This window comes from Passer montanus, unplaced genomic scaffold, assembly GCF_014805655.1.
Source record: "Passer montanus isolate IOZ18808 unplaced genomic scaffold, ASM1480565v1 scaffold192, whole genome shotgun sequence".
Lineage (NCBI taxonomy): Eukaryota > Metazoa > Chordata > Aves > Passeriformes > Passeridae > Passer > Passer montanus.
Window position 1 is genome coordinate 234060 of NW_024366503.1, and position 237283 is coordinate 471342.

At 46.4% G+C, this 237283-nt stretch overlaps 9 protein-coding genes across 15 annotated transcripts in view; 3 read left to right on the forward strand and 6 right to left on the reverse strand.

Annotated features, from left to right (window-relative positions):
- PEX6 (peroxisomal biogenesis factor 6) overlaps positions 1-13354 on the forward strand; it is a 17748-nt gene extending 4394 nt beyond the window's left edge. The window contains exons 5-21 of the mRNA XM_039706442.1: positions 12-124; positions 197-357; positions 654-737; positions 1400-1502; positions 1653-1789; positions 1873-1984; positions 4824-5032; positions 5176-5368; positions 5719-5795; positions 5889-6021; positions 8521-8726; positions 8820-8881; positions 9326-9434; positions 10145-10261; positions 10829-10906; positions 12306-12445; positions 12748-13354. Coding sequence (XP_039562376.1) covers positions 12-124; positions 197-357; positions 654-737; positions 1400-1502; positions 1653-1789; positions 1873-1984; positions 4824-5032; positions 5176-5368; positions 5719-5795; positions 5889-6021; positions 8521-8726; positions 8820-8881; positions 9326-9434; positions 10145-10261; positions 10829-10906; positions 12306-12445; positions 12748-12884 — 2171 coding nt within the window. The 3' untranslated portion in view covers positions 12885-13354. The remainder of the gene's footprint in view (positions 1-11; positions 125-196; positions 358-653; positions 738-1399; positions 1503-1652; positions 1790-1872; positions 1985-4823; positions 5033-5175; positions 5369-5718; positions 5796-5888; positions 6022-8520; positions 8727-8819; positions 8882-9325; positions 9435-10144; positions 10262-10828; positions 10907-12305; positions 12446-12747) is intronic.
- A 1304-nt stretch (positions 13355-14658) lies between these two features.
- On the reverse strand, positions 14659-16874 carry GNMT (glycine N-methyltransferase). The gene is made up of 6 exons (XM_039706439.1): positions 16615-16874; positions 16353-16480; positions 15968-16081; positions 15331-15473; positions 15058-15179; positions 14659-14965 (listed from the first exon to the last, which is right to left on the reverse strand). Exons 1-6 carry the CDS (start codon positions 16818-16820, stop codon positions 14794-14796), a joined length of 885 nt encoding a protein of 294 aa, XP_039562373.1. The 5' UTR covers positions 16821-16874; the 3' UTR covers positions 14659-14793.
- Positions 16875-16898: 24 nt separating this feature from the next.
- CNPY3 (canopy FGF signaling regulator 3) lies at positions 16899-22273 on the reverse strand. 2 transcript variants are annotated; one of them, XM_039706441.1, is made up of 8 exons: positions 22143-22273; positions 21711-22022; positions 21438-21473; positions 18619-18742; positions 18280-18376; positions 17778-17900; positions 17475-17592; positions 16899-17341 (listed from the first exon to the last, which is right to left on the reverse strand). In XM_039706441.1, the coding sequence occupies exons 1-8, from the start codon at positions 22186-22188 to the stop codon at positions 17136-17138; spliced, it is 1062 nt and encodes a 353-aa protein (XP_039562375.1). In that variant the 5' UTR covers positions 22189-22273; the 3' UTR covers positions 16899-17135. The 2 variants fall into 2 exon arrangements, with proteins under 2 accessions (XP_039562375.1, XP_039562374.1); XM_039706440.1 differs by lacking the exons at positions 21438-21473; positions 21711-22022; positions 22143-22273 and adding an exon at positions 20387-20516.
- Positions 22274-22571: 298 nt separating this feature from the next.
- POLR1B (RNA polymerase I subunit B) lies at positions 22572-36824 on the reverse strand. Of its 2 annotated transcripts, none has more exons than XM_039706438.1 (14): positions 36683-36824; positions 34333-34479; positions 33376-33508; positions 32221-32357; positions 31517-31740; positions 30639-30810; positions 29587-29758; positions 28500-28781; positions 27783-27916; positions 27125-27295; positions 26377-26533; positions 25580-25776; positions 24929-25182; positions 22572-24112 (listed from the first exon to the last, which is right to left on the reverse strand). In XM_039706438.1, the coding sequence occupies exons 2-14, from the start codon at positions 34450-34452 to the stop codon at positions 23233-23235; spliced, it is 3033 nt and encodes a 1010-aa protein (XP_039562372.1). In that variant the 5' UTR covers positions 34453-34479; positions 36683-36824; the 3' UTR covers positions 22572-23232. The 2 variants fall into 2 exon arrangements, with proteins under 2 accessions (XP_039562372.1, XP_039562371.1); XM_039706437.1 differs by having other exon boundaries at positions 36372-36705.
- Positions 36825-39768: 2944 nt separating this feature from the next.
- Positions 39769-52791, reverse strand: TTL (tubulin tyrosine ligase). Its single transcript, XM_039706429.1, has 7 exons — positions 52407-52791; positions 48889-48967; positions 46985-47217; positions 43817-43952; positions 43455-43724; positions 42422-42565; positions 39769-40198 (listed from the first exon to the last, which is right to left on the reverse strand). Exons 1-7 carry the CDS (start codon positions 52561-52563, stop codon positions 40081-40083), a joined length of 1137 nt encoding a protein of 378 aa, XP_039562363.1. The 5' UTR covers positions 52564-52791; the 3' UTR covers positions 39769-40080.
- A 1785-nt stretch (positions 52792-54576) lies between these two features.
- SLC22A7 (solute carrier family 22 member 7) lies at positions 54577-69910 on the reverse strand. Its single transcript, XM_039706445.1, has 10 exons — positions 69251-69910; positions 66692-66795; positions 62273-62427; positions 60545-60713; positions 58683-58800; positions 57747-57856; positions 57439-57653; positions 56768-56876; positions 55219-55425; positions 54577-55043 (listed from the first exon to the last, which is right to left on the reverse strand). The coding sequence occupies exons 1-10, from the start codon at positions 69626-69628 to the stop codon at positions 54980-54982; spliced, it is 1629 nt and encodes a 542-aa protein (XP_039562379.1). The 5' UTR covers positions 69629-69910; the 3' UTR covers positions 54577-54979.
- Positions 69911-75807: 5897 nt separating this feature from the next.
- TTBK1 (tau tubulin kinase 1) lies at positions 75808-174807 on the reverse strand. Of its 5 annotated transcripts, none has more exons than XM_039706421.1 (15): positions 174714-174807; positions 159401-159559; positions 152407-152554; positions 139141-139214; positions 136200-136340; positions 134819-134923; positions 120335-120400; positions 118740-118832; positions 117928-118053; positions 111803-111957; positions 110868-111087; positions 107282-107457; positions 106118-106676; positions 83583-85186; positions 75808-82837 (listed from the first exon to the last, which is right to left on the reverse strand). In XM_039706421.1, the coding sequence occupies exons 2-15, from the start codon at positions 159506-159508 to the stop codon at positions 82411-82413; spliced, it is 4002 nt and encodes a 1333-aa protein (XP_039562355.1). In that variant the 5' UTR covers positions 159509-159559; positions 174714-174807; the 3' UTR covers positions 75808-82410. The 5 variants fall into 5 exon arrangements, with proteins under 5 accessions (XP_039562355.1, XP_039562356.1, XP_039562354.1 ...); XM_039706422.1 differs by lacking the exon at positions 174714-174807 and adding an exon at positions 167799-167891 and having other exon boundaries at positions 75808-82843; positions 83589-85186; XM_039706420.1 differs by lacking the exon at positions 174714-174807 and adding an exon at positions 167799-167891.
- A 5774-nt stretch (positions 174808-180581) lies between these two features.
- Positions 180582-209627, forward strand: ACSS1 (acyl-CoA synthetase short chain family member 1). The gene is made up of 14 exons (XM_039706430.1): positions 180582-181022; positions 184179-184275; positions 192537-192736; positions 193883-194058; positions 195975-196127; positions 197730-197877; positions 198167-198304; positions 198906-198998; positions 202719-202831; positions 203355-203481; positions 205085-205212; positions 206690-206753; positions 207317-207435; positions 208810-209627. The coding sequence occupies exons 1-14, from the start codon at positions 180728-180730 to the stop codon at positions 208981-208983; spliced, it is 2025 nt and encodes a 674-aa protein (XP_039562364.1). The 5' UTR covers positions 180582-180727; the 3' UTR covers positions 208984-209627.
- Positions 209628-214462: 4835 nt separating this feature from the next.
- Positions 214463-234421, forward strand: LOC120500927 (adipocyte plasma membrane associated protein). The gene is made up of 9 exons (XM_039706443.1): positions 214463-214482; positions 225472-225588; positions 226084-226199; positions 227372-227464; positions 230672-230788; positions 231288-231462; positions 231911-232045; positions 232396-232588; positions 233574-234421. The coding sequence occupies exons 1-9, from the start codon at positions 214463-214465 to the stop codon at positions 233781-233783; spliced, it is 1176 nt and encodes a 391-aa protein (XP_039562377.1). The 3' UTR covers positions 233784-234421.
- Positions 234422-237283: the final 2862 nt, after the last annotated feature.

Sequence of the window (237283 nt, forward strand, 5' to 3'; positions counted from 1 at the left end):
CCTGTGAGAAGGGGAGGCGCGGGCCGCCCGCCGCGGCCCGGCCGACGGCACCGCGCTGCTGGCCCCGGCCCTGGCCTTCAACCTGGGCTGCGACCCCGCCGCCGCCGCGCACCTCCGGCTGCAGGTGAGCCGAGGCCCGGCACCCCGGGAGCGGGCCGGCGGCAGCCCCGGCTCACGGTGCCTGTCACCTCCGCAGAGGTACGAAAGGAGCGGCGCCGCCGATGGGAAGGGCAGCCGGTCCGTGCTGTCGGTGCCCCCGTTCGCCAAGGAGCTGCATCTGCAGATCGTGTGCTCGCCGGCCTACAACACCCGGGGAAGCTACGACTGCGTGCTGTACAGGCACTTCGAAACACCGCGGTGAGCTCTGAGGGCACTCGGGGCAGGCTCTGAAACTCTGTGTGTCTGTGTCACACACTGGGGATGTGCACATCGACACCCCCAGGGCGGGCCCTGTGTAGCTTTAGAACATCCCCTTGCATCTTCCTATCACGTGTATGCTCTGCTTGGACACAACACTTCTTGTCCTGTCCTTCAGAAGTCATCTTCAAGTCTCTGTGTTTTCTGTAAAAACACAAGTGATGCAGGGCAGGGAGGCCGCACAACCAGAAGGATTTGCTCTCTTTCACTCATGAAACTCTATGGGTTTTTTGTAGGCTGGTCCAGGAGGGAGACATCCTGTGTGTTCCAACATTTGGAAATGCTGAGTTTATAGAACTAAATGCAGACAAGTTCCTAAGGTAGGTCAGGAAACTCTGGCTCTATTACTTGGTACCAGAAGAGGAAAGATGCCTTTCCATGATTGACTGTCTTGAAAAAGGACAATTTATTCCATTCTGATCTGTCCCTGGATTTTAGTGTTTTTCTGTCTGTCAGTATACTGGGAAGAGGGAAATGTTTTTGTTGGATTATGGAGGGCTGAAGCTAAGAGGGAGGCCTCCATTAGCTCATTTGAATAGTCAGGAAGGGAAGACAGAAAAAAAGAGGTAGAGCAACTGATGGGGATAAAGAGTGAAGAGGGAAGGGTGCCTTGAGGGCAGTCAGAGCCACATGAACAAAGCAGAGTGGGAGCTGGGCTTCTCAACTTGTGACAAACAACAAAATGTGCATGTAAGCCCTAGGAGTTCTTGTTAGATTAGACTTTCTGCTTGGCCACCAGTTGTGCTTTCCTTGGTTTTGCTACAGTTGTGCTAAATGGGAGAACATCCCCTTTGTGTCAAGGTAAGGCTGCTCCCAGTGGCATTCCCAACATTCACATTGGCTGATCCTTGTGCATACTGCAAGAGGACAAGAGTTTCTCTGCTTACCTGTGCTTATCAGCTCTCTTCTTGTTGACATTTATATTGTTCCTTCCTTCAAGATTTTGGCTAAGCACTTCAGAGTGCTTGTTTTTCCCCCTTAGGTGGCCAGAGCTTTATTTCAAGGTGAAGAAGGTCGTAGGCATGGTGGAAGGCGAGCAGTCCGAGGGTTACCTGGTGGACACCCAGAACACGTCTCTCTATCTGGTGAGATGTTGGCAGAGAGCAGAGAGAGGAGATCTGAGCCTGAGGATGACCAGTGTACCTGTGGAGGCTTGTGCCTCCATGCCACTGAAAAATGACAGGACAGATTTTGTCACTGGTCTTTACTTGGGTGGTGTTTTTGCTTTCTCACAGGTGGGTTCAACAAACAGCACTGTCCCATCTGCCCCAGCCTACAACAGCAATGAGTTCTGGAGCAGTCTGTCTCCTGCGGGGCTTTCTGATGTTGTCAAACAGCTCTGCGATGCTCTTCGGCCTCACCTGAACCGCCGGTGGGTGAGAATTGTGAGAATTCCTTGGAGTGAGCCCTGGAGGAGGCGGGAGGTGGCCACAGGAGGATCCCTGTCTGTTGCAGGGCCGGCGCGCTGAGCGGCGTGGGCAGCGTTCTGCTCTCGGGGCCGAGCGGCAGCGGGAAGCTGATGGCTGTCAGAGCCGTGTGCGGCTGCCTCAACCTCCACCTCTTCAAGGTAATTCCTCCTGGGGCCAGTGCCTTGGTGGATTTACAACAGGGAATTATGGAAATGTTTTTCAAGTCGGCCCTGCCAACGGCCCTGCTGCAGCCATGACATGAACCCATCCAGGAGCTGCTTCCTGTGCAGATGCAGATGAATGAGGCACAAATGATACTGAGATCTTCTTTAGCTGAAAGGCAAAAGAAAAGCAGCCCTTGGTTTCATGCTAGCACGTGTACCAGACCTGGCCGAGTGAGGCACAAATGATACTGAGATCTTTAGCTGAGAGGCAAAAGAAAAGCAGCCCTTGGTTTCATGCTAGCACGTGTACCAGACCTGGCTCAAAATCTCTTGTCATGTAAAGCAGCTGCCCTGTAACTGTGTTCAAATTCACCACCCCCACTACCAAGAGCAGTGAAGTGTCAGGTGAAATTCACTGGAGTTGGTTTAATGTGGAATATGATGCCTGCCAGTATTAAGAATTTGGTTTTATGTCAATGGCCCCATGGAAACTTGTGCTCTGCTCTTCATATGTGTAAAAAAACAGATCACATTTTATGAAACAAGCTCAGAGAGTGGGTGCTGTTGCTGAGCAAATCCATGTCTTGACACAGATTGAACATCATGCACAGTTCTGGTCTCCCCATAACAAAAACATAAAACTGAACTGCAAAAATTCAGAGAAGGACACTGGGTAAGATCCGGGGTCTAGACCAGTTTCTGTGTGGGGAAAAGCTGAATAAATTCTTCAGCTTAAAAAATAAAGAATTAAGGGAGACTCTGATACAAGTTTTTACAAGATCTTTTTGAAAGAGATTTTTCACAAGAGCTTGAGAGGTCAGCAGAGCATGGAAGGTGTTCACTTTTCTCTGTGCCAGCATGAGGCCTGTGACTGTCAGATGAAGCTAGTGGGAGCAGGCAAGCTAAAGAAGATATTTCTCTGTGTAGGTGAGAGTATTTGGATGAGAAATCTACTGTTACAAAACCACATCTGACTGGGAAAAGCCCTTTTGATGGGAGTGGTATGTGCCTGGATGGCCAAAATGAGGTGTAGCACCTCTGTCTGTCCAGCACAAAAGGTTCTGGGAACCAACAGTGTCTTCAGTGACTTGTTAAAATTGTTGTTTTCCTCCAGCATACCTCTTTTGTTCACTCTGACAGTCTGGGATTATCCCACAAATGCTTTAATTTCCTTGAACCTGTAGAGATACGTTTGCAAAAGTGAGAGGCAGTTACGTGGTGACTTTTCTAGGAGGCTTTCTGAAATTCTGAAAGGAGATGGAAGAAGAATACAAATGGAAAGAATAGGGCTGGAAGGTTCCTCTTTTTGTGGAAGGAAATTGTGGGCTTGCTCCTTCTTTTGGTGGATATTTTGAGAATAAACACTTTTCCTGTTCTTTTCTCTCCAAGAAAAGCTGTATCTCTGGGTGGGTGGAGCAGGTAGATAGTGCCTTGGCCCACTGCTGTGCAGCTCATCTGGACATGATCCTTTGTGGTGCTGAGCTCTGACTTTTCTGAAGATGTGCCACAGCTCTTGGGATCCAATGCAAGATTGCAGGGATTTCACAGGACCTTCAGATCCATGTTTAGGATGACCTTGGAAGCACTCTGTCACTGTCATGTCCTGTCAGGCCTCAGGTTCTAGTGGGGTGTTACAGCTCTAGTTGCAGGCTTGTGTGCTGCTTTTAAAGACTAACATACTTACTGTTAAAGACAGAGATACTTTCTGTCCATCTTATTCTCCTGCCCCAGCTTTTACACTCCCCTCCCTTGGCCTCAGGTTCTAGTGGGGTGTGTGTGCAAGGCTACAGCTCTGGTTTCAGGCTTGTGTGCTGCTTTTAAAGACTAACATACTTACTGTTAAAGACAGAGATACTTTCTGTCTGTCTTATTCTCCTGCCCCAGCTTTTACACTCCCCTCCCTTTCTCACTGACTGCAGTGCTTACACTGCCATCCCACCTGCTCTTCCCTTTCTCTCACTGCTGTGACTGCCATCCCACCAGGACACAGTGATTCCTCCCCGCTCTAATGTCCACCACTTGATGATAAACAATTTTTTGTGCTTTCTCTCTGCCTTTTAGTACTTGCATACAGATACTACTGCTGTTAAGCCTGCCACAGCCCTAACTCCTGGAGTACATGGAGCACAGGAGTTCCTCTGCTCTGTGTCCCTGTCCTTACCCTTTGGGGAACTGTTCTCCCTGCTTCAGGCTGCCTTTTCTGAGCATAAAACTCAGGGAATCCCGGAGGTGGTTTGTCTCCCTGGACAACCTTGCAGCACCAGGAGGCAGCACTGCCTGTTCCCAGTCTGCTGTTCAAGGCTCACTAGTCACCTCTTCCCTTGAACGATTTCATCAAGTGTTTGCTTTGTAAACAGCGTCTGGGCCTCTTGCCATCTACAACTTCCCCCAAAACACCATCACCTTTACCTTCCTCCTGCACTTTGAGCCTGTGTGGCACTGGTTGAGCAGTTTCCTGGGCCTCCTCCTCTGCTCACTGCACTGTTCTGCAAGATGCCTTGTTCTCCCTGTCTTCCACAGCTCTCACCTCCCTTCCAGCTTTGGTTGCTGGGCTGTGATATCCACTGTATTGATTTCTCTGGTCCCTTTGCCTCACCTTTTTCAGATGAGACCCTCCTCCCTACCTCTTGCAGAGAAGCAAGAGACAGCCATTCATTCATGCTGAGGCATCCAGAATGTGCCTATTTTCAATATGACCTGAATGTGTTTCTGGGAAATACCAAGTTTGATCTCCTCTGAGCTGTGAATTGCCCTTGGAAAGCTCTGTGGAATGTTGTCCTAGGCCCCCCCCAGCCGTGCATGTTGCAACTGCCTTGTGTGGTGTGTCTGGCAGGTTGATTGTGTCAGTTTGTGCAGTGACACCAGTGCAGCCACAGAGGAGAAAGTACAGGTGGCCTTCAGCCAGGCCCAGCAGTACCAGCCCTGTGTGCTCCTGCTGAAGGACATCGAGGTGCTTGGCAGAGACCGAGATGGGCTTGGAGAGGATGCCAGGGTCATTGCTACTCTGAGGCAACTGCTCCTGGACAGAGACCCAGCACTGAGGTACGGACCCTGCACTTTTGCTGTGGGCATCCGAGGTAATTGCTTGCTTCTGCCAAGGGAGAGTGAGTTGGCATAAGTGATGGCAATGTAAGAGGGTACTTCCACAGAGCTGAGACCATGCACTGTCCCCTTTCTCCCCACAGCCACCCTGTCCTGGTGATTGGCACAACCTGCCAGCCCCAGAATGTTCCCACAGATGTGCAGACTGCTTTCCTTCACGAGGTGAAAATCGAAGCCCCTTCAGAGGAGCAGAGGAGGTTGATGCTGAGCATGCTGACTGCCAGCCTGCCTCTGGGCAAAGAAGTGAGCCTGTCCAAGCTGGCCCGCAGGACTGCAGTGAGTAAAACCACACTGGCATGTGGGGATGGGCAGGCTGGGAGTGCTGGGCCAATCTCCCCTAGCTGGCCTTGGAGAAAGGGGATAGTTCCCACAGCCTAGACAACTTCTTCACTGGTTAATCCTGGTGATCAGACATCAGCTTTTAAATGCAGATTTCTAGTCCATACCTTTTGCAGAGGTGTTGGCCAATGTTCAGCTCTGATAATAAAAAAAAATGAAGCTAGAGCCTTTAAGCAGGAACAGCTTGCTCAAGGAATAGCTCTGCAAGGAAGTTTTCCCTATGCTTTTTATGGCCTAGGTGTTGCTCTGGAGAGAGACTGAACTGCTCTTTGTTTCCACATTCACAGGGGTTTGTGCTGGGAGATTTCTGTGCCTTGTTGTCCCACAGCAGCAGGGCTGCTTGCACCCGCATCCAGGCCTTGAGGTAGCACAGGCAGCAGGGTGGGGGTGAGGAGGGCAGGGGCTGCAGCCAGTAGTGGGGCAGAGTCTGACTCTTTTCCCTTTCTTTCCTCACCAGTTTTCCAGGAGGACTGAGTGAGGAAGTGGAGAGGGATTTTTGCACTGCAGGGTTCCCAGTGCTCGAGGAGGATTTTAATGCTGCACTGGACCAGCTGCATGATGCCCACTCGCAGGCAGTGGGAGCCCCAAAGGTGAGATGCTGGGGCACAAGGAAGGGATGGGTTCTGCAGAGCTCTTGGCTCAAGATAACCATCACAGATCTTGCAGGGCTATGTTCTTGACATGTTGTTTCCTGCTCTGTCCTTCCGTGTGTTCCCTCAGCTTTCAGTGGGAAACAGTCCTTTGGACTTCCCCCATCAATTTTCACCCTCTTGGCTTGGGATTTGTCAGGGAAGCTCATGAAGTGCTAATTGCAGACCAGTGGTGCTGGAGGGGTGCCAGCTGTGCAGCTGAGCCTCTTGGGGGGCAAAGGCTGCCTCCCTGAGATCTCCCCATCCACCTGGCCTGAGGGAACAGAGAGGCTGTGGCACAGGCTGGTGAGGGAGTTTATCCACAGGTGTGAGAAGTCTTAGACTTGATCTCTGGCCTTGGATGCTGATTGAGCTGGGATGGATTTTTCTGACAGACAGGCAGTTTAAAGAACTTGGGGTTTCTTCAGGGAAAGTGACATGGAGAGGCTGAGAAAACCAGCTACCAGCTGCTCAGAATAGGTGGGATCTGCCTCTGGCAGCTCGGCACCCAGGGAAGCAGCATTTGGGGTGACTGGTTTGGCTGGGTAATGTGCTGTTAGGACCAAGCAAAGTGATCAGAACCTCTTTTCCATGCCCGTGAGTGCCAGCAACTGAGTTCAGCACAGGACAGGAAGCCTTGGCCTTGGAGCAGTTCCTCTGGCACCTTCCCCAGCTGCCCACTTAATTCAGTCAGTGAACTCTGTTCTATGGTGTTCACCGAGTTCTCTCTAAGACAAATAACCACAGAGCATGCTCAGCAGTGAGCTGTGTGAATGGGAGTTAATTCTGTTTGTATTTTACATTCCTTTATTGATTTCTTAGTAATTGGCTGTGGTCAGGAAGCCCATTAGCAGACCTGGATACTCTCAACACTGCTTTCAGTTCCCTGCTTGCACTTTCTGGTTAGTCACACATTTGTTTTCTGCACTTACAGCCTGAGCCTTCTGGAGAGAGCTGATTCCAAACCTCCACTTGTTAACAGTGTCTGCACTGTGTCTTAGACTTACAATGTGCTCCCCTGAAAACAACCTTGCTGCAGTTTTCCAGCTCCTGTGCTTATGTCTGTAGAGTTCTTCCTAGTGAGGCAGGATGAGCAAAAATGCAGAGGAGAGGGCAGCTCTTCCATTCATTGTCACTGCAGAAGAAGGGCCTGACCTTTTGTTTTAAAAGTTGGGGGTTTTTTTCTGAAAATCCTTGTTTTGTTTGACCTAATTTTCCTGGTGGACAGCTAGAGAAATAAAATAACATCATTTCCAGTAGTGAAGGAAGGAGATGCAAATTGGCTGAGGGGGGAAGAATTTTGCCCTAATCTATTTTTAAATTCCCCACTTGTGCTGGCACCAACAGCCAGCAGGTGGGGGGAAGGGTGGGGCTGTCCCAGGAGAGCTGCTCTGACTCTCAGGAGGATGTCATGCATGCTGTTGCATTCCTGCTATTCCTAATGTGGTGAGCAGAGCAGCAGCATGCTCTGGGATAGTTTTGCTCAGCACAAAATAACCCAAGAGGCCTTGGCTCACCCATCTCAGGTTTGGTGTCTTCTCTCTGTTCTCTGTGACCCCTCACTCCCCACTTGTGCTGGCACCAACTGCCAGCAGGTGGGGGGGAAGTGTGGGGCTGTCCCAGGAGAGCTGCTCTGACTCTCAGGAGATGTCGTGCATGCTGTGGCATTCCAGCTATTCCTAAAGTGGTGAGCAGAGCAGCAGCATGCTCTGGGATAGTTTTGCTCAGCACAAAATAACCCAAGAGGCCTTGGCTCACCCATCTCAGGTTTGGTGTCTTCTCTCTGTTCTCCGTGACCCCTCACATGTTTGCAGCTGACCCCCTCCCTATCTATTTCTCGTGAGCATACATGGACTTTGTTCTTGCATCCCCCTGTTCAAGAGCAGTGAGTGTTCTGTACACTGTCCTGCAGGATGTCTCTCCCTCACATCCTCCTTGCCAGCACAGAGGTCCTGGCAGCCCAGGTTCTGTCCTTCTGCAAGGTGTGAAGCCCTTGCACAATCTCACCCCTGTGGGGAAAAAGTGTCCTGAACACATTTTTACCTTCCCTCATGCATCCCAAAGTTTGCCTGCAGCAAGACTCTCTCCCCTCAAAGCTGCAGGCAACTCTTGCGCAATCTCACCCCTGTGGGGGACAAAGTGTCCTGAACACATTTTTACCTTCCCTCCTGCATCCCAAAAGTTGCCTGCAGCAAGACTCTCTCCCCTCAAAGCTGCAGGCAACCCTGGCAGATACTTTCCCTGGGGTAGTTTTGCTGACAGATGATCCAAGGGGCAGTGGAGGATTGGAGATGAAGTGCACTCTGTGAGTGCAGCATGCCTGGGGACCTGTTTGTACAGTTTGGTTTCTCCTTGCAAAGCTCAGAAGAAGGGAAATGTGGGTACTGGATACTGGAGCTGCCCAAGCACGCCCAGGGGCTCAGGAATAAGTGCTGACAAGGATTCTCCCTCTCTTGGCAGATCCCCTCAGTGTCCTGGCAGGATGTTGGTGGGCTGCAGGAGGTGAAGAAGGAGATCCTGGACACTATCCAGTTGCCCTTGGAGCACCCGGAGCTGCTGTCACTGGGTCTGTGCCGCTCTGGTCTGCTGCTGTACGGGCCTCCAGGGACAGGGAAGACCTTGCTGGCAAAAGCTGTGGCAACAACATGCACCATGACATTCCTTAGGTGAGAAATGGGAGGGGGGTTCACACAATCTGACTTCCTCCTGGCAGGGGATGGGTGTCCTCTAACTGGCTTCCTCTTCTCCCTGCCCCACAGCGTGAAAGGGCCGGAGCTCATCAACATGTACGTTGGGCAAAGCGAGGAGAACGTGCGCAATGGTGAGGACGTGCAGCCTGCTCCTGCCCTGGGGAGATGGGCCTCTTCTGTAGTGCTGCAGGGAAGGAGGCAGTGCTTAAACCCCCTTCCCAACTCCCAGCCACAGCTCTCAGCAAGGGCTTGAACCCAGCTGTCTCCTACAGTCTGTTCCCTGCCCCGCAGCTTCCCGTCCTGATCTCTCTGCTCCTGTTGCTCCTGTCCCTGGTGTTCCTGATGGGACAGCAGCTCCTCAGAGACACAGCTGAGTGTCAGGGCCCATCCTGCTCGGTGCTGCCTGTCCCCAGTCTGTTGAGCCATGAGAGACTCAGGCGGGAGCAGTTGGTGGTGGTGATACAGTGGGCATTTGGTTTCCATCCACACCTCTTGCCTGCTGGGAATGTAGCAGGTCCTGTTGCTGCTGACTGCTCCTCCACGTCTTTTTCATCTTCTGTGCTGTCTCCTCACAGTGTTTGCCAGAGCCAGGGCAGCTGCTCCCTGCATTATCTTCTTTGATGAACTGGATTCCCTGGCCCCCAGTCGTGGGCGAAGCGGAGATTCAGGAGGTGTCATGGACAGGTGAGTGAGCATCAGGTGTCCTTGGGAGAGCAGGATTCCTGCCTCAGCTGCAGGCAGTGCATGAGTTGCCCTGAAAGGCATAGTCCATTCCACCTCTCTTTCTCTGTTTTTCCCCTCTCTGCCCTCTTCAGCTCTCAGCACGGCCTGTCTCTTCTCTGAGCATTAGTACTGCTGTTTGCATTGCCTCAGGTTCCCGATTGCCCAAGCTAGTTGTGCAAACATTTGGTTAAGACAGTCTCTTCCATCTGCTTCTGTGGCTGCCAAGTGCTCCCTTTGGCCTCTCCAAGGTCATCCTTTACACCCCTGCTGTTCTGTCCTCCTATTAGCTGCTGTTTCCCTGCGGTGGGAAACCTTTCAGCTGCTTCTGGTAGAAGCAAAGTGTGTACAGCTTAGAGATATCCAGAAACAGGGTTATTTTCCCTAGGCCTCCTCTGCTCTTCTGCTAAGCTGGCAGTCCCCATCCAGTCTTGTTCTGAAGGACTGTCTGGGATTTGCAATACTTTGCAGGGAGCCCATGTGCTCATTGGCTGTGCTGATGGAAGAATGTGGATGGCTGTGTAAGGGCTCTTCAGGGAAGAGAAATAGGAGCTGAAGTCCAAGAAATGGACCTGCCACTGGCCTCACTTCTTCCTTTTTCATTGGTGGCTGAGGGGAGACACTGGGTGACTTGCCAAGGCATAGTTCTAAGTATCCTGTCTTGCTCCCTGCAGAGTTGTCTCACAGCTCCTTGCAGAGCTTGATGGCCTTCATTCCACCAGAGAGGTGTTTGTCATTGGAGCCACCAACAGGCCTGACCTCCTGGACCCAGCTCTGCTACGGCCGGGCAGGTATGTCACATCCTACCCTGCCTCACTCTGGAGGAGCTGTGGTGAGCAGGACTGTGTCCCCAGCATGTTCCCTCTACAGAGATTGTTTGTGAAGGCCCCTGGCTCACAGGAGGCCAAGAGGAGGCTGGTGTCTGTGGCTGTAGCTGCAGTGTAAGATGCCACAGCTTGTTGTCCCCAGCACTCTGGTTACTGCCCCAGCAGCACAGCAGGGCAGTGAGGGACCTGCTGTTGCATCAAACAATGGCAGGAATTGGTGCCCCTTGGTCCTTTCTGCACAGCTGCCCTCAGCCAGTCCTCAAGCCTGTCACTTGCTTGTCCTGGGGCACTTTGTGTCTGCTGTTGCTGGACCCTGGGTGGTTCCTGTCAGTCCATTTCCCCAGCCTGCTGCTGTCCCTCCGAGCAGCCCTGCCCTCCAGCACATGGACTGCTTCAGGCTCTGCATCATCCACAAACTGCACAGCCAAAGGAGCTGTCCCAGGGCCACCCTGCAGCTCCTGGTGCACTGGGCTGAGCACTTGTGGCAGGTTTGCTTTGGCCTGTTCCCAGCTGCCTTCTCTCTGCTGACAGGTTTGACAAGCTGGTCTACGTGGGCATCAGCGAGGAGCGGGAGTCGCAGCTGCAGGTGCTGAGCGCCGTCACCAGGAAGTGAGTGAGCCTGTGCTGCTGCAGCGCCCTCCCACCTCCTCCCAGGAGGTCACAGCCCTCCTGGGGCTCATGCATGGCGTGCTCCATCTTGGCTTCATGTCTGAGCCCTGGGGAGTGCCTGAGGTCACTGAGCCACAGCCAGCGGGTGGGGCAGGAGGACACAGCAATTTCCAGAAGCTGGGCTGGGACTAGTTTTTCTGCAGGGTGGTGGAGCTCAGCCTGCCTGTCCAAGTGGAGGGGTTTGTAGAGTTTTCCAGCCACTGTGCTCTTCTTAAGGAGCTCAGCCACATCCTGATGGTGTAGTGAGACTGCGGTGCAGCTGCAGGACAGGAAGCTCCCATTTGATTCCTGCAAGAGTTCCTCTGCTGTTTGCCAATCCAAGTGTGAAGGCAGCTCCATTCATCTCACTGCCTCTCCTCCTGTGGTGCTCAGGGGTGTTCAGACTGTGATCTGTGTCTTCCCAATCACTGGTTGTATGGGATCACTGAACAGCAGGGTTTGGCTGCTTTTCCAGCTGCTCTGAGCTCCTGAGAGTATCTCTGGAGGGAGAAAAGCAAGTCCTGAAATTTGGGTTCAGAGGTACCACCCATCACAGCTGGGTGAGTGGCTGTGGCTGCCTCTGCAGGGACTTTGTCCTCGATAGCTGTGATCACCTCTGCCTGTGATGGTAATTGAGTAGGAGAGGTGAGAGTGTGAGCTGGCTGCAAGCAGCTTGTCACACCCTGTGTCTTGGCCACCATGCCCTCCAGCAGCTGCTGGTCATGCTGAAGGAGGCTCACTGTCTGCAGCATGGCTCTGATGGGGTGGTTTGGTGTTACAGTGGTTTGTACTCTGTCATTAAACATGTTCTCATCCAGCCCTGACTGGAGGTTGTTCCCAGGCGTGTGGAACACTTAATTTATCTAGGTGAGAAGTCAAACACCAGTGGCATAAACAGATGGTGTTCTAGAGAGTTCATCCTGCACCATGGCTCCAAGACTGCTCCCTGCATCCTTTGTGCTTCCTAGCCTGGAACCAGAGAGGCCCAGAGAAGTTGTGGATACCATCCCTGGACATGTTCAAGGCCAGGCTGGGTGGGGCTTGGAGCATCCTTCTCTAGTGGAAGGTGTCCCTGCCTATGGCAGGGGAGTTGGAACAGGCTGATCTTTAAGATCCCTTCCAACTCAGGCCATGCTGTGCTGTGGTGCTGTGATTCAAAGTTTCTTTTGATCCTGCTTAGCAGGAGAGAGGACCTTGCTGCAGGGATGTTTAAAAAAAACAGTAAAGCAAACTTTTTTTTTTTTAAGCCTTCAGAGCACATTCTGGAAGTGGCTAAACATGGATACTCTGCTTGTTCCTGCCCAGTCATACTGGTCTGTTTTTTCTTGGCCTTTACACCTTTGTTTTTCTCTCTTGGCAGGTTTAAACTGGATCCTTCTGTGAATCTCACCACCATCCTAGAAAAATGCCCAGCTCAGCTGACAGGAGCAGACATCTACGCCCTGTGTTCAGATGCCATGATGTGTGCTGTCAAACGCAAGGTGGAGTGGATTGAGGAAGGTAGGAGCCCTGCCCTTACCTGTCCCAGTTGTTGGAGCAGCCCAGCACAGGGCCAGAGAGGAGAGCTACCACTGCTGGTAGCTGGGCTGTGTGAGATCCTCAGCAGCTTTGGGACCACAGTGCTGGGCTCTGGGTTATTGCCAGGCAGGCAGTTTCTGCAGATGTGGCCATCTCCAGCTCCAGTGCTTGGCCCTGGGGGAAGGAGAGAGACACAGCTTTTCCTTTGATGCCTGGAGAGTGGCCTTTTGGATCTTACCAGCTGCCCCTGTTCTCAGCTCTTTCACGTTGTTTCTGTCATGCAGGGCTGGATACTGAGAAGTCTGCTCTGATCCTGACCATGGAAGACTTTCTGCAGGCTGCTGCCAGGTTGCAGCCATCAGTCTCTGAGCAGGAGCTGCTCAGGTACAGACTCATCCAGCAGAAGTTTGCGGCCTCCTAACGCTCAGCAGAGCTGGGACTGGAGAACAGGCACAAACAGGCACTGCCTGCTCTTCTCTGATGCCTCCCAGGCCCCCTTCTGTTGAGCTTGGGTGGAAATAGTGTCTGTGCAAGCCAAGGCCTGGTGGAAGTGCTTCGCTGCTCATCCAGGAGGGTGGTGGGTTCTGTGAGGGTCCCTGACGTGTCAGCAGTGCATTGTGGCTGCTGGGAGCAGAGCAGGGTGATCTCCTTGCAGGGACAAAGCCGTGGGCAGTGCAGTGGTGTCTCCATGGCTGACAGGCCATTCTTTGGTGGGGGAGCAAGGCTCAAACTGCACCTGGTTTGGCAGCAAGTGCAGGGCTGGAGGCAGCTGCTTGTTGGGCTGTCAGCCCTCAGTGGGAGGTGCTGGCCAGAGGGCAGCAGGGCACTGCTGCTCCAGCTGGCCTGGACTTGACATAGTCTCTGAATAAATACAGTTTTTTTAGCACTAGGTGCTCACTGCCTGACCTCGTTATTGCTTCTGATGGTGTCTTAGGCTCAGGAATGTCCCTGCAAACTTTTGGGTGGGCTGGGTGGTACAGAGAAATCTTGTCCTGCAGGTAGAGAGGGGAGCACACCTGTGAACTAGGCTGGGGCCACTCTCATCTTGCCAGAATGGCTGGAGCCCGTGGTGGATGAGGAAGGCCTGAGGGAGAGGCACTTGCTTGGCTGTGAGCTGAGCTCCCTCTGCAGAAGGAGCCCAGTTCTTGCTGGAGACACTGAGTGACAGGACATGAGGCAATGGGAGCAAGTGGCAGCAAGAAATTCCCATTGGATGAGAGGAAAAACTTGTCATGGGGAGAAGGGGAGCTTCAGCCTTGGAAATACTCAAACCTTTTCTGGAGCAGCCTGGAGCTGCCCAGTCTGCACTGATTTGTGCTGAGCACCACTGAGGTCCTGTCTCACCTCCCTCTGCAGCATCACAGCAGCTGCTGGTGGCATTGCATATCCCCTGCTTCCCAGCCTTTTCCAAGGGTGCCCAACAAATGGCACTGGAGCTGTGTTTGGCAGCTGCTGTGGCCAGGTGCCTGCAGCTGCCCTCAGCTTTGTGCAGCCCAAGGGGTTGCTGGTGCCAGGTTTTGCCCCACCTGCTGCAGGCACTGAGCCTGCTGACAGCTGGATCCCTGGGCCAAGCGTGGCTGTGAGGGCCTGCTCCCCCTGCTAAGGGCTGGTTCCACAGCAGCTCCTGGCATTCCATGAGTGAGTTTGCAGCTGGTGCATGCCTGGAGCCCTGTGGCTCTGGCTCTGGTGCCTGAGCGTGTTCAGGCAGGGCTGTCCCTGACCGCACTGCTCCGTGCTGCTGGATCTGGGCACCACATCTTCCCCAGGGTGGGAGGGAGGGAGGGAGCTGCAGCCACAGCAGAAGCTGCTTGGAGCTCCAGCATGGAGCCTCCCCACTCTGGGAGCTCCAGTGGGGGAGTGGGTACCCCTGTATGGGGCTGGGAGTGTCAGGAACAGGAGACAGCACCTGCTTGGGAGGTGCAGGTGGGATAACAGGTTCCAGCACACTCCTGTGAGTGGTGCTGCAGGGACTCAGCTGGGGTGTGCAACCACCTGGGAGCCAGCTCACCCCTCCTTCCCCCTTCAAGGGAAGCCCCAAGCCCCACCTGCAGCTGGGGCCTTGGTGGGGCAGCTGTGCCTGCACCCATCCTGTGCCACCCCCAGGCTGAGCACCTCCTTCCACAGAGTCCTGAGCAGGCAGTGGCCGTCCCCCTTGCCCCGTACCCTGCCCATACAGGGACACACGGACCATCATCGAAGGTAGCTCTCACAAGTGTTCTTCATTAAGGAGAGGGGTCTCCCAGGTGGGTCTCAGCCATGTCCCCACCCCCTGCTTGGACCCACAGCTGCTTGGAGCTCTCAGGCACCACAGTCCCATCTCCGGAGCCCCCTCAGCCCATCTTCTTCACGACGTGGATGAAGTAGCAGGGCACGTGGGCCTGTCCCGGTGTGTAGGGCTGGAAGTCGCCCAGGACGCTGTGCTGGCACTTTCCCTGGAAGGCACCTTTGAGCAGAGCCGTGAAGGCCTCCAGCCGGTGCGGGTAGTACGAGAGGCGGAACTTGCTGCAAGGAGGCAGTGCTGGTGAGGCAGGGGCACAGCGGGCACGGTGCCAGCCACCCCCCCGCGCCGGGGCCACCTCTGCAGCCCCTCTCACCTCAGCTCCGGGTCTGCCCCTGCCTTGGTGGGGGGGACCTGCACCGTGTAGTCCAGGGTCACCATGTGCGCCTTGTTGTTCACCAGCAGCACCGAGGTGGTGATGTCCTTGGTCAAGTCGCTCTGGGAGACCACAGGAGGACATCTGTGTCCTGCGGGGACTCGGCGGCCCCCAGCCTGGGCACAATCCTGCTGCCTGCCCTGCCTGGCCCCCGTGAGGCCGTGGGGCTGGGGCAGAGGGGGGTGGGATGGGGCAGGGCCTGCCAGCACCGACCTTGTAGTAGATGTTCTTGCCGGGCGGCGCGCAGCCCGTGGCCAGGATGTGATCGTAGTTGCGGTGGTCGATGATCAGGACGCCCCCGGGCCTCACCATGCTGGCAATGTTCCTCAGGGCCAGCTTGTGGTCACTCTGGTCCCCTGGAGAGGAAACAATGGTGTCACCAAGCACTGGCTGTACCCTGTGGCACAGTGCATATGTCCTCGTCTTACCCGCACACACGTACACATGCGCACACAAATACCTTCCCTACCATCTTCCCCCAAATCTCAGCTTGGAGAACCCACAGCCCCACCCATGGCATGAGCTCAGGCACGTTCTCAGCCTCACTGGAGCAGAGCATGCCACATGGGAAACCCACCACACAAATCTGGGTGTGCCTCCAGCCTTGCCACAGCAGTGACACCGATGCACAAACCTGCACCATGACCATGGAGCCCAGTGGGCCCACTCATGTCACAGACTGGGGCAGTGGGGCCTCAGCTCCACCCTCATGGAGATGCACCATGAAACAGCAGCTCCACTGTGTGTAATCCCATCCCATTAATGCCATGACTTAGGACACGTTCTCAGCTTGCTGGAAAACTCCATGCACACACAGGTGCTCCCCCTCCTCTCCCCTGCCCCAACTCACCTTTGAAATCAGGCAGGTGTGCAAAGGAGTTCCCGAGGCAGATGACTGCATCAAACCCATCCCCTGGCTTCTCCAGGTCCTTCTCCAGCGTGAGCCAGTTGGCCTCCTCGATGACTGCAGCACAGGGAAATGGATGAGCGCAGGGACACCCAGCAGCCTCCCCTGCCTGCAAGACCCCATCCCAGCATCCCCCCGCCCTCCCAGGCCCCCGTGGCTGCTGGCTCCGGCTTGTCTTTGCCGAGCATCTGGCACTGTCAGGTCCCCGCAGCCGGGCCACCCGGCCAGGGGCAATCCCAGATGAGTGCCCGAGCACTGCGAGGGGCCATGGACAGTGCGGGACAGTGCCAGTGTCCGCGGGCCCCTCCCGACCCCGCAGCCCCCGCACCCCATCGGTCGAAGGGCTCCTCCTTGCGCCGCTCCCAGCGCTCCTTCAGCGCGTACTTGAGCATCTTGTCGCTGGCATCCACGCTGGTCACCTGGAAGCCCTCCTCGAGCAGCATGATGGAGTCCACCCTGGGGACAGGGCTGTCAGCGGGGCCGGGGGCGGCACAGGGGCCGGGGAGGGGGCACTGGGGATGGCGGAGGGCCCGGGTAGCCCCGGGCAGGGAAAAGGGACACCTGGGATGTGGGCGGGAGCGGGGCCTCACCCGGTGCCGCAGGCCACGTCCAGCACGGAGCGGCAGCGGTGCTGGCGGAGCAGCGCCAGGAGCCAGCTGCGGTACTCGGCCGTGCGGCCCCGCGTGTCCCCGATGTACAGCTGCCACACGCGGGCCGCCTCCCCGTCCGCGTACTGGTCCGGCAGCCCCTCCGCCGCCACTCCCAGCGACCGCGTCCGGTACACGCTGTCCACCATCCCGCCGCCGACAGGGACCCGGACACCGACACGGACCCGGACACCAGCAGAAGCAGGGCCGGCAGTGGCGGCGGCGGCTCTGGGGAAAACGTCTTTATTTACAGTCCCGGCGGCGTGCGAGGAGCGGGCGGCGGGGCAGCGCTCGCGGCCTGCCGGAGCTGGAGCCCCCGGCAGGGGTGCGGCGGGGCCGGGGCCGCGGCTCCGTGACACCTAATCACGGGATAGCACCCAGGCTGGCAAGGCGGGGCCAGGCGCTCTGGTCTCCCCCGGGGCACAAGTCCCTTTCCCTTTGGTAGCCACAGGCCCGGAGCGTGCCTACAGCTCATCGGCTGGGCTGTGGGTGAGCGGAGCCTGCTCCTGGACCCCCTCCAGGGCCTCCCCTGTGTCCGGAAGGCTGGCAGCTCCCTCGCGCTCATCCTTCTGGCCCTTTTTCTTCTTCTTCCCGCTCTTTTTTTTGCTCTGCTTCTCCCCCACGCTTGCCAAATCACCCTTCTTGCCAGTCCACTTCTCTGCCAGGCAGCCTAGGGAGAAGAGGAGAAGAGAGGGGCAGTGGGCTCTGTTGGACAGGCAGGACTCCCCATGCCTCAGCAAGGCTCCCCTGCCCTCCTGAGCATCCCTGCATTATTTCAGCCCCTGGAAGCCACCAGGACTTACTTGTGTCCTTTCCTTTTAGCACGTGGTTGGCACAGAGAAACTGGGAGAGATCCTCTGTCTGGTGGTGCCTGTACCAATCTTCGATCACATCTTCATACTCCTCCACCAGCACATCGCACTAGGGCAGAGGGGAGAGCCCAGCTCCAGACGTGTGCTGCTGTGGCAGGACCAGGGCCAGGCTCCTGCCACAGGTCCTGCCACCATCCTGCTCCCAGCAGCGCACCCCTGGATGCTCTCCCTCCTTCCACTCCAGCTACAAGGTCACAGCAGCCACTGGGGGCCAATCCCACGGGGAGGGGATACCTGCTTTTTGAGGTCAGCCACCTCAGCCGAGGTCTCGTTCCACAGCTCGTAGGGGATGTCCATCACCACCTTGACACCCTTGTGCACCAGATTGTGCAGGGTCTCGAACGTCTCCGACATGCCCTGTGAGGGAGGGAGCAGCGCTGCCTGGTGAGGCCGTGCTCCCTCTGCAGGGCTCCCACTCTCTCCTCCCAGTGCCAGCCACACAACCCTGCCCAGCCATGCAGGAACACGCGAGCCAGATCCCTGGGGAATTATCAGGGGCAGTTCAAGGAGCAGCGAGTTCCCCTTTGCAAACCTGTCCCAAACCCAAGAGGAAGACAGCCAGGCACTATAAGCAGCGAGTTCCCCTCTGCAAAGCTGGTCCCAAACCCAAGAGGAAGACAGCCAGGCACTATCAGGGGATCCAGAGGATGGGAACAATGAACCTGGTTTGTCACCCTGGCAGTGCAGGGATGGGTGAGGCACGTTTGGGAGCAGGAACTGGAGGAAGGGGCCTCACCTTTGCGAATCTGTTACTGCCGCTCCTCTCCTTGTGCAGGTTGTAATCCAGCAGCCGCTTGCAGATGTTCTCTGTCACCTCAATTAACCGGATGTCCCTGCACGGAGAGAAAGGCTCAGGCTTGGTGAGCAACAGCCGGGGCACAGGGTGAGCCCCCCAAAGCTCCGGAGCAGTGACAGCAGCAGGAACCTCCTGTCCCACTCCCACTTACGACTGTGTGTACTTGACAGCGGAGCCCTTGGGCCCCCAGCAACAGCCAGGGCACAGGGTGAGCCCCCCAAAGCCCCCCGCTCCAGAGCAGTGACAGCAACAGGAGCCTCCTGTCCCACTCCCACTTACGACTGTGTGTACTTGACAGCGGAGCCCTTCCCGTCCAGGAAGCCATACTTGGTGTCGATCACCTCCTTGGTCTTGCCAGTCTCCTCGAAGGCGGATTTCAGCTCCACTGCTACGTACTTGCACACTGTGGGAAGGAGAGAGCACAAGTGCTTTAGGGGGTGTCACTGTTCAGGCACGCAGTGTGACAAAGCACCTGGGACAGGAACCAGCCCAGGAACCGGGCATGCCAAAGCTGCTGTGAGCACAAAACGCATTCTGGCCATCCAAAAAATAACCAGGAATGGCTCAGCTGCTTCCACTGGAGCACCCAAACCAATGTTTCAGTGTAAACCAGCTGCTGTGGCACAGCTGGAAGTCACACAGGCTCAGTTTTCCCCACAAAAGCCTCTGCCTCCCTGCCACAAGCTGCTCTCCTCCTTTGGGAAGAGCACGGGGTCTTTTTGCAATGCAAGTCCCAGTGTGGCTCAGAGCTTCTCCTCATGGCAGCACGTCCCATCTGGTACTGGTTCTGTGCTCTCAGTGCCCTGGGGACACTGGGGCTGGGCTGGAGACTGAGCAGCTGGCAGGGCTGGGTGACAGGACAAAGTGCTGGCCGTGGCCTCCAGCAACACAGCCTGGGGCTCTGCCTGCAGCAGAGACCACATCATCAACAGATTTGGAACACAGTGCATGGTTATTTTTATAAAGCTAAAAAAAAAGGCTTTATTTCTTCTGTAAAAAGAGCCAAACAGAGCTATAGAAACAGACAGCAGGAGAAATATCTCAGGGGTTTACAAGTGGGAATGGGAAGAATGGAAGCCAGGCATGGTGTGGCTATTCCTCCCCCAAAAACAGGGTCTCAGGAGGCTGGAGAAAGCTTTGTCCAGTGCTGTGGGGTCCTGTTTGCCAGGAGCCACCTCTTCTTCAAGCTCCACTTTAGGAGAAGTGCCAAGCTCCAGCAGGAATGGTCTGACAGCAATGAGCCAGTGTCTTCTCCCAGGCAATGATGAGAGTTGAGAGATGCCCCAGGCAGGAAGAGAGCGAGGTGGGTTCTCAGAGCTCCCATGCAGGCGTTGAGGAGCCTGTGCACACCTCCTGCACGATCCTTTCTCTGCTGGCACAAGGGGCTGCGGCCATTTCTCAGCTGGGATGATCTCTCCTTCCTGCAGACCTCTGGAGCTCGGATCTCAAGGATGTCCCCCTCCACACCACACCTGCTGCAGTGTCCCCACACACACCAGGAGTGCTCAGTGCCGAGTCCAGTTATCCAGACGCTTCCTGCAGCTTTTGCTGAGCACTGACACAGGTTTGAAGCCTGGGCAGGAAGAGGAGCAGAGTGTGGTCAGTGCTTGCTCTGATGCTTCTCTGAGGTTACGCTGCTGCCACAGCACAACTCGGACATCAGCATCTCCAGAGCTGCTTCCCCGGCAGGGAAAGTTTTGTAAAGAACTCCTATTTTTAAAAATTTTCTCTTTGCTGTTCAGCTCCAACATGTGCCTGCACAACAAACACAGAGAGACCGCACCAAGCAGCAAATGCCCGTCATGACCTGCCCTGGACTGCCTGCGAACCAAAGGGATACTCAGATAGGAAGCATCACGGAGACCGAGCTGTGAGCAGCACACACAGCCAGTCCCAGCCACGAGCCGGCAGGCGATGGAGCGGCTGCCGGGAACAGCCATGCCCGCGGGCAGGAGGCGGGCAGGGGGCAGCCCCGCTCCAGCAGCCCCCGGCCCGAGCAGACAGCGGGCGGCCGCCGATCAGCCCGGCCCCCCGAGGCCCCGCTTACCCTCGCACTTGCTGGGCAGTCGCACCCAGTCCGAGTCGTCGCCCTCCGCCAGCGCCGCCGCCATCAGCAGCATCAGCACCGCTGCCCCCGCCGCCGCCGCCATGACTCCGCTTCCGGGGCGCGCTCCCGCCCCGCCACGCCCGGTTACCATGGCGACCCCGCCGCGCCGGCCAATGGCGGAGGCGCGCGTGACCCGCGTGACCAATCCCCGCCGGCCGCCGCCAGCCAATCCCAGCGGCGCGCGGCCCCCGTGGCACCGCCCCCGGGCGGTCCCGCCGAGCGCCCACGTGGGAAGGGGCGCGCACGTGGCCGCGGGGCCTTCCCTGCCTCTGGAATTATGGAAACTTTCCCACCCGAGGTACCTTGGGGTCCCTTCCCATCCTCGGGGTAATTCCGGGGCCTTGCCACCCACAGAAATGTGTCAGCTCCTCTCTGTTGTCTCAAACCAAGATTCCCATCCTGTACCTCCCCCAGCCAACACTGGGTCTCCTCCCTCCTCCGTTTGGGGGTCCCCTCTCTCGTCTCCAGAATGTTTCCAGTGTCTTCCACACCGCTACGCCAAACCAGGGGGACTTACCCTTCAGGCGTGGGCAGTTGCCCCTGCCCTCAGCTCTGGGCGAGGAGGATGGAGGTGAGGAGAGCATCGGAGAGCAAGACCTTCAGCAGCACCAGGCGGACAGCCATAAGCAGCACGGCCAAGGCAGGGGCCGGTGACACTGCAATGCAAGGGTGAGCTGATGCCTGCCACAGACACCCCACACACTGCACCCACGTCCTTTCCATGCCTGCCACGGCGCCGTGTTTGGGCAGACTTGGGCTCTTTACACATTCCAGAGACACCTCATGTCACCCTCGTGCTGTTCCCGAGGGCAGGCTGGCTCTGACCCAGTTTCCCCATTCTTCCCACCAAGGTGAAGCTTCCCTCCCTTCTTCCCCAGTCCCACAACACTGGGAAAACCCATCCCAACCACCACATAGCCCCAGCCCAGCCACTGCCAGGGCTTTCTCCCCGGCAGCTGACATTCCCACCAGGCAGGGGCCAGAGACTCACCAGCTGTGCTGCAGAGCTCTGCTGCCTCCTCGTTGCCTGTGGGATGAAAGAGCAGCTGGGGAGGCGCTGGCAGCCCAGCAGCAGGTGCACGGCAGGGCTAGCCACAAACCCCTTCCTGTGATCGGGACAGCAACGTTTGCCCCTAGGGCCTCACACCTGCTCCCTGCTGGCTCCAGAGGCCCTGCCGGCCTCTCTCCTCGGGGGCCGGCAGTGCACCCACCGTGATGGGCAGCAGTGGCCAAGGCAGGCAGGGGGGTGGCAGCAGGGTCATACCCGTGATGCGGATGGGGCTGGAGCTGTGGGACGGGGAGGTCCTGTTGGCCCCCACGTGGCAGGCGAGCTCCCTCTCGCGCGGGGGGTCACTGGAAAGGAGGGACACGGAGCAGACGGTGCCACCATCCTCCTGGGAGGCCCCATAGGCAAAGGACTGCAGGATGCTACCGTTCCCACCGGAGATCCAGACAGCGTGGCCAGAGCTGGGGGCCAGGTCGCTCACCACGCACACCACCAGCTGCCGGCGCTGCCCAGCCAGCACCATGCTCAGTGGCGGGGTCAGCGTGGGCAGCGGCACAGCTGCCCTGCCGACTGAGGGAGACAAGGGTTAGGGGCGCTGCTTCCCTCACACATCCCACCCAGCACGGCTGCCAGCTCAGCAGAGCTCAGCCTTTGGTGGCACCCGGCCTGGCTTTGTCCCGGGGTACTCACGGGGCAGGAGCAGAGCGGCAGCCAGCAGCAGCGGGCGCAGCTCCATGGCAGCTGCGGCGCACGGGGCCCCGAGGGCTCAGCCCCAGCCGCAGCTCCGGTGCACCGCCCCCGCCGGGGCTGCGGGGCCGGGGCTGGCGCGGCGCCCCCTCGCCGCCGGTATGGCCGCGCTCCGCCCCGTGCTGCTTCCCGTGAGCCACGGAGCGAGGCCCGGCCCCGGGGTGCTGCACACCCCCACCGCCTCCCGCCCGCCGAGCCCCGGGAGCACCCCCGGGCCAGCAGGCGAAGAAGAAACTGCACAAGAGCTCTGGGTACGGCACAGAGGAATGGACGGACACCGGGGACAGGGCGGGGTGGGTGGGTGGCAGCTGCTGTGGGCTTAAGGGGAGGATGAGCTCCAGGCCTACAATATCCACGCTGCACGTGCACGAGTCAGGGTGGAAATGCCTCTGCTTTATTCTTCTTCAGCCAAACGCACCAAAACAAACCCCAAACACCAGCACCGCTCGGCTTGGTGACACCAAACACTTCCAGGACACACCCGGCAGGGCAACCTTGATTACTTGCAGTCAAGGCTGTGGCTTCACACAGCAGAACTTTGTGCCACCTTCTTTATGACTCAAGGCACATGTATTGAAGTAAAGAAAAACAAAACATGTACAATAACTTCAACACAAACCCATCATTAAGGCATACATTTTTCAAAGATTTTTCTTGAAAAAGACAAAAATAATTTTTTGTAATTTCCAGCATTCATTTCATGTTGTTTTATGACCTCTTCATACCTACAGTTTCAGCCTGAATTCAAAGAACCCCATCACTCTCAACCCAGGAGCCTGGGTGGAGCAGCAATATTGCCTGATTTTCATATGCATCTCAATAGCTGGTGATCCTTTAGAAAGTCCAAACAAACCAACAGAGCAATCTTTCCTTGCCCTACAGCTTGGCAAGCACCCTGTCAATACAAACATCAAAATAATCTTGGAATTCTTTTGAAGAACCTGAGAACTGACTTAATACCTGAAACTCAGGGACAAGGAGGAGACTTGACATGTGCCTCCTCCCTCCAACTATCACCACGCCAAGGACCAAGCTACTCCACATTGAGCTTTGTTTTTATGTTCATGGCCGCCAGCTCAGCCACAAAGTAGCGGAAGACATGGGGCACGGGGACAACCTCGATGGCATCCACCTCGCTGCAGACGGAGCAGGAATACCTCCTGCTGCTGGTCACGGAGGAGTGGGACAGTTTCTCCAGCACAGGGGACGTCATGCTGCCGCAGCTGGTGCACACGTAGGCCACGGAGCCGTCGGAGCAGTTGAACAGGCGGTCCTGCAGCAGGAAGGACGTGCCGTGGGCCAGCAGAGCATCCCGCTCCATCTCGCCGAAGCGGATCCCACCTTCCACGTTCCTGCCCTTGACAGGCTGGTTGGTGACAGCGTCTCGGGGCCCCGTGGTCCTCACCTGGAACTTGTCGGAGACCATGTGGCGCAGGCGCTGGTAGTACACCACCCCCACGAAGATCTCTGCCTCCAGCTCCACGCCGCTGATGCCGCTGTACATCTTCTCCGTGCCAAAGAAGTTGTAACCTGCGCTCGCTAAAGTCTCACCGAAGTATTTCAGAGCAGACTTCTTCTCGGTGAAGGTGAAGGGAGTGGCATCATAGGAGACGCCATGCAGGGCTGCTGACTTCCCTGCCATGCTCTCAATTAACATCCCGATGGTCATGCGGGAGGGAAAGCCGTGAGGGTTGAAGAGGATGTCTGGAACCATCCCGTTCTCCGTGAAGGGCATGTCCTCGACGGGCCACAGCTGGCTCAGGATACCTTTCTGCCCGTGACGGCTGGCAAATTTGTCTCCAATAGTGGGATTTCGGGGAACCCTCACAGTAATGCAAGCCTTCTTGAACTTCCCAGTGCCACGGTCGTTGCTGCACAACCGAACGTTGTCCACAATGCCCACTTCCTTACTCCTGTGTAGGTGGAGGAACAATCATAGCAAAGGTGTCAGGTTTGATAGTAATTTTTAGTTTCAAAAGGAAAATGAAGCAGAAAACCTAAACCACTTATAAAATGCCTTTGGACAGCTGAGAAACACCACCATTCTTCAAAGGACTACTCAGTAGTGAGAGAACTCAGACTATGTAAGGAAGCAATACAAAGGCATCTTCCAAGTACCATTCAGGTACCACTTTGAGGTGATCGGGTAATGTGCCACCCATGATTTAAAACAAGGACCATTTCAACCTGGTTCATCTGTATCACACTTTGTATCTGATGAACTGTGTCCCACTGCCATTTCCATTGTGTTAAGGCAGCAGCCCCTCTCCCTACCACCAATAAATTCACATCATACTGATGGGATTCCAAAATAAAGAACCTGATTCAGTTCCTCAGCAGAGAGGGAAGTTCAGAGCAGAAAGGGAAGGAAAAGTGTGAGCTTTGACAAGTGCCTTGTTCAGGGTTGTGCTCCTTCTATAGATGAGCCCTCAGCCTGGCATTCCATGTGCCAGGGGTCTGCTGCAGGCTTAACTGTTATAATTTCTACCTACAATCAGCACAGGCAAATCACCAAAAAAATATCCTCCTGGGATAAACCAGCTCTGCAGCACACACTGGCTTAGAGAAAAGATGTGACACATGCCTGGGAATCATCCACAGCATGATCTTCATGCTCTCTGTCATGCCATGGACACTATTATGTGAGGACAAAAGGGAACACCTGTAGGCAAAGGGCCACCTGCTCTCCTGTGGGGTGAGCAGAGCCAGGAGTGACAAGCTGTACTTACGGATAGTACACAGTGAAGGTCTCCCCAGTGTTGAGGTTCATGAAGCTGTAGAAGGGGTCCCCGGGCTGCAGGATAGACCCAACAAAAGGCAGTCCATCAGCATCCAGCTTCTCCCCAAGGTTTGGATCGCCAGGCTTGATGCCAAACACTAAGTTATCTCCTGCCCTGCTGGCTTTAAGGGAAAGGTCAATGCTCTCTGCCTTGATAACACTTCCATAAGCAAATCCTCTCTGCCAGGAAGATTTATTTACGATCTAAAAAGGAGAAACAAAAGCCCGTTAAAGACTTGCTGATAACTTCAAAGAAGAAAACATTTACAAAGGTAAGCATCAGATCAAAATGGGAACACTGCCTTTTTAAAGTCTCCCAGTAAGTCACCATTCCAAAAAGCTCAAGCCTCACACAACCCAAGTATTTTTCAAAGCTGGAAGGCCACAGCCTTGGACAAAGAAAGCTCTGCTCTACTCCCAGCACTTCCAGCACTGCCTGCTGTAAAAACACAACCACTGGGCTGCTCAATCTGCCCAAAGGGTGTGAGGACCAGCACAGACAGAAAGCAGGGTCTTCTCAGCTGAGTGTCACCTCTACTCCCAGTGCCCACATCAAATTCCTTCACAGGACAGCAGGATTTTTTTCCTTCTGGTGGCTTACCATTGCATCTTCCATGTCATAGCCACTGTAGGAGATGACAGCCACGATGGAATTGGTGCCAACGGGATAGCTGTCCATCCCATAATAGTCATACATGCTGGGCCTCACCAGAGGGCTCTGGGGGGTGTGCAGGTGGTACAGCTTGTTATCCGAGCGATCCTTGTAGTTGTAAACAGGAAACCCCATGGTCTGCTTTCCTGGAGGGAAGGAGGGAAACTTGGATTTATTCCTCTGTGTATCTCATTAATAAAAAGCTGGAAATACTTACAAATTTAGAGGAATTATCAATCTTAACCCCCCTGGAATTTAATAATTGTCCTAAGCCCAGCTATAAGTTTTCTATGAACCACAATACTCAATGCCTTTCACAGCATTTCATAAGGACTGAATCTAATTTTGTTTTCTTTTCTGCGGATTTTTTTCTGCAATTTCAAAATCCCCACTAAGGTTAGTGTGGTGTTTCTGGTTTTGCTTACTTGGAGATTTGTGTGTTTACTTGTTTTGTTTTGTCTTTTTGTGGGGGATGTATGTGTGTCTTCTCCCCAGTATTTCCCAGAGTGAGGCCCATGTTAGGTATTTCCAGGCCAAAATGCATTTGCTCCTGTAGCATCAATATCCTGACAAGGGAATTGAGTTTTGAGCAGTCATATTGCTACTTGCAGAAAAGTATGAGAAAGAGGTATGTTTTAAGGACACCTTTCTGAAAATACTGTCAGAAATTCAATATACTAGAGGCATTCATGAAGTGTTAATCCCTCTGCCCAGTGTTTTGCAGCACTGGGTACTTCAGCACTTACCCATCTGGCACTGGTACATGTTCCGTGGACTTTGGTTGTGGTCGGAGAAGGGAATGAGGTTGGCCACCACGCTCAAGATGCTGTGAGGGAAGAGTTCCTGGTGAGTGGTCACTCCAGGCACCACCTCTGAGTCCATTGTGGCCACGTTCATGAAGATCTGCGAACATCAAATTGGATAATGCTTGTTCACTTCCTGCTTTTAAAGGGAAGGAAACAAAACAAAGCTGTTTCCAATAGTTTTCTGTTCATTTCAGTTTTAGCTTTGGTTGTTGCCTGCATTGTAGTTGTATTAGCAAGACAAATCAGACAGCTGGTAAACCACCTCTCACAGATTAAGTGCATGGGAAGGAAGCCTGAAATACAAAACTGCAGTAACGTGTCCTCCTTTCTGTCTCCCACTTTAATAGTTCCAAGTGGATGAGCTCCCAACAATCCACTGCCTGGCTGCCCAGGAGCCATTTGGCAAACATGATGCAACACAAGATGACATGGTACACACAACACAGCAATCCTTCACCTCAAATCTTCACAAAGTTAATACCGAGAGCAGATCTGAAGATCTCAAAAAGATCTCTGCAGTCCAGCAATGACATTTAACACAAATCAATTTGCAGGAGTGAAAAACCCCCTTTCATCATGTATTCTAGCTCTTCAACACAAGCCTCATCCTCAGCTCCTTTCATAAATATTTACCAAACCAAATTTTGATGCCAGGTACCTCTGTACCATGGGAATATGCAAACCCCACCTGTTCCAGGGTCCCAATCCATTCATTCTTTCCATAGGACAGGTTTCTGACCGGCCGCACCATCCGGCAAGGGTTAGTGAAAATGAAGAGCCCAGGATACAGGCTGGGTTTTCCTGTCATCGGGATAAGAACCACTTCTGCCCGTGCAGGAAATCTCTTCTCTTGTGTTATCTGTTGGTGCAAAGAAATAACAATCTAGAAACACAAACCAAGTTTAACTAAACTGCCTCCACCTGGTCACGCAATGATAATGTCAGCCACAGGTGTAGCCACTAATAAAAAGCTATGGAGAAGAGTTCTTAGAATACTTTTAGAAAAACTTCCACCAAAAAAAGACATATTCTGTCTTATCTTGCCTTTTCCCAGAAAATGTTCTTTCAAAAACTGTAACTTCATAAACCAACAGATGAAACACATGTTTTCCAAGAAAATGTTCTTTCAAAAACTGTAACTTCATAAGCCAACAGATGAAACATATGGATTAATAAAAAAGGTAACACAACAGCATACTCTAACATACAGCCGAAGATAAATTACTGGGTCAGATTAAAAAAAAAAAAAAAAAAAAGGAAGCCTAAGAAGTTCCAAACAATCCTATTTTTGGCCACTGCATGAGGAAGATGTTTAGCTAAGAAACATTCCAAACAAGACAACAAACCTTGAAACGGCGGAGAGTTTGTGCAATCTCGGGAGCCAGCTCCCGCTCTACCCAGCCCACCATGGAGCCATCCAGCACAACTCTGTAGCACTCGGAGTAAGGCTGGCTTGGAGCTGCATCAATGGGGGTCACACCTGTGGCAACAGGGGGTTGATGGACAGAACAGCCAAAAAAAAAAGCAAACAAAACACAGGAGTTATTTCTGCACTTCTCAGTTCACACCAAGAAATTTTCTGAGACATCAAAAAATTCTTGGCAAAGCCACAGGCAGGTTCAGTGGAAAATGAAAAACATTTACAGCTTAGAATGTCATTCCTCTCCCCATTTTTCCAACTGAAATAAAGATTCTCATTATTGTGGTAATCACAAGTGAACTGCAATTCAAGTCATTACAAAGTTACTGCTTAGTCCAGTTTTTCAGAGCTGTGAGAAATTCCTTTTGCCATTCCTTGTGCTTCAGTGAACATCCTCACACTACAGGACAAGCTGAGAGACACTGACACGGAATTTTACAGGCTCATGTGCCTGTACAAGCAATGTAATATTTACCACTAAGCAGAAGCCCAGTGAGTCAAACTTGATTTCACTTCTCAACTGAGCAGTGTGCTGTGATGCTGTGTGAAGAACCTTTCCCAGGCATGGGGCTGCAGGGCAGGGAGGTAAGAAAGGAGAACACTTCACTAAACCATCAGGTTTAGTGCAAACAGTGAAACATACCCAGGGAACATAACAGAGGTGGAATGTCTGTCACGGGCACCATCTCGGTGACAATTTCACACAGAGCTGTCATGTGGTTCATGAGCCCACAGGGCTCTCCATCCGGGGTGTCCACAGGGCACAGGAAGCCCCAGGATTCGGGCAGCAGCTTGCGGACAGTCGTGGTTCTCATCTGGGAAAACGCTGCCCCTCTGTGTATGCAGCGGAAGTGCGAGAGGTAGCGGATGAAATTCAGCTTGTCCCCCACCACACAGAGACCACTGGCCTGCAACATGCCCAGCCCTAGGGAACAAAAGGGAGATTTATGTCAGGAACTCATCCAGCTTTAACAAATACAGGTTGATGTTACAAGGCAGTTTCTTATTTTTCACTGACAACCTCTAAAGATGCTCACACCGGATCCCAACAAGGTAGGTGCATGTGCACAGGAAACTCAGTGACCTGTAAGAGACCTAGAGACTTTAAATTCCAAGCTATTCCTTAAAATCTAGTTCCTTTTACAAACGTGTGGAAGTAATTGCCAGTGAAGCAAATAGGAACTTGCAGCTGGTATGTTTTATCAAAATTCTGCAGGTTTTTAATCTAATTTCATTTTCTAGTGGGTGCTCCATTACAACACTGTCATACTGGACACTTCAGGGAAGCATCAGATAAATCTGAATCTACATCAGCAAACCAATTTCTCTCCATTTAAACCCACATGACTAATGGGGCAGTTGTGATTAAAAAATGTCCCTTCTCTGTCTTACACTGCACCTTCTAAGAAGAAATAATCTTTGGGAAAGCAAATTGAATTATGGTCACTGTTTTGAACAATGCTAAATTTCAACTGTTCATCTGGGTGGAGGCTTTGCTTTCATAACTAACTTGTTCTATACCATGCACAATGCCTATACTTGTGCATAAATCTTGCCTTTTTCCTCAACTATCCCTTTCTTCAAACTCCTTTTAGCAATTCAGTTACAGTGCACAATGTCTGCCTATAAGCAGTTGTTTCCAGTTAAGAGCTCAATTTTACATTGTTCCTCATTCTGTTTTATGGGGGGAAAAAAAAGGAAAAAAAGGCACCTTAAGCCTGCAGATTTACCTGTTTTAGACCTCAGGTTACCAGTTGCAAGCAGATACTCAAAGGGCTTGGTGAAGTCTGGTGCCAGGCTGAATGCCTTCACCAGGCTGTCTGTATTTAGGTTGATATCTGCCTTTTCTGCTCTTTTCTCCAAAACAAACCTTACAGATTGCAGCCAGGTTTCAAGCCTCTCCTACGGTTTAAAAGTGAGAGATTTAAAATTAAAACAGGACAGGAAAGGCTCAAATTAGAACACCAGTTCTAATCCAGCACATCAGCTGCACATGCCACAGAACTCTGAAATTAGCAAGATGGACAACTTTTAAGGAACTGACAGTTTTCCAGACTTATTTCCAACACTGACTTCATTTTATCAAGATGTTGATGGTGTATGTCAACACAGAACTAAAAGGAAAACACCCACCCAACAGCTTGGCAATCATTTTCACCCAGAATGGTGATGAGTATGGCAAATGAAGTACAATAAGAGAATTTCATAAAGCAGAGACAACCAAAGCAGAAAGTGTACCTACAATCTGACCACAAGGGTAACTCTGTATACAGTGTACACTGTGTCTACTGTATGCTTTAAACTATTTAGGATATTAGTATTCAAAAAAAGGGGCCGTTAACTCACTCCCCTGCTGATCTGACAGCAAGGGCTAGGCAGGAAAACAACTTTTTCTGGCTCCTGGTAGCTGTTTTTCATAGCACTAAAATGCTTCCCCAAATTCACTTTCAAACCACTCAAGTAGTAGAGAAGTTTTGACAGGCTTTCAAAAAAACAACGTTAAAGAAAATTCTGGCTAAAGGGAAAAAAAGAAAGATTAAAGAAATATGTAATAACACAGGGAAATGTCTTATTTGGGAATGAGAACTACTATTCCACAGTGAACTTCATGGGACAGTCAAGCTTCTGAACACGACTTTTCTACTCCCAGCATTCTAAAATGAGGTATCCCTATAAATTTAATTGGAATAGATTAGTAGTAAGTTACCTGTTTAAGTCAAAGGCATGTTATCAACTTTCTGGTCCATAAAGAAATGTAAAGATGTGGGAGCCATGACCTTACCTTTAGGAACATAAGGAAAAGCTGTCCTGGGGTAAGCACCTCATGGTTCATAAGACTGTCTGGATTATCTTCCATGCATTCCCCTTTGGCAAAAGCATAGAGCTTCTGGGTCATCATACAGAGCAGGTAGAACTTTTCAATTCTACTGGTCAGGTGAATACAGATACAATTGCTGAAGGAAGAGAAAGAAGAAGGACAACCTCCATGATCTCTTCATGCTAGCTTCATGTTCTTCATGTCTCTCCTAAATAACTGTAAACTAATTTTTTTTTTTAATAAAAGCCTAACAAGGCAAGTAGACGTACACTACAGAATATTTCTGTTAGCACTATCAGTGTCCTGTCACAGAAACTCCAAATCTCCACTGCTATCAAGCCATGTATGGAAAACTGTGGTCTGAGCAACAGTCCAGCACAATCAAAAAAGGAAAACCACACCTAACTCCTAAAGCTGGAGGAAGAGCAAAACACATGCTTTACCAGAAAAATTAATTTTTTAGTTGAATGCCAAACTGACAGTCTCAAAGCCAATTCTTTCACTACTTTCTGACTTATTTCATATAAGAAGATTTTAAAGCATCTCTTTTCTGCCATTTTAAAAGACCAAAATTATTCAGAGTTGACAGAGATTGTGTGAAGCTGATAATAAACTGCATTATGTCTGTTCACCAAATGGATCCTCAGTCACAGAGCTACCTTTTAAGTTTCTCTTCTTCAACCTTTGTGTCTTTCATCAATGACATCACAAAAATCCCATCTAAATAAAAACTGTCACCCTCTTGTGAAACTGTTTTGGGAATAATTGTGTAAATCCATTAATACTCTCACATATGCCTATAAATCCAACACAATGACACTGGATCACAGCCACATACAGACCTCAGAATGAAATCTGCAGCCTGTTCATTGCTGTACCACTCAGGCAGGTTGAGTTTCACTCTGAAGCTCTTTCCCAGGTAGTCCAGGACGTTTTGCTGTGTCAAACATCCGGCATCCACCACTGCTCTCATCATCTCAGTAACACAGTTTGCATAAAAGGTGTCATCTTCCCTTCCTTTCACCAACTCTTCAAAAATCTGGTAGTCTGGGAAATTAACTAATGCCTGAGAGACAGAAGTTTATCAGACAAGAAAAAGAAGGTTGTAACAACATCTGTCTAGAAAATACAGCTAAAGAACTAAGGCTGTATACTAACTCCTTATTTATGTTTTCAGTGCTCTAGAAATACCCTTCCACAATGAAAACTGCAAAATGCTGTGGGGTTGAGATGTTTAGAGAGTAATGCAGGGGATATTCATACACTGATAATGATCTCCATCCAGACCATTCATTAGAAAAACCCCAGAAAACCATGAGCATGTGACTTCTCCCCTCATCTCCTGTCCCTGCAGACACCTCCTCTGCTGCAGACTGAGTGTTTGATCAGTGTTGCAGAGTTTGGATGACCTTGCTCCAATCCTAATTGGAAGGCTGACTGAAAACACTCCAAGTGGAATTATCTTCTCTTCATTACTTAAAATAAAAATGCTTTGCAACACTTCTGTATTTATGCAATATAGAAATGACAAGCATTCACTGCTTACCTTCAGAGCAAATCCCAAGGGGAGGAAGAACAACTCTTTGCGAAAAATGAAATTCACCATGACACAGCCATTTTCCAAGTAGTGAAGGTTCATGTTTATTGCAGTATGCTCATCCTTGACACAGTGCATCACCACCCCTGCAAAAATCACAACATCAGCACGAGCTGCACAAAACCAAGTGGCTGCATCACTGTGTCGTGTTTGAGGAGGTGTGAGACAATTCATGAGAGAAACTTTGGTACCTGATGGCTGAGAACATGAGGCAGATTACTCACTTCACTGTCAGTGTGCCACTTCAAATAAACACATGACCTCAACTCAGCTCTTAGCTAAAGAGGGCAGTGTCTCAGGACAGTCAGCACATGTGCTAAGAGGCTTGGAAGATGCACAAAGTTTTTAAAGAAAGACACAGGCCTCAACTATCCCGTCTGTAACCTTTGGTTGTAGGAGAGAGTAACACACAAGTACTGTTCCTAATGGCACTCTTATCTCTGTGTTTGGCTGGCAGTGCAGCAGCAGCGTTTCCTGGTCCAGCTCTATACTATCATCTGCAGGACAAACTAAAAACAGAACAAAAAAGGACCATCTAATCTGCCACTGCCTTGGAATAAACTAGTGTGGAACTACAGTGTGTGCTCAAGCACCATGGTCCAGTCAATCAGCAACTGGCAACACCTGGGTTTAAAATCCTACTTAACATTTGCTGGCTTAATTCAATTTTAAACTGGTTTTGCTGAGTATCCATGACAAAGGGAAGGTGCAGCCATGAACCTAGTTTACTCTGCTTCATGGATATTAAATCTGCCATCATGTATGGACAAAATCAGTGAAATTAGTTCATGGATTACACTGACTTGTAGTGAAGGTGAGGTTTTAGTTACATCTTCCACACAACAAAAGGTGGCAAGTGCTGCAAAGCCTGGAATAAAATCTCCTTGCTCCCCATGGGTAGCTCAGACAGCTCCCACAGGAAAGTCCCTGCTTCTTGCTTGTACCATCATGCTGATGTGTTCATCCTTTATTCTTATGTGCAGCAAAAAATATTAATACTAGAACTGTAAGAAAACAAACTACCAAAATTCAGGTACAGATGGTCACTCCTGTTTGTCCTCAAGCAGTTGTTACTAGGATGCTGCAGGAATCTGCTGAGCTTACCATACTCTGTGAAACCAGGGCCTCTGTTTTTCCACTTGTGTCTTGTCATTGCAAGAGGGAAGTTTCGTCTGGGCATAATCAGCATCCTGATTACTTTTTCTAAGCCATTGATTATAAAGTAGCCTCCCATTTCCTGGAAGGAGAAGAAAAATAATTTTAATACACTTAGAAACTCAGAATTGGCATTGTGAGTAGAAGAAAAAAATGCCTGTACTATACATGAAAACCCAACATTTAATTTGTAAATAGCAAGACATGATTCAGCACTGCTTTTGGAAAGCCTGCACTCCTTAGACTTATGAAGTCTAAATGCAGCAGAGTGCAAGGAAAAGGATGCATGTTCCACAATTTAGAGGAAGAAAAAACCTTTGTGATCAAGGGACCATATCTGAATAGCTGCCATTAACTTTTTAAAGTAAGTGCTCTGTAATTCTCACTTTGAGTTTATAAACCAGAGTTCATGGGATGCTACAAAAGATCTCTGGTCACATACAAGCTTACTTTTCTGATTTGCTTTTGTAGTTTTTCTCTGTCTTTTTTTTGTGAGTTCAAAATGCAGAGCTATATAAGGCTGTATTTAATTATAGACAGCTAACATGCTACTGGGGAGACAGGGAAAAAGCTGCAGAAGACAGCTAGGAATGGAAATGTCTCTTCCAATGCCTGTTCTCCAAATCCTTCTCTCCCCTTCACAGCACTCTCAGTTGTTGTGCAGCAGCTGAGAGGTTCTACACTAAAACTGTAGATATTGACACCAAACAGATCCCTGTGCTCAAGAACAGCCACAGCTGCAAACTTCTCAAGCTGCTTCATCCCCATAAACAATCTGCTTTCAAGAGAAAACGGGAAGTCAAACTTGAAACAAAATATCAATGTTCAAGCTCAGCAAAGAGAAGGTGACCTGACAGACGGCTCAGGTAAAACACAGACCTTCCTGACCCTCAAAATCCCCGTTACCTCTTCCTCCTCATGGTGCTGCATAAGGTCTTGTGGAGAAAAACCACAGAGGTTGCACAATTTGGACTTCACCATGATTGGAATATACCCTAGGGGCTGTTTGATAGTCCCTTGTGGCATGTCATTCACTGACCAGCTGATGTCGGCCTAAAACAACACAACACCAACAGTAAGCAAGTTAAGCTGCCCTTTTAAGGTTTCCTGCTATATCAACTGTACCTTTCACACAACCACAAGCAGCTGAACAGACTTGTATCACTGTAAAATGGCAGCAATAACAAAAAAAGAGCCAGTAGATATGTGCATAAAGATTACACTCTGGGCAACAGTCAGTGTGGGTTTACAGAAGGAAATCATGCAAGTCTGGAGTCAGGTGAAGAAGCTGCTGGCTGAGCAAACAACGTTGGTCTGGCCTCCTTTGCCTTCCAGGCCCTTCAACAGGGCAGCCTAAATAAAAAAAAGGCAGCCACAGGACAGGACAGGAAACTTCAGAAGGTAACAGTTAAAAGCAGAAGATAGCAAGTGTCCACTGAAAAGATAACCACACTACAGGCCTGACAAAATCTTTCCTTTCTTCACTTGGCATGTTCATGAGTGATCTGAAGAGCAAGAAAGAAAAGCATGCAGGAAAGAAAAATTATTATCAAGTTCTGGCAGTGTGTGTGAAGGAAAACTGTGGGAGCAAAGAATCCTAACTTTACATGCAGAATGATGGGCTTTGAAAGAGCTGCTGTCCTGCAGGAGAGAAACACTAGCACAGCAATACAGGAACATGGGTTCAACATCTGGCAGCAGCAAAAATGAGTAAACTGAGCCTCAGAAATTACTGGAAAAGGGAAGGGAAATGCCACTGTGCCTCTTTAAAACCACGGAACAGCCTCACACAGGGACTGCTACATCACCTGAAGTGATGATAAAGGGTCTACAGCTGCACAGCAGACAGGGGCTCACATCCTACCCTGGGGAACTGGGAACTGAGGGAGAGATTTGGAGCTAAAGCAGCACAGTGGAAACAGTGGATTGATTGCTGACTGTTTGCTGCTGTGCATGGGCAGGGAAGGGGAGAGGTTCACCTGCCCCAGCAGAAGGCAATGCCTTTTCACATAAGGCACAGCAAACTGTTCTAACTGCTCCAAGCATTCAAAAATAATTAAACAGGCAATTGAAAAATAAAAATTAAAAAAAAAAAAGAGATGGGAAATAATTCAGGTAAGAAAACCAAACTCAGCTGTATCTCAGAAAAATCTAAGATCCAGTGGGAACACAGCTGTGAACAATCTGCACTGCCCCACTTTCATTTTCAGATAGGGTACTGCACTTAAGAGTGGCTCTTATCATGGCAATGTACAGCTTCAGAGAAATTTAAAAAAAAAAGCAAAAAAAACCTCAACAAAAAAGAAAACAAGCAAAACACCTGAAATTCCAAGCAAGCACTCCTTTGCACCAGGTGCCTCACGCAAGCAATCAGCTCAGACACAAGTACACCATTTTAAGAGAAAACTGCAATGTGGAATCCTTTCACACCACAAAGGAAAATATTTGCTGGGGATGCTTCCTCTCCAAGCAAATTTCAAAGCACTTCACAAAAACCATGAACCTGTGAACAGGAGAGATTTATAGCTCTGGACTTCTGTATAGGAGTAACACTGCTTTTGAAACCTGGATTCCTGCAGAAACAAGGTTTGGATTATGCTGCTCCCTGGGATGACACAGGTCTCCATCCAAGGTCTTCCAAGCTGGCTGGCTGCTTGCAGGGAGAACGGGAAAGGAGGGCAGCGGGACCAGGACAAGCTTGATGTGCGGGGGAAAAACACCGAGGCTGCACATCACCAACACCCACGGGGGCAGCGCTCCCTGAACCCCCCGTGAGAGCGGTGAGCCAGGAAGGAACTACAGCACGGGGCTGGGACAAGGGACACGCGTGTGCGGGGCCCGGCTGGGACAGGGACACGCGTGTGCGGAACCCGGCTGGGACAGGGACGGGCGTGTGCGGGGTTCGGACGGGACAGGGACAGCGTGTGCGGGACGCGGGCACTTACGGTGATCCTGCCGCGGTAGGTGCTGCGGAGCCCGCGGCACTCAGCCGGGAACACCCTCCTCTCCTGGCACACCGTCCCGGCCGGCACGGCGGGAGGGGCGATGGACACCCCGACCAGCGTCAGCGCCAGCCGGGTGTCCCTCAGAGCGAACTCCACCGAGGGCACATCCTGCAACGGCACCGGGTCAGCGCGGGTGTGCGGGGCCCGGCTGGGACAGGGACACGCGTGTGCGGGCTCGGCTGGGACAGGGACACGCGTGTGCGGGGTTCGGACGGGACAGGGACAGGCGTGTGCGGGGCGCGGGCACTTACGGTGATCCTGCCGCGGTAGGTGCTGCGGAGCCCGCGGCACTCAGCCGGGAACACCCTCCTCTCCTGGCACACCGTCCCGGCCGGCACGGCGGGAGGGGCGATGGACACCCCGACCAGCGTCAGCGCCAGCCGGGTGTCCCTCAGAGCGGCCGCGTCCAGCCCTGAGGGAGCGCCCGGCCCCAGAGCCCGCCCGCGGGCAGCCGGCAGCTCCGTGCCCCCGACACGCGCTCCCAGCTCCCGGTCGCCCCCTGCATCCGTGTCACCCATGTCCCTCCCCGCGCCCCCGGAACAGGAGGCTGGACATCCACCCATGCCCGTCACTCTCCGCCACTTCCGCACGCCTGGAATGCCGAACGGCCCCGCTGCTCCCCAGCTCCCACCGCTGCCCAGGGCGTGAGGGCAGCTCCCGGGGTCCGGGCACCGCAGGGGCCCGCTGTCCCAAGGAAACACCGCAGGCCGTGGGGTTTGCACGTTTTAATGATGATGTGGATAGACGTGAGCTCACCGCAGAGCCGGGAGCTCGGGCATTCCCCAGCCCCACATGCACATGCTGGCGTGAGAGCCGCCGGGCACACGAGCCCGAGCCCTCCTCTCGCCGCCAGGGTTATCCCAAGGGCTGCCACAGCACACACGGTCATGGAGCACGATTATGGACGGCACAGCTCTCCCGGGAGAGAGCTGCGTGTGGAGAACAAGAGATGCTGGGAGCAGGGACATGCAAGCAGTCCTGAAGGACACTGGTCACAGTCACCTGGATGACATCGGCCTTTGAGCCTTTCTTAGACTTCTCCGGCGTTCTCCGTGGACTGTGGGCGGCCACCAGATTTCAGCAGAAGCACAACATGACTAACTCGTATGGAACAAGCCACATGGGAGTTACCTGAAACCCAGAGTCCAGGGGGACCAGACCCTGCTGGACAACGCAGCCGGAACACCTGGGCCAGAAATTCTTCATGGATGACATGAAGGGATACAACTAGGACTAGAGACATTCTGTGGTAGGGTAGGCGTCTTCTGGAAACCCAGCAGTATCCTGGGTGAAAGCTCAGGAAAGAGAGTAAGACCTTTTCTATTGACCTTTTAGCTGAAATAAACTAGAAAACATTTATTGTTGTATATTCCTAAAAAAAAAGAAACAAACAGAAGTCTCACAGGGGCTTGTGAGCATCACTTGCAAAGTGCACCCATGGCTGCAATGCCCAGGCCTCAGCCACAGACACATCCTCTACTCCACCTTGTATTTTGGGCAAAACTTTAGGCACTGTGCTCTCTGTCCTTTATAATTTACCTTCTGTGCTTTACTTTGGGGGACACTTTGAGAGAAGGTGGAAAATAAACATTTAACTCCAGAGGATGTTGCTTATTCCTGAAAAATTCAGCAGAGGATTCAAGTGTCCCTGCAACACTACCTCCCCCAAGCCCAGCTGGAAAGGCAGGGTATGAATAGCTGCATCGCCTGTAGTTGTGGCTCTACCACCAAGCATTATCTAAATTTCCCTTTTGAGGAGAAGGATGGCTCTAGCACCCCAGAATATGAGCATTTCTTGGTTCATTGTGATGGGGAAAATTTTCTGTTCTCATCTGCCCTAGTGTTTATGAGAGCTCAGCTGTCACCTCAGACACATCCTGGATGAGAGCAAAGTGGTAGTGTTTATGAGAGCTCAGACACATCCTGGATGAGAGCAAAGTGAGATCTTCCCACTGCTGGGCAAAAACCATGCAGTTTTTAAGCTCAGCTAAGCTAACATGAAAATGTCAACGGAGATGTGGTGAACTTTGCAAGGTGAGTAACAACCCTCAAGAGCCTACATTTTACCTTGATGAGTTACTACCACATTTCACCTGGACTGCAGTGAAGTTCTGACACCTCTGTGCTGTCATAAGGTTAGAAAACCCAAACAATCCTTCCCCCACACCCTCCTCCCTGCTTATCACGCAGCCCCTTCCTGTCAGGATTGTCAGCTGCACGAAGAACTCTGAAATCTCCACCACAAGCAGAGATGAGTACACCAAAATGCTACGTTCTTCTGAGGAGGGCAGAAATTCCATTGCTAATTCACTTCCCATTACATGCAGGCAGCTTGTAATCTCCACAATGTCTTCTTTTTCGTTTGTTATGGGGAACAGGAACTGGTTTCTTTCCCTGACCATCTCTCCCTGCCAGATGGATGTGCTGGGCTCACACTGCAAATTCAGACACACTTCACAAGGTGGGACACAAGACAGGGATTTAGGTTATACTTGAAGCAGATGTTAGCTCTGAAATACAGAGACCTCAAGGAATCTAACCTCTCCTTCCCCCAAAGCACCTGATTTCCCAAATGTGTGGCAAACAGGAATGTCTCTCCTGGTCTACAAAACTTCACCCACCTTGCCCCTAGCTAAAGTCAACTTGTGGACTGTGTTCAGGGCAGAAGATTACAGTATTTGTCAAATGGACAAGAATAAAACTGCTGGATCAAATGAGATTTGGGTAGAAAGACTTCAGGTCCAAGCCTCAAGTAAATCATGAAGGGGAAATCTGAGAGAAGAGCCTAAATTCATTGCAGTGCCTCAGAAGAAACTGGGATCAGGTTCCTGCTACTTGCAACACTCAGCACACAAGTGATGCTAGAAATCCTACAGCCTGCCAGTGAGCTCCAAGGGGGTCTCTCTACCTCCTTTAAGCAGGATCCAACTGCCTCAGGCTGGGACAATCACTGATTCAAATCTCAACAGGAAAAGGGATAGCTATAAATAAAGAAAAATGCCTTCCTTGCTTGGGTTAATTCACCACCTGCAGTTCAGCACCCTTTAGCAGCCACTGCCTGGGTGTTCAGCCAAGCAGCTTGGAAAATGACCTAAGGAAACGGACTTCTTGGTGTTCCTGGTTTTAGGCACCAGGAGAGCTTGCTCCTTTCTATGTAACAGAGCAGGAACAAAGGAAAGGAGTCACCTATTTGGAGCCGAGCTAAGGCACTAATGATGCAGTAGGTGAGGAAAGGATAAACACAGCGGGAGGAGGACAACTCCATCGTTCTCTCCACTCGATTCCCTTAAAAAACCCAATGGTGTCTCTATAGAAAAGGAGGAGCTAATACAGCATTACAGTATCCCTGCTGGGGTTTCATTTTAAGGTTGTTCTGTTGTACTCCCAGAGAGATTTGTTTCAGGTATCAAAGTCACAGGAGCTGTTTCTAAAGTGGATTTTGGTGAATGCAGGCAGAGATATCTGAGCAGCTCTGGCTCATCACAGCTCTGTGGGGATGCCTGTTTTGTTGTTTTTCCCTGTGGTCTCCCAGAAAATATGAAGCCTGTCTCTATCACTTTTTGGCATGTTACTGAGATAAGCCACCAAGCTGTGCTGACCCGAGGGGTGCAGTCTCTCCCTGTTCACAGCGGTGGCACTTGTGTCATCATCACAGCTTGATGAAGATCGAGGATGACTGGCTCATCTTCTGCCCAGTGTCACTGAGGGGGAAAACGCTGGAGATGGCTACATCCACAATTCCTTGGCAGAGCTCTGCATACAGCTTCCTAAGAGATGAGAGACAGAGGGAGAATCAAATACCCGGGCAGGACAAACCAGCAGATGCCTGCCCAATTTTTATGTAGAAATGTGTTTTCCCAGCAAGATCTACAAGATCCTATTCCCATTACAAGGAGTTTCAGGGTGGCAAATAGGGGGAGAGCAGTATTTCTTCCACCTACTCCCTGTTTACACCAACAAATATCTTCTTTTTCCATGGTGATAATTCCCAATATTGCTCCCTTTCACAAAGAACCACAAAACCCATTATCTATGTTTACAGTCAGAGGCTCTGGACCCTCAGACCCCAGACTTGAGTCTCCACAAGATGCAAAGGGGCAGAAAACATCTCAGGGCTCTCTGTACCAGCCTTCCAACTCAGGGAGTTGGGATTTACTGCACCAGATGCTGTTCACACAGGAATGTGCCCCAGAGAGGCTGCTCTGATGCATTCCTGGTTTGATGAAATGCTGTGCTGGGGTGCAGCTCGGGGCTTCACAGGACCTTCAGACATGTGGGATGTGCTCCACCATGGCACAGCTCATGCACAGCAGGATTAGGGAGAAGAGAGATAAGGTGTTTGAGTTAATAACAGCTTCATTTTCTGCTGGAGGAATTGCATGTGTAACCTCCCTGAATGTGCTGCCATCTGGCACATATTTAGTACCAAACCTGTTTTTCCCAGGATTAACAATGCCTTTTACTCCATGCCACTGGGGCTGTGTGACAGTGACATGTTTTTTCAGCTCCTGGGAATGTTATTACTTATAGCAGCCTTTTTTTTTTCCTCTTTAAATGGGAGCTGTGTGATTCAAGTGCTACAAATAAAAACAACCCTGAACAGGAGAAGTCACAAATAGCCAAAACCTACCTCAGCTGCTTTCAATCTTCCAAGTGCCCAACAAAACCCTTGCCCTTCCAAGAGGCACAAAACAAACAGGGCATAGCTGTAATCCAAATCCACCCAGCAATAGCCAAATTCTACCCATACAGCAAGACAAGGAGGTGCAAGGCAGTCACTGCACCATGATGCACATTGTGAACAGGGCTCCCTGGACACAGAAAGCTCCCCAAGCTCTAGCCCTGAAAAAGCTGCTGAACAGGCTGTCTGGTAGGTTTGACCTGCGTTTTTTGTCTACTGTCAGTGATGATCTAACCTAATTTAATCAACATCTAATCTGATCAAATTCTAATGCAGTGATGTACAGCCTGTTCTGTTTTGCTGGGGTTTTTTAAAATATGATACAGATGCTCACTTAGCAAAAATTTCTGGTCTCCTGCAGCTGTCTCAGTCATGTAATACAGCACCTCCTGCTGTGCCTACACAGAGATGTTCATGGCCAGGGCTGTTTGGCTGTTCCAGCCTCCCTGTGGCTGCTGGAAGAAGCCATAACTCGATCTCTGTGATAGCAAAAGGGTTAATTCAATTTTTACTGTGCCTGTGAACTCTTAGCAGAGAAACAAGGCATGCAAGGTCTGCTTTCCCAGCAAGGATGCCTGGAAGGTAAGACGACATCTGGCTCAGGAATGCAGGCACAGCCAAAACAAGGACTTAATCTGGGAATGTGGGGAGGGTTTTTTGGTAATGGGCAAATTGTAACATGCATGTAGTGACTGTATATAAGCAAGACACTTGTAACATCACATGGACACATTAGGTCAGGAGTTATCCCCCATGTGATTTGAATAAATGATGCTCTTCTTAACAATAAATTGGTGTTGAGTGTTTGTTCCTTAGGTTTTCAGAGATTTGGTAACATCTGCAGCATCCACAGTGTGCTCTGTGGTCCTGCTGCCTGCAAGTTTAGTCACTCACTTCCAGCTGCTGCCCTTAATACTACTCATTTAACATGTGCTGATATAAAGAACAATTACCAGTGGTGCCACAACAGAGGCTGAGAAACAATCTGATTCCCAAAACATTAAATCTGCAAACATAACTTCAACCCAAAAGTAATAAAAATTACCCAAGTTATATTCAAACCCATTTGTTCAAAAACCCAGGTTAGTGCCCCATCCCATGTGGGAAAGAAGCTGGGGGATACCAAACACAAAGACAAGAGTAATGAACCCAGACTGGTACTGGGAGCAGTGCCAGTGTTAGCCTGGAAAACTCCCTCACCATTCACTTCCTTTCACCTTTTTCACTTGGAGCTGGGACATAGCCATGTTTTGGGTGAGGCATGTGAATGGTGGCACCACAAGGGTGTTCCAGAAACTGATTTACTCACTGGGCACATGCTGGGGCCCCATTGACTTCTATCAGCCAGACCTTCAGCTCCTCATCCACCATGAAGTCAAAGCCAAAGAGCTGGAAGCTCTGGTAGTGAAGATGCTTCGTGCTGATTGCAGGCTCTATACACATAAGGCAGCTTCTGTGAAGGGAGAAACAGGAACTCAGGGTCAAGGCTGCTGTGGACACGTTAAGTAAGAGGGGTTGCCCTGGAACTCTCCCAAATTACAAGTTATGTCCAACACATGCCATGGTAACCAGGTCCATGCACGTGAGATCCCGTGACTGAAAATCCATGTGGGGACACCCCTGAGTTAACTCACAAAGAGCTGGAGAGCATCCAGCATCCTCCCTCACCACTGGGTCATGAAAAACATGATGTGCAATGCCACAAAGGGCTGCAGCAGGTCCCCAGGGAACTGCCACCACTGGATGCTCATTTGCCTTCAAGTCCCTCAAAGACTATGCTACATCTTTTTAGTGCAATTAACAGCAATGGGGTACTGGCAAAGCAAATTCCTTCATGAAGGACTGCTTTGTCAAGACCTGGATTCTCTGCAGCACTGAGATCTCTCTCCAGGCAGTTTCTATGCCCAGGAAGGAAGTGGCTCTTGTGGAGTGAGTAAGATGACCTAGGCAACAGCCATGTGCTGCTGCTGGCTGCTGGTGGGGGAAGCATCCAGAGTCTGTACACTTGAGTTCACCTTCACTTCCCCTCTATCACCTTTAAGCCTTTCTTAACCTCAGCCTCTCCCAGCCCTGTCTTTTGACCTGCTCTCTTCCCTTTTCACTCTATCCTTCTCCAGCCACAGCTGGCAAATCACAGAGACATGGACACATACCATTGAGGCAACAGCACTTATGGAGGTGCCTTCTCACTGAGCAGTGACATGGGGGTATTCATGGCCTTATCCTAAATTTCTGCAATTGAAACCCTTTCCTTCTTGCTCTGTCTGCTTCCCCAGCTGTGTCCATACACACTCCCTGTCCCTGAAGGGTTTTGCTCTCCTCAGCAGCAGGCAGCTGGCTACCTTATTATGTGTTTGATTTGCAGTAAGATGCTACTCTCAAGCGTTGTGTTCAGGGCATCCATCAGATACTGGTTGAACTCCTCGAAGAACATTTCATTCCCTTCCTCATACCGCCCGTAGTTTTTGGAATATTCCTTCTGAATGCAGTGATTGGTCAAGTGGCAGGTTTTGTCCTGGAAATTAGCACTGTTATATGGTTCGGAAGAGGTCCGCAGGACACCCTCTCTGTAGAGGTAGATATTATATTGATGATCCACGAGAACCCAGCTCCTGGGGGACAGGAGAACAAACTCTAGTCTCAGTGGCTCTCAAAGAAACAGCATGAACAAGAAAACTGGTATTACACAGGCAGAAAAGGTTACCTGATGTCAAACTTGCGATGCCCTGGCTCTAGCAGCAGAGGATTCTCCAGGTATTTCTGAATCACGTGCACTTGTCCCTGCTCATCAATGAAGTCCAGGAGCTCTGCAGCCTCTGAAGAAATCAGGATCCCTTCCCCTGGCACAGAAAGTTGAAGACAAAATTAGGTAGAGGATCATTCTACCTTTGTTGGAGTTTTTTCAGGCCCCAAGTGTCTCATTAGCCCAAAAAGTGACATGCAAGAACCTGTGGCCCCAGGGTCAAACAGTGCCTAAGCAATGCCACAGTCACTCCATGGGAATGAATCTGTGGACAAATCACTTTCTTGTCATGCCACAGGCCTCTGGCTCCCCAGAAACCAGGCCTGATGCAAATGGGAATCCAGGGGATCTGACATGCCCAGGGCATGTCTGTAGGGGGTGGTTGTTGAGGTGTGAGGAGATGCACAGCAGGCAGGGACCTGGGCAAGCAGTGAGGCAGCTGCTTGGCTTGGGGGCATTCTGGTTTCTTTTATGTCATTTTTTTTCCTTCCTATCTAGGCTTGGCAGGGGTAGGAGGATGTGGTGCTTGTACTTGGCACTTAACAAATTTGGTTTTGTTTTCCCTGGTTTTCAGCAGTTTAGAGAGAACAGGGAGTTTGGCACATTTTCTGTAAAGATTTTTGCCTTTCTTTTTTATTTGGGGAGGGAGGTTTGTGGGGCTTTTTATCCCAGACTCAAGACTTACTTTCCCTGTCTGGCTTCTCTGGCTGCCAGAGGCAGTCACACGTGCACATTTGTGCAGTGTTGCCCTGCTCACTGAATTCATTTAAGTTGTTATTAAAATCATTGCTGAATAAGGAAAAGTACTATTTTAAATTGTTCATCCATGTACTCAGTGTTCCTGCTGTGGAAGCTCTTCATTAAAAAAATGAACTCTGCCATTTAAACACTCCCACATTTTGGCTGAAGCTGTCACTGTTCATCTCTTGCAAGAGTCCAAATAGCAAACTTCTGTTGCAGAGCACTGAAGAGAGACCATTTTCCTTCTGGGATTTCATAAAGGAATGGCATGGTGCCAGAAGGGATAATCCAGCTCAGGTAAAGTTATCAAACCCTCCTCTGGCACTATGCCCGCTCTTGAGGTATTAGTTTCCTGGACTAAACCTGATTACTTAGTCTTAATTTTGTGCTGAGTGTTTTTGAGGAAATACTGTGCAAAAAAACCCCCCACTCTTCAAGGGGGCACCAAAGAGATAACAGAGGTTAGAAGCACAGGCAGGGTTTGACAGGATCATCCAATGAAAAATGCTCCTAGCTGTGATTTCTGAAGGTTGCTTCCAGCACAGCCCTGCAGGTACTCCCACTGCTCCATCCTCTGCCCAGCTTCCCAGCCCTACTGTTCCAGCACACTCTACTGAAAGGAAATCTGAAATTAAAGTATTTTCCCATGATTTATGCAGAGGGCAAGATTTTTTAGTCTCCTGATCACAGCAGAGCAAGGCAGAGCCTTGCACTGGCACAGTTCAGGCTGTGCACTGGGGAAAGGAGGGAAACAACATCCCTAAGCCAGCAAAGCTGCTGCAGTGGGGAGATCAGCAGGCACCTGTTCCACGCTGGACAGATGGCAAACCCAGGGGAGGCTCAGTTTGACTGTGCACCCAGGCAGCAACCCAGTGAGGCAGCAAAGCAGCTTATGTGGGGCAGCTGTCAAAGAAACACCAAAACCTCCAGCCACACTTGCAAACCCTTAAAATGTTTGAGTCAGGGCATCCTAAACCTTGAATTTTCCTGTTACTGATGGATGACTAAGCTTCTGTTACACCTGTCCCAAGACAAGGGCTGTGCCTGAGCTGTATCCTTCTTGGTAATTAGCATGAACAAGCTTTCTTCTTCATCAGAAGTAATCTCCAGACATATAAAACTTCCCTCTAGAAGATTACCATGAGACTCTGCTTTCCACTTTAATTTGCAGCAGCACAGTGATGAATACAAAAGGCTACTCTGCTTTAGTGCAGAAAAGATGGGATCACACGTGCACAAAGTATCTGAGAGTCTGAACCTGCTCAGCCTGCAGCAGACCACAGCAACTGCCTTTCCCAATGCCCAGATGGATTTTTTTTGCCAGTTTACCACACAGAAACACATTCTCGCACTGGCATAACAAAAGGACTCATCTCCCTTTCGTTCCTGATGAAAACAGGGATACTCTTCCAATTCTTCTTGGTGACACAGCCAAGAGAGCAGAACAGAGAGGGAAGCTGGTGTAAAGGACAGTTTTATCGTGCAGCCTCCCTGCAGCCAGCTCTGGCTTTTGCATTCTCTTTTTTGCAAGGCTGCATGCAAAGTGACTCTGCAAACATGAGTAATACATGTGGGCTTGTTCTCTCTGAAAAGACCAGGTCCTTCCTCAGGCTGGGCTCTGCTGCACACACAGCAAGGTAAGTTTCTAAACACAGCCATTCTAATAATGTGCCCATGATAACACCGTACCTGACAGAGAGCACACAGTTACCAAAGCACTGCATTTACAGCTGTGTCCAGCTATCTCACAGCTCATTATTTCTGCAGAGTGATGGAATGACCCTGGAACGAGGAAGGACACATTACCACTTGGGTATCTGTTGTCCTTTTCAGATTCAATGGACAGACAGACACTGCATTGATTTTCTTTGCTCTGGTACCTTCCCCTGAGGCTTGGGTGCAATTGTGACGTACTGAGCTCGTGGCTGCTCAGCCAGTCTGTCAGTGTCACCATGGGCAGGCCACTGGCACCAGGCACATCAGTCTGGTAGAAAGACAAGCAGGATTTCCACCCAGGAGAAGGCAAGTTAAGGTGCAGCATGGGGAGTTGGGCTCCTTGTTCTTGAAGGCTACTGTCCTGCCTGCTGACTGCCTCCCTGTATCCTGCTCTGCTCCCTCTAACCTGCTCTCTACATTCCCCTCACTTGCTGGTCCCTGCTGCCTTCTCCCCACATCATGTTCCCACATTTTGAGATGCATGTGTAGAGAAGTGGAGGCCCTTTCACTACTGTGCATGTCCTGCACACCACACTGCTTGTCTGGCATGGTCAGTGAAGCCCTTGATAGACAGACCACACATCAGCTCGGCTCAGCCAAACCCTGTGACCCTACAGATCATGTAAAGAGTGAGGAATAATGAGAAATAGCTCCTGGTGCTGGAGCATGAACCTTTGGCACCAGCTGAGGACTTGGCTATCCACACGTTGCCTTCTTTGCCTTCCCGCCGCCTGTTGTAAGCTGCCAGGAACACTTCCCGCTCATCTGTCCTTGAGTTGTTGATGAGATGGCGAATCCCATTCTGTGCTGGAGCCACTGGGGTCTTCAAGTTTGTTGGGTAAATCACATAGGACTCAGGGAACCACGTGCAGGACTCCGATAGCTCAGGGCTTGTCTTGATTAGCCTGGGTGAAGAGAGACAGGCTGTTAATCTCCAGTGTCCCCACCTGCACAGGACTTATTTAATAAGGAAAAATCATCATTAGCTGGGCTCTTTTGCTTGATGATGAATGGCATCTCAGGGATAGTCTGTGCTGTTTTCCTTAGATCCTTGAAATTACGGTTTTCCTAAAGATATCATGGCAATCCCAGTTCACAGCAAAGTACTACTCTTTGAACCAGAACCTGCATGTTTTCATTAAACATTTTACTGACACCACGGATATCATGAAACTAACAGCTGAGAAGTTTCCACATAACTAAAGCTGGTGGTGCATTCCCTGCATCTTCTCTCCACAAGGGAACTGAGGAGGTATTTTTGCTGACACGGCTCAGGGCAGGAAGGATGCTGTGATCACAGCTGGAAAAAGGAAAGCCAGAGCAGTAATGCTGTCTGTGCTGGTGCTCAGCCCTTGGTCCCATTCCCACTGAGATCGGACCTGGTGCTCCAGCTGTGTATGAAGACCACTGGGAAGCCACAGAAAGCAAGGGCACAGTTACATGTTTCACATCCCAAGGTGTCTGGAATCCCTCAGGCACATCTCTCCTACCAGTAATGTCTGGAGATGGCAGCAAATTCCTGTTAGCAGAGCTCAGGCCTGTTTTCTTTCAAAGTCAAGGGAGCTGCCTGCCTCTCCAAATGCCTGTGCTTTGCTTAAAGCCAAAAGCAGAGTTCATGAAGTGCATTTGTGCCTCTCTGTTGAGATGGCAGTGAGTCAGTGGCACTTTAGGAGCCCTGAGGAATGTCATTTGTTGTCCTGTGGGTTCCTAAGTAGCTTGATGCATGGCTGACCCCACAGTTAAAAAGGTCAGCCAAGCTGCAGGATACAAAAACAGGTTTCAGCACTCCAGGTAACAGGCTAAAGAGGAATTCATCTGAGGAATGCTCTAAGTGCTTGTTTAAAAATACTCTGCCACCTTCTGACAAAAACCATCACCACTGCCAGGAAAGTAACTGGGAAGAGGCTCTTTGCAGAGGAAGGAGAGGCCTTGGATCAGCACACACAGTCTGCAGGACTGCATTAGTGAGAGGCAGCACAGACTGTAATGGGCAATCAAACTGCTGAAGGAGACCAAGAGCTCTGACATAAAGATACTCTAGTGGGAGCAGGGTTTGCACAGGGACAGGGTTATTTACCATGAAAGTTCATCCACATCTCCCCAGGAGACCCTGGCATGGCAGGTCATGCAGAAATAACTCCCAGAGCTCTTCCTGGAGATGTCTCCAAGCATTTGTTTGACCAACAAATCTGATTAGCTAAAGGCACATTAGTGTCTCTTCTCCGTATGAAACAGAGAATAAAAGGAGAAGGTTTTAATTAAATGTCTACAAGGTAAAAGAGCAGATTCGTTTGGGTTTCTTTTCCCTTTTGATTTGGCTCTAATCTGATTCAATACACTCCATGGTTTCAAGTAGATACGACTCAGTGGAAATGGCATTTCCCCTGAGGTTACAGAGAGCCCTTTGTGCACACAAACAGCTCTAGAGACCAGCCCAGGAGTCTGAAGGCAGCACATGCTAGGACACTCCCAGGGCAGCTGCTGTGTGAAATACCCTCCAAACAGGTTCAACACTCAACAAGGGTCAGAAGAGAAGCTTCTGCCAAGCCCATCTAACATTTCAGTGAATTTCTTACTTCACCAGAGATGCTTTGCGGCACAGCTTGTCTGCTCCCCTGTAGTAATTCACCAGCTGCACAAGTCCAGGTTCATGGCCTAAGAAGGGGAAACAGAGGTCAGACAAACTCCTCAATGAATAAAGGCAAAACAGCTGCTTGGTGCAAAGGACCTGTGCAGTAGGGGGAAAAAAAAGGAGGCTGTTTCCTTGCCCTGCATTACAGAAACAGGTTGTAAACTGGTACTAGTTCCTGTGGTTTCTTTCATTTAGTTACAAAAAACCATGCAATCTGACACATCCATCTTGCAAAGGAAAATAATTTTTTCCTAATTCACACTGGGAACTGGCAGGTGTTCTCCCTCTGCTGGTGTAAGCTTTTAAGAACCACGATTTCAGTTACTCTTAAATACCGGTGGAGGATGCAGGGAAACTCACCCCGACACAAAGATCACAGCTTAGCAAAGAGCCTTTTTCCTTTGTCATGCACAGCACAATTCCCTCTTGGGCCTGGTACCACAAAACACTGGGAAACACTGAAAGACTTGGAATATTGCAGTGTGCAACAAGACCTGTTGGGTACCTGAGGTGAGAATGAACCTCTGGGAGTCTCTGCTCCAACCTCTTGTCCAAAGTCTGAGTATCTCTAAAGACAGATACCAAGTCCTTGTCCCAGTGCCTGGCTGCCAACCTGTGTCCCCTTAACTATCCTGGTGGTCCTTCCTACACTAACTCCAGATATTTAAGCCTTTCTTGCACTGGAAAGTCCCAAACTGGTCCCAGTATCCAGCTGTGGCCCCAGCACTGACAGAGTGCTACCTCCTTACCAGCACTGGGCTCCACACCACAGCCTGCCTGCCTTCACCTTTCCACAGGACAGAAACACCTGTGCTCAGCTGGAAGCTCTCTGAGAGGGACCAGAATCCTGAAAAAGGATTTAGGGTTTTACTTATCCTCCTTGGTGTTTTCCTGGGAAAAATGGCCTGGAGCAAACATTGCCTTAAACATCAGACAGCTGCAAGATCACAGAGAGTGAATATCTATTTTCAGCCTGAAAGTCACTTCCCTGACCTGGGTCACTTTTATTCACAAATCTTTAAATACAAGGTAGCTGAAAACCATCCTGCAGAAAAGATCTGTAACTTCAGGTACTTCAAGGTGCAGCCAGCACAGGCAGGTTTTTTTTTTACTGAAAATAAAGTAATAAAATCCCTCAAATTTTCTTCTGTTTCCAGTTTATTATGGGGAAATGCAGCCTCACTGGGCTCCTGAGCATTGCCATGGAGCAGTGGGCTGCAACAGAGAGCTGGGTGGCCAGCAAAGAGGGACCACAAGGCAGGAAGGAAAACTTGTGGGGCGTGTTGTCAGGTCTGTAGCATGCATTTAGGGGGATTAAAAAGCTGCCAAGTCACTGACCAAAGTGGCAATCCTCTCCTGGCCAGCAGAGCACAGAGCCCTGCATCCCCTGCTACATGAGGCCTCTGCAGCCTCTTCCTCCTTTCCATCCCCTCAGCACAAACTGCTTTTCTCCTAGATGAGGACACAGCTTAATTCCCCCAGGAATTAGGTTATCAGTGAGAGCTACAGAGGTCCCTGCAGCTGGGCAGAAGCAGTGGTGCATGCTGAGAGTCCCCACTTCTCTCCATGATCCAGCTTAGGCCCTGAGTAATGCAAATCCCTACAGTTCCCTGAATTAATGTCTGCTTCCACTGAGTAGAGCCCTTAGGAAAACCAAGCCAGCTTTGATGCAACAGTTGCTCAGGAAGACGAACCAAAGAAGATGGAGCTTCTTGAAAAATGCACCAAAATAACCATGTTATTTTTGGTCTGACTCTACTGATTTCAGGCAACCAGTTCTTGCTATAGGAGGATGGTTTAAAGATGCCAGTGCCAAAACATGGCCCCTCTCCATGGGTTATAGACATGTCATGGCTGTGAGAAATGGTTTGAGTTTTTGGGCATCCCATGGCAACACATGCTGAAGGGCTCAGAGAAGCCCTTCCATCAACCCAGGACACTTTCAGAGGATGGAAGGGGTTAGTTAGAGATGGCCACTAGCCCACCACAGCTGGATGTGCTGTGCATGCAAAGAACTGCACTCATTCTGCAATGAGGCCTGATGCTCACAGGTCCTCCATGCTGGGCAAGTTAAAGCACAGGTCTGCCTGCTGTGCCTGCTGCCAGCACATGTGAGCATCCTCACTGCCCGAGCCTCTCCCGGTGCCTCCCTGCCCGCTGCAGACACCCCGACAGCAGGAGGTGACCAGATGGCACTGCCATGTGATGGGGACTTTCCACTCACAAATGTGGAGGAGACAAGGGAGAGGTGCTGGAACTGGTGACTTGTTAAAAGCAGTCAGAGATGGGTCTCGGCTGCAAGATAGGGGCTGCAAAGCCATCTTGCACCAGAGCTGCTGGAGTGAGGGGGCTCTGCCTGTTATGATGTTTCTGCAGCCTGAAGCAGTGCTGCAAAACCACCCCAGAAAGAAAGGAAGCAGGGCCAAGATGACAGTGCAGCCCTGCTCCCTGCCACGCCCTGCAATGCTGCCAGGGCCTGGCTTGGCTCTGCTGCCTGTGGGCACTCTCCCTCCCTGCTCCTGGGCTCTGCACCATCCGGCGGGGCAGAGGGCCAGGGCGGCTGTGCCATGGGGCACCAGCGAGCATGGCAGGCAGGGGACAAACCCACACAGGACAGCTCCCAGAGCCCCGTGTGGTGGCAGGGTGACAGTGGGGGCCAGGCAGCAGGGGAAGAGGGGCAGGGGTTGTAGGGGGCCCTACACACACAGGGCCTCTGGAATTACCCACACCCTGCTCCAGGCAGGCACAGTGCTGTCACCCTCACCAAGCCCTGCAGAGGCACATCCCCACCAGCCCCAGCTCTGGAGTGAAGGTTTGGCCGTGCCTGGCTTAGACCTGTTCCGCCTCCTGTCTCCAGCAGCAGAATCACCCGCACACCACGGAAGCCCAGCAGCGCCGCAGTGTCCCTGCCCAGCAGCAGGGACCCCACAAAGGCACGCAGCCTGTCCGAATCCCCCCGCAGCGGTGCAAGGGCTCCCAGGGGAACGCTGCAGGAAAAGGAAGGCAGCCCTGGGCTGCACCCAGAGCGGGCCGGGATCTCAGCTCTGCCGCATGTCATGGGGGGGTCTCGGGTGACCCTTGTGCCACCCCCGCCCTTCCCACTGCTGCACCACACCACAGGCCTCAAGCCGGGCGGGGTGTTTGGGGGCCCCGGTGAAACCACTCTCTGGCAGCTCGGGAAGAGCCTCCCCCGAGCCCCGGCTGGCGGCAGCAGGGCCCGCAGAGGGCCGGCTGCACGGAGACCCTGCGGAGCCCGAGCTTTGTTTGGCCGCCGGGCCGCGGGGACAGCGACAGGGACAGGGCGGGGAGCGGGGCCGGCGGGCACCGCCTCCCGAACCGCGGGGGCTCCGCCGGCAGCGGCGGCGGCGGAAAGCTGCGGGGACCCGCGGGGACAGCGGGGACGGGAGCGCACAGCCGCCGGCACGGACCGACGGGGAGCCGGGAGCGCGGGGCGGACCTTACCCAGCCTGCCGAAGGGGAGCCGGTTCCTCTCGCCCAGCATCAGGTTGAAGCGGGGGTTGTCCCTGCGGAGGCGCCGCCACTGCCCGCTGGCCAGCAGCAGCCGGCTCACCTCGGCGTACACGCTGCTGCCCTCGTCCCGCACCACGAAGGTGTACATGGCGGCGGGGCGGGGGAAGGGGCTCCCCGCCCTACCCCCGGCGGCTCATGGGCCCCGCCGCAGCCCAGGCAGGGCCCTGCGCGGCCGCCGCCGCCCGGCCCGGCTCCGCATGGCCGGGGCCGCCGCCCCCGCGCACCGCCCCGCAGCCTGCCCAGGCGGGGCCGACCCGGAACAGAACCGCCCGCCCGAGCCCGGGCCCGCTCCTGCTACCGCTCCTCCCCGCCCCGTTACGCCGTGCAGCCGCCGGGGCGGGGCCGTGCGCCCGCTGGGGGCCGGGCCGGGATCTGTCACCGCCCGGGGTCTGTCACCGCCCGTGGTCTGTCACGGGTCAGGATCTGCCACCGCCCGGGGTCTGTCACGGGTCAGATCTGTCACCGCCCGGGGTCTGTCACGGGTCAGGATCTGTCACCGCCCGGGATCTGTCACGGGTCAGATCTGTCACCGGCCCCGCCGCTCCTCGGTGTGACACCGGCCGGGGTGTCCCCTGTCACCCAGCACACGCTTGGTGCCTTGGCTCGGGTCCCCTCCGTGCTCAGGGCCCCGGGGGATGCTCGGCCCCAGCCGTGGGTGTCGGTGCTGTGCACCAGTCCCAGGTGCAGCTCAGCTCTGAGCCGGTAGATCTCCTCCTTCCTAACCTATTTGACTCTTCCAATCACTTCTTATCTTCTACATTACTGCCTAACCATTATTTCCACAACCATTCCATTTGACTCTTCCAATTACTTATCTTCTACATTACTGCCTAACCATTATTTCCACAACCATTCCATCTTTATAGTTATGGAAATATCTTCTTTCCATCACTTCTGTCTTCCTCACAAACAAACCTGCAGCAGACCAAAGGTATCTCACAAATTCAAAACCTGGAAGTCAGATTTCCTCCCCCGAACAGATCAGGTTTGTCTTAACAAACCTGTCAACAATGGAAATTCTGAGGTTTTGAGTTGGTTAATGTCCTGTTTTTCCTGCAGACACTGTATGAGTAATGACATCAGCATTGCATACATCAGCTGGCATACTCTATAAATCATGATACATTTCTAAGAAATAAAGAACATTTTGCTTAAGGAAACACAGATAGGTCATGACCTGCACATTGCCTTTTCTTTTTCTGACAGCAAAAGGTAAGGTGTTAAGTGATTCATAGATGGAAAAAATTCAATTAAAAAATAGCTGCTGTCATAGCAGCTAAAAAAAAATTTCTTCAGGCAGCTTATTTCTACTAGGAGGTGCTCTTGGACCTGGGATTGGATGTGCCTCTCATCTGTTTTCAGATGCATCCTCAACACTGTGTGTTCTCTTCACAGTGTTGTTGTGTGTGGTTTAGCTTAAAACAGCTCACAGCCCAGGGAACCACAGAGCACCTGGGGCTCAGACCCTGAAGCCATCCCCTCTTCCCAGTTTGGGTACATGCTGTTTATCAGGATTCTGAAAGTATAGGTAATTCCCGCTGATAGATAATTTGATGGCTCATCTCTGATGGTTGCATAATTAAGCTCAAGAGGCAAAACTGTTCCATAAAGTTAAGATCAATTTGTTAGACCAATAAGCAGAATGAAGTCCAATAATGGACTGCTCAATATTCCATGCAAAGTTTCCTGTTGCAAGGTGGACTTTGGGTTTGGGATTTGTGGGGGTTTTGTTTGTTTGTTTTTGTTTTTTCTTTTTTTTTAATTTGTTTGTTTGTTTTGGTTTGGGTTTTTTTGGGTTATTTTTTTTTTCCTATAGCTTAAAGCATAATTCTTGCATACACACTAGATTTAAATGCAAAATATTTTTTCTTCTTTTCTTCTTTTCTTCTTTTCTTCTTTTCTTCTTTTCTTCTTTTCTTCTTTTCTTCTTTTCTTCTTTTCTTCTTTGTGGAAAGATGCTTGCAGCATTTTTCATAGGAAAAATGCTTGCAGTTAACCCATTCCCAGTGGGACTCCTGCATGTGCTTTTTTTCTGGCTTTGAGCCTCAGTGTGAAAACCATCCAGACCTCTTCTAAATACAAGAAATATTTGTAGCTACAGTTTATGGTTTGAAATGAACCATCAATTACCACCCAGTTGGATTTATTAGATCTTATTTGGGTTTGTGTGATTATTCTTCTTGCTGCACTGTTTCTCGAAGTGTATGGACTGTAGTTTCTGGAAGGCTGTGCACGGGTCTGGAAGGTCCAAGTCCAACAAGGCCAAAGACTGGAAGAGCTTAGCACAAGGTGCCTTTATTTCCACACCCTGTTAGACCTGAGCATCCTCGCTGCTGGGCACACCACAGGGTGGGTTCGCTGCTGCCAGCTGGTGTCCTGATCTCCTCCTTCCTCAGTTCCACTTCCCTTGGGAGTGACATGGGTGGGGAAAGGCTCTTTCCCTGGCAGATCAGAGCGTGGCTCGGTTGGTGCAGTCCTACGTGGTGGCTGTCCCACGGGGTTCCTCACTTCAGGAGGGCCTGCAGTGGCACGCCCTCGGGAGTGCTGGCTGCTGGTGGCACTTTCACTCTGGAAGAAATAAATCACGTTTGGGCTGACGGACAGAAAAGTGGGAAGGCCAACAGGCCCACTGGGGTGTGCCTCCTTCCCCTGCCACCCACAGACGGGGAGCTGCAGGCAGCAGAGAGGGATGTCCCCTCTCCTGGTCAGAGTCCAGGCGCAGGGCAGGAGGGAGGTGGCTCACCGTGGCTTCTCCACGTCCTCGATGCCCTCGGGAAGGCGCACGTTGAGCGTCTCCGGCAGCAGGAAGGCCGCGGCGCCGCTGCACACCGCCACGCCGCAGTAGGTCACCTCGGGCAGGGACCGCCACACCTCGTCCAGCAGGAACACCAGCGGGGCCAGGGCCCCTCCCAGGCGCGCCATGAAGGAGGTGTACCCCATCCCGTTCTGCCTGGAAAGGTGCAGAGCACCACGGCAAAGAGAGGGCTACTTGTGTCATGTCAGGCCTCTGCATTTTCCCCGTGATTTTCTCTAAGTGCTGAGCGGTTTTTTTCCCCTGACTTTTCCCTCTGCCATTTTCTTCTTTTCTTTCTTCATATCTCCCTAAAATAATCTATCCCAGAGATCAGCTGTAGCTGCTGTGAGAAACAGATTTATGTCTATTGTGAGAAAGGAGCTGCAGTTCCACACAAGAATACCTGCTCTAAAGCTGTTTCCACTTTAAATGTGTAAAACCCTGAGAGAATTTTCTAATAGTAAGACTAGTGAATCTTCCAACCTGCTTAGAACACATCCAAGTTCCTCTTCTCCCAGGTACTTCTAGGTAGGTGGCATACACTAGAGATACCTGTGAGCATTTTTGGTCCAAGGAAGGAGCCCTTGGAGAGGAGACCAGAAATAAGACCTAATTTTGAGGGGATGGGTGGCATTTCACACTCATGACAAGGATCCCAGGACCTGCTTGTGCATATACAGAACAAGTACTGCAGAAGGAACCAACAATTTTGTCTTTGCCAATGTCCTTGAGCATGAAAGATACAAATTGATCTGGGATAAGAAGTAGCAGATCGGTGTGATCACTTTGATTTAAATGTGGATCTTTGCCCACATTCAACAGACCTTTGAAAGCTGAAGGACTAAATGGCAGAGGAGGGTTCTCTGGGCAGGAAGGGACAGGAGTGAAGTAGCCCACAAGGCCTCCTGTGATTCATGGGGATTTTTTCAGACTTCCACAAAGAAATCATTGAGGTGATGCCCTCCACCACACTTAGCTATATCCCCACCTATGCAAATGCCAAATCTGGTGTTCTGTTACCATTCCTCAGGTATGTCAAATAAGCTCTGTTTTTCCTCCTGAAAGGCTGGTTAATGCCTCGTTTAATATCATTCAATGTCCAAAAGACTCTCAAACATGGTAGTATGTGTCCCTTGTAAAACTTGATATTTCAAGTTATTATTTTCAGATTCTTTTAACAATCCCTGACAGATTATAACAGGGAACAAAGATATTAGTAAGCACAGGTGCTTTATGGAGTGCAAAGATCTTCCCACACAATACTCCTCACCTTTCCATTCATCTTCCTGTCAGCACAACCCAGGTGAAAAAATGGGTGGCTTTCTGCCTCTCTCTTGTGAGCATAGGAATTCCCTAGGACCTGCTAGTTCCAGAGGCAAGGGGCCAGTGCTGCAGTGTGGTCACCAGCACATCCTGCTGTGCTGGTGGTCAGGGCCTGAGGGCAGCACCCCAGCCAGGCCCTGGGGGTGTGCTCTGGTGGGTGGCATCTCTTACTTACCTCAGAATGGTGGGGTAGAGCTCTGAGGTGTACAGGAAGACGGTGGTGAAGGCAGCTTCTGAGAAACCCTTGCCCATAATGGCCACTACTGAACGCAGGGAGGTGAAGGCTGGGGGAAGGAAAAGGCATTTATGGCAGCGAGCTGCCTCCAGGAAGGAACTTCCAGGTATAAGAGGGAGGAGGTTCAGTGCTCCCACACACAAAACAGGGAGCTTCGTAGCCCTGGAGCTGCTGTCTCCAAAGGCTGGGTCTGCAGGTTTAGTAAATATTAGCCCAAGTGAGAGCTGAACTGATGACAGGGTAGCTCCTGACAGTTCCCATTGCACAAAGTCTATAATTAAGGTAGGCACTGTGCCTTGCCATTGCTGGACCCTTTAGCAGTCACTCGACAGTGACTGGAAACCATCTACTGTGACCAGATTTGGGTTAGCCCACATGAGTGACCTTGTCTAAAACTTTATAATAAATACTTTATAATATTTTCTTCTTAGACCCTGATCACGTGTATGTATATCACGTCCAATCTGACAATAACATCTCATGGACACTCTTAGGGTGGAGAAATTCTCAACGAAGAATGGCCCATGGGCAAATCCATGGCTCTCCTTCTCCAGCACTGCACAACACAGACCCCCTCCCCCTGTGGCAAACAGAGCAGGAGAGCCTCTCACGCTTGGGGATGACGATGTTGGCTCCTATGCAGACTCCGGCCAGGATGAGTGTCCAGGCCTGGCTCTGCCGCCGGCCGATGCGGTTCACCAGCACGTACATCACCATCTTGGCTGGAATCTCAATGACGCCGAAGACAAACTGGGAGAGGTAGATGCTGAGCCCAAAGCCTGTCAGGCTCATGCTCATGCCATAATAAGAGAAGGCAACGCCAAACCTGCAAGGAGAGAGTGGAGATGGGGCTGGGAAATCCCTCTGGGGACTGCAGGATGAATTCCTTGCCCTGCCCCTTGTGAGTGAAATTGCTTACCACACCACACCAGAGCACAGAGAGATCTTCCTCAGGACCGGGGTCCTGAACAAGCTGATGTAGGAGTAATTCCCTCCCATGTTTTTGTCTGTTGCCATCCTTGTGAGGGCCTGGCGGAGATGGAAAGAAAGAAATAGCTCAGCTGTTCTTCTGTTAGGATGCAGACATGAAACCCCAGACAGGCTGGGGACTTTGCCCTTCCCAGCTTCAGATCCACCTTGGATTTCCCATACATTCCCTTTGCAGAACCATTCTCTGAGCATACATTTTCAGAGTCATGTCTTCCTGCAACTTTACAGATTGCCTGCTATTTTAGACCTCTTTTTCTTCTCATGGTTTCTTCCTCCCTCTCACCGACATGCCCCATGTAGCAGAGAGGTCTGTAGAGAACTGGCAGATGGAAAAGTCAGTGTTGGCCAGTTCCACCCTCTTCCCCATGTGGCTGTGTGCTGTTGTATGAAAAGCTAGCAGTGAGCTTCTTGCTTTGTTCTTAGGAGTGCATTCATTTAAAGAGTAATTATTTTTCCATCTACTTATATAAATACAAATACCAAAAAAGTCAGGCAACTGAGAGAAGTTCTTCTTCACTGCCTGTGAAGAAGAAGAGACTGCTTGTCCAAAAAGGTTTTTGGCAATTGATTGAGGAGTAAGTACCAGCAGAGTAAATGAGTTCTATTTACTCCAGTGTCCAGTCCACTGAGGCCTCCTGCCATGGCAAAAACAATTGGAAAGACACTCCACCTAATGGATGGGATTTCTGGCCTTATGGGAGCTGAGTTGGTGCTTTATCTTTAGGAGTGAATTTCTGCTTTCCAGAGGAAAATGTCCACAGACCACACTGCAGGCTGAGCATTGCCCCAGGTATCAAACAGAAGTAAAACATAGGGAGACAAAGGGGGAAAACAAGAATGTATGTCTGGATCTCCGGTTCCTTACCTCTGGTGAGACAGCAAAGTCTTTCCTTCCATTCATTCTTGCACACCTGAGCAGGTGCCTGTGGGCTTGCTTCACTTTGCCCTTGGCTATGAGCCACCGGGCAGACTCTGGGACCCACCTGCAGGTGCAAGGAGAGGAGACTGTTCCTCTTGGAGCTGCCTGCTCTCCACCCCATATCCATGGCTCTGGCATCTTCTCCATGAGACTTCCACCTAAATGTAACAGCTGTGGTGCATGGGAAGAGCAGTGGGACACCCTTTTGGCAGGTACAGGCTCTTCTACCCCTAAAGGCTGAGCTGGCTGAAGTTTCAAACTCTTACCAATTACAACTGGCCCCAGGGAATTTTTATTTACATATTTGTGCTTCCTGGGGCTCTTTAAACTTTGAAATTGTCAGCTATTAAAAACCACAATGTAGAAAGGATTCGGTGAGCTCTATACATACTTTGTTAGTTGCTAAAATGATTTGGTTTTCACAATAATCAAAGCCTTCTGCACACTGGAGTCTCCCACTAGAATGGTCCAAGACGAGATCCCTACAATCCAATGTTTGTGATTCATGTGCCCTAAATCAGATTACAGTAAAACTAATGAGCAACTGTTGTCACTATTCTAGCAGGAACTGAAAATGAAGTGTAGAGCAAAAATGTTTGGAGAATTGGTCTTGTTGAAAGTTTTCATCTCCTTCCGACAAGCTTACAACCTTGGGAAATATAAAGAAGGAAAGATGGCATTTTGCACTCATTGCCACTGTCTCGAGAGAGTCATACCATGTATTTTGGTTGTCTCATGTTTCCACTGAGTTCTGACATTGTGTCAATAATATCTACAGAGTGCTAAATTAGATTTTAATTCCATACTTCAGAGACTTTCAATTTTCTGCAATCACTGACCTTATGGGTGCTTGAAGACTAGAGTATAATTTGTTGGAGAACTAATCTCCATGAAAGATAGTAACATAAGAAGAAAAATCAAAGAGTTATGATGAAAAGGGGGGTTCCAAATGCATCTGTGAATTTCAGCACTTCCAAGGACTCAGTTTTTTATGGCAGGTTGTCCTAGAAAGAGAGCAAAACAACTTGAACTAAGAAAGTCAGCAGGACACATATTTCAGTTGTGTTGGACTTGATCAGGGAAATACCAGAAGCTGCTCTTTAGACTGCCAGTGAATCAACTCTGTATTCTAATTTGTATTACTTCACGGGGAATAATAAAATAAAATTAAAAAAAAAGATGGAAAAATTAAAGTTTCTTTGATTAAATGAACCATCTCCCATTTTAAGGCTTAGGAGATGTCAGGTATTCTTAAATAAGGCTGCAGGGGGGAAATTGCCCATATAAACCAGGTGTATTTGGCCCATCAGGATGGTTGCACACCTGAGAAAACCTTGGGAATGCAGAGATAGATGGACTTGACCTAGCCTGAAGGTGTCAGTGGCTTCCATGGAAAATTTTGTATTCTTCCCTGTGAGGTGGGGACAGAGAACTGATAAATGTTTTATCTTGAGTTTACTAAGGATTAAAGCCTGGATCTGGTTGAGTGTTCCTTTACTGGAATATCTTTTCTTTACTCTGAGCCACATCTGACAGAGCTGGCAGCACCAAATCCTGCTTCCACCTGTCATCCTAATGCCTCAGCCTCATTCCTGCCTCCTCCTTGTCCCCTTGTGATGTAACCTTGCCTCCTGGCCTTGCTGGAGAGACAATCCCCAGGCCACTCCAGTTTTCCAGAGCTGCCACACCTGGGCAATCCAGCTGCAGGACACAGATGAGTCCTGCTGGTCCTGAGGCTGCTGAGCGACTCCAAGGATCCGCAGAGGAGGCAAATCCCAGTGTGCCTCCTCCCTGGAGGCTGCACTCACCACAGGCAGACGATGCTCAGGAGACAAGGCGCTGTCACGGCCACCAGCAGCCAGTGCCATTCCCGCACCAGGTAGGCTGCCAGGGCCAGCAGCATGTTCCCAACGCTCCAGAAGATGCTGCTCAGGATCCCGGTGAAGGTGCGGTGCCGGACGTCCACCCACTCCATGCCTGGAAGAGGGAGCAGCATCCAGCTGGGACATGCAGGACTTCTCCAGCAAGGGAGGGCCTGCAGGGCTTTTTAACAAGGGCAAAGCAAGGGAACATCCCTGCGCTGCTCCTTCACAAAGTTACACTGCTTGGCTGATATTTGGAACATTTAAAATACTCAGCCACAGTACTTAGGTTGTTGCAAAGCTGTCAGTCACTAAAATAAAACTTCAGAGAAAGAAATATTGGACATGTGTTAAGGAACAGTGCTAAAACCACTCTTGGTGATATTTTTTTTTAACCCATTCAATAGTATTGGTCTTCTTCATCAACCAGATTTTTTTCCCCCTAACCATCTTTCCTGCACAGTTTCCCATTTCTCTGCCCACTCATGATTTCAGATTAAAGAAATAGACTGAGAAGAATTGTTGTTCACATGGAGCCCACCCAGAGCAGACAGCAGCAAAAGTGCAAAGGCAGCTGGGGGTGTCCTTGTCTGTGTGTGTGAACTAAAAGCCAGTTTTCCTCCAAAGGTTTGGACATCTTGCTACAACCTCTAGCAATCAGAAATGTCCCTCCCAAGCTTCACTATGACTTGCAGAAATCAACCTTTATAGCAATAAACAAACACAGCAGGCCTTGGGATTTGTCAAGTCTTGTGTGGGCTTTTCCAATACTGAAGCCATTATAGCTTGATTTTGACTAGGTCTGCAAAAATCCTGGAAATTTCTGCTGCAACTCTTAATTGTTCGTGGGTACAGTACTTTTTGCCCAGTATGTCCCAACTGTATCTACAAAATTATCCAGTGTTTTACTGGATATCCTGAAATCTGGAGCTTGTTTTTATCATGTAATTACCTAAATCCTTCACCTTCAGTTTTGCCTAGCTCTGTGTGGTTTTTTAAAAATTCTTTTGGTAGTTCTTCTCATTGTAAAATACAGATTGGCAGCTTAGGAAAGCTGTGAGCAAACTCGAAACTGGAAACACCCTGTAAGTGACACATGTGCTGAGGACAGGGCAATGCTGCTGAATTGTCCTAACAGTGTGTGCTTGAAAGGTGAGAACTTTGCACGAGTGGAAAGGGGCAGAGACTTTGGAGTATGGCTTCAATTGTGATGATACCTGACAGTAATTGGGTAGCTTGTTGCAACAAAAGTACTAACAAGTGGTTGTATTTTGAGTAGACTGTCAAATATTAATTAGACTGACAGCAAATTGTAATTCTGGGATCCCTGCAAGGGGGAAATTGCGCGCGCAGTACAGGCTTTGTACGAGAACTTTGTAGGAGGAAAGGGGCAGAGACTTCGGAGTATGGCTTCAGTTGTGATGATACCTGACAGGAATTGGGTAGCTTGTTGCAACAAAAGTACTAACAAGTGGTTGTATTTTGAGCAGACTGTCAAATATTAATTAGACTGACAGCAAATTGTAATTCTGGGATCCCTGCAAGGGGGAAATTGCGCGCGCGGCGATTTCCAGACCGCTGTTCCTACCACGTCTGCCCTGCCTGCCGGAGAAATCCCTTCCCACCCACTGCCTGCCAGGAGCCCCCCTGGCAGCCACAGCCCCCCACACTCACCCAGAGGCAGGACAATGAGGGAGAGGCCGCTCAGGGCCACCCCGGTGAGGGTGCGTGTGACGGCCAGCATGGTGTAGGACACGGAGGCGGCGCTCAGCATCCCCAGAGCCAGGGAGCACACCAGGGACAGCTGCAGCATGGTCTTCCTCCCGAACCTGCCACGAGCACAGCCTGGGTTACAGTGGCTGGAAACCTGTCACGGGAGCAGGGTTTGGAGTGGGCAAACCAGAGATTTTAGAGGAAAATTAAAGGACGCAGCGTCCTGGAGAGGAGGAGGTGGCTCTGGATCAAGCTGGTGCCACAGTGGTGCAGTCCCGTGCAGAGCCCACCCCATAAACATTGGGAGTCTCCAGTGGAATGACCAGTGCTGCTCAGAACAACAAATCTGGCTCCCTCTCCTGGCCAGATCATCAAAAGCTGTGATGCCAGCTTGAAATCCCATGTCACACCCTGCTCCCTCCAGTGTCCATGTCCTCCTCCCATGGCTTTCTCAGGACTGGCCACTGCCACCACTCTCAAGGAGGAGACAGAGCCGTGACACTTCCACCCTGCTCCTTGGAAGGGAAATGAAGGAATCCAATTGTCTGCCCACATGTGCAAATAGCCCTGAAATCCTAAGGGGTTTCTGAGGAATCTGCCAGGATGTTGTTGTTCCCCTGGGGTTTCCTTACCCCATTGTCCAGAGTCGTGTGTGGAGAGTGTGGAGAAATACCAAACATCAAATGCACACAAATGCAATGTAAATGTATATAAAGACACACACTCTCTCACAGACAGAGAAACATGTCTGCACGTATTTCTACACAACCTATGAAAATCTAAAAATCCAAACGGACCACAAGGTGTTGGTGTCCTGATGAACATCAGCACTGCATGTCAGGAAAGCTTAGGCTCAAGCAGCAATAACAGATTAAGCCTGCCTGCAGGTGATGTTCAATCCACAAGGGCTGAAATCCTGCTCTGATCCTGGCATTAGGGCTCTCCCAGTGGCCCCCTGAGAATGATTGCTCCAGGGGAAAAAGTGGCATGCCAGGACATGATGCCACAGTAACATCACACACACTCTCTTACAGACAGAGAAACATGTCTGCATGTATTTCTACACAACCTATAAAAATCTAAAAATCCAAATGGACCACAAGGCGTCATCTCTTAATGAACATCAGCACTGCATGTTAGGAAAGCTTAGGCTCAAGCAGCAATAACAGATTAAGCCTGCCTGCAGGTGATGTTCAATCCACAAGGGCTGAAATCCTGCTCTGATCCTGGCATTAGGGCTCTCCCAGTGGCCCCCTGAGAATGATTGCTCCAGGGGAAAAAGTGGCATGCCAGGACATGATGCCACAGTAACATTCCCAAAAATAATCAAAAATTACTTCATTCAGCAGCTGATAAATGAATCTACTGGCAAAACCCCCCAGCTTGTGGCTTGGGTACAGGGAGTTTGCTGAATCTATTTGAAATTTAAGCTGAGACAATTTGTAAAAGATATTGTGATGCCCCTGGGTCAGAACAGGAAGCACCCAGAAACCCCCCAGAGCTGGATCCAGTTTCCAATGGGAAACTGCCCAAGAAAGAAGATGCATTTTGTAAATGAAGATTTTCCTTGAAAATGCAGTAAGGAGGGTATAAAGCCATAATTTTCCCTGCAGGAGTCAAGGCAGCTATTTAAGAAACCATTACTGGGCTCTCAGCAAATGCACACTACCTGCTAGGAAAACCAGGAGTGAGCTGCCAGGATTCAACTGCAGGATATAGGGAGGCTGCTAGAAATAATGCCATTAAAATTGTCTTCAAAAGAGAGTGGAAGGAAAGCACAACTTCTGAAAGATTGTAGAAAATACAATTAAAGGAGCAGACTGCAGAAGCATAAAAATTAATAAAAAAGCCATTTTCATAAAAAAAACCCAACAATCTGGAAGTCTGCCAAAGCATTATTGAACCAATTCAGTACAAGGACAAGTATAAAAGGAGTCTTTGGAGAAGAGCAGACAATAACAGAAACAATATATGTGTATTTTTGCATGCATTTGTTCACAGTGAAGGTTTTTGGAGGGTTTACCTGGGAAAAATTTGTCAGTAGAGAAGTTCTCAAATCCAAATATCTGTAATGGCTTAGAAAAAACCTGAACCTGAACAGCAGCAAAATGCCAGATGATTTTCCCCCTGGAACACCAGAGATGAGATCTCTGCCTCACTGTTAGCACAAAGAAGTGGGATCTCATCTCTGTCAGAGAAAAGGAAGGTTGCTAATGGGAGGTTGACTTTAAGAGGTGATAGGGGAGATGTGGGGGGTGACATCTGAGGTTTAACCTAAAGATCCTTAATTTTCCTCGTGCTTCTCTAGCCACTACTCATTGCTGTGTGGATGTTTGCCCAGAGCAAAACTCTGTTTAGCTGTGAAATGCCAAAATCTTCCTGCTGAGTAGCTGTGGTCAGCCCACAGACTCCATTTTAAATGAGAGGTTTAAATTGTTTCTCTATTTTAGATTAATCTGCCCTGAAATTCTGTTTTCTGAGTCTCTCATCCAGTCACAGAGTCCTTTAGCTCCTTCTGCAAAGTCTCCACCCTCCAACCTCATCTCAGCCAGACTCAGCATCCCCTCCCCACGTGCTCCCTTCCCAGATTATTTATAAATGCACTGAAAGGCACAAAAATCCAAGGCTGCTCCCTTGTCATAATGGGGCACTTGCATCTCCTCTCTTCTTCCTGGCTTTTACTTATTTAGTCATGCTGAGACCTTCCTTCTTACCCTGGGGCCGCTGAGTTTCTGAAGGAGTGTTTGGTAAGGACTTTGAGGTGGTGTCTCCTCTGCTGACATGCCTGTTGATCCATGCAAAGAAATCCTGTACGTTTGTAAGGCTTGGATCTTTTGGGAAACCCCAAAGGCTGATTCTTCCCTGGTGTTTCCCACCTCCCCCTGGGGCTCTGGCTCCACCTTCCAGAGGAGATTCTGCCAATTTGCCTGGTCCAGACTGAGATCAGGCTGCCTGGCACTCCTGAGATCTTATTTTGAGACCAGTTAAAAGCTTTTCTGTCCCCAAGATGCTGCAGGGCTCCAGGATAATATCTCCTTACTCCTGGCATTTAACTGGCATTCCTCTGGTGTATTTCTCTCTGCCTTCTTCTGTCAGCTTATTTCAAAGCTCCAGCTCCAGCATCTGCCTCTACACATTCTCCCACTGTGAGCACAGACTCATTCATGTCTCACACCACAGAATTTTTATTTCCAGATGCTCCTTTTATGCCTTGATCCTCTGCTGGCTCTTCCCCCTCACAATCCATTTGTGAAACAAATTACTTTTCATTTTGTGCTACCTTGTGTTATCTTCTTTTCTGCCATATTTTGTCCTGCTCCCTTTCTCAATTCTGAATTTCTCTCTCTCCAGCTGTGCTATAAAACTATTGTAGATACAAGGCCAAGGCACACAGCTTGGAAATCATGCAGGTGTCTCGGGTCCTTGTACAAGCGTAGCCATGTTCCCATGGGTAAAGATATGGATGTAAAAATTCCCATCTGCAGCACTAAAATCTCTGGGTCCTTCACACTTCAGGTTCCCCTCTGCAGTGATTTTGCAGCTTGCTGTACTCTAATTCCTCCCAGAGGAAGGAAATCAGGAAGCAGTTTCCCAAAAATGAATAATGTACAGGGAACAGCACATCCCCACTGTGTGCCTGGACTCTCTGTCCTCTGATGGTTTTCCTGGTTTTGCTGTTTGCAAAAGTATTTAGGTTCTTATCTGATGCCCTTCCTAGATTATTACTTGGATTTATTTTTCAGGTTTATATTGTCACATCCCAACATTTAACCAGAGAGAGCAGATTTGTTTCTGTTTTCTTCATTGCTTCACCTTTTCCTTAAGGAATTAAATACCTCCCTGATTGTAAAGAATCTCCTTTACCCTGATTCTCTAGGAATGACAGAGTCAGATTTTGCTTGCTGGAGACTCTTTAGAGCTATGGCAAGCATTTGCCCCTCCCTTGGGTGTCATTAGCCAATTTGTGTATAATTTGCAAGGAATTAACCCTTTTAGCTTTTTTGTCCAGCTTTGTATCAATCAGCTTACTCCATTTTTAGACTGAAACTGGTCTTGCAGACTGGATTTTTTTGTTTGTTTGTTTTTTTTATTGCTCCTGCAGCACTTCTGACCACAGTCAGCAGGGCACCTGACTCCTAACCAAGGCCAGAGCTGCCTCTCTGATCCGGGAAGCATTTCCTGGCTCACTGGTCCAGGAAGCTCTTACTCCCTGCATGCCTTCCCAGTACAGCCTGAATCCAATTTCTGGGAGGCTGGATCTCCCTTTGCAATTGCCTTTTCTCCTTTCCCCGCCCCTCTGACTGCCTGTTGAAGGTCCCATGTGTGAGGAATTCCTCGTGTGGAGCTGAGGCCGCGGAGGAGCAGTGGGAGGGATCAGACCTGTCGGAGAGGTACCCGAACACCATGGCCCCCATCGTGACGCCGATGAAGAAGAAGGTTGCTGTTGCCTGGTTCAGCCCACGCTGCTCACACACGAGGTCCCACTGAAACACAAGGCCAAAATGACACTTAGTGCCCAGCTCAGTCCCTGCTGCCTTCTCAGGCTCCTTCATTCCAGTGGTCAGACATTGCATCTTGCAGTTTGTACCTGCTGAGTGTGGTGGATGGATGGAATCCTGCACTAAACTGCACATCAGACAGTGCCAGGGGCCTGGGAAATGGAAAGCTGTGTCTTAAGTCCCAGTTATCCACCCCCACTGTGAGAGCCTCTCTGAGAACACTTCATAGAATCACAGAACTGTAGAAGATGCTGAGCTGGAAGGGACCCATCAGGGTCACCGAGTCCAACTCCTGGCCCTGCACAGAACATTCCAAAAGTCACCCCAAGTGCCTGAGATTGTTGTCCAAATGCTTCTGGAGCTCTGCCAGACTGGTGCTGTGACCACTGCCCTGGGGAGCCTGTTCCAGTGCTCAACCACCTTCTGGGTGAAAAACTTTTCTCTGATACCCAACCTAAACCTCCCCTGACTCAACTTCAGCCCATTCCCATGGGTCCTGTCACTGGTCACCACAGGGAAAAGATCAGTGTCTGCCCCTCCACTTCCCCTTGTGGGGATGTTGAAGACCCCAGTGAAGTCTCCCCTCAGTCTCCTCCAGGCTGGGCAGACCAAGTGACCTCAGCCACTCCTGCTGTGGCTTCCTCTCCAGCCCCTTCACCATCCTCGTGGCTCTCCTTTGAATGCTCTCCAACAGCTGAATGTCTTTTTTACATTGTGGTAATGTACTCGAGGTGAGGCTGCCCCAGTGCAGAGCAGAGGGCACAATCCCCTCCTTTGACTGGTTGGTGATGCTGTGCCTGATGCACCCCAGGACAGGGCTGGGCATCAGAAAACTGCCCTGGGGACCACACATGGAGAGTTCCTCACTTTCTCCTCCTGACCTGTGCAAGACCTGCCCAGGTGCAAGTCTCTCCCCCAGCTTGTTGGGGGAGATTCAAGCTCATTGAATTCAATGGATTCAAGCTCATCCCTCTGTTGTGCCCTGAGACTGCCCTGGTGAGCTGGGCATTGGCAGGGTGTCCCACTGCAGTGAGCTGTGACACCCTCAGCGAGCACTGGGGAATGTTGTGGTGATAACCAGTTTTATCTTGCCCTGACCAGTTGCCTTGGAAGTTGTCTGTGCAGGGAAGGAGGAGGGCAGAGGGGAAGTAAGGTCAAATACTTGCTCTTAATACTAACCTATTGATTTCTTACTGAGGAGTTGGTTTGGACATTCATCCTAATCAAGTTAATGAGCATGATTTTACTTTCTTGGAGGTGCAAATATCACAAATCTCTACAGAATGCTGCGGCAAAGCCGCAGAGTTAATTTTTTTTCTCTGTGTGCAAATGTGACAAAATTTAACCATCAGCCCAGACTTGCAGCCTCTCTGAAGAGGCCAGCTAGACCTCGAGCAGCCTGTCTTGCCACAAGGGCAGAATTCCAGAGAAAGCCCTGATCCCTTGCAGGGGTCCCGAGGCTGCTGGCCATGGGAGCAGCATCACGAGGCTCCATGCTGCAGAGTACCTCCTTCTGCCCTCTCCCTCAGCACTGCCTCACAGCTTTCTCCAGTGCAGAAATAGGTGCAGACCCAGGGCACCACGACCCTCACCCCTGTGCCTGATGAAAGCAGGAGTGGTTGGGTGGTGGGGAGGAAGCAGCTCCAGGCTAAGGCTTGTCCCTGCTCCCACTGGGACAAACCAGCACAATCATTCTAACCCAGCTGTGCCCCTTTTGCCTGACCAAATTTCCCCTTCCCTGAGACCTTGTGTGATTTGGACTGTTTCCCAAGGAAAGTAAAGCATTAACACCCAGAGGTATCACTGCTAGCCCTGGAAAAGTGTTTCAGAAGGTGGGTGGTTAATATTTGATGGGCAGGAACCTTTTGTAGGCTCAAGGTTATAGCTGGTTAAGAGTGGAAGACCCTCAGAGAGAACATTTGATTTGGGAGAGATATTGGTGGTAAGAGAGGCAGCACAACCCTGGGGAGAAGAGAAGGAAGGTGAAGATCAGTGAGGAGGGGTGGCCAAGGGAATAGAAGTTATAAAGTGTTTGGAAAACCAAGAAAGGAAATCAAGAGCTCGTGTGAAACCCTGACAGATGCAATCTTGTGCAAATGCCACACAGAGAAAATCCTATATCTGTGTCCTTCCACTGCCATCTGACCCCTCCCAAATCCCTCAATCATCTGGAAAAATTAGGATGATTATAATGAGAAATGTTGGCATCAATCTAAGCAAGATGAGATGCTCACAAAAATAATATTAATAAATGCTCGCTCCTATACTGAGCTTCAGAGAGCTTCCCCCTCCCAGGACATCTTCTCTGAACAGATCATGTCCACTGGTTACAATGCACAGATTGCCCTCTCATTCTGTGCACTCAGCAAACAACTCTCCATCTTCTCATCAAAGCACAGAGCTAATTTCAATTTTGGCTGGATCCCAGGCCAGGAATTACCTGGGTGGAGATGGTGGAGGTGAACTGCGAGTGGTCATAGACCCATCCGTGCTGGCAGTGCTGGACGATGGATTTGTTTTCTGGTTGCAGAGAGGAGTTGAGCAGCAGGTGGAACTGGGGCTGGGAGAACATCTCACAGGAGCTGAAAGTGCCGTCGGGCTTCCGAGGGATGCTGATGAGCAGGACTTCCTCCATGGTGAGATTCACAAACGCCTCTCGGTGTGGAATTGCACAGTGGTGAGAGGGGGTAGCAGCAAGAAAGTTGTGCAGCAAGAAATGCATGGGAAGGTTGATTCTTGGGAGGCAGAGGATAGCCAAAATCAAAATCTGGAATCTGCCAAAGCCCCCAGTTTCCAGCAAGAGATCCTCAAATTTCATCTTTGCTGTGGAGTTTGCTCATTCAGAGCAGCTAGGTACCAAGGAGCAGCAACATGAGCTTGAAAAGCAGCCTCTGCTCTTGGGGCTCAACTTCCCATGGCTTTTCATACAGCCACCTCTTTGGACTTTGAGACCTTGCTGAAAGGTGTCAAAAGTCACAGTGGAACTCTCCATTTAGGGTATAGCCAAAGAAATTATCCTGTGTGCCCACAGCACATCCCTTTCAAACAGAAGACACAGCACAGGGCACCTGATCTTTTTGGAGTCCTTTCCTCCTGCTGTGGTTTTGGAGAGGGACATCCACATTATGAAGGGAGGCCGTGGGGGCAGCACTGTGAGAGCACTCTCATTTGTCATGTGAAGGTCCTGCAGCAAACTCTGCCTGGTGTGAGCTGGTCACCAGCCAGACCCACTGGACTGTGACAGAGGCCTCGGGAGGAGCAGGGGTGTCCCACTGTGTCAGGGCATCCCAGGACACCAAGCTTGGCTCCCGAGCACCAGCCAAGTGTGTTTTGGTGTGGTTTCTGTCAAGCCCTTGGAGCAGGGAGTGCAGAGAGGCTGAGAGGCTGCCTGGAAGAGAGATGTGTCTCAGGGTGGATGCAAGCAGGGAGCTGTGCCCTTTGGGTGAAAGGGTGGGTGAGGGCCACCTGCTCACCTGTGCCCTGCAAAGAATGGAAAAAGTGGAGATGTTTCCCCACAAAGTGCTTTTCTCCACCTGGAAAGGTGTTTTCCCAGGACAAGGGCAAGGAGTTGGTGAGAGCTGCATGCTGGCACGCAGAGAGGCTGCGCCTGTCGTGCTGGGGGCCATGGCACACTCTGCAGGGTCCAGCCCCGTGCTGCTGTGCTCTGGGGACCGATGTGACAGCCAGAGGAGTGAATGTGCAGCACCTGACAGGGCCACAGGTGCTGCTGCCTCCGCTGCACACACTGGGGATGAGATTGGGGCAGTTAAATTCAAAGCAGTGGGAGAAGGGGCTGACTCTGCCTGGGGTCCCTTTCCCGCAGGTTTCTTCCCACCTGGGGACAGGACATGAGCCTGCTTCCCTTGCAGCAGTTGCTCTGGGCAGACTGGCCCCATGGGGATGGCACATCCCAGAAGGTTGTGTCCCAAGCTCAGGGGGCAGAGCATCACACAGCAAGCAGGGGCAGCATCCTGCAAAGGCTACCGCTGAAGAAGCAGAGCAGTGCAGCTGCTGAGAGCTCGCTCTAAGTAATCTCCCACTGCATTTTCACCCTCTGTACCTCTCTGCTCGCTGTCTGTGCCCTCCCTCCTCCACCAGCCCTGCACTCTTGAGTGTTGGTAGGTGCTGAAGAATCATCTCCAACCTTTCTCCAAGCTGTTGCCCCAGGACATGCTCTGCTTTAAAGCAGCTCCAGTTTGGGCATTCACTGTGAAAACAGGGTCCTTTGCTGTTGGGATGCAGGCACAGCAAGGGTCTGGGCTCAGGGAATTTTGGAAGTGGTGCTGACTGCCAGGTGCTGCCAGGAGCTGCCTGCCTGCACTGCCTTGCCCTGCAGCCAAGGGCTGGGGACAAGGGGCTGTAGAGCAGCAGGTAGGGATGAGGAGATCCAAAAGAGCTTTCCACAGGGCTCCTGCTGTGGCTGACGGCCCAGACTGTGTTGTCCAGACATTGAGTGCTGCGAGGGCACAGAGCAGAATAACATGACGGTCTGTGACCTTAAGAGACCTTTTCCCTTTTCAGCAGCATACCTGGCCACCCATGTTTCACTAATGTGCTGCCCCAGTGCCATGGTATGAGCCATTTCAGTGTCCATCCCGGGACAGGCACAAAGGAAGCACACAGGAGTGAAGCAGGGACACCTGACAGTGCCGTGCCTCCAGGATTACTGTTTAAACTGAAGTTGAACTAAAGGACAAATTATTTTTTTCATCACCAGTCTTCTAAGAGCAAGGGAGAAAAACTCTAATTGATGTGCTGCTGAATATTTAAACTGCAAACAGATCCAGCCTCCCCATCAGAAATGAGATTATGGATCATTGTTCTGCAGCTCCCGCGCTCTGCTGCTTGTACTGCATTCCTTAAAATGTACATTGCTCTATTTCTTCAACCCAAATGTGTTTCTTTAACCAGTCACCAGCTTTAGTTAATGGCCAACACATGTGCAAGGTCTGTGACTGACTTGACTGAATTAACAACTTGGTTAATTAGATCTGGCTCAAACTGCTTGAACATGCCTGGTGAGAGCAGTCAGACTCCTGGGCTGCTGCTGTCACACATAATGCTGAAAGGAAGAGTTTACGTTTTACTTCACACTTTCTTCTGCAATCTTTCTTTCTGCTCCTTTTCAGGATGCCATCTACTTGTTGAGAGGGGTGGATTATTAAATTACTTGGTCACTAAGGTGTTAGCTTTTCTGTTTCCAGCAGCAATTTCCTTCTATGGAGCTGCAATAGCCTGGATGGTGCAAGGAGTGAAGGAGATGATTTGCTCCTTTAGCAATTGTGGCTGGAGATCTGATCAGTGCTTGCAGGCTGGAGCTTTAATGATAATTTTCTCTGTTCTCTCCAAGTCAGTGCCATGAAAATTGTGTGCATCAGAGCTGCTGAGGTGGACTTGCTGTCAGAGGGCAGAAGAGTCCCCTTCTCACTGCAGCTCACTGCAGGCTCTGATGCCTGCAGGAGGGAGATGTGACACAGAGGAAGGCTCCATTTTTTCTCTGATTTGTAAAGGCAGGGAGATCCCCAGAGCTGGCAGTGCCAGCTGAGGATCCCTGCAGTGTCAGTCTAAGGTGCACTGTGCTGCAGCAGCGTGTCCAAATGCTCTTGGCAGGATGTGTGCACACCAGATTTTGTAGCTCAGTTGGAGAAGGAGAAGGTGCAGCCAACAAAGAGGCCCTGGGGCTCCTGAAGGTCTTTGTTTGGTCAAAGAAGAAAGGGAGTTTATGCCCTTCTGACTTGGTGCCACGTTAACAAGACTGCTTTCCATTGTGTGCAGCTGTTTTACTCCACTGCACGAATGACAACTGTTTTGCAAGTAGACTGGGTCTGGTCAAAGGTTCTTTTATTACCTGTCAAAAATACAACATTGATTCTACCTTAGTGTGAAAGGACACGAGCCACTTCCATGTTGTCTGCTGAGTGTGATCATGGATCCACAGCCAGCACTTGTATGCTCCCTGCTTCCCAAACAGATCCCCCAGACCTGTCTCATGCCCCTTCTTACCCCTTTCCCTATCTCATGGAACTAATTTAGTGTCATTTTCCTCTAACCGGTGCTGTTGGGAAACTGTAGCAGGGCAGAGATTCAGCCCAAATTATCTGGCTACATTTTACTGAGGAAAGGGCAAATCCAAACTCCTCCATCAGTCAGGGAAAGAAAGGCACAGCAGGAAGTCCAGAGAGGATCACATGTTTTCAGGGATGAGATTCCATCTGATTAAATCACTCTCACTTAGGATAATCCTGTTTGAAGTAAAACATTGCCAGGGAACTCAAAACAAACCCACTGGTTCAGGGAGCAGCATGAGCAGGGAATGATGACCCAGGAGCTGGGAAGACTACAGGACTGGCCATGTCCTCCTCAACTGGGCACAGACCCAGAGTCTCAGCATGGCTGGCAGAACCAGGGGTGGGACAGAGCCAATCAACAGCCCCAGACACAGCGAGAGGATGAACCAGAAGCAGAGTCCTCCAGAGAGCCTGGTGTGGAGCAGGAGAAGGGCTGAAGACAAAGCAAGATCCATGCAGCACCCAGGGCAGGAGGCAGGAACGTGTCTGACACAGCTCAGATGGATGGGAGACACAGTCCTGAGCAGAAATGAGGTCCTGGGCTACAAGTAGAAGGTGCTTGGTGGCAGGTGCAGGGCAGTAACAGCCATTAGTGCCCCTGGGGCCCTGATTCTCTGAGGGGCCAGTGCTTTACATCAAAACTCAGGGAATGGTGTGAGTGAAAATACACATGGTCACACACTTGCACTGAAAGTACGGTTGGGGAAGCTACAGGCTTGAAGAACTTTTTCTCACTGGCATGAGAAAGGGTCCTTAGAAAGTACGGTTGGGGAGATGGTGAGAGAGATTTGCAGGGAATTCCTGAGTGGCTGGTGCAAGGTCCAGTGCTCACCTTGGCAGTGTTTCTCTGCCAGTGTGGCCATGTGCTTGTCAGGTCCCAACAGCTCCACAGCTCTGTCCTGCATTTCCTCCCCTGCCCAATGAGCTCCTCCCCAGAAGGAGTAAAGAAAAGCTGCAGGTGTCCAGGGAAGCTGCCTTCTCCATACAGCACCACACCTTCAGTGCTAGAACTTCTCTGTCTCCCTTCACTGATCACCTTCCTCTACTAATTACCTTGTTCCACCATGTTTCTCATTTAATCTAAGCATCTCCTAGCTCCTGTCTTGGGTGACCCAGACTTCAGTTTTGACTTTTCTGCCCTATGTTTGAATGGGGATCCTTTGCATTTTGCAGTTTCAGCAGTAAGGAACTGACTCAGGCTTCCTCTGAATCAATAAGAAACTCAGTACTCCATCTCCAACATTAACAAGACACATGACAAAGAGAGTAGGGCATCTGGTATTACTTTCCAGATGATCTTGTTGCCTCCAACCTATTCCTTGTTTAAGGATGCAATTTTTGTGACTACTCCTATGAGATGCACTGTCCCAAACTGGTTGCTTATTGACAATTTGCAATTTACATTTATAATTTGAGGCTAAAATTTCAATGTAATATTAGAAGTCTCTTCCAGCCTGAATTATCCTATGAGCCTATGGACATTTCTATGAGCCTATGGACATTACACCACAAGGTTTTGGGCTTGTTTAACCTCTTATTTTAAATCTGAGGCTTTACCTCTGTTTCAAACATGAATTAGTGAATTAAAAAAGCTGGACTCAATTGTGTTATTTTCTTTAGACATTTTTTGTACATGACGAAACCTGTGTGGATACTGTAAGTTTCTCATGGTCCCCATGGTACTCTCTGCAACTTCAAGGAAGTTTTGACAGCTTCCTTGAAGCTACAGGCTTGAAGAACTTTTTCTCACTGGCATGAGAAAGGGTCCTTGGGTCCAGCTGACTCCAGAGCCCATGGCTGCTCCGTGGCAGGCTCCCTCTGACATTAGAGAGAGGATGAATGCAAGGCTGGAAATAACAAGTGTTTCCTTGCAGTGCAGGCTTCCACTGCAGTGTTAAGGCACTCCTGTGGCTTGCCTTGTCTGCACTGGGGCTTTTCTTGTCTTGAAATACCTCAAGCTGAGCCCAGCAGTTTCTTTGGCTTTCCCAGTTTTCTTTGGCTTTTTTGTTTTTATAAAAAGCTGCTCCGAGTGAAGATTCTGCCTCCTCTTGCAAACCTGTCTTTTCCTATTTTGTGAGGCTATTTCAACATGAGCAGCCTGGTTTGGTTTCTACCTCTACTTGTCTTCTCATTTGACAAAGGCAGAGGCTGAATCCAGCACGTTGTTCCTGACAAACCTGCCTTCCAGAGAAACTCTCATTTTGCCATCCAGGGGTGGTGATGAAGCCCCTCTGCCAAACCCCTGCTAGCAGCTGATCCATGCAGTTCTGAAATACTTCTCAATTTCCCAGTTTATGGTGCTTTAAGTTTCATCTGCCTCTTCCTGACATAGGCTTTTAGGAGCTTTTATGTCCCAGTGTTTATTTTTATCATTTTGGATTCTACACTGGAGTCGAATGTGTTTTCTTTTGGCTATAGAAGAAAGAATAAAATTTGTCATCACAGGAATAACTTTCCAAGGGAGTAGGGTTTTTTAATTCTTTTCTGTTCCCTCTTCTACCACCCCCTCCTAAAGCTGGGTACTAAACTCTTACTAGACCCCCCTGGATGTGGTCTGCACAGCATAGGCATGAGGTAACTTGAGCATGGTAAAAGGAATGTTGTACAAGCTGTCCTCAGCTTAAACATCAGATGGTCAGAGAGCATTAAAAGTCAAACCATGCCAAGTTACTGGTTTGCTTTTGCTCCATTTCCCACATATTAACGTGCAGGTCCAACATGTCTACAAATCTGGCATCTTAACTGTGGCATCTAGACTTTGTAAAGCATATTTTTTTATTTTATTGTTGTTAAAAAAGGAGGCTTTTCTCTCTGACAAGTGCTGTTTTGGGAGTGGATGGCTGAGCCTGCTGCCTGCAGTGTGAGTGTAAACAAGGTTCATGGTGAAGGAACATGTCTTGCAACACCAATAAATGGGAGAAGACACCAATGAAAAGGTAGACAGGCTTTTAATGGCATGATCCAGAATCCCCTTTTAATAACAAATCTAATGACAACTGTGTCTGGTATGAACAAGAAATGGCATAATTGTTTATTTTTTTTAAGATGTGATCTGAAATTAAGACAAATGCCAGGTGGGTCTGTACACAGACAGGGCTTCTGTGATGCATGCCAGATTTTATGGCCAAGAAATTTGCCATGCAGTTGAACCAGATTGTGGTTCCTCAGTCGGAGTCCTACATTCTGTTTGCAGTGTGTAAACATTCTCCAGCTGCTTTCCTAAAGAATGCAAAGAAGATATGTAGAGAGATTTAGCCTTGGGATTCAGTCACATTTCCAGGCAGGCAGTACCAGGGAGCAGAAGTCCTGTCTCCAGAGTGTGCCAGAGGCGAAGGAAAACGTCGGTGCGCCAGGAACAGCGTCTGAGTGTAGAGTCACATGCTATCGTGTTAAAAGGAGATATAGAAAATTATCTGTGTTTCCAGCTCCAATTCCTGTCTGGAGAAGAAGCAGCAGGTCCCAGAGCACAGCAGTCCTGCTGACACTGGTTTCACACCCAGGGTACCCCACGTCCTGCAGAGCTCATCCCACCCTCCGCAGGGATGGTCCCGAGCCTGTGCCGTGCACTCCCGAGGAAAGATCAGCCCCAGCCTCCTCCAGGGAACCTGTGCCAGAGCTCCCTGTGCTCCAGGCAGGGCAACATGGGCCAAGCCAGAGGCAGAGCAGCCACTGAGGAGCACCGTGCTGACACCAGTCCTGCAGTATCTTCACCAAAGCAGAGCTCTCACCCCTGAGGCTCCTCTGGTTCAGGAGCTGAGAGCAGGAGAAATTATTATCTTCGTCCCTACAAGGAACCCACCTCTGGATTTACTTTGGTAGCTCCTTTCCTCCTTTCAGCACAGAGGGCATCAGTGTTTACTTTAAACCTGCTTTCCAGCTGTTTGCAGCTCCAGAAATAAAAGGGATAGTGCTCCTCCTTATGAGCTGTGTGGGGCAGGGCCTGCTGCACAGGTTGATGGCCAAGTCTGCCTCAGGCTCTGCAGAACCCAGGAGGGCTTCAACCCCCCAGGCAAAAAGGGACTAACCCGGAGGAAACACACAGTTACTTTGAAGACAAGATTTGCTGGAGGAGCTACATTAGGAATGAAGTGACAGGAGAGTGACGGTGTATAAATCACTGTAATTTCCTGGGATTCTGGCTGCACTTGGGATCACAGCTCAGCCTGCAGGCAGAGCTATTCCCTAGCCTTGCAAAACTACCAACACCAATGCTCATGGAGGTCTTAACATCAGCTGGCTCTGCTGCCACTGCCAGCATAGTCCCAGCCCCTTGGAATGCAGCAGCTGCTGCTGCTGAAGAGCACAGCCACTGGGGCTTCTGCAGGGGACCCTGGGAGCCAGCACACAGTGAGCCATGGGCTCCCACCCAGCAGCCCAGCCACAGGCACATGCCACACGAGGAAAGGGCCTGAACAGCAGCCCAAGCTCTCTTCCTCATGTGGAGGTGCAGGAGTAGCTGGCAAACAGATGGAACCAAAGGTGCTTGCAAACTCTCAGGTGGTCCCTGTGGACTTTGTCAAACCAGCCTAGCACTGCTGGAGCATGGGAATGTTTCAGTTCAGCCAGAAGAAACTAATTTGATACCGAACTCATTATGTCCACAATGGGACTTTTACTGTGTTCACAGGATTAATTTAACTGCAGGTGATTGATGTGTGGGGCAAGGCCTTAGGTGAGCATTGGTGTGAGTGCATGTGGAATAGTTGTGGGTCAATAAACTATACAGAGAAGAAAGCAGTGTGCTGAGGGACCACTGAGATGCTACTGGAGCTGCCCAGGCTATCAGTGATCATCTCCTTACACAGGATCTACAGTGAGGAAACACCTCTGTGTTGGAAAGGAGAAATGTGAAAGATTTTCTTGCCCCAACACAACCTGCTTTGGATCAAAACATTTCACCACCAATCTCTCAGTGCTTGTGTTAGCCAGGGGCAGCCACGTGAAGAGCGATTCTCCAGATCCTGATCCATGCCCCACAGAGCTGTGTGTCAGTCCAGCAGCTGCTGCAGGTCTGGTGGCAAGCAGGACAGCTGTCAGCCACCCAGGCTGGCGTGTTCCAGCCCTGGTTTGTGCTCAGGCAGGGGAGCCTCACAGCTGACATGCACTTTGGTAGAGTGGTATCCTGTTCCCCCATCCACATTCACTGCACACAGCAGTCAGCCCTGCACACATCTGAAGTCACAGATGAGACTTCTCTGAAGGTAGCAGGATCCTTTTTAACCTTTAGTCACTATATATAATGGTCACTACTTATATTGTTTTAATAATATATATATTATAATATTCTTTACTTAAAAAAAGGGCAAGCAAAGTCTCCTGCCTGTCACTGATTCCAAGCACAACTGACCCAGAGATATTTGCTACCAAAACACCTTTTGGACCAAGGCAAACAGAAGTGCCTGTGCTGCCAACCAGACAAATCAGTTAAGCAGCTCCATCCACCCGTGTGTTTGAGCCTCTCCACAGTATCAGTCTGTCTGGTGCCATCTGTCCTTTTTCTCCCTCTGCTCATATAACCCATTGCCACACTGGCTTAGCGCTGAGAAATTCTTTTCAGATTGCCCACGTGGCACATCCCCCCTGTATCCATGCTTCTTTGCAGGCAGCTCCTGGCCAGCCAGCAGCCACTGGCTGCTTCTCACCAGCCAGGGTGCCATCTCAGCTGGTGGGCAAGGCCCCTGCAGAGTGAGGACTCAGCATGACACCAGGCAGTCCCAAGGATTCTTGGAGTCCCAACACAGAAGAACAAGATGTGTCCCTCCCTGCCCATGCAGATGAACACAGAGATGAAGGAACAGTGCTGGCCTGTCCCAGGAGTTCCCTCAAAACACACAGGGGCAAAATCACCTGCAAGGACACAACCACACACCCCCAGCAGTGCTTGAGCAGCCCCGTGTGCCCTCAAGCTTGGCAGAGCTTGCATGAGACTCACAGCAGAGAGCAGCAGGGTCCTGCCTCTCCCACCTTTCTGGGATGTGATAGCCCACCGTGTCCTGTGATGCCAGACTAGACCCTCTGGCATTCCTCAACCACCTAACATCACAGGCCTCATCCCTTCTTGTCCCCAGACATGTTCTCCTCTGTTTGCTCCAGCTATGGCAGGTGCCCTTTCAACTTTCCTGCAGGGCAGCAGAAGAAGAGAGGACCCAGAGGAAATTCTGTGTGTGCTGCTCCCCTGGACAGGTGCACCTCCATCCAGGAGGACATGACCTGGGGCACACCATGCTGTTGATGCACTCTCCTGCTCCCCTTCATGCCAGGGACAGCTGGGAAGCAGGGCTGTGCAGGAGCAGGGAGTCTGGTAGCACAACCACGAGGAGGGATGACTCGTGCTGGTCTCAGATCTCTACAGACCCAGCTGCATCTCCAGCTCAGCCCTGTCAAACAACACTGAACAGCTTTTATTTTCTGTGCTGGCCATCTTTCCCTTGCTTTCTGAAACCTGTGGGACCTGCCAGGTGGCTCTCCAGTATATACCAGCTTTGGCATGTATCCCAGTGGGACCAGGAATCTGCTGCACCACAGAGGGAGATGATACCTTGGTGTCACCAGAATCCTGCCTGCTTCTTGTGGTTGGGTCATGTTAGATAGACCTCGTAGAAGACAGCTCAGTTTCACAGAAACCTTTTAATAAGAAAGTCCCCATAGTCCTGTGAAAGACTTCACTGGATGGTTGCTTCACAATTAAAAGTCTGCCTGATTTCTTCATCTGCTGTTCTTGGCTGTTCTGACTCCCCTGCTTTCACGTGCTAGAGGAAGACCACAGAACCACAGAATGGTTTGGGTTGGAAAGGGCCTTAAAGATCATCCAGTTTCAGCCCCCTGCTATGGGCAGGGACACCTTCCACTAGAGCAGGATGCTCAGGGCCCTGTCCAACCCAGCCCTGTGTCTACCCTGGAGCTTCCTTTCTGACACTGGGCCACAGAAAACTGTCCTTTAAACTTTTTCCTGAACAAATACACTGATTGTGCTTTATTGGCCTCCCATGATGAGGCAGGTTTGCTAACCCTGTTAATAGTCCTGCAGTCCTCTTTCAAAGCTCTTTCAATGCCATTTTTGGCATGTGCATTAAGACCTGGATGGACCAGCTGGTAAAGGCTTCACAACCAAGTCTTACCATCTGAGCACTCTAAAATTAATAGACCTTCAAGAAATTAATAGGAGTCCCGCTATGATTTATATTTCTGGAAAGAATCTGTCTTTGAGTTTATTCTGTTTTCTAGTTTCTAAACCTGCAGCGCATGCTTACGTTCTAGTCTGACCCACACTTCAAACTCAGAGAAAGGTGCCACCAGAAGAAGTGGTCACAGTCTCTGTGTGTCCTTCTTCTGTTGTCTGACCAAATGGTGAACCAGAGTGATGAAATGAACCAGATGATAAATAAACTGGTGAATCAGAGCAGTTTGTGTCGTGCTGGATCAGCATTTCCAGCCATTTTATCAAATAGCTGCTGCACTGTGAATGTGATGGAACTGTGCAACAAAACAGTGGAACTTGGAGGGATGTTGCTGTTGATGGCAACATCAGCTCAGCCCATCAGAGCACAGCCTGAGCTCCCTCTGAGTTCCCAGTGCTGCTCTGCAAAGATGAGGGCATGTTTTCAGATTAAGCTGTGCTGCTTACTTGACCAGGGCGAACCACATCAATGGAAAACACTTTGAGCTGGGTGAAAAGAATTCTTAGTGTTGGCAACACTGGGACTGTCATATGAAGAGGTAATTCTTGTCTCCTTTTTCTACACATTTCCCTGTTCAGGTGTGCAAGGAGTACCCTTTTCACCCTGTCACAGCTCTCATACTCCTTTCCAGGACTCCTGTAGATATGAGGAGCTTCAGAATTCCTTGAACTTGATGGCCATCAGTGTGTGACTGTTTGCATTCATGTTCAAATGAATCAAGGTTATTACTGTTCAGATTCCTCTGTCAAGCTTTGTTGTCTGCAAACAGTAAATTTGCAGGTAGTTGCAACTGCAGGAATAGGTGTACAGAGCAGCTGTATTTTTGTTCTGCCTCATGCAATGCCTCTTTTAGGCATGACAATGGCGTGAGGCACAAAGTATTTGGGTCTGGAGTGTTTTCTGCTGTGAGGCATGGGGAGAATTTTGTCTACTTCAAGATCTCGTCAAGATCAGACAGGTACCAGTCCTCCTTGCTTTCACTTTCAAGCCTTCCTAATTAGTCTGGGGGCTAAACAGTTGGTTGATTTAGCTCTAGCTAAGTGTTAAGCTTATGCTCAGATAATATTACTTGAAGAGCACAGCCCTTGCTTTTACGTTCACATTGTTCATCCTCAACGCGTGGCAGAGGTGAGCACCAAGGAAAAGACATAAACCCCACCTCTGCCACTCAACCCACTGTCCCCTCAGATAGAAATGCACATGGCCATGGCATGCCAGCAAACCTCTCATTGCAAAGCAGCAGCTTTTGGGTATACTACAGAATAATAATTTCCCACCCTGACGTGTAGGGGAACTTTCAACCACAGTGCCAAAATTCACAAACACCAAGAGCGTGACAATAAAACACAAGGAATTCAGGTGCAAGGGGCACCCAGGCTAAAGGCATCCAGTGACTGTTCACATCCTCATGATGGAGCTGTGTTTGGTGGATTACAGGTCTGTGGTACCAACCTCGCCCAGGCTGAGAGGAACCACCCGTGCTGGGGGATGTGATGTCCACAGATCACAGTTTGGTATTTGTGACAGAAGTGGCTGCAGTGTGCTCCCTTCTACATTAATTAGCAAGAGCTCTTGATTTCCCAGCAAGCTGCCAACACACCCCTACTTCCACCTAAGTACCCACCATACAGGCATCTGCTGAAACAACAGCAGTATCTGAGAAGCAATGCCAGACCTCCTCTGTGGGATATACTGGAGCAGGTAGGAGCATCCAGCAAGATCTGCCTGTCTCCTAATTCCCACCTGTAGAGGCATCTCTGGAAAGGAGAGAAGAGCCCTCTCCTCCTTACCCCTTCTCTTATCTCAGCACACAAGGATGCATCCATCCTTCTTGAATAAGCTAGTGGCAATCCCTTGCTAAGACAGGTGGTGGGAGGTGAGCCAGCACTCAGGGAGATGACGGAGACCAAGGCTGGTGTTTTCCCAGCAAGGAGAAAGGAAGGAGCTGCCTGAAGAACAGGAGCCTTCCTCTTTAGCAGGCCTTGCTCTTGTCGCCTCTGCTCCTCTTTCCTCAGCTGGAGTCGGTGTTGAGGACTGGTATTGCTAACAGAGAGGAGAATCCCTGGGGAGGCAGGCAGGTCAGGCACTGGGCAGGCTGCCTGGGTCACGGTTTGGTGCTGTGCATTAGCAAGCGTGAGCTGCGGGCTGGGTGTCTCCCTTGGAAAGGCTCCGTGGCTCAGAGGCTGCCAGGCCCCTGGGAGCTGATTGCGGTGTGGGGTGAGAGTGAGTGAAGCATTCAAGTACAGCTACTGCTATACACTCGTGGGTCCAGCATGGAAGGCTGTGCTGCAGCATCTCAAGTGTATACTATATGCAGAAGTTACCCAGTCTGTTGGGCTCGCAGAAGAAGGTCATTATCTGGCAGCTGCCTTACTTTCCAGGGACACCTGCTTTCCTTTGGTTGCTGGACTTTGAGTCTGGGTTTTTCCTCTTTGTCGTTTTTTGGCCACGCCAGGAGATGGCAGGGAATCTCCTGTAGGCCCCGGGGCCTGAGCTGAGGGCTGAGGTCGGGGGGAAGGAGGAACTCGCTGAGGAGCAGTCCCTGGTTTATGCTGTCGGCAGGGAGAAGGACTTTCCCTCCGAGGCAGCAGCTGGCTTCTGGGGGAAGTACTGGGGTTCCTGGAAGGAAGGACAGGGCTCCGAGGGGATGCACCACTGGACCTCTGCGAGCTGCTCCGTGGAGGAAGAGAAGTGGAACTCGGCGATGAAGGAAGCCGACTTTGTACCTGTGTTGTCCGGCCCTCGTACGCGGCACTTCCAGCTGCTCTCTGTGTCTGAAGCCTGCAGAGGAAGAAAAGTGAGAAGAGGGAGGATGACGGGGAATTTTGCAAGGGACTCTTGGGCTCCTGGCAGGATTGGCATGAATGTTGCCAGGCCATTACAATTAGTAACCTACACTGTGACCCAGATGGGGCACCAGTTTGAACACCATCCTGTAACTCAATGCAGTTAACTGCTAAGTATTTGCCTTGATCCTCCAGCGTTCTCTGAGTCAACACACAGGCATGGTATCTGGGACTTTTCTTAACATGCAGAATGGATGCAGCAACCTCTTTCAAGGTAGGAGATACAATTTGGGAATGTGGGCATGAGTTGGATTGCACCAGTTGGCCTCTGATGGTAACTGTGATGGAAGATAAACCAACTGAGGCAATCCCAGCTGGCAGCCTCGCTGCCCTTGCAGCTCTAATCACAATAGCCAGGCCAGGAGGCCAAGTCTCCCTGCAGAGCCATGGCTGTGCTGCCAAAAGGAGAGTGCAACACCGGGGGCATCTGCTGTTATCAGACCAAGTGAAAGGGCTTGTAAAAGAAAAGGTCTCAAAGCCAGGGCAAGCAAAGAGAGGCTTCAAAAAAAAAGAAGACAGAGAGGTGAGTATTTCACACACCTGTGAAATGACTGCAGGAAACAAGGATGAACTATGCAGTCAAGCTGAGTAAAGGATGAAGTCATGGGAGGTGAGCAAAGCCCTGGCTGTGTCTCCTCAACAATCCCAGCTCTTTGCATTTCTCACCATTTTGGCCTTACCTGCAGGCAGCAGCTGCATCCTGTGGGGAGCTGCCCAGCCCTGCCATCGCAGCGGCCACGGAGCTCTCCGACCTTGCCACCTCCAGCGGCGTTTTCACCGGCACGATGGGACGAGGAATTCTGCTCCTTGTGCTTATGGCTCTCTCTTCTTTCCCCAGCAGCGCAGCCTTCTTCTCTCCCTTCCGTGGGATGGAGTCATCAGAGTCGTGGGTGTCCTCCTCAGAACCGGTGGCTGACAGGGTTTCGGAGGCTCGCCGCCGCTCGTCGCTGGAGGAGGCCGAGGAGGAGGCCCCTGAGGCCAGCCGGAGCAGGCGGCTCTGTCTCTTCTCCATCACCAGGCGAGCCAGGTCGGGTTGCTTTGCCCTCTTATAAAGCCTTTCTTTGGCTGAGAGTGAAGTTGAAAGGTCTGAGCCGGTGTCCTCCTCAGAGAACAAAATGGGTATCCGACTTCTATACCGGGAGCCCAGCGGCCTCCTGGGGCCCTGCTGTGGCGTCTCGAGCAGGGTCTCTGCTCGCTTCAGGTGTTCTGTGGCTGATGCTGCCTTCTCGAGGCCAGGCTCCCTTGTAGCCACCTTGTCAGGCTCTTCCAAGTCCAGCGAGAGCCCCGCTTTGCCGGAGAGCTCCGGCTTGTCCTCAGGAAGCTTTGGCACGCCGTTGGGAAGGGCCGGCTGCTCCCCCACAGTCTCTGAGGTGGTTTCGACGTGATTGGCCGAAAGAGCGCAGCTCTCCGTCTCTGCCCCTTCCAGCCCGGAATGAATGCTTCCATTCTCCACCAGCACCAGGTTGTCCTCCAGCTCCTCCTCGATGATGACCTCCTCGAACTGCCCCGGGGGGCAGTACTCCTCGTGCCGCATCAGCTGCCCGCTGGAAGACATCACGTTCAGGTGGGTCTTCTCAGCAATGTGCACGAACGTGCGCTCGACTTTGGTGAACGGGGAGGAAGCTGTAGCCACTGCCACGGGAGGCTTTGGTTCCGATTTAAGGACCGAGGACAGGGTCCCTGGCTCAGACACATCCAGCTGGCTCCCCATGGGCTGCGGCCGCTCGCTCTGAGGTGTCAGTGCAGCGAGAGTGCCCAGATCGACTTCTGGAGGTAAGTCTGCAGCCACCGGAGACTTTTTCAGGTCACCTGGTGAAAACAGCACTAATGTTTTTGAGCCTTCCTCCAGCTCCAGGTCCCCATCAGCAGTGGATGCTCGACCCTTGGACCCCTTCTGGTCATCAGCCAGGAGCGTGGACGGTGCGCACTCCTGGCTGCGCTCCGTGCTCTTCTGACTCAGGTCACTGCTGGAATCACTGTGCATGTCAATCTCATTGCCCTCCTCTTCCTCCTCCCCCTCATCCTGCTCATCTTCCTCCTCCTCATAGTCTTCCTCCTCTTCTTCCTCCTCCTCCTCCTCTTTTCCATTCATTTCCAGATAAGGTTCCAAAGGTTTGCAAGGAGCAGTCAAGACAATATTTGAAAAATCAACTTTCTTTATCCGCTGGGATAACTTAGGCTTTTCCCAGTAGTTGCACATATCTTTTCTGAAGTCTTGGTAAGGCAAACTTAAAGGGACCGCCTTGGGCAGGCCATTTATTTCAAATGACTTCAGCATGTATGCCTGCAGGAAGACAAGTGTGACAAAAGAAGAGGGTGAGTTAGCATTCAGACAACACCATTGACATAGAACACATCAGGACCAACAGCAGCAGGAAGAATCCATGGAAAGCATCTAATCCATCATGCTTCCAAAATACATGCCCGAGCAGTCATCACTCCATCATTTGATTCATACAAACCTTACAGAGAGTCACAGATATTTATCAGTGAAGGAAACAAAACATGCCAAAGAAGTTCCTTTGTTAGCAGTCTTTAACCTGGACCCAAAAGAACCATTTTCAAGCAATTCTTCAGATTTTTTTCACATTTCCCAATCTTCTTCAGTGTTTACATATTTATTTCAGTATTTATATATTTACATAGTCACTCCTTCCTTACTGGAACCACTTAGGAATTCGCTTTTATGCTCAGACTGCAGTGAACTGAAGGGGCACCTCTGGGCTAGATACATTTCCTGATCACTTTCCATTACCATCCACCATTGCCCCTGGTGCAGTAACACTTGTAGTGGTTGCCCTGGTGCACCATCCATCCCTCCTTGTGCTCCCACATCCCTGTAGCAACTCCTCATTCTGTCTCCTACAGGCTTCTGCTTCCACTGAAATCACCAGCAAGTCATGAAAGCTGGCACATCAAGTGTCATTATCAGACCCTGGGGTGTCCAGCCAGGAGAAGTAAAGGGCAGACAGGACAGGTGGTGGGGGCACTGTTTCTCCAGCAGCAGCCTGTGGCAGCAGCAGGCTGTGAAATGATTGCAAATGATCCTACAGAAAAACAGTAGCTCACACACACATGCACACACTTGACCAAACAAGGCCAAAAAAAATAGGAAATGCCTGTCAAGCATGGCCTAATTAACAATCAGTTGCAAATGAAAATCACATCAGCACCACTCTGTAGAATGGATTTTTAAACCAAATCATTTACATCACACTTCTGTTAGGGCTTGCAAACTGTAACCTCTCCATAAAATCAACTGGTCAATAATGCATCACGTTACCCTTGAAAAGTCCTGACCATGAACAGCAGGGCTCCAAACATCTGCATTTTCCAGTGGCATTCCACATTGCCAGAGGATATTTAGGCTACACAATTAAACACCCACCCACTTAACCATGTGAGCTCCAGGCTGCTAACAGCTGCCACATTCAGCTGGCCGTGGGAATGGATCTTTTTGCCTCTACTGGGCAGAAAAAGCCCTCAGTGGCTTTTCAGTCCAATGGCACAATCAAAAAGGGTGCTGAAAATCTGCATGTGCTGCGCCTGAAAAATGTACTATTTTTATGCTCCTGTACAACAGAGACATTTCAAATAGGTTGGTGGGCAGCATCAAGCTGTTCTGCGTGGTGGTAAGTTGTTGTCCAGTTAATATTTCTTTTTATATCTTATAAACTAAAGCACAGGCTGGTTTTGGCAATACCTCTAGAATGCAAAGCTGCTTCTCTTCTTTCATTAAAGCTGAAGCCTGGCCCTGAAGATGGACCTGTTTGGGCCTTCACTGACCCACTCTACCTTTTGTACTGCCCTTTGCAAAGGAAATTACCCACATGGCTTCTTCCCTTGGGCATTTCTTGGAAATTAGTTCATTCAACAGCCTAGGATTGGATGATACACATTGGCTGGGTTTGTTTTTCCCAAGAAATACATACACAGTGCTATTCCTGGAATCAGGATGCACTTCCCCAGTGGGAATGGGACCTGACCAACATCTTGCCATGTGCTGAGCCCCCCATTGGAAAGAGCTCCACAACCCCAACAACAGTTCCTTTGCTGCTCTGCCTCATGCCATTTTCCAGATGCTGTGTTTGATTATGCAGATGGACAATTGCTGTTTTTCTTTGCATCGTGAAATATGCACCTGTGTAGATCTTCAAATCTCTTCCCAGCCCTTGGCTTGTGTCATCTCTTCTGCTTTGTGGCCAAGGGGAGCTGAATTCAGCCCTGCAGAGCACATCCTATATAGGCTAGAGATATGGTTTCTGTGCTTTGCAGTCTGCCCTACCAGCAGCCCTGTCTCCAGCAAACCCTCTCTGCTTTTGAGCAGCTGGAGTCTTGTGATTCTTCTGCATGAGGGAAATTTTCACCACCCTTTCCACAGGTACCAGAGCCTTCACATGCCTTGAACTGAAACTACATTGTGGCCTTCCCAAAGTACATAAACCACATCTCTAACAGCCACATAACTTTGTTTCTATTCCCAGATGTGTCTTAACTGCAAGTTTTTAGTGATCACATGTGTAAGCAATAATGGAACTCTCACTGTTCTACAAGAACTCCTTCAACTCCCTGTGCAGTGCTCCCACCTTCCCAAGGATGAGCAGGGGACACCTTCCCAGAGCAAATGAAGTAGAAAAATGAAGAAAGAAAGCAAATAAAAAACCCAGCCATCAACAAGATGCTGCCTTTGATTCTTTAATAAGGTTTTGGTAGTATACAAGCTTTTTTTTTGTTTGTTCATTTTTTCTTTTTTTTTTTTTTTTCCCGATTGTCTGGATTAACATACATGGATTTAAAAAAGGCACAAAATCCATTGCACAGCTTCTGTTTCATTTGTTTTTGATGACATTGCCTGTTCATTGTGGTTTCAAGTGTAGGATTTTACAGTACTCTGCAGCATTTACAGCATGATCTACATACAGGTAATCAATGCATGCTTTTATACAGGAGATAGAATTCAAATTCTCTCTCAGTATTTCTATATACACAATAATACAGTCTTTTTCTTCTGAAAAAAAAGCTTTAAATTGGTCTTGCATGCTTGGTATACCAGAAGAATTAGTGCAAGCATATATTACAGTGTTATTGCAGTACAAAAAGGGGTTGACCTTAGGCTCTAAAGGGATTAGATAAGGAAGAATAAAAAGACTCGAGGAAAACAAGCTTTGGATCCCTTTAGCCAACTACGTCCTTCCAAACGGATCCCTACACACAGTACTGCCTTTAAAGCTACAGCAGGCTGCGTCCCCTCCACCTCCCTGCTGCCTTCCCCCTGAGACAAACTTCCACAGCTTCTGCAAACCTTCTGTCCCTCGCAGTCCGTGAGGACTCCTGGCAGCTTGAGGAATCCCTTCTGCTGGACCTCTTAATACTGGAGACCTGCTTGAAGGGGACTGCACTGAGATCCACTGCATCAAGCAAACTCAAGTCCCAGCAGATGGAGTTTCTCAGGCAAACCAGGAAGCACAACACGTTCCCTACAGCTTTTGTCTCCTCTCAGTAGCAACGACCACAGAAACCCACATTCACCTCCTACTCAAGTAGCAGTCGGTTAAATATGGTTTGGACTCTCCTGCTTAGCAGCAACAGAAGTCTAACAGGTGACATAAGGTAATGCAAAGGAAGGATATGCTGGTCCCTGAGATTCTTTATGGGAGCTGAAAAGTCTGAGAAGCAGAAATCAAGTTCTCAATACGACGTTAATTGTTCCACTGGGAATGGGAAGAGGCCTTAGTCCTGAGAGAAGCAGATGGCACACAGACAGCAAGAGCTGTAGTCCAGTCTTCCCTGTAACAGCTTTTATTTGGATACTATCAGGACCTTAGCATATCCTGGAAGTGACATTATCCTCTGCCAACATAGACTAAGCTTGATCGGGACTGGGAGATCTGGCAGGATTGACAACAGTGTGTGGAAAAAACCTAGAATCTGAGTTTCTGAAGCAGCTCTTTCTTCCACCAGCATCAGATGAGGTAAAAGTAGCAGGGGTCTTAGAGCTGCCATGCTTACTTGCAGGATCTCCACGTTCCAAGAATCAGCACCATAAATGTTAGAGATGTTCTTCTATCCAGCATCTTATCATCAATGCTCCACAGCCTTTTTCTTCATTCTTTTTACCAAGGTGAATAGGACAATCCAGTCCTGTGCTGGATAAGTGCTCTGCTCCTCCCTGTTTGTGCTTTCATGTGTTAGGTTTGAGCCAGTTTTCCTAGTGTCTTGGATGGAAGCAAAAGCTCTGTAAAGGTGGGATGCCTGCCACTCAGCTTCCCAACTCTGTACCCACCAGGGTCTCCAGTGAGAGCCAAAGCAGAGCTCCCTGTCTGAGCAGACATGGGGACCATTTCATTTGGATCACTCATTGGAGACTCAGGAAGTAGTGAGCAAAGTGGAAGGAAATGATAATCCAAAAATTCCTCTAGTCCCTAACTGTAAAGGCAACTTAATAGCAGCAAGAAAGAAGAAGAATAATATTCTGAAAGCTAAACATCTTCCTACATCATAAAAATAACCAGAAGTCAGCAGTGCTGAGTAAGAACCTGATCTGGTAGGGGTTTTCTAGGAAGGACCAAGCTGAAGGGGCAAGAGTTCCATGGAAATCCTCCTTATTTGACTTGTTCAGAGGAAATTTGCCATTACTGTGTTTCATGTTGCCAGATAATTAATTGCACTCATAATTAAACTGAGAAACTTGTTGGAGTTGTTGGAGGAAACCCTGGGGATTTTTACGAGGCAAGTGCACTAGATGAGGTAACTCATTGAACCACTTTGCATATGAAAAAATAAAACCTCCAAACATAAAGCAATTTTCTTTTTGAACATTAGAAGACATGCAAGTGAATGTAAAATGGGGATTGCTTCCAACCCCCAGGTTACATGGTTAGCAGCTTGTTCAAAATGTACATTCATCGTAACATCATTTTTTTTCAATGGCAGGTGTGATATAAAGAAGTTGCAATACAGCAAATAACACTTAGAAACATTTCCCAGAAATTAATCTTTGCGCTGTCCCCTGGAACTGCCAATGCAGGTTTGTGTTATAGTGACCCAAACACAAAACACGTGGCATAAAAATGCAACAAAAAGCAAGGTAGCGCCACAATGATAAACCTTTATGTGTTTTATTTAATGTTTTAATATTACCCAAAATAGGTGTTTGCATACTATAAATTATGTCCCAAGTGCCAGCACTGTTCCCATCACCAGAACACTCTGCCACTGGCTGGCAGCAAAAGGAGAGCTGTGTTTATGCACAACAGGCTGAATGAAGAGACCTGGGCTGGGCCAGGTTGCTGAAATCAGACCTGCAGCATGCAGAGGAAGCCAGGTGCACCAGATGCCATAAAGATACTTTCTGTAAGTGGCTGAGATTTGTTCTTTGCAACATCCTTTTCAGCATTTGGGGGTGTGCAAAGTGGCCCACTACTGGCACAGAAACTCTTCTGTAAGGCAGGACCACGTGTGACCGTTTGCACGCCACGCGTGGCTCGCACACACACAGACACACAGACAAGCAGAAATGGAGCATAAAGCATCCCAACACCATCCTGGGAACAACACCGAAATCAGGAAGCACATCTGGCTTACTTTGGTCAGCCTCTCCAGAAATTATTTTCTCTTTCAGTCGCTCTGGGGAGAGCTGGCAACTCTCAACAGGGAAGCAGGTCAAGAAAAAGGTACTCCATGTTCTCCAGCTGAGAAATAGCTGAGGCAATTTTTTTCACAATAAACATTAACAGCATTTTAGGGGTTTGCAAATTATCCATGATTTTAAAGGCTTCAGACCTTGTCTGCTAGGAAATGCAATTTTGTTTTTTTCAGCTAGCCTCTTGCAGCCCATCTGTTACTGCCAAGCAGAGCTAGACAAATATACGATAGCTATCTCTGAATTTTCTTTCCCATTTTTACCAAAGGGAAACAAGAAAAGCAAAAATAAAAATAAAAGCTTCTCTTTTGAATAGATTGGGATAAAAGAGCCCTTTCTTATTCAACGTGAAAGTAGCAAAATGGTCTCAGCTTCAGGTAAAGTTCTGAGAGTGTCATGAATAAATTTCTAATGACAACCATTAATAAAATGTGTCATTCATATAACCCAGCAGTTGACAATACAAATAAATTCAGTCATTGACGCAGAACTGCGTCAGTTACTGTGTGGCTGTAATACAAATGTAACTGGATACCACAGAGACTCCATGCAGCCTAAGGAAGAGATGCCAGACCCACTGGACAAACATGGTTGGTATCTGTCACCAATCCTGTCAGATAAGCAGTAGAAAATTTTTTTTCAAGAATAATCTTGTGCTGCTGTCAAGCTTTTAAAAGTTCCACATATACATATCATGGAAGATTGATGGTGGTGTGAGAGGGAAGGAGGCTGGAAAACAGGAAAAGGACTGAACACATCTTTCCATGCTTTCTGACCTCCAGTCTCACAGTGCATCCTACTGTTGAGCTATTTTACAAGAGAAGAGTGAACTAGCAATGGTTGTATTTTCTTGCCTTAATTTATTTACAAAGGATCACAGCACCAGATTCAAATAGTGCATTTTTCCACGAGAGAGCAAGGGAAGTTCCTGGTGATTTGCAGTCAAAGAAATGCCTCAGTGATATTTATTGTATTTGGTATATAGGTCCCACCCACTGTCCTGACAATTTACAGATTATGAAAAAATATTCAGCCTCCTGAAATTCCCTTTGTGCAACCAAACATCTGGCTTCATCCTGACATGTTCTGAAAAGGCTTTTTTTGTTGCTGACTCCCCCATGTAAAACAGCAGGGAAGTGACTCATGGGAAAAATAAAGCACTTGGGGATCTTTAGAGTTTAAGAGCCCATAGGAAGGTATGAATACCACAAGTGTTGTTTCGGAATAAATTTGGGAAAGACGAAACTGAGGTGTTTGCTCTGGTTTCCCAGACTGCAGAAGAGTCTGACTGCAGAAGGCTTCTACTACAAAACAAATCACCAAGACTCTCAAAAGAGGCTGCACACGTTGGAGCAAAGTAGACAGTGGCAAAGATGGTATCAAAGCCTGGCAATGCTACTGAAACAAAAGACAAATGAGGTAGATAACCACTCCAAAGTGAAATCTTTGGAAGAAATGTTTGAAGCACAGAGCAGAGAAGTGCCCCAAATGACACTTGTTTCTAATCTCAAGTGCTCACAGCCTAGGTGAATTAGAAGAACTGTGTGTTCACTGGCTTTAGAGCCACTTTTGGAAAAGAAACAGCCCAGCTACTGAAGAGCCACTCAATCTCTGTGCCTGTGAATGGGCTGGGGAAGGTGCTGAAAACACCTTTGCTTATTATGGCTGATCAGTTCATGCATCAGGCCTCTTTCCAGAGGTCCTGTATCTAAAAAATATAGCAAAAAGGAAAAATGTTGCCTGGTTCTCAAAGGCATGCTGCCTCCTTGTGTAGCACCTGGGTCTGGTGTTACACAGCTGGGGAGAGCTGGGTGTCAAATGGAATCGCAGAAGAAACAAACAGCTTGTTTAAAACAACAAGATACTTTGGTGGCCTAATGGCAGTGGCACAGGCTTGATAAGGGAAGAACAGTCATTATGTCTGGCAAAGTAAAGAACACCAATCCCCAAGAAAGAATCCACCAGTCTGTGATATCTCCAGTTTAAGACAGGAGCAGGAGGAAACACTGGTGTGTTGAAGTTTGAAGTTAATGAAGAGTGTCAGCTCTTGGTGCACTTAAAATTGCCCTTTCCTGGCTGCTTGAAAGACCTTATTTGATTTGAAACCTCCTCACTCTCCCAGCTCCTAGGTTGGAGAATGGGGACAGTCAATCTGCCAGTCCAGAAAAATGTCCATTTGGAAGAACTTGAAGAGTTTGCAACTGGAGTTGCAACATTTTCTCACTCACAGAAACACTCACAGAGACCAGGCACGGATTTAAGTGGAACTTGGAGACACGATCACAACATCAGAAGTGGCATTCAGCCAGCTATTTACATGGTTTATAAATGCAGGTGGTACCTGTGTCTTAAGGGAAAGACCATTGCCAGCTGTCTAAATTTAGCTGCTGAGGCAGAAAATAACTGGGGGGAGCCTGCTAAGTCCTAGGGATTCCAGGACTTGAAACTCATGCAACTGCCCTGAAAACGGAAGGTATCTTCCATTCTCATTTTTGAAATCAAGCTGCCTTTAAACATTTTGATCTTCACACAGATTCCATGTAGAGCTGAGACTGCTCCAATTGCCAAAACGTGCCATTTTTTAGCAACTTCTTCCAAGGGAGTCAGAGGGAAGGAAGGCTTCTTGGTTGCTCAAAGTGCTATAGGGATTGTATGGGGCACTGTGAGCTATGTAATGCATAAGGTAGTGCAGGTATCCAGGGATGCAATAAGGATGCAGAGGATGAGATTCCATGAATGGAATGGAGGTAAACTAGGGGTTTACCAATGTGTGGAGTGGGACACACACAGGAAACCAAGGTAGAGCAAAAAGACTTTGTCATATGGGGAAGAGATGGGAGAGGCAAATTGGAACAAAGAGGGAACCAGATCTAAGATAACTTCTCAGTGAGGTGGAGGTGAGGGGGGTCTGCATGTGAAGTCTACCAGCAGCTTGGGGCTATAGCCAACTGCTGCTGCTCTTGCATCCAGATTCAGATTTGAACAGAAGCTGGGTGACAGCTGCTGAGCAACGTCTCTGCTTACTGAGCAATGATGAGATCCCAGAGGAGACCATCAGCTCTGTATCCCAATCCAGCCTGGAGGCCACTGTCCAAGGACAGCTTCTCCATCCTGGGTTGGGGGGGGTGTCAGCTGCCATTCAGCCCAACAAACACAACTTCTGAACAAGCTTGTCCCTATCAGAACAACAGTCCTGCAGCAGCCTTGACCACCACAATGCCCAGGTTCAGACACACTGCAAAGAGAAGGAGTGGCAGGACAGGAGCGACTTCATCATGAAGAGGTAGTGTAAGGATGGGGTTATATCACCCACATGGCTGTTTTAGAGGGCATTTCCATCTTACTTTCTGTCATCACTGCAACAAAAGAGACTTTAACTACTGAAAGAGGTGATGCACTGGAACTCTTTCACATGCCCACCCCCTAACAGTAGTAAAAAATAATGGGAATGGTAGACAAGGTCAGGCTCACACCAGGGACTTTGTCATCATGGGAGTATCAAGAGGATACTCCTAATGAAAACTGGCATCTGCAGAACTGCACCTGTGTCAGTGCAACTTATTTTCAGTCAACCCCCTCCCACCAGAACTGTCTCCCCTGAAAGTGAATGAGTGCTGGCATAACCACATTTACCCAGTGCTAGCTTCACCCAAGCATTTACAGTAACATTTTCACAGAAATCATATCTCATTAGCTCCTTCCTGAGGGAAGGAGGCTGAGGAGAGAGAAATAAATTGGAAACATCTCCCATTCTGCATAGAAAGAAAGTGAAAGGAGCCAAGAGGCCAAGATATAAAAAGATGGCTTTTATATGTATATACAAGTGATGAACATTTGCTCACTGAAGTAGATCATGAGATCCCAGCAACAGCTCCCTGTCCTGATGCCAATGATCTCTGTGAGGGAGTGGCAAATGCTCATTTCCAATTTGGATTCTGAGGAGAACAAGTGCTATGTACAATGGGAAGTAAAAGAAGAGTATCTCCCTCAGGATGCAAATCCCATTCTTGGACCCTTCTGATGAATGCAATTTGCCTAAGAGTCTGTTGCTGAAAGGGAATTTTATTTCACTAGTGCTGATTCCCACTGGCTTATTCCATCTGAAAAACTAAAAAACCCCTACCAAACATAAAAGGACAAAGAAGTAGGGCAACTAACTTTTCAGCCCACAGCCCCATGATCAGTTTTCATGTCATCAGTTGGGTTTTTTGCCAACTGATTTTGGATATATTTACATTTATAATTGCAGTCATTATAAATTAAACACAATAAATAAATGCAATATAAATGTAATCTACATAAGTTTTTTTTGTTAGAATTGCACTGCAACTAGTTTCAATATTAATTTATTACATTTCCATATATAAAAAAAAGACCTCTTTTCACATTTCTTTAATTTGCCAACTGTTCCTCAACAATATGTAGATTCCATAGTAATTAATACAGCATTAGATGAAGATGTTAAAAAACTTCTTTAAATTGACTATTTTTAATACTTTTTGCATAATACTTTAATATCAGGATTCCAGCCATTAGCACCAATTAATTTGTTCAGAATTAAATTGTAAAAGACATATTGATCATGAAATAAGACTTCCCATAAAGCCCAGGTGACAGCAACATGTCCAATTATTCTGGTATAGAGCCCAAATTTGATGGTTTAACAGGATTGGTCTCCCACCTTACAGAGACTGAACAGCAAAGAATTCAGTGTCTTTAAATAATGTATTTCAGTGGTTTACACACACCTATGTCTTTAAAATGAGCATCTTGTTTCTAGGTTTACCTTTGCTATTTTATCTTCCAGCACTTAGACTGATATCTTTGCCTGGCAGGTTAAAACCCCTCTTGCTCTATTCAGGCAGAGACATCTAACAGCAATCATGTCACTTTCTACTTTTGTATTTAATGACAGACTGCATTTCTTCCAGCTTATTCTACAAGGCAGGTTTTACAGAAGCGTTCTTGTATCACTTCTTCTCCTCTAGGTTTTGAAAATCTTTTACAAAAATTTCCATACAAGACTTGGATATGTCTGGTAGTGATCTCACCACCACAAAAGATCTCCCTCTGTTCATATCTTCTATTTTCCTGCTGATACATTGAAGAAGAATTTGTTTTAATTTTTTTTTTTCTGCAGCAGCATAGTGAGAACTTAGATGCAGCTAATTACTTCACCTAACTGCCACCTCATTTTGGGAGACAGCACCTCCCAGGGCACAGTTTCTCTCATTCTGTACACGTGACTTACATCTTTCATACTCCAAACATGACCTTGTCCCTGTGTGGATGCAATCATCTCTTTGAACACAAGCAATTTATCAAGCAATTCAGATCTTTCTGCAGAGCATGTCTGTCAGTAGTGTTTTATCAAACCACCCACCTTCTGTCACTGCAAACCTTCTCCTCAGTGATTTCTTTGTTCTTCTTGACAGCCACTAAAGGCATGGAATAGTGCTGAGTTAAGGGTAGGAGGTCAGAAGTCCTAATGAGAAACAGCCCCTCTCATAAGAGATAGCAAGATATAAACATATTTTGTTTGCCTAGTTGGCTTTCAATTTATTAATAATTTTAACTGGAAGAAAGTCTTACTGAAGTCTGTATAAATCAACCACCTTTATAAATCAGATTTTGAATTTAGAAAAGCAGTATCAAGTTTATGTGAGTAGCATTATGATATGTAGCATTAGACAGATTACTGACCTTTGAAATTTATGTATGGAGCTACTTGTTGGCTAATCATTGTTTTTGTCTGAACAAAAGGCTCAGAGTTTATAAATACCCAGTTATCCAGTTTGTTCCCTTTTCTGACTGGCAAAACTAAAAATTGTTTGATTTTTCTTTAAAAATAGAACAAGAGTAATTTTAATTCCTAAAACTGACCTTGAAAAGAGAACATCAGGGTTTTGGACGCTATGAACGAAAATTATTAAGTGTTACTGATTTAAGTCTAGTGCTTTCACAAATTCTATTTTTTCTGGAATCTGTTCTTCCATCAAAGTCTCTAGTGAAGATGGGAAAAAAAATAACATCAGAGCAGAGTCTACTTAAGGAAATCATCCTTTCTCATGTCACTTTGAAAGGAGCAAATCCTTGCTCTTTCTGGTATCTGTCCTTGACAAGGGAACTGCCAAATAGGATTAGGCTAGTGGTTAATGCAACCCAAGTATTTTTGGCAATGCCAGTACCTTTTTTAAAAATAAAGCTCATGAAAAAAATTGCAGATAAAAATTTTGTCTGATCAGTAAACTATCCTGTTCACACATGTTCTTGGAGCAAATCAAAAGAAACTGATGCCACTGATTCAAGAATGACTATGGGAAGAGGCTGGTCATACCTGTGCTGAACCTTCTCAAGGAGGGTGTATTGCCCCCCACCTCCATCCCTGAACCCCCAGGAGGCTCTGTCAGCATGTCAGCCTGTCAGACCATGTCTATGCAGACACACTGGGCCAGGTCCTAGGAACTTCAGAAAGCACCACCCACCCTGTCTGGGGCTGCACTATCTGCTCTTGCTTATGGGAGGGTGAATCTAATATTAAGGGAGCTTCATGTAGGGCAGATGTACCTACAGAAAGCACTGCTTGGGAGGAATTGCTCCTTGTAAGTGCACTGGAAACACCCTACCTATGCAGTGATACCTCCATGCCACAACTTCCTTCCAGCACCCACACTTACTCCAACCCATTTTCACATCTGCCTGAGCTTTCTGCATGTTTTCTTGCCTGTATCCTATGCTTGTGTATTTTCTGCACAGTATTTTACTTTGGACCTGCACTTCCCTAAAGCCCTGAGCACCAGCAATGGCCACTTCTTCCTTCACCTGAACATCCATACTGCCTGTTCTCCCAGAAGATGAGACCAAAGGCTGATGGCAGTAGAAGACAGTTACCACATTCACTTGACTACAGAAAGTCTTCATACAGTCTGGTCTTTTACACTGCAGCTCTACTGAGAAGGGCAATATATTTGTGCAAACACAGGAAATAAGGATACTTATGGCAATTTAAATTAACTTTGATCTCCCTTTTCTTTTGAGATTCACAGTTTTAGCAAAGGGCTTCATGGGCTCTGTATACCAGGAGCTGAGGCCACTTTATTTCTCAAATGAGATCTGTTATCACAGGCATTTCCAAGCAAGGCCAAGAAGCAGGACTGCTCTGCCATTGAAAAGCTGCAGTTGCCTAAAATTTCTGGAATTTAAAACCAGCGTAATTTACAGCTGGATCAGTAAGAAAATCTTTGCTATCCAACTTGACAGTCAGTGCCTCTGGGGGCAGGTAGGAAAATTTGGAGCAGCTTAGGAGTGGAGAGCAGACAAACAGTCCCACTGTCATGTAACAGAGGCACAGCCAGAGAGACAGAAATGTGTGGTCACTGTATAGAAACCAAACCGCAACAAAAGCAAGGGGATTTCCAAAGCCAAAGCAACAAAGAGATACATGATTGTAACTCCACAAGAGGGACAAACCTGAGGTCCTGCCTCAGGTGAGCTTTGAGTGGGAGTCTGCCTATATCTAGATGGAGTAAAACCGCCTACAGATTCGGCCCAGTGTAAGACACCAACAGAGATGCTTGAACCGATTTGCTGAGGAAGGTAACGCTTGTTGATACCTCCACAGTCTCTCCATTCCAGTCATAACTTGACAACATTTGTCGCTCGATTGCACGTGTTCAGTGAGGCAGCCCTGCACTTCCTAGCCCGAGGCCGCAGGGCGCGCGAGCGGGTTTTTCAGAGGAGCCCTGGCATCCACCTCTTTCACACACCACACGTTCACCATCTGTGTTCTCATCTTCGGCCTTGCTGCCGCCCCTCGCTCGGGCTGCTGGGAGGTTTAGAAAGGCAGATGCTTTCAGTCTCTGTGGGGTCTGGTTGCAGGGGCTTTGGAAGTTACAGTACCTTAGGCCAGTGTTGTCTGGGATTCAATATTGCATTAAGTGGTGACACATTGTGGGTGGGTGGGATCTATTATTGCATTATGGAGGCTGCTGCTTCCCTGAACAGGCTATGTTTTGTGTGTGAAGCGGGCCCACACCTGCTGGAGCTGGGACCTGGAAATGCGGAGGACGGAAGGCATGAGTCTGTGGTTTCCTGCCGTGAGGGGCATGTGCCTGCGGTGGGGCATGCGCACGGGGCTGCTCTCCGCCGAACGGCTGCGCTGTATGAAAGTGCCACCAACGTGAGGGTAGTGTTCTGTCTCCAGGGTTGAGGAGGAGAAAACGGAGGACGCCAGTCTTCTCAGGGGGCTGTACCTCGGGAGGGAGTGCTGAGAAGGCCTGTCCTCCTCCAACTGAAAAAGACCAAGAAGAGTGGAGGAAAAGGTGTCAGGCAAAGACTTGACTCGCCCCTGGTTTGTGATGCGCATGCTGCGGGCATCTTCGCTGGCGGATGAAAAATGCTTTTGCTCTACACAGGGCCTTACTTACTGCTCTCTATGGCTATCAGTTCCCAGGGATGCTATGGGCACCATGGAAGCCTGCCATTACAGGGGGCTTGCCACGCTCTCCCCAGCCACAGGCGGACCAGAGTGACACCAGCCGTGCCAGGCTCTGCTACTCTGTCCCCTCCTCTGGCTCTTCAGGCCACATGCCTCACCTCTGTTCCACTGGCAGTGCTCATCTTGGCATGTCACTAGGCTATTCATACATCTTGCATATAGGTAAGAGTCAATCTCTGAACACATTTGGAAACCACATGGATGATAAAATGTGAAACAGTGCTAAAATGATTATGTGTATTTGAAAGTGAGGGATTCTCAAGGGATCTTTCAATGACTCTTATTAAATCTCAATCCAAGGATTTGAAAAAACAAGCTTGGGGGCTGTTAGTAGACTTTTTCTTTTTTCACACTTATATTGCTGGCCTCCTGATACATTTTTATATTGAGTACCTGCAGGGGGAGTGTTAATGCTTCTAGTTTTGGTAAGCAGTGGAGAGACAGCAGCTGGACAGGCAGGCAGAGTATAATTCTCCTTTCAGTGAGAAATTCAAAACACAGGACTATAGGAGGACTGAGGAGAAGATGCACTCTCAGTTTCCTTTCTGCTTCTGTGATCCTGGGATAGACGGGGAGGAAGTACACCCACTGAGGACAGTTTGTGTCAGGATGAGATTGCAGTCCCTACGTTTCCTTTATGCTCTGAATGGAAGAGAGAGGCATTAAGGCAATGACTTCAGATCCTTTACCCTGCAAGTGCTAAGCCCTTCTTTCCCTTTCTACCTCTTTTATGAAACTAGTCCTTTCACAAGGGTCAGCAGTTTCAATCTCCAGGACCAGACTTTTCTTCCTGGAATCATTTTTCTCCCTTCAAGGGAAGGAAGGGAAAATGGGAAATGCATTCCCTTTCTTGTGATGCATTTCTTTTCAGGAAGTCTCTGCAGATGAAATGTGGAAAGGCAATATTGGATTTTCTTTAAGCCAAAACTGCTCTCCTTACCTTACTGGAGATGTTGCCCTTGCACTAGAAAAAGAGCTCAATGTCATCCAGTGTCATCTCTTTCCTGTCACCTTCAATATCTCTGCAGTGCTTTGAGGCAGATATCTTATCTTCAGAAGTGCCTGAGAGCTACTCAGTTCGTGGTTGGCATTAAATGTGAAAAGCAATTATTCACAGTCCTAAATGTGCTGCATGTCACTGCATAGATCAGAGTCTCAGATAATAATAATGTAATGCTGTCATACAGAGTACTTGAGAGAGACAAATAAAATCTAGACAGCAGCTCTAATTTCTAAAAAAGACAACCATCTTCTCTTTGCATAGATAGTGTAGAAATTCAGCCCTGGGTGTGCTATTTGCAAGTTGCACAACTAAGCATTACTGGAATTTTTATTTCTAATTTTTGTTCCATGTTTGGGTTCAGCATAATGTATGACTTCCAAGGTATATGTCATCTCAATACAGTAAAGACTTTTCAGATCTCAAAGGATCACTCCAGCTACCCAGGGAGACCTCCTCTACAGCACAGGACCAAGGAACTTGCCCAGGCTATGAAGCAGCAATTACAACACCCCATCAGTAAGAGCACTTTGGTATTGCTGCCTCCAGGATGAAGCTGAGCTTACAGACATGCCAGCTTTTCTCACTGATGCTCTAATGCTTAAATTACTCAATCAATGCTGAAGGTGCTGCCCCCTTTATACTTTTGCAGCAATCAGGCTGGATCACCTTCCATCAGGCCTATTCTGCTCTGTTTGGACAGGGTCAGTAGGACACTTTGTATGGGAAGTCCCAGGAGAATGTGATGGCGATAGAACTCAATATATTTTACAGATATAAAATGTAATTAGGAATGTCTGCTGAGCTTAAGGTTTTGATTGCTATTACCTAATTGATACATATATATATATATAAAGAACATATTTGAATATTACTTCCACTACCACCCTTTTGCTGATCCTTTATTCCTAACACACGGATGGACAGGGACCCTGAATCTAAGGAGTGTAAGAGGCCAACTCTACATTCATCCTTCTCCATCAGCTGACAAGCTTCTCTTTTCATGTGGAGGGAAGACAGAGGAGCTCACTGTCGAAGAACCACATCACCTACAGCAGGCATCAAATGCAGACCAATAGGAATTACACTGGATGAGGAGCAATGAGTCTTCCCCTCTGCCCATGCCCATTTCTCACCACTGAGAAATGGTCCCTCAAGTCCCCTCAGAGAATGCTGTAGAAGGCAAAGGAAACCAAGACACACGGCATCTTTTCCCCTGATGCCCTTGCAGGCTCGAGACATGGACAATTTTAAGCAAGTTCACTTGTGGCACTCTCCTGGCTGTGTGTGAAAAGAGGCCAAAGACAGCATCAAGATGATTTTAAAGAGTGATTTTAACTACATAGCTGAGTTGGTGAGGAAAAATAGACTGGTGCCTCTTCACACTGGGACCCTTTCTAACAGATGAACTCTAGGACTGTAAGAATCAGCCCAAGCAAAATGTTCTCTGAACCCTGCAGAATATATTCAAGGATAGGTAAAGCAGAATAAGTATCATTTCCCACTTTAATTTTTCACTTTTCTTGTGGTTTTTCAGATGTGACATCATTTGGACAGCCATGTTTTAGGCAGGTGAATCTCCAAACGTTTTGTACAAAGCCAACTGCACTAGCAGCAGGGAAGACTGAGAGTCAAGAAATACCTATGAGCACAGACCTGAGCATAGTCAGAAATAGTTTCTAAAATTCATACATGTATGAACACTTGTAAGTCTTTTCACTGCAGAAGGCAGCAGTAAGTTGCCATCCCTGTCAAGTATCAGTGAATTTATTCAGCATACTTAAGAACTTGACAGATTTTTAAATTATATTGCCAAGTGTGCGTTTAAATTATTTCCACCAGTAACAGCAACCCAATGTCAGGATTAATAGGTAAACAGAAGTGCAGCTTCAATTTTTTCTTGCAGTCATTCTTTATCTATTTCTATAGCTTTATCTGCACACTAGTGCCTAAAAAGAACCCTGAGTCTTATTAGGTCATCCCTGAAATGCATACATTAAAGTAAACCCTTAGAGCTCTGTTAAACAGATGTATTGAGTGGTGCACAGGGAGAAGGGCTTGAACAGGACATAGTTTCTGTTCTCCCTTTATACCAGGTTTTCCCATGAGATCAGTGCTCCACTGCAGCCATTTTCTTGTCATCTGAAACTGGGAGATACCTAATATGTGAGAATATTTGGGTCAGAAACTCCCCCAGGCTATTCAGAGCTTCCTCTGTACTTGACTTTCCTCACAGCAGCATCTGATCATTCTGTGCTCCCTCTACACCCACAGAGTTTTAACGAGGACAGCACCATCTCTCACATTTGAGCTACAATATCTGTCTTCCAAAAGACTGACATGTTTGAAGAAACATCTGAGTTCTAAATGAGGATAACTCAGGGAACTAAAGGCTGGTCAGCCTGGGAAGGATGTGGAGCAAATCCTCCTGGAAGAAGGCATTTCCAAACATATGAAGAAGGTGCAGTCAATATGGATGTATGAAGGGGAAATCACATCTGATGAACCTGAGAGCTTTCTGTGCTGAGAGGACTGGGTGGGAGATTGTTGACCTTGACTTTAGTAAGGTTTTCTGAAACTGTCTCCCATAAAATCTTCATAGACAAAACAATGAAATATGGGCTAGAAAAGCAGATAGTGAATTAGACTGAGAACTGTGTGGGCTCCTGTCATAAAATACTGTATTAGGAGAAAAAATGTCCAGTCATTAATAGTGTAGCTAGGGGCTGATAATGCAGCCACTACTATTAACAACTTAATCAGTGACCTGGATGATGGGACAGAGTGTTCCTTCTGCAGATTCACAGATGACATAATACTGGGAGGAGTAGCTGACACACCAGAAGGTTATGCTCACATTCAGAGGTGCTTGGATAGGCTGGTGAAATGGGAAAAAGGAATTTCACTAAATTCAACAAAGGGAAGTGGGGAGGAACAGAACACACTGCGGACCACCTGTTTTGGAAGCAGTTTGACAGAAAGGTACCTGGAGGTCCTGGTGAACTCTAAGCTGAACACAAGCTAATAAGGTGCCTTTGTGGCCAAAAGGGCCAACAGCCCCTCAGGATGTGTCAGGAGTGCAGCCAGCAGGCTGAGGGAAATGGTCCTTGCCCTCTGCTCAGCACTGGTGAGTCACACCTGCAGTGCTGTGCTCCAGTTCTGAGCTGCCCAGCACAAGAGACACGTGGACATGCTGGAGATGGTCCAGAGAAGGGTCACAAAAATGATGAAGGGACTGGAAGACCTTTCATTTGAGGAGAGGCTGAGAGAACTGTGATTGTTTAGACTGGAGAAGAGAAGGCTCAGGGGGATCCTTAGCAGCATTTATAAATACCTTTTGGGAAGATGGATCCAGACTCTTCTTAGTGATGTCCAGTGAAAGTAAAAGAAGAAAGGAACTGAAATACAGGAAATTCCATTTAAACATTTTAAAAAGTTTTTTACCATAACAGTGACTGTACACTGGAACAGGTTGCCCAGAGAGGTTGTGGAGTCCTCCACCCTCAGAGATACTTTGACTGGACACTGTCCTTAGCAACCTGCTCTAGATGATCCATCTTGGAGAACTAGATGATCCCTAGAGGTCCCTTCCAACCTCAGGCATGCTGTGGTTCTATGACAATCCAGTCATCAAGTCACTGTCTTTCTGCCAGTTACAGGTGATGGCTCATAGACTGAAGCCAGAGAATGGAGAAACAGAAGGAAGCATTAGAGCAGGGATTCCCCATTTGCTTTCAGTGAGTATGCTACTGACACCAAGGGATGATCACCAGCTTTTGGGACACCAGAATGAGGTCACAGATGGCTACAACAAAGCCTATGACTTCAGTCATGGTAGTTCAGCATTCAGTGAAATTTTTACCTATCTTACAGGCTCAGCTCATATTTAAAGATAAGGAAGATTTACTCACCTACACACACAGACACACACACACACCCCCCACTTAATCACAGTTTTAATCAAACCCAGAGAAGCACATGCATGAGCTACAGTAAACATCTGTCCTTGCTAATGAGGCCTGCAGTGTTTTCACTAGTTAAGTTCTTGGTCAACTTCTTATTAGTGTGCCAGCCATCCGTCCCTCCATATTTGTTGCACCTAAGGAAAACAGGTTTCTACTTCCCTTTAGGTACCAAGTCCCTCTGAGAGTCAATAGCTGCTTTTGTGACAGCAAGTGGAAAAATGTATCACTGCACAGCTGTAGTGGTAACTGAAGGACTCAGACATCAAAGAAAGAACAACTAAATCCCAGTCAGCTAAAGAAGTCCAGTGTTGGTCTGTATGTACAAAGCTAGGCCACAGAGTTAATAGAGGGTATTTCAGAACACAGGAACAAAAACAATGCAGTTTGCTGGAGAACAAAGGCTGCCTAATATATTAGCAGTAATCACCCCCAATCCCATTACTTTACCTTTTTGCCTGCTCTTTAAATATCCCTCTGCAGTGATAAGAAGTCTTTGTGCTGCATCATATCCAACTCCCCCAGTCATTTCACACAGGGGTTTATGTGCTGTGGCCAAGAAGGCCTCTCCAGCCTTCTTTAGCCACACTAAATATGTCAGTGAAGTGTCCCTGCTGTTGTTTACAGCTGATTCTTATCAGCTGGCTCTTACCATGCTCATTGCAGATCTTGCACTGACCAACCCCCAAAGTGTACAGACCACAGCAAATTCAGACACAGACCCTTCCAACTCTGCCAATCCTGCCTTATGCAATTTCTACATTCAACATATTGGCTTTCTACAGCAAACACCTCTACGGAGGGACCCTGCAACTGGAATGCAGTCTCTAAGAGAAGCATGTGCTGCTTCTGTTCCATGCTCAGCAGGACAGCCCTTGTGCCTACTGTCAGCATTTCTAACCTTCCTGTAAGTGCTCATACACCTTAACAGGGAACACCTTGCCTGGTGATTTGCAAAGATTTGCTGTGATTCCTTTTACATAGATTCTTGTCTCATTCATGGTTTTCTTCTTGTATGTGTTGGGGATCCAGAGAAGAGAAGATTCCAGGCAAGACCTGAACAGAAGGATGTTCTTTTAACATGCTCCAATCCAGTGAACACTTCCTTGGAGAATAAGCTCAAGAGGGAAGCAGAAATGAAATTATCATCTTGCATACAGGAACAGGCAGACTGCACAAATGCCTGTCATAGTAGGGTATCACTGTGTACATGACCCAAAACTTGCCTGCTCTTTGCTTTGCTTTGCTTATGGATCCCATGTGCATGAGAGATCTTCATCAACATATAAATACAAAAGGCTCTTAGGGGAAAAATTTGATTGCCTCTTGTACTGAACACTCTGGGACAGCCTTCTTCTTCAAAAAGAAGATTAGGTATGACAGGAACTCTGTGCCTAGTGTATCATATTTTTCCAGCTAATCTAATAAATCACCTCCCACTAAAAACTGAACTGCTTTATAGTATCAGAAGACCAGAGGGAAAAAAGCAAAACTGAAAGATAAAAAGCTCTCTACAACTATATGGAAAAAACACAATAGGTAAAAAACATTTCTGTGAGTGAATGCATGATAATAGCAATGCCTCTCACTGAAGTAAGGTTGATGAGATGTATGTGCTGGCTACTCTTGAGCTTTTCATTAGGTATTTAAAAGGAAGATTAATTTTAGGGAGTTATTTTATGATTTGCATTGCTATGGGGCTGTGCAGTGCTGATGTGTGATTAGATTAGAGGTCATTCTCTTCCAATACATTCCTATTGCTGCTGAGAAACTATTTGGAGATTTGCTAGCAACACCTCCATACAGTTAAGCAGTTACTAACAAAACTCTGTGGGAGAGCATAAGAGGAGTGACTAGAGATACCCAAATCACAACTGTGCTCTCTCCTCTTGTGCCTGTACCAAAATGGCTGAAAGATCTTCATAACAGTGTGTCCTCAGAAGGACATCACTGGCTTTTGGGAGCACTTCTAAGGTGTTCATAACATTTGCCAGCACTGTCAGAAGAGTTTTACAAGAGCATCCATGCCTGGAATCAAAGACTTCTCCAGCACAGTTGAGGTTTCCTAAGATGATGCTATGATAGGCAACAAGGTACAGACCCAGGGATCTTACCTGTCTCTGAGGACCAGTAGGTTCAGATTCTCGTCTCCTTTGTCGGAGAGCTGGTGCTGAATGTAAGGGGGAGTGGGCTGGACTTCCTGTCTGCTGTTCATGTCTACTGTCAGACACTGTTTGAGAAGGTCCTTCATGTCTATGGGAACTGTCCTCCTCAGTCACAGGCAGCATACCCCGACTTCGCCCATCATGAGTCTTCGGCCTCACTGCAGCATCTGCCCCCAGGCGCCTTCTCTCCTCCCCATCTTCAATAGGCCTTAGTTCCTCGGGCTCCTCATCCGTGGTTCCAGAGGTGCTTGGCTCAGCACCAGGGTGGAAGTCCTTCAGCTCTGTCTCCTTATCAATGATAACCCACTCCTTGCTGTCAAAGTCCTCCTCCTCCGCGAGCGGCACCGAGCGGAAGGCGTTGCTGAGGGCCTCGTGTTCCACGGACGCGGACACGTCCATCCTGCCGCTCGCCTGCCGGTCAGCCTGGCCAGTATCGATGGACAGCATCTGGGCTGGCTGCGAGGAGCACACGAGCCGTGACGGAGAGCCAGGGATGTCCATTCGGGACCTAGGGACACAACAAGAAGCCATTCAAAACACATCAGGTTTGTGGTTAATGACAGGGCCCATAAGAGAAAGCCTGTGTAGGCCCTTCTCACTCAGTTCTTGGTACACTTCAGAAAGACAGGCTTAAACAAAAATTCTTCTTGGCATGAAGAAGTGCTTCAGTGTGACAGCCAATTCAGCATCTCTTTCCCTTGTAGACAGTATGATAACCATTTTCCCCCAACAACATCTTTCCCCTTTGTTAAGTTCTACCAGCTTGTGAAAAAAAACCTCAAACCATGTTCTGATCAATGTTTCTTATTTGGCCTGCATCTGCTGCTTGCTTTGCACAAAGCCAGAGCATCTGCTGCCCAGATTTTAGGACAATGGCAGTGTGTTTTCAAAAAGGATCATCCAGAAGCCTCACAGAGTCTTCTGGGGAAAGCTTCCATGTGTGAGACATCAAAATTTTTGACAAAGAAAGGGGAAGTAGAGAAGGAGGTGAACCGAAAGTCAATGTAGATAAAGTTGCAGCATTGGTTGCTGATCTAATGATTAGCTTGGTCTCAAAAGTCAATTCTCAAGACTACGCTAAAAGCAGTAGGAGGCTACAGAGGGTGAACAAACCTTCTTTCATGTGGATCTGCTTTTCCATCAGCTGTGGAGAGCCGCTCTGACTCGGGGCTGTTGACGCGGCGGTAGCGGAGCGAGCGCACTTGTGCGGTCGGGGACTCCGGAGGCACTCGGACAGGGGAACTGGGGCACACCCCGTTTCTCTGCTCCTCTTCCACCATGCACTGAGTCTGGAGAGGGTAAACACAAAGAACTTCAAGATCTGACCAAAGACATTGATTTCCATCCTTCACTGTTGCTTTGCAGTTTCTCCTAGGATACACTTTCAGCTGCATTTTCACAATCTACACAAGTAATGTCTGAAGGGAGGCAGGGTCCCTCTACCCTGGCAATCAGCTGGTATTAAAATAAGGTATGGATGTTTAAATATTTAAATATCTTTACAAGGTGGCATTTCAATCACCCTGAGTGTTGATCCAAAGGAGTTCTCATAGGTTAACCTATTGCATGCACAAACCCTAAGTGCTTATCCAAGATGTCTAAGAGCCTTGTTTGTCAACATTAACTTAAGCAGGGGCCATGCATTACATTGCCATATACAAACTTTAACATCTGGTCTGACTACGGCATCTCCTAATTACCAGGGTGGTTTGGGTTTTTTGTTTGTGTTTTTTTTTTGGTTTGTTTGTTTTAATCATGGTCCTTTAAACAAAGTCTTCCACGATATCCATTCAACCACAATGTCTGTAAGAACTTTCCACAGAGCCAAGGTCATGCAGGATGCTGAACACACACATGGACACTCTATCATTCCACATTTCCTCTTTCATATTGCCTTATTAAATTTGATGTTTTTAAAGTTAGCAGTACACAAAGGAGCAAAAGTAGGTGACCAATACAGCTGCCCTCTGCCTTCCACAGTTCTGATTTTCCTTGGAAGAGAGGGGCAAAAGCACAGAGGCAGAATGGTCCAAGGGCTACAGCAGCAGCACAGGATTTGCATTCAACACTGCTGTGTTGCCAGCCATGCAGCATCAGCTGCTACACAATGCCTGTGTGTGGGGATCTGCCTGGAGAATGCTTACCCTTCCCTGCCCTACTTTCCCTTGTCCTCCATTAATGCCAGAGGGTCTGAACACAAGCAGCATCTCAGTAAAACGCTGATGATCCAGACAGTTGCGTTTGTGCATGCAATGTGTACATGGCAAGTCAGTCAGTGCCCATAAATTAGCAGACCTAAACCACCCAAGCTGGAGTTGGAATGCATAACTAAAGAGCTTTTGCAGCTAAGGAGAGTGGAGGAGAACTTTCAAGCATTAGAGCAAAAGCAGAATAGATGATAATGATTTAATCTGTAATCCAGTCATGGTCAGGAGAAGGTTTGTGACAAACAAAGGTCAAATGTGTTTGTGAAAGGAGCAAAGTGCTGATGTAACTGTTGGGTAGCAGAGAACTACCCAACAGAGCAGAGAACTGGGGGATGGTGTGGGAGAACAGTGACAGTAATTCCTTAACACAGAAATGGGAGATGTGGGACAGAATGAGATCTGAATTGTCTACACAGAGAAGTAAGGATCATCTTAGACAGTTATTAGGGACAAAAAACATGGCAAGCTCCACTCATCTCCTAAATACAAAGAGCAAGACAGGGAGAGCCAGTTAATTCTAGTGCTACAGGACTGGAAGATGAAGGATGTGATGCTGTGAATAGCAGGAGGGTGTTTAAACACACCAGTGCCCTTGTGGTTCTGATGCCTCAGATTACAAGCAGAGGCAGAGCTGTGCCCTTAGGTATCAAATTGGAAGCATCCTTCTTTTCTCCACATAGTGTCTGTTACTTAAATAAAAACCAATCCTCTCTCAGAGAACAGTCAGACTGAAGATAATCTGGCAAAGCAAAAGGACAGGCGAGAGTCAAACTAAAGATAACAACCCTCAAAGAAAGGACTTCAGCTTTGGAGAGCTTGCTGCCCTGGGCTTTGCTGCACAGACTGCTGTGTAGCTACAGAAACTGTCAGAGCTGAAGTGCTCACTGCCATGCTGAGAAACTCCCAAAGCTCCTTTGGCAGCAGCCTGACAACAAATAGCACAGTGCCTGGCACGAGTCACCTGGCTGTGCTGTGACTCTCCTGTGAGAAACCTCTCCTGCCTTTAGCTGCTGTTGTGACAGGACTTGTGAACGAGGTACCTAAGACATGACACACAACTAGCACACAGAAAGGACTCCCCTGTGAAAAGTCTGACTGAAGAGCATCAAAGCACCTGGTAGTAGAAACGCAAAGAAAAACATAAAAAAGTTGCTAGGATTTTTCTGTAATATTCTTCTATTTTTTTTTTTTAAATATATGTTGTGAGAACAGAACTATCCCTCTCTATCAGGCTTTTCTTATTTCATGTACCTTCAAATGAAAACTTCTGGGAATGCAGAGTTGCCAGTGAGAGATGAAGAAGTAATTTGAACTTCATTCAGAATTTCTCAGTGTTGGTGAATGCCCCTGCTAATGTTCCATACAGAAAACACATTGATCTGAGTTATTTGCACTGGAGAATTTAAAGTAAATTAGATTATTTCTTGTCCATGCATAATGTTTTCTAATAAGACTAAGGATAGTGGAGATACTTATATTGCTGAAATAAGGACTAACTTTGTACTAGTAGAGACTGAAGTGAATTCTGGTCAGCCCCAGAAGACTAAGAGACTTAACATGCCAGTCTACAAATGTCCATGAAAAACAAGTTTGTGATGTGAATCTGATAGGTCCTGACAACATTTTACGTCTGATGAATGTTTCTCTGCTAATAGATTCTGTATGTATCTGATGACCTGCCACTAATACTAATTTACTTTCAATATGTAAATTAACTTTATTAATAAACTAACTGTCAGATTCTTATACTTGACATTTATCATGGAATCAGCCTTCACTGGGGATTCCTCCAAGAAATTAGGTAACATTTACAAGAAAGGACTGAGAAACACCTTAGAGATTATGAGGAAAATAAATTGAAGTATACATTTATGTAAGCTAAAAAAGCTTAATATGATCTTGGAATGCAGAAATATAAGAATATTAAGGAATGGTTTCTCTGACTCTTCATAGCGGGGAAACCATTGTTAGATGCTCCCTATAGATTTTCCCACCCTTAAAAAGGAAAGTTTAAAAAAAAGGAAGAAAAAAATGAGCGATGATTCAAGGTGCAGAAAAATACACCTTTTGAAGACATCTCTGACTACATTTATTTACCCAAGAGCTTGGGACACAATAAAATTTTGGTTTTTAATTTCCATGCCTGGGATATTTCTGATATTGTATCAGCTATACAAGGACTAGAATTTCCTTGCTTGAAGTACCAAAATCCTAGATAATGATATGATGGTAAAAAAGATTTACCTTAGCATTACTGGCCCCCAAAATCTCACTTCCATAAAGATCTAAATTAATCCAAATGGCTTTTACTCTGTGAAAAAATTCCTTGTAATTCCCCATGCCACAGGAGAATTCTTCAATGCTTTTTGGGATTACTACACGGCCTGCACATGTAGTGGCATCCACATCAGTGAATCTGAGTGGCTTCTAGCAGTCTATGAAACCATTGCCCTACATCCAACAGTCACAGGAGACAAGGAAATATTCTTTACTTTGCTGATGCTGATCCTGAGTTTGTTGCGATTCACATCTGTCTCTTCCCAAACTTCACCCTCATTGAAAGCCGTGTTTGGAGCCTGACCAAGGCCTTCCACTGGCCGACCTGACAGGATGGGAGGAGCATTCTCTTGATCACTCAAGTGTTCACCCTGTAGGACATCCTCAGTGTTCTCACGGAGCAGGTCCCCGGGTACTGGAGTGACATTAACCACCCTATAAAAGAGACAAAAAGAAAGGTAAAATTATCAGTACATAAAGAAGGCAGCTTATTACACCACCCCACAGGAATTGCTCAGCAGATTTTAAGCTATTACTTAGCTGAAAAACAGGCAGCCCCAGATGTGACATCCCGAATCAGAACAGGAGGATTCCATGTAATGAAAATTACAAAGACAGTGGCGTGTTTCAGTGAAAGCATCTTGGGACCCTTGATACACAAGCTGAAAACTTCTTCACAAGTGCCCATCACACCATATTGAGCTGTGAAGAAACCTCTCCTTTTGCATCAGCAAATGAGGCTTACTAGGCCCTACAGTTTTTATCTTCCATAACATTACTAGGGATTATTGTTATCCCCTAATGTCAGCCCCCCAAAAGCACCAAGACAGACCAGTGAACCAGGCCTTATCAAACCTTTTCTGTTTGGACTCATCTGTACCTCTGAGCATCAGTCTCTGTGTACCTTTGCAGCAGCACATGAAATACACTTGAACAGGCTTGAGGAGCTGTGTTGGAATTATGAGCAGTGCATGCACTCAGCTGCACTCAGCTCACTATCCACCACCACAAACATAAATTAATATAAAAAAAGATCAAGTGGTGCCTTCCATGCTGTTACAACTTACCAGAATCATAATGGCCTTGAAATCTTTAAAAAAATAACTGAGCTTGTTGCCCACTGTCTGACTGGTACAACTACAACACTCACCCAAACATGGCTGCTGTTTGCCTGGTGTTCTGCTGTGGTGGAGTTGAGGTGCTAGTGGACAACAAGATATCTGTACCAGCCTTCTCCCAGTCAAAGGCTTCATTTTCAGTGATGCCCCTTTCTTTCATGCTGTTCTCGAAAACCGACATGATTAGCTGGAATAGATTTACAAGAACAATTTCTGGTAAGTAATTTCTGGTAAGTAAGGTGCGAGTGGTTCTCACCAAAATTCTGAAGTATGTGCATGAGGACCAAGCGCATCTTATAATCTCCAGTTTGCCTATAAAAAGTACTAAAAATGAAAGGAAAACTTATGAAATTGCAACAATTGTTTCTCAGGTTAGTTTTGGCTTCATAAGTAACATTTCTTCACACCTACAAAAGAAATGCATGCAGCATTTTGACATTGATTTAATGAAATCTCGCAGTTAGCTTGTTACTCCAACTCTAAATCCATAACTTCAATTCAGCTTTCCTCTAGATTAGACAGTACATTATGCAGAACAGTACATTTGATATGCAGAGTTCAAGGGCTGCCAGAAGACATAAACAGAACAGGAAAAGGCAGTCCTAAGATGCAGACTCATTGCAGTGTCTGGCTCAAATATGGCTTAGTCAGGAGCCCTATGTTGTGTTTAATGTGCACGATGTGGCCTGACACACTTGGCTGCATAAGAAAATAAAACCCTAAAAAGGATGATACAATTTTCTTTATAAGATGGCAGGTACAAATGCTCATGGCTGAAGTGCTCTATGCTTGCTCCTTTTCTAAGAACTGGTATCCTCTAGGAGAGAAAGAAACTACTGTCAATAGTTCTCCATGCACCAATGCATTAGCAGAGAAATCTGATGTTCTGCTGTCAAAAGGAAACTGGATGCTGTAGGCTAACAGAGTTGTGAGCTCCTACATTTCTAATAAAATTATTTAGCTAAATAATGCAGAACTGACAGGATTCAGCCTGTCACTTTCCCTCTATAGAGAGAGACAATGTGATGGCAAAAACATTCAGCTAATGGTGTAGAATCAACACTAAGTTATGAATAAAAGTTAGCACGAGCAAACATCCTATTTGCAACTATATTCCAGTTCTGTTTATCAGCATGATCAGAAGGACAGGAAAGCCTGCCATTTCCTGTCCTACCTTCCACCAAACTGCAGAAAAATGCCTATTTGCAGCTTTCAGATGAGCCAACTTTTTCCTCCCTTCTGTGACCCAGAACCCTAGAATCAGGTGCACACTCCTGTGGTAATGCTACATTTGATTAACAGAATTTCCAGAGCTGGTTGTCAGTCAGACCAAGGCACAGGAAATTCTTAGGATTGTATTTGTTTTCTGACTGCTACTTTGGAAATGATTACCGTCGAGTATCTTTTAGAAATTAATATCCTCAAAAACTCAAATGCCTTGCAAGAGCTCCACACATTTGTAGACAGATGCCTCTATAAAAGCCATACTGGCTTCTGTTCATTAGATCATCCTCACCCATCTGTCCACTAATGCCAGTCTTACCACAGCTTTTGATTCTTTGTGATGGACATGTCAGTATCAGGGAGTGGTATCTTGTGAATCTATTTAAAAACTGGTACTGCTTCTGCCACCTTCCATTCCTTTGACACTGAAGCAGTCTGAAGTAAGAAACCACATGATAAAATTAGATGTTCACTGCCTTATTCTTAGCATTCCTTTAAGGACTCACTCAGTTGAAACAACTTTTGTTACTTTCTGCTATAACTCATTCTGTAACTCTTGCACTTGACTTTGCAGGCCATTAGGGATTTTACAGCCCTTTACTGTACTCCCTGCAGGATCTTTTTCCATGGCTGAAGGATACAGGTATCTTCACCTGCCATTATTCTACAGCTATTTAATGGACTTACAGAGTCTTCTCAGCTTTCTCTGAAACCTTTATACTTCTGATGAAAGGTCAAAGCTTTACAAGGAGAGAAGTGGAGTGGAAAACTGCACAGAACAGTCCCAGCAACAGCCACTGCTCCTGGAAAGCCATGCAAAAAGTCACTGGCTCCTGTCTAGGGATCCTCTGCCTACAGAGAGAATATTAAGAATCAGAAGAGTTTCCATAGTCACTGCAAGCCTCCCATGTTGAATTTCCTTCTGCTGGACAAAATAATGTGCAATTCCAACTCTGAGTATCAAAACCACTAGTGGGATAAGGAAGAGGGTCCAGTATGTTTCTCTATTAAAGATGTTACTGTCCATGAGGACATAAAGCTTAATTGCACATTATGTAGTAGCATGTCATGTTTTGGGCTGATAGCCCAGAGAATGAGAGAGAAGCAGCCAATGGGGCACAAATTATCCACTAAGCTGTCATGATACATCTTGTCTAATGCCTTCTCCTGGCCAAGGCTCAGGAAAGGAATCAGAATCAATCCTGAAAGACCACATATAAAAGGTACCAAAACAGTTATGGATTGTCCAGGAGCTCAAGCCTTGAATTCTTTGGGGTTTATCTAGGAAGATGGAATCTTTCAGCAGAAACACTGGGCATAGCAAATTGCTCTTGATCAAGTTTTTTATCTGCACTGTAATCTACAACACAGTATTTAAGAATAAATGTCAGGCACACCTCTTTATTGGCAGGGGTCCCCTTTTGATAAGGGAATGCTCTTGATTTGTGTTTGCAAGTCCTGCAAGAATTTCTAGGGGGAAAACACTAGGACTATGATGGAAGATATCTAGTAACTTGCTGCCCTGTTTTCAACTGGAATAGAGTTCATTTTATTCCCATAGCTGGTGCAGTGCTGTATTTTTCATTTATGATGAGAACAGTGTTGATAAAACACCGATGTTTAGGCTGTTGCTCAGTTGTGCTTACCCTCATTCAAGGACTTTTCAGTGTCCCATGCTATGCTGGTGGAGAACTGCACAAGGAGCTGAGAGGGAGGACAGCTGGGACAGCTGTGACCCATCTGGCCAAAGGGATATTCCATACCATAGAATGTCATGCCCAGTATATAAACTGAGGAAGTTGGATGGAAGGGACCAATTGCTGCCTGGGGACTGCTTGGGCATCAGGCAATTGTATTTTGTATCACTTGATTTTCTTTTATTTTTATCTTTTTCCTTTTTCTTAATTACAATTATGATTATTATATTCTACTTGTTTCAATTATTGCAAAGTCCTTGTCTGAACCTGTGGTTTGTTTTTTTTTTTTTTTTGGTTTTTTTTTTTTCTGATTCTCCTCCCCATTACACTGTGCAGGGGTACAGTGAGTGAGCAGCTGCCTGGTACACAGCTGCCAGCTGGAGCTAAACCACCATACTTGGTCAGCATGAGAGAACTCAAATCAGCACTGGTTGTTCACAGGGAGTCTCACCCAATTTCTCTGACAATATCTGGTACTGACTGAATCTAAAGGAAGATGTCCATATAGGAAACTCACCTTTGCACACCTGCTCAGGATGTGTATGAGACAGCCATTCTCTCATACAACAACAGCTGATGTGATCATTTTTCCTTGAGTGAAATGCAATTCACAATGCCCTAGCTGAGGGAATAGGATGGATTCCCAGGCAAAGGCACTTGCCTTTGCACTTTAAAGTCCTATAATCTTCCAGGAGCAAAGGTCACTATTACTTTTCTGATACTCATTGCAAAAAGATCTTTGGGGACAGAAGGCAGCCACCTCCCCAGCTACACCTGAAACTACTCTTCTACCAGCTGGACTGTATGCAAGTGTAGTACAATATATTTTCTACTACATCCTATCTGCACTTTTCTAGGGAAGAGGCATGCCCCTTGCTGTCAAATGAGTCAGAAAACCCCCAAAATGCTGCTCTAACACCCACATCCTCCTTCTGTGAAAGTGCTAAAAGTTTGATTTTAACCATGAACCAATACTGACAGCGATCCATTAAAGGGACAGACCTGACACCTGAGACATGAGCCCAAGAAGTATAAAAACACAGGATATAAGATCCATCACCTGACAGCTCAAGTCTATTTTATTCTACCATCATTTTCCTTTCCCCTGCTTAGGCAAACTTGTGTCATCTATCCATCAGAGAGCAGGGCTCTCTGGTCACACTTAGTGTCCTGTTACAGCCTGGTATGTGTCTCTTGGAGACATCATCTCAGGGCCCACAGCTGTAATAAAATTGCCACTCAGCATGATGTGCTTAGGAGAACCTAAAACTTCAAATTCAATTCAGATTTTTAAATAAGCCATGACTTTATATATTTGTAAACACACTTTCCCAATTTCCTTTATTTCTCTGTGGGTCTGATACTGGTGACAAATTCAAATGGCCTTTGGTATAGTTTTTAATATTTCAGAGTAATACAGACATATAAATCAACATAAAGACATCTCTGAAGCTGAGATGCTTGGAGAATTTGCTGCCTGGAACAGGTCTCCAAGTCAAGCTAGAAGAGTCAGTGTTAGGTGGCAAGCTGCAGATGCCAGACTTTTTTGGGGAGTTGCCTTTTGGAGGCTTCTTGCCCAAGCTGCACCTGCAAGAAACTGAAGGCAAAAGGGCAATTCACAGCTTCAGTCAAATGCCCTGCTGTGAAAGAGCTGTTTGTGATTAGTAGTGCCTGAATTCTGTCTGGAAACATCTCCCTCCATTTCAGTCTCAAGGATGGCTTTTTGGTACCATTAGGACACAATTATTTTAAGCTGGAATGGAATATAGGAGCATGCAGGTTCAAAAGCAGCTTTGGAAATCTCTAATCCAACCATCTGTTCAAAGCAGAGCTAATTAAAAGGCAGATCATATTTGTCATTCAGCCAGTCTTTGGAAATCCCCAAGGATGGAAATTCCGCAGCTTTTCTAAGTACCTGCTTCATATATAAGTATCTACACTCTGAATTTTCCACTCCCTGCTGGATTTAGTCACAATTTCCCTTACTGCCTCTATTCTCCCCACAACTGTCCTTGAGGCAGTGAAAGAGCAATCAGATCTCCTCTTTGACTTCTCTACTCCAGCACAAACAAATCCAGCTCCCTCTGCATCTCATCAGTTCACTCCCATCCCTCTGTAGCTCTCCCTCTTAGTGGCAAATGTTATTTTTCCACTGCACTATCTAGAAAGTATTTACCTTCTCCTTTTAATTTTTAAAAAATGTGTGGTTGCTATGTTACAACATGTACATGGCTAAACCACAAAGGCACTGTTGGAGAGAGTTTGTTGGAACACCCTCCTACCACTTTCCCACTCATCTGATGCACTATCAACAGGACCAGGCACTCAGATAAGACTGCACAGATCTGCTTATAAAATGTTGTTTCCATCATTGTCTTTAATGTACAGAGAAAACCACTGTGATAAAAAAAGCAACACAGAATCAAGTTACTTCTGTTGTGTTAGTCTGACTTACTCGCATATAGGCTGGCAGCAAACACTGAATGGGAAGAAAAACCCTATGTTAGATGAATATTAAAGAAAGACATAATAATGGTCAAGGCCTACATAAGTCTGCAAGAAATCAAAGGGGTTGGTGTACACCACTGAGCTGTCAGTGTAGGCTCTTAGACCTTGGCATGATGTGCCAAAATTCTGCCACATTTGGAGGACCTCAAAATTTCCGTGTCTTAATTAAAGCCAAAAGTACCGTGTTGTTTGGGAGGAACTATCTGGTGTGGAGTTCAGGATTATTTTGGACAGGGTGGTGGAAGGAGATGAAGGAACTTTTGAGGTTTTGAAGAACTGTTCAGTCCAGCCTTTTTCCTGGTTCTAGGAAAGGTATTCCTCAGCTTTGAGCACACAAGACAGAGAGTACTTTAGACTTGATTAACACAAGAGATCCAATAATCAGGATGCCTTGTCAATAACAGAGCTTTGAAGATTGAATTAGGACTGGCTGTCAGGAAAGAAGATTGAATCAACTTCTACAAGCAAGAGATGTTGCAAAATGTACAAGTTTGTTCTGTGATGATTAACCCAATCATTGTAGTAAAAAATTACTAGCCTTCCTAGAATAGTATATAAACACATGTAGTCCACAACAAATTTGGATTCTGATCACCAATCAGTCTTCCCCATCTCTCTCCCTCATCAGTACTAAGACAGATATAAACACATTTATAGAAATGTTAAAAAATCTAAATGCCAATCTAGAGTGCCATGCATCACACTGGGTAACAAAGATAGGCTCCCACCTGATAGTCTGGCTTGGTGAAGTAGTCTAGGCTTGCAATGTGATCCAGGAAGAGGTGGAACTCTGAAGGCATGTGTTTTAGCAGCATTCGGTGTTCATACTTTTCTTTTATCATGCCAACCTGCTCCTGGTAAAAACAATACAAACAAAAAAAAATTTCAGAGCCAAGAATCTCTTCCATTACTTCACATTTATAAATACTTATCATTCCTGGAACACAGACTCTTCCTAGACCCAGCACAGTGTCTACAGACTTCTCCTGTTTGCTGTTCAAGGCACAAGGAGGTTGAGCACTGCAGGCAGAGGTCAAAGGGGAATCTTGAGTCAGAAGCTTGCTGCACAGGTGACCTACTTCTTTCAAGAGATTTTATTCCTTAGCACAAAGTATTTCCAAGACAACATGAACATTTAGCTTTTTTATGTTTAACTTACTAATTTCAAATCCCATTTGGCTTGTTTGGCACAGCAAGGTGTTACCCTCCTGTCTTTCTAAAGGCTCATTTTATTTGTCAAAAGGACAGCTCAGTCTTTGCACTTGTATTGTTTACTTTGCAAGAAAAAAGTAAAAAACACTTGATCAAATATGATTAGCAATATGCATTAAAAAAGTCTGATTACTCAAAATAAGAGAAGCCCACCCTGTGTATCAGAACACACAAAAGCAGGTTAGCATCTTGCAGCAAGACCTGATGAAAAGAAGATTCTGGCTTGACTCCAGAAAAAAAGCTGCACTGAGCTGCAGGAGGAATAATAAAGAGTCATAATAATTAAAATGTAGCACCCTCTCTTAAGCACAGACACCAGTTTTCCTACCTTATCTTTGATCTTTCTCCACGGAAGCTGACCAACAGCAAACTCCACCAGCATGTAAAAGAGGGACCACAGATCGTCGTGTCTGCCCATCTCCTGGAGAAAAGAGAGACCAAGACTGAGGAGCAAAGTTCCCCACAGATGAGGGGTCCAGGTGTATTCTCCTGATGAGCTACCTCATTTTAGATGGTGGGAAGAGAAGTCATACTTCCCAGTTTTTGGTTAAAAAAGCCAAATAAAAGGCTAAAGATACATATTTACTAATGGGACATGCAATAGCCTAGATTTAACTGTAACTGTAAATACAACACATTTTTAATTATTATTTTTAAGCTTAAATATAATTCAAATCTGCTCAAGAGTTTTTGCAAAAGACTCACCATCATGCACCACAACAATTTACAGATTTATAACATTTCTACATACAAATCTCCTCCTGGGTTAGTGAATGGGAAATGGAAACATGGGGATAAAGGATGAAATTATCAAAGCACACGAACTCATTTTTGGTGCTCAACTTCCAATGTCTAGGATATGATTTCTCAAAATAGCCTGCATTATACAGCAATTTTTGTGTCTAAATATACATTCAGCTGATGCCAGCTACAGCTGGGCCTACTCAGCTCTTGCAAAAATTATACCTCAGGTTTCTCTGTGTTTCTCAAGAAAGAGAAAGAATTCATGATGGCATTCAGCTGCCCTCCCCACATCACACTTTCCACCTTTTGTAGACAATAACTTACTCCTTACCTAAAAAAACTGACATTTTTTAATGTCACAGATAATCCTACAATCTCATTCCAAGCAATGCCAGAAACCTGGAGGTAATGCAGGAGGGCTGACAGTTTCCATCTGGCAGGCACTCAGCAGCAGAAATGCAGAACTTAGAACCACAGAAGATGCTGAGTTGGAAATGACCCATCAGAACCATTCAGTCCAACTCCTAGCCCTGTGCAGGACACCCCAAAAATCACACCCTCTGCCTGAGAGTATTGTGCAAACTTACTGTTTATTGTCTGCAAAGGAGCACTACTGAAACAGGAGAGAGGAGTTTTTTGAGAACAATCTTAGATGAACCCTCTAGAAGCATTTATAATGAAACAGGCCAGACACTATGTAAATAATAGTTTTTTTATAGAATATAGAATAGAAAATATAGAATATAGAATAGAAAAGAAAATATTCAGGGAAAAAAACCCCTAGCTTTCACCAGGTGGTTCTTCTCCTCATGACACAATGTTAACACTAAAATTACAGATCAAGAATGGATTTGGGGACGTGGCAATTCTGGCCAAGTTCTGCTAGAAACTAGCAGCAAGCAGTCTGGAACTTAACCAGATTTTCCCTTCAGTGTGGTTTACTTTTGCCCTTAAAAAGTGTCTGGTAATGCAATAATTATAATTTTAAAGTCTGCCAACTATAGAGGACCAATAAGTGAAGCATAATTTTGATTTTACAGTCAACAGCCTTAACTACTTAATGGAAATCTGATATACTAACTTCCACAGGTAACAAACCAGAACTCCTTTGCTCCTGAAAACAGGTTTCTGAGGGGGAATTATCTTACTGGTAACTCCTTACAACTCCAAAATACTCACCCTGTTTTTGTGTGCATTCACAGAGGCATAGCGGACGGTTCCTCGGAAACCAGCAACGTTGCGAGGCTGGAGGGAGGCAAGAGAAACATCTCAGAAACAGAGTGCATGACTGAATCCCCTGTGCAGCCAGCTCCTGAGATCTTCTTGTCTAAAATGCCATTTTGTATGCACCCAAGGAATAGCAGGCTCTTAAGGCCTTCTTGTGGTCTAGCAGCTACACAGAGAGCATTCTCTGATTGTTATATCTAGGAAAGCTCACTCTACAGAGAAGGCAAGGTGGTTAGAGTGCTATGTTAGAACAGTAATAGTCCAGGCATAGAGATAAGAACATTATCATGGATCAGATTTTCCTTTTTAAACTCCAGGTCAAGGGAAAAGCCAGTAAAGAAGTGCAAAACTGAGTCATGAGTAACATGAGGTAAGCAGAGCCCAAAGATAACCTGGTCAGGATGGAAATGGGGATCACCTACTCTGACAGATGACCACAAATGTTTGCTGACACTGCTGTAAGCATCTTCTGTAAGACTTCAACAAACCACGAACCTCTGACTTTCAGAGTTCTTGCTTTCTTCCAGATTCTTCCCAGTATATCCTATCTTTATTTTTCTCTTTCCCTGATTCTCTTTTTCATGTCCTTGGGAATTAAAGGCTTGATATAGTGGGTGTGGAAAGGCAGTCCTCCTGTGACTTATTTGTCCCATCTGGAAGCTGTCTCTGCTTTGGGGGCTGAGCAACTGTTCCAACTCTTTCTACTGCTGCCTCCACAAGAACATTGGACCATGTGAGTTCACTTAATGCAGATGTCATTCTGAAAAAAACTTGCATTTAAATAATGACATCTACCAGATTATCTTAGTTGAACTAGAAGCACCAGAGTTAATGAGACTTAACAGCAGTGGTTTCAAAATTCTTGTGGTAAACCAGGTTCAGGCCCAGACTTCTTCCATCACAAGGCTAAGCTTGGGCAAAGAACTAAACATATTCAAAATGAAGTTCCTACTCCAGCAGAAAATCAAGCATATTAATAACAAGTTAATTGAGTAACTTGTCCCACAGAGGTCAGTGCATTCAGGTTTGTTCTTTTAGCTGTACCTGTACTTCCAGAACTAGGCCTAAAACTTTGTACTTTTATTCTAGGGCACCCTTCTGTCACTAAATATGTACAATTCAGTTGCTTCCTTTATGGTACAGGGAAGTTGCTCTGAATTTCCATATTCTCAGAAAGAATACAATTTTAAATATTTTTAAAGAAGTTCACCAACACCTTGTAATATACCCACACCTGTACTGTGTGCAATGCAGCTCTTAATTTATAATGACTCTTTGCAAAAAAAAAGCTGTAAGTCTATCTTACAGCTCTTTTATGCCAATCAAATACTCCCCAAAGAGACCCCATATGCATATCCCATGCACTTAATCTTGCACTACACCAGCCTGAGCTGTAAGTTACTTATTTAGCAGCAGGTAATAGCAGAGATTATTATATTTGTGATCCTGTACCTCATTGCTCTCAGAACTATGCAATTCAGGATTCTCACTGACAAACAACTGCAAAATATTTTTCAGAATTCCACAGAATTCACTGATATGAGTTCTTGAAAAGCAGTATACTGGCCACTGGAATATAGTTATCACCATAAATTTGCTCTACACATTCAAAAGAAAGAAGATACTCCTCTTTTCCATTATGAATGGAAGATAGTGTGTTTGGATACTTTTCATGAGCCATAAGGGTATATTGTGAACATTTCTAACATGTAACCTACAATGTTTTCAGAACAAAAATTACTCAATTTTTGCAGTCCATGCAAGTACTGAACCAAGTACCAAGTGTGCTGGCTTCAGTATGTCAGCAACATCTCTAAAAATTGTTTTAGATCAATACTTACTATTTCTGGCAGACAGGCTATCTGTGCAGCCTTTATTTAGATCTGCTCTGAAACCAGTGCCAGGCAGTTTGTAAGCACTGGTAGCAAACCCCTCCTCTCCCAGAAACAAAACAAAGCCCAGCTTTTGGTGCAAGCCTTTACCCTTGCATCTGTCCCACAGGCAACATGACCTGCTGCTCCCCAGCAGTCCCACACCTGAACCCTGAGGGTTTTTCCTCCACTCCTCTCTCACGTGAGACCTCAGGGAAGGGAGAGTACTGCAAATGAGCAAAACTTTGCAGTTGCTTTAACAGGACCTTTAGGGTCCTTTCACCAAAACAGGCAGATGCTAACTGTGTGACAGTGTATTTTGCTCATAAAGGTTGCACCTCTTTTAACCATATCTGTCTGTCCTGCAGTCACAAGGAATTGTCACTGCAATCAATATTTCCCAGGCTGTAGAAATACCTTGTTTTCCATTCAAACAACAACTCTTCCCTGAGCATTTGTTGTAGCACATGCTGCAGACCCAACTATTATTGACTTTTCTTCTGAATTTATAAACATCAATTTTCCAGCTTTACACACTTCATTTCTTCCGGTTAATAAACTTCATCCCACCACTGCACTGGCCAGCAGTGGGAAAGAGCCTGGATACAGCATCCTTTTAGTCCAGACCAGTCCACAGTTGAGATGGAATTGAAATTGCAACACTTAGGAGCTTCAGACTATGAAGTCATATATAATCCAAGTGATTTGAATCCCCAAAATTATGAATATATAATAAGCTAGAAAGTTGAAATACAATTTTAAACCATAGGTGATTCTTTTTTACACATCAGTGTTACTATAAAAAATGTTATAAAGCATATCTCTTCTTTCACTGAGATTGTGTGTACCACAAAGCTAAAGTACTTTACTACACAGTGCTGCATTGTGTAAGAAACTTGGTTTAAAACGAGTTTCAGCTTGGGACAATGTGTTAGATCACCACCACAGAGCAAAACCTATACTCTGTGTTCCTTTCACTGCATTAGCAGTGTAGACCACCTCACAGACAGAGACAGAAGTAGGTAACAAAATCCTGTATGACGTGGATGCGTTTTCCAAGCTGTGCTTTTATACACCCATCATTCTCCAGGTTAAACACTCAGGATCATTTGTATTTCAAGTGCCAACAGTGTCCCCCTCACGATTCACATGAAGTCTGTCTTTCCTGCACAATCCACTTTTATTTGAGGAGTGCTCATATTTTCTCATTAATGTGAATCCCTGCTCCTCACACCATATTCATTCATAGAGACTAAAAATATTCTTTTGCTGGACTGGATATTTTGAATGCCCTGGTTTCTAGCTGCCTTCCTAAAAACTTGTATTTGGATGCCAGTACATTCCTCCTGCTGTTTCTTGTGATTGTGGTGCTCTCATGACCATTGGTTCCTCCCCAGCTTTCTGTAAGCCTGTGCACACATCTCATGAGATGCACAACCTTTGCCCCTGGCAGGCCTGCTGTCATCCAGGGTATTAACCCATTTCTCCTGGAATCAGGAAAAGGACTTTCAGCAGTAAGAACATGAAAAAAAGGAGTTTAGCACAGTTTGAAGAGAAGGTGGTAATGAGAGAGGAGATGCCACAGATCATGGAAAGCATTTGGAGATATATCTTGGATAGAAATTACTTGGTGGTAAGAAGAAAAAGTGAAAGAAAGCTTTAACTGAACTAAAAGAAAGTATCCCTGTGACCTCTAGGAACCTTCTGCTTCTTCAGACAGGTTCTTGAAGGAGATGCCTCTCCACCTCTTCTGGTGGGGAGAAAATCCACACCTTTTATATGCATTTTGATTTTTTAATTTAAACAGCAGCATTTTGTAGAATCATTAATGAGTGCATTATATTTTATGTCCACAGGGAGTCAGAAATGACTAGAGGAAGCTGGAGACAGAAAAGTAAGATGAGAAAATTCCCCTCCCCTTGTCTCTGAAACCACAGAATTGACAAGATCAATCTGGCACCACCCAAATATCTGCCAGCCCCTCAGAGAGAATCCCAAGTGTTCTAGGCCTTTGCATCACGTTTAGGTAGCTGTCACAATCCTGCTGAAAAACAAACAGATCATGAGGGAAAAAAGAAAACCAGGTGTAATTTGGACTTCCATATATAACAAAAGCACAAACCAAAATGAAAACCCAGAAGCATGGTGATGGCTCACTCACAACTCATAGCAGAGATGGTTACGAGCAGCGGATGGGAAGCCAACGCATCAAACACAGCCTCAAAAGAAGAGCCCAAAAGAACTGTAAAACAGAGAGAAACCCAAAGAAAAACATGATAAAAAAAACCAACAAAATGAGAAAAAAATTAAACAGAAATGAATTAAAAAACATTCAATATTGTATCCCAACAGAAACCTGTGTCTTGTTTAGCTGTTGCCATCTCCCATCACCCTTCCCAGGGCTGTTGGCCCATCCTGTGCTGAGTTTCATTTAGACACGAAACACACCAAGCCTTTCGTGAGCCTGTGTGATTTGTGAGTGCTCTGTAAGTGGTGAGAGGGGGCCCTCTAGGGAAAACCTTCCCCTGCCTGCATATCACATCTAATAACTGGAAAATAAAAGCTGAGAGCAGCCATGCAGACAGCCTTACTACAGGTCACTTGTATGCTTCTACTGTGCTTTTCCTTCCTACAATTATCTGATGTGTGCTCCTCCCTTCCTCCCCTAACCAAACTCTAATAGCCCACAAGGGGATTTGCTCCCTCATCTCTTGCCCTTTTTATCCAGAGCAAGTTCTAACATTAGCACATAAGTTTCTAAAAATCAACAGTAATGCCCCCTTTCCTATTTGAATTGTTATGGGTTCTCAGCTAAGATATTTGTTTTCTTACTGCAACCACTACCTTGCTTTCTCACAATCAATCTCCATACAAACAGTGGCTTTCCAACTTTACAGGTTTCACAGCTGCCAACTTCAGGCATGTTCCCTTTCCCTGGTGACTGCTGCCGTGCTCCACTGTCCGTGGGGGGATGCAGAATGGTGGTTTGGGAGAGAGCAGGATGAAACTCAGTGCTGCTTTTAGGTCACATGAGCTGTCATTGTATCTGTGAATGGCACAGCAGAGAAATCTGAGGGACATCCTCATCAGAGGCGAAAATTAATATTATATTATATAACCTTAAAACTGAATTCAGTGACCTGAGGAAAGACCTTGACTGAGAGATACTCATTCCAACAGAAATCAAGTAATCAAAAGGAATCCACACAATGAAGTTTCTTATTTGAGTCTCACTTTTCCCCTTTCCTAAAAGTGTGCAAATCCTAAGAATTTGATAAATTTTGCATGAAATTTAGTTTTGAGAAAGCTATTTAAGTCTTCTTCTATTCTTTCCAAATCAAAAGACATAAAGCGGTTGAGTTAAAATGCCATCGTTGCTACTTTACTTTAGGAGAGTTCAAAATTTCCCATGAATTTAACATCATTAAAGACCAAGGTATTTTGTCTTTTTAAATAGCATGTATCACATGATTACAGCACTTGAACTTGTGCTGATGATGAGAATGTCTTTCTCACAGTAAAAACAAAGAACAAGTATTTTTTTTAGTCAAAAGCTTATTTCAGTTGTAATCCTATTATTCAGTTATCATGATTTTTAACAAGAGAGCTTTGGCCTCAGAGCTGCACTTGTTTCTTACATGCAAGGTCCCATAAGGCAAAAAGCAGCACAGAATATCCCCACAGAAAGAATAGAGTGCTAAGTAAGAAAGATAAGTTTTTCATCCACTGAAACAGACCAAGGGAACTACTGAAATGGAAATGCTTTGGAGTCACATCTCCTTTGGGATTTAGAGCTCAAAACACTTTCCTGTGACCAGATGGAGATGATGATTCTTTTCTATCAAAAGGAAGAAGACAAAAGGCAGCTGTGGGAATCACTGAGATACAGCACACTGAAGTTCAAACCTCCCCACATGTAAACCCCATCTCCCTCCTTCCAGAGTACACTCTCATCCCTAAGCCACAGGGTGCTTTGAGATGCAAGTTTAAGAACACACAAGTTGGAAATGATACCTTTTGCATGGAATACATGAATAATTATTACCAAGAGGGAGGAAGTGTATAACCTGGCAGCAAATGCACTTACCTGACTGAGGGAGATCTGACCTGCAATCCAACTCAAATCCAACATTCACTTGCCTAGGGAGCAAAGCCTCTGCTCCCTCATCACCAGCCACAGTAAGAGTTTTATATTCCTCACTCCATTTTCCAGTGGGAAGCATAATCAGAGCTTCAAGTGGAATAGCATCAACCAGAAGGAAATGATACGTTCAGATGTAATGTATACCCCCCTGCAGCTTGGTAGTAAAAGCACTCAGAGACAGAAAATGGGATCTCAGTCCCCTGCAGGTATACATAAAATTTGAGCCTGAGTTGTCCTTTCTTTTCCCTCACCCCTTTAGCAGCTGCTGTGTAAAATAAAACCAACAACAACCTGATGTAGATGACCTGAGGTCACCCTGGTTGACCCTGGGCTTTATGGTGAGGAAAGCAGAGAAACAGCCACATGTGGCAAGATACCAGACTCCCTGCTTGCTAAGAGAGTTTCAAATCTATCACCTAGTCTGCTTTTCATACATGTGATTTCAACAGCATTGGATTTCTGTAACGGTGGCATTTTAAATCAGAACATAATCTCACTTCTCAAGTCCAAATTTGCCACTCCAGCAATTAAAGTTACAATGAGAACCATAACAGAATTTTTGTGACAATTTGTTTTATAACTAACCAGTTCCCAGTGAAATTGCATTTCTATTATATATTAAATGTGCAGTGTTTTTAAGACCTAGGTCCATTCTTTTTCCTTTCCCTCATCTCTGAACAAATGTGACTGTGCTTGTTTTCAGCCTTTCCTGTGATTATCTTTTTACAATACAAAGTTTGAGACAAAAAATTATGTTCCCACCCAAGCTAATATGGTAATACAGCTCCACAAATCTGTTATTCTACTCCAAAATGTTCATTTCATATGTAATACTACAGATTTACATGTATTTCAAGTACAAAGCAAGTATAAAGCTACTGGGCTTCTCTGTCTGAATATCTGGGGTATTAGGATTTAGAAGTTCCTGTCCTCTGTGTTATTTTATAGTTCATTTTCCAGTGGGGGGAAAACTACTTAGTAGAAAAACATGCCATCATCTCCTCTTCTAATATCTTGCTCACTGCAGCAAAGTTTATTTTTAACACTATGCACAGACATTTGGAAAATAAATACCTTTTTCTCAATTAGCTGACACATTTCTTCAGCCTTCCTCACGCTCTTCTGCACAGGCTGTGCACTGTCCTGCCTACACCATCATCCCTGTGCCCACTGGCTCCCAGAGCCGCCCTCGTGCATGTGCAGCCTCTCCAGCAAGGCACTGCAAACTACTGCAGTGCAGTCTGAGCCACAAGGAGAGCGAGATCTAATCAATGGGCTGCAGCTGACTAAGCTAAAATAAAATGCTTGCTGAGCAGAACAGCCCACTGTCATATCCTGCAACGGGAGAGAGGATTCAGGAAAAACATAGCATCTATTTTCAAATAAATAATTAAGATCAAGCTGCTAAACCCTTGAACACTGGCAATTAATATTAGTGGAGCCACAGGGAATGTGTTTCTGAAGTCAGGGTACCACAGACTGAGCAAAAGCACAATGCCTTCTGTACTGCACGTGACAAAACAGGCAGAGCCAAGCAAGGATCAAGGAGTTCTTGTCCAAAACCTGACCTACATTAGCACAGAAGACCTTCATGACTCAGAACACCTCCATTACATAAGCATATGTTGTTCATCATCTGCATAACAATGTTTATGTTCATTTCCCCCCTCAAGTTCACATTTTCTTCTCAGCCTTAGCTCTCCATATCAAACAGATTCTGCTAGTCCAGCTCTTTGCTATAAAAATTAATGCAAGATGAAAAATTTGACTTGTGCACATTCTAAAGAAGAGAATTCTACATATTTAAAGAACCCAAAATTTTCTTAGTTCATTCCCCAGTTGTTTAGTCTTAGCACTGACTACCGATACTGCTGCATGGCAAAGGTACAACCAGGATGTCACAGTCAATAAAACTGCTTGTGTCTCTATCTGAACCACAGCAGAAGGTTGCTAGGGGAAATAACAGTTAAATCCTTAAAACAGATCACTGTATCCTGTAATATCAAATTTGTTATGAAAGGTCTTGGGACTCTCCACAAAATGGACTTTTTGGGTAGGAGGGAATAAGGGAAGGGGAGAAAATCAGGAAGAAAAAACTGGACTCATTTCTCAGAAGAGTATCCTCAGTAACTGCAAGTACTTACTAACTAGTATTTTACAGACTTTAATAAAATTCCTTTCATTCATCTTCTTGTTGTGATTGCATGTTAGAATCACAATCTTTTCAATCCTATTTCACACAAGTTTATCATTACTTCTTCTGAACACAGCTTAGATCTGCAACACCTTCTTTGAAACTGGACAGGGGGTATCCTATGCATCAGCAACTGTTACCTTATCCAGATTTGTACAAAGGCACTAAAAAGGTGGTGTAGTTTTCACCAGACCAGCCAATTCCATATGGACCATAACAATTGCATCACTGGCTCTATTCTTTTCAGGTAACCTGTCTCCAGTCCTAAAGGAGATGCTTCTGGACATCCTACAGGTAAGGCCACAGGAAGCTGGGCAGATGTATTCTGTTTCATCTGGTATGTGCAATACTAATTTTTAAAAGGTGTAATGATGGTTCAGGCCTCACACACCAAAATGAAAATTTGACACTCTCTTAAAGAACAAAATTACCAGGAAATTTAACTAGCTGGGATAGCTACCTTTCTAATCAGGAAGTCTACACAGCTTTTCTAAGGGAAAGTAGCACATCACCAACAGTTTTCTCTGCAGCATTTGTGCATATAGGCAAGGGCAAGGTAGTTCATACAGTACAGCTGAGTTTTCAAAACATCAGTCTCTCCAAAGGTCCACACTACAAGAAACTGCACTATAAAACACGTTTCTCTTTCATTTGAGTGGTATCAACTATAGCTGTCCTCTAAAGAGGCAATAAACAAGGAGTTTTGAAACCAGCCAAATTCAGAACATAATTTCCTTTTTATCAAAGTTTAACTGTGAAGCTGGTTTTTAATGTTTAACAAAAACTTTGGCATGAAAAGCATGAAAATTTTGATTTAATTTTCCCCCTTTCTTTATGGTATTTACAAGCAGTACAGAAAACTGATAACTAACAGAGCTGTAGCAGCTGTGACAGCACTTAAAGCAAAGGTGTGAGGGAGCCCAGGAACTTTGCTCAGGACACTGGGGGCTTCACTGGGCCTGCAGTAATGGTGTGATTGGCCACAGGGCCTGGTTCCCCACATGAACAAGATCAACAGAATCTTCACAGAGCCTCTGGAAGAGAAAATAAAGAACCCAGCAATGCAAGGAAAAAAGGACAGCTAGCGGTAATGCTCAAAGGAGTAACAGATGGATAGTCCCAAGAGAAGGGAAAACTAGCAGCAGAAGAGAGGCTGTTGCTCCACATGGAGATCTGCAGGTGCAGAACAGATTAAGTATCCTGGGAACTGGTGAGGAGGAACAAAACCTTGCCAGGGAGCTACCTGAGCCTCAATCAAATGTCTGTACAGGGAAGCTAAGGTGAGAGATGGTCACTGAAGATTCCTTCCTGCAGGAAACAAAAGTCCTCATCTACTGACTTAACTTGATGCTTCAAGAGCTTTGTGGCTTGTTGGGAACCTGGATATGGGATAATAAGGACAGATTGCCAAGTTTGTGTGGCCATCTGACTATTAACACTTGCAGCTCATTCATGGGAACACCAAAAGTGCCCGGTTTTCAAGCAGTGACCTTGAATATTCTAAGAGTGACTACAGACCTCGAGGCATGGAGGTCTGGGTGCTGTGCTAAGTCCTGCCAGGGAAAAGCTCAGGCAAGAGCAGATGCATTGTGGAAGTCAACACCAAGCTGTCAAAGATGTGGCTTTGGCTTCTATGACCAAAGGTTCCTGTTTGAGGAAAAATAACTGTTGGTGGAAGAAGGGACCCATTTGACACAATGGCAAGAGCATCTCTGCAAAGACTAGGCATCTCATCTTGCTAATCAGTGAGGAGGACCTAAAGCAGGTACAGCAGGAAAGGATTACTGTAACCTGAAGAGAAATAGAAGAACAGAGACTGTGAGGAGGTGCCCCAGGAGAGGATGATAGAAGCTTCCACATCTCCCTAGGGGAAGCAGCACAACAGAGGGCCCACCTCAAGTGCCTGTCCAAAACCTCCAACATGTGTGTAACAAACAGGAGCAGTTAGTGCTCTATGTGCCATTGCAAATCTGTGATCTCACTAGGATTACAGAGACTTGGTGGGACTGCTTCCATGGTTTGAGTGCTGAAATGAATGGAGAAAAGGGCTGGGAAGGCAAGGAGGTACATTTTCACAGGAATGGCTTGAATGTATGAAGCTTTCCTTGGAACAGGGGATGGGACAGTCACTACTGATGGGTAAGTGATCAGTACAGGTAGCATAATTAGTTGTAACCACCAGCTACCGACTTAAAAACAGATTAAACTTTCTTTAGAAAACTGAGGAAAGCCTTGCAATTGCAAACCACGGTACTCACACAGGGCTTGGATTACTCCTACATTTACTGCTCCTGCATCTACATATTGCAGAGACAACATGGCAGGGTGAAGCAATCCAGGAGTTTTCTTGAGAGCACTGAGCAGAACCAGAAAAACAAGCAACAGAGGCTGGTAGTCATAAGGGAAGGATAACACTGAAGAGAAACACAGTTTCCTGGGGAACTCAGTGGACAATGATCTGTCCATGAACCAGCAGGGCCCTTGTAGCCAAGAAGGCCAATGGTATCCTGGGATGCATTAAGAAGAGTACTTCCAGCAGGTCAGGGAGGTGATCCTGCCCCTTGGTGGTCTCTTCCAACCTGACCCATTCTGTGAATCTGTGTGTGATTCTTCTCTACAGCATGAGATCACTCACCCAGAGTTTGGAGGTCTCAGATTCAAAAGCTTCCTCTCCTACAGGAGTTCCTCATTTGACACCAGAATACCACAAACACCATGTATTTAGGCCACAGGCAGAATGGGAGCAGGCATATTGAAATGTCTCTCATTTAAGCTTTATAGCTGTGCACAAAGTTAAGATATATTCCCAAGAAAAGGGATGTTGGGAGACTCAGAGCCCTGCAGAAGGCCCTATTTTCTGTGACTAAGTAATTTTTTCTCTGTCTTTTGTCAGAAAGCATAAGTCTTGAGCACCAAAAGATGTTACTAAGCTTAATGAACCAGGAATACTTTGTGAAGTTATCACTGACAGTATACCCTTGAGACATTAAAAATTTCAGGTCAAACATACCTTGCTGAATACACATGACAGATCCCAACCAGAATTTGCCACCTTTTAAACAGGAGAGAGTGTGGCTTGGAGAGGCAGGGAGGAGCAGTAAGAAATCAGCAACTCCTCTGGCAGTCCTGGCAAGCTGCCTGGCTGGTCCTTGTTCAGAAACTTGTCCTTGCAAGTGTTTGAAAACAAAACACACTGAAAATACTATTTTTTTTTTCATCCACTAGCAGTCTGTCCTGTTTTTCATAATAGCCAGAGGCCCCCGGCTAGCCAGGATGCAAATGCCAGAAATGCTGCTGGTAGCCAAAGTAAGAGCCTTCAGCCAGGCCCTGAGCAGCTCCCAGCACACCACAGACACCACATGGCTACATGACCAATGCACATCTGCTCTGCCTCCAAAGGAGGAGCTATCAAAGCCCAACTTCTACAGCCCACAAAGAAATATCAAATAATGAGACTGTTGAGAACAGCTGAGCTTCCCTGACTGTCAACAGAGGGAAGAAAGGTTGCTGATATGTCCTCACACACCTTCTGGTCTCAACCATCTTCCATTTTTATAGAGCAATGTAAGTTCCTGCAGACTGTTGCCCAGCAGACTTTGTAACATGTGGCAATGGGCAAGCTGTAGAGGGGTGAGACCATTCCTGTGAAAGCAAATCTGTGCCACAACAGCTCTTCTCCAAGGACTAGCATTTGTGCTAATATTAGCATCCCACACAAGGGAGATCAGTTCTGTTTTCCTAGAAGCACAAGATAAATTCAGATTCAGAATAAATCTGGATTTAGTTATGTCAAGTGGGCCATAACTTCACAAATGCTGATCTATCAAGCTGAACTGTCAAGTAGCCATCCTCTGTAGAAACACAGAGATCAAATCCATAACACTCATCAAAGGCTCAGGAGAGTAACAGCTCCCTACATAAAAGCTGCTGGGACAGCCCTTGAAATGAACCCACTTCAAAGTTTTAATCAGTCTCTAGAAAGTAATAGGCAAGAGGTAAGTTAAAAAAAACCCCAAAACCCAACAAATCCACAGCATCCTAAAGACCTGGCTCATTATCTGTGTAACTAGAAAGTCATTCAGAGTTTTTTTGAAAAGGTGATAAGATTGTAACTCTGAATTTCAGAGGATATGAAAACACCTGATATTTTTATGGTATTATTCATAAAGTACGACAGTGCTTCTGAAACTGTAGGAAACTGCAGAGAACCTATGTGAGCAGAAAACTTCTGTTAAAAAATTGAATATGACTGAAAGCAAAATCCAGACATGCTTCCAAAAAAAGGGAGTGAGCCTCTTCCCCTACCAATCTTGTGTATTGTACCTCAGAATCAAACCACAGAAATACTAGGCTCAGGATTTTTCAGATAAATCTGAAAAATGTATTCTCCATAGATAAATGAATGGAAAGAGAATGGAGAAAAAAGAATTTACCTTACTGGGTTGACATAATCTCTTCAGTGAAACAAGTGATAAAGTTCTTATTAAAAAAATCCAAATGCAAAAACATCACTAAATGTTTCATTTCTCTTGCCTTCATACCACCCTTCACCTCCATCTCCTTCCTAATCCTCAGTGCATTACTTGGGCAGCAATCACTGTGCTTCTCCAGACAAATGCCTTGGTGTGATAAGTGGGACTCAAAGTGGTATCAGGCAGCAGGAACACAAAAGGATCAAAGAGCCCAGTGATTACTGCATAATGTTAAAAGGCACTGAAGTGAATATTTATGTGGTTTTTTGCCGTATAATTTCTGTCAAAAAGCCTGACCCCCTGAAGTGTGGTGTGGGAGAATAGGTACATTAGGTGTATGAGACAACACCCTGTATGATCCTCCTATATCCCAAATGAATGGAGACTTTTCACCATTTTCAGGAAAGCACACTCCCACCCCTCTGTATCTTTTCAGGAACAGATCATATGTCATTCATCCTTCTATGAAACCCATCTGTGGCAAGCAAGCAATGAACCACCAGACTGAGCAGAATGAAGACAAACCTTTTCAGAGTCCTGCACTCTGAAAATCAAATGCTATTTTCAAGCTGTAATGGACTTGAATTCTGGCTGCAAAAAGAGGAAAGGAATAGGACTATATTTTGTGAAGGGCAATATGGGGAAGGGTTATCCCCAAACTAATAACCATTGACAAGGAAGTCCAATAGTATGTAATATGTGTCTTTCTAAGAATAAGAGGCAGGCACAACCTTTGGAGCTGCTCCCAACTACAGGGAAAAAGAAAACTGAAAAGACTTATGAAAGAATTAAAAAGAAATAAAAACTCCCCAGCGATATTTATTTGTCTGCTAAAGACACAAAATCTGCTCACTGGCCTTTGCTTTCTTCCCACTCCCCAAACATACCCTGCACTACAGAGTCTCTGTATTAGCTAGCAGATTATCAACATTTTGCAGAACAACAATTATCTTGCAGGTGGAAAAACTGTGCAGATCTGAAGCTGCAAGCCTAGGACGATAAACAGAGATATTGTATGAGCACTCTCTGCTTGCAATGTATTCTGAAATACATCTAGGAATTCTCTCACAGATCCTAGAATATCTGAAACTCTACACATCCTTATGAGTGACCCTGGATAACACCATGCTGGTAAAAGAACTGAAGATAAAATCCATATTACATGGCACAAGTCATGCCCCCTGCCCTTACCTCCCCTCCAGGCAGGCACACTGAAATATTCCTGCTAGGAAATCTGGATAGGGACAGTAGACATAAAACCAAAGTCAGGAAGGGTGAGAACAGCATTACAGACTGCAGCTCACAGTAATCTTAGCCCCAGAGATCAGGTCAGCTTTTAACTTCTAGCACACTTTTTCATCAAAAGCTTTAAGAATACATCAACCTGTTTCCCCAGACCACAGAGAACTGAACTGGACCAGTCCTCTGGGGCTACAGAGGTTACATGGCCAGCACTGGGCTCACCCTCTTCGTTAGTCCATATTGTACTCAAGTAAGTAAGTAAGCCTGTGGAAAACACCATAATCCTAAAGGAAATAAAAGAAAAAAAAAAAGCCACACATCTTTTAAGACAAGATTACCATCCCTTCTTAGATCCTCAACTCAGCTGAAGTCATTTGCTGCTTCTCACCTTGCAGAAAATGCAGTGCAATATAACGACCACACACAACAACAACAAAACAAAGAGAACCACAAAACCTTTCCATTCCTAATCAGTTGCAGAAATTGGAAAAATACTGCTTGAAATGTACTTACTGGTCGAACTTCCCCAGTAGTGTTGGTGTACTGGCGGGCCAGACCAAAGTCTAACATGTAGCACTTCCTGTATGTTGAAGGTAACCGGCCCATGGCAAAGTTGGACTGGACAAAGAAGGAAAGAAAAGTCAAATTGATACCAGCAGCTTGGGTAAGCATGGCCATTTGTTAGCAAAATTTCATCATGTAGCTCCACATGCCTCCGGTGAAAACAAGTCAAAGAGATCAATTTTAAGATGCACCTTAAACATCATGTTTAGAGAATCACTGCCTTGATAAAAAGTTCGCTTTGCAGATGAGAGACTGAGGAGTCTCAAAATTGCTAAAATTCACATTAGCTTAGCTAAATTTCTGCTGCTTTGTGAAAGAGCTACATTTAACACCACTAGTTCTGCAGTGAGAACTCCATGACTTGCATAACAGGCTGGAGTTCTTGTAGGCAAATACTTCTGTTCATGGTTCAGCTGCTAGCATTAATTACTGTAGCCTAACTCCCAGGATCTCCATTTACTGCATTGCATTGCACAGATCTATCTGAACATTGAGGCATACAGAAAACACCAGGCTAGGCTTGGTTCTTATTAAATAAACCAATAACAAGCAAACGTAACAGCTCCTTTTTTTAACCTCAGTCCTAAGTTCCATCCTTTACCATAATGGGTGGCTGCTAAAGGATTTGTAGCCAGTCACATCAGTGACTGGTTTTCAGCTGAATCCAGACAGCCAAAAGCAGCTGATTTTAAAAGCAGCAAATGAGTTTGCTAGAAGGAAGTTGGTCACAGATATGGCACAGCAACAAGTGTTCAGGTCAAGTAGTAAAGAGCTGTAGGAAGATAGACTGGCTTCTACAGTGAGACTTGGAATTACTGTGCTTTGCCTAGGCAGATGACCAACAATATGACTATGGTTCTGACACTGGAAACTGTGCTCCAATTCTTTTGGCAATCACTCACACAGGATTAAGAGCATGATTTAGCTAAGTCAAACACATGAATTAAGATTTATTCAAGTGATGTGTCACAGAACAAGACTTCCTTTCTGAACAACTTTTACAGTGATAATTGGCTGGACTCCAAAGGTGCTTTCAGAACTAGACTGCATCATCATGGGATCTTGACTGGTGCAGGTATGACTGACAGCTACCAAACCCACCACAGAGCAGCCTCTGCCAATAAAAGCTGGTTTGCTATGCACTTAAAGGAAGGACAACAAGATATTATTATTCTGCACCTAGAGAAAATACCAAACATGTCAGACAGTGGGAGTGTGCAAGGAAGCCTAAATGTATCTGCTGAGACCTGCCCATACTCAGACTGTCTTTATTGACTCAAGCAGAACAGACAGACACAAAAGCAAAAGGAAAATTTCCAAAACAACATACAGGCTTGATGTCCCGATGCAGGAATCCCACAGAGTGAATGGCTTCTATTGATTCCAGAATCTGTTTTCCCAATCGCAGCGTTGTGCTCAGTGTGAAAGTCCCTCGAGGCTGACTTCTTCTGAGATCTGCAAGATTTCTGCCCTGAAACAGTCAATAGAACACTTAAACCATCATAGTAAAGCAGAGCCTTTCACAGCTGTGAGTTCTCACATGCAACCCCAAAAAAGCAGACATGCTACTCAGAGAGGAGCTCATGTCGTGTCTGCTTTATTTCTTGTGCAAGACCTTCCAGTAGCTCATTTTAGTTTTTAAGTAATGCATTTGCTGATAAGAAGATATCAGACTGTTGTCTTGGGAAGTCAGCTGGTCACTATCTGTACATAAGGCACAGCATGCACAGCAGTGCCTCAGGCTGGAGAGACCAGCATCTCCTTACTGTTAAACCCAGACTACACAGAAGCTGATTTTAGCACAACCTCTGACTGCTCTCTCAGCCTTCTAAAGATTAAAGCAGTACAAATTCGATCAGCAGGTCATGATGCTGCAGTTTCATCAGAAACTTCTTAGCACACATTGTCTGGTTCAAGCTCAAGCCAGCATTGTTGTGGCAACACCACAATGGGGAAAGTTGTCTATCAATAAAATCATCCCCAAAATCAGGAGAGGAAGATTTTTCCACTGACTTAATACTTATCAAAACAAATTGCTAATTTACCTCCAGTTAATTAAATTTCTGAGGAAAAACAAAAGGGCTACCACCTATGCATGAAAATCAAGAAAATTTAGGAAAGAAAAAGAAAAAAAGGACAGAGTAAATGCAAGGAAAAAATCCCAGTGTTATCTGATATCCGTAATCTCAGTTTCGTCTATACCTCTTTAGCTTTGTAAAGAGAAGCTACTAAAATGATTGTATTCCATGGCAGAGTGCTCTTGTAACCCACAGAACTAATGTATTTCCCAACTCATTAAAAACATTAGGAACAAGAGCTTGCTGTTTCAGAGAACATTCACAAGGAAGAAAAGCTATAGGGACATGCTGTTCATTACTATGCTTTAGAATCTCCTGATTCTGCTTCTGTAAAGACAAATCTAGAAGACATCTAGCATCTATAGAAGACATATGCTTATAATACAAATCCACATGAATTCAAGCAAAATTCCCAACAGCAAATATATAAAAAATTCCAAACAGTTGAGAAGAAAACAGATTGCTTTCCAAATGCCATCTCTTCATCCACTTATTTCCAGTTCTGAAGTTATGTACAGACATAAAGGTGCCAGCCGGCTCATGTAGCACATGACAAGTCTCTCAAATTGTTTTGAGCCATGTTTCACTTCAGGCTCTGGACCCTTGAAGAATCATACCTGACACAGACCAGGTCATAGATACAAGCCAAGCCACAGCAGTCCAACCAGGTTTGCTCCTTAACATGAACGAAATCAAACTAAAACCACCTCTCTAGTGCTTATCGTCTTGAATTTCTGTGACACTTTACTAGAGGCAGCACAGATTTGTCATTGCTGTTCTGAAACATCCAAGTTACTGAACTGACAGCAGATCTTGCTTTCCACTGTAAAGCTGCTCCTTGAACACCAGCTCTCTTATCCAATGGTAACATGGAGAGCAAGGCTAATTTTTTCAGGGCTGCACACTGAAATGTGCTATAAGTTTCTTCAGCTGCTAGTGGTGCCAAGAAAAGACAAAAAAATAGTATTATTTTCCAAATAAACACTGTCAGGCTGATTATGGAACAGTGCAGATACAATGAGTTGCAAAGCTTGAGAGTGGAGAGTCCTGGTGACTGAAGAGAAAGGGAGAATTGCAGAACACAACAGTCAGAGGGACACACGATAAACCATGTCCCAGCAGGTCTTGAAGGAGAATTTTAGCCTGAAGAGTGATGGTGCAGAACTAGCTAATGCCTTATGTATCAACATCTTCATCTGTAAATAATGAAATTATTTTTGGCTCTGCCTACTCTATGAGCTCAGTTACATAGTCAAGAACAAATTAGAAAGTAAGAGAACGCATGCAGAGAAATGTCTTTCCAAGACAAAGTCTCATTTATCAGGCTTGGTAAGGACAGGATTGGGAGGGTAGAAGCCTTGTTCTTCCCTGAGCTCCAGGCTAGCTCTTTCATGAATCATATTCATGCCCACACTGCAGCAGCAGCAGTAGCCAGGGTTGTATAGAAAGCTAAAGGATTTTTTCTATCCCTAACAGCAGTTGGGATGCCAACGATACATAAAAGGCAAACTCAAGCACCAGGAGTTTACTGGTTTTATACAACTGCCTTGCAAAGCAGAACTACAAAAGAACCAGAAGTTTATTTTAAAGAAGTACTGGGATCTGCTGGTACCTGTTCTACTTCACCTACTGCCTAGCAGTGCAGTCACCATGTGGTAGCTACCCAAGTATTTGCCCTTATTGACTTGGTATCAGCAGTGCTCAAACAGGAGTAAACATTTCCACAGTAGAAGCTGAGTTACTGCTGAGCTTGGGAGAGACTGAGGAGCCAGAGATCATGGCCTTTCACAGAGAAACTGTGCTGCTGCTGTGACACCACGGCTCACTCTGAGCTCTGATACAAGATATTTTGAATGCTGCAAACAGCTCAGCAGGAGGTATTTCAATGCTACACAATGCTGTGGGTTGCCCCTGTGAGCATTCTGAATTGAGTGCTTTCCCCAGAAAACTGACAGAAAGCCATCTTAAACAGAAAAGCAGAGCTATGAAATATTTTAGCACATCTTGACAACTGGAGCCATCCCAAGGGATACCAAGAGCAACACCAGCTCTTCTTACTGTGTTCCATCCCACCCTCTTTCTGTGTACAACCAAGTCTTTACACCAGAGCTTGGCCTTATTCTCTCCGTGTAAATCCTTCCCAGTGATGCCATCTCTACTGGACAGACAGGAGAGGTGAAGGACAGAACTCACCTGAAGCTGCATGACCACATAATTAAACTTTTCATTTCTTCCACAGCCAATAAATCTGCAAACATGATCCTTCCCTGAAAAGAAACGGAAATTAACAGAATAGAACACATGATAACAACCCTGTGATCATGACATTTAGAGAAATGGTTTCTGACCAGGGCTGGTACCCATAAAATGGTATCAGGTAAGGAGTTATGCATAAAAAACTGAGCTCAGCTGAGCTGACTTGTACACACCACCACCACCACACTTACCTACTAGCACTGCTTACCCTGAAACAGCTAATCTAATGTTACCTCAACATGAACAACCCTGATTTTTATAGTCAGAGACACCTGGAAAACAAAGATGTTTATGGAAATACTCCACTGAAACATTAAAGCAATTTCATAACAACAGAAGGAAAAAAGTCAGGGCCATTCAGTGTCAAGTTCTGGCATAATGTTAGTACAAACTACACCTACTCAGGCAAAATCAAACTAACTCAGCCACCCCACAATACTCAGCTGGTTCTCAGGGGGGGAGCGGAGGCTGTGGTTTCAGACCCTGGCCTGTAATGGATTTGGGATGGTTTGCTCTCTGCATTCTTGGAAGGGGAAGGATGAGGCATGAATTCCCCTAATAGCAGACTGCTGATAACAGAGTAAAGGTTGATGCACACCACAATGGTGAACTCTTGGCTCCTGGTGGGGTTTTTAAGCAGGGAAGGGCGTTGATATAATTGCATAATTTTGCCCTAAGTTTCTATGTAGCACTTAAGCAATGGTGATTTGAATTTGTTTTTAAACCAAAGCTTATTGTTTGAAAATTCCCAGTTTTAAAGAAAAAAGGGAAGAACATGAACACATAGATTAATGAGTTACTGCACTGCCTATAGCACACTCAGGGCTCTGCTACTGCTGTCACTGTGTGCACTACAGGCCTGGGGCATCAGAAACCTCTGGGGACAGCAAGACATGACAGAATAGGGACGTGGAGGGCAGCAGGAGACAAAGGAACAGCTTTCTCAGTGGAGAACCAGAGCTTTGACCAGAGCAGCACACCCAGCTGTGGAATATGGAGCTCCATGGCAGGACCCTCAGTAAGGGCACCAAGAGCTTATCCTTCAGGGCCCAGCAGCATCCCCCACCAGAACAACCACACTCTCTCTCCTACCATAAGGAGGTAACAGAGCTGCTGGCAACCAGAACAGGAGGAAAAGAGACACTGATTGCTCCTTAATACCTTTGGAAGAACAGGTTTAAGACAAACGAACAAACACACACAAATTCTAGTATCCATCTATATCTGGTTAGATGAACAAGAATGTTATGTATCTGCAGATCCTTCATGACTCTGGCACGGACATTATCCAGTCTCAGGACTGAATGTGCAAGACTATGCTGAAACATCAAGGAATGTCACAAATCACCATATTTCAGGAAAAGATTCAGAGATTAGGAAAGTGCTCTCTTCAGTATATCACAGAATCTTCTGCATTGGAAGGGGCCCACAAGGATCACTGAGTCCAACTCCTGGCCCTGCACAGATGTTCAGCTGTTTTGCCATGCCTCCTGGAATCATCTTCTCAGTAACTTCACCAGGCACTGAAGTGAGACTGACAAACCTGTAGTTTCTGGGGTCCTCCTTCTTTCCTTTCTTGAAAATCAGTACAACATTCACCAGCTTCCAGTCAGGTGGGACCTCTCTGGATTCCCAAGACCACTCAAAAATCATTGAGTGAGGGTTTGCAATGACATCAGCCAGCTCTTTGAGGATTCTTGGATGAATCCCATTAAACCTCGTAGATTTGTAGGGATCCAGCTGCAGCAGCAGACTCTGCACAATTTCAGGGTCAACTGTGAATTGATCATTCTCACAGCCAAGATCCTCCAAGCTCAGGGCACTGGGACCCCCTTGGTCCATCAGCCATGTTGAAGACAGAGGCAAAGAACGTGTTAAACACTTCTGCCTTGTCCTTCTCTCTGTTTGTGAGGTGACCATCCCCATCCTGCAAGGGGCTGATGTTATTTTTACACTGCCTATTTCCATTAAGATATTTGAAAAAACTCCTTGTCATTGTTTCCTGCAATTCTGGCCAGCTTCAACTCCAGGTGAGCTTTGGCTGCATGAATTTTCTCCCTACAGTGGCAAGCAGCATCTCTGTATTTTTCTCATGTCACCTGACCTTGCTCCCACTGGGCACATGCTCTTCCTTGACCCTGTTTCTCACATACCAGACCCCTGGCCTGAGTGTGGCCACAGATACCGGGTGTCACTGGTTTTCTGCTGTTGACAAGCTCATTGCAAATTCAGTGTTGACTTTGACAGGTTTTTGGTTTTCTGAGGAAACCCCTTGAGATACTGTGTGGATACAGAACACATCCTGGTGTGGGCATCACCAAGAAGGAACGAGCAGGAAGCCTCAGCTGTCCCACCCACCTTTGTGCCACGTGTCCCAGTAGGGATGGCTGTGCTGCCTGCCAATGTGAAGGGACCCTTGGAGCCAGAGGTGTCACTACAAAGTCATAACCTGGATAACCTTAGAAAGAATCAGTTCTCTTTCTTTAGGACCTCATGGCACTCCTGTGCTTCAGCAAACTGGCCACCCACACAAGGTGGCAGAGAGGATGGAGAGGAGCAAGCCCACACTCATCCCAGCCATGATTCACAGATTTGCACAGACGCACTGTGAGTCCCACTTTGCTTTGTTTGCCTTTCAGAGCACCAGGGGATGGATATTGAGGCAAAAGCCAAAACACAGTGACTGTTTCTAGTGACAATGAGAGCTATTGTGTGGTGAAAAGGGTAAATTACTCATTTTTTTTAAACTTGCTTTTATTGTTTTGAAAGATTGCAAAGCATGGACACCACATGCTTTTTGTTGCTGAAAAACTACAAATGAGCATTAAAAAGCAACCCTCTGACAGGGAGAAAAACTTGTTTTTATTGTTTTGAAAGATTGCAAAGCTTGCAAAGCTTGCAAAGATTGCAAAGCTTGCAAAGATTGCAAAGACACCACATGCTTTTTGTTGCTGCAAAACTACAAATGAGCATTAAAAAGCAACCCTCTGACAGGGAGAACCTGCCCACCTAAATCACTAATTTCAGTGAAACCAGAGGGGTAGTGTCCACTGGTATGACTGGAGACACATCCTTGCTAATTTCTAAAAATTTTTTTAATCAGTTACCTCCATTAACACCATTATTTTCTGGATTACAAAATTTTACAGAAAAAATAAGCATTTTAGTTTTTATTATTTTTGAGAATTGTTTGGATGACAATGTGTTTCTGCTTACTATAATTTTTGAAAATGATGAGTGGACTGACAGTTCTTGATTACTTGCATCCCCAAACTGACATGATTTTATACTGAATCCTCCCCTCCAGTCTAAAACAGGCTCACACCTGACCAGTTGGTCTTTGGAATTTAGGCTCTGCCTGGAACAGCTCTGCCATGCACTGTTTTACAATACAGGCAACACCAGAAAAATAGAAGAAAGGAGGGGAAGGAAAACTGTGCCCATTTCTGCATGAAACAAAAAGAATATAACAGAGTGTAGGAAAGGTAGGCCACATTTAGAAGTGCTGCATTTACAGCCAGCCAGTCCTACAGGGGGGTGAATGCCTGCAGCATCAAACCCTCTGGGTCCCGGAGGCTTTCACTCATTTGTCATCTAAAGGAGGCACCAGATTACAACTGTTTGCTCTCTTGGAGCAGTTCATGCCATGCTGAAGTAGCAGATGGAGGCTGACAGTCAGGTGTGACTTTGGGATTCCTGCAGCTCAGTCCTGAGGCTGATGAGAATTATGAAGCACACAAGAACAATCATTCTAATAACCTCCTGTGCAGGCAGGATGCTGGAACTGTCATTCCATCCAAGAACTTCCCTTTAAGGCAGCAGGAAACAGCCCTCTCTCCTCACACATGCCCTCCTCAAGCATGGAGATCATAGCAGAGAGCAGCAAAGCATATTTTAACCAGAAAAGAAAGAAGGGAGGGGGGGAATGTTGTGGGGTTGTTGTTTGTTTTTTTTGTTGTTGTTTTTTTTGTTTGTTTTTTTGTTTGTTTTTGTTTTTGTTTTTGTTGTTGTGGTTTTTTCCCCAAGGTATACTTGGCAGGGGAACCCTCCTCACAACCATTTTACTGCACTAACTGCCAGATGAGACTTGCTTCTTTGCTAGACTGCTCTGCTCAACAATCACCCAGATATTTCAGAGGATCACAAGTTATACCATAGAAAAGATGCTCTGTATCTGCATTTGTTTGTTATTAAAACAAAGCAAAAAAACCAAGGCAATAGATTACAAAGAGTTTTGGCCAGTTAATTAACTAACACCAGATTAATACATCAGCTCAATGTTCATGAGCACTGACTTGAGAAAAGTTTCAGAGTGTTTTATTTTGTTCACAGGCATTTAGTTAAGGCAAAATTTTAATGTTCAGCCATAGAAAAATATTCTTTCTACTGCAGTCTTTTAACTACAATGAATATAATAATGTCCCATATAATATGGGGTAAGAAGTATTTCAGTCACTGAAATGGTCTTCATCATCCTTTTTCTGAAGAAACTTAAAAATGACAGTCAATAATTATGTTCTCATGTATAAGAACCCCTTCAACCCTTGGAGAGATATTCATCACCTTGTAGAGATATGATTAAAGTCCCTATTTGAATACTTTAAAACTTTCATTACATGAAAAGCTTTCATTACACAGCCCCTAAAAGAACCTAAATTATGATCCTTTTCTGAGTATATTTTTTCACAAGGATCAATTTCAAACTGGTGGACACCAATATTCATTCCAATCTTCTACTCATTTAAGTTCTTAAACATCCCTAATGTATTTTCAATGCAGCAATGAAACAAATCAAATAAATACTAAGAAGAAAATATGTGACATTATTGTTGCAACTTGAAGTTAGTTTTTTTTCAACAGACTCCATATTTCCTGTGTTTTCACAAGAAAAGCAGTAACCACTCTTCTCCACAAAGAAATTAAAAAAAATTAATATTTTAATTTAATGCAAAAATTCTGTGATTCATCTCCATAGAGTAGCTGTCTCATTCCTATTAGTTCACCCAAAACTATGAAGTAACTTCTGCTGCATGAATTACCATAAATCTCACAGCAATTGTTACTTTTATTACTGTTACCTTACCAATTCTTGCATTTTCTCCTGCACAAGACCAACACAGATACAACATCACAACTTCAGCAGTGCCTCCAGGATGGTGGCAAGGAATAGAAAATGTAACATTAACAAAAAGTTCCAGAGAACTGGGTTTGTTCAGCCTTTAGGAAGGCAACATAAGGGAAACTCTCTGCTGGTCCAAGCCACCTAACATGAGAGTGCCAAGAAGATGGAGCCTGACTTTCCTCAGAGCTTGTCCTGGTTTTGTCTGGGCTGGAGTTCATTTTACTCCTAATAGCTGTTACAGTGCTGTGTGTATTTAGGATGAGAACAGTGTTGATAACATGAATATTTAGGCTGTTGCTTAGTAGTCCCCACCCTAAGTCAAGGACATTTCAGTGTTCTCCTGCTCTGCCAGTCAGGAGCTGCACAAGAAGCCAGGAGGGAACTGTGAGAGACTGGAGAGGCTGATGTCTCAAGATATTTTAGGGTGCACATGTGTGTGGAGCAAGGGTAGGTTGGGCCTTCCCCTGGCAGTGCACCCCTAGGGCCAGCATCCCAGTCTGACAGAGCTGCCAATTGTCACACTGGAGAAAATGCCCCACACCCCATCCCTGGAGCCCCTAACCCAGCTCCTGAGTGGCCAAATGACCAAAAGTCCCAGCCGGGGGAAGGGTCCAGGAAGGCCAAGAGGTATTTAAGGCCAAATATGTGGCAAGCACATGTCTTGACCCTATCTCCTCTTGGAGTTTCTATCACCCGAACATTGCTGGAACCCAACAATGTGTCCTTCTCTGTATCTTTTTCCTTCTCTTCTCCTTCTAATTCCCTCTTTTTGAGTAACTTAAAATCAAAAGGGGTTCAAGTTTGTGAAGCTGAGTGGCTAAATCAATGCTTTGAGAAGTGTTTAGTGTTGATTGAATGCTGCTCCTAGCCCTTTGCCAAAGTTCTCTGATTCTCTAAAGCTACCAGTAAAGCTGTTATGTTGTTTAGACCTCTTGAGAAGATCATGTCATTGTTTTTCCTGTGTGTCTAAATGAGCAACCATAAGCCCTGTTAAAAGCTTCATTGATGAGTTTTTTGGGGCTTTGCAGGAGCACAGCTGGAACAGCTGACCTGGATGGGCCAAAGGGATACTGCTTACCATGGGATGTCATTCTGGGTACACAAACTGGGGCTGATTCACCAGGAGCCACAGGCCACTGCTTGGGAATGTGCTGGGCATTGCTCAGAGGATGGTGCATTGCTTGCACTTCTTGGGTTTTATTCTCCCTTTTCATTTTCTTATCTCCCTTTTCATTACTACTGTTCTTGTTCTTATTTCAGTTAATAAACTGTTCTCATCTCAGCCCATGGGTTTTATATTTTTGCACTCCTCCCCACCCCATGGGGGCAGGGGTGCTGAGTGAGCAGCTGTGTGGCACCTAGTGCCAGCCAGGGTTAACCCATGACAGAGGCACACAGAGAGGCACTGGGCATGAGCTGTAATATTGCAAGCTCCTATTAGATGCTATTTCTTTATTCCTCCATGAGGATGGTGAAACCCTGGAACAGGGGCTCAGAGAGGCTGTGGGATTTCCATCTCTGGAGCTTATTCAAAACTTCACTGACAAACAGAGCAACCAGAGATATTTATTTTCTGCCTGGAGCATGAGATTGTACTAGAGACCTCCAGAGGTCTTCCCTGTGAACCTGTATTTTCTTCTGGATCTGTGTCACATACTGGGAAAAGCCCAAGTGCTTAGGTCACTAACCATAACTTGTTTGAGCACTTGGCACTGCTGGGGTCTCTATGATATGCTCAGCTATGGAACATGTAGCTGTACAAGTGCTCTCACTGGTATATGGAAAGCTGCAGTTGTTTCTCAATGCCCTATATTATATTGTATATTTTACAGCTATCCTCTTCTTTATTTGCCTGTCAGTGTCAGGTTTATCAGCTTATCACAGGTTTTGTATTGTGGGGATATTGAATTCACTTCTGTGAAATACTGTAAAGAAATGGAGGATTCATCAGGACTAAAAAATTAAATGAGAGTTATTTTCATAATCTAACTTTATTTGGAAATGCTGCCTTTAGCTTGGCAGAGCTGGCTCACACAGGCTTCTTTTCTCTGCAGTTACCAAGTTTCATTTCTGGCCAGACAAACCAGCCAGACTTCAGGGACTTGTGAACTCAGCTGGACAATGGAGTTTTGAACATGAAAGAAGACAAATTCTCTGCTGGAAGTAAGGCTTAAATAACTACATTACTCAACAGTAAACAGCTAGGATTTAACCAACTGGGTTAAACTTGCCAGTGCTTCTGCTATAAATCAATGAACTAATGGACACAAAACCAAACCTTGTCCCCTAATCAGTTAAAGGTAAAACTGCCTGACCTTGCACGGCATAATTTCCTCTCGTTGTTTCCCAAAACTAACAACTTGAAGAGGAGTACTGATAAAAGATCCCACACAGGTCAAGGCACAATACTGCTGGAACAAAAATTCAACACAATCTCATAAAAGCATGGTTTAAATCCTTTTTCAGCCCTGTCATGACCTTCCCCCACCCAATGGCACCATAATTAGCACAAAAATCATGTGTAACAAATGCAAGTTCATTCCAGCACTTCTGCATGGAAAAATGCAGTGATGGGTAGAGAGGCTCAAGTTACAGCAAGTCTGTGAATCTGCCACCCTGTGATGGCCTAAAAGCCTGACAAGGGCAATTTACTCTGCTTTCTAGTCTTTGCAGACAGATTGCTTACATCCACCTAGAAAAATATTGTAGAGACATATAAATTGTGTCTACAAAAGTAAAAGAAACTGAATCACAGAGTATTAAAGCACCACTTTAACACAAAAAACCTCACATGTAATAAGAACAAAAACCCCTATGACTAGCAAGTAAGAAAAACAAGGTTCCTCTTCCATTATTTTGCCAGGAAACTCTCATCTGTCCAACCCCAGCAAAAAAGAGGGAACAAGCAGTACAGGATCTGCTGTAACAAAATCAGGTACTCAAAAACTACACTGCCTGTGACCAGGCTGCATCTTGCACAGCTACTCAATATGCAGAAGATCTCTGCACTGCAGAATAATATTAATCAGAGTCCTACACAATGAAACTGGTTACACTGAAAAGAAGGCATTTACAAAGAAAACAACACACTGAAGAGAGCTTAGCAATATCTAGCAGCCAAGAGAGATCAAAAGCAAATACTCAGGGCCTTGTAACCTCACACCAGGGCAACATTGCCACTGCAGATGAACAGAAAACATTGCTCAGCACAAAAATAATCTGGCCATTTTAAATTACAATCTGCTAGGCTGCTCCAAAGAGAATCCCAGCATAGGAGACTGAATGTTGTGGCCACATCCATCTTTAGAGAGCCTATGGACCAGAAGGCATACAAACTGCACTCCTTGTGACAGATCCTTTGCAGTGCTCTGCTCTCACAGGACCCCAGGGTGCTCCCAGAGACACCTACCAAGAAGTGGGTAAGGACAGGGAGAATATCTTTGGATTCAAAGCATCTGCTTCTGAGCCTCACAAGCCCCAGATGAACATCTAGAGAGAACATAATTCCTGATTTGGCACTGAAGATACTTTCCAAAGCTCTCTCTGCAGCAGCCCACTGGATTTAATCAGGGACACTGGTTTACAACTTCTGCAATTAAGGTTTCTGTTAGAAAGGCAGACTGACAGGGGCAGCCCAAGCCAAGCACCTCAAAAGCTTCAAAAGCTATGCCAGAGCTGGTCTCACAGAGATGTGGCATTTTGATTAACCTCAAAGATCTCATAGATAGGAAACTGAGTCTGGGTAGTACTGATGCTCCTTTGCCACCTGAATATTGCTCCACGGCAAATCCAGTATTGGGAAAAAAATCACAGAGAGAGCAGTCAGGTCACTGTCCATTTGTATTTCAAAGGGTTAGAAAATCATTGACGAGATGGAAAAACATCTGCTCATCCAGATGTGATAGTACTCTCCCTTCCATATGTTCAATGATAGGAAACCATCACATTTTTTCTCCTTATGATTCAAAAAACCAGGAGCCTCAGAGTCCTGGTTTATAGAAGCAATGAGGTTTTAAAGAAAGCCCCCATACTACCTTAAATCATCACAACTACCACGTGTCAGTGTTCCCAGAGTGGCTTTGGGTCATGTAAGGTTTTCTCTGAGCAAACAAACCACGAAGTTCTATTTCAGGAGCATACCAAGCAGTCCCCAAATCCTAAATGAGAGTCCAAAACAACAAATGCACCCTCAGACAGGAGGGCAGGTTAGAACTAACCCAAAGCAAAATACCCCAAATCCATGAAGTTTATAGTGTAAAATCCCCAAGCCATATCTGCTGGAGATGTACAGGCATGAGCAATTGCTACTACCCACTGATCTGCAGGTACTGCACTGCTCACTAATGGAGACATTGCTTAAGAGATTGAAACACAGAAAACCCAGCCAAAGCTGTTCCTGCTCTCTGGATATGCAAGTTACTCCTTCACTTAGCCATACAGATCTTATTTACATTTACTTTTTAATGTATGTAATCCAAAGGCTTGTCTACACAGCAAAACACTGGCAGGTCCAACCAAACCAGCAACTTCCTCTGCTGGACAAAATCTGCAGGAAGTGTTTTGTCAGTGCAGCTTAGGCTTGGTTTCAAAATGCTTGACTGCAAAATAGAAAATCCCAGTATGTTAAAATTGTGTACAAATGGTACAAGCACACAAACATACCTCACTTAAAGACAGTTTTACAGCAGTGGTTAAGGTAAAAAAATGAGAGCTTGGCACAAAAAATAGTATTCTGGCAGAGAAGCTGTGTTCATGCACAAATTCACTGCGCAGATGTGTCCTAACTATCCCTGAAACAGTTTCTGAATTTGTTATTGGAAAGATTTTCAACCCTAGTAGTGTAATTCTCTAATAGTTTCCCTAGGATCAACAAGACAATGTAAGGGAAACACTGCTTCACAAGGATTAAAATAAAAAGCTATCTTGTGGTGCTCTGATTAGAATTGGCCAGATAGAGTAGCACCAGACAATGTCCTGAGCCCTGCAAGTCCAGCCTGGACAAGGAAATATTCTACAGCAACTTTGTGGGACCAGGTTTTGATTTTGACAAATAAAGTCTATGGAAGGCAAGAAAAAGACACAAATGTTGCTAAAAACTTCTTGGGTAAAGGTGCAACAACAGGAAACTGAGAGCTTCAGCTCATCACCTGCTGGAGCAAGAAACTCCATAAGCTGACTTCTCAACTGTGTTTCACCCGAAGCAAAAAAGGGCAGCATTGCTGGTGTTACCCAAGACAGTGAACAGATTTGGAAGTTTGGTCAGAAGACAACTTATGATCCCTGTAAATAACAATGAAAGTTAGAAAGAACTTTGCCTTTGGGAAACATAATAACATCTAAACAGATGCAGAAATATATACATCCAGAAAATTCAAATCAAGTATGAGCAGAACAAAATGACTCTTACAGAACAGGTGAAAGATACTGACATGGCAGTGATCTCACACAGCCAGGCTCAAGTACCTCAGAGCCAATTGTGTTGGAAGGGACCTGTTGAGATCATCCAGTCCATGCCCCTGTTCAAGCAGAGACAGCAGGAGCAGGTTGTCCATGGTCACAGCCAGCTGGGTTTTCAGTATCTCCAACCATCTCTCTGGGTAGCCTGCTCCAGCACATGACCACCCTCAGAGCAGAAAACTACACATGGTGTTTATCAGAAGGTTCAGAGACTCTCTAGAAGAGTCATTACCTGACTGGTTCCTGAGCTGCTCTGTGTGGATTGCTAGTGCAGGAAGGTGTTCCCTATGTGGCTATTCCACAAACTGTCCCAGAAAGCCTAACTGATGGCAACAGCCTGCAGTCCACACCAACCACAGCTACTGCACTCAGAGGTCAGGCTGCACCCAAACCAGGTCTGCAGTATGGGCCAATGGCCAACCTTCTCTATCCCAAACTATGCTGAACTCTAGCAACTTGCAAGACTCTGAACACAAACTGTGGAAAGGGCAGCAGTTCATTCATTAGTCCCTTAAGGTTGGTGTGACACCTAAATAGAAAGCAATAAAGCTGCACTATTTAAGAGGGACTGCAATTTTCAATTCTACCAGAAAAGTACAGAGGAATTTTAGACAATATTGTTCCCTTGCTTTTCATCTGGAAATCCATGAATTGACTGTATCACCTACGGTAATACCAAAAACTTATTCTACTCACCAGCTGTTGGGAAAAGGCAGTATCTCCCTTTCTGAAATGTTTCTCACCTCTTTGCAACACTCACAGTAAAAACATACACAATACGTGATTCCCCATGCTCTCAACCCAATTTCTTATTTTAACTTTATCATTTATTTCAGTAAACCATTTGGGGATTAACCTTCAACCAAAAAAAGCTAAATTCCTCACAGAATAGCTTGATTTGTAAAAACATGGCTGAAGTAATGTGTCATTCTTACATGCAGGATAGCTGATGCACAGCCAATTCTGCTTCTTCTGTCTTTTCTGTCCCTTCCCTGAATATTTACTAACTGCTTTGCCAAGGGGCTTTTCCTAGCTCCATATACCACCACTCCCTCTCCCCAGTTACCAGCATCATCCTGTACACAAATGTGGGTGTTTATTCAAGCATTTGGTATTCTCAACAATCTTCCAGAAATAAACAGAAGTATTAGTCAACACCTTGCACACTTTCTGATGCTAGTCCTGGTTCAGTGATTTCAGGTCATGCTTTTCAAGCATTCCCCCCTCCTTCAACCAGAAACAACTGCTCAAGAATTCCCTGCCCTGGATGCAGCACCTATTGGCAGTGGCCAGCAGGACAGTATTTTCTTGTGGTACTCTAAAATCCATCATTCCATACAGTCCTACCCTCGCTCAATGCAGAGCAGTTTCAAGAGTACAAAAAACCAAAAAAATCTCAATCACAGCCTTACTTGCCCTCATGGCAGTATGTCCAGACCTTAGACACTCACTCTGCTGCTCTCTGGGAGCTTGTGTATCCAGGCCTTTCACAGATCAGCAAGAGTCCTCACAGTGACCTGGGCTGGTTTCTCCTTTACACGGCTCAGCTGCATCTTTTACAATCCAGAGTATTCAAAAGAGGCCTTATCAGTCCTCCTCTTGGGGGAGCTGAAATGTGGAAAACTATTTGACCTTCAAAAATAATTCACTGGCTTTTACCTAGAGGCAATCTGTCACAAACATTGAGTAACTCATTTCACAAGGCCTGCAACAGTCACACCCTCGAATTCAATTCAATCTCTGGAGATTTTGTACAAAGGCAAAGGTATAGACTCATAGGGCCACAACATTATCTCTGAAACATGAGCCCTGGTGATAAGGATCCTACTCACTGCTTCAGCAGGTGTTTCCTCAGCCCAAGTAGAAATCCTGCAGAAAGGAACATCCCTAAAAATGTATATTATACTATAACACATAAACTGTACCTTGTAATAGCTGTCTTTTAAGGCAATAGCCTTAAAAAGGAAGTCCATGCACGATGCCCTTCAGCCAACAGCAGTTCTCAGTTCTTCAAAGGCAGATATAGAAATTCCTTGTTTATATCCCTCCATAGCAATCTTTTTAGTAGAAGTCCCCCTCCTTCAACCAGAAACAACTGCTCAAGAGAGCTCCCTTCCAGCCTCATTAAGAATAGACACATCACTTCATGCTTTGCCTTCAGGACAATAAGGTACATGAAAAATTAGTTAATATTCAGTTTCCCTATACCTCCTGTTGTCCACTTTTTGCATTTCTCTACTAGTCAACCATTTTACTTGGAGACTCTGTCATGCTTCAGTGCTCCACGTCCTCTGGGAGGCAACCTCATTTTTTAGTCAGATGCTGCTCCCTTTATTCCTTATTTTCTAATCAGTATCACTAGATTCTAATCAGTATCACTAGTGGACTAATAGCTCAGTCTAAGCCTCCTCATTGTCCTTATATCCTGGCAGACAAAATAGTCCATGTTGTTGGATCTCACTTGAGTTGCACAATGTAACAACTTTCTGAGCTGGGTGACTTAACATGATATCATATATAGATGGAAGCTGAAGAGTAAACTATAAAAACCATTTGCAACTTTGGATTCTAATTGTTAATATGCACAGGGATTTGTAGTACTTCCAAAGGGCTTTTTGCCTTACCTTGCAGCTTCTTCAGGACAGCCACTTCCATCTTGAGAACTTGCTTGGGCTGCTGAGCTGATTCCACCTTCAAGGCCACATTCTCTCGGGTCAGCAAATCCATTGCCTCATAGATCTCCCCAAAGCCACCTCCACCGATCTTCTTCAGCTGCAAAAGTACAAAGGGGTTTGGTACAATGTACACAAGAGGAACAGCAAGCTGCCTCTCACAGAGCCAGCTCCTTGACTGCGTAGGGAGAACAAGCTCAGCTCCCAATCTGTGCTGTGCCTGAATCCCTTCACTGCACAGCTTGGCAAAAATCCAGCTACCCACTTGACTGTGCTATGTATAAAATCTTTGCTCTAACAACAAAAAATGAGCCTAGCAAGCAATGGCAGGTGATACTTTTAAAAGCAAATGATAATGCCCGTTGCCTCCATGATGTTCTTGCCAAAATTCAAGGAAAGACCCTTCAAGGAGACAGCAGAACCACTGTCCAGACCATGATAGATGCAACTGTCATTCCCCCCCAACAAATACATCCCTGCCATAAAACATAACCATGGTAGCTGGAACTAATCTTTCAAGAAATAAGTTAAATGAAGTTTACATCTCATTCAAAGGATTTTAAACACAGAACAAAACATCCACTGGAATCTTTTACAAGATGCTTTACCTGCTCTGGTAGTGAAGTTACTTCAGTGTAGTATTTCAAAGAACTGCTAACAGCATTACCTCAAAACAGTTGTGTACAAGCCACCAGTACAATTCCATTCTTTCTCAGTCTCTTTTTCTCTTTAGTTTGAAACCCAACCATATTATGCTTTTTGTGTCTCTGCAAAATTAAAGACTGTTCCACAATAGGAATCAATTACTTCACTTGACAAAAACACAAAGCTAAAGATGTCTAAGTTTCAGCATATTTGATATGTACCTTCTAGAGACAGATTGTCTGCCTGTTCTAGAGTAGCCTCCCATTCAGAGAGCAAGTCAGGATCCTCTGCCTTTCCTGGAAGGTGATTCCTTGATCCTCCTTCTGCTGAGACTTGACAGCATATGTGCACATAGTTATATATAATCATGTATAATAAAGACTCCTTATGTGTTGCAAGTGTCGATGTCTATGCCAGGAAAGTAATTTTATATTTGTTTCTCTTAGATATATTTAAAGCCTGCTGTGCTGCCCAGGAGGAAATTCAGGTTTACAGCAGAGATAGATCAGGGCTCCCTTGATCTGCTTAGCACTTGCTCATTGAGCCAAGCTGCAGCCCTTCCCTTCAGCATTTTGTGTTCCCTCTGTTAACAACTGCTCTGCAAGCCCCGAGTGCCACTTCTTTCCAACAGCAGCAGTAACACTTAAGAGAGGAAAAGAAGTTTCAGTCAGGCAGATAGTCAAACATGGATCTTACACAATGTTTAATGAGGTTTAGATGATATTTTAGTGTCTTCTGTACCACCAAAGGCCTGTCCTTTGCATTTGTCCAGTTTGTTGAACAAAGGGCCCTGCCTACCAAGAGCAGAGCTTTTTCCTCCCAAAGTTGACCAAAATCATTTGCTTTTCTGGCTCCCAGATCAAGAAAAACAGTTCCACATGAAGAAGGAAGTATTTTCCATATTAACAGCTTGACAGCCAGCCTTGTCTCTGAAGCTATTACTTGATAACCCTTTGAAAGCTGCTGTCCAGAGCAACTTCTTGTAATTTTTCCTCATGACCTTCCATGGGGCTAAACAGGCATATTCATGCAGTAAACAGACAATAACTAGGTCACCACAGATTATTCATAAATTATTACAGTGCAGCCCTACTTCCACTTGGAAATTCACACTAAGAGAGCTGGCTATTAAAAATCTTTCTTTCAAAACAGTGCTACATTCAGCATAGCAACAACACGTCAGCTAATACCTCAGGATTCAGTACACAAGATCTTCTGTTGTCTGATATATTAATGAGAAAGGGAAAGGGACCATAAAAGCTACAGAAGGCAAAAAGGTAAACTGGGAACTGGAGGGACAATATTGAGACTGCACACCTGGCAAAACAGCCAAACTGGAGGACACACAAAGGTCTACAGAGAAACAAATGGGAGATCACACAAGATCAAGATCAAAGCTTCTGCTGAATCAGAAAACTGATTTTATACACACATTCTAGCTGTCAAAGCTGCCTTTGTTTCCTTGCATCCTTGCTCACACTCTTATGGAAATTATTCTCTGGCATACTTTTCCCAGCACACCAGATGGTACCATCTATTCAACATCACCCCTAGCACTGCCATACTTCTTGAGTTTTCAGCAACATTGTGAGGCCATCAGCAGCCATTTCCTTTGCTTTGTTCCAGAGCAAGCTGTTGTAAGTCAAGGTTTTGGCTGAGGTCAGGGGCTTATGTCACATCCATTGTCTCATTGCCTGGGTGCTCCATAGGAGTTCACTTTCTAAGGTGAACTCGGGACAACCTTCTGTTGGACACAAAGGAGAATGGGCACATACCACTCAAAAAAACCCAAACCAGTAATGAAACCACAAACACCAAGTCAAGGAAGAGAATTAAACAGCTAACTAGAATCACCTAAGTGGTTATCATGAGTCAGCACCCATGCTAATCCTCACTGCCTTGGGGATATTCTCTTCTGGTCCTGCTACAGCCCACTTACTGTGATGACTGGGATGCAGGCTGCCAACACCAGCAGGATTCATTCCAACTAACTGCAGGAGCCCCTGTGTGAGCTGGGTGTCCAGGTGTCTATTCCAGGCTGTGGCATCAAGTGAATAGTTCATCTGATCAAACAGATAGGTATTTGGACTTGGACACAGACAATCAGGAATTACACAGGACACAGATGGCTCCCTTTGAAGTCTCCTTTAAATATTCTGAAATATTTTTGATTTATCCTGAAAAAGACTCTTGTAGCACAATCTTCCAGAGCTTACTAAAAAAAACCCCAAACAACAACAGCAACATGCAGCCTTCTCACTAAGCAAAAATCAGTACTTTCAGACACAGTTCAAAAAACCAAGGCAACACACAACCCCAGCCAAAAATAAGCTTGAATACAAATTTAATTTTTTATTCCAGAAGCATATACGACACCACTGCTCTGAACAAAGTCTGCCTTCCAAGGATATTATATAAAGACTAGACCTTCCCAGGGTAATATTCCAGGACCAAGGCAGAATGGTTTGGTGTCAGGATTGGTGGCAATGTAAAGAAATGTGCACTGTAAATCCAGGGCAAAGAACCAAATGGAAAGCCAGCAACCTTTAGTGAACTCAGCCAGGGTCAAGTCTGTCACTCACAGACTGCAAAGATTTGACAAGGTCAAACAGTGACCACTGTGGCTGTCTTCTAGGAGCACTTGTACAGCCAAGCCTGCAACTCCTGCAGCCTGATGAGCTACTTGATCCAGAAAAGGCCAGTAGGCCTCATCTGACTCAACAGCTGAGGAGGAGTTGACCCTTGCTCACCAAACTCTTCAGAGAACTCGGCCAGCCACATGCTAAATCATCTGAAGACCTGTCAAAGCCCACTTAAAGCAATTCAGAGTGAGACCAAAACAGGCCCTAAGTCTGATAAAGAACCTTCCTTGCCCCAGGTTCCCTCTTGGAATAAGAAATTGTCTTTCTAAACAAGACAAGGTAAAGAATCCACTAAAGTTTTGTGGGCTTTCCAGCAAGATTTCCAAAATAAAGTTGAGAGCTTCAGATCAAGAAGCTCAGAAACCTGAAAGAAAATAAAACATGGATTGCACCTAGGAAAAGAACATACACATGTACAGGAGTCATCATTTGTGTTCAAAGCTCAGTGCAGGAGCTGCCAACTCTCTCTTGCTAATAAGTGTCAGTTGTGAATCCCCAGTAAAAGGCATTTATGTGAAATAAAGAGATGCATCAAAATTCAGCTTTAACATCCATACTTAGTTCAAAGCAAGTACAAGTTACGTTTCACTTTGTTCCCTCCCCTGAACAAAACTGTTCACATCATTCAGAGCACACGTGGATCAAGACCCTCTGGGGACTCAGCAAAAGTCATGTGGTTCCAATATTGCCTAAATTTCATCTAGTCAAAGCATCAAAAGTATCTGCAAGTAAAGGATGATGACTAAAAAGAATACTTCTAAATCTACAATTTTTGATAAAAACCACAAGCACACCCTGTCCATGTCTTTTTTCATAAATAAGAACAAAAATGTTACTGCTGTCAGAAAGCCAAACTTTACTGACTTCAAGTGACAGGAAAATGAACGACCAGCAGGCTAACTGCAGAGAACTAGCATCTTCATTTGTCAAAGCTTTGTCAGCCAGCAGAAAGGAGGAAAGAAGGAAAGGAATTCAAGGAATATATTACACCAATCTAAAATTAGAAATCGGCTCAATAATGGAAGGATGCCAGCACTAAGAGCTACAAGGTTCAAGCAGATGCCCAGCCAGAGACACTGGGAGGACAAATTACACAAAAGACCTTCTGGCAGTTGCACCCCAGCATCACATAAATATGTCACACACCTGCTTGAGCAGGATCCATCACCCACAGCAAAGATTGGACCATACAGCTGGCACATTCTGGGCTAGATTCAGAAAGATCTGTGACAAAAGGAAAAAAATGCTACTCCTGATACTACAGCTGTATGCTGACTTTAAGGTACAGTCCCTCTTTCCTTGGTCACTTGATCCTGCGCTGTCCATTTCCTTGGGGCACCAGTAGTATTTTCAGAGTTTTTCCAGATTACTTCAAGCCCCCCACAGCTTGTGGTTCTGACTGGTCCCACGCCAGCTTAAAGAAAGGGAAAGGCACAGAAGGCCTGCCTGAAAGGAAAGGGTCTGCACTTCACACTTTTTTTTGGGGTGGGGGAATGACTGTTCAATGAAGGTCCACAATGCACAAATCAGCTAGCACATGGTCAAGTTCCCAGCTCTACTCAGAGCTGGGAAAAAGGATTTCTCATTGCTATTTACAGCCTTTAGCAAGACATGTCATTTCTCAGAGCCTTCAAGTGGGGCAATGACCTCACTGCAGCATTTAAGGCTACTGTGAGACATTATAAAACATAAAAGGTTATTCCTCTAATTAGAGGTAGTTGTTGTTAACAACAGAGCTGCACATTTCTATCTTTTCTAAGGCAGAGTTAGTGGGTAGAGCTTCTAGTGGGCCCCAGTCACAGATTCATACAACAATGAAGCACTGAATCCCACACTTAGTGCCTCTACCAACTTAAAATTGGTTTGAAATAAATGTTCCCTGTAAGCATCACCAAGCTTATTTTAGACTTTATTTGGAGGTTTTGGTGCTTGTAAGAGTTCTGCTGTTGCCAAGAATGAAGTTACTTTGTTTAGACTGTTACAAAAATACTCCCATCATTTACAGAAGTTTTAGCACTCCTCTCCATGAAGGAGAAACTCCAGGATTGATGAATAGGGAATGGTACAAGCTAAAGTTAGCCAAGGTAAAGGAGAACAGAGAATCCCAGAATCACAGAACTGTTCAGGTTGGAAGAGACCTCTGCAGATCACCCAGTCCAACCCCTCTGCCTCGACAGGGTCACCTGGAGCTGGTGACACAAGAACCCATCCAAGTGGGTTTGGAATGTCTCCAGAGATGGAGACTCCACAGACTCCCTGGGCAGCCTGTTCCAATCCTCTGCCACCCTCAATGTGAACAAGTTCTTCCTCATGTTAAGGAGGAATGAGTATTAGCAATCATGCACCTGAAGCAAAGGCATCAGCAGAGTGCTGAAATCCAGCTTGGCAAAGAACGTGCACCAATCTGACCAAATTTCAGGCTCTGGGGAAATTTCTGTTTGTGCAGAGAGAGACAGATAAAAGCTGCAATCATTATTTTCTGAGACACTGGTAAGCACAGGGCACGTTTCAAGTCCTCTATGTCAGCTAACCTGCCCATGGATGATCCCTCCAAAACAAGTACATGTGCTCCAGTCCAGAGCTGCAGGAGCACAGCAAAGCTCTCCTTCAGCTGTGACAGAAAGCTTTGGGAGGGGCAAAAGGGTTGTCTCCATTTTGGTGTCTAATCACAGAGAAAACTGAGCTTCTCCATCTGCTCTCAAGAAGCCAGGAGAATGAAGAACAGTTTGAATTGCTTAAATATAAATAGGCTGTTCAGCAATTGGCCAGACAGAACAGTGAAGGCTGAGGAGAATGCTGAAACAAAGTGAAGAGAGGCAATGGGGAGCAACAAGAACAGGGCTGGGTCTAATGAAAGGATAAGATTTTGTCTGAAGTGGGCTATTGAAAAATAACCTATCCACAGCCTGGGACTGAAGGGAATTCAGAGTCCCAAGCTTCTTTAGTCCTCTGCTCTCCACACTCCACTGCAAAACTCACAGGGCCACTGTAGCACAGCCAGTCAGCATAAAGAACAACTCAGTGCTATTACTGCAAATCACTTGTACTTTAAATTAGCGAGGCCTCTGCTGGGAGTTTAACAATTCAGAGAATGCTGGTAATTCTAGTTAAAAATTGAGACAATGGTATACATGGGATTTAAATGCTTTTTCAGCATTTTTAAAGAAAAAAAATCCTGTCCAGCTTGCACAACAGATGAGAAAAGAACTAAAACTCTTAACATATGATGACATAATTTTAAGAAGTATCCCAATAAATGTACACAGAAGTTGAACCAGCTAGTTAATCATGGACTTTCTGACTCTTGAAGTAGCTGACATTCCAGCCCAAAACATTTGGTTTTACATTATTTTATTGTAATGCAATCTATTTATAGTCATGTCTGTAGTATTCTTTGCCACAGTAATTTAAAATCTAATTTCCTACTAGAACACTATTCAGCCTGCTGCAACAGCTCAATTCTACATAAAAATCCTTGTCAGATTTAGCCTTCTGAAAATACCACTCAAAAACCCTTCTTCCTGCAGTATCTTGCTGACATGTCAAACCCTACCACTGCACTGTTGCTTGCCAGAGGCCAGGATTAAGCAGGGAAGTGGCTGTACCACTTCAGGAGGAGGAGGAGGTTTGTTTGGGCCGTTGAAGCCAGAGCTACTCACCACTTTCCAGCGATCTTTGACCACGTAGTTGGTCGGGAGAATGTCGACCTGTTCCCCTCCACCACTCATGTTTGGTTCGTCCTTGATGACTGCTGCTAGGCACTGCATTTGCCAGCCAGAGAGTATTTCAGTAGCTCCCAGTTTAAATGAGCCATTTATCTGGGGGAAAGAAAAGGGGGAATGAATGACAGAATTATTGCAGGTCGCGGTACAAGTACATGCTGCATTTCCACAGGTCTTGCTTATGACTAAATCAGAACCAGCCTCTTAGGAAAGAGGGCAAACTCACCCTGCAAACACCTGAGCTCACTCCGTGCATAACACAACAGACACAACCCTGCTCCAAGTCAGCAGCACAAATTAAAGGGTGACAACCACCAGCTACACCATGCAGGACTCCAGGGCTCTTGGGCTTGACAACGCAATGAGAATCCAACACCAAAATGTTGCAAGGGCTCTTATTGTTACCAGGTGAAGAAGTCTTGCTTTAGCAGAGCAGCTGCCACCTCAGCAGCTTTTATGGCTTGCATTGGATGACATCCAACACAAATCAGAAAGGTTTGCCAGGTATTGCATCCAATAAGCCTAAAAAGTCTGAATAGGGTAGAAGGACTGTAGAGGGCCAGGGTTACAAACACATCACTGTAAAGAACAGCCAAGCAGAGCAGATGGGGAATGTCAGAAAAGGCTTCAGCCAGGCAGAAGTTAGTCCTCCTCATACCCTACACACAGTGCTAAAGATGAGCAAATTAAAATACAGAGAGATAACTTGAGCCTGTGGAGTTCATCTTGCCCCTTCTTCCTGCTTTTGTATGGAGCTCCAGATAGCCTATGTTGATATTAATTTTAAGGGTTTTTTGTTATAAATCTTCAGCAAAAATGGCTTTCAGAAACACATTAACTCGGCTTTTCTAGAAGAAAATGAATGAAGCAGGCCTAATAAAAGATCTTGCTCAGATATTTTACTGGCTTTAGAAGTAGGCTGTATCTTTTACTAAGCATGGATCTTGGCAATTCTATTGTCATTCCCCAAAAATATTAATATCTTCCTTTCTAAAAATGAGTGTTACTGTAGCACTCTGGTTGCTTAGATTAACAACATAAATACCAAATTTTTTAAAAAATACTAGACCTGGTCACTCAGCAATCACATTTCTTCAGATTCAAAAAAAAAAGGCAAAAAAGTTACCAGTTAATTATGAGCTCAAGTAGAGAAAATAACTCATTCCCTAGCAATAAAAGGACTGAGAGGGAAGGCTGTGAAGGGGGCAACACGTAGTGTGCACAAGGAAGCAGCAGACAGAAGTATGTCAAAAGTGCAAGACAAAGGATGATCAAACAACACATGAACAAAAGATCTCAAAGAGATCTTATAAAAATCTTCACAAAAGAAGATTTCATTCCAGATATAGAAGATAACTACATGAAAAAAAAAGAGCAGCAGACTAACTCAGCAAGAGGGCTGCTGAGAAATGTTCAATCCAACATCTGCTAAAGGACAATCAAAATAATAGAAGAGAAATAAGAAAAAACTGGGTATTAAAGAGATTCAGAAGAAAGGTGCTGCAAAATGTTCCGAATTCTCACTGAAAGAGTCCTGCATCTGTATGGGGTAGCTGTGCTTTCAATCACTGGGTACAGAAATAAGAAACTGGAAAGGAAAAGTTCCTGCTGTGCTTGGCAGCACAACATTTGTGCTTCTTCTTCTAATGAGCAAGTGGAATGTCATTCCCAAGTTCCTTTATGCTCACCAGAACACCTGAACCGGCCATCCCTAAGCTACCAGTGAGCACTGAGCACACAACCTCCCTGCACATCACCTGGAGACACAGGACAGAGAACCCCTGCAAGAATCTCCCTTAATGTCGGCTTTTCTTCTGGTATTTAAAGAAAAGTTAGTTAATTATAGACTGCCCCAAACTTTTAACTTTACAAACAATAATAAGACACAGAAATAAGTATCCCCTCCCTACTGTTGAAGGTCTCCTCACATCACTTTAATGGTGCACGTGCATAGTAAGATTTCAGTCTGGTGACTGTTAGAAAGTAATCCCAAGGAATAATTTTAGAGGAGAGACTGAGCATGAAAGTCCACGAGCACTCAAAGCTAGGCAAGGTACAGTCGCTTTCCCTGGCGCAATATTCCACTTTCCTTTATCAAAATTTTAATACATGTGTACAAAGACATCATGTATGTTAGTTAAAGCAATCTGGCTTTGAAATAGAATAAAATCCTCCTGGACAATACCATGAATAGCAGCCATTGGGCAATATGGAATTTCAGAACTAAGTTTACAGATATGCTCTGGTATCACCAGAGTAATGCAGCCAAAGCAAATGCCAATTTAATTATAGTCTGAAACTAACTCCAAGCTGTTTTAGATCACAGTAGCAGCACAAATCTAAACTTTATTCCTGAGGCAGTACAAATACTGCAGAAACATGCTCAGTGTATGGGCCAAGCATTACCTACATCCATAGCAAGACATAAGACATCATCCTAAAAACCCAGGAGGACCACAAGGGGCAAAAGAAGCAATGAAGGTATCTTTGTGCAGAAACCATCAGCACAGAAGGGAAGAGGCAAGAGATGGCCAGTGGCAGAGTGGTAAGGCAGTACCACAGCAGAGAGCATCATTTCTGCATATTACATGTTACCCAAGCATCTGAAACCCAGACACTGCACCACTCTCCTTACCTTTGAAATGTACTGACTATTGTATATAAAGAGACATAATTTAAAGTACAGTGACTGTGAAAACAACAACTTTCAGTTTGTCTTTTCCTGTAGGATATTGACAAGATGTCAAGAAATTCTTGTATCCCTGTCCCGTGGAGTCATGCAAGGGAGTTGAGCAAGCCAAAGATACTCTAAAACTGCCTTCCTAGAAACAGCAAGTGAAGCACAAAGGTAAGCAGCTGAGAAATAAACAAAGTCCATCTCTTGGCCAACCTCAGCATGAAGAAGCATGAAATCAGCTCTTCCATACTGATTATCTCCTTCAGCCACTATATAAACTTTATAAACACATAAACTTTATAGCTTTATAAGTTTAGTCTTGGCGTCTTGGCATTTATAATAAAAGAAATGCAGAAAAAAAAACATGTTCACCAGTTTACTGAATGTGGCAGACAGCAGTCTGAGAAATCATTTTATATGCCTTTCCAGCTTTTATTCTCTATCCTAGATACCATTCCTAGTGAACTCAGGTCAGGATACTGGCCTAGATGGACCTGTGGTACGACTCAGTATTGCCCAAGTTGTGTTTTGGTGAGGAGTGTATTTTCAGCAGAAGGAGTGTGTATATAATATTTATGTCTTCTTTAGCTCTTCAAGGTGGCCAGAGAACAAAAAATAAAGAATCAGTGGGAAAAAGTCTCATATACACAGCCCAACCACCACTACAAGGTTCTCTTTCATACAAGTAAAATTTTAAACAGCTTTATTGGAATAAACATATTTCCTAATTTTACAGGATTATAGCATTCTTAAAATGAAACTTATAAATACCAAGCACACCCTGTAGGAATTCCTAATGAATATATGAGATCTCTCCTATGTTGGCTTGCTTCAGTCCCAGTGTACCACAGTTGGAGTGCTCAAAATGCAACTCACCCACATCAAGCTCAAAACTCATCAGACACGAGGCGGTTATTAAAGAGAAGAACAAAGCTATGGAATTCTGTCTCTCACCACCTCACTAAGGGTCTTAATCTCACTGTGGAGGAATTGCAATATCCCACCACATTTCAGGACACATCCTTAGCTCTGGAAGTCTACAAATTAGAACAATTTAGACTGCTGTAACCCATGACCCTCTTTACTTGACCAAATTCCCCATCATGAACCAGCTCAGGAGCATGATCCACCCCTAAGAGTGGATCTCAGACGTGTTATGGAACGTTGATGTAAACTACAGCTTTACTGTGTGAGACAAAGTTGGATAACTGCAAAACCAAAACAAGTAGACCAATAAACTGCAGTCTGGAAACCAGGTCAACCTCCCTGTCCAATACCTACATGAGAGGAACAAACAAAAAATAGTTGTAAATGGAATTTAAGCATAATTTAGCTGAATTAAACAGATGGGCTGGGGAATAAGATGAGACTATAACAAGTAGATAGACAAAAAACAGTGGAGTTTCCGAGTGCCACTTTTCAGCAGCACTAGGGCTCAGTTAATGGCAGCAGTAGCTGCATGGATGCAGTGTCCCTCACTGTTTTCCAACATCATCTCCTTCCAACACACAATACCAACCATAAAAATTAAATCACTCACATTGAAACAAAGAAAAAACCCTTACATCTTTGCACCATGCACTAGCATTCTGTTATCAGGGTAGGAAAGTGTGTAACAGTACAGGAAAATAAGTTGATTTAAAAAATACAGTGCACTGGACTAACAGCCCCTGAGCCCTGGGATACACCATACTCCCTGCTGAACTTGAAACAGCAATGAAAAACAAGCCATACACTGTTAGGGCAGGTCTGACAGCAGGAGCTCATAAGGTTCTGAATTATTCCTTGAAGCCACCTCCCTTCACTGCCTGCCCCTGCTGCAGCAAACCCCACTTAGAGAGCAGGCTCAACTCCTGTCAGCTGCAGCCTAAAGCCTCCTCTGTGACATATTCTTCTCACAGGCAGAGAACGGCACCAGCCTTAGAAATTCTGGACTTGCTGCTCACAGCATTTCACTTCTGCAAAAAATCAAAACATCTAAAGGTGAGGTTGCAAGATGCTGGGACTATTTTTCATCTTTGAATGGTTTATGACCATTAAGGAGCAACTGGGAAAAACAAACAAAAAAAGCTGCAATCAAGACAGACTGCAATCAATCAAGGTCCAGATTCTCTGCTAACACGAGGCTGCACTGAGCAGAACATACATATTAAACACAGTAACAGATGCACCTTGACAGCGTTATTATGGCTACCCAGTTGCACAGCCAACTGAATTATCACCGCCTGCACAGAGAAAGTAACAGCATAGGACTAGAGGAAATCAAACAAAACCCCCAAACAAACAACACCACACTGCCAGAGACTGCATTCACACACATTACAGAGCAGTCAGACACACCAGTAATTTCTGTGCCAAACCCACCTATCTGCAGGGAGAATCAGCACAGGTAATTATGACAACAAATCATTAGGAACGCACACCAGATAAGCACGCCTACACTGCCAGGGGTTTATGTGATCCTAATCCTCCCCAAATACATCTCAGCAGTACATGCAAAACAATGGGGAGCAGGACAATTTGAAAGGAAAGTCTATTATTATCTTCCACCAATCTCCTTGACAGAATTGCTCCAAATTTGAAACAAGCAGAATATTAAATCCAACTCCAGGAAATCCCTCTGATATCATAACCAGCTCAACCTCCACTAATTTAACAGGCAAGCATTACAGTTTGCTTACAATGAACATTTAACTGCAGCTTAAGTATCTGTACCTGCAAAATCAATATAAATCACTACTGAAAAGCTTGAGTAGTCTGCTGGCAGCCAAAACAAATATATCTGAATAAAAGCAAGAACTAAACATAGATTGTACTTATGATATCAGAATCAACCTGCACCTGACACACAAGGGTGTGTTGTCATCCCCTGATCCTGGACCAGAGCGTGACCAGATCCTCAGGTAATGCAGAATGTCCCATCAGTACATCCTCTCCCTTCCCTCTGCTTTTGTGCAGAGCCTGTTATTCATCTTCCATCAAATGTGGCCATTCCAAGTCAATTTTCAGAGTGGTCAACAGGACCTTCCTTGAGTCCTTTTCTTGAAGAACAAGATTTTATCTTGAAAAAACCACTCAGGCACACAGCAAACTGATAACATCTGTTGCTCAATGGTCTTATTACAACCTATTATATCAGGTTATTAAAGGGCCCACAGCCCAAGATCAATCATTTTAAACCTACATTCCAGAGAAAGCTGTGTTCATCTTACCCATTCAACATTTTTATGATAGATGCAGTCACCACAACCATGAAGTATTAAATAACTTGTAAAAAATTCTTTAGACGTTAGGAACATAACAGTAAGTTCCTGATGACAGATGTCATAATTTGATTCAAATTCTGGAAGAGAGGGTATTTTGCTAGGAAAATTCATGTATTTATAGATTTGCCATGTAGACTTAATATTACCAAGTACTTTCATAATAAAAATTAGCATAAGTGGGGCAACTGCCACTTGCTGCACTGATGTCATATCAGACTAAATGAGACTAAATGGGACAAATTTTTTTTTCAGTCTTCAAGCCCAGTGCTGATCACAACTGATATTCTATTTGTTATCACACAGAAGAGGTTTCCTGGGACTGACAAAAACATGACAAATCATGCCAACTGTTAGTCACGTAAATCATGCTTCTACAGCCCATTTTCCCATTTTTGTAAGGAACTCTTCCCCCTAGCTGGAGCATGCTCAGGGAAGCAGGTTCATCCTTCCTCTGCTGCCTGAAAATCTACATTTCATTCTAGTTTCAATCTCGTTTCATTCTCTGAGCTTCTGTCTCATCCCTTTTTAGTTTGCAGACAGCTGGCTAAGGAAACTTTCCTGTTTGACCATTCAGGAACCACTCAGGGAGTCACACTGGCAACACTGGACTTTTGTGTCCTTACAGGCTGTGCTCCTCTCGTGCTCTTGGTGCCTCTAGGTAAATGGGGATATTTGGTCTGGGGTCTTCTCCTGTTTTATTTGGGTTCCACAGAGACTCTGGATGAACCAGCCAGCCAGTCCTGCATGTCCCCATGCCCTTTGTTTTGCAAAGGGGTGGCACCAGTTCCTGGCCCCTTGCCTGGGCCTCCAGACATTTCCTGCCACCCAGGGCACAACCTGCAGCTCCCACTGCAGCTGCACACCCAGCTACCTGCACCAGGTATGTTCCTCAACAGTTCTTCCTTTATCTCAGTTAATCTCACCTGCTAATATAGTAAAAGGAAAAAGAAAACAACTTAGAGGCATTGAACCACTGTCCTTCTACAACATTATTACAAATAACAAACTTACAGAATTGAAATGAACAAGATTACCACAGGGTAGAGTCCAGGGTTATAGATTCCTGTGCACAAATACTTAAGTGATTCCCAATACAAAATCATTAAGGATTCTCAGAAGTCAGTAATTTATTAACTGGTTGATCATCATACTTGTTTGATGTGAGAATGGCATATTCAATTTTCCTTACCTAAATCCTTAACAGCAAATTGGGAACATGATAAAACAGTACATGGACCTTCCTGCACAGGTTCTAATTTGGATTTCCTAATGAATGCCTTAATTAACACGTCACTTCCAGGCTGTATATAATGTACCTGCATTTCAGGGGAAGTGGATGATTATTACTGAGCACACTTTGCTCTTTGAATTCTGTGCATATAGAAAACATACTGGATCAAGTGTTCACATGCATCCAGTAAGCTGGACACCACTGGGATTTAAGTTCCTGTTAGCTAAACACCTTCCAAAGACAGTTTGTGATTCTCTGGAGCCATCCATACCTTTTGTAGTTTGTTAGCTATTGCCTCTGTTCCCCCTGGGGCTTTTTCATGAAACCATTTGGCTGAAGTGATTAAATATTTCTTTGGCAGAATCAGTTTTACCTCAATTGTCCCTACTCCATCACCATTTTGGGTTGCTTCCCACTTTTCCCACTGTCTCTCTTCTGTTAAGCAGTCCTTCTTATACATAGTCCTGGGGTCTATCAAATTTGGCCTTTGCCTCTGGTCACTGCCACAACAGCACCTTGTCCCAGAGGCTGCTTGGCCACAGCCTTTGCAGCTGCACTGGGCTGGGTAATTCCTACAGATTCCTGCAGTGCCTCTCGTGGGGGCTGGCAGTGCATCACATCAATTTCTGCAGGTAACTGTACTGATTCTACCAAACTGCATATTTCCCCTCCACTACACACTCTTCCCTGCTGATATGAAAAGCCCCCATTCTTCCCATAAGACTCTTGCTGCATGACCCAACCCAAAAGCACACCGAGAGTCCACATAGACGTCATCTTCCTTTGAAAAGAGTTGGGGCAGCAGTGATGCAACAGCTCAAGCTGGTGCCTCTGAGGAAGAGCCTCCAACAAAGGAATCCCTGGGATACTGCACCCTCACAGTCTGTGCACTGCTTCCAGGGGTGGTATTTAGTCTATGCAAGAACATCCGAGGAAAAGATACAAAAATTCTTGTACGTGCAAGCGTGGTCTGTTCCATTCCTTTCTGCACTGCTGTGTGAGGCAGTTTCCAAGGAACAAGGAGAGTTCCACAAGCTGGTCAGGACTGCCTCTCTAAAAGCCATTTCCGCACGTGCTGAGAATGCCATCCAGCTCACAAACGTCAGTACCTGCCCTCCCAGAACATGCAAACAATTGCTCCCCATCCAGCAGTTTTCCTACCTGTGGAGTTAAGCAGCTCTATGACTGAGCTCTATGCCTTCTCCTTCTGGTACCAGATTTTACACCAGCTTGTTGAGTCAGGGAAAAATCCCTAAAAACCAACAAAATCCTCAGTACAAATAATCAAAAAAACACACCAGTAAAATCCCCAGCAAAACTTTAAAATCTGTTCTTCTGGACTGATTCATTGACATAAACCACATTTATACTTTGATCCTTAATTTTCCAGTGCTATGCCAAGTAACTGGATTCTGAGAATTTCCTGTTACAGAACTAATATGGTCAGAACTTATTTCTATAAAAAAGCATCATAAACCTTATGCCATCTTTTAATGTAAAAATTATTTTCTATTCATAGCTGTAGTAAAGTACTGCAAAAGTAAATTTTGTACGTGACTTGGTCAATGCTTATAGCAGTTCTTCAAACCTATCTCAACCTGAAATGAGTAATTGTGCATTCTGTGCTCAGCTTGCCAGAGTAAGCTGGCTCCTGGTGAATGCTTCTAATAATAAATACTCCACAGACAGAACAATTACTGGTTCAAGTCCAGCCTGGGATGTTTGGAAGGGGAAAAAATGTATATAATCTCATCCCAATCAGAAACACAGGCAGCAAGGTTAAAGAAAATGCGTTTTGCAAAAGAAGCAACAAGCACACCAGAAATAACAGCTTCTGAACTGCCACCAGACTTGAAAAGAGGCTGCAGGACCTATGCAACCACATAGCTCTGAGCCCTGGAAACCAAATGGCTCCTGTCATTTCCCCCAGATAACTGTCACAAGAGTGACAAACTACTTGACTACCTGCCCTTTGCATTTCCACCTTTTACATTTTCTTTTTTGCTCTGTTGGCTCACTGGACAAAGCCCTATAAGCCTTGTGTCTACTTGAGAATCAACCACTCCTTATTTCTTAATAGAAATGGGGAACAGCAGAAAGAAAAAAAAAGTGCATCTTCAACAAAATGCTTCTTAATACAACCAAACTCACATTTAGACATCTATGAATAAGCCATAGAGGTCATGCACACAGAGCAGAGCACTGCTACAGAGAGAAGCACAAAAAAAAGGGAAGGCAATTCTGTCCTCGCCTACTGGTGAGAGACAGGAGAGACTGGCAGAGTCCAGTAATCCATGCCACATGGCTACTAAAAATCCTGAATCAGAAAAAAAGGCTGGAAGGTGCCTTCCACCTGAAAACTAAACTCTCTAAAATGCATGGAAGTCAGCCCAAAGAAACTCCCAAAAGCAAGGGAATGTAGTGGAGAAGTACTTCCCTATTATGAAAATTTAAGAAACTAAAGGGCTCTGACATTCTAGCTCACTTTCTGCTAGAAGCTGAAACCTGACAACTGCAAATTAGTTTTTCATGGGTGTTTTCCTTAAGGGCAGGATCTGGAACAAGAAAGAGGGTGGATTCTCTTTTCAGACCAAGGTTGGGCACCTCTAAGAAGGCATGCTTTAGCTACTAAAAGTTTTACTAAAAGCAAAAACACAAAAAAAACCCCAAAACCCAAAAAACCCAACACCCACCCAAAAATCACATTCTGAATGCTTAGATGCTAATGAATGAAAGGTTTAATTAATTAATGGGAGCACTGTTACACCATATTACCTACACTACCCCATAAATCCTACAGACCCCAATGCTGGATCCACAGCTTCAGGTTCCTAATTAGCCAATCTAAAAATCTGCCTGAAATGAAGAGAAACAATTCCCCTCTCTCCTCCCAGCTCTGAATTCATGTATGCAGGATTCCACCACGGGCCAGTGGGCCACCATGGGTTCAGTGACGTGTAGTAGCAGAAAAATGATTCCTCTTCCTAATAAATAAGAGCGTTTCCTTGGCTTGGAGCTTCCTGAACGGGTTCACTGTAGGGTCAGTCAAAGGCAAGTGGCAGGACAACAGAGGAGCAGACCTCAGATCCATTTCAGCTTCAGTCAAGCTGTGCTCTGAGTTTGTCTCCACAGCAGGAAGCTCTTGGCCTTCTGTGAAATGACAAGATTCAGTCCCTTCTGCTTAAAAACAATAACTCTGGAGTTACTGGAGTAACTCTGCCTGAGGCTAACCTTTTTTTTTCCCCCCAAGGATAACAAAATTTAAAAAAATCCATTCGTTTCGATAAATTACAGGCACAACTCCTAAACTAGTAAATTTTAGAAGTATAATGCAGCTCGATTCTGTTTAAATAATTCAAGACATTGAATTCAAGACTAGACCACTAAGTTTCCTAATACAATGTCACCACAAAGGTGACTTCTATTCTCTGGCTGAGGTGCTACAGGAAGCAAACAAGCAACTTTCATGAAATGAGGGAAACAAGCCAGACAATTTATTAGAGTGTCCAATCAAGAGAAGCACTGTGCTGATGCCCCTATGAAGGTGAAAGTATTGGGCAGCTACACCATACCCTTGTTTCAGTGAGCAGAACAGGTACCAAGAATTTAAGCTGCATGACAAGAAGCTATAGATCAGTCTGGGGAAGGAGTGGCACAGCAGGTGCTGGGAGACAGATTCTCATGAAGAGCTACAAGCTCAGGGGAAAAGTGGGCTGAATTTTAGAAGAAGCATCACACACACACACACACAGAAAAAGAGTAGTTTCAGGATTATAAGGTATTTAAATGGAACCCAAAAAAAACAAAGAGATGCAACAGGTTTCAGAGGTATGGTAGGGAACAAGGATGAACGGATTTGAGGGTGAGCACAGAGCTACCCAGGCACATTCTCCAGTGCTCCATGGAAAAGGTACACAGAAAAAGGCCAGGTCACTCCAGGGGAGAAAGAGTACTACATACTACAACATAAACAGACAGACTCACAGGAGATAAAGAAATAATTTTGTATCAAGGCTAAATGGAAAAAATGTAATAGTAAAGCTACCCCACCAGACCAGAATGAAGCAGCCACAGTGATTTGACATGTGAGAACAGATGGCCTGTGCCTTTAGGAAACAGGAGGCAATGGGGAACTTCAGTTTCCTCATGCAGATCAGGATATATTACCAAGATGAAATTTTAAAGCAAATCTTTGGCCAGTGCAACTTCTACTTCGTTTTAATTCTGACTTACTGGGCCAACAGAAGGTTTTTACAATAGAAGATGTGTGCAAAAGAAGAAAACAGCACAAGTTATTCCAAGTGATGATGCTTTTTCCTGATGAGGTAGAAGAGATTAAGTAAATTCTTCTGGATAAAGTCTACATATTTTCTACCCATACAAGATGAGAGGCCACCTAGCTAGTCTGATAAATGATAGACAGATAAGAAATAGAAAGACTGAAGGAAAGATCAGAAAGAAGATACCTAGAATTTTTGGCTGTTGTTTGAAGAGCTCTGCAGAGGATCTGGAAAATCAGTCTTCCACTACAGACAGGTTTAGAAAACTGAAGATTAAAAATTAAACTAAATGGCAGGCAGAAGGGAGAAGCCCTGATTTATAGATCTATTAGGACAGGTGAGATGCTTTTAAGAAGACTCAACAAGCACATCTGTGGTATCAGGCCAAAGGCCGTGGAAACTAGGATGTTCCAGGATAAAACTAAAGTTTCTCTAAAACTAGTAACTGGCTAAAAGAGAGGAAAACACACAGGAATGCAGAGCTAGGTTTGACAACAGAGTGCTCTTAGCACACAGGTCACACCTTGTGTACGTGGAAAATTAGTCAGGCCAACAAATAAAAAGGCTGAAAAGCTGCACCCTGCACCCCCAAGGTGATCAGGGGTGTAACCATGGCACAGTGTGCCATCTGCTTAGCCTTTCCCTGAGCATCATCTCTTGGTCACTGGTAGAGAAAGGACTGAGCAGCTGAGTATGTGATCCTGTAATCAAAACCTTTTCACCAGACATCAATGCCTCCCTTTGTCTTTTCCTGTCTGACTGGGAGGCCACCAAAGCTTTGTACCCAGCCCTCCTGGGCTGACAGTGGGCCTGAGAGAAGAATCCACTTCCATCTGCCACAGCTGACACCACATCTCTTTCTGAAGGCTGGGATGCCTCATTTCTCCTAAGAGGAAATCTGTGCCCACAGGCATTCCCTGCTCTCCATTGCACCTTTCTGGCTGGAGCCAGCCCAGGATCCAGTTTGTTCCTTTCATATTGCTCACCAAATTAAAGATGACACAGCTTGACACCAAAAGGAAAGGGTTTCCGAACACATCTTGTTTGATTAGCTCTACAGTCCATCACACTGTCAAGATCTTCCTTCTCAAATACAAAAAAAGATCCTTTCCCATGTGTGCAGCTCTTGAGTAGTGGAGAAGGCCCAAGAGAAAACAGCATGGGACTGGGTAAGACCAAAAGGGACCAAGAGATTGTGAATCCCATGAAAAAACCTACTGTGGCAGTTTTATATTTTCCATGTTGAGTCTTAACATATTGATGTATATCCACCAGTCTCCAAAAACCAGAAAAGTTCATGTGAAAAACACTTGATACATTAATGTCCAAGACACGCTGCCATTGCTAGATTATTTTCCATATTTTTGGTGTTAACTGCTGTGGTTCTCATCAGCATGATCCACAGGCACTGGGCACTGTTGTGGAGAAGACCATGGATTGGCCTTGTCCAACAAGGATTGTCACTGCCCAGTTCATGGCTGGGCAAACTCTCACATGCAAGGGAGTCTCAATTTTCAGATGCAGTAAAAGCCACACCATCTCCCTCACCTCTCATTCCTAAAGTTTCAACACATACCCAACAGATTCTCCCACTCTTCCTCTGGACTAGGGAGGGAGGTCTCACAGCTGGCCTTCCTTATTCCTCCCTCTCAAAGCAACCTTAACATTTATTCCAAAGGGACTGTGTCCCAAAATGACATTTAAGGGGATTTCACAATGTTTCAAAGGAATACCCATTTTTTTGTTACCTTTGATGCAAGAAGGGGAGGGGAGAACTGGTTGTGTCCACTCTGTATCTTGCTCAGTAAACTAGCAGAGCTAAAACAGTTTTTTAGCAAATGCTTCCACAGTCGCTGCAGCAAATATTCAGACTGTGCAATACTCAAAGTGGAAGATACCAAAGAGGCCCACACATCCTTAAAAATAAGGGAAGTTTACAAAGCCCTTGAAGACTTTATAAACACCTATTCCTCCACAAGGACCTATTTTCTCTCCTCTGCTCTGTTTTCCAAGTCAATCAATGTTACTGGAAGGTCACTATGGAGCTTTGGCAAACAAATCTAACCTAGGAGCTTCCCAGGATGAGGAACCCCTCCTGAAGTGTTTTTCTGGATGCTGCACATTGATACACACACAGAGATAAGACTAAGGCAAAAAACTGAAAGGACAGAATTGCAGAGATGAGCCCACAGCAAGACCCATGTGAGAGGAGTGTGCTACCTGAGAAACCATAAAGAGATGAGTCAATCTTTCCATAGGAGAGAGCAAGAAACAGCATGAAGGGGTTCCCACACTGAAGACAGAGAAGAAAGATGGATTTGGCTCTTCCTGGACCTGTCTGATCATTCTTGCTCTGGAAAGCAAGTGCCAACTGCTTCCACTGGAGGAGAGCTGCAGGCTGCCTGTTGCCTCCACCAACAAACACTGGGGATGGAGAGGGAAGGAAATCCACACACGGGCCATGGGCACCACTTGATTAGCACCAACGCTGGGAGCTGAAGGAATAGAATTCCCAGCACTAGAGAAACTCCTTTCTGGAGGACCAAGAGCATTGATAGGGATCTCACTTGTCCCTTGAGGACTATTAAAATTAAAAAAGGTTAGGCAGGTGTCCCCAAGGTGTAATAAAAGTGTCTTACAGGGGATTCCAGTGTTTTATTTTGCCAGAGAAGAGGAACACAGCCTGCTCCTGAAGGAATGAGATTATCACAAAGCAGGAAAAAGCACACAGCACTAACAGCAGAGAATATACCACACATACACCATTCATGAGCACCACATCTCAAAAGTTTCTGATTCCACCTGTATCAGCAGGAGGATGCTCCTTATGAGCTGGGTGATCACTGGCACGCAAAGGAAGAAAGCCAGAACACATCATTCCTATTCTGCCCCTCTTTATCCTCTCAAAAGAAGGCAGCACACTGAAATGTGGTGACACACTGCCACTCGTGAGACAGAACTGAGGCTCTTTAGTCAGAGCACCTGCACAGGCACAGCACCTACGAGCTGAGGGAGATTAGCACACCCTGTGGCACAACAAAACACCAGACTAAATTCCACTCGTGGGAAGTCCCCAGGCTGAAAATCTCTGTTGTGACTCGCTGAGAAGTTTATTGCTAAAAGGCAACATTTTCAGTGACACTACAAGAAATCCATGTGAAATGGCAGAATTAGGAAACCTTTCCTTCTATCCATCAAACCACCTTGCAAGACTAAGAAAATTCAAACCAGGTTTGGTTTGAGCTGCTCAGAAACATGATACCAACAGGTACTGAAGTCCCCACCCCTCAAAACACGCAGTGGGTCTTGAACTTGTTATGAAAGTAGCTGTCAGAGTGACAGTGTGACTTTAGTGTTTCATGCAGCGTTCTGGTTCCCTGCTAAATCCTAGATGCACGTCAAGGTCACGGTGTTCATCTCCGGAGTCCTCAGTGGGTCAGAGCCGGGTTACCGGATACCTCCTCTCCCGGAATGCGGGGAAAGCACAATGACTACGGGCACATCCAGCAATGTCAGCCTGGGCGCCACGAGCGACACCGACACCGCGGCAGGAGACCGAGCCCCAAAGCTTCAGGGGACACGGCCACGCACACGGGAGCATCACTCCCACCCCGCCAAAAACGAGAAACTCGCAGCCTCCTGCCTGGATCGCGAACACCACGGAGTTATCGCAGCGGAGCGCCACGGCCGCGCTCGCTCCCCAGAGAGCTCCGCGGAGCGCGCTGGCTTTGGCCGTGCGGCTGCACCGGCACCGGGCGGCCCCGGGCAGCACGCCGTGCCCAGCCCCGGCCGGCACCTGACCTCCTGAGGCGGCCGACACCCTCCGTGTGCTTCCCCGGAGCCCGGCCCGCCACAAGGCCGTGCCTTCGCACCTCGGCCCCCGCCCGGCACCGCGCCCCGCTACCACCCGGCGGGGCCGCTCCCTCCGGCGGAGCCGCTCAGCGCTCGGGGCGCCTCCCCCCGCCGAGGAGGTGGCCGCGTCCGCCCCTGCACTGCAGCTGCCGGCACGCCGCCCCCCCACTCCCCGCCGCCCCTCTCGGCAGTTGGTTCGCCCCACCCGGCCCACCTTCTCATTGGCGGCACCCGGCCGTCACTCCGCCGCTGGCCCGCCCACCCCCGCGGGCACGCTGGGAACCCGAGTCCCGCGCGCAGGGCTCGCTCCCTTTCGGCTGGAGGAGCCGGGTGGGGCGGCAAACTACATCTCCCGCAGTGCCCCGCGCGCAGCCTCGGCACGGCCCGGCCCGGTGCGGTGCCCGGTCCCGCATCTCGCAGGCCGCCCGCGGGACGCTCCCTCCGTCCCTCCCTTCCCCGCCCCGGGCCCGCCTCCGCCGTCAGCCGGCCCCGGGCACCGAGCGGCGGCACAGGCGGCTGGGCACCGCAGCGCTCCGCCTGCTGGGAGGCGCACCGGCCCGGGAGCGGGAACGGGAGCGGCACGGCGCTGCCCCGCCCTAGGGCCGGGAACGGGACCGGCAGTGCCAGCGCGATCGCCGGCCCTGCCGGGACGGGGACGGTGCCTGTCGCTGCGCTGGTGGCATCAGAGCTGGCATCGCCAGCGCGGCCCCGGGCACCGCACTGCCCTGGGAGCGGGGCCAGCGCTGGCACAGGCTGCGCAGGGCCGGGTGGCTGCGCTGTTGGGACCAAGGCCAGGGCCAGCACATCTGCCTGAGGCTGGGCTTTGCATTGCACGGGGACTGGCAGCGTCGCCACTGTGGGCCCTGTGCTGGCTGCAGCTTTTTGCTCCAGTCCTCTAGGCAAGGGCCAGGAAGGGACTGGTGCACTACACTGCACTGCGAGCGGCAGCATCACCACGGCCTGGCCAGGACACCACACTGGGACCAGGACCAGCACCACTGGCACTGGCCTGGACACTGCACCGCTGGGATCAGAACCATTCCCCATCCATACAGAGCCAGATCCTGCCCTGCCAGGGCTGGGAACAAACCCAGCAGCTCACAGCTGGGTGCAGCACCCAAAAAAGGCTCAGACAAGTGAGCGTGTCCCTGCATGCAGCTGAGCAGTGTGCCTGTCCCTGGGCACTTTGCCTGTTCCCCTACCCTGAGGGGCACAGCTGTGCCCCTGCTCCAGAGAGGTGCCATTCTCCCTGCTGCAGCTCACTGCAAAGCACATTGTACTTGAAGCACAGATAAGCACGTGGCTCCTACAGATGTGCTGTGCAACACTCATGGCTCTGCCTTCTTTTCACTGCAAATCATCCATATTCATGCCTCTGTCCCAAGCTGAGGATGGGCACTGCTCTGTGCCTTCACAAAACAAACTGCAAGGGACACTGCTGCCAGACCCTCCCTGCAACACACTGGTGCCTTCTCCCTGTCCCCATCAGTGTCCCCATCAGACCCAGCCTGGTGTTGATCCATAGATGGAGGTTCCCATCTTTCTCCTGAGTGGGATATCACACCAGCTTCCCCAGGGCTGCTGTGCCCCCCCATCCCTTGAGGGACAAACCTCCCAGCCAAAGCTTTCCCCCCACCAGAGCAGTCCCCTGGGGCCAGGGTGGTAACAGAGGGGATTTGTTGTGACAAGACAGTCATGCTTGTGCCAAGGCAGACCCAGCACAGCCCTGGCCACCCCCGGCCACTCAGATAGGGAAGAACAGGGCCACCAGGCCCCCACAATGTTCCTCCACTGGCTGGAGCCCCCTGCATTGAGGACTTGCTGCATGGAAGCATTCCACAGAGACTCCAGGGAACCTCTAGCCCTGCAGCAGCTCATCCTGCAGTCCCAGGGGTTAAGACACGCTCAGCAGCACATCGTGCCAAGGTTCCTCTCACTCCAGGTATATGATTGAGAGATGACTGGCAGTGGGCTCTCTGTGCTGCAGGTCAAGACCCCCCACTTGTATTCCCAAGCACTGGTTCATGGTGCTGAGTTGGAGAGGCAAAGGAAGTGGGCGAACCAAAATGAGGTGAGGGAGCTGGTTTTCCCCAGGAGGTCGTCTTTAGTTCTCAGTATCCTTCAGATCTCTCTTTCATAGTGCTGCTGGAGCACCAAGCACAGACCCAGCAGTAAATTGGGTTGAGCAACAGTACCAGGCTGGAGGGCATGGAAGGGTTTGATGCTGGAGCCTTTAGTCCACCCTCAGGCTGGGCAGCCCCAAGTGCTGCCTAAGGGGAGGTGTGGAGATTCATCAGCAAGGACTTTCTGGAACAAAGCACACAGCAAACCCAGTGTGGGCTGCTGATGCAGCAGAGGAGCCAAATGGGGAGGAAAGTTCTGTGTTGATGGGTGTCAGCAGCAGCACTGAATCCCCTCGGTTTGAAATCCAGCCTTGAGCAGAAAACTCTTGAGAATGGGACAGCTGATGGCCTGGCCTGTGCAAGACCAGTCTAGTTATCTGGATATTTTTAAGTATTGTTTTTCTTCCTTATCACTCATTGGGCATTTATTACAGATTCACAAATGGAAGTGCAGCAAATCTGCATTTTCCACACAGTTTTGACCTTTGTTTCAGGTGTGACCAAATGCGAGCAGATCTAACAAAGATTCACATTCCAGATTAGCTCAGGTACTCAGCTCCTTCAAACCTGCTGCAGTTCCCATTGCTTTGGACACAAGGTCCATGCTCATCTCTTAAAGTGGTACCTGAGCAACTGCATTTTAGCTTTATTTCATCCTTGGTTTAAACCTCCCTCTAAGCCTGCTCTTCTGCAGATGGAGCTGAATGGGCTTAGAAACCTGCTAGAACAGCCACCTGGGAACACGTCCAATTTAATCTGCAGGCAGAAATGCAGCTGAAAATGATCAAAAGATTTTATTAAAATCTGGGTTAATTGTGACTTGGGAGAATTTCTAAGACCAGAGTGTACTTTTGCTCTGTGGTGGTGTTTTTGCCTGGCCCTGACTTTCTTTGTGGAGTCAGATATCAACTGTGTGCACACCATGTGAGAAGATCATTGGAAAGAACACTTAGGAGCAGATCAGTGATAACCAAGTGACAGTCCTGGATTCCAGAACTGTACTATTCTTCTTTTTAGGTAATTAAAAAACAGCAAAAACAGAGGGATGAGAAATTGAGAAGCGGAACACCTCATTGAGTAAGTCTTTTATATACTGACAGGAATCAAAGATGAGGCCAGCAAGTAACTGCTGGTAGCAGAATAGGAGTAGAAAGATGTGGAAACTTGGGGGGTTTTGGATTTCATTTTTTAAAGTTTTTTTTCTATAGTTTTGCCAGCAGAAATCTCAGCCCCTACTCAACCCCCTACTGCCATTGCTCACCAGTGCCTGCCATGACACCAGCACAGAAGACCTCACAGAAGATCCAGGCCAAGATCTGCAGCTATCCAGCAGCTGTGCCTGTTACCTGCTAAAATCTCCTGCAGGGCAAGGAGATTGCCTGGCTGGTCTGGGAGACTGTGCCAGGAGGCTTGGCTGTAAGCAGGGAATGATTTCTTCTTCCCTGGCAGCCATGTGTCTTTGGAAGCTGCCACACAGAGGTGGCATTTCCAGATGACAGTCACCAGGCTGCTCCAGAGCTGGGAATGCCATTATTCCTGTTGGGACTCGATAATGTCAGAGGGCCCTGAGAATGGAGAGAGACACAGTGACTGCAGGAAGCAATTCTGTGACCTGTCTTTTATCCAGCACCAGCCTTTCCTGGCACACTCAAAATACCTGAGAACTGCTGTAACACCCCCTTGGTTCCCCAAAAATTGACAGCCTGACGTGCCAGCCTTCACTCTCTTGTTCAGAAAGTCATGGGTAGAGCAAGAAGGCATTGCAAAATCTCATCTCTTTTTGAGGCAAGAAAGGAGATTTGGGCTTGTGCTTGGGTTCAGCGACCCATCTCAATGGGGTGATCAGGCTGGATTTGGGTTGTGTTGCTGCTGGCCATGGTTTTCTCTGAGGAAAAATGCAGCCAAAATTTGAGAGCGTGGGATGTGCTGGTGAATCATGAGCAGAACAAAACTTCCTGGTAGAAGAGGAAAGTCAGCCTTGGTGGAAGAAAAACAGAGAAGGGTTCCCACATTTCAAAGGCTGCAAGTGAAGCGGGTAAGCTTTAAGGCCAAATATTCAAATTAATGCTTTTTTTGGCAAGTCATTTGTTTGTTTTGTGAAAAAGCATTCCTTTGAAATCCTGAAACGGGTAGGACTTGCATATGAGTCACCTTTGATAGGAAAATTTTGAGCAATCCTTGGGCAAACCAAGTGAAAGCTGAAGTGCTCTCCGTGCCCCTGTCTGGCACCAGGTGGCACACGTGCTGCCGCTTGGAATTTAGGGCTTGGGCAAACCGAAAGTGACAGCCAAAACACAAGGTAGCAATATCGAACTACAGCAGCCTGTACTAATGCCAGCTTTACAAGGAAATTAACATTGTATTTATTCTTGCTTGTTACCTATAAAACACGGTAGAAAAGTTCGACAGTGTCAGAAAACCTCACACAAAAATCACGAAAAAGTGCATGGTGATATATTTAGAACAGAAAACCACCATTTGTTTCTACCACTGCCAGAAGAAGTTTCATAGCACATAGAGTTATTTCAAGTTTTTAATCTTGAACATTAAATGTGCTTTGCCTACCCAAACCCCGGGGGTGAGTGGAGCTGGTGTTCAGGTAGTTTGGCACTTCTTAAGGATGTCTGTCCAGACTATGCCATTCTGAGCTTTCAGGCTCTGTGCTGGGAGGCTGGACCAAGCTGTCTAAAGGAATTTGTTTCTTCGTGCCAGAAAAGAGCATGTCTGCTATAGACAAGGAATAAGCTCTGTGCTACCTGCTGTAAAACCTTGCTAAACATTGTTGAGGGTTGGCACCATGAAGTCAGGGTGAAATCTGGTCCCTAAAATAATATGGAGGAAGAAGTGCTGTGATACCAAAGCCAGGAATTCCACGTTATGCCAATGACGGTGCTCACAGGGCTGCCAAGTAAAAATGGATGTGTACCCCTCTTGGAGACACCCACCCCATTTCGAGCAGAGGGGACAGGGTTATGACCGCTGTGTGTGGTGGGGTGCGAGGGCACAATGTGTTTGCCACCCACCCACGAGCACAAGCACTGTGTGTGCGTGAGGACTGTGCCACTGGCCGTGCTCACTCTGCTCTCTGTGCCCGCTAGATACGACAGCGTGTGCTGTGTGCCGAGAGCCGCTTTTCATGCTCAAGCGCCTGGCTGTACCTGGGCACCGCTGTTGTGGCGGTGAGGATGTGAACAGGGGCGCACCCCTGCCCGCACCTTCCGTGCAGGTGATGTCCCCACAGGGCAAAGCGCTGGGTCTCTCTCTCCAGGTGCAGGCGTGTCTCTCGGGGTGCTCCCGGGAGTGCAGGGTGTCCCTGAGCGCAGGGTGCTCCCGGGTGCAGTGTGTCCCTGAGCTCAGGGTGCTCCCCGGGGTGTGCAGGGTGCTCCCGGGAGTGCAGTGTGTCCCTGAGCGCAGGGTGCTCCCCGGGGTGTGCGGGTGCTCCCGGGTGCAGGGTGTCCCTGAGCTCAGGGTGCTCCCGGGGTGTGCGGGTGCTCCCGGGTGCAGGGTATCCCTGCGTGCGGGGTGCTACCGGAGGTGCGGGGTGTTCCTGAGCGCAGGGTGCTCCCAGTGCGGGTTTCTCCCAGGGTGTCCCTGAGCTCAGGGTGCTTCCCGGGGTGTGCGGGGTGCTCCCGAGTGCAGGGTGTCCCTGGGTGCGGGGTGTCCCTGGGCGCAGGGTGCTCCCGGGGTGCGCGGCGCTCCCGGAGCCGCCCCGCCGGGGCAGCCCCTCCCCGCGGGCGGTCTTTCCCTTTCGCTCCTTCGGTCGCTGCCTCTCGCTCTCCCGGTGCGGGCGGGCGCGGCGGGGACGGCGGCGCAGGGCTGTGTCTCTGTGTCCCCCATGGCGCTGGCGGCCGCCCGAGCGCGGGCTCTGCGCGCCCTCCGCCTCCCGCGCCCCCCGGGCCGTGTCCCGGTGCCGGCCCGCAGCCCCGCCAGCCCCGCGGGGGCTCCCGGGGCGCTGCCGCCCGGCGGGTACCGGGCCTGGCGGGAGCGGGCGGCCCGCGACCCCGCCGGGTTCTGGGCGGACGTGGCGCGGGGGTGGCTGCGCTGGGACAGTCCCTTCCACACGGCCTGCCGGCCCGGCGAGACCGCTGGTTCCGCCCGCTGGTTCCTCGGCGGCCGCCTGAACGTCTCGGGTAAGGGGTCCCGGCCGCGCATCCCCCGCGCCCCGCCGGACGGGAGGCGTCCCCGCGGGGAGAAGTTTCGCCGTCGCCCGTCTTTGGGGGTGAAAAGGAGGATTTCGGTTGGGCGGCGCTGGGAGGAAACAAGCCAGGAATTGCGAAATGCTGGAAGCGGGGAGAAAATCCGAAGCCGGGATAACCCCGGCTAAGCCTCTTGCCCGGGCGCTGCCTCGCGGGCGGCCGCCCTTCGACCTGCGGAGATCGGCCCCGGGATGGGATGCCCACTTTGGGCTCTGCCGGGTGCTGCCCGGCCCCGTGGTGGCGCAGGATGATCCACAGGTGGGGTACAGTCCCAAGCTGCCATAAAAAGGATTTTTTTTCCCCTTTTAAACGAGGATCTTGGTATTTTCCTCCAATTTCACCACTCAACATGAAGCAAGAGTAAAATTTGCCGTGGCTGCCTTTGAATTCTGTCCATGCCATGTCTGCCCTGAAGGTTCATGTGTGCTTCAGCTGTGCTTCATCTGGTGGGAATGAGCCCCAGCCCCATCCAGGGTACCACTCAGCGGTGATGTCTTTGAACATTTCTGACCTTCATTTCCCATTCCTCGAGGAGGGCACCATTCAGTAATGCAGTAACTGTAACATCTCTGGCCACTTGTTTTGACGGCCAAAAGAGAGAACCCCCCTCAGGTCTTCCAGAGAGCATTAGAGAGTGTCTCCTCCCAGGGGATGATTCCCAGCAGTGGATCCCAAGCTATGGAGATGTGTTTACAGCCCTGTGCCCAGCACACAGCAATCAGAGGATTTTAGCCAGTTTTGTTGTCATTAACTCCTGTTGAAAGGAAGATCTTCTCTGAGCACAGCCTATCATGGATCTATTTTTTTCCTCTGTAGAGTGGGATCAACACTTTCTTCTGGATCCCACGTCAGATATTTGATATCTAGATATTGCTTGGCCTTGGGTCTGGTTCCTCAGCAGACAGAAAATGCCACTTAGTTTTTTTTTTTGCAAACATAAAAGGAAATTGTAGGCCTTTGAAACAAACGCACAGAATTAAACGGGTTTGCTGTTGCTGGTTTTGTTTTCAAGTGTGATGAAGGCAGTGTGGAGGACACAGGAAGTGAGATTTTTTCAGTACTTTGCCACAGCCAAGTGGCTGTTCTTCTGTTAGGAGACGCTGATTTTGTCCTTTCCCCTCTTGATTTGAACACTGTGCAGAAACATGGCAGCAGTTCAGGTCCCTGATCCAGAACATCCTGTGTGCATATCTCCCAGCACAGCCGAACCATGAGCAACCGAGTCACCTGATGCTCTTTGCTTGGGGGCCCTTGCAGCAGGATTTTGGGGAGCTTCAGGGCTTCTGGATTTCTCACACTGTAACCCCTGGCCAGGAAAATAACCTGGCAAACTACTACATTTCCCACCAGGACACATTCTCAGGAGCTTGTCTTACTGAGATCAATTGTTTCTGAGCAGTCAAGGAAGCAAGGAAATGTACGGAGAAACCACTAGGGTGTAGTAGTAAGGGGAAGGTCACTAAATTCTATTTTGTAAAATGAGCAAAAGACTCATGTAAGCCTAAGATCAGGAAGGAAATAATAGCACTTGGCTCTGGTTCACCTGCTGGTTCTTACTGAACACAGAGCTAAATCTCCCACTTGGCTCAGCCAGGGCTTTCTGCAGCAGAAATTCCCTCTGAAGGCCCGTGTGGCTGCTCATGAGTAAGAAAAGTTGTTTGGGCAATGAATGCCATTTTGTGATTCAGTGTAGCATGGCACATTATGTGAGGGTGTAGCTGTGAGGAGCTTGGAGGTGGGAGTTGCTGCTTGTTGTGGACCAAGCCACAGCAATGAGCACAGGTAGAGGAAAGCAGTGTATAACTGCTTAAAAAATTCCCCACTAAAGCTTTTGTCCTCTTGTATCTTATTAGGATGGCTTAAGAAATGACTTTGTCTTATTTTTATAGTACTGCTGCAGGATTTTGCATTAAAAGACTTTAAACAGCTGAAGAATGCTTTTTCAAAATTTTGAGACTAATACTTGTTCTTACAATGAAATGTGTTAAATTCTGAGGAATTTCTTTCTCTGTGCACCTTTAGGGTCTCATTCCCACCCTGTGTGGTGTTGTGATGGTGTGATCACAGACCAGCAAAGCTCCTACAGCACACAGCTTTTTAAAATTTATCTAGAAAAATGAAATCCTTTCCCATCAGTATTAATGTTTCCAGGAAATATGACCTGAAATCCAGCAATTTTTAAAAAGGTTTTCTCTGAGTTATGCAGCAGTGTCCCTGACTAGTTGCCTGTTGAAATAAAGTAACTGCCTTTGAAAGATTCCAATGCAATAAGTAAGTGTCCTATAGGCTTGGAATTAATATTTAACAAGGATGTTCCCTAACTATCAAGCAAGTTGCTACTGGACATGTGGGCAGGTTTCTTTTGTGGATTCTATAAATTTCTTCAGGTTGGGTGCTCTCCCCAAGTCCTTCATTTCAAGTTACTGAGGGGGAGAGATGCACCTTTAAAAGGGAATTTTATACCTTTAAATTTTAGGAGGTGGAATACGCAGCCTGAGACACATTAATCTTTCCCATGGGTCTGAAAATTTGTAGATGTCTGAACTTTGAGTTTGCCATAGATCCTTCAGTTTTAGACATTTTCAGTTAGCTGAGGTTCAGCTCTTTGTTATACCCTGGAACAAAAATGTTTCACATGAGCTTTAATTAGAAAATCCAAATGGTGCAGTGCTAAATATGCCAGCTGGGGAAGACTGTCCGAGTTCTGCAGTGGAATGCTGCTCTGGGGAGCAAAAACATCAAAAGGGTGTCTTGCCTTTGTGCTGCTGGGAGCAGGGGAAGGATTTGGGCTGGAGCTAAATGGCTGACTTGAGCCATGAATTCAGCCCATATCTGAATTTGCCATGGCCTCTCATGAGCATCCATCTCTAAGGCCACTGTGCCAATTAAGTGTAGAATGTGTTGTATAGCTTTACTGGAGCTGCAGATGTTCTCAGTTCCTGTGTTATACTTTGGTGTGTGTCTAGCAACCCAAAAACTGATGTTTTATCTTGCACTTGCTTGCTGTTGCACTTGACCAAGCTAGGTTTACAAAGCACCTTTCATATGTTCAAGCTTTGTTTAAAGCTTTGGGTTGTTTTTTTTTTACAGTAAATTGCTTGGATCAGCATGTCGAAAAGTCTCCAAACAGAGTGGCTCTGATTTGGGAGAGAGATGAACCTGGCACTGCAGTGCATGTCACATACAGGTATGGCACCTTCTCACTATGCCTGGCAGTGTGGGGGACACAGGAAATGGGATTTTTTTCACCTGACAGTTTCCTTTTTGCTTGCTGGAGATACACATGGGAACATTTCTGTGAGTAGCTTCTAGTTTCAGCAGAGTAAAAAACGTCTTGGTGCAAATATCTTGAGTTGATGGTCAACAGCCTGATACTGAGCCCTGGCTGGAGGGGATTTTAAGCTCTCCATGTTTCTCTTTCCCTTCCTCAGTGCAGTTTAGAGCAACCCTGAGGCTGCTCTGAGTGACACTGACTTGTAATTGATGCTATAGATTTCAGGGTTTGTTAGAATATGGCAGGTTTAAGCATATTTCTTTTCTCCTTGCTATGTGCCCTCATTTAGGAGACAGCCCTGCCTTTTGCATTATCTTTAGTGAGATTTAAATGTTCCCCAGACTTGCACGTTCCTCACTGCATGTTTAGGGAGCCAAATGTTTGAGCTGCTGAATCTCAGGGAGCCAGATGTTTGCTCTGCTAGATCAGAAAGCAGAGGAGATGAAGAATGTCCCTAGCATCAGGCCTTTACAGAATGTTTTCTGGAACTTGTTGGGATTCCTAGAGTTCCTTGGGTCTGAATAGGTTCTATGGTCTGATTCATCTCCAGAATTTATGAAAGCTCCTGGAAACATTATTCATTCGAGTGAGGAAAGTGGTCAGCAGGGAGGAGTGGGTGTAAAAATAACTTTGAGAGGTTAGTGCTCCATGCAACAGAAATAAACACTGTCTGATACAAATCTGTGAAAGGAGTGCATTGGTTTTAATCTTGATATTGTTATTTGGCAGGGTGTTTAGGCCTGTTATGATATAAATGTGTTGTAATGAGCTGGGTAGCTTGGCTAAGTGCTTTTGCATTTTGCCATTCTGGTGGTAAACACGGAGATGGAGCCCAAAGTTTCTCCCGGAGTTTATGTATGGTATGTTTTTCTCCCAGGTTTGTGCACTTTTACCTCTCTCTTTATGCCTCAGGCACGAACACTAGGGGTAAGGAAAAGGTGACAATTGTGCTCAGATCAACCTGATAAGAGAAGCATCCCAACAAACAGCACAGCCTCATTCAAGGCAGCTCTAACCTCCCCCTCAGGCTGCTGCTTGAAACGTACTGAGCTTGTACAGACACTCAAACATCTTATCTGCAATCTCTGGAGATAAGGGACAGCCTTTCTGAACAGCAACAGGACTGGTGTTTTTTTCCTGTCCATGCCCAAGTGCATTTGGAAGAAAGTATATTTTCAGCTTGTGGAAATGTGATTGCTGTGACATGAAGACAAGTAACCCATATCTGAAAGCTGAACCCTCCTTTGTGCAGCCTTACTGAGATACAGTAACTGGTACCAGAAAGGAGAAAGACGTATTGGCAATCTCTATTTTCAAACTTCTGCCTCTATTTGAGAGCCATGTTTCTGTTTCTGCCTGCTACTCTGGGTCAGATCTGACTGCGTTTGAGTTTCTCAAGAGACTTTGGTCCTACCACGTGGTAAAACAGGTCACTTGGTTCTCTGCTTATCTCATTAAGGCAGGAATAGCTTTGTTGAAAACAGCAGTACTCTATGAGTATTTTGCCTTTTCTGTGGTCTTTGGGCTGCATTTTTACAGGTTTTTAATGTGTCAGGAAGCTTTTCCCACAGCGTGTTGGCATTGACTTCCCTTTGAGACAGAGCTTAGTTGAAAACCTTTTGCAGTAGTGCCTTATTTGAGCTAGAAATTTTGTGAGGGAAAACCTATCAGAGAAGGAAGTGGCCCAGGAGCTGGGGTGCTGGTAGTCCTTGGTGAGCCTTCTGTAGCACATCAGACTCAGCGTGAAGGGAGGATGAGAGGGATGCTGGACATGTCTTGGCAGAAGGGAGATTCCCCTTTCCTTAGGCTCTGGGTGTCCTGTTAATGTCACAGCAGCCTTAGAGTGAGGACTTAGCATTCTAGGAAAAAAAAAGACTTTAATTTGGGCACTGTCTTATGGACCAGCTTTGAGTAACGTCATGGATTCAGCTGGGAGAGAGCTGTCCAGGGCTTATGTGCAACATGCTTCAAGGCACCGGTTTTCTGCATTATCTGCTTGGCAAAGCTTGCTGCTGTGAGCTGCTTCTCCTCAGAGATAAGCCCTGGGCAACACAAGGAAAGATGCAGCTGCTGGCCTGGTCCTCTGCCTTCTCCTCTGGGAAGTTGTCAGGGACGAGAAAACAGCTGAGTGCTGGCCTTGTTCCCATCACAGCCTGCAAAGGAAGAAGGTGGATGTGCGGGAAAAGGGCTGGAACAAGCTTTCTCCTCCCTGAGGAAGGGGAAAACCTTAATCAGTGGGATGTCCTCCATGCACTGGCAGGAAACAGAGCTGCACTGGAAAGTGCTGTCCCAGCTAGCTCATCCTTGGCAGAAATAAAAGCCTCAATTTGCCTCCACAGTGGGCAAAAGCTGGTGGGCTGTGCTGTCAGTCAGCCCACATCCCTGTGCACCCTTGTCAGCCAGGTGGGTTGTGTTTGTGCAGCAGAGTTCAAGTGCTGTGTGCTAGGGAAGGAATCCAAACATCTGCTGGTGGGCAAAGATGCCCAAAGCCATGGGTGAAACATTTCACTTTTGCACCAGGAGATGATGGCTGTCCTTACAAGCTCAGTTGTGATGATCTTTTCCACTGCTGAGTTTTGTCCTGTCTCTCTAGCTGATGCAAGGAAGCATCAGCTAGAGAGACAGCCTGTCAAGAAAAAAAATGTTCATTGGCTATTTTTGCTTTTCTTTCCTGTACGTTTGGTTTCTATCAAGTAGAAATTTATCTCAGTTTCTAGTCATCTCTGGTTTTGAATGAGAAGGCAAGAGACTTGGTTTTTTACTACTATGTAACAACAGGAAGTACAAACCTCTTTGGCTTTTGTGGCTGCAGTCAGCAAAGTGGGGACAGGTCATGCAAATCAGTTATCAAGAGGCTCTCTGGCTCCCCAGAGGCTAAGCCACCACAAGCTCATTGGTAGGGCAGTGGCTTAGCAGCACTGTGGTGCTGTGAGCTGACAGCTGAATTTATTGTCAGAAGAGTCCAACCAGACCAGGAGTGTTTTGTCCTGCTCTGTGGATGTTGTCAAGGCTCAGAGCCTTTGAAACCTTGCAGAGGAATTTCCCAATGCATTGTTGAGCCTGGGTTTTTAAAGTACTGTGCCTTATAAAAGCAGGTGGAGTTGGTGGCCGGAGCTGTTGGGTTGCAGCCTAAGTTCAACAACAGGAGGTGTTGGAGACACAGCTAAAGTTAGCCAGCCCTCCCTCTGTGTGACATTGGAGCTGTTGGGTTGCAGCCTCTCTAAGTTCAACAAAAGGAGGTGTTGGAGACAGCAGCTAAAGTTAGCCAGCCCTCCCTCTGTGTGACATGGAGTTATTTATTCTCTCTGGCGTTCCCTGGTTTACCATGGTCTCTACAGTTTATCCACCTGTGACCCAGTGGATCTGCAAAATCCCATGGCTGTTGTCAATGGGAGCTGTGGGAAGTGGGCAGCAGAATGCATTAGCTAAACTGTTTTTCATAAGGGTTGCAGGTCTCAAAAGAAGGGTGATCATTTTGGTGCAGAAAATGTTTCTGCCAGAGGGAAAGTTCAAAATGCAAAATATAAAGTAGGGAGAGAGGAAAGCTAAAGGACCAGAAATCAGGGTCCTGGGTAGGTGGGAGAGAAGTGGTTGGACATCTTCATGAGCAACATGACAGCTATGCCTTTAAAAATGGATTCCTCAGCCTGAGCTAATGTAGATGAAATTGTATTAAAGATCACAGTGAAGACTGTAGCTGGAAGCCATGATGGTACTTGCCATTGGCAGCAAAACTCTTTTCCAGAGCTGTCTTTGTGAGTTGCAAGTAAATCTTGCTCAGGCTTCCAGATTTCCCCATCCAAGACAGCTGATGGATTTTTCGCTTTGTCACCTGAAACAGGTTACAAAGGGTTTCCCTTGCCTTAGGTTCAGGATGTCTGCAGGAAGGCTGGGCAGTTTTCTCTGATGGCCAGTTTGGACACTTGGCCTGAATTTTCAAACAGTTTCAGCCTAATCCAAACTATGGTTCCAGGAAATAAACTGATTGCTGCAAGAAATAGTCAACCCAGCTTTTGTGTCATGACAGCAGAGAACATGGCTTGGGCTAAGGCTCTAAACCAGGTACTCTCAAAGCCTGTATATGTCATTAAACATATTAAGAAAAAGTTTACAATCATTTTGCAAAAGGCTGCTTCCCAAAGAAGGTCTTGATGCAATTTTTTTTTTTAATGTAAAAGGAACTGGCTTCCTTTGTTTCAGAAAGCTGTACGCTGTCTTGCTGTGGCAAAAGGTAACATCAGGCTTACTGGAAGGCTGTTTGTGCAAAGCATCCCTGAAATGCATCAGAGAAGTGCCACGTGGTGCTGATGGGTGTTACAGAAGTTGTTCCAGACACTGCACCGAGCAGTGGGCTCTGGAAGCTGTATCTGGGGAGGGATCTGGGAGAAATATGGTCTGTCAGTTCCTGAACAGAGATGTAAGGACAGGGAGAGGAGTGCTGGCTGTCAGATTAAACAGGACTGGCTAGAGCAATGATGTGCTGGCTCTGTTGGAGGGCCAGCCTTGTAGGTCTTGTGCTTAGGAGTGATGCTGTGGTAGCTGAGGAGATGCCTGCATAGTGAGTGATGAGTCTGGAAGACAACAGGCTCAAAGCCTTATCTATGGACAAAATGGAAGCACACCTTATAGATAGAGACAGACACAAGAGTTAATTATTAGTTTTAGCCCTTAACACTCTAATCTTCTTACTCAAATCCTATATCATACAGAAAGAAATAGGTCCTGTTGGTTACCACCGATACCCACATTTGTCCAGCATCTGGTGAACATGTCTCTTTCTGGTCCTTTGTGTTCATTAATGCCTCTGCCATCTTCCTGGCTTGCTTTGTTCTAAATGCACAGGCTGGATCTATTGCTCTTTCTCCTCAGCAAATGGTTTCCCCTTCTGGTTGCTGCTTCCCCGTTTCTCCTCGCTTCTCTGACACTTTACCCACTGGAGCAGTGTTTTCCTGTACAATTTGTTCTCTTACTTGTTCTCAGCTCTTGCAATTTGCTTTTGCAGAGGATCCTCAGGCTGTTGTTGCCATGGATTGACTCTGTGGTTTCTCACTTTCTCGCCCGTCTCTGTCAGGAGGGGCTGGGCACTTCCTTGTGCTTGCAGCACATTTCCTTCTCCTGCAGTGGCTCTGCTGAGATCCTCCTGCTGTCTGCCCTGCTTGCACAGAGGGAGCTGAGTGCCCCAGGACCCTCTGTGTGCCCCAGGACCCTCTGTGTGCCCCATGGCTTTGTTCCTCTCTGGTGGTTATTCCTGCCTCCCTCTGCTGAGTGCAGTGCCCTGCTCTGAGTGCCTGCACTGAAATCCTTGGGAATGCAGGCAGCAGGTGCATGTGCCATGCTGCCAACACACCTTCCGGCCAGCATTCCATGCCATTGCCTCTGTGTCAGGAGTGGGTTTGAGGGTTTCAGTTACTCTTGGCTCTTCTGACCTTGTGTGATGGAGGAGCTACAATGCCAAGCTTGGCAGTAGTAGCAGATGGGGAGGGTGATGGTGGCTGTGGTCTCCTGCTGCTCAGTTTGTTTAGGTGCAGTGACTGCACAGTGCTCATTCCTCCCCAGGATGTGTCTGGGTTGAGGACTGACAGTGTGTAACACGCTGCCTGCCTGTACCAGCTGCCTGCCTGTTAGATTACAAAATGTGCTTGAAGGAGTCAAGGGAAGGATTCCTGACACAGTATTTCTGCTAACTCCCTTTCTTGAGCTGGAGAGCAAGCCTGACTTGCTGCCACAAGAGCCAAAAGACATACCTGATGCTCAGGAATTTGTCTTTGTTGGAGTTCTTGGCTTCACCTTTCCCTCACCTTTGTGTCCATTCCTCCATGTGCTGCAGCTCTGAGGGACATCCAAGGCCTTTCTATCCCAGCATTTCAGCATACAAAGAAGAGGCAAATAGATCCATGGGTAAAGACTGATCCATGTTGTCTATCATCTTACTTACACATGCTCATTAAGCAAATGTCAAATTGGGGTTAATAATAAAAAACAATGAGAGCTTCTGCCATTGTGGTCACCAAATCCTGAATAAGCAAAAGGAACAAGAGAAGTCATGGAGTTGCTCAGAAAACAAACCTTAGACAGAGATACTCTGGCATTTCTGTATGGGAGAAAGAGGCTGCAGCTCAGAAAGCACATGAGTATTTTCCATTGCAGATAAGTAGTTTCAATTTTTCTTTCTCACAGCTGTCTCTCTGCGGCTGGTTTCCCTTCATGTGCATTGTAGTTGAGCAGCTTTTGTTTTGCCTCTGTTATTTATCCACATTGAAACTTTTCTTTGATTCAGCATCAGGTAAATTCCAAACCTGAAAATTTGGCCTTTTAGGACAAGACACCAAACCAATGGTTGGGTGGGAATTCATTATTTCACAGAGTTGCTCAGTTCATGAACTCAGTAAAAGCAAAATAATAAGTCTGACTGTGCACCTCCATGGTCATGAGGGGCTTGGTAAGAAGTATTCAATGTTGTGCTTTAGAGTTTAGGCTGATCTTCCACTATAAGGGATTAGGGAGAATTCAGTCTGGGGTGCAGTTACTCCATCCCTGCTTTCTGCAGGTTTGTGGTCTCTGCAGGGGCAGCTGTTACCAGCTACTGCCAGAGAACAGGCACTGAACACATCTGGCCACCTCTCTGAGTTCAGAAATGGACTGTTTACTTGATGCTATTGGAATAGTCTTAGAATAAATAACATGAAGTGCTTGGCCTTGGATTTGTCTCATTTTCCTTGTCTTCCCTCTTGGATTAAGACAAGTTAAGGTGTGGACACTCCAAAAATTACTTATTCTCAGCCCATAGTTTTGATATTTCCAAAGCAGAGCACTTCAGATTTTATTTCCAACTTGCGAGGGTTTAAAAAAAGGAACAAAATAATTTTTGATGAACCAGGAACAGCTTTTCATTTTATTTGCAGCTTAGCTGCAGTTGAAAATTGGGTTTTTTTTGCAGCTATTGCCAGTTATGGAAGAAGAGGATACTTAAGATAAAGATTCATGCTTTACAGCTTGTTAGGGAATGCAACCCCCCAAATGAATTTCTTTGTTAAAAGTTATGGGGGTCCCTGGTGGTATAGCTTAGAACCCCTAAGGGTTCACAGGTGGCAGGGTGATGATGAACATGCTGGAGAGTAGAAGATGTCTCTCTTTTCTGAGCCTTGGTATTCAGAGAATTTATGAACCCAAAGGACAATTCCTCTGAGCTGATGATTGGCCCCAGAAGGAGGGCTCTGCTGCCCCTTGTCAGCACCCTGTGCTGCACCCACTCCCTTGGCATGAGCCCACTCCTCACCTGGCACAGTATCCCTTGTTCCCAAAGCCCTTCCACTGCAGGTGTACAGAGCTGTCCAGTCCATGGCAGCATCCTGGTCCCAGCTGTACCTGCAATTGTGTTATCCCCTGTGCAGGCATCAGAATAAGGGAATGTGCAAGCCCTTGCCCACAAAGTGCTTTTTCATTCCTTAGAGGAACGTTTTTGCTGTTGTCACCATGTCATAGCAGAGTCCCATGAGAAGAGACTTTGTTCCTGTTCTTGGTGCTGCTGAGTTTCTCTGTGCAAGAGTGGCAGCAGTACCTGTGTTCTGCAAGGCTGTTGGGCTGCAGGTGATGCAGCTCTGATGAGAATCTTGTAAAGTCTGCCCCTCATACAAGTGCCTCCAGAGTTCTCCTTTCTTTCCTTGTGCATGCAAACGTGTTGCTTACCCTTGCAATTTAAAGAGAAGCTCCTGGTTGTGGAGCACTTCCAGCTGTTGCCCCACTTAGACAGTGTGGCAAATCTTTGGACAACACTTCCATTTCATCTTGTGTTTATCCCACTTGTGTTCCCAGTGGCTTTGACTGAGCCTCATGGGTAAAATGGCATCGGCAGTGACTGAAATGAACCCTGATTTCTGGAGGCAGCATGACAGCACCTGGCTTGCTGGCTGCTGTGGCCACATTACAGCCTGGCAGCTCTGGACAGTGCCTGCAGCTCTCCCTCCTGTCAGAACCACTCTGCCCTTTCTTCTCCCCTCCACAATGGCAGGAGCAGCCTGGCTACCAGCATGCCCCCATCTTCTTTAAGATGCCCTGCACTGCTGAGATGAGGTGCAGAGGTGATCATGAAGCCTCACTCTGCCCAAGTTCATCTTTGCTCACCCCGTGTAAATCAGGTTGTGCAGTCACATGACAACATTCCTTCTGTGCCACAGGGAACTTCAGGATCTGACTTGCCGCCTTGCCAACACCCTGAAGAAATATGGGATCCAGAAGGGGGACAGGGTGGCCATCTATATGTCTGTGTCCCCCTTGTCAGTGGCAGCCATGCTGGCTTGTGCCAGGATCGGGGCTGTTCACACTGTGGTCTTCGCTGGATTCAGCGCTGAGTCCTTGGCTGGGAGAATCATGGACTGTGAGTAGATGCAGACTGGGGAACAAACACCTCTGTTCCAGTGCTCCAAGGTGTATCCCAGCCCTGTGTTTTCTTGGCAGAAAGAGTTTTCTTGGTTCATTCTCTCCTAGCAGGGCAGTTCACTCTCCCCTGCAGAGTGCAGTGAGGAGCCTTTTCCTGAGTGACACCTGCAGTGTCCTCTGGCCTTAGAATACTTAATAAATTGCTTAACATTCAGTGTACACTGGGTTGTTGCTTGACAGCAGTGAAACTGGAAGGAAAACCAGAGCTTAGGAATAGGGCCTGATTTGTTGTTTTGCAGTATAATTGCAATGTTTCTTTGATACTCTTGGACAGAACTAATTCTGCATTCTCAATTGGGATCCTGTGATTTATGTATAGTACTGGAAGTGTTGGCAGCCTGCCCCTGCTTTGTGAGCCCTTCTACCAGCAGACAGAGCTGTTCTCAGCCCCAAAGTACTTGTATATTGTGATTAGGTAAAAAGTGATGCTAAAAATAGCAACAGAAGAGGGAAATAGCCAGTGGCTCACGTCCTAGCAGTCACATCAGTTTATTTGTGGCTAGTGTGAGGGAATAAGTTTTACAGAAATTGTATGTTCTTTTCTTCTTTTTAGTGGAGTTGATGTGCAGAGAGCAAGTACATGTTTTAGTTATCCCTCACACAGGGAACTGGGAAGAAGCTGCTCTGCATGTCAGCTTTGCAAGGCAGGGATGGATGATTTAAACTGCAGTGAATGACACTTGGGCTGGATGTTGGGAAAGACTTCCTCACATTCATGATAGGCATTGGAGTAGACTGCTGGGGAGAGGGTAGAGCAGATGCCATTGGAGTGTTTTAGGAAGATGGAAGGGATAGCTGTCAGCTGGTTTAGCTGAAGCAGACCCTGCCTTGAAGTAGGGGAGATGGACTGGATAACCTATGGAGGTCCCAGGGGAGGACCCTTAATCTCAGGGGTCTCCCTTAACCTGTGTGTCTCAGGTTTTAAAGTGTTTTCTTCAGTGACACTGAGTGGTTTTTACTGACAGCAGTACTGAGTATTTGTCACACATGTGTCCTATACATCACCCCCAAAGTAATGAAAGTTAGGTGTGCATACTAGCCTGGAAGACAGGCTGGCATGTCTGCTGATTCTTTCTCTTTTTAGCTGGATGCAAAGCAGTTATCACATACAACCAGGGAGTCAGGGGAGGCCGAACCATAGAGCTGAAGGCAACTGTGGATGAAGCTGTGAAGAACTGTCCAAGCATCAAACATGTGTTTGTGGCTCAGAGGACAGATAACAAAGTCCACATGGGTGACCGTGATATTCCCCTTGAAGAGGTATGTTGCTGTTGGATAACTCCTTTCAGGCCTGAGTGTTGGCTAGGATAATCTTTCTCTCCATGAGTGCTTTTGGGACCTGAGTTCTGCTCCTTACAGCATCTGGATCTTCACCCTCAAATGGACTGCCTGTATTTACAGTCTGCTAGGAGTGTGAGTCGAAGCAGCTCAATCTATGTCTGGTTTATCTCAGCATGGGCAAGGGTTATGCTGCTCCATTTCACAAGTCTTGCAAATAGTGCTGAGATTTAAGGAGTGTTTCCTGAGACCCAGAGGCCATGGAGAACATCGTGGCTGTTGTTATTTTCAGACACTGTGTTATGGATTGCATGTGTACTCAGACTGGACACTGCTGAAAGGCAGAGCAGAAATAATGAAGTTCCTAGAGAGGCTTCATCCAGACATGAATAGAGTTGTGGTTGTCCCATGGTGGTAGAATAGTGATGGCTTGGAAATATTTAGAGCCTGTTTTTCCTGGGGAAGAAAACAGCAGTTGTTTTTATGTGTTTAGCTGGCACACATGGGATTCCAGCCTAATGCAGAAGTAGTTTTATCAGTTTGCTGGCAGCAGTAAACAGGAACTACTCATGCTAATAATGCCTGGAAAAAGCTAATCTACTGGCAAGATAATTGCTCAAGAGTCTCTGTGCTGGTCACGTGAGATAGGAAGTACTAGTGTAAGTTAAACAGAGAAGACAAGTTTACTCAGAAATTGTCTTACTCCTTACTCCACAAAGGACGTTCTGATTATTTTCCTTGGTCTGCAAACAGCCTGAGGTACTTCAGTGATCTAAGAGCTGAGCTCATCCCAGTGTCAGTTTTGGGATCTGAAACAGAACAAGAATTAAACAGTTATTGGTGTTAACTGTCCTTACTGATCTTTACAGCAGCTGTACTTTCCAGCTCTTGTGCAATGGCTTACTGCAAAATTTAAGCTCTCTTTGTAATGGAGCATATGAGGATGCCATCTTTGTTTAAAAAACTGACAAGTCAACCTGAACTGGATGTGCTGAAATGTCATGAGAAATACCTGAGATGAGCAGCAGTGCTGTAACTCAGAGGCTAAGAATTACATTTTGTGAACTCTCCCTATTTTATTAAGCTTTGTTTGTCAGACTCTTTTAAACAACTGGACCTACTGATGGTAATGTTCACTTGCAAATGCAGTGTGTTTACAGTGTATTCTCATAAAAAGGCAGTACCAAGAAATTCCTCCAAGGAGCCACCTAATAATTCTTGCAGGAATTATTCATCAGGACAGTACAGAGCTCGAGAGAGGCTCTGACCTAGCAGGGCATTGCATCCTTCCCTCCTGTGGTTCTGACTGTGGGGTGAGGAGAGGGTCTCACCCAGCTGGCCAAATAGTGGAGTATGAAGAGAGTGATGGAGGCAGGAGAGTAAAGTACTCGTCTTCTGGGTAGAAAAATTAGAACTTGAGGGTCAAATGGACAGGACAATCATCTACTGCTGGGGCCAGGGAAGGGAGATGAACACACAATTTAACTGTAGCACTGCAGTTTTTACAGGAAAAGGAAGGTACAAGGCAGTACCCAGCCAGCCTTGCTGCTGCTGTCAAGTTTTTGCAGTCACATTTTGGATTTTTACCAGCAGCTTGCAAAGGCTTGAAATGTAGGCAGCTATGACTTACCATTTTTTTCCCCAGAAATGTTATTTTATCTGGCCAGTTCTCCTTGATTTCTCTGCCCAGCAGAGATACTGGTGGAAATGTTAGATGCTATACTAGGAACTTTTCCACCAGGTGAGCCCATTTCATCTATGATATATCCGTGGACATTTGTGAGGGGCAACAGCAATGGTGGCTCTTGTCTCTGGATACTGTGGCCTTGCTTGCAGAGGGAGTGATGGTTGGCTCCACATAATCAGTCTTTCTGTCTTTACCATGTTTTCTTTCTTAGGAGATGACCAAGGCAGATTCTGTCTGCATTCCAGAGAGCATGGACAGTGAAGATGTGCTCTTCATGCTGTACACCTCAGGCAGCACTGGGAAACCCAAAGGAATTGTTCACACCCAGGCTGGATACCTGCTGTATGCTGCTCTCACACACAAGGTAACTCAGCTGCCTCCTCTGAGAAAGGTTCACTTACCTTTTAGCAGTGCTGACAGGAGAGACCTGGATCAGGGAGGAATGCTGGATTCTCTGCCTGCTGCCCAGTTGGCTTATTGGTTGTAAACAAACTGGAAAACATCTGAACTGTGTCATTAATCTTCAGGATTTTTTCTGAGGAATATGATACTATTCAAACCTGAACATAGAATTATGAAAGCAAGGAAATGACAGTGATGCTCTTGCATTTAAAATGTGCCAATGTTGGCTGCCCAAAATTTGCAGCTGAGGAGATTCTGGAAAGTATCTTACTGGCATTGGTAATGTGAATATTATTGTAGTATTTTGCATTGGGTTGCTGGGTTTTTTTATTTCAGAGAGGATCTGGACGCTTAAAACAGCCTCTTCACACTGTACTTGTCTGAAGAACAAAAATTGCATTTCTCCTCTTGTGGTTGCACTTCTGTTCTGCTTTTCTGGGTGATCTAGGGAAAATGTTTTAACTCCCTTTCTCATGAAAAAGGAAAGAGTCAAGGCACTGCTTCTTGAAGCTTCTGGTCTGAGGTCTGCATATTGAAAGGTAATAGTGAAATGAGGAGAGGACTGTGGTGAAAGATCTCCATCTGGCTTTAGTGGTATCACCCTGTTTGTAATCACACACAATTCATGTGAAGGTTTTCTTTCTTTAGGCTGACATGGTTGAATTTTTAGAAGACTTGAATGTTGAAGTATCAGACTTCTGTGCATGAAGGGCACATTTTTTTTTTTACGTCACCTTTTCTAAGTGACAGCATAAACACCAAGGCATCTCTTTTTTAGTCCAGAATGTAGATCTGCACCCTGGTGCATTTTCTCCATCTGCAGAGTGCATGAGAGGGAAAGGCACATGGAAAAGTAAGGTGAGAATTGTCTTTTATAGGTACAGGGATCAGCTGATCTATGTGATCTCTGTGGTTTTTGCACACTCACATGTGACACTCTTATCACACACTCATGGGGAATTTTTTAGTTCTCATCCATAAACCTGACTCCTTATGAGTCAGGACCTCTTCACCATATGGTAGAGGAGTTAGATTTAGTGGAAGCATTTGCCATATCCAAGAGAAGATAATGAGTTCTCCAAGATCTTTATCTTGAATTTGATGAGCAAGGAGAGGGTAGCATCTGGAAAGCGATGCACTCATATAGAGAAGCTGAGCAGCTAAGAATATTTCTCAGGAAATGTTTTATGGGCACCTATGAGTTCCTCTAGATCTCTCCTGGAAATCTGTTGATATTGGTGAAGGGTCTGAGACTCTGTGGTCTGCAGTATCCCTGCGACTCAGAATCAGCTCTGCCATGTGGAGCACCTGGAGCAGGCAACCTTAGGTGTCCAAGGCTCTGAGCTTTGGCTGGAGATTTGTTGCTCCAGCTGAGCAGCTGCTGGTAGAGCCATGCTTCCTTGTGTGTTTGCAAACGTGTCAGGAGCCTGGGAGCCCTGGTATTCTGACTCGCCTCCTCACCTCGGGCTGGTCTTTGTGTGGCACTTGCCCCGTGCCCTCTCCTGCTCCCAGCTTTGAGCACCTGCCTACAGGAAATCAGCTGGCCTTACCTTTATCTTTGCAGTATGTGTTTGACTACCAGCAAGGAGATGTTTTTGGCTGTGTGGCCGACATTGGCTGGATCACAGGACACAGCTATGTTGTCTATGGACCACTCTGCAATGGAGCCACCTCTGTCCTGTTTGAAAGCACTCCAGTGTACCCTGACCCAGGTGAGGAAGTGGTGGGAAAAGGTTTGGCTGGACGTGGCCAAAGAGGTTTAGAGAGACCTGTCCAGCATGACCTGCCTGCTCAGGTGAGGTAAGCTCCATTGCTTTGGATCCTGTGTGTACAACACTCAGGAACATCTGTGAATCCAAGGTAGGAAAAAAAAAGCTGTCATTGCTTTTGCTTTGTACTCACAGTAGTAACAGCTCCATCTTTAGCTGTTGACCTTTCAGCTGAGCATTTGCAGCAGTATGTCAGTGCTGGAAGGGTAAAAAGCCAGTTTGTGATTTGCAGGTCGTTACTGGGAAGTGGTGCAAAGGTTGAAAATTAATCAGTTCTACGGAGCACCTACAGCGATACGCCTGCTGCTGAATTATGGAGAGGAGTGGGTGAAGAAATATGACAGATCTTCCTTGAAGGTTTTGGGTTCAGGTAAGGGACATGAAATCTTCATCTGAAAAAGACAAAGGGTTCTGTCTGGTGAAATGAAGATGCCAGAGGAGCTCAGCTGATCACATGGGATATGGTTAGAAAAAAGATGATAAAGCAGGCTCTGTGTCTAGCTTTTCAAATATTTTCTCAGCAGAAGAAGCTAAAAAAAAAAAAAAAAATAAATCACATTTTGGGTCCACTGAACTTTTGTATGATTGCCTGTTTCCTAGATTATTTTTCAGGACCACATTCTTGGCTAAAAAGATTTATCTAATGTCAAAGGGCATCACTTTGAATTTTACTGACATAGGTGACCCAAGCAGAATTTTCCTGCATTATTTTCTATTCTGGAGGTTCTTATTACATGACCTGCATTGATCAGTTACTTTCAGTGATATTAATTTCTTGCCTTTTGATCCTTCTGGAAGAAGTCAGTCCTCTGTTACATGAGTGCACTGCAGTCCTTTGTGCATCCCAGGAAAAGTGTGGTGAGCATTCCGCTTGGAGATCACACGTTCAGCTTGTTGTGCACCAAGAGGGAGAATGAACTGCCTCTGGGTCTCCTGGGTCTCAGGTTGTTTTCTTTCTTGTTTTGGTCTAGTGGGAGAGCCCATCAACAAGGAAGCTTGGCAGTGGTTCTACCAGGTGGTGGGAGAAGGGCGCTGTACCCTTGTGGACACGTGGTGGCAGACAGGTGAGAGGCAGCCTCGGGGGCACAGGGGACCCTGACCTTTGACAGGTTGCTGGTGGGGAGAGAGGGTTTAACACATTTCAGTTTGATCCAACAAGTCTGTCAAAAAATCCCTCCTGGCACTTGGATAAGCTTTTGAAAGTCACTGGGGAGTTTCTGCACATAACAGCAAGGTTACATGCAGAATGTCTTATACAACATGTAAAAGCAATAGCAGTGTTGGTTTTTTTGTTTTCCTCTAAATGTTCTTTGATATTTTGAGTGCTGGAAAATGCCAATTGCTGCTAGAAATACGAGGTAGAGATTGAATTTCTGGGCAAAGCTGGCAATAATCAGCTTGGATTGCAAAACTCATTTTCAGTTTATTAACTGCACTAACCTTGGTATGGTCTTATCATGCTAAAGCACTGATAGCACCACATAGCCACAATCTGTACTTAGGTGTGCTTTGTTCCCTTTTCTGGGAATGATCAGGGGAGGATGGAAAACTGTGTAGCCAAAGGGACCTGGTGTAGCTACTCTGGCAGATTGGAAAGGAGTGAGTGGAGATTTGCTGGCTGCCCATCAGGTGGCTGGAGGACAGTGGCCATCACCCAGCAGTGCTGCTGAAGAGCCCCTTCTCCCATGATATATTCTGTAGTTGTGTTGGCCCTGGAGCTCTGATGCCTCAGAAAGGATGCACTTGTGTACTGGCAGCGTGCTTGGCCCAGCTGTGTGCAGCAGTTGAGGTTTGTTTGCTGTGTACAAGCTGGAGCAGAGCTGGCCTCTTCCTCCTGGCCGCCCTGGCCAGCAGCAGGGAGAGGCCATGTGCTGTACCCAAAGTGGGGTTGTACTGCCAGGTGGGGCCCTCTGCTCAAAGGAGTCCTGCAGCTCCTTCCTGGCTCCTTCCTCAGCACCCAGTCCTCCTTTCCCTGGGCACCAGCACTCAGCAGTTGCTAGAGGTGTCTTGCAATATGTCCTTCTCAAGTCATGAGATCCAGTTTGCCATGGAGACAGGAGCACAGCTGCTGGCATTCTGCCTCTGCTGAAAAATAGTCTTAGACTACCATTGAGCAGCATATTCATTCCCTTTCCAGTCAAGCTGCTCCTGATTTCGTCCTTATTCCTGCTAGCAGGCTCTCTATCTCAGAGTGATAAATATTCTCCTGGCACACAACCAAGTTCCATTTAATCCAGACCAGACTTGCAGGCTCTTTTTTTTTAATTTTCAGATTTGAAATAAAACCACCTCAGAATTCAGAGCAGCAATGTTAACAGCTATCTCCTTCACCTACTGATTTCTTAAATCTTTTGAGTTCCTACATGCTGAGCAGAAGGAAAGGTGATGGCTAGGTCTTTGCTCATCATATGCTTTCTTCCTCACTGCTCTGGAAGAAAACACCGTGGAGAACCAGTTGATTGCTGCACATTGATGTAATTGAGAAGAATCCAGTTTTACCCTAACACTTTTTGCTTTGTTTAACTGGTGCATGCAGTGTTCATGCTGTGTTATCTATTTTCTCCAAAGTACAGTGTTATATCTTGTATTAAACTGTATATCTTCTGAGATTTTATCAGGTGACAGGTTAAAAAACACTCACTGGACAATCTGTTAGTGCAGAATGCTTGGTCTTGCCTTGAACCAGTACCAGTTTTGTAAATAAACAGTTACCAGCTCCTGGAGGCATAATTAATGATAAATATTCATGACATTGATTTTATTAGAAAGTGGAATCAATCTTTTTCTACAGCTGATGCTTTAATAAAGAGGAAGCCAATTTAATCTTGGAAAAATTATATATGTCATTTAAACATAAAAGGAGCGTGGGAAGAGATCACAGGAGCAATGTGATGGATGCTGGCTGTGGTCCTGCAGTGTCACCTTTCCTATACAGTTTCAGAATAGCTGGTTAATTGTGCTGCTGTGTGCAGTGTCCTCCACGGGACACTGCTCTCCAATGCAGCAACCTGTTGCCAGCTAATAAAGCCTGGCAGGCATCAGCAAATGGTGATTTAAGAATCCACTTTAAAGTCTTTGGATGAGGCAAATGAGTGAGAGAGCAATCATGAGAGGCAATTTTAATAGTGTAGTGTGTGCAGATGAAAAATTCCTATGGATTTTGCTGTTAAGATACCAGGTTGTGATTGACAGTAATGGAATCAAAGCTGTGTTTGAATTTTAGGTGTAGTTTTTCGTGATGCAGAAGAGACACTAGGTATTTTCACTTTTGTCACTGATTTCACCAAAAAAAAAAAAAAAAAAAAAAGCAGCCATGAACAGAAGTTGGTTTTGAAAGACATCTCTGAATACCCTATGGAAGCTTTTGCTGTTGGTATCATCTCACATTGATTTAGACTGGGCTGGTGCCTCTGGAACAGATTTCCCCCAGAGCAGTCACTCCAATCTGTCTGTGGTAGAGAGCACTTGCTCTACTCTGCTGCCAGACAGGATCTCTCCATGGCAGAGGGGAGCCTCGTTCAAAGCACCCATCCCCTGCTCAGACTCTGCTGTCCTTGCCCAAAGTCTGGGTGGGTTTGTACCCTGTTGAAGCGTGGGCACAGGCAATGTGGAAACACAGCTTTTCTCTGCCAGCTCTGCCTCTGAATAGAAAGGGCAGGGTAGAGCCTAGAAGTTTTGCTTGATGTCATCTTTCAGGGGCTAAAACTGGTACTTCTAAACCAATTTAAAATAGGTCTTCACCGTGCAAATAATTTTTAAGACACCCTTGCTACCATGCAGCTCCCTCAGGAGTGAGACTTTACTGCCTGGTGTGTGGCTGGCTGCAGGATGTGGGGGATGTGGCAAACACCCCATGCTGAAACACAGCTCTCAGTGCTGCATGTAGGATGAGGACTGGCTTAGCAAGAGCAGCCTTCAGTTCAGTCAGGGTCCCTGTCCTGATGCAGGTTTTGTCTGTGCAAAGAGCACAGGAGGTGTCTGGGGTGCTTCTTCCTGGAACAATTCAAGCTCCTCTTTTCAAAATTTACAGAAACATGAAGGAAATGCATGCCCATCGATGAAATGGGAAAGACTTCTATGTGTGAGCCACATGTGAAAACATTTGCTAGAGATCTAAAGCTTAAGGACATCAGAGACCCTTCTTCAGAGCTGGATGCAAATTCAGGGTCAAAATGAGCCATTCCAATCCCTGGTTTCAATTTTCACAAGCTCAGCAAAGCTGGTAGAGGAATGCACTCTCCATGTGGCAGAACATACCTTTATAAATAGAGCTGTATTTTAAAAGCCTTATTCTCCTTTGTTTTTGTTTCTCTCTTGTGTTTCTGAATTAGATTTAGAATAGAAAAGACCTCATTAAGGTTGGAGTCTGATTTAATGTTCATCCCAGCAGGAATGAAAAAGGATGATTAAAAGGTTCAATTTTAACTAGAAGATAAGCTCAACCTGCCTGTACGGGGTGGGTTAATTTCATACTCTGTAATAACAGTAATTCAGACTCCTGAAGTGCTTTTCCTGCTAACCTCAGACAGCTGTAGAAACACTAGAGGGAGATAAATCCCCTGACATGCTTATGCTTTCCCTGTAAAATCACTTCTGGGTAGGAGTGGGGCTGCTAAGTACTGCCCATGCCAGTCTGTGCTTCTTGGTCCTGCAGAAGTCATTCCCAGTGGCTCTTTCTTGCAAGGTGGCTTCAGTGTTTTCGTCTTGACCTAAGAAAAGCTGGAATTTGCTTTCACCCCACAGTGGATGGACTATAAGTATTTTGTTTTTCATTTTTCTTCCAGAAACTGGTGGCATCTGCATTGCCCCACGGCCCTCAGAGGAGAAAGCTGAGATCGTTCCAGCTATGGCTATGAGACCTTTCTTTGGGATTGTGCCTGTGCTCATGGATGAGAATGTGAGTTGGAGCTGTGCTGGGTGCCCAAGTGAGAAGCTGGTGTGTGCTTCTGCTTTAATCACCTTTTGGATGGCAAAGGAGCAGGGTCCAGAAGGATGCTTGTTTCTCCTTAAAAATGGTAGAATAGATGAGCAATTTATATGTATATATTTATATATTTATATATGTATATATGTATATATTTTTATATTTATATATAGATATATAAATATATTTATATATTTATATATTTATATATTTATATATTTATATATTTATATATTTATATATTTATATATTTATATATGTAGAGAGAGAGCATATCTCAGTTGTCCATACAGATTTGCCAACAGGGCATTGCAAGTGTCTAGAAGAGTTGTTTGCAATTTATTTTCTCCACTTGTGACCCTCCACTGGCAGTCTGCAGTGAGCAACAGGCTGACTCTTGTTGGATCAATGCCACAGAAGCTCTTTTGTTCACCTGTTCATCCTTGTTATTCCTCTTTTGTTCACCTGTTCATCCTTGCTGTGCTTGAACCTGCAGGGAGAGGTTATAGAGGGCAATGATGTGTCTGGTGCACTCTGCATTGCCCAGCCATGGCCTGGCATGGCAAGAACAATCCATGGGGATCACCAGCGCTTCGTTGATGCCTATTTCAAAGCCTACCCAGGTAAGGAAAGGGCCAGGGGAAGGCAGTTTCACTGCAGTATAAGCACACTGAGTATTTTCAGCAGTACTTTCTGCTGTTTCATGGTGGCTTGGGGTGTGTGTCACGGGTTGTAAGCATGCCCTGATGGTTTTAGGTTGTGTTGACCTTTCTAGCTGTCAAAAGGGATGTATTTTCTAGAAAACTTTAATGCCCAAGCACCTTTTCTCTGGAGCTTTGTATCTCACTTGGAAAAAGGCATATTGGATGGGAAATACCTCATACATCACCAAATCTTAACCCTGTGATACAACCTTCCTTTTTAAAATATGGTCAAGTTGTCTGGTAAATAACTAGAAGTGGCAGGGAAACATTTTTGGAAGGACATTGGACAACACAACTGTTATCACTCAGAAGAAATTGAAAGGGATTTGAAAGCTACAGAGTGCAAGAATTAGACAGGCAATCCTGAAAACTGTACAAAATGAGCTAGATAATAAAATGGGAAAGTGTTACAAGAAATTGAATGACCCCATAGTCTCTTATTACTCACTACATTTGTATCTGATGTCTTGTTGGTGTTTAGTTGATAGCTGTTTAATTGATCTGGAAGGGCAGAAAACATGACTGAAAGTCCATGAATAGGGCAATAATGGGTCCTGGCAAGAACCACCTTCAGATTTCACAGCAGTAGCTGCCTGCTGCTTCTCAGATGTGCCACTGGAACAGTTCAGATCCCGACATGGGCTTGGTGAAGAGCCAACACAATCTGTGTTACAGGATGTTCCTCAGTGAGACTGGAGTTTCCAGGAAACCTTGGGCCTTTTCCAGTTTCCATCAAATGTTTTAGACCCTCCATGCTTATCATGGGGTGGTTTGGAGTTTTTAGCTGATCTGATTAGCAGTGTTTCTCCCACATTCACATGCTAGAGAGTGACTGTTCTCTGGGATCTGAATCTCTGTTAGCTGGGAGGGAAAATGGCTTTTCATTCATCGTAGTGAAAGTGATTTAAAAAAACCTGGCAGTGTTCCCATGTACAAAATGTAATAGAGCTGCTCCCTTTCAGCTGAACAGCTGTAGTTTTCCACTTGTGCTGCCAGCAGCAGCTCTGAGCTTGACCAGTAGCCTGTGGCATGATGGCAAATGGCATTTGAAGTGGTTTTACCTTAGCACTGTGTGCACCAAGAGGTGTGAGCACGCAGCTGTTGTGCAGATGTAGGCAGGCAAAGCCTAGAGAGATCAGAGAGCCCCTCCCCTCCTGGTAAGTCCAGCTGAGCATGGCTGGGTTGTGTGGCTGGGCTTGGTTTTACAACAGGAACATCAGCCACTGGTTGCTGCTGATTGCCTGCACTGATTTGTCCATCTTGGCAGAGACCTGAGCTTCACCATCTTGGTGCTATTCAGGTGCTTATTGGGAGCCAGCACAGCCCAGGCAGAGCAGAGGAGGGCAGGGATGGCAGAGGGGAGTGGGAAGTGGTGGGAAATGGTGGGAGGCAGGTCACACAGGTGCGAGCTTGCAAAGGTGGCACCCTGCCCTAATGGCCACCCTAGAGCAGGGTCTGTCCTGCACCAGAGCCCAGCACGGGCACACTTGCTGCTGCTGATCAGCCCTGTGTCTTGCTGCAGGTTACTACTTCACAGGGGATGGTGCTTACAGGAGCCACGAAGGCTATTACCAGATCACAGGGCGCATGGATGATGTCATTAACATAAGTGGGCACAGGCTGGGGACGGCAGAAATTGAAGATGCAATGGTAAGTTCCAAGCAGGTGGAGGTCCCTTGACAGGGCATGTCTGTGGGGTAGGGTGACCCTTTCAAAGCAGCTTTGTCTCTTGCCTTCAGACCTCTGCCCCTGCACAGACACAGCTTGATGCACAATGAACAGCAAAGGTGCAGGAGGAAACATCTCCCTTTTTGAGGAGACAGCAGATGAGCAAGTGAGGGGAGCCACACTGTGGGCAGTCCCTGCAACTGAGCTGTCGGAGCTGTGTTTCCTCTCAGTGATGTGCTGTTGTAGTTGTCATTTTGGATGCTGGTGGGCACTCCATAAATGTCTCTCCTATTTCTTCCTTCCCCTCTGCTGGCCTCTCCTTCCTAAACCTGTGGTTCCTGCCTATCTGAACTGGCTGAGTATGCCTGAGAATTCAGCAATGTTAAACACAAAGCAACACTGATTTATGTCAGCTGCAAAGCTAGCCTATCATTTTGAGAGAAAATAGTATTATCTCTGGGAATTGAAAACAAAAAGTCCTCAGAGGGTTTATATTTAAAGCTTGACCTGTATATTTATTTCTGTATTATGTGCCTTACTTGCATATGGCACTTAAATGTAACATCTGATGAACCTGAGCTGTGTTTACATGGAGTACAGAATCATACTTTATCCTCTGTGAGTAATTCTTTTGTCTGTGCAAGTTTCTGATCCTACTATAGGATCCAGTTCCTTTCACAATCTGTGTTTGTGTATGCATGTGTAAAGAAAATATATTTATGTGCCTAGATTGCTCTATGGTGTTTACTTTCATATTTTAAGCTAATTTAAGATAACATAATCCATTCTTTAGTGTGGGATGCAGATGCATGTTTTCTTCTGGTCTGTGCACTTCTTACTGCAGAAGAATGTTAAATTAAACTCTGCAGTGCAACAGAAGTAATCACTGATGTGTAGCACAGTAACAAAAATGCATTTGGGCAAGGGAATGAATAAATCTGATTCTTTCTGCCTTCTGGTATGCTTTATGCACGTGTAAACACAAGTCCAGTGTGCACTGTGATGTTGGCAACTTCACTTTTTACCTCTGCTGGCCACAGCTCTCTGTAGCACCGAGCACTGCAAGACTGGTTTTGCTTGTGATTTGGCAGTGGCCAGTTGCCATTTGGGACCACAGTCATGCACAAAGAAAGAGAAAGAGGGTTTCCAGCTGTTGCAAATTCAGCTTGGTGTGCAGTGGGCTTAGCCGTGGAGTAGTTATTCTCTGACGTGGCTGTGGCCATGGCCACCAGCAGGAGGCTGTTTGTTTATGAAAGCAGGGCCAGTACAGAGTTACTCCCTGAGACATGGCTGTGGCCATGGCCACCAGCAGGAGGCTGGCATCCAGCTTTCCTGTTGTCCCTTCAGCAGGATCTGTCAAGGGGAGAGCAAGCTGTTTTGTTTGTAGAGCAACTGGCACAAAATCTGTAGGGCTTGAAGCAGTTCTGATTTGTGTGTTTTTGCTTGACTTTTTGTGAAGGCTGATCACCCTGAGGTCCCTGAGACAGCTGTGGTTGGGTATCCACATAAGATCAAAGGAGAAGGTATGTGAAAAGCAGTATCCTGACATGATATCTGCATCTATTTCCCTTAAATTCTAACTCAGACTGCATGTTAGGAGTTGCTGAGGGAATGGGAGGGCAGCTTTCCTTAGGCTGACTGGCACTGCAGCCCCAAGAGACAAAGATAGCCAGGAAAATAGCTACATGTTCCTAACCTGGGTGTTACTCCCTAAGCTGTTTTCATCCATAATGTTCATGTATATGGTAGAGCTTCCTTTATAGGATTGTGCTTAGAATGTCCTTTGAACAGAATGGGAATGGCTGATTTACATTGGCCAACCTTTGATCCCAATAACACTTTGGTAATTTATGTTGACTTGTCATTGTCACGGACATCAGTCACAGATTCCAAGAAAAGGCTGGGCCATCATTTGAGGGGTGCAGTCTGACTTGCTTTTGTAAAAAAGGTCAATGGTTTTCTTGTCAGCCCCTAGATTGTGCATAGGAATGATCTGAAACCTTCCTTGGCATTCAAATGAGCATCCTTGGTCTTTCCAGACAGTTTCTAATACGATGTTTATGGCTTCTGCTCATTTGTCTTCCAGGTGCCTTTGCTTTCATAGTGCTAAGGGAGCAGACAGCTCATGCAGACCGTATCAAAGAAGAACTCAAAACCATAGTGGCTTCCAAGATAGCAAAGTATGCTGTGCCTGACCACATCCTGGTAAGTGGGAGACTGAAACTGGAACCAGCAACAGGAAATGGTCACATCAAGCAGCCCTCACTGCCCTGCCTGCAGTGCTGCTGTTGTCCTGCTCTGGCAGGATAAAGAGGCAGGAAAACAGGACTGGCAGCAGGGATCCATGGAGGGGGAGGGCAGGTGCAGAGGTCTGTCTGTATGTGAGAGAGGCACTGAGAGGCAGTCACACTGCCCAGCTAGCTTGCAGTGATCATTAGCATCAACATCAGACCTCAAAGCACTGACTGTGTCTGTTGCACAGCAGGCCTGGCCCTGGAAGCACTGATGAGCTCAAGCTCTGTCTCAAGCTCCTCACCTTTCAGCAGCACCCTTTATTTGTTAGGGGAGAGCTCACAAAGCTGCCCTGTAGCTGTCCCCCAAGGTCTGCCTGCATCATTTCTCTCTTCTTGGAGGCAGTGACCAGATACTTCTTTGAGGGGCTCTGCTTTAGCCACATGCATGTAAGGTGGACACCAAGGCACAGGCAACAGAATACAACAGGAGCAGCCAAGAGTGGCTCCTTCAACTTGGAACACCCCAGGATATCCTCAGTGGATTGGAGAAGTTTCCAGAACTTGCAGGTGTGCAAGGGAATGCCTCCATTTCTCTGTATTTTGGGGTAGTCCTGCAGACAAGTCCTCTTAACTCTTTCCTCGCACGTCAGTTAATGCTATAGAATTTTGTAGCCTGCTGGCCTGAGTGTGTGGCAAAATGTGAGACCTGTTGTTGTCTCTGCTCAGTGTCTGAGACCTCTTCATCAGGCTCACATTTATGCTAAAGCCTTTTATTTGCTGCTAAGTCCTTCCCAGGAGGTCTAGCCAAGGCATTTAAGATTGTTCTGGTTATGAAGGAAGGTGTGTAGGCTGACAGATACCAGGCAGAGAGAAACATCAGCAGACAAGAGATATTCCTTGAGTAGGAGACCCTGCAGCTGATGTGCAGAATTGTGTTGCTTTATATTCCTGCTCTGTAAAGCTGAATATAAATATATTTCTGTCTGTTCTGGTAATGTGTTGAGATTTGTGTCACCATTTGTGCCTAAGTTTTCATGTGTAATTGGATTTTAATAGTTAACAGCATATTCAGGTCCTGATTCCTAAAAGAGCTGTGCATCCTACAGTACTCAGTCTGGACGTGGAAATGGGGAACAAAATCCACTCAAAATAAGAATAAAATGTATGGCTAGTGGCACTCCTTTCCTTGGATGTAATCTTGTGTGAATGATCTATTTCCCAGGAGCCTCAAAGGAGCTGTGGCCATGAAATAGTGTGCCAGGCCTAGGACAGCCCAGCCAGATTTCCGTGTGGTTTCCAGCAGGACTCAAGTTCTGTTAAAGGTGCATCCTTCCCTTCTTTGCAGGTGGTAAAGCGCCTCCCTAAAACCCGATCAGGGAAGATCATGAGAAGGCTGCTGAGGAAAGTAGTCACTGAACAGTCAAGCAACATGGGAGATGTCACCACACTTGATGATCCAAGTGTTGTCAAGGAGATACTGGATGCTTACCAGAAATACAAGGAGAAGAATTCCTCGTAACAGGCGGCTCTGGAATTTCTCTCGTTCGGAAATGTGGAAGGTCTCAAATAACCAGGCAAACAACATAGTTCTCTCCTGGTGTTTTTTAAAAAAATACTGTTTCCTTGTAGGGGAACAAGATTTTCCACTCCACAACATTTTTGAGATGGCACAGGGCTAGAAGCAGTCAGCAGTTTTCCACCATCAGTGAACTCCTTTTCCTTGCGCTCAGGGCTGTTGTAGGGCAGCTGCTGGTGGTTTCCATGAGCTATGCTGAAATTTAACATGGGCTAAAGCAAGATGCAGATGCTCTTTTTAATGTTCCTCTTTTTAATGTTACTGTACAGGGAAATGTTTTTTACACAATACTTCTTGCTGTTTTAAAAGAAGCCCTGGAAACCACTTCTTCAATGTTTTCCTTCAGCTTGGGTGTCTGAGTCTAAGCAGCTGTATTTCACTGCAGCTGTGGTGCCTTTCCAGCAATTCTGGCTGTTCTGGTAGGTGATTCATATGCATTGATAGGGACATGAGAAGGACATGGCTACTCTGATAATTCTTCCCTGACTTTACCCATTATTCTAATATCTCCTTTGGCTTTCCTCATATGGATTTGTTCCTACCACCATGTGTCCTGGGGCTTCCCAGAGGTGGTGAGCCTGTGACCCTTCAAGGTAACCCAGCAGCAGCTCTTGCAGCTGCAAAAAGGAGCCACAAAGCCCATGACTGGACTTCCTTCATATCCTCAGTGCATTGCTGCCATGCTGATTTACCAAAGAATTAATTGCCATGTGGGTACCCACAAACTGCACAGTCCTCTAAAAATTGAAGTGCCTCTTGCCTTTTGGAAAGTGAAGCAGCATTCCAGACCAGCAACCTCAGAATAGCAGGGAAAAACTGCCTTTGTTGTTCCTATGCTTTAAATGCAAAATTGCACTTAATTTAGTCAGTGTTTTATTTTTGGATTCATTTTATCATGACCACATTCCAGTTGAAGTGCTCCTTACATTTGGGCTGTACAGAAGAATGTGCTAGTAGGCCTGCTTACTCCTGAGTTTAATTGGATCCACACTGCTTTTTCCAGGGGGACTGTGTATCAGAAGGATAATTTGTGCACCTAACTGGAGGCAGGGAAGGCAGGAGGGAAATGGGTGGGTGATCTGTAGGACTGGGAAAGGTGTGGGGAGCTTTTTGGCCAGCAGAGATTCTGGTACCACAGTGGGAAGCAGGCTGCTTGAAGTATGATATGTTCTCAAAGACCAGGTGTGTTGTCTTAGATCCCAGATTTCCTCCAAGGACACCAGCTGCATTTGCTTTTTTAAAAAAATTATTTTAAATGTCTCTAGGGACTGAATAATACAGTAAGGAATACATGCTTTGTTAAATATCCCATCCTTCTGACTGAAATGCATTTTATATAAGGTAAGTAGACACCCTGTGGACTTTCTGGGAAGTTGAAGATCAGAAGGTTTGAAGGTTTGACAGGCTGTTGATATTTTAGGAGATAGACACCACTTTACTGCCATTGCAATGGAAAAAAACCCCAAAAACAACAACTTGCTTCATTAAGTAATTTTCAAGTGGGAAGCAGACAAGAGTTAATATTTTTGACAGAAAAAGTGCACTCACTTGTTTAAACAAGTTGTTTCCACGCAGTCTGAAATAACAGTGTGGAGGAAGAAAAATTACTTTTTAAAAAGATTACACACTTTTCCTTTAATCAAGAAAGCATTTCTTATATTATGGACATAGAACTTGTCTTGTCGACCTGAAATTTCCCTGTGTGTTGTCCCAGTGGTCACAGACCCATGGTTTAATTAATCTGAACTGTCTCACAAACACTCCCTGTGTGAGGAGCAGTGTGCTTTGGTGCATTGGGACATTTGTCATCCAATTCCTCTGCTCAGGGAAAATGAGAGATGGGGGCACTCCCTCACCTGCATCCCTTTTGCCTCAGCTTGCATGGGCTTAGGGAGCATGGCTGTCAGGGAGGTTCCAGGATAACCAGGAAGCTGCAGAAGCACAGTGAATTCACAGCTGGCACAGCTGTGGTGCAGATGGAAAGTTGTGGCTGCCCCATTCCTGAAAATGTTGAAGGCCAGGTTGGATGGGGCTGTGAGCAGCCTGGTCTAGTGGCAGGTGTCCTGCCCATGGCAGGGGGGTTTAACTAGATGATCCTTGAGGTCCTTTCCATACAAAGCTTATTTCCACAGCTGAGCTGTGGTGCTTGGGATGCCCATCTGCTCAGAGGCCCACCTGGGGTGTTCCAAGAGAGCAGGTGGTGCTGCTGTGCTGCCCACATGGGGTTCTGCAGTGGGCACAGCTTGTGCTGGGCAGCCTCAGTCTCCTGGTAAAACTGCACTTCTGTCAGTGGCCTGTGCCCAGCCCATGCAATGGCACCCTGAGTCTGGTAAAAACACAGCTAGGCAGGACTTGGAAAGGGCACTTCTTGTGAAAAGAAGCACACTGTACTTTACTGAGCAGGCTACTCATAGAAAGCTTTAAATTAAAATTGAAATTTTACATCTTCCTTCCAGAGTTTAAAGTTTCCATCCAGAGAAGTCCCCATTTCTTCTTTCTACCCCCTGTGTCTGCTAACTGCAGCAGTTGCCTCTTCAACTTGAGCTGAGCTTTGCATTTTCATCAACAACAGCACTCCTGTGTGGTGACAATGCTTTCTACTTCATATGCAGCAGGCTTGTGGCTCAGGGAGGGATTCAGCCCACAGAATTGGAACTGGCTTCCTCAGTGCCTTAAATGCCAGGAAGGAGGAAATTTCTGAAGTACCCCAGGCCTGCAAGGCTCTTAAGACAAGAGCCTTCACCGATCAGTGGTCAGATATCAGTGGGATCATAGGACAAACTTGGGGGCAATTGCTTCATTTAGAAAAGCAGAGTTGTTGAATTTTTCTAAACCTTTGTGTGTTCATGAGTGATGTATGGGTTGTTTGTCAGATTGCCTTTGTATCTTCATTAAAAGAGATTCAAAGTCAGTTTTACCTGTTGTCGTTTATTACAAAGGGCCAGTATGCTTTTGTTTCCCCACTCAGTTTGCCAGTAAGATCTGGTCATGGTGCTTTCCCCCCCAGGTGGAGACACAGACCATGATTTTTCCAATTCTGTAAAGGGAAAGCTCCATCTGTCTAGAAGTATGTTTTGTACAGTCTAATGTTAAGCCTTTAACTGAATTTTGTTTACTTGTAATCATGCTTTAAACACATTTCTTGTCCTTAATCAAAACCAGTGTCTTCACTGATCTCTGTGTTCATATTTTCAGTAAAGGAAATAGGTGTGATGGGTTGGCTTTCCATTGTAGGTGTCAGACCTTCTGTCCTCTCAAGGGTCTGGGACTTCCTCAGTTCTCTGAGCTTTCAAAGGAAGGCAAAGGAGTTTGAGATCAGAATGAATTGTGATCCAAATTGCTGTTTTGCTTTGCTCCTTTTCTCTAAGCAGTAGTCCAGAGGAGATAATGCCAGAAAACTGCCACTGCAAAAAAGAGCAAAGTTGAAGAACGCTTGGATGTTAATAAACTGCATGTCCCCTATAAATCCTTAGATCCCTCTGCTTTACACTTTTTCCTGTGTGATGCAAACAGAGAATAAGGAGTGGGAATATTTAATTACCATTAGTTGATATGGATAGTTCAGTTCCTTGCTTTGTGCACACCTTGCACAAGTAGAAAAGGAGTGAAAGCAGGGTGTGTGTGGGCAACGTGAGAGACAGCATTGTGTACAAAGTGTATAGCTGTTCCAGAGACAAGCAGATGAGAAGGAATTTCTTTCCAGGTGCTTTGGATCATTTGTAAGTGACACAAAACACATTCTCTGCAGGGTGTCTTGTCCCTTAAGAGTGAGAAAGACTGAGTTTGATCCCCTGCCTACCCTGTGGATAAAACAATAGGCATAATGAGGGGATGAACACCATTAGCCTTCTATCTCCAGCAGCTGCTTTTGGAAAGGTTCCAGTGCCACTTGTAGCTCTTGTAACCCTCTGGCAAGTCACAGAAAGGTCTAGGCAGAAAAGCAGGTGTCCATCTCCTCACTTTGTCTCAATGCAACAGCTGTTCTGATCTATTTACTGATAATTTACTGGTAAAATGGAGACTGTTTTCTGGTCTAACGCAATTATTTTTAAGGGCTGTCTCTGTGACCAATTAAAGCCACAGAAATTGATTTCAGCAACAGGTTTCTGTTTTTAAATTACTCAGGAACAGATTATCCTTTTCCATCTTGAAAACAGACAGTTCTGGACAGGGAATTGCCTTCTGGCTGACTCTAGAGGTGAAGCATGCTTTTCATGGCAGTGACCTCAGCCCTGTTTTGTCTGCGATAGAAGGACCTGGGGACATAACCACCTTTTGCAGTGGGAATGATCACGGTTGTGCAAAAATTACCAGCCTACAAACAGTGGCAATAAAATTGTGTGAACATGAGCTGAAGAATCCCAACTCTTTCTTTGGCTGGTGGGCTGGAAAAAGAGACTCTCGGGTCATCTGGACAGCAGAAGACCCGAGCACCCGAGGCCCTCCTGCCTGCCCTTTTCCCCAGGGTGCCCTTCGCTGATGCTCGCCTGCCCACCGCTCAGGGAAATGCACCCAGTCCTGCCCCTCCCCACTGCCCCGGGGATGAAAGGATGAAAGAAACTCTCCAATGATGACAATGACAACAAAACTATTTATTTTTGACAGCAAATGAGCACCCAATGCCCTCCAGCCCTCCCAGACTGGCAGGCTGAGCAGTGCCATTTCCACAGCATGAGGTGCTGGTAGCCGATGCCCGGGAATGCTGCTCGGCTCAGGGGGCAGAGTGTGGACAAAAGCTGCATTCAAAGTGATGATTGCAAGACCCTGGGGCCACTGGCAAGTGCAGCCACTCTTCTTCATTCCTTGCAGGTGAGAGCCCAACCTCGGAGCCCGTCCCTGGGGACAGGGAAAAGCACTGAGGATAGTTTTGGATTTTCAGGGACAGTCAAAATGAGAATTGCTTTGAGGCAGGTGTTGTAATGTTGGGTTTGGGTATGTCTGCAGGAAAGCAAGCAGGAATAAACCCCAGACACAATGAAGGAGAACTTTGCATGGCAAATTTACACTCTACAGATACATGGATCATACCTGCCCACTGAACACGGAAATGCATGCCTGGAACAATGAAGTAGAACAAAAGAGGAATGTTTGGATGGTGAATTTATTCCCTATAGCTCTTGGCCAACTGAATTCTGAGATCATCTACTGGGGAGTGCAAAGCTTCTTTTACTTTCAATGCCCAGTGCCATTGTTTGTGTCCCATCACTTTGATGTGAAGAGAAATGAACAAAATCCCACACCAACAAGCTGCAACCCAGAACTGAGTGGGAATTACAGAGATAAAGGCCTTCAAAAGTAGCTTTGGAAAGGGTTGACATCCTAGACAGTGTGAAACCCTCAGGCCTGGCCAGGCTGGGCTTAGGGCTGGTTCCCCTTGGGAAGGGAATGGAAGGGGATGGAGTTGGGGTGGGGTTTTGCAGCCATGGAAATGAGAGACCCATGGTGAGTGTGTCACAAAGGGGCAGCCCCACGCTGGGGCTGTGAAGGCTGTGAAGGTTGTGGTTGGCACGGCCACAGCGGCAGCAGACGCGTCTGGCTCTGCCTGTCTGTGCCGGGCGCTGGCGATCGGAGCCACCCGACCTTGTTCTGAGGCTGGGTACCAAGCTCCCGTCGCTGTCAACTCTGAGAGTTATCCCAGATTCAAACCCAGATCCTTCTGCCAGGCAGAAGCACGGGTTTGAAGATGGATTTTACCGGAAAAGGAAAGACCACTGAAGGAAAAGGTGAGGCTACAAGGGAGCTAAAAGGCCAAAGCCAATGGGAAAAAAATCCCCCCAGAGTTCAGGGAAACCTGGTCCATGGTGGTCAGTGCTGGCTCTGTGTCAGAGTAGGTGGCCGACAGCTACAGATGATCCTGCAAGCACACCCATGGCATCACAACATTCTATCATTAGTTTTCGCTGCTCTCTCCCTTTTGACAGTGGCCAAATCCCTCATGCTGTCAGCCAGGACAGGGACTGTGGCCACAGCTGACCCCAAACTGGACATGGGCATGGGTTGCAAGTCCTGTAGCTTTCTCTGCCATCAGTGTCGGGTGTCACTACAGATAAATGTCCCATTTTTCCTCTGCTTGCTGGTTGGGTCCAACATTGAGGATAGTGTTATGGTGCTATAGAAACAGCAATAAGGCTGCCTGGTGTCTGAGAGGTCTTTGTGGTTTGCAGAAATAGCAGTCAGAGCTGTGTGGGTTTCTCTAGCCGATTCAGAGAAGGCCAGCCTCGAGAAGGAATCTTTTTTCCCCTCTTACCAATGAAGCCTTCCATCCTTCCCTTCAGACTTGCTAACTCAATACTGCTTGGGGGATTTAAACACAGGCTAGTTCTAAAAAAAAAAAAAAACACCCCAAACCATTTCTCAAAAATTACAAAAACCTCTTGAGTGTGACACCCATGAAATGTGATGATAAAACTGGGAGTTCAGTAAACTCACTTCTTCCCTTGTGAGCATGGCTCAGCCTCACACAGAGGTGAGGTGGGAGCTAGGATGCTCTGTGTTGGGAGGAAGGGCCTTGTGGCAGCCCAGAGAGGCTGTGCACATTGTCAGGGAACAGCTGTGGCCTGTATGTGCCCCTGCAATGAGCTGTGCTGCTGGCAGTGCCCCGTGGAGCTGTAGGGCTGCTCAGCTGTGGGGCAGGGAGAGCAGCAGCAGGGTGCATGTGCAGCTGAGGCATTGGTGGAGAGCACAGGGCTCTGGGCTCCCTGCTGTCCCAGGGCAGCCCAGAGGCCAGGCTGTTCCTGTGGCAGCTCTGTGGAAGTGGGGCAGGGTTTTCCCCCTGGTCTGCTTCAAGTGGCTGCCAGCAGGAGCATGTTTTTCTGTGCAGCTGTTTAGAAGCTTCCAAGGAATCTGTCCCATGTAATACAGGGCTTCAGATGCTTTAGGTTTGCATTCCAGGCTCTGTTAAACTTTGTGTCTCCAAAGATCTGACCGGCTACAGTCTTCCCAAGAAGTTTTCTCTGGACATTTCCGATATTTCCTTACCAAGAAAGTCCTTGCCTCCAGTCCAGAAGTGCTCTTTCCTCTAAGATCAGGAAGAAGCTACCCACTGTCCAAAGAATGTTTCAAGTTAGGATTTAGGCTTTAGGATTATCAAGAAGACGATTCATCCGCAAGAGGATTCATCTGTGATAGGAGTTAGGAGTTTGGAATAGGTTTAGGCTTCATATTTATAGATGTATCTATGTTCTGATAGTTTTGAATAAATGTGTTTGATTGTGTATTTAAATGTTGATGACATATTTTAATTGTATATATTTTATTTTGATGATTTTAAAAAACTAAAAAAAAAAAAAAATTAAATAAACCAAAGGAGAATGTGAGACCAGGATCTGCTAGCCTGGAGATTATGGGAGTGCAGCTCACTTGATGTGCCAGTGTCTCACCACATCCCTTCCTCGCTGGTCCTCTCCTCTTCCTCTTTTGCCAAGCTTTCTTTGTATCATTTGTGCTGATGTTTTTAACTTGTCATGACAACAGGGCCACACACTGACATGTCTGGGGGACAATGGATCCAAAATATCCTGTCTAATCAAAAGTTTTTTACCTAGATGAGTTCTGTGCTCACCTCTTGCTCACTGCTCTGCAAGTGTGGCTGCATTCCCAGCTGGCATCCACACGTTTGACATCAAGGTGTTCTGGGGTGCCACTGCCTCCCCTGGCCTTTTGGATGCCATGGCAGTGGGTTTAGATCACTGTTCTCTCCCTGCCCCTAACGTGTCTCACAGCCAGTGCTGATCTCCAGCCAAATCCCCACAAAGCCATTCTGCAGCATGTCCAAACCTGCTTGTCTCAAGCCCCTCATTTCTGCTGCTGCTGCCCTTCCCTCCTACACTTCCCCAGCAGCCTTGGAGCCCAGATGCTGCTGCTGAGCTCTCGGGATGCTCGCTGCTCTCCAGCTCCCCCACATCCATCATCTCAGCCTCACTGCCTTGTAGGGAGTTCAGCAGAGCTCCCTGCCCTGCTGCTCTCTGCAAGGTCTCTGCCTGCCCAGCTTGCGCCAGGGCCCCCATGCCAGGGCCAGGAATGGGGGATGAGGCACTGGGGGTAGATGCACACCCATCCTTGTATCCCACAATTTCTGGCCCAGCTAGAGAGCCAAATCACGACCTGTTCAAAGTTCATTGAAAGGGTCAGTTCCTGTCAGGTATACATTGGGCCCTTTCTCTGCAAGGCTGAAATCAAGTGCCCAAGCCTTGGACTGGACATATTGTCTACCAAAGCTGTTGTTCATCTGCCACCTCCTGCACCCAAAACAACTGCACGTCCTGGCCCTGCTGCAAAGGCAATTGTGTGCCTGGGCTCTGGGCTGCTTTCCCCATGGCCACCTGCCATCCCTTCCCTCTGGACACAGCTTGAAGCCAGTGAACTCTTCCTTGGGTCAGATGCTTCCCTGGGCCCACACCACAGGAAAAATTCTCAGAGCTATGCCTACAGCACATGAACCAAAAATCTACCACACAGGACTTAGCTTGGTCTCCTTACCTTACATCCTTTTTCCTCTGAACTCAACTCCTCTTTTTTTCTTCTGTCATCATCATTGACGGTGCCATTTTTCCCATTCTCCTTCTCCCTGCTGCATGTGGGGCTCAGAGGAAGGAGAGCTAATCCAGATGGAGGCAAAGCTTTTGTGAGTACATGCATATAGGCAGCCTCTAAATATTGCAAACATCAACAGTCCAGTAACTCGGACTCTGCGTGCTCTTGGAGCTCCAGACTCCACCTCTGACCCGACCTCGAAACACTGGGGGCTGAATTTTGTTTCCTGTAGAAAAGGGCCACCGTTTGTAAGAAGGTGCATCCTCACCTTGAGACACCCAGGGTGGGAAGAAGAGCTAGCCCCTGACGATGTCCTCATTGCTGTGGAAAGGAAAGTGCCTGCAGACCAAAGCCCGTGCCAGGCAGAGCTGAAGGACCGCGCTGCTCCGCCAGCAGCAGAGCGAGCGGCACCTCCAGCGGTGCCACAGCCGGGACGGAGACAGCCGAAGAAGAAAAAACCGAATAAATCAATACTACAAAAGTGTAGCTTGTGGCTTTCTTCTTCCTTGGGTGAGATGAGGCATTTCCCTGGGAAGAATTCCCTGTTCGGGTGGTTGTGCCAGAGTGGACAGGAGTGCAGCATTTAATTTTCAAGTAGAAAAGGGAAATCATGTCAGTAATGTCATCTCTTTTCATCCTCTGTCGAGGCAGTTGCAGGCTGCCAAGAGACGGAGTCTGCAATGTGGAATTCGGTTCCAAGTTTCTTTTTCTGCCAGAGGATGAGGAGTATCCCAGAATCATGGAGTCATGGCCTGGTTTGGCTTGGAAATATATTTTGGCTGAAATACCACATTGTTGCAATCCCTCTGCTGTGGCTGGGGACCCCTTGCACTAGGCTGGCTTATCTAGAGCTCCATCCAGCCTGGCCTTGACCACTGTCAGGAATGGGGCATCCACACCTTCTCTGGGCAACCTGTTCCAGGAGAGTCTTTTTTCTGAATCCCTCATCTAAACCTATTCTCTTTCCAATTGGATCCATTATCCCGTGCCCTGTCCCTGCCCTTGTACAAAGTCCCTGTCCAGCTTTCCTGTAGGTTGCCGTCAGTGGAAGGCCACAGTTTGGGCAAGCCTAAGCCTCAGTCTCTTTTCCAGGCAGAAGAAGCTGAGCTGTCTCAGCCTTTCCTTGCAGGAGAGGTGTTCCAGCCCTCCCAGCATCTTGGTGTCCCTCAGCACCTGCTCCAGCCCATCCATGTTCTTGCTGTCTGTGCTGGGAGCCCAGCAGAGCCGGATGAAGTGCTGCAGGTGGAATGTCAATGGCGTGGAGGGGCAGAATCACTGTCCTCCACCTTCTGGCTGTGCTGCTTCTCTCATTTGAAACCATCTCTTCATTCAGCTGTAGATTTTCATGCTCTTCTGCATCTGAGTTTTAGACTAACCATAGAGATGTACAGTCAAGGACTGCTGAAGGTATAATGTCCTTCTCAATCATTTCAGATTTGCATTTCCACAGGTTCAGTCTTATTTGATACTAGGATTTGCAATTCCCATTTGTTTTGGTGGGAATCTGGAATTTCTGGCCTGGCACAGTTCCGTTCCCTGAAGGCCCTGTGAAGCAGATATAAACGTGCTGAATTTGCTGTATGACTCTAATGCCCATCTTCTGTATACAGCATCACTTTGCTTTCACAGTCTTGATAAGATTATAAAATCAGAACTTGGAAAGAGCATGAAATAGTTCTGCTTTGGATCCTTGCATCATCATTATATTTGAAGAAATTTGCAGGAGCAGGACCATCAACTCTCTTGCCAGTATAAAGGCTGCATTATTATAGTTACAGCATGGGTTAGTGTTTTTTTAAAAGCATTGTTGTCAACAACAAATGGTTTGAAATTCTGCAAATGTTAGCCTGTTAAGTACATGTGCAAATTTGCTGAAATTCCTTTTGTATAATTTTGGTTACAGAAAGTACAACTTTTTTCCCTTTCTCTGCTCATTAATTTCCACCTCTATTCCTAAGTATCTGCCATGTATTACAGTACTTCTGACGGAATTCACTTCACCTGATTCTAAGGTTTAGGTAGTTCTCTTTCTGTAATACAGAAATACATGAATTCCTTTGAAATACAGGAGAAATACAGACATTCTTTTGAAATGCAGGACAAAGAAGGTCCTTAGGCTGACTAAATGTACTAATACACAGCTGCAGCCGAGAAGACAAGCACCATAAGGAAGATTTCTGGGATTGTTGTCATAGGAAGAGCAGAAAAACTCATGTGTGCAGAGTCCAAGCCTCAGGGATCTCCAGACACATGGATCATGGGAACATCTGGTTATGTAGAGGTGCTGTATGTGTCTTTCCCTGTTTATATGTTGGACCCCATTCCCACTGGTTAATATATGATCAGCCATGTCTCTCACCCTTTGGATCAATATTAAATATTTAATATTGACGTTCAATATCTCTTCTGAACATCTGCAAAGGCATTTAGTACAGCTAAATGTGCAGAGTGACATTTTCTCCACACTGTGTCTCCCACAGAAGAAGTATTTTGCAGGGGAAATACTACTGCCTCAAAATTCCCCATTTTCAATTGCAAGTCGTGTCCATTTGCAATTCACACAGGTGCCCAGCATGGGCTTAGGATCCAGCAGTTATTCTTTAGGGCACTACAGCTGGATGTGCAGCTTTCTTTCTCACCGTGGGCAAGGAGGGAACTGAAGGCTTCATGAACTGCCTGAACCCTTGCCCTCCTACAATCTTCTGTAGAGAGGGCAAGCAGAAAAACAATTGAAAATAAATGTGCTTTTCTACCAGGCGTGAAGAGGCAGAGCCAACAGCGTGCGGTGACAAGCAATTTGTAAATATCCTGCCCCACCAAGCGTCTGCAATTGGATCTGCAGCGCTGGGAAGGATGAAGAGGTTTTGCTGCAATCCCTTCTGCCTGTGACTGCAAACGGATCGTGTGTTTCCCCATCCCGGTTCAGGTGGCAGGGGAACAAACTGCTTCAAGGTACCAAAGGAATATGACACGCACACACACCCCTCAAAAAACGCAACAGGAGCACCAATCCAGCTTGGCAATTTCAGGTTTTTCTTCTAAATCTTGTGTCACTCGCACAATGGGGCACAAAATTTATTTATTTTTTTTAATTATATACCACAACATTGTTATGTCTTTCGTTGTTACATGCTAAAAGGTAAAACAGATGTTTGAAAACAAAACCTCTCAAAAAATGTCATTGATTAAGATTTTAGGAAATATTAAAAATGTAAAAGCACTATCAAAGTGTCTTCTTCTGCTAATACTGAAGACCTTCCCCAGGAGAAAACAGTTATGTACAGACAGTGCAATATGTTCTCCATCCTCACACTGGGGGGGGTTTATACACACTCCCCAAAACAGCTTTCATGCCACAAGAGACAGGAACTGTGTCTCCAAAAAGGTGTTCTTGAGCTATGGTAAATGTAATTTAAGCAAACTTTTATTAGCAGTGGTAAGGAACTTTCTGTAAGCAAAATGTATACAAAAGGAACTTCAGCAAATTTGCACATGTACTTAATAGGATAAATCAATGTGGGTTTTTTATCAGACATCACCATGAATTGGGACTAAAATGCACTACTTAATTTTAAGCAAAATTTTCATTTTAGTGCATAGGCTTGTTTGTATTAAAAGGAGCTGTTTCAAAATCAAATGCACATAAAGTTCAGCACGTAAATAAGCAGAAGTTACCATTGGTCAAGGTCTGTTGCTGAAAGGCAAGGCCTCTGAATGACATTTCAACAGCCTTGTGCAGCAGCAGATAAATCTGGAACACACAAAACCAGAGCAGCAGCAGCAGCAGCATCCCCCAGTGCACGGGGAGAGCAGTGAATTTGTGCCCCCACTTCAAGCATTGTAAAACACCTCCTGCAAACTGCTGCGGGCTGGAATCCTGACTCCAACACTGCTGCAAGGGCAGCTCTTCCCACACCGGAGTTTGCTTTTTCCACCTGAAGATGTGCAGGCAGTCCAACAGCTGTTTTCAAAAACTTGCTGAGCACATTCCCACGTCGACATTCCCGTCTCCCTGCCGTTGGAGTGGCAGGGAGCTGTGCTCTGGTGACTCCTTGCAGAAGGAGGTTGCCCTGAATGCTGTCAGTCACCCCACCCAGAGGAGCTTCCTTAGTCTGAAACTAAACCTTGGCTTCAAGCAGGAAAAGGAAACCCAAGTAACCTGACTATGGTGAGAGTCAGTAAAAGTTTAGTTAATCAGAAAATCATATTATCCTGTCCATCATATTATTTTTGTTGAAGACGTTTTCATATAAAAGGGGAAATTTGTTTGTGCCTTTCTTGTGGTTACAAAGAAAAGGTGACAGGAAACACTGTTCTGCCAGTGAAATCTGTTTAAAAAGCTCAGATACACAGCAAAATCCCAAAAAATATCTGCAGTTGAGGCCCAGTGAATGAGCAAGAGCCACACTGTGCATGGCAGCGTGTCCACATGACAAAAATCCAAAACTTTCTTGTGAAAAATGCATATTTTGTTATTGGCTTTTCACAAATATTAAAATGATTATTGTATGTGTTATGTTAGAAAGTTATGCTGTATTAATTTTCTTAAGTAGTGTGTTAAATGCAGTTTTAGATTGTAACATAATAGAAACTATGCTATGTAAGATACTTTTTTTTAAAAGAGGACTCTCACCAAGATAGCAGCCACAGGACACCTAAATCTTTCAGAGAAAAAGAATTTATTGCTCTCTTATTGAGTTCTTCCTGCCTCACTCAGCCCTGAAGATGCAGTTAGGATTCAGAGGGAGAAGCTGACACTGACCAGACAGAATCCTTTGATTGAATGGAATTTTGCATCATGTATGAATTGTATGAATATGCAACAGGCTGTTGCTTTTAAGGGTTAATACTCTGTTAACGTGTGTCCTTTTTTCGGCTTATTTTGCCCAGAAAGAGGTATTGAAGGGCGCGGTCCTGATGAGTGGGCGTGGTCCCATGATGGGCGTGGCAGTGGGTTGGAGGGGCGTGGCCTGTCGCGAGGGGCGGGGCCGCGGTTCCGGTGCGCGGCGCCCCGGGGCTGGGCACCGGAGCGGAGCCGCGGTTTGCCGGCTCGGCCGGCGCCGGGCACCCGCGGGTGTCGGCACCCCCTGGGCCCCTGCTCCTCCTGACGGTGAGGAGGGGCTGGGACGGCGCTCACCTGCTCTGCCGACCTGCAGGAACAGCTTTTAACAACAAAAAAATCGGTTTGGTCCTCCCTTGCCTTCCCCTGCCTTCCCCTGCCTTCCCCTGCCTTCCCCTGTCTTCCCGTCTTCCCCTCTCTCTTCCTCTCTCTTCCTCTCTTTCCCTCTCTCTTCCTCTCTTCCCCTCTCTCTTCCTCTCTTCCCCTCTCTCTTCCCCTCTCTCTTCCCCTCTCTCTTCCCCTCTCTCTTCCCCTCTCTCTCCCTCTCTTCCCCTCTCTCTTCCCCTCTCTTCTTTCCCCTCTCTCTCTCCTCTCTCCCGTTTATCTTTTGCCAGGCAAGCAGTAACACTTATCCCAGTGCGGCTTGTACAGGTTTGGTGTGGGTGTGATTAAGTCCTGTGTTACTGTGGTTAGTGTGTCCACGTCTTGGTAATAGTTTAGAGAGTAATCTGCAGGTTTTCGGCTGATCGACGCGTGTCAGACCTGATAAACAGTCTGTTTGTGGCTAAGTTAGAAAAAAAAGATTCTGTTTGCCATTTTCTGTTTAGGAATTTCACAGAAAAACCACTTCATTGTGATTAAAGGCAGTAGCTGTAATAAGGAAGTGCTAGTGTTTACTTTGCCTTTCATTGCATAAGGTAGCTGATGACTTGTAATACTTTTGTTCACCATCTATTATAGCTCTTCTGATTTGAGTACTTTGCAGATCCTTATCTCTGCCCTTCAGGGTCATGAGAATGAAAGACTGATGGCTTGCACTGGTCCCTGGTTTTGGAGGAGAGAGCATCAGCATCTCTGAGCTTGAGAGAATGCTCCTCCTGCCTTCAGCCTCCCTTGGTGTTCAAATCCATTGAATTTCCAGGGCTCTGTCACTGACCCAGAGTGTTCACTGGGGCTGCTCTGTGTGAAAACAGCCGAGGAAATTCCTGGGCCTGGCCTTTTTCTGGCTGGTAGCCAGAAACTCTTGAGGACAGATGCTTTTCTCTCCTGCCCAGCAGCTCTTCTGCCAGGGGATGAGGCAGCCTGGCCTGTGGTGACCCGTAGTAGCATCCTGCCAGCTTACTGTTGTCTTCAAGAGCTGGTTTAATGGCTTGGCTTTTTAGTTGGTAGTAACAACTAGATTGCTGTAATTGTAGCTGGAGTCCTGGTAGGTTGCTTTATTGAGATTTGTGGCTGCAGGCCATGTAGGATTAATCACAGACACAATTGACTAAGGTGTTCTGTTGGTGAAACTTTGCCTCAGTGATTCTCTGATTCTCTCCAGTGACTGACAGTTGTCACTATTCAATATTGTGTAGATTAAGAAGGATTCTGAGTAGATGACTTTTTAGTTTATTTATTTATTTTTTGGTAAAGCTTTTTGGTTTAATTTAAATTCTTGTGGTTTCAGCAGTGTCTAAACTAGGTCTTGCAATTTGCAGGCTTGAAGTGTGAGTTTGCTTGCCACCTTATTCTTCCTGCCTTTTTTCTTTATTGTGAGCTCCTTGCAAGTTTGCTTGAGGATCAGAAATATGGCCCTTACTTAAGTCATGCTTTTAGGAGCTTTAATTAGGTTGGCTTTGGCAGATGAGTTCCCATTCTATTTCTGCTCATTTCCAGCTCCTTTTGTGTGAGCTCTTTCTCAGCTGTCACAGAGGAGCTCAGGTGTCTGCTGACAGTACTTTTAATCTTATATTGTTGAGCTTCCATCTCTTGAAAGACAGTGGACAGACCAGGCTAAGGGCTGAAATCTTTCTGTAAACTTGGGGATTGCCTTTTATCCATACACCCTGCTCTCAATTCCAGATCCCAGGGGACACAAGACTGGGAGGTTTTTGCTTCCTCAAGACACCTACTGTTAAAATAGGAAGTGCTTAAATCCTAATGCCTAGTTCTGTCCTTGCTGTTCTCGCTGATAATCCCAAAGGTTACCTTGATGCTGATACCAGTACAAGTGCATGTGTGTAGCTGCCCAGTTGGGATTTCTGTGCTCTGGGAAGTGGTTCATATTTCCTGCTGTCTGGATGATTGACTAATGAAGGACAAAAGAGTGGAAGTGGTCCAGGGATTAGTGCAGCACCACCAGGCACTGTTTGTCTTTATTTGACTGATCCTGTAAGGAGCCTGTGTGGCTGGGCCAGTGAATGTCTAAAATTAGACAGCTGCTTTTCCAGTTCAGGGCTAGGATTTGTTGAGCTTGGCTCTCTGCTTTTCTCTGTAAATGCCTGATTGATTCCTCTAAAACTTGTAGAGAGGAAAATATGGTTTTCTCATTTGGAAGAAATTTTTACTTATTGTGTGCTTAATGCGTAAAGAGAAAATAATTAATTGCTTTTGTGTTCTGGTGTTTGAGTTTCAAACCAGTGCTCACTAAGTTAAGCACACATTCCTCTGTGTTAGCTGTTTTAGTGGAAGTTTTTATTCAAAACTTGTGCTGGATAGAAACCATTACCAAAACTAAAGATCAAGTTAAAAAATCCCCACCCAAACCACAACCAAAACATCCTGTTTCTCAGGTGGTTTGTTTTGTTTTGGCTTATTTTTTTTCTTGTTTCTATTTTAGTCAGCTGTAACTTGTAGCATGAATGAAACCTTCACATAAAAATGCTCAGCCTTTCATGCCAGTACCCTGAGACCTTCCTCTTGTCCTAATATGTTCAAAATGGACCTTGAAGGTGAGGATGGTGGCTGTGCAACAGTGTTACTGTTTCCTTTTCTGAAGAAAAGAGGCTGCTACAGATATTTTGAGGACTGCTGTATCTGAAAATTATGTTAATCCTATTTCTTTCTGGTTTTGGCAGTACTTACAGCAGCAAGGTGTTCCGTGTTACCTTCCTGACTTTGGCTGTGTCTGTGGCTGTGCCCCTGCTTGGAGTGACTGTTCTCCTGGATTGTCCTGTAGACCCTCAGCCCATAAGGTAAAAGGTTGTTCTGTTTTGAAGCAAATGTTCTGGAAGCCTAACTTCTCCTGTGTGCTCTGTTGTTGTGTTTCAGCAAACAAGAGTTAGCAGTGCCAAGTGGTTCTGTTTGGATTGAGAAATTGGGGTGATTGCAATGTTATCCACACCCAGTCTGTTTCTGAGCCATCTTGTGCAGTTATATGTCCCTGCTGATCATGGAATGAGCTGAATTACTGTCTTTAATCATTAATCTGGAAAATTATTGTCTGCTACCCAAGCTGTCAGTGCAGCTTGTAATTGCACAGGTGCACTCTTGCCTTGTGTGAGACAAGAACTGCATTTTCCCTGAAGGCCAAGTGCTCAAGCTACTGCAACACTTTGTGAAATATGCTTTATGTAAAGCATAGGTCAGGTGTGCAGGAGTTGGCAAACTAGGGGGAAAAATGATGAAATGTGTTGCTCAAGAATGTTTGCATTTTGTGCAAAGGATCACATGCTCCTCCTGTTTTGTAGTTTGAAGGAGCCTCCCCTCCTGACGGGTGTTTTAGAGCCCAACACCAAGTTACGGAAAGCTGAACGGCTGTGGGAAAACCAGCTGCTTGGACCAGAGTCCATTGTCAATATTGGGGGTAAGCACTGACAACACCAGCTTCTAAAGAATCCTCTTTAAACATTTTTCCATTGGTAAGAGTTTGTTCAGCAGCAGACCTCTTAGATAACAAACTCTGGGAGTTATTTCCAATGTGCAGGTTTTCTAAAATTGTGTTATGGAGAAAAATCTAGGTTCTCTATGCTGTTTTTCTCTTCTTTCATGAGTTTGAAATAAATCTTGTTGTCACATTAAAAATCCCTCTCTTCCAGTGCTGAGAGCATCAGCAATGGAGTCAGGGGCTATTTACATTTGGAGGAAGAGGTCCCATTTTTCATTTGGCTAGCTCTTAACTGGGCATTAATATTTAGAAGCTACTGCCTGTTCTTTTAAAGCTCATTGCTGCTGAGTGAGCTGAGTTTAGTGGTGTTGATACCTGCTTTTATGACAGAAAACAAATCTCAAATTGCTAAATAGCTTAGTTATATTTTAATGCTATTATAATATCCCATATTCATTACTCCCTCATATTCCATATTAATAACTCTAAAACCTTGGATTCTTCTTGCAAGAAATCTAACCAACACAGGTGCCATCCTGTACTTTCCTCTTGTGGCAGGTGGGTTCTTCCCAAGTCAAACCCATGCCATCTCTGAGCAATTTCTTAATCAGTTCCCTGTGCTTCTAATGCCATGAGATCCTCGTAGTGGGAACCCAGCATTGTGCAGGAGTTGTTTCTTGTGACTCCTGAAGGAGGGGTAAGGCTAGGAGCTACTCTTAACCCTTACTGAAAGATCCTTCAGTGCAAGAGTTGGGTGCTCAGTAGGTGCAATATCATTTATTCCTTCTACCTTATCTTCTAATTTATTAGTAAAATATTTGTAAGAAACTACATTACCTGGTAAGAAGCTGCTCTAAATTCTTTCCTCAGACTACACTTTTTTTTCCTGTATCTGTTAACAATGTGCTAAAGGGGTTACCTGAATTTATTGATTTTTTATGTTGCCTGGTTTCATCAGTCTTGTTGGAAACTCTTTATGGAAAACTTCCTGCAAGGGGCAGCTGACCTATGAGTGAAATAATCAACCTGACTGGGAATAAGTTTTCTGTGAATAAATGTTGAAGTCTCCTTATTCCCTACTGTATGCTAGTAGAAGGATGCTTACCAGTATTGTTTTGTGATCAACCTAATCACACAAGTTGTTTTTGCAGATGTTTTCTTCACTGGGACAGCTGATGGGAAGATTATCAAAATTGAAGATGGGGAAATACAAACAATAGCCAGAATTGGCCACGGTCCTTGTGGTGAGTGACAGCTCCTGAGCACAGTGTGTTTGAAAATGTCTGGGTCAAGGTTAAACTGTGTTCAGTCTGGATTGCAGGTGCACATCTTGCTCTGCAGAAATTTGTAGCAGAAATATTAATGTATCAGTGAAGTATGAGTGAAAACATTGGAACGTTGGAAGGAAGAGTAGAACAGAGGGCCAAAAGAATGGAAATGGGTGGTCTTGATAGCAAAGCACACAGCTTCCAGCTGTAAAGTTTAAAAATGCAAGGAAGGTTTGTGTCATGACTACCAGGCCTTCACCATGGATGATGTGCTGGTGGAAAATCATGCATCTTAACCTTGGGAGGAAGACAAGAGTGAAGTGCACCACAAATAACATTCATTTTCCTTTTAGTCCATCCAGAAAAAGCATCTGTCTTAAGAAAAAAATGGGCAGCAACCTGGTCTAATATTTATGAAAGCTGAAGTTAGCAAGTTTCTGAGCTGAAGGGCCACCTGATAAAAACTGAGGACTTCTGAGCAAGTGTGAGTGAATGAACTTGAGCTAATTTGTGAGTGGAAAAGTATTTTGGCTTAAAACAATTATACAGACAGGACACTCCAAAATGAGTTACCTCTCGTTGTATTTTTAACCCTTACTTTTTCACCAATAAGGAGAGATATGCCTGAGAAGATGTAAGTGAAAAAATAGCAGTTCACTAAAAAATAAAGCAACACCCAAGATAACAGTAATAACCACTAGATACAAACATGCTGAATCTTGTTGACAAAGAAAAATCAACACAGCAACCAAGCCTCCATGACCACAGAACCCCCTCATCCACCAAACAACAGCCACCAGGGAGCATGGACAAAAGAGAAGAATCCTGTCCAAAACCAGTCAAATGCTGCTGGTCCATCTGCTCCACACCACCTGAGAGGAGCTCTCCTGACAGTGGCAGCTGGAACTGGGTCAGTGGCTGGGACTGCTGGAGAGAGGGGATGGTGCTGGTGGAGCTGTCCTGGGTGGCAGCAGCAAGTAAAAGTCTGAAGGAAACGTCCTCCCTGGCTCAGAAATGGGGCTGCCCCTGGCAACAGCAGCCAGAAGGATGTGACAGAATCCTCCAAAGCCTGGAGATAAACAAACTTGCCAGGCTGCCTTGCACTGCCTTGACTCAGAGAACCTGCCCCAGATAACTTTCTTGGCAGCCTGGCCAAAAAAAGCTGCAGCCTCTGCTCCCAAGCCCTCAGGAGAACAGAGGAGCTCTGTGTGCCTGTTCCTTCTCTTTTAAAGGGACCCCAGGTCACCTGCCTCCATGAGCCTGGGCTAAAACACCCCAGTTCTTCCAGCTCCTGGGTTCTAAAGGGGCAGTGGTCATCTTGGGCAGGTTGGTGTAGGGAAGATATGAATACAATACACATTTTTTGGGTTACCCAGGACAGGACAGCAACGTACTTAGAGATTTTTGAATATAAATATCACCTTCCCCATCTATGGAATTTTGCCTTGCAGCTTGTTGTACCTATTTCCCTTCCTGTGTTTGTAAGCACAGTGGGAGTTGTAGCTGCACTTGCTTTAGCAGAGATCCAGCACTGGTCATCGTATTTTTGTTTCCTCACTGCTAAATTGCTGTTATTTCTTGTGGAATTCTGCACCTCTTTTTCAATGAACTATTTGCTTCATTTAATGGGATTTCTGGAACTGAGTGAGGAAAACTGGTAGCAACTTATTTATGACAGAACCATCTCTGTGAGTAGCTTAATGTCCATCTCAGCAGTGCCTGGGCAGTCTCAGAAGCCTGGCTGGTGGTTGTTGGGACTGATGGGAGTTTTGTTTGTGGCAATGATACAGAAGCTCACCTGAGGTCCTGCAGCCCTGTGCTGATTGCCAGTTAGAAATTAATGTCAGGAACTGTTGCTGTCCCTATTAGCTCTCATTAATATATTCATAATTTATTCTGTGTGATTTTACGTGGATGCTCACATGAACAGACTCTGGGCTGACTTGGCAGCACTCTCTTGGCAGCCTGATAAGTAGAACAGCCTTGGTAGGACAGTTGATGGGAAGCTGGGTTTAGGCGTGAATGTGGGTGGGTGTGGAGAATCACCTTTCTCCTGCTCATTTCCATTGGACTTGAGCAGCTTGGGAGAGGTGGGAAGGGTGTGCTGCCCTGGTTCTTTGGGGCCAAAGTGATAGTGGGGAGCCTGGACTTTTGTGCTCCTTGAATTGGGAAGTAGAAAGGCTGTTGCCATCTGCCTTCTGCAAAAATTTCTCTTGCTAAGGTTTTCAGACTGCTGATGTTCTGAAGTTCTTAGCTCTTCAGGGCTCAATTTTCTCCTTGAATTTATCTAAATTATTCAGGTTTGCGGAATTCCCCTTCCTCATGTAGAAGTCTTCAGTGTCTTTGTGTTTAGAAATTAGCTGTTCATGACAATGTTGCAGCTTCTCAGAAAAATAATGGGTTTTTTAAATTAAAAATTATTTAATTAAAAAGACAGAGTGCACACACCTCCCCCAAACCTGCAGTAAAACTGATTCTTTCAGAGAAGAAGCATTTTGTTAAATGCAATTTTCTGATTTTACCCCAGCTTGGGCAGCTGTTAGTTACTGCCCTGACAGATTCTATGATTATCTCTAGACTGGTGAAAACATGTCATAGGGATACCTGCTTCATTCCCACCTAGTAAAGTAGGAATAATTTTTAAATAAATGTATGTGCCATATGTATGCCATAGGGTTTATAAGCCACAGTTTGACTCAAAGGTCACATGTGCAAGCAAAGGGAAAAAAAAAACCCTCAAATATTTTATTATTTATTTTCCATCAGCCAGTGATATCTGACTGCTTCTCAGGAAGCAGGGCTGCAGCACGTGTAGAATTTATTTTGGAATGCAAATGTAAATAATAGTTGTTCCCCTTCCTCCTCCTTTTTCTTAGCTTTCATATCTCAGCTGACACCATGTGGCATTGAATGTCCCTTTGGTCAGTTTGGGCCAGCTGTCCTGGCTGTGTCCCCTCCCAGGATCTTGCCCACCCCCAGCCTGCTGGAGAGGGGAATGTTGGAGAGAGCCTGATGCTGTGCCAGCCCTGCTCAGCAGCAGCCAAAACACCTTTTTAGCTGCCTGTGCAAAGCACAGCACTGGGAGGGCTCTTCATCTCAGCCAGACCCAGCACACCTGTACAGGTACCCTGAATGCCTTGTATTTATTTCTGTTTGGGAAACCATTTTAAAATTGTTTCCTAGGAGGCCGTGAAGATGAGCCAACGTGTGGAAGACCACTTGGCATGCGAGTGGGGCCAAATAACACCCTCTTTGTGGCAGATGCTTATTATGGACTCTATGAAGTTGATCCTGATACAGGTATGACTTTTCTGCTCCAAAGTTTTCTTCCACTGACAAATCTGGGCTTCGTTTGCAATTTTGCCAGATGCTGCAGGCAAAACAATGCCTGTCTTTTCTTGTAAAGTGATTTGAAGCTGTCTGGATGAAATGAGTCATGCAAGAACTTGATATTTATTTCCCTGTAGCAATCACTTCCTCTCTGTGTCTGGCTGTCTGGATCAGAGCTACCAGTGATATATCTTCTGGCATTATGTAGTTTTTGTTGTTAAAATTGCTGTCTTAGGATCCATGAATAGAGCTCTGTTGTAGCTCTTTTGGTTTTCATAAAAGGAAAAGAAAAAGATTGATACATAAAACCTTTTGTCATGTTTGCTGTACTTTTGTTTCTGCCTCGATCTCACTGTGGTAGTGAAAAGCTCTTCACTTCCCTGTAACCCAAATCTAGACAAAGTGAGGAGAGATGCATTTTGGTGTGGCTACATTGTGTGTGGTTTTTTTTCCTTCTTTTTGTATCCAGGTGCAACAAAGATGCTTGTGTCAACCAAAACACCGATAGAAGGCCAGAAGTTGTCATTTGTAAACGATCTTACAGTGACCAGGGATGGGAGGAAGATCTACTTCACTGACTCCAGCAGTAAATGGCAAAGACGAGACTACTTGTTCCTGCTCATGGAAGGCACAGATGATGGGCGGCAAGTGTCTCCTTCCCAGGGCATTTCACTTGCTGTCAGCTCAGCTGTAGGAGTGCAATTCACCACTTCCTTGATCTTCACATTTTTTCTCTTTATAAACCCACCTTTGCAGACGCTGCACTGCGCAGGGGAGGGTGAGGGAATTGTGTGGGTGTTGCTAATGAGACCTGCAGCAAAATAAATGAGATTCCCCTTTTTCCTTCAAAAGAACTGGCATGGAGCTTTGTTTTGCAAGTGAAGGTGTTAGCATTATGTTCAGCCCAAATCCTTCATGAATGCTGCCACTCTCAAGTGCCTTGTTATTTCTCTTGTGTTCACAAACAAATGCTTCCTGGCTATTCTGCCTTCTTAACTTAAATGTGGTGCATGTGAGAAAAGATGGAATGCCTGAAGAATGAAACACAGATGCATAAATATTTACTTTCACTCAAAAATGGTTTCTTTTCAGCCTCCTTGAATATGACACAGTGACAAAAGAAGTGAAAGTCTTAATGGTGGGGCTGAGGTTTCCCAATGGTGTACAGCTCTCTCCTGCAGAAGACTTTGTCCTGGTGCAGGAGACAACCATGGCTAGAATCAGAAGGCAAGTATGACTTTGGAATTATTACTAATCTGTGTAGGGATTGTTTAAATAAATTAATGGAATGACAGAAGAAACCCTACACTTCAGTTATGCCTAGTTAAAAATGACAAAGAAGGTGACCTTCCTCAATACTTAATTTTTTATTTCACTTTAAACATTTGGGTTGCATAATCTTTCCATCATGGGCTCCTTAAGCACAGTGGAGTAAGCTGACTTTTTTCCTGGGGAGAAATGTGTGGCAGTGCTGTATTTCCCTGTACCAAATAGGAAAAAAAAAATAATTAAATATTGGGACTCATTTTTTATTTAAACTGATTAAGATGTTCTAATCTGTTATCTGTACTTTTCAGGTATTATGTGTCTGGGCTGATGAAAGGTGGAGCAGATATGTTTGTTGAGAACATGCCTGGTCTTCCAGACAATATCAGGTTAAGCAGCTCTGGAGGATATTGGGTAGCTATGGCAGTTGTGAGACCCAATCCTGGATTTTCTTTGTTGGACTTCTTATCTGAAAAAACATGGATAAAAAGCATGATATTTAAGGTAAAAAAAATTAAAAAGAACTTTTTTAAAAAAAATATCACCTTTAGTAGAGGAATGAAAGTGATAAATATTTGTTTGTCCTGTTTGTTCCTCTTCACAGGAAGATTTGAAAAAACATTAGGTGCTGTGGTTAAAACTGTTGTTGCTTTCCCCTATTAGAACAGCCTTTATATATTCATAGGTAATAAAATTTAACATTTGCTTCTTTGAGTAGGAGGTACACATCTCTTAAGTTGCCTTCCATCTTGATCTTAGGAAAGAAAAAGAGACTCTCTCTAACCATGCAGCAAGACAGGATCTGCATTTGGATATGTGAAGACTTCACCTGAAGTGCCTAAACTGCTTATTGCCAGGTGTCTGAAGAGCATTTGGGAAGTGTGAGCTGTTCCCATGACTGCCCTAGGCACCCTAGGAGACAGTGTGCACGTTGTGGATGGTGTTAGGTGACATTTTGTTCTGGTTCACTTATGCCTGTTTTTTGTGTCACCCCGCTTTAGGATGAGCAAGGATAATGTGTTTTTTTAAGGGCTAAAGAAACAGCATGGTGCTTTTTAAACAATGCAAAGACTTGAAAATACTTCTGAAAAAATAAAAAAGAGCAAGCATTGCTTAGGATTTCATTCCAGCTGAACAAGGTCTGTGCTGTCCCTGTCTCTCCTGGTGCAGTGCAGGAGCTCTGAGTGATGCTGTGGGGAGCCTGGCATCAGCTGCACCAGAGCAAGCTGCTGTCTCTTTTGTGGGCAGCCTTTCAGCCTGCCTCTGGAGTTGAGTGAGCTTCTGCTGATCCTTTTGTTTCTTCTCAAGCTGGCTTTACAGATATTGATGTTTTAACCCTGTGTAAGAGTGTTCACTCAAAATGTGTCCTTGTGTTCTTAGCTGCTGCTTCTGAGGAGCGTGGAGTGGTCTGTGCCTGTATAGATGTCTGAGATCAGATTGTGGAGAGCAAAACCTTTTGTTGATTTTCTTTCTTTTTCTTTTCTTCCAGTTGCTGAGTCAGGAAACTGTGACAAAGTTTGTACCCAAGTACAGCCTTGTTGTTGAACTCAGTGAGACAGGCTCCTACAAAAGAAGCTTCCATGATCCCAATGGAGTGACAGTAGCTTATGTCAGCGAGGTGCACGAGCACAACGGGCACCTGTACCTGGGATCCTTCCGCTCTCCCTACATTGGCAGACTTGATCTCCAGCACGTTTAACTGCCCACCCCTGGTGTGGCAGTGAAATCCCACTCTCTGTACTACTGCAGAGGTGCAAAGGAAGGCTGTGCTTGAGGCAGTGTGTGACCAAGTGTGACAAAAAGTGACAGACAGCCTGTTAAGGTGCAGGAGCACTGTGGCCATAGGAAGCGATACAGTTTGCTGTACCTGTCCTCTGTCTTGGCTGACTGCTGATGCTCTGGAGTTGGCCTGTATTACTGTTCATATCTGAGGACTTCTTCATTCAGTTCTTTGTTCCTCCAAGGAAATCCATTGGTTTCCCTGTGCCCAGCCTTGTTTGGAATCACCTTGAACAGACACCATCATGTCGCCTTTAATGCAACTGTGTGTCCTCTTACTCTGGAAGGAATTGTGATGGATGGAATTTAATTGTGTGTGATTTGGGTGGAAGAGGGTGGCTTGCATGTGTTAATTTGTGTTTTAGTGCCTCCTGTCCAGGAGTGATTACAGTGCATGTTCTAATGTTATACCATGGTGCTGTGGTAGAGGCAGCAACATCCAGGACATGCCTAGGAATCTAGTTATGCCATTGGGTTTCTTCAGTTCCAACCTGTGTAAGTAACATCAGACATTGCAATTAACTGTTAATCAACATGCAGAATCAAATTGGATCATTACCTGTGGACTCCTGTGTTTCTTTATAGCATTGAGGTCAGATGTTGAATGAAAGCTGCATTTTCTGTGTTATTAAGGACTACTTCCAATGGGTCTGAAAAGGGTTGTTTGTAGTATCTTTTCCATGTTTTACCAGGTCCTCAAAGTCTCCTGTTCATTATCTATGTGACCATTCCAGGGAGAAGAGGGCTAGCTGCAGGAATCCTCTTCAACCTGCTTTTTTTGAAGAACTGGTAAAGATTTTGGGGAAGATTGGTGTCTGAAGGTGGATGTGGACTCCAATGGCACCTGTAAAATCTACTGTTGGCGGCTGAGGAAGGCTTTGGTGGCAGTTTTGGAATGCAATAGTAGCTCATGGATGCATGTCCAGGGACTTCCTCTCTTAACAGATGCTCTACTTGGTAAATCTGGAGAATGCTTTGCTGCCAGCTATTGCAGAGGAAAGCCTGTGCTGGTACATTTTGTGGCTGGAATGGCTGGCAGCACAAAGGAATTCCAGACAAGAACTCAAGTTTCACAGAGGAGCCAGGGACGAGGGGACTATGGTGGACCTGTGCTCACCAACAAGGAGGGGGAATGTGCAGCTGAAGGGCAGCCTGGGCTGCAGGGATCACGAGGTGGTGGAGTCCAACTTCCTTAGGGCAGGGAGGAGGGTGCAGAGCAAACTTGCTGCCCTGGATTCAGGAGGGCAGACTCTGGCACCTTCAAGAATCTGCTTGGTAGAGTACCATGGAATAAAGCCCTGGAGGAAGCTGGTTGATATTCAGGGATCATCTCCTCCAGGCTCAGGAGTGATGCATCCCAATAGAGAGGAAGCTGGGCAAAAATGCCAGGAGGCTTTGTGTGGATGAACAGGGAGCTCCTGGACAAGGTCAGACACTAAAAGGAGACCTGTGGAGGGTGGAAGCAGGGGCTATAGCCTGGCAGGAATACAGAGAGGTTGTCTGAGCAGCCAGGGATCAGGTTAGAGGAGATAAAGGTAAAGGAGGTTAGAGGAGATAAAGCTCTGAGAGAATTAAATGTGGCCAGGGGCATCAAGGACAACAAGAAAAGCTTCTGCAGGTGTGTGGGTGATAAAAAGGAACACTAGGAAAAATGAGGACCCTCTCTGGAAGGAAAGGGGAGACCTGATTACCTGAGACATGGCAAAGGCTGCTTGATGAGTTTTTTGCCCCCTTCACCAGGAAGTGCTCCAGCCACACTGCCTGAGTTGCAGAAAGGGAAGGCAGGGACTGGGAGACTGAAGAATCATCCGCTGTAAATCACATTTTAGATCATCTGAGGAATATGAAGGTGCACAGGACCTGTTAAAATGCATCTACAGGTCCTGGAGGAACTGATGGATGAAGTCACTATCCATTGTATTTGAGGAGTTGTGGTAGTCCAGTTAAGCTCCCACCAACTAGAAGAGGGGAAAAATCCCCCATTTTTAAAAAAGTGGTTCCCTAAAAAGGGAGGAAGTCCTCTTTGCATAACTCCCAGAGAAGCCTGAGGCTGCTTCCTGTGTCTTACCCAAGTTTCTTTTGGGACAGACTGTGGCATGAGAGAATGTTGCCCTCTCTCCTGAAAGGCCTGGAGAAAATTTTTATTTAATGTAAAGCCCTGCAGTAAAACTATCCAAGGAAAGGAACTGAGCTGGAGTACACCATAGCTGTGCATTTAAAAAATATATTTTGTTTTGCCTTGTTAGTAGAATAGATGTTTCTGCAGGGCACAAGTATCAAGAAGACTATTCTGAAAGTATTTAAAATGTTACTCCACTGTTAACTGCCCTGTTTCTTCTCTGGAGCAAACTTCTGTACTAGAGCTGCTGGAACATAACCTGTGTGCCTCTGACACTTTTATGCAAAGGTTGGTTTCTCAGTGTGAACAGCTGATGAAAGTGATTGCAAAGCCTTTGCATAAATCTGATTCCTTTAAATTTGTGTCTGCTTTGTACCAGTAAAAACTTTGCAGGTGAGATAATGACCTCTTAAGCTTCTGGGTCTGTCTGCTCAGTGATCACAACAGGGATTGGGTTTGTCAGCCTGCACAGGGCGAAGTTCACCTGGCTTTAACGTTTGTTGCTCTGACAGATGGAGAATTGGCTTGATGAGGTGCCTGAGATGAAGAACTGTGTGTCAGGGGCTTGGAGAGTCACACAGGGAACACTGTTGTGTGAGATGCTCACTGCCTGCATGCATCTCTGCACAGACCTGAAGTGACAGCATGCTGCCTGCTCACCCCCTTGGTGGCATGTGAGAGGCAAATGACATCTGTTCCTGAAGACCAGGCTGTCCTGCTGGCTGAAGGAAGGAACAGGGATCTGCCTAGCCTGTTCTGGCCCAGACTGTCTGGAGCTGACAGCCTGGTGGGAAGCCCTTGCCATTGTGTGAAGTGTGCAGCTGAAGGAGAAGAGAGCTTGAGACCATTCCTAACCCCTCTGAGATGCAAAGAGCAGCTGTTCCTGGGCTTCTCTTGCTCTCCTACAAACTTAGCTGTGGCTTGGCTTTCCTGCTTTGTGGACAGCCCAAGCCACCAACGCTGACTTTCTTTCTCCTTGTCTTTGGCACCAGGCTGTTAGTGGTGGCTTGTGTGATGGCTGAATGTAGCATCACATTACATCCTCTTGTGGCCCTTCTGGAGCTTTCTTTAGAGCATTGTTTTTTGGGTTTTTTGGTGTGTTTTTTTTGTTTGGTTTTTTTTGTTGTTGTTTTTTGTTTTGTTTTGTTTTTTGAGGTTTTTTTTGTTTGGTTTTTTTTTTTTTTTTTTCCCCCCCAGCCAAAACACTCTTGTTCCCAAAAATAAGATTATATTAACCTGAATGGAACTATGCTGTTTAACCTCAGAATTATTATTTGGCAATATGATTAGATTTATTAGCC

Excerpts from the sequence above, each read along its gene's own strand:
- TTL (XM_039706429.1), bottom strand. The coding sequence starts at position 52,563 with ATGTACACCTTCGTGGTGCGGGACGAGGGCAGCAGCGTGTACGCCGAG. Across the intron at positions 48,968-52,406 it reads GCTCCCCTTCGGCAGGCTGG|GCCATGAACCTGGACTTGTG; the intron begins GTAAGGTCCGCC and ends TCCCCTTCTTAG. Across the intron at positions 42,566-43,454 it reads CAAATCAAACACATAATAAG|AAGCTGCCTTATGTGTATAG; the intron begins GTAGCCAGCTGC and ends CTCCCTTCACAG.
- POLR1B (XM_039706438.1), bottom strand. The coding sequence starts at position 34,452 with ATGCCACAAGGGACTATCAAACAGCCCCTAGGGTATATTCCAATCATG. Across the intron at positions 33,509-34,332 it reads AGCACCATGAGGAGGAAGAG|GAAATGGGAGGCTACTTTAT; the intron begins GTAACGGGGATT and ends TTCTCCTTCCAG. Across the intron at positions 27,917-28,499 it reads ACCTCTGTTATGTTCCCTGG|GTGTGACCCCCATTGATGCA; the intron begins GTATGTTTCACT and ends CTGTTGCCACAG.
- ACSS1 (XM_039706430.1), top strand. The coding sequence starts at position 180,728 with ATGGCGCTGGCGGCCGCCCGAGCGCGGGCTCTGCGCGCCCTCCGCCTC. Across the intron at positions 198,305-198,905 it reads CTTGAAGGTTTTGGGTTCAG|TGGGAGAGCCCATCAACAAG; the intron begins GTAAGGGACATG and ends GTTTTGGTCTAG. Across the intron at positions 205,213-206,689 it reads CAGAAATTGAAGATGCAATG|GCTGATCACCCTGAGGTCCC; the intron begins GTAAGTTCCAAG and ends CTTTTTGTGAAG.
- GNMT (XM_039706439.1), bottom strand. The coding sequence starts at position 16,820 with ATGGTGGACAGCGTGTACCGGACGCGGTCGCTGGGAGTGGCGGCGGAG. Across the intron at positions 16,481-16,614 it reads GACGTGGCCTGCGGCACCGG|GGTGGACTCCATCATGCTGC; the intron begins GTGAGGCCCCGC and ends CCCTGTCCCCAG. Across the intron at positions 16,082-16,352 it reads GGAGCCCTTCGACCGATGGG|TCATCGAGGAGGCCAACTGG; the intron begins GTGCGGGGGCTG and ends CCTGTGCTGCAG.
- SLC22A7 (XM_039706445.1), bottom strand. The coding sequence starts at position 69,628 with ATGAAATTTGAGGATCTCTTGCTGGAAACTGGGGGCTTTGGCAGATTC. Across the intron at positions 55,426-56,767 it reads CTCTACCCCACCATTCTGAG|GCAGAACGGGATGGGGTACA; the intron begins GTAAGTAAGAGA and ends GCACCTTTCCAG. Across the intron at positions 55,044-55,218 it reads GAGGACGTGGAGAAGCCACG|AGTGAAAGTGCCACCAGCAG; the intron begins GTGAGCCACCTC and ends TATTTCTTCCAG.
- LOC120500927 (XM_039706443.1), top strand. The coding sequence starts at position 214,463 with ATGGAAATGAGAGACCCATG. Across the intron at positions 226,200-227,371 it reads GTCCATTGTCAATATTGGGG|ATGTTTTCTTCACTGGGACA; the intron begins GTAAGCACTGAC and ends TTGTTTTTGCAG. Across the intron at positions 227,465-230,671 it reads AATTGGCCACGGTCCTTGTG|GAGGCCGTGAAGATGAGCCA; the intron begins GTGAGTGACAGC and ends ATTGTTTCCTAG.
- TTBK1 (XM_039706421.1), bottom strand. The coding sequence starts at position 159,508 with ATGCAGTGCCTAGCAGCAGTCATCAAGGACGAACCAAACATGAGTGGT. Across the intron at positions 118,054-118,739 it reads GGAGAAAGATCAAAGATAAG|GAGCAGGTTGGCATGATAAA; the intron begins GTAGGAAAACTG and ends TGTTTTTACCAG. Across the intron at positions 107,458-110,867 it reads TCAGGATCAGCATCAGCAAA|ACTCAGTGCATGGTGGAAGA; the intron begins GTAAAGAATATT and ends TACCCTCTCCAG.
- CNPY3 (XM_039706441.1), bottom strand. The coding sequence starts at position 22,188 with ATGGAGCTGCGCCCGCTGCTGCTGGCTGCCGCTCTGCTCCTGCCCC. Across the intron at positions 18,743-21,437 it reads AGAGCTCTGCAGCACAGCTG|TGTGCAAGTACGTAGCAGTG; the intron begins GTGAGTCTCTGG and ends TCCTTCCCACAG. Across the intron at positions 17,342-17,474 it reads GCTAAAAGGAAAGGACACAA|GCTGCCTGGCAGAGAAGTGG; the intron begins GTAAGTCCTGGT and ends TCTTCTCCCTAG.